We start from the raw sequence: 266,247 nt of genomic DNA on the forward strand, positions 1-266,247 counted from the left end.
AATGCCTTGTCTGATCTGAAGTTTCTTGCACTGAGATTGAGACAACACTTTTGATCCAATTGGAGGAGAAGGTCAGAGTCAAGGAACCTTGGATCTTCTCCTCTAATGCGTTTTGAGAAAGAGGTCAGGAGAGAGTACGCGAGGAATCAAGGAAGTACGATTGAAAAAGAGCCCAGTTCTCCATCACCTGAGCGATCACAAGCCGTTACGTTATAATTTTACCCTCGCTCCACACACCTTCACCTGTACAAAGACCCCAGTCTGTGACCTCCCTCACCCAGCCACCCTCCCTGCTGCTTGGCTTTTTGGAGGAGAGATGTACAGAATCATCAAACCAGCTGGAGTCTCTGACTAATGCCTGCCTAGGGAGAGCAGGGGGTCTGCTACTCTGCTGAAGCTCCCTCACACATCAAATGTCACAGGAAGTAGTCTGAACACCACTCTGCCTCCCGTCCCCTGTGCCGTTGCAAGCTCCCAGCCAGTAAGTGGAGCCCTGTGTGTGTCTGTGTGTGTGTGTATTTGAAATGTAGATGGGGGATCTACTCGCTGTCATGCATCATTTCATGTGAGGAGATTAATTGGATTTAAATTATTTATTTTCCATTACTTCCATCCGAGGGTTGTTCATTCTCTGGCTAATTGAGAATTACAAAGTATAAATGAACCAGATGGATGCATAAAGGATCTACACTACTACAGTACTAACATGATGTTCAATCATTTTGGGCGCCATCCATTAATCACACTTGTAAATGTCTTGACAACAATCACTTTGCAGTTCTCATTTAAGGTTCTCCCTCTGTCAAATTGAATTGATGTCAGAATGATAGCAATGGTAGCATTTTCTGTTTGCTTAGATACATATAAATAGATGTTCCTTTTCTGGCCACAATTCCCCTTCCGCTTGAGATAGGGATGCACTTTAATGCCACAGATTAAACCACAGATTAAACTACTTGATAAACAGAAAGTTATACCAAGTGCCGCAGCGGTCTAAGGCACTGCATCTCAGTGCTAGAGGCGTCACTACAGTCCCTGGTTTGAATCCAGGCTGTATCACATCCGGCCGTGAGTCCCATAGGGCGGCGCACAATTGGCCCAGCGTCGTCTGGGTTTGGCCGGGGTAGGCCGTCATTGTAAATAAGAATTTGTTCTTAACTGACCTGCCAAGTTAAATAAAGGTAAAATAAATAAAATAAAAAAAAATATATATAACTAGTTCTTTAGGTTTTTCCTGATCAGGTCACATGGTAAGGAAAAAATATTCAGGCCTTAACTATGATGGAAAATAAAACACTGTGAACATATAGAAAACATATACTATGAAATGTAGAGAGAATTTTATTCTGCACTTTTTAGGGCATTCTAACGTTGCTATTCTTTGTGTGGGAAATCTGGATGTGTGCAATTTCATGAATCAATTTGGACAGACATGGCATGGTTTGAAACGAACAGCTGAGCCCCAACCAGAACAGAAGCTGCTGTTTATCATAGCTCGGTTCTGTTAACGACAATCAGTTCCATTTGGGTGAGTGAGAATCAATGACAAAAGCTTTTATTAACCTCATTATGCAAATAAAACAACATAATATTGTCCTGAGAGTTGCATCATCTATTTTTTTTCTAAAGGCCTACATTAATGTTTTACATAATGAATGAAGAGAGCTGACAGCTTATTAGCACTTCATATTACCACAATATGAAGAAATACTCATGGCTGTAGTGACAGCAGGAGGGTTCCTGTTTCTCTACTGGCTGGTGATGCCTGTCCACCAACAATCTGACACTCAACAACATGGTGTTCTTTTTGCAGGGATTTATGAAGTAAAATGATAAGTCATTATAAGAGTCTTCGTCAGTAGAGTGTTGGCTAAAGATGAAGATAATTTCATTTTATGATCCTATATTAATTTCAACTCTTTGCGAATAATCAAGTATATATGTGGTGGAATTCTGATATTTTGAATGTCAAAATATTGAGATGGGTTTGCAAATTGAAATACGGCCACCCTGAATGACCTCTGAATGAGTGGGCAAGAATGATCCACTACTGCTTCTCTCACCACTGCCAACAGTACATCACCCTTAAGCTGCCATAGTTTACATTTTGAATAAAAAAAGCTTTCAATCACTGCCACCCAATCCTGCATGATGGGCCTTATCCCGACTTAGGAATTTATGCCTTTCCTACATACACCTTTCCTACACACTTCTCAGTATTTGGTATTCAGACTTATGTTTTTTAGCAGTGTAAGGGAGCCCTGCAGCTCTGGCTACCTTGAACATCCTGAATAAATTTCATTCAACCACTGAAAACTCTCCCACTTACTGGCCAACAGATTTTCTCATGGAGTTTTCATTCAATGTGGTTTTCAGTACATTTATCTTAAGCCATCCCTTTGAATACGGTGTTCCATTAATTATAATTTTGTCTACAGACTCAATAGAATACATCGAGAAAACGAGGTCAGAATATAAGGATCAATGAAAGAAAGCCATCTATGCATATTTGTCTGTTTTAGCACCAACTGGTAGATTTAAAAATACTCTTGTAGATTATTTAGGCACATTTTTTGGTTAGGAATAAAAAATAGTGGTTTGATTCACCCTGAAAATTGTTATATTCAAGCTCAATCCATAAAATATTGGAAGGTGGAAAAAAAGTGTACAACAGGGGTTGAACAATAGTCCTACAAATCCACCCTAATTCTCACTAATCATGGAGCTGTATGACAACAGTCCAATCTTCATGAGCTGTGCGCCAGGCTCCAGGTTTAACCTGCGACGTGTGGTTTGAGTTCCATAATGATCCAAAAGGCTACATGTCCCAGATTATTGCACAACGTTAGCCTAATATGATCCACTAATGCTAGCGACCCGCAGGAACAACTACACAGACATGACAGAGGAAAGAAAGATAATACAAGTGTAACAGTACTCTTCTTGCGTTGTGTACAATCAATCATCGACACGAACTCCGACATGTAACACCAGTCGTGGAGCTTTATTCTGATAGGAACAGCACAAAATTGCAAGTCATGCAATGCAAGGCTCACCATCCAACTCTGCACTCACGCACGCTGGTTTGGTGCTTGTTCACTGGGCAATGTAGTTACCAAAATAATACAATTACAATATAATATCTTTAACAATGTACCTGATAGGAACAGCACAAAATTGCACGTCATACAATGCACGACTCACCATCCAACTCTGCACTCACGCACTGTAGAAAATATACAATCCCCCCCACCAGACACAGAAAGTTGCTAACTAGTATTAGCTGGAATTCTCTACAACAAAATGCACAACAAATATTCACCAAAAACCGCTGCATCTTATGTGTGATGTTCGAATAACATTTACAAACAAATTGATATAAATTGTACATTTAAATCATCACTTGGGAGTATAAAAATCACTTTTGACGTACAGTGCTTTGCAACCAACAACTTACCGCTGGTTTGGTGCTTGTTCACTAGGACGATTCTAACTGAAACATCCTCCCTTGTAAGCAAGCTACGCAAACCAGCCAATAAGATGCCATGTTGAGTAGGTGAAGGAAAGACAAAAATAAAACCAAAAACACATTGGCTTAACAATAAAGTGGCAAGGGGAATCACCAATATAACCCTGTTACACAAGCATTTCGCTAAATCTGCTAAACACGTGTATGTGACAAATAAAATGTGATTTGATTTGATTTAAACAGAATGGAATGGAATGATTCAAAAATGTATGTAGGTATTAGTGACTGTGGCTCCTGATAGTGGCTAATAGTTAACATGATACAAATTGTAAAATAAAACAGAGTAAAGCCTAGGCATATAATCAAAACATTCTAAAGGGCATACATCAACTTGGCAGGTCCCTATAGAAGCCAATAGCTTGGGTCTCCAAATTTCATCCACGCAAATTACGAGGCCACACAATTAAAATTCGGAATTACGGCACAGCTATTAATATTCTATTTCACTGTGCAAAAGGGTCTGCAATACATTTGTTTCCATATGGCTGGTTTCACATTAATCTCCAGGGATCATTAGGAAAAATCATCTAAAACAAATGCTATGTGTATTTATAATCCCCTTCTCCAAACTGATTACTCATTTACCTTGCTCTTATCAATAGCTCTTATCAATTTATAAATTACAGTGCATGGAGAATGGTGTTATTTCTATAAGAAAAAGAAAGTAGATGATTTCCCACTTAGAACCAGCAGCTTCGCTCAACCTTATTTATGATTTATTCAGTGTAAAGGTGGTGGAATTATATGAGGGAATTAAGTCAAGGTCGGAATACAGGTATCTGTAGTGTAGACACCTTTGCCACACCTTCATTTATTCGAGCTTCACCTCAAACGAATAGTGGGTTAATAGAATGCTATTCCCATGCTGAAGTTCAAGGTCAGAATACACATAGTGAGAAAAGAACATAAAAAGGTAATTACTCTCCATTTACACGCACTTGACTTGGGTCGGAATCGGGCCATGGATGTGTTTAACCCTTTTTCTTTATTAAATGGATATTGAGTCAGTGATGATTTTGGCAATGCCCCATCAGAGCCCCCATCAGAGACACTTTATATAATATTTTACTGTATCTATGTTGTGGGTTATAGAGCTATATTTGATTAGTTTAACATTAACATAACCGCATCCATCGTTTTTTTGGACTTTTGAAGCTTCCTACAATGGGAGATGTCGCGTGGCGGAAGAGGGGGGACGCTCTTTCGCTGTAAATACCCGTTCTACAAGAGGCAGGCGATAAAAGCTACAACTCCGCCCACTGGTAGTCATTCAATTGATTTACTCGCCCGGTGTTCATAGACAAGGCATGCTTTAAACTCAGACAGACTGGAATATTTGCTGAGAAAATTATGTTAAACTGATACATACTTCAATGTAGCATAAACCCACGAAGTGGAATTTAACAGAATAACTCTGGGTCGAATGTTTTTACCTTTGTTGTGGCAGGACACATTTCCTTTTGTCCTCGGTAGTATTTAACAACCTTTGGCGGTCACCCACCTCAACACGTTTGACACAGGCAGCAGCCCATTTGTTGAGTGGGGTGAGGGCAGTTGGTCGGAGGACTTCGTAAAATTTACCAACAACTTCACTTGGGAGAAAAAGCCTGAAATAATTGCTAGAGGTAAGTAAGTCTTGTCATATCCAAACGGCGGGTAGCGTTTGAAGTACTAGCCTATTCGAGTATATGAGTAGTTTAAGTAAGGGGTTGCCATGCCATGGTATGAAACACTTATTTGTAAAGTATTTTGTTGTTGAAAATGAACAAAACACGGTGCTTATTTACTTAAAATAACCTACCTATTCGGCCATTCACTCAAATGTCCTTTTTATTTCTGTAATTCAGGAGTTTACATGCAGGGTATACTTATCATTAAATATTAATTCACACCTTGTAATAACCCAATAGTCTACAAAGGACACGCCCGTGTATGGCGAAACATAGCCTATGGGTGGAAAACACTGACTGTATTTAGCTATGGATGTATTATGTATCTTTTTATAGACTACACACCACCGCAGACAACCAGCCTATACAGGCATTTTCATCTACCCATTTTTTACAGTCAAATTTATCTGGCATCAATGGCAGCAACTTTCACTATTATTGAACATGCAGGTTTCACTTCCAGATCTATGGATGTTATGAAGCAGCAATACAATATTGTCAGGTGGTGTCTTTTATCCTAACGGGCGTTAGGGACGGCGCCCCACTTGTGATGGCAAAATCTATATATTATATCATTCATGGATTTTGTTTTAAATGCTTATACAAGTGTGGTAAATGTGTACATTGTTCAAACAAGCTGTTCAGTTACTGGCCCTCAGTGACTGCCAGCAGCAGCAGTTCCACCTCAACGGGCGCATAGGCTGTGCGTGCGAACATTGCTTGGATTGTTATGCCAGCTATTTGCTTTGAGGGAAACTGCTAGCATAAATTATAACTGCACAAAGTAAATGGACCGTCCTGCGTCGCTCAAATGGGCGTTTAGTCAGAACTTCTATGTCGGCTCTAGTCTTCATCAGGTTGTACTGTTGGTGACAGTGCGACATGTTGTGTGGACTAAAACACCATAAAACCGGGTGTATCACAAAGCATGATCAAATTAATTAGGCAGCTACAGTCATTTTGAGAAACATAAATACATTTTTTTATTTAAAGTTTTAGTCTAATCTACCTTTGATAAACAGTTAGCTAGTTGGTAGCTTGCTAGCTCCCATGCAAATTTCAAGTCTTTCAAAACTAATATTTGACTAACTCGGAAATATGAAGTTATTTCAAAATGCTTTGTGACGTGATTAGCCAGCTACCCCCATTTAGATCATGTGTTTTTGTATTTGCATGCTTGTTGCGTTCTACCTGGTGCACTCGTTTGCTGGCTCTCGTTCTAAATCGTGTAATATAATCTGTTCAAAACAGTGGCAGCATATGCAGCAGTGAGCATTAGGTTTTTGACATGCAAAAGTGAAATAGGTGTATTTATGCTGTTGTTCAAATGCACAGATCGCATTATGCATCTTCTCAAATAAACTACCGGGTAGTTCGAAAACTTGGCATAATATTTCTGTCATGATGCTTTGTTGACAGCTCCAACCACATCGCGCCCGGAGTATTCAGCCAATCAGCGGCCACCACTGAGGTATGGAGAATTTCAAAATGCATGCATACTGCAGAGTTCATCAACCACACATCTATGGCTATAAAACTGTCTGTGTGAGCTTTTGAAGGTATGCGATCTATACTGTCAAATTGCTATCAGCGTTGACTGACAGTGAGTCATCATATTTGTTGTGTGAAGCAATGCATTTTATTTTGACGCACACAACTCAGGTGTTTGATGGCAATTTCTCCACTCTTGATGTAGACAGACTAGATGTCTAAAGTTATTGGCGGGTGTCAAAACGTAACATAAAACATCATTTATTATAGATATTGGTGTTTAAATGTGAAATCTTTTGTTTTTAATGCTTAACTCAGCATTATTGCAGCAGTCTGGCTAGGACAGACATACTGTAGGAGATTGGACTAGAACATTCCATGGAATGCACCGGTGTCCTCAACAGTTATTGCTATTATGTGTTCCATACACACACACACACCAGACACACTGATAGGGGTGCCGAAAGCCCACTCCTTGACTGGAGTTTGAGTCACAGTTTGAGTTTCACAGTAATTGATTCTGAAGAAGAGAGTATCAGTCTCACTATCCTTTGTGTATTTATAAATGTCATAATACAAATGTTAAGATGACATGAAATGTTATGATGGACTAATATCTGGAACCTTTTCTCAGACTATAGGTTTTTCTGTATTTCGAGCATGAGCAGTGTTCATTGCACTGGTGCGGTTCTCAACATGTATCTTTATCTAAGAATATCATGCAGCCTATCTTGCTTTCATAATTGCTTTTGGGGGCACAAACTGCTGGAGGAATGTTCATCCCATTAATGGTGCCATCGTTAGTTTTTTTTTATAGCCATTGTGTGTACCTTGAGAAAGACAACAGTCAAGATCTGCTGTTGGTCTTACATCTATAATAAAAGCTTCTATCACTAAGGCAACAACTGCGTGTTTCCCTCAATTTAGCAGGCGAGAGGAAATGGCAGAGTGGTATTATCCTAATTAACATGTGGGAGCAGAAGACGGTGAGAAAGCCTGTTATTACAGCCTGTCCTGTGGGATGTAAGCCCTCCACCACCCACCCTCTCTGCGACCCCCTATCTCTAGTTTAGACACACCCTCTCTCTGATTTTCCCCCCCTCCCCATGTATCCTGGTGTGATGAGTAGGCCTAATGTAAGAACGGAGTCACAGCTTGCCAAACCACACCCCTTTAGCAAATATAAAGGCAACAATTTCAAAGATTTTATGCAGTTACAGTTCATAGAAGGAAATCTGTCAATTTTAAATAAATTCATTAGGCCCTAATATATGGATTTCACATGACTGGGCAGGGGCGCAGCCATAGATGGGCCTGGGTGGGCGTAGGCCCACCCAATTGGGAGCCAGGCCCAGCCAATCGGAATGAGTTTTTCCCCACAAAAGGGCTTTATTACAGACAAATATTCCTCAATTTCAACAGCTGTCCGGGTGGCTGGTCTCAGACGATTGAGCAGGTGAAGAAGCTGGAAGTGGAGGTCCTGGACTGGCGTGGTTACACGTGGTCTGCGGTAGAGGTCGGCCGATTATGATTTTTCAATACCGATTATTGGAGGACCAAAAAAAACGATAGATTTAAACGGCCGATTGAATTACTTTTTTTACATTTAAATTATTTATTTATTTGTAATAATGACAATTACAACAATACTGAATGAACACTTAACTTAATATAATACATATACTATCAATTTAGCCTTAAATAAATAATGAAACATGTTCAATTTGGTTTAAATATTGCAAAAACAAAGTGTTGGAGAAGAAAGTAAACGTGCCATGTAAAAAAGCTAACGTTTAAGTTCCTTGCTCAGAACATGAGAACATATGAAAGCTGGTGGTTCCTTTTAACATGAGTCTTCAATATTCCCAGGTAAGAAGTTTTAGGTTGTTGTTATTATAGGAATTATAGGACTATTTCTCTCTATACGATTTGTATTTCATATACCTTTGACTATTGGATGTTCTTATAGGCACTTTAGTATTGCCAGTGTAACAGTATAGCTTCCGTCCCTCTCCTCGCTCTTACCTGGGCTCGAACCAGGAACACATCGACAACAGCCACCCTCGAAGCAGCGTTACCCATGTAGAGCAAGGGGAACAACCACTCCCAAGTCTCAGAGCGAGTGACGTTTGAAACGCTATTAGCGCGCACCCGCTAACTAGCTAGCCATTTCACATGGGTTACACCAGCCTAATCTTGGGGGTTGATAGGCTTGAAGTCATAAACAGCGCAATGCTTGAAGATTGTGAAGAGCTGCTGGCAAAATGACGAATGTGCTGTTTGAATGAATGCTTACGAGCCTGCTGGTGCCTACCATCACTCAGTCAGACTTATATCAAATCATAGACTTAATTATAACATAACACACAGAAATACGAGCCTTTGGTCATTAATATGGTCAAATCCGGAAACTATCATTTCGAAAACGAAACGTTTATTTCACTGAAATACGGAACCGTTCCATATTTTATCTAACGGGTGGCATCCCTAAGTCTAAATATTCCTGTTACATTGCACAACCTTCAATGTTATGTCATAATTATGTACAATTCTGGCAAATTAATTACGACCTTTGTTAGGAATAAATGGACTTCACACAGTTCGCAATGAGCCAGGCGGCCCAAACTGCTGTATATACCCTGACTGCTTGCACAGAACGCAAGAGAAGTGAGACAAATTCATGTTAGCAGGCAATATTAACTAAATATGCAGGTTTAAAAATATATACTTGTGTATTGATTTTAAAGAAAGGCATTGATGTTTATGGTTAGGTACATTGGTGCAACGACAGTGCTTTTTTCGCAAATGCGCTTATTAAATCATCACCCGTTTGTCGAAGTAGGCTGTGATTCAATGAGAAATTATCAGGCACCGCGTTGATTATATGCAATGCAGGACACGTTAGATAAACTAGTAATATCATCAACCATGTGTAGTTAACTAGTGATTATGTTAAGATTGATAGTTTTTTATAAGATAAGTTTAATGCTAGCTAGCAACTTACCTTGGCTTCTTGCTGCCCTCGCGTAACAGGTAGTCAGCCTGCCATGCAGGCTCCTCGTGGAGTGCAGTGTAAGGCAGGTGGTTAGAGCGTTGGACTAGTAACCGGAAGGTTGCAAAAACTAATCCCCGAATCCCCCCTGAACAAGGCAGTTAACCCCCGTTCCTAGGCCGTCATTGAAAGTAAGAATGTGTTCTTCATCTGACTTCCCTAGTTAAATAAAGGTGTAAAACAAATTGTTATGAAAACTTGAAATCGGTCAACCTCTAGTCTGTGGTTGTGAGGCCAGTTGGACGTACTGCCAAATTCTCAAATTACGTTGGAGATTGCTTATGGAAGAGAAATTAACATTACATTCTCTGGCAACAGCTCTCGTAGACATTTCTGCATTAGGCATGCCAATCAACTTGAGAAATCTGTGGCGTTGTGTGCCAAAACTGCACATTTTAGAGTGGCCCCAGCACAAGGTGCACCTCTAATGATCAAGCTGTTTAATCATCTTCTTGATATGCCACACCTGTCAGGTGGATGGATTATCTTGGTAAAGGAGAAATGCTCACTAACAGGGAAGTAATCACCTTTGTGCATAACATTTGAGAAAAATACACTTTGTGTGTATGGACCATTTCTGGGATCTTTTATTTTGGCTAATGAAACATGGGACCAACACTTTACATGGTTTATATTTTCATTGTGTGTGTGCGCGCGCACTACTGTTCAAAAGTTTGGGGTCACTTAAAAATGTCCTTGTTTTTAAAAGAAAAGCAAAGAATATTGTCCATTAAAATAACATCAAATTGATCAGAAATACAGTGTTAATGTTCTAAATTACAATTGTAGCTGGAAACGGCTGGTTTTTAATGGAATATCTACTTAGGCGTACAGAGGCCCATTATCAGCAACCATCACGCCTTTCCAATGGCACTGTGCTAGCTAATCCAAGTTTGTCATTTTAAAAGGCGACTCTGGGATGCTGGCCTTCTAGGCAGACTTACAAAGAAAAAGCCATATCTCAGATTGTCCAATAAAAGATTAAGATGGGCAAAAGAACAAACACTGGACAGTGGAACTCTGCCTAGAAGGCCAGCATCCCAGAGTTGCCTCTTCACTGTTGATGTTGAGACTGGTGTTTTGCGGGTACTATTTAATGAAGCTGCCAATTGAGGACTTGTGAGGTGTCTGTTTCTCAAACTAGATACTCTAATGTACTTGTCCTCTTGCTCAGTTGTTCACCGGGGCCTCCCACTCCTCTTTCTATTCTGGTTAGAGCCAGTTTGCTGTTCTGTGAAGGGAGTAGTACACAGCGTTGTTCGATATCTTCAGTTTCTTGGCAATTTCTCACATGGAATAGCCTTCATTTCTCAGAAGAAGCATAGACTGATGAGTTTCAGAAGAAGGTTATTTTTCTGGCCTGTAATCGAACCCGCAAATGCTGATGCTCCAGATACTCAACTCGTTTAAAGAAGGCCAGTTTTATTGCTTCATTAATAAGCACAACAGTTTTCATCTGTGCTAACATAATTGCAAAAGGGTTTTCAATTAGCCTTTTAAAATGATAAACTTGGATTAACTAACACAATGTGCCATTGGAACACAGGAGTGGTGGTTGCTCATAATGGGCCTATGTAGGTATTTCATAAAAAATCTGCCGTTTCCAGCTACAGTAGTCATTTACAACATTAACTATCTACACTGTATTTCTGATAAATTGATGTTATTTCAATTGACATGTGCTTTTCTAAGTGACGAAACTTTTGAACGGTAGTGTGAGTATACATGCATGCATACACACAGTACCTTCTGAAAGTATTCAGACCCCTTGACTTTATCCACATTTTGGTACATTTACAGCCTTATTCTAAAATGTAAGGCTTCCTTCATTGCGTGTTTCTTCAAAATAGTCAGAATTAAGCTAAGATCAAATTAATGACAGATTTCTTGAATTTTTGCCGAGGCGATATTAGTCGCACAATTTTACGTCTAACTAAGATGTTTGGTGCAGTATTTCTCAATTAAAACATTTGTAAGAAAACTAGTCGTTTCTAGTTGAATGACGACAAATACTATTTTTGAAGAACCCCCTACTCTTGACCAATCGCCGACGAAGGGGCATACACTTTTTTTTTCATCACTAATTGACATGTTTTCTTAGTCTCCATAGCTTGATGAGAATATTAGCTATACTCAAAGCAAGAGGGACCCAATTATGTCATATTTCTACCCCCAAGGTGAAAGGCAACTCTAGTTTAACAGAATAACAAGGATAATTGTTTTTATTTCACCCTGAAAAGGAGTGTGCTAAAATTCCCACCTTATGGTAAGTCTGAGCCAAGCATGTTCCTTGTCTTTGCAGATGCAAATGTTTATCCTGTAAAACAGGATGAAATGAACCTTCCAATGATTTGAAGAGTCACTAGTGCCCCATCTCTCTCTGCATGGGACCAGTGGAAAGGGGGAGAGTGAGATGGACAAGGACTGCATCACAGACTGGGCTTGTCTGTCTGTCCTTGACTCTGTCTACCTCAACTCTGAGGAGAAAGTCACCTGGCACAGATCAGTCACCTGATAGAGGACATAGCTCTGGGTGATGCCAAAAACAGACAGATGGCTACCGTACAGACCAACCATCTATCGCCCAGGCATACAGATACTGCCTGCATCCTACGTTCAGTACAGTAAAACACGGCTGTACTGTAGAGCACGCAATGAGTTAATGAGAACCGTTAAACACCAACGGCGAATGGCGTTCATTTATTCACACAACAATAGTTCCCCCTGTGTCTGCATGCCACGGAGGCCTTTGTCAGCAGTTTCCTTTCTAGGCCATAGTGTCAGCACCTATGACTAGGCGTGAACACCAGAATTACTTTCTCTGGCCTACCTTGATCTGGGAGGGAGAGTTGAGCCATTGTTTTAATACTGAGCAGGCCGTACCAGCAGGAGACACTGGGAACATTGTGTGAGGCAGACAGGACAAGGTTTGAGGAAGCGCCCCAGGTGGAAGGGGGGGTGTATGCAACTTGAGACCGGCCGGTCAAAGCACTGTTTGTTCAGACGGAGGGCCTGATTCTGTTGCTCCTTCATCTGAGATGCTGCTTCAGCCAACGAAGAGGCAGTAAAAACAAAGATTTTTCTAGGGCTTCTTTTTCATGTGGAAGTATAACCCAGCCACTGAGATTCTACATTCTTTGACAGGGGTTCTCTGCTGGCATAACTAAAGGCCTTTTTTGTTGTAAAAGAGCATGAAGGATTTGTTAGGTAAGAATCCCCAGCTATCTGGAGAAAGGTCAAAACGAGAGGCGAATCACCTGTTGGGAAGAGTTCTTGCTGAACAATAGTCCTACTGCTTCAGTCCTGGAGTGGCTGGGCAAATTGTTGCAATTACACATGATGAATTGCTATATAATTTGTAGTTTTATAAAATGGACCATAGCATAATTTAATGATCTCTCTACATTCCACTATCTATGTCCTGAGTATCCAAAAACAAGTGTAATTTCGGATTCAATTTCAAACCTAAAACTTACATTTTACATTTTACATTTTAGTCATTTAGCAGACGCTCTTATCCAGAGCGACTTACAGTAGTGAATGCATACATTTCATACATTTTTTTTTTTTTCTGTGCTGGCCCCCCGTGGGAATCGAACCCACAACCCTGGTGTTGCAAACACCATGCTCTACCAACTGAGCTACAGGGAAGGCTAACTTCATGGTCCATAACACGTATTCTTTTTTTTAAAGACAATAATGTGGCTGAGTGAGTATTATTAAGTTTCCTTTAGCCATGTAGCCTAATTCTCCTCCGTATCTAAATGAGTTATAAAGACCAACCACAGGGAACATCCCCTCACACAAGCTGCTGCTACTGTAGCAATACGATTTCAAATACTTTCATATCTTCTTGAGACTGCAATTTTTTTAATAAATACAAGCCTTGTTATGAAGCTCAGGTGGAGAGGAGGGATCCCCAGATGGCCTGCACCTGCTGTAAGTTTTGGTATAGTAGGGAAGCAGCCATAGAGGCAGATGCCAGCCTGCCCACAGGCCAGCAGGACAGTGTTTGAACACCCCAGACTGACTTCTGTTCTGCATGGAGATTGCCAGCCAGCAGCGCATGTTACATCATGTCTGGTTGATGGTGAGGAAGGCTGCAGGCAGAAACAGCCTCTAAAATGCCTGAGGGTAACGATCATTAAAGGAAAGGTTCACCCATTTGGAATGTTATTGTTTTTGTGCATCTCTAAGTGATATTCTGTCAATTCCTTGGGTCATTTCATGTTTTCATTATTGGCATTCAAGCAGGCAGGAATCTGTCCGGTATGACGTAGAACCGCGAAAACGTCTATCGTACATGTCAGATTTCAATACAGTCCATTGTCATAATTTGGGAGGATGTCTTCTCTGAAATGGGAAATGTGTAATTTAACGGGTCTAGCACATTTTTCCTATTTGTCTGCCCCTTTAATCCAGGGTGCATTACATGGTGCCGTTGCCAGAGATATTATAGAAAGGACATAGGAATCCAATGAAGGAATGTATAATGCCCCACCCAGCAGACTTGTCGACAATCTCATTCATGTTATCAAGCTGCGTCACGCGGTTGCTAAGCTCATCGTCACGCAATCCCTTCTCAAACTGTATATGTTGAGAAACGTGCCTATTTTCCTCAAGTACAGTCGTGGTCAAAAGTTTTGAATGACACAAATATTAATTTTCACAAAGTCTGCTGCTTCAGTTTGTATGATGGCAATTTGCATATACTCCAGAATGTTATGAAGAGTGATCAGATGAATTGCAATTAATTGCAAAGTCCGTCTTTGCCATCCAAATGAACTGAATCCCAAAAGAACATTTTCCACTGCATTTCAGCCCTGCCACAAATGGACCAGCTGACATCATGTCAGTGATTCTCTCGTTAACACAGGTGTGAGTGTTGACGAGGACAAGGCTGGAGATCACTCTGTCATGCTGATTGAGTTCGAATAACAGACTGGAAGCTTCAAAAGGAGGGTGGTGCTTGGAATCATTGTTCTTCCTCTGTCAACCATGGTTACCTGCAAGGAAACGCGTGCCGTCATCATTGCTTTGCACAAAAAGGGCTTCACAGGCAAGGATATTGCTGCCAGTAAGATTGCACCTAAATCAACCATTTATCGGATCATCAAGAACTTCAAGGAGAGCTGTTCAATTGTTGTGAAGAAGGCTTCAGGGATTGGACTGCTGAGGACTGGAGTAAAGTCATTTTCGCTGATGAATCCCCTTTCCGATTGCTTGTCCGGAGAAGACAAGATGAGCGTCATGCCAACAGTAAAGCATCCTGAGACCATTCATGTGTGGGGTTGCTTCTCAGCCAAGGGAGTGGGCTCACTCACAATTTTGCCTAAGAACACAGCCATGAATGAAGAATGGTACCAACACATCCTCCGAGAGCAACTTCTCCCAACCATCCAGGAACAGTTTGGTGACGAACAATGCCTTTTCCAGCATGATGGAGCACCTTGCCATAAGGCAAAAGTGATAAATAACTAAGTGGCTCGGGGAACAAAACATGGGTATTTTTGGGTCCATGGCCAGGAAACTCCCCAGACGTTAATCCCATTTGAGAACTTGTGGTCAATCCTCAAGAGGCGGGTGGACAAACAAAAACCCACAAATTTTGACAAACTCCAAGCAAGAATGGGCTGCCATCAGTCAGGATGTGGCCCAGAAGTTAATTGACAGCATGCCGGGGGGATTGCAGAGGTCTTGAAAAAGGGTCAACACTGCAATATTGACTCTTTGCATCAACTTAATGTAATTGTCAATAAAAGCCTTTGACACTTATGAAATGCTTGTAATTATACTTTAGTTTTCCATAGTAACATCTGACAAAAATATCTAAAGACACTGAGGCAGCAGACTTTGAAAATTCATATTTTTGTTATTCTCAAAACCTTTGGCCACGACTCTAGGTAGTGTCAGAATTCCAAAGCTATACTACAGATAGCAAGTTAATTATCTCATATCTCTGAAAATATTTGTAATGTTGTACTTCTTGTTGATGAAATTCTCGCTAATGTTGTTTTTTTGTTGTTGTTAGGGGCCAATAGACTCCCAGTCGCCCAGAATGCACCCATGCTATTGCCAATTGCCGTAGCATGGGCAAGGTTTCCCATCACCTCAAAAGTATGTCTGCATTTGTGAATGTTAGACTCCAGTCTGTGAGGCACATCGATCTTGAAGTTGAACATGGTGAGATTGTAAACTCCTAAATTCATAGTGCAGTTTGTTTAGGCGATTTTTACAGGTAACTAGCTACGTTACATGCTGATATTGTCTTTGGTATTAGTGTGTGTGTAGATACGTTTGCTATCTGCTAGCTAGCCAGCCAGCCAGCCCATAGGGAGCATTGCATCGTGGATTTTCTAGTCGACTTGAGCAGCAACCGATTTTCCCCATGTTGCTACCAACCTTATTATAATGCCAAAATTAAACATTTGTTCACCAAAAATATTGTGTTCACATATTAGTGTTATTTAATACAGTAAATTTAAAGGAATGCATGGTTTTGGGTGGATTCTTCCTTTAAGTCCAGCCATTATGGACTGAGCTCTTGGGAATTAAAACTATTCACCTCTACTGTAACAATCACAATACAGTAACTTGAAAGTCATTGGGTGAACGTAAAGGAGTTGGGCTTCCCAACCCTTGCTTAAAGTATGTGTTGCCTCATGGAATGATAGATGTGCTGCACTTTACTCTGCACAGTTAAATTGTGACGTGGGTGACAACTGTACTACTCTGGCCTTGCCTCCACATTGCCACTCTTGGTTAATGGCAACCAACCCCGGCTGTTGTCTTTATCACCCCACTCATCAGCTAATCAAACATTCCACCGTGTTCCCTAGTGCCCTCCTGTTGGTTAGCGCTGCTCTCCTCCACTGTCTCTGTGGTAGCCTTAATCACAGGCTTTCACTTCTCAGGGAGACGAGGTGTCTGCAAACACGTTGTGCCCACATGATAACCCAGAGGCTGCTGGGAGGGACGGACTCACTGAGACTGCATGACTCATTGAAACGCACCACCACCTTACAGGCTGAAAGTGCGCTACTGCTGATTTAATGCCAGTCTGATTTAATTGGCTGTTTGATCAAGGAGAACTAAACTGTGTTTGAAACCAAGAAGTGTGCGATTTTGTAAAATTCTTTGCCTTGTGTATCCATGCAATATCTTCTTTGCATGTTTTTTTTCCCCCCCATCTGATCTCCACTCTAGTGTATTTTAGAATGTATCTTAATATGTGATCCTTGAAAATATGGAAGGTAATTCTGGATTACAGCATATCCACCTTGCCTGCCTGTGTATGCGCGCAGCAATATGAGGACACCTGTTGTAACTGATGGTTTGGTGCCCCAGCAGGTGATGCCTCCCTCTGTCTCCCCAAGGAGAAGACTATATTTACCTAAATCTATTGTCTGATCTGAGCTCCGTCAATCACCTTCTCCTGGGACTCTGACTCCAATTGCACCCTGGATGCAGTATTACCAACCGGCTGACTCGGCTCTTCTCGTCCTGCCTGCGTCAGATCACACCTCTTCTTGGCCCATGAGAGGAGACCGGGCCTGATCCCTTCCTCTGAGATTTATCCTTTTCTCTGATAAAAATTGAGAGGATGATCTCTTTATGGCAGTTTACCCACTTCTACTGTACCTCTCCTGTCCTGGCATGCTTTTGGTGCTCCAGCATGATCCCAATGTTGACCTTTCCTGGCAGACTTCCAGCGCGCCATCATGATCCCAATGAGCTGGGTGACGGCTGTTCCTTTATTTATTCATTGTATTAACATTAAATTAAATGAATGACCCAGTGGCACACCCTCTATCATTCTCAGTAATACCAAAACATTATTAGACTTACCAGTGACCGATTTATCAGAATGAATCTGGTTTAGTCTCAGCCTTGGCTTTCATGCTGTACAGTATGAAGAATTTAGAGCTGGGGAAATTCAGTGCTTGCAAATGTTGAATCTGTTAATGAGGCAAACCGCATTGACTGTAAATCTTAAGAAATTAAGATGCTTCTTCATTGCTTGCTTCAGTGTTATTATTGCCAAGGGAAAAACGTTGCTTCCAGCTATCCTCATGACACTGTTTGCAACGCATTAGATTATACCCTCGCACACAGATGTCAGCAGTTTGGAAAGTTTACCTGTGACTACTCCGTGCAATATTAGGCTTTACTGCAGAGGGACTTTGCTTCAGGTAACTGTGACGTTTCCTGTGCCTTCTGGCAATATGAAGACGATGCCTTTCGGACATTCTCTTTCTGTAATTCCTCACTTGATGTTAGTTGTGGAATGATATTTGAGTGAATGTACCATCTCACAGTCTGTCTCCTGACTCTCATCCTCACCGGATGCCCGCCTATGACAGTGACACTTGAAAACAAATTGTGCATTTATATTCCATTTGTGGAATTCAAATGTATTCACACATGTTAATCTACAGTTGGCCTAATTCCTTTTTTAGCTGTAGCTGAAAAAATATATATTTACATTTTACTTCGAATATCTTTAATTTGCAGGATTTTGCATATCTAATATCTGTCTAGATCATTACGAAATGGAGGTTAACATGCTCTATTTTTGGAGATGTTCTAAGACTTGTTCTAAGACTTGATCATTAGTTTATCTTGAGTAAATACAGTGCTTAAAGTCTCATGTTCACAATTTTAGCAGAGATATCTGGAAACTTGTTGGACAACATTGCACCTTTTCAGTGGTGAACAATATTGAGTAACTGTGTCAAAACTACTGTTCTACTGTAATTACCCACCACCTGTTTGTTTTCACATGCTTATATTGAATATAGTGTGTGTGTGTGTGACTCAATCACTTTTGCCTTCCTCACCAAAAGGTAAACAGATCGACATGTCTATAGTTTCATCAGGTCATCCTTCAGTATCACAAGATAAGATGGGCATATAACGTCAGGCGCCCTTGTTTGACTTTTGAGAACCTGCCGGCTCAAGTCTTCTTAGAAAGGTGTTTCACAAGCACTGCAGTCAGTGGAAAAATCTTCACTTCAGTCAATTCCTGTTTTTTTAAATGATTTTTTTTTACCCACAAAGTTGACCCCTCAGAGCTTTGAAGAGTGTTCCCCGGCTCCTTTGTGCTTGTGTGGATAGGAACTATGGGGAGCAGTGGTGGTGAATAGTTTGCTTTGAGGTAGGGACCTAAACTCTACTTTCCTGATTCTTCTGGGAGTAGCTAGCTAGCCCTGGTCTCACAGTCCCTGGCATAGAGGCAGCTCTCCTGGTGTGTCTCTGGTAACAGCTAGTAGATAGCTTGCTAGATAGATATCCCTCAACGGGCTGACTGGGAGGCTTTATTTCCCTTGACTCCAAGCCTTCCTGTTACAGTTTGAATTGATGCATGATTCATCTTCTGCTGGCATATTGAAGGCAACAGCCTGTTTGCCTGCTTTCAATATGCCAGGCAGCAATCCACAAACTAGTAACTGTATTATGCTTGTCACTCATTCTTTACAGTGCACACAGCTCTTAAAGCACTTATTGCTCTTCCCTGTCTGCAGGGTGTGCACAGTGAGCGAAATTACTTGGTAATAGATATCTAGTGCTGTCTTGCACAACATCTCAGGTAGAATAGACTATGGCTTGTACCTTCACCTAATGGTCATGATTATGAATCAGTAATCATTAAAAATGACTCAAGTGCTTGTTGAAATGTGCAGAATGTACATGTTGACAGATCCTGGAGGACATATTATGCAACTTTTATATGGGCCTCTCCAATAGAGGCCAAAATGTTCTGAGAGACAGATTTTCTTAACAAGCTGGTGTTGAATACTCTGCCACCGGTCTTGTGTGCTTACTGTACAGAAAATCTGTATTCATTCATGTGATTGTGTTTTGAAGGATAAGCTTTGTAATGAGTCAACCACTTCAAGGATGGCAAGCAAAACAAGACTCATCACCTTAATTATTCATATTGAATAAGATGTTCACATTGTGATGAATTTTCCTTACTGTGACCTTTCTCAAAAGGTTCTCAAATTTCTGAGACATTCTCAAAATTTGCTGAAATAGTGAGATTGTATACTCAGAAATTATTCCCACTTGAAACATAAGGTGCAATTAGTATAGTGATCTACAGTGAGTATTTAAAGGCCCAGTTCAGTCAAAACTGTGAATTTCCAGTGTTTTTATATTTTCAGAAGTTGGGATAATATTATGAAAATGATAATAATGCCCCTTTTTAAGTGTAAGAGCCATTTGAAAAGACTGCCTGAAATTTCAGCCTGTTTTAGTGGGGTGGAGATTTGACCTTCAATGGTGACATCACCATGCGGTAAATTGGTTAATAGACCAATAAGGGTTCCAAACCTCTTTGCCAATAATGGCACATTTTCAGTTTTCCCCTCCACACTCTGACAGTCCCAGTGGAATTCTTGCTTGAAAAATGGCTCTTTGCTAAGAAGCTATTTACATTTTACATTTACATTTTAGTCATTTAGCAGACGCTCTTATCCAGAGCGACTTACAGTAGAGAATGCAAACATTTCATACATTTTTTTTCTTTTTTTTTTTTCTTCCCGTACTGGTCTCCCGTGGGAATCAAACCCACAACCCTGGCATTGCAAACACCATGCTCTACCAACTGAGCCACGGTTATTTGTCTGACTAATTCTGGCATCATAATTGAGAAGAATGGGATAAGTGATGCTTTTAATACATTTTTATCTCTGCAGGCTTTTAATTTGAGAGAAACGATGGTGTATTGACCCTGGTCAGTCAATCAATTGCTTTTCCCTCTACCACCCTCAGTGTTTTTATTACTTTTTTTTTTTTTTTACCAGGGAAATTGACTGCAGACACATTCTCATTTACAGCCACAACTTGGGGAATAGTTACAGGGGAGAGGGGAGCTGAATGAGCCAATTGCACCATGGGGATGATTAGGTGACTGTGATGGTATGAGGGTCAGATGAGGAATTTAGCCAGGAGGGGTTAACACCCCTACTCTTACGATAAGTGCAATGGGATCTTTAGTCACCACGGAGAGTCAGGACACCCGTTTAACATCCCATCCGAAAGACAGCACCCTACACAGGGCATTGTCCCCAATCACTGCCCAGGGGCATTTGGGGAGATATATTTTTAGACCAGAGGAAAGGGTGCCTCCTACTGGTCCTCCAACACCACTAGCAGCATCTGGTCTCCCATCCAAGGACCAACCCTGCTTAGCTTCAAAAGCAAGCCGGCAGTGGGATGCAGGGTGGTATGCTGCTGGTTAACCCGTCAACTTCTAGTGAATCTTTGTTTTCATTTCAAAAATGTACTATCTGTGATGTGCCATATACCTTGCTTAAGATTGATGCAAGATTGATGTATATGCCTTGCTTAAGATCTGATATGCATGATCCGTTTTTGCTGCAGACTGTCTGCCCCCCTGATAGCTGAATCATTAACCCATATGTTTAATCTGACAATTATATCTGGTACTATCACCAAGGTTTGGAAGGCGGCCCATGTACTCCCCCTTCACAAAGGTGGTGACCCTTGTGCCCTATTTTAATTATCGGCCTATTTCTAAACTTTCTTGCCTAGCTAAAGTATTAGAATCTTTGTATTTAGCAAGCTTAGCTGAGAATTAATCTTCTAAATGTACATCAATCAGGTTTTAGGCCAGGTCATAGCACTATCTCTGCTGCATTCTTAGTTTTAAATGTGGTTAACAGTTGATAAAAGGCAACATTGTGCTGCACTCTTCATTGACCTGTCAAAGGCTTTTGATACAGTTGATCACTCAATGCTAATTGGTTTAAAAGTGACTTAGCAGTTAGAACTCAATATATATCTACAGATAGCGTTAAATCCGGTTTCCTGGATATTATGAAAGGTCTCCTGCTGGGGTCGATTCTGGGTCCTGTACTTTTTACTGTTTACATTCACAATATTGACTTCTCTGTAAAAAAAAAAAGTTATCTATACATATATGCCGATGATACTGTTGTGTATGCTATGTTCTGTTTGGACTGCGCATGTTCCGAAGTCATGCCACAGCACACTGTTACAGGCACGTGCATTATTTGCATATTCCAGGCTTGTAGGCTATCAAATCAAATTGTCACAAGTGTCGAATACAACAAGTGTAGACTTTACCATGAAATGTTTACTTACGACCCCATTCCCAACAATGCAGTTAAGTATGAAAATGAACAAATTAAAATAGTAAACTAAAAAAATAAAATACTTAATACTTTCCCAATGTACTGTACAAGGAGTACCGATATCTAGTCCGTGTACTGTGGTATGAAGTAGTTGTGGTGGTTGATTGAGATAATATGTACACTACCGTTCAAAAGTTTAGGGTCATTTAGAAATGTCCTTTCTTAAAGAAAAGCTAATTTTTCATGACATAGAACCTGCAAAACCTTTTCTTTTTATAGGCCAGTCTGAGATATGGATTTTTCTTTGCAACTCTGCCCAGAAGGCCAGCATCCCGGAGTCACCTCTTCACTGTTGACGTTGAGACTGCTGTTTTGCTGGTACTATTTAATGAAGTTGCCAGTTGAGGACATGTGAGGCGTCTGTTTCTCAAACTCGACACTCTCTAATGTACTTGTCCTCTTGCACAGTTGTGCACCGGGGCCTCCCACTCTTTCTATTCTGGTTAGACCCCGTTTGCTCTGTTAAGGGCGTAGTACACAGCGTTGTATGAGAGCTTCAGTTTCTTGTCAATTTCTCGCGTGGAATAGCCTTCATTTCTCAGAACAAAAATGGACTGAGTTTCAGAAGAAAGTTCTTTGTTTCTGGCCATTTTGAGCCTGTAATCGAACCCACAAATGCTGATGCTCCAGATACTCAACTAGTCTAAATAAGGCCAGTTTTATTGCTTCTTTAATCAGAACAACAGTTTTCAGATGTGCTAACATAATTGCAAAAGGGTTTTCTAATGATCAATTAGCCTTTTTAAAATGATAAACTTGGATTAGCTAACACAATGTGCCGTTGGAACACAGGAGATGGTTGCTGATAATGGGCCTCTGTACGCCTACGTAGATATTCCAGTAAAATCAGCCGTTTCCAGTAGAGGTCGACCAATTATGATTTTTCAACACCGATACCGATTATTGGAGGATTTTTGTATTTTTATATATATTTTTTTTTTATATATATATTTTTGTAATAATGACAATTACAAGAATACTGAATGAACACTTTTATTTTAACTTGAAATTGATTTTATTGATGTATTAATTTAGTCTCAAATAAATAATGAAACCTGTTTAAATAATGCAACAACAAAGTGTTGGAGAAGAAAGTAAAAGTGCAATATGTGCCATGTAAAAAAGCTAACGTTTAAGTTCCTTGCTCAGAACATGAGAACATATGAAAGCTGATGGTTCCTTTTAACACGAGTCTTCAATATTCCCAGGTAAGAAGTTTTGAGTTATTATAGGACTATTTCTCTATACCATTTGTATTTCATATACCGTTGACTATTGGATGTTCTAATAGGTACTTTAGTATTGCCAGCCTAATCTCGGGAGTTGATAGGCTTGAAGTCATAAACAGCGCAATGCTGCTGGCAAACGCAGTGAAGTGCTGTTTGAATGAATGTTTACGAGCCTGCTGCTGCCTACCACCGCTCAGACTGCTCTATCAAATCATATACTTAATTATAATATTATAACACACAGAAATACGAGCCTTACATGCTGACCAGACCGGACACGTCGCGTGCGTGAACGTCGCAAAATAAATTTAGAAATCCATGTTATTCAATTATTGCACCCACACTGCTCGCGTGCGTCAACGAGCGTCTGCGTTGCCAAGGGCTAAAATAGAAATCCTTTATATTTCTGACGCAGATCACGCTGCAAGTCCTGCCTCTCCCATCTCATTGGTTTATAGAAGCAGGTACCCACGTGGCATCCCCTCATTGGTTATACCCACGTGGGTGATTGAAAGACGAAATGTTTTGCCGTTTGTCGTGGTAATACAATGAAAGTGTAGATGCCAATCACCATATAAATTCAAAGATGAAAAAGCCTGGAAGGAGGAGAGAAGACTAGAAATGATTCGGTTGGCCGTTTTATGTGTGGATTAATTGTCGGAGTAGAGGACCTTGTGCATTTCAGGTAAAATAACAACTCAATGTTTGTTTTATCTTTGATGGTGCTTCTGTACCTCAGTGGGTTGATGTGGAGTGTACAGGCACTCATGAATACTTCCACTATATATACTCCCTAATGTATTCTGGGGTGCCCTTTACGAGGTCTGAAGTGTCTAATACAGGACTGGAAATGGAGAGACCAAATATTTCCGCCCACTGCACATGGAACTCTATCAAACCTGCACAGAGTGAGGCTGGAGCCCACACACCTAAACAGGCAGTCGTTGCGTGCCACTCCGTGCCTCGTGGTGAGCTCTCTGGCTCATGAATATGCATCACAGTTCCTGGCAAGGGATTTAGAGCGAGTAGGACAAGGAGCTGTGTCAGCGTTTTGGAGCCGTGTGGGAGATTGACTGACTCGGAAGTAACTTGTTTCGCATTTGACCAAATGAAAACCAACCATCTGTTAATTAAATGTGTTGATGAATCACAGAAGGCAGACGTTGCACTGAGTGACAGGGTGAGACTGTCATCACTCCACTGATGCATCAACTCTGCCCGAGACTGAGCTGCTTTTAACGTCTGTGATCTGAGCACTATCAGCCTGCTCGTTAAAATGGACTCCTCACTGGGAATTTAATTAACGAAAGCCTCCCCTATTCATCTATGAGCTTGATGGCCATAGCTCAATTCTCCAAGGAGATGGTGGTGGTTTTTAATTGCAATGAGGAGAGATTTATTAAAGCCAATAAAATCCTTTAATGAGGTACAGTAGTCTTATGATAGAATGTCTGCTACTAATAAATGGACCAAAGTCATCTATCAATTGAAAAATGGAATCCATGCTTGGAGCTCAAAGCTCCATCTAAACAATTGACCCTTCGCTAAGACCCGCCCCCCTTGGTTACTGTTGCAACCTCATACAACATTTTCCCGGGAAGCCCAATTCCCCACTCAACCACTTGCGAAATCCCCTTACAATTCTCTCAAACTGTTTCTAATACACAATTAAATTAAACACAGATACCCAAGAGTTTCCCGATTAGGAAGGGGTTATGTTGTGGTGGACTGCATTACAATGTTGAATGGCTCTTAAGTCACTTAAGTCACTGCCACTTTTGGAGCTAACTAGTGTTCTCAAATCATATCCTGATGTCGACAGCAGATGGGAGTTGTATTCATAACATTTCTAACTTAGCTAGCTAACGTACATTTAGAAAAAAAACGAGTTATATTAAGTGGCTAGCTAGCTTTAGCAATGCTTGGTGGTCAATGAGACTGAGCTAGCAAACAATGTAACAATAATTTCGGAATTAGAAAAATATTCAGGTTCTGCACATAACAGGTATAAGGTTCTGCACATCTGCACAGGTTCTGCACATCAGGAATCACAGTAGCAAGTACTCCTGGTGCACTGTACAATTTGTTTAGCCATTTTATCATTTATTTTATAAGAGAACTGTTTTTCCATAGCCCTCATTGGCTTTCCTGCAATTATAAGAAAAAATATTTTATATTTTATAAACGATACAAAACATACACATACAAACGACTACATCATACAAACATCACACCCGCCCAGACCCACTAGCGCTCTTATCACTTTCTGCTACATGGCCTCAAACTGCACCATTTTGTTTCTCTCTGTCAACCATGCACTTAAAAAATATATATATAAAGCATTTGACCATTCCATTGCTAGTCGACAGAGGATTGGTTCATTTCCAGTTTCATGCTATTTAAAACGTGAGATTGTCCGAGATATCGGACTTGACGACAGTTGCTATCCGTTGGAGCGCTGCGATTGGTTGCCCTAAATTCTGGGGCAAGGCTTAGCGAAGGGTCAATTGTCTATAGACTTTGTGTAGTCTTAAACAGCCTTGGGAATCCGACTGACACTGAGCTGTGAAGTTGAACAGCCTCTTGCGTCTTTGAGCTCCAGCTGATTCCAGTGTGTTAGGTCAGCTAAGATGAGAAGCTATGAGAGTCTGAGAGGTGTCTGTGTTCTCCGTAACATTCCAACCCAATAGCTGTGGCCTGGCATCTGGTCGTGCTGAAGGCCTGTGCTACTTGGCCTCAGTCTCCTTCCAATCGGTTTGTTGGTTAAAGGAGTCTCCCTCTCCCCTCTGTCTGCTGGCCTGGGAAAAGTGCTGAAGCATTTCCTACTCTGCAGACTGTGTTTCTCTCTGCCTCTTTGATTGGAGGAAATGAGGCAGCAGAATCTAAGATGAACATTTTGGGGTCTTCCTCGCCCTTCAATCTTATTTTTCAGACATTAGGACAGAGGGTATTCAAGGAAACAAGTGATTTACTGTCCGCAACAAATATTTTGACAACCTTGGGCTTTGGAAAGAAAAAGCTGCTCTTGTTTAGCAGACGGTCACAGACAATGTGTGACTTTGTTGGGGCAGCCCACTCCTAACTGTGTGCTGCCAGGCTTCTTTACTGGCAATCGGTCACTATTGCATAATGCTCAGGAAAACTAACAGTAGTGAGAAGAATGCACTTCATACACATTTCAGTTATGCTTTTACGCAATTGGATCACATTGGATATGATGAACAAGATTGCTCTGCAATTAAATTCGACGCTGCATAGGCTATATTAACTCTGTCAACTCTGATCCAATACAGTATACACACAACCTTAACATGTACCGTATCTGAACACCAGTGGGAAATGTTTAGTTGTGAAGGTGCCATGCAGTGAGGGTTAGTAATTGGCATATTATGTTAATGCGTATGGCCTTAATAAGGAGGGGCTGATATCACTAGTATTGACGCTGTGAGAAACATGACTATAATGCTTCCCTTGCACATCTCTGGTGTTAAAGCTGCTGCCTCAACACCCAGACCCCATGTTGGAGATCAAACTCATCAAATTAAAGGATTTGCTGACACTATTTGAATTAGTTTACACGTGTCAATATGTTTAATGTTGATATTGTAAATATGTGTAATGATCCATCTCTACTCCAGAAACCTGACTGGACTGGAAGCCTAAATACAAATAATTATCACCATCCAAGATATTCACTACAGGCTGCTTATTAACCTTACTACATAATAGGATGACCTAGAATAGATGTGTATATGTTTTACTTATTAACCTTACTACATAATAGGATGACCTAGAATAGATGTGTATATGTTTTACTTATTAACCTTACTACATAATAGGATGACCTAGAATAGATGTGTATATGTTTTTACTTATTAACCTTACTACATAATAGGATGACCTAGAATAGATGTGTATATGTTTGGACTTGAAGTTGGTTAGTTCAGTGTCATCATCCTGTCTATGGAACTAAGACCCTCCCAAGTCCTTTCTTCTCCGTATTACACACAGGATAGTGCCACAGAATAGAAGCCAGAACTACTTAATTATGCAGTACACCCTTTAATACACTATCATTCAAAAGTTTGGGGTCACATAGAAATGTCCTTGTTTTTGAAAGAAAAGCAGTTTATTTATTTTTTTGTCCATTTTTAAAATAACATCAAATTGATCAGAAATACGGTGTTGACATTGTTAATGTTGTAAATGACTATTGTAGCTGGAAACGGCTGATTTTAATGGAATATCTACATAGGCGTACAGAGGCCCATTATCAGCAACCATCACTTCTGTGTTCCAATGGCACATTGTTAGCTAATCCAAGTTTATCATTTTAAAAGGCTAATTGATCATTAGAAAACCCTTTTGCAATTATGTTAGCACAGCTGAAAACTGTTGTTCTGATTAAAGAAGCCATAAAACTGGCCTTCTTTAGACTAGTTGAGTATCTGGAGCATCAGCATTTGTGTGTTCCACGCGAGAAATTGACAAACTGAAGATAACTTACAGCGCTGTGTACTACTCCCTTCACAGAACAGCGCAAACTGGCTCTAACCAGAATAGAGGAGTGGGAGGCCCCGGTGCACAACTGAGCAAGTGGACAAGTACATTAGTGTCTAGTTTGAGAAACATACCTCACAAGTCCTCAACTGGCAGCTTCATGAAATAGTACCTGCAAAACACCAGTCTCGATGTCAACAGTGAAGAGGCGACTCTGGGATTCTGGCCTTCTTTCAAAAACAAGGACATTTCTAAGTGATCCCAAACTTTTGAATGGTAGTGTATATCCAGTCCTCACTAGACCCTTGAAGTACGAGTACCCCAGTTCGTTCAATGCGAAGTGCATATAGTCTCTTAGTTACAGCCCTGAGCCAAAGGATTCTGATGGAAGCAGTGCAGCCTGGGAGGTTGAAGACTTTGGACAGCAGTTTGTTTCCATAGCAGATTTTATAAGCCTGTGGTTTGTGCTCGCGTTATGTAGCAATCCACTGCTCTGATGTGATTTATTTAGACAAAAAAACAGATGATCAAATAGCTGTGCTTCTGCGAGGCAGGGCAGGCAGCAGTGTCTGATCCTCAGCTAAACCCTACAGCACCCTGAAGCTCCTCAACCAGGACTAGTCTAACTCCACCCCAGTGCTCAGCCTGACTGGTCTGGTCATAGAGCTGCACCACAGGGCCAGCTGGGGTGTGACAGAGTGGTCTTGATGAGCCCCCTGCCCTCCTCACGGCAGTTCTACTAATGACAGGAAGCACAACCCCCTCTGATGAGGCAAATAAACAGCTGTCCAAAGCCGCAGAGCTCATGCTGCCCTGATTGCATGCTGATGGCTGTAATTAACGTGTATTTCAAATCCCTCCTGAAACACAGCGCTGCTCACAAAGACGACCCATAGGATAGCTGCAATTTAAAACCGGCGCAGTGGGAGGACTAGCAAGTCAGGCACAGTCTTCAATTGAGAAACATGCTGATAATATTGCATTCTAATCTCCATTTGTAATCATTTTTGTTAATCATGTTTACTTGGAGTTTAAACTCACATCTTGGGTTGTAATCTTGTGTATAGGTCAATTATTTACACTCTTGATAACATATTGGGTTGTTTCACTTTCAGATTGTAATCAGCATGTGTTTTTCAGAGTTAACTTGATCAGCATGCTCCTTCATACCCCAGGAGGACAGTGACACTTATTGAGCCAGCCAGGCCCTGGCTTAATGTTATTGACATTATTATTATTATTATTATTATTATTATTACAGCTGAAATGAGTTGCTGCTGAGCCAGCAGGACCTCTAGTCAGTCTGTGAGTAATTCATCCGGGATTAGTCAGAGTAGACCCAGGCCAAGGCTGGATCCTGCCCTGCCTGCCCAGTGGTCACTATACACACACACATCCAGGCCGACAAAGTCCTGGTGCCCTCTAATCTGCCATAGAACCCAGCCAGGCTGTGACCCTCTGAGAGTAAAGGGATATTCAACAAATTCAATGTCATTGTAGTTTAATGTAATGTTCAATAGACACTCTATGCACCTAGTCCTTTCAATTAGATTGTCATTTAGCTCTGACCTTGTATCGATGGAAGCCACGGGAGGCAGCCACAGTTGTCATTGGAAACAGGGCTTGGCAATGGCAATTCAAATTTGTGGCTTGGCATCAAAGCACTGAAGGTGCTTTTCATTGTACTGTGCAGGGGCGGCCCTGGCATTTCTAAAACACCAGACCATTTCCCCCCCTTGAGGCCTCCATTACCAGCCAGATAATTATCAGTTTGTGCAAATAAAACCAAGTTAGACAGGCCCACTGGACTATAAATGGACCAGCCCAGTGGCATGTGCCCGACATGCCAGATGGCAGTCTGTCCCTTTTATTCTGTGTGTTCTATTTTACTGAAGTACTTCAATTGTAACATGTTTTCTATGCTTTGATGGTAGACTTTTAACTAAAGATAACAACTAAAATATCCATCAAGAAGGCTCTCCTATTCTGGGGGAATTGTTGAATCGAAGTTTAGCAGTGTTCAAATTGTAGGCCGATTTTTCTCCCAGGGGGTAGTGAAATTAATCTGCCATAATTAATTATTGTGAGGTAATAGTTCAATCGATTCTAATTCAACAACCACTTTCTTGTCTTTCTAATTCAGTGCAATATGTTGGTATTAAAGTGCATAGATATGCGTGTGGCATGTTGCTATTCAAATGTCTTCTCTTGCTGACTGTTGCTATTCAAATGTCACCTCAGTGAAATACCCGCAACAATCACCCATACACCTGTCTCATGTCCTAATGGATACAATATTTTCTTGTAGAATGTATTGAAGGCAATACTGATGTTTCTGTTTCCTTGTTCCGCTCCCAGGCAGGCGCCAGTTTGGTCAATGGGATGTTAGTGGTCTGGAGGCGTGCCAGGACTGAAGGAGCATGGTGAAGCACCAACCCCTGCAGGTCTATGAGAGGCAGCTGTGTTTGTCATGTCTCACAGGGATCTATGGGTGCCGCTGGAAACGGTACCAGCGGTCACATGATGACACCACCAAGGTGAGTTCTGCCCAGCAGACCTTATGTTCGTACCTAAATGACCATAATGGACATGGTGTATCTATATGGTAGTTATTTCTGGAAGGTCTGTTATGGCCCAAATGTCTGTTGGTTGAAGGGAGCGAGTGTTATTGAATGGTACCGCACAGTATATTTTTCTGTGCAATTTCACTGCAGGATTACAGTGCCACACTGCATCTTATATCTCACTATTAATTAAAAACACTTACATTTGGTGTGTGTGAACGTGCAGTGCATGTGGGCAGTATTCCTCTCCCATGCCTTCCCTTACCCTACAATAACCCCTTCTTTTAAGATGTATTTATAAAGAGCCATGTAGGCCTATCTCTTACCAGATAACCTTGCAGCCCATCCCTAACAACATGTCCTTGTGCTCTCACTTAAGGTGTCTTTGACCTTGGGACTGTGTTTTCAGCCTGTAAGTGCTGCAGATGGTAGTATTAGATTTTTTTTATCAAGCATTCAGAACCTCCCCCTGGTCACATTCATCACAGACTTTATTTGTCTAAGTGGGTTTTCCGTAATGCTATGCAGCCAAGGTCTGTCTGTCAGTGATTTAGTATCGCAGGATAAGTAATTTAGAGAGAGCATGAGGGCTGGACGACTATAGTCCATCACTTAGCTAGCCTGGGACATGGAGACAGAGCTGAGGGGGCTGAAATGTTTTATATGGCTTATAAATGTGATATAAGGCTTGGAAAGATCCATATGGGGAGAGAGAAAGGGAAAAGGCACCATTCCCTCAGGGGTGTTGCATACAATTCAACACATCATAACATGCATTGCAGTATCATCCTTCAACTCCCATTCACTTCAAAAAAAATATGTCCAAGTACCCTTTTTCTATTCATAGGAACAAGCTCTCATCCAGTGAGCTTTACTTGCAGGCTCTGCTGAATGGTGGATGGATGAGCTATACGTTTACCTTTCATTCCTACCCTATTTGCCCTCAGGAAGGGAATGCTGCAGTTCTTTAAACCTTCTGATAGACGGAACACATTCATATTTGACTGGACCAAGGCCACATGAAAAACCTAATCAGCACAGAGAAACAACAACATTTATATGGATTTTTTTTGTTGTCATCCTTCGATGGGAATAGGATTCTGTGTACGTTTCCTGTCTCTGAGACGGATAGCTATGGTACTGCAAAGTTAGTGTGTGTGCGTGCGTGCGTGCATGCGCGCGCAGCCTTGGCCACCATGGCCATGTGTGGTGGGCGCTTTGACCCGCTGGGGGAGAATTGGACAATCAGCAGCCTGTCTGTGCACAGTACCACAGGATTATATTAGACCTTCCATGGTGCTACTGAGTCTTTGCCAGTCTCCTCCTCTGCCAGAATCTGCATCCTAGCCTCCCACCCCCACTATGCCATGTTTCAGCAGCTTATTTTTCTGGGTCCGCCCACAAGCCTATTATTGAAGTACTGTACATTTGAATGCTGCTAACTAAGCATGAATAAAAACTCAGTTACGGAAATATACCAGTAAAAATTCAGTTAAATTGGATGTCTGTTTTATGCAGCTCCAACAGCCGAGGCCCTAGGGCTTCAGCACCAAATGGTCTCTGCAGAGATGGACTGACGTCCAGGCCAACATCGAATACAATTATGTCCCACAGGGTAGAACCGATGCACAGTCACACACAGCCCTTTCCATTGTCACCATTTTGTTCTCTTTCAAATGAATACAGTGTAAAAGGATGAATTTAAAGGAAACTTAAGGATTTTGAAAATTAGGCCCTTTATCTACTTCCCACAGTCAGATTTTTATGTCTCTGCGTGTGGTTTCAAGGAAGTTGCTAACTAGCGCAATTGCTAGCAGATACCCATAGACTTCCAGTCATTGTGCTAATGCTAATTAGCATTGGCACGTGAAACTACCTCTAACATCCTTCACACTGGACACGGGGCCATAAAAATGCTATCTACAAGTTCATATGACTCTGGGGAAGTAGATCAAGGGCGTCATTGCCAAAATCCCGAAGTATCTCTAACTATGGCTGCTGTGCTGCCATGTATTGGAGGCCTATAGTCATCTTCGATTGGGAGATTTCCTGTTTGTGTGCCAGCACTGCCAGGTCAGATGACGTCATACTGTAGATGCATCTTTAATGACCAAAGTGCCCAATCAGTGTTGGTAATCAAAAAATGGTATCAGTTACATGATGTGATGTTTTGAACCTGACGGGCAGCATCACTGAACCATGACCATGAGAAACCATAGGTCTTACTGTGACATGGACTCCCTTCATAATGCCCAGATTCAGAACAGAACATAATATAAGTGGTTGCTGTCGTCTCTCCTCTCAGAGATGGATAATGAACAGGCCAATTTGCCTGAGCCTCCCTCTCTTTGTGAACCTGGCCTCTGTGTTAGAGCGGTTTGTAGAAAGGCCGCCCACGTCACTGGCACTGCAAGTTGATCTGGCCTCGGTAATAATTGAGAGTTCTTCCATTTAGCCAGTCTTTACCTGGAGCACAATGGGTCTAGAAGTAGGAATGAGCATCATTCTGTGGCATTGGTCTGTCAAATGACTTAAAGGGACATGTGAAATTAAAATTCTGTTTTCAAATCACTCGCTACCATCGCTGTTTTACCTCACAGCTAAAGACTGCACTACACTAGAAAACCAGGTGTTGTAAATTCTAATATGGCAGAGAACATTCAGCCAACATCATGCAGGAAACATTCTCTGAGCAGAATGTAAATTATGAATTTTACTCTCCTGCTAACTCTCTTGTTTTCCATTAACTTTTTAGTTCCCTACAGAATGAAAGGTCAAAAGCTTCAACACCTCTGTATGTCAGAGCTGTAGAAGTTACTGAGACACAAGTTAACAAGCGTTTAGGAGGATGTCTCTCTATTCTTGTACATGTTCATAGACTTTTAGTTAAGCATTTGCATTAATTCCCTATGGTGGTGGTCATGATCAACTGTCTTTGAAAACAAATTGACTGGTAACCTTTGCTAATAGCTCCTTGTCTACCCGTCTCCATAGTTCAATCATCATATCTATGAACCTTTCAGTCAGTCTGCACTTCCAGGAGTGCTGACATTCAAACAAGTCCTCTAATATTGGGCGAGGAGGGGAATAGCCTAATCTTCCTGAATCCTGTCTCTCTCCAAAGGGAAATGTGTTCTGTTGGTTTTAATCCCTCTCCGGCTGTCTGTCTACTCTACCCAGATTCCCTGGGAGTTCGCTAGTTTCACAGCGGCAGGAGGGGACTGTTTACACTATAATTGCTGACTATTTTGAGGGGATTATACCACGTAGACGTGTTATTAAAGTCTGCACAACACTTCCAACAACATAAACAACAGCCAGGCCTGGCTGCCAAGCTAGCTCTGTTTTTTCCTTTATAGATTAGCCTATTAGGTGGTTTTCTGTCGTCATCAACCATATGGCTAATGCCTTGTCATATCCTTTCTGTGTTTAGAGCTAAGCAATGAAAGATTGATATGACACCAATTATACATGGATGGTTCTCGTTAGTTAAGTACTTGTCACCAGCTCTTGGTACTGTTAGTGTAAAGACATTCTATGGGTTTGTGCTTTTTTTAAAGTTGGATACAAACTTCAAGAGAATATTTGAAGCACTGTTTTTCATTTTGTTTACAATTTTACATTTACATCTTAAGTCATTTAGCAGACGCTCTTATCCAGAGCGACTTACAAATTGGTGGATTCACCTTATGATATCCAGTGGAACAACCACTTTACAATAGTGCATCTAAATCTTTTAGGGGGGGGGGGGGGGGGGGGGGGGGGGTTAGAAGGATTACTTTATCCTATCCTAGGTATTCCTTAAAGAGGAATAATCATATAGCTTTCGTTGGTTGGTGGAAGTGTAGGCTACCTTCTAGAAGATGTTATGTCCAAAAGGCTAACAAGAGTGAACATACTTTCAGCAGTAGTGTGTCTCTTACCACATTCAGTGTGATTTATCAGAGGCCGTATTCTCTCCCTTGTGCTAGTGTTCAGTGAGTGAGTTACCAAGGTCTCCAATGTTTTCCTGAACTTTTCAACTCTTCAGTTATGAGCGTCCAAGGACAACACAACATGCTGTTTCAGATCAAGAGCTGACCAAGAACAGGCAAGAGCAAAATCTCTAGGGCATTACTGTATCATATTATTTGTAGCTATGAGGTCAGCAGCTCCACAGAGCTGAAGAGGTCGTTCTGTTCTGTAGCAAGTGAAGCCACTGCCTGTTGGTGCTCCTGACTGTTCTGTCATTACTGGAGAGAGGGTGGAGGACCAGAGGGCTGGAACACTCTAACCCTGGTCTTCTCAGGGTAATGCTGTTGGTCTGATAGGTGGGCCTGGGCTGGGTGGGGAAACACACTAATGATTTTCTACAGCAGCAGGAATTGTGAAGGGATTTGAGCTGCGAGGAGCTGTGGGACATTCAGTGACAATCCCACCAACTGCTGGTCTGGCCCAGGACACTCAGCCAGGACAACAAGGAGACAGGGGGAGAGACTGGGGCAGGCCACTGCATGAGGAAAGGGTGGGTGACGGTGGGGAGGACACATTCCCTCTGTGTTGTGGTCTGTCCCTTTCTCTGTGGCTAGCGCAGTCTCTAGCCCTATCTCACTCTCTCTCTCACTCTCTCTCTCACTCTCTCTCTCACTCTCTCTCTCACTCTCTCTCTCACTCTCTCTCTCACTCTCTCTCTCACTCTCTCACTCTCTCTCTCTCACTCTCTCACTCACTCTCTCACTCACTCACTCACTCACTCACTCACTCACTCACTCACTCACTCACTCACTCACTCACTCACTCACTCACTCACTCACTCACTCACTCACTCACTCACTCACTCAGCTAGCTGTAGCTTATGCTTTCGGTACTAGATTCATTCTCTGATCCTTTGATTGGGTGGACATGTCTGTTTATTCTGCAAGAGCTCTGATAGGTTGGAGGATATCCTCCAACCTTTCATAATGACTGTGCAAGTCTATGGAAGGGGGTGAGCCTTCTAGGTTTTCTACACTACCTACTGCTGTTGAGGGTACTGTAGACCTTCATTGGTGTGTTTTAATAAATTATTTGGTGACGTGTGTTTGTATATTTTGTGTAGTTTTATCTAAAAATAATAACTTTTGGTCCTCCCCCTCCTCCTCTGAGGAGCCTCCACTGTTTCACATGTACGCACATACATAAACTCGATCCACAGAAATACTACTTATACACATCAACAGTCCTCAGACTAAATGGTATCCAATCCTTCAATTCAAATACAAAATCCCAAATTGTGTAGGTTCCATGATGCTTATTGAATGCACTTACGGAACACTTTGAATGACACTTATTTCACATGGCAATGCTGTGCAAGCAAGATGTGAGGAGTAACCCACCCATTACTCATCACATACACGATAGCACATGCCAGAAGGCACACTTGCAAATATCAATGTAAGTCTCCATATAAATGTGTCGAGTGTTCTGTCCTAGAGAACCAATTTCTTCTAGGATTCACACACTCCTCAATTAACTTCTGTACATCAAAACTATGCATCTGTCCAGTCCTGTATTAAAACACACTTCACCACTTAACACTACGGTCCAAAGTGTATTATCATATAATTATCTGGAATGTGCCAAACAAGAGAGATGGAGGGAGACACTGATGTTGAAGTCATAGGCTAGGTTGTAGTAACCTCAGGATGGGTGTAGAGAGATGTTGAAGTCATAGGCTAGGTTGTAGCAATGTTAAACTGGGTGAATGGAATATGTATGACAGTCTTCCAATGTGCTGTAATAGAAATAAGGCCATGCTCATGAAATCATTTTCCTCATCTTAAACGTTCCCGACCACCACTGATGTGGAAGTTCTAGTCTAGCAGCATTCATTATCATTTCCCTGCCTGTGATATTTTTTTGATTGTGTCGTGGGAGGACTCTCTTGCTTGCTGACCTGCAGTGAAGGTGGATTGTGCTGTGTGCCATGCTAGGTGTGGGTGTGCTTGATCAATGTCTTCCATGCAGCCAAATGCTTGGTAGGTCCCTCTATAGTCATAATGACACTATAGTAGCCTGGACTCCTAGCAGGCATTGGGCGCGGGCAGCTTATATAATGACTTTGGTACTGGGAGGTAATGAGAAGAAGTGACCCCACAAGAGAAAAGTCAATTGAATCATAATACACTACACTCCTGACTGCTGGCTGTTTTAGATGGAGCCACTGGAGAGTAGTGGAGAATAAATACCCTGCTAGCCTTGGTGCTAGCAGGTAGGAAGGGAATTGGATTGCATGCGAGCACCTTTTGTGGAGTGGGCACAGCAAGATGGCCTTAAACCTGCAAATATTTTGCTTCACCAAAACTAAAGGCGTTTTTACCTAAACTGATCAGAAGAACGCTTCTGTAGTGTAGAGCTGTTTGAATGGATGACATTTCTGGAATCTCATTTTTTGATTGAGTGACAGTGTTAGATTTTTTTGCAGCAATTCTAGTGTTTACGGTTCCACAGAAGATAATTATCCCCTGATCCTTTTTAGCCCTCTATTTTTAGCCTCTATGTTGGTCAATGAGGCTTAGGCTATGATGTATTCCATCCTAATTCAGCTGCCTGCCTGCCTGCCTAGTGCCCTTCAGCCAAGCAGCACAGCAATTTTCATGGCATTTCCCCAAAAAATATCTCACCGGTAGAAGAAAGTAATTTGCTCTCCCCGCTCCCACTAGGAGAGTACGAGGCTGAATGAGTCGGCTCTGTTGGGCTTAAACCTCTCATTCAATATAAAACCTTTAAATACGTTCACCATTTTCTTTCTGACCCCTCTTGATGTAGATAGATGTTGACCATTTAACCTCTTGATGTAGATAGATGTTGACCATTTAACCTCTTGATGTAGATAGATGTTGACCATTTAACCTCTTGATGTAGATAGATGTTGACCATTTAACCTCTTGATGTAGATAGATGTTGACCATTTGACCTCTTGATGTAGATAGATGTTGACCATTTGACCTCTTGATGTAGATAGATGTTGACCATTTAACCTCTTGATGTAGATAGATGTTGACCATTTAACCTCTTGATGTAGATAGATGTTGACCATTTAACCTCTTGATGTAGATAGATGTTGACCATTTAACCTCTTGATGTAGATAGATGTTGACCATTTAACCTCTTGATGTAGATAGATGTTGACCATTTGACATCTTGATGTAGATAGATGTTGACCATTTAACCTCTTGATGTAGATAGATGTTGACCATTTGACCTCAGTTGGACACAAATGTCTTGTGGGAAATATAACAAAAAGGTTGCATCCCTCATGTCCCCCATTTTTTTTTAAATGGAAATTCATCATACTGTATGATTCAACAGACTACTAGATGTATTACGCTCAGTACACTTTCAGTTGGTTCCTTGTTTTGACGCTGGTTTTTAATGCTATGGTGTCAGCCCTGCCCTGAAGGCGTATGTTCCACCCTAACTAAAGCAAGCCGTGCAGAATGTGATGTCATCATAGGTCAGGCAGGCCGTATCATGCCAGAGTGCTCTGGTTTGATCCACTCCTAAACAGCAGCGGAGAAGAACAATGAGACAGGATTAATGTTCAGTCATATACTGTACACATTGCACATACTGTACATGACACTGGCTTGGCTGAATATTCATTTAAGGAATAAATGTGGCAGCCAGCCTAAATATGCTCCTAACATGTACAAATATTAGCTTTTATTATTTCAGATTTGAATTGCACATTATTGCACATTGTATGCAATATTTGCCACTCACACAACTGGCAACTCGATTTAGCTCCCAAGCAACCAGTTTAAAGTGATCCCAAACGTTTAGTCTCATTGTTGTCCAAACACTACCTACTAATAGACCATCCAATCCCCTCTCTCCCAGGGGTGTCACCTCTGTAATCCACCATGATCTCAGCAGGTGAACAATGTCCCCTCACATGCCCTCAAGGTGTCCCTCTCCCAGGTGTTTCTGGGTAGTCATTAAAAGCCAGGGGGACAGTGCCAGAGCAGTCGGATCAATGAGCAGGGCTGCCATTCAGACCCCAACCTGCCATAGGGTTAACCCTATGGTTACCTTGACGTCTGGCTTTCTCACATTACAGTGAATTATTTTTATTATTTTACCGTTATTTTACCAGGTAAGTTGACTGAGAACACATTCTCATTTACAGCAACAACCTGGGGAATAGTTACAGGGGAGAGGGGGGATGAATTGTAAGCTTTAACCGAATACTAGACTTGGAAGTGTAGCCATGTGAAACTAACCCTATGGTAACCATTCTGGAGTCTGTATTACTATGATTTCTGAAAGGGAGTGATTTTCTTAGTACGGTCACAGAAGGAAGTAGTAAATGTTCTAGGTCAGAAAATAGGAAATGGCCTAATCTTCTTGACTAATGTTCAAACTTAGACATAAAACAGTATCAAGTTTCTGGTTTATTATTATTATTATTATTATTATTATTATTAATATTATTATTAATAATAATAATTGGTCTTAGAATTTAACATGTTGTTTTCACAACTTTAATTCCTTATCTGGAAGAGATTTGATGGCTAAAAAGAATCGCCACATCCAAATCCCACAGGCTTCCTTCCCTCATACTACTATATTCCCAATCCCTGCCCCAAATCAACAACTTTTATGTAATAATCCTCATACCATCTCAAACATGTGCTTTAGTGTCCCCCTAGTTTAACTGCTGTTTAGCCTGTCCACAACTCCACATAAATACATTAGGCTCTCCTCTCCAGTGCCCAGGGAGACGGTCAGAGTGGAGGGCAGAAGGTATACAAAGGGCTCAGCCTGGTATCTGTCACCACCCAGCCATTAGACCTGGCCCTGTCTTACATCCTGTGCCACAGCCAGCCGATGCCCTCCATGGAACAGTCATCTAAGGTGAACGTCCAGACAGCTTTGTTTGTGCTGTCATATCACCTTGATATCTCCTATCACAGCAAGGCTAAATACAGGCTCAACCGGGGCTTATTTTGAATGGTGCTATGTAAGAACATTATTACAGATAGAAATGTAATGTATAGAACTGGAACAACTTGTTATTTTGCAAAACAGACTGTCATGTCAGTTCTATTCATACATTTCTATCTAAGCATTCTCGAGTCCTCCGGGCTCTGAGTAAGCCTGATTTCATTGTGTGCTAATCGGTGGGCTGGTATGCAAATGCAGTGTGAGGCGCAGCCAGTCGTGCTGTCTTTGTAGAGTCCAATTCTCAGTAGGATGAGGGGTTATCACATCAATTAAAGTTTAATTAATTAGAATGAACATTTTGGGCAGTTCTGTTCTTTATTTATGTGGTGGTCTTAACTGTTACAGTTCTGTCTGAGCGAGGAGCGGTATTTTTACTTTTAAATAGATGGGCCAAAAAGGTCTTGACTGTCTGGAGAAGTTTGAAAAGCTAACTTTTTGTGCTTTGTCATCCAAGTCGTGTGCATGTCTGCGTGTGAACATTCTATCTCTTTATTAGAGCTCTTATTACAGCTTGCGGTGGCATTGGAAGGCTAAACACAGCTGACCACTAATCGGCTCATGGCCTCATTGGCTATTAAGTTAATGTGAGTAATTACTTGATAATGAGGACAGTGGGTTGGGAGCTTTGAGTCCCTCTGCTTTTTTACTGAGACAATATGGCCCTATGACAGTTTCTGCATGAATGGTTACTATACTGCCTCTACCGCAACTGATACCAGACATGTGGTTCTCTTTTCAATCACAGTTGTAAAGCGGCATGAATGTTGTCTCGTCTTTGGTAATGCAGGCTTTGTGAATGCCTACACAAAGTGGGAGTGTGAAATTATTTGTGAACAGAACTGACATTACATTCACTATAAACCATGAGCGTTATTGTGTTGACTTGTTCTCCAGACCATTCCTCGTTTGTGGTTTACCACCTTATTCTGATGCAGCTAGCAAATTGTGTTTTCAAATGTTTGTCATGACTCGAGGTTTGAGCCATCAGTCTGTGTGCCAGCCTTGGCTGCATCGTCATCAGTCTCTCTACATCCCGATTATAGTCTATAGGCTCTCACTTTTGCTGGATTAGGGCAGATTGCCCAATGACTACTCTGCCAGACTTTTAGGAGACTGTTGTTGCTTGCATTTCTGTTGTCAGTGTTTATTGTGATGTTGACGTATGGGGGTAATGTTAAGTGGTATGCCATTCTGGTGTGGGCAAAGGACTTTCTAATTAGCCCTTTGCTCACTTGCAATCAAAGAAAGTAATACAATGACTGTACCAATAGTATTCCAATGTTTCAACACAACACTGGCCAAAGTGCTTTGTTAATCTGATGGTATCTGACTAATGATACTGTGGTAAAGGTAATAATGGTTCCTGTGTGTTTGTTTCCCAGTGGGAGTTCCTGTGGTCTCTCATCCTCTTCTTCACCTTCTCTCTGCTCCTGGTCTGGTTCTACTTCTGGTGGGAGGCACACAATGACTACAATGAGTTCAACTGGTGAGTACTGCTGTACAGTGTGTGTATGTGTGCACTCTAGTTATGCAACTCATAGATTCTTGTCTCAGTATATCACCATCATCAGTCCATTCCGTTCAAATAAATTAGTTCCCCACTAAATGCTCCTCTGACCTTCCCTTTGATTCTCTGGCATGTACTTACAGTAGATTGTTTTACTTTTAAATACTGCCATTTATCTTCATATGTTTTTGCTTTAACTGAAAATGCTAACTCTGTAGAGTTGTTCCCCCCCCCCCCCCACTCATCATGGTTGGTCTAATCTGGGTGGGGATGGATTGGCTTTAGGGCGTCTATCACTGCAGATTATAGTGAGCATGATTACATAAAGCCCCACAGTTACCATAAAACCAATCGTGCTTGGAAACAATACAGGTATTAGTTCTGTCATGAGACATTGCACATTCAATTGAAGGATATAATACCACTGAAATTATGAATTAGGTTTATTTAGTCGAGCTCTTGACCAAGTTCTCAAAGCCTTCTACATTTTATGTGCACGCTATGCCCCAGGAGAGAGAGAGAGAGAGAGAGAGAGAGAGAGAGACTCGCACTCTGTCCACCACCTCTGCTTCCATACTCTTTATCTCTCTGCTCCTCTCCTTCTCTATCCTTTAATTGTATCACTCTCTCTACACACTCTAAAGGCGTCGGCATGTTTCAGTCTAGCCTAACCGAACGAGTGTTTGCATATTCCCTTAAGACCTTTACTTGAAAAACAAGAAAAAAAGCTGCAACCGTACTGTTTGTCCATTTTGAGACACCATAGCCAGTACACACTTCCTCAAAATAGTCAGAACTAAAATTAATTTAGTTTTTTGCCAAGGAGATCTTAGTTGGACAATTTTACATCTAACTAAAATGTTTGCAGTATTTTTGAATAAAAAAATTGTAAGAATCCCTACTGTTGACCAATCACTGACGAAGGGGCATAAACATTAGGCTTGCCTCGAAAAAAATGTTGTGTGCCCAAATAGCTGAAAAACCCCTCACCGAAGTCCAAAACGAACAAAAACGTCACAATGTCGTCATAATGTATGCACAAACACTTCTGAACTGTTTTGGCTGGGAAGCATGAGGATGCCTTTATTCCCAATGTCTACCACTCCTATGGCCTAGCCTCAGTTGTCTTTTTCTAGTGTGTGACCTGGCTTTAGTGTAGCTTTGCTGTAGTTGTAGGGGCTGTCCGGCTCTGCCAGCAGAGCACAGATAAGGATTGGGATGTAATTGGCGGTTTTGATGCCCCGTGCTTCCCCCCTGCTGGCTCTGCAGCTGTGTCATCCCAGTCACACCGCTCAGCATGACAGCCAGCCCAGCCGTGTGTGTGCGTGTCCCCGTGTGTGCGTCTGTCTGTGTGTTCCCCCCCGTGTGTGTGTGTGCGCGTGTCTCCCAGTTTGCGTCTCCCCGTGTGTGTCTCACCGTTTGTCTCCCTGTGTGTGTTTCAAATCAAATGTATTTATATAGCCCTTAGATAAGCTGATATCTCAAAGTGCTGTACAGAAACCCAGCCTAAAACCCCAAACAGCAAGCAATGCAGGTGTAGAAGCACGGTGGCTAGGAAAAACTCCCTAGAAAGGCCAAAACCTAGGAAGAAACCTAGAGAGGAACCAGGCTATGAGGGGTGGCCAGTCCTCTTCTGGCTGTGCCGGGTGGAGATTATAACAGAACATGGCCAAGATGTTCATAAATGACCAGCAGGGTCAAATAATATTAATCACAGTAGTTGTCGAGGGTGCAACAGGTCAGCAACTCGGGAGTAAATGTCAGTTGGCTTTTCATAGCCGATCATTGAGAGTATCTCTACCGCTCCTGCTGTCTCTAGAGAGTTGAAAACAGCAGGTCTGGGACAGGTAGCACGTCCGGTGAACAGGTCAGGGTTTGTTACGAACCGGCTCTGAGTAAGCAACAAAAGGGAGACAACGTGGAGACAAGGAGTATCAAAATATATATTTATTAACTAAAGTAACCTAAGAACAATGAACCATGGTGTGTGTGAGTGTTTTGCATGCATGAATGTAATAATGCAAGGTGTTGAAAGGTGCCAAAGCAAACAACCAAAAAGCCACCAAACAACAACCAAAAACAACAAGGTGTCTGCATGGAGAGAGTCTCCCAATGACTGTGGAAGAGGTCTCTTTATCCTGGGACACACCCGAGCCCAGGTGTTTCCCATCTAGCTGACGACCCTCCCAACTCCGCCCACCGGCATCCTAATAAGGAAACAAGAACAAAGAGAGAAAATACGGCAGACAGAATGGGAGGGTCGTCACAGGGTTCCATAGCCGCAGGCAGAACAGTTGAAACTGGAGCAGCAGCACAGCCAGGTGGACTGGGGACAGCAAGGAGTCATCATGTCAGGTAGTCCTGAGGCATGGTCCCAGGGCTCAGGTCCAATGAGAGAGAAAGAGAGAATTAGAGAGAGCATACTTAAATTCACACAGGACACTGGAGAAATACTCCAGATATAACAGACTGACCCCAGCCCCCCGACACACAAACTACTGCAGCATAAATACTGGAGGCTGAGACAGGAGGGGTCAGGAGACACTGTGGCCCCATCCGACGATACCCCCGGACAGGGCCAAACAGGCAGGATATAACCCCACCCACTTTGCCAAAGCACAGCCCCCACACCACTAGAGCGATATCTTCAATCACTAACTTACCATCCTGAGACAAGGCCGAGTATAGCCCACAAAGATCTCCGCCACGGCACAACACAAGGGGGGGGGGGGGGTGCCAACCCAGACAGGAAGACCACGTCAGTTACTCAACCCACTCAAGTGACGCACCCCTCCTAGGGACGGCATGGAAGAGTACCAGTAAGCCAGTGACTCTGCCCCTGTAATAGGGTTAGAGGCAGAGAATCCCAGGGGAGAGAGGGGAATCAGCTAGGCAGAGACAGCAAGGGCGGTTCGTTGCTCCAGTGCCTTTCCGTTCACCTTCACACTCCTGGGCCAGACTACACTCAATCATAGGACCTACTGAAGAGATGAGTCTTCAATAAAGACTTAAAGGTCGAGACCGAGTCTGCGTCTCTCACATGGGTAGGCAGACCATTCCATAAAAATGGAGCTCTATGGGAGAAAGCCCTGCATCCAGCTGTTTGCTTAGAAACTCTAGGGACAATTAGGAGGCCTGCGTCTTGTGACCGTAGCGTACGTGTAGGTATGTACGGCAGGACCAAATCGGAAAGATGGGTAGGAGCAAGCCCATGTAATGCTTTGTAGGTTAGCAGTAAAACCTTGAAATCAGCCCTTGCCTTAACCTCTTACATCTAGACGTTCCGCTAGCGGAACACCTGCTCCAATATCCAATGATAGGCGTGGCGCGAATTACAAATTCCTCAAAAATACAAAAACTTCAATTTTTCAAACATATGACTATTTCACAGCATTTTAAAGACAAGACTCTCCTTTATCTAACCACACTGTCCGATTTCAAAAAGGCTTTACAGCGAAAGCAAAACATTAGATTGTCAGCAGAGTACCAAGCCAGAAATAATCAGACACCCATTTTTCAAGCTAGCATATAATGTCACAAAAACCCAGAAGACAGCTAAATGCAGCACTAACCTTTGATCTTCATCAGATGACACACCTAGGACATTATGTTATACAATACATGCATGTTTTGTTCAATCAAGTTCATATTTATATCAAAAAACATCTTTTTACATTAGCATGTGACGTTCAGAACTAGCATACCCCCCGCAAACTTCCGGGGAATTTGCTAACAATTTACTAAATTACTCACGATAAACGTTCACAAAAAGCATAACAATTATTTTAAGAATTATAGATACAGAACTCCTCTATGCACTCGATATGTCTGATTTTAAAATAGCTTTTTGGTGAAAGCACATTTTGCAATATTCTAAGTACATAGCCCATCCATCACGGGCTAGCTATTTAGACACCCGGCAAGTTTAGCACTCACCAATATCAGATTTACTATTATAAAAGTTTGATTACCTTTTGTTGTCTTCGTCAGAATGCACTCCCAGGACTGCTACTTCAATAACAAATGTTGGTTTGGTCCAAAATAATCCATCGTTATATCCGAATAGCGGCGTTTTGTTCGTGCGTCCCAGACACTATCCGAAATGGTAAATCAGGGTCGCGGCATGGCGCAATTCGTGACAAAATATTTCTAAATATTCCATTACCGTACTTCGAAGCATGTCAACCGCTGTTTAAAATCATTTTTTATGCAATTTATCTCGTAAAAAAGCGATAACATTCCGACCGGGAATCTCCTTTTCGGCAAACAGAGGAAAAATCACAAAGACGGGGGCGGCCAGGGCACGCGCCTAAGCCCACAGTCCCTTGATCGGCCACTTGAGAAAGGCGATAATGTGTTTCATCCTGGGGCTGGGATGACGACATTCAGGTTTTTCCCGGGCTCTGAGCGCCTATGGAAGACGTAGGAAGTGTCACGTTAGAGCAGAGATCCTTTGTAAAAGATAGAGATGGCAAAGAAGTTCAAGAAATGGTCAGACAGGCCACTTCCTGTAAAGGAATCTCTCAGGTTTTGACCGGCCATTTGAGTTCTGTTATACTCACAGACACCATTCAAACAGTTTTAGAAACTTTGGAGTGTTTTCTATCCAAAGCCAATAATTATATGCATATTCTAGTTACTGGGCAGGAGTAGTAACCAGATTAAATCGGGTACTAGCCATAAATACTGCCCCCTAGCCATAACAGGTTAACAGGAAGCCAGTGTAGGGAGGCTAGCACTGGAGTAATATTATCAAATTTTGGGGTTCTTGTCAGAATTCTAGCAGCCGTATTTAGCACTAACTGAAGTTTATTTAGTGCTTTATCCAGGTAGCCGGAAAGTAGAGCATTGCAGTAGTCTAACCTAGAAATAACAAAAGCATGGATTAATTTTTCTGCATAAGTTTTGGACAGAAAATGTCTGATCTTTGCAATGTTACGCAGATGGAAAAAAGCTGTCCTTGAAACAATCTTGATATGTTCGTCAAAAGAGAGATTGGGGTCCAGAGTAACGCCGAGGTCCTTCACAGTTTTATTTGATACGACTGTACAACCATCAAGATTGTCAGATTCAACAGAAGATCTCTTTGTTTCTTGGGACCTAGAACAAGCATCTCTGTTTTGTCCGAGTTTAAAAGTAGAAAGTTTGCAGCCATCCACTTCCTTATGTCTGAAACACAGGCTTCCATCGAGGGCAATTTTGGGGCTTCACCATGTTTCATTGAAATGTACATTTGTGTGTCATCCGCATAGCAGTGAAAGTTAACATTTTGTTTTCGAATGACATCCCCAAGAGGTAAAATATATAGTGAAAACAATAGTGGTCCTAAAATGGAACCTTGAGGAGCACCGAATTTTACAGTTGATTTGTCAGAGGACAAACCATTGAGACAAACTGATATCTTTCCGACAGATAAGATCTAAACCAGGCCAGAACTTGTCCGTGTAGACCAATTTGGGTTTCCAATCTCTCCAAAAGAATGTGGTGATCGAGGGTATCAAAAGCAGCACTAAAGTCTAGGAGCACGAGGACAGATGCTGAGCCTCGGTCTGACGCCATTAAAAGGTCATTTACCACCTTCACAAGTGCAGTCTCAGTGCTATGATGGGATCTAAAACCAGACTGAAGCATTTCGTATACATTATTTGTCTTCAGGAAGGCAGTGAGTTGCTGCGCAACAGCTTTTTCTAAAAAAATTGAGAGGAATGGGAGATGGGCCGATTTTTTTTTTTTTTTAAATATTTAAAAAAATATATTTTCTGGGTCAAGGTTTGGCTTTTTCAAGAGGCTTTATTACTGCCACTTTTAGTGAGTTTGGTACACATCTGGTGGATAGAGAGCTGTTTATTATGTTCAACATAGGAGGGCCAAGCACAGGAAGCAGCTCTTTCAGTAGGAATAGGGTCCAGTATGCAGCTTGAGGGTTTAGAGGCCATGATTATTTTCATCATTATGTCAAGAGATATAGTACTAAAAAACTTGAGTGTCTCCCTTGATCCTAGGTCCTGGCAGAGTTGTGCAGACTCAGGAAAACTGAGCTTTGGAGGAATACGCAGATTTAAAGAGGAGTCCATAATTTGCTTTCTAATGATCATGATCTTTTCCTCAAAGAAGTTCATGAATGTATTACTGCTGAAGTGAAAGCCATCCTCTCTTGGGGAATGCTGCTTTTTAGTTAGCTTTGCGACAGTATCAAAAATAAATGTAGGATTGTTCTTATTTTCCTCAATTGTCTTCGTCAGAATGCACTCCCAGGACTGCTACTTCAATAACAAATGTTGGTTTGGTCCAAAATAATCCATCGTTATATCCGAATAGCGGCGTTTTGTTCGTGCGTTCCAGACACAATCCGAAATGGTAAAGAAGGGTCGCGCGCATGGCGCAATTCGTGACAAAAAAAATCAAAATATTCCATTACCGTACTTCGAAGCATGTCAACCGCTGTTTAAAATCAATTTTTACACCATTTTTCTCGTACAAAAGCGATAATATTCCGACAGGGAATCTCCTTTTCGGCAAACAGAGGAAAAAATCACAAAGGCGGGGGCGGTCGGGTCACGCGCCTAAGCCCAGAGTCCCTTGATCGGCCACTTGAGAAAGGCGATAATGTGTTTCAGCCTGGGGCTGGGATGACGACATTCTGTTTTTTCCGGGCTCTGAGCGCCTATGGACGACGTAGGAAGTGTTACGTTAGAGCAGAGATCCTTAGTAAAAGATAGAGATGGAAAAGAAGTTCAAGAAATGGTCAGACAGGCCACTTCCTGTAAAGGAATCTCTCAGGTTTTGACCTGCCATTTGAGTTCTGTTATACTCACAGACACCATTCAAACAGTTTTAGAAACTTTAGGGTGTTTTCTATCCATATGTAATAAGTATATGCATATTCTAGTTACTGGGTAGGAGTGGTAACCAGATTAAATCGGGTATGTTTTTTATCCAGCCGTGTCAATACTGCCCCCTAGCCCTAACAGGTTAAGCACTAACCATTTACAATCTTCATCAGATGACACTCCTAGGACCCAATGTTACACAAGTATGTTTTGTTCGATAAAGTTCATATTTATATCCAAAAAACCCATTTTACATTGGCGCGTGATGTTCAGAAAATATTTTTCCTCCAAAACTGCCGGTGAATCAGCACAACAATTTACAAAAATACTAATCATGAAAGTTGATAAAATATTAAACTGTTATTCAAAGAATTATAGATAAACATCTCCTGAATGCAACTGCTGTGACAGATTTCAAAAAAGCTTCACGGGGAAAGCACACTTTGCAATAATCTGAGTACGGCGCTCAGAGAAATACATCATACAATACAGATACCCGCCATTTTGGAGTCATCTAAAATCATAAATAGCATTATAAATATTCACTTACTTTTGATTATCTTCATCAGAAGGCACTTCCAGGAATCCCAGGTACACAATAAATGTTGTTTTGTTTGATAAAGTCCATAATTTATGTCCAAATACCTCCTTGTTGTTTGCGTGTTCAGATAGCTACTCCAAATGTAGGAAGCGCAACGAAAAATTCACAATGAAAAGTCAAAAAAGTTCTATTTACATTCATTGAAACATGTCAAACGTTGTATAGCATCAATCTTTAGGGCCTTTTTAACATAAAACTTCAATAATATTCCAACCGGACGATTCCAATGTCTTGAAAAATGTTATGGAACACAGCTACCTCATCACGTGAACTCGCACCAATAAACTCATGTCATTTTCTGAGTCACCAACTTCCCGGCCTTCTTGTTCGCTCTCTGTTCACTGCAAAAGCCTGAAAGGTTTCTAAAGACTGTTGACATCTAGTGGAAGCCTTAGGAAGTGCAAAATCAACCCTAAGTCACTGTGTGTTAGATAGGCAATGACTTGAAAAGACGACATGCATCAGATTTCCCACTGCCTGGTAGGATTTTTCTCAGGTTTTTGCCTGCCATATGAGTTCTGTTATACACAGACATCATTCAAACAGTTTTAGAAACTTCAGTGTTTTCTATCCAAATCGACTAATAATATGCAAATATTTAACTCTGGGCCCGAGTATTAGGCAGTTTACTCTGGGCACGCTTTTCACCCGAAATCAAAAATACTGCCCCCTATACCTTGACAGGTTAATGGGGAGAACTGGTTGAAAGTTTGTCGGCTGAATGAGCGACACCGGTTGAGCATTCCTACAGCATTTCCTTCCAGAAGCCATGAGAAAGTTGTCTGGCTGCGGGGACCGTGCGAGGGGATTTATACTACTATCTGTACTTACTGGTGGCACAGACGCTGTTTCATCCTTTCCTACACTACAATTGCCCTTGCCTAACGATTGTGTCTGAAGCTGGTTTTGCAGCACAGCTATCCTCGCCGTAAGGCGATCGTTCTCCTGTATATTATGAGTACAGCGACTGCAATTAGAAGGCATCATGTTAATGTTACTACTTAGCTTTGGCTGTTGGAGGTCCTGACGAACCATGTCCAGATAAAGCGTCTGGAGTGAAAAAGTTCAATGGGGGAAAAAAAAAATATATATATATAAAAAAAAAGTTGGTTGAGGGGAAAACTAAAAATATAAATATAATTAAAAAGTAAAAACCGTACAGTTGTCAGGTAGCAAAGTAAGGTTGGCAACAAAACGCACAGCAGCACGTAAAGAAGTCTGCAAGTTGTGACCGGAAATTATGTCAACTCTCCCCGTGTGTTTGTGTCTCCCCCCGTGTGTTTGTGTCTCCCCCCGTGTGTTTGTGTCTCCCCCCGTGTGTTTGTGTCTCCCCCCGTGTGTTTGTGTCTCCCCCCGTGTGTTTGTGTCTCCCCCCGTGTGTTTGTGTGTCTCCCCCCGTGTGTTTGTGTGTCCCCCCCCGTGTGTTTGTGTGTCCCCCCCCCCCCCGTGTGTTTGTGTGTCCCCCCCCGTGTGTTTGTGTGTCCCCCCCGTGTGTTTGTGTGTCCCCCCCCGTGTGTTTGTGTGGTCCCCCCCGTGTGTTTGTGTGGTCCCCCCCGTGTGTTTGTGTGGTCCCCCCCGTGTGTTTGTGTGGTCCCCCCCGTGTGTTTGTGTGTCCCCCCCCCGTGTGTTTGTGTGTGTCCCCCCCCCGTGTGTTTGTGTGTGTCCCCCCCCCGTGTGTTTGTGTGTGTCCCCCCCCCCCGTGTGTTTGTGTCACCCCCCCCCCCGTGTGTTTGTGTGTCACCCCCCCCCCGTGTGTTTGTGTGTCTCCCCCCCGTGTGTTTGTGTGTCTCCCCCCCCCCCCGTGTGTTTGCTCTGAGCAGCTTCCTTTGTTGTGTTTATTTGTTTCTGTTTGCTTTGTTTTATGGGGATAATAAAGGCTTACGATCCTGGACAAGGACACTAGAACACATTATGCCTGCTCAGGAGTTCAGCCTTCCGGTTTAAGCATCAGTGTTGGCTGTTAGATCATTTATAGTCAGCCAGTTAATTTTACAAAAAGGGCTAGGAGCTCGAGGTTGCCCCTTAGGTACAGATCTAGGATCCGCTTCCCTTCCCCCGAATCTAAACCTTAGCCACTAGAGGAAACGCAAAACTGACCTTAGATCAGTGTCAACAACTTCTCCTGCTAGACCACTCGGGTTGTTTCTACAATCTATCCCCTATCTCTCATCTCAGAGACCAGAGGAGCACAAGCTGCAGCCTGTCCTGATATCGATGAGACGCTACTATTGTGAAACTGACTTTCATCCATTTTGTTCTGTTTTACAGGTTTTTATATAACCGTTCTGGAGAGTGGATCGACGGGACTGTTCCAATCCTAGCCACTACCGCTGCCGGCTTCACTTATATTGCATTTTTAATGGTGAGTTGTCATCTCATCAAACATTCACTGTGAGATGATATTGATATGGTGTCTAGGCCCTGGTAACAGCCAGGTAACGTTAGTGGTGTAACCTGGCAGGGCAGAAACGTGTTGCCAGGCATGTCTGTGCCAAGTCTACACGTGACAGTTAGGATGGCACAAGCAGCTGTTGACCTTTTTTGAAAACAGTGGCTGTGGATTTCCACGTGATGTGATTTATTTATCTGCGTTTCTATTCTTTTAGATTTTAGCACTTTGCCACATAGCAGTGGGACAACAGCTGAACTTGCACTGGCTGCACAAGGTAATGCTCAAATGTGCGATTTTTGGTGTGTTTGTTTATGTACAGTGCCTTGGGAAAGTACCCTTAACTTTTTCCAAAATGTGTTGTTACAGGCTTATTGTAAAAAGGATTAAAATAATAATAATCCTCAGCAATCTACACACAATACCCCATAATGATGAAATTAAAACTGATAAAAAAAATAAAATAAAAAATATATATATATCTTATTTACATAAGTATTCAGACTGTTTCCTATGAGACTCACAATTGAGCTTAGGGGCATTCTGTTTTCATTCATCATCCTTGAGGTGTTTCTACAACTTGATTGGAGTCCACCTGTGGTAAATTCAATTGATTGGACATGATTTGTCACACACTTGTCTATATAAGGTCCCACAGTTGACCGTGCATGTCAGAGCAAAAAACTAAGCCACGAGGTCGAAGGAATTGTCCGTAGAGCTCAGAGACAGGATTGTTTCGAGGCACAGATCTGGAAGGGTACCGAAACATTTCTGCAGTATTGAAGGTCCACAAGAACACAGTGGCCTCCATCAGTCGTAAAATGGAAGAAGTTTGGAACCACCAAGACTCTACCTAGAGCTGGGCGCCCGGCCAAACTGAGCAATCAGGGGAGAAGGGCCTTGGTCTGGGAGGTGACCAAGAACCCAATGCTCACTCTGACAGAGCGCTAGAGTTCCTCTGTGGAGAGATGGGAGCACCTTCCAGAAGGCCAACCAACTCTGCATCACCCCACAAATCAGGCCTTTATGGCAGAGTGACCAGACGGAAGCCACTCCTCAGTAAAGGCACATGACAGCCCGCTTGTTTTCCAAAAGGCATCTAAAGGACTCTCAGACCATGAAACAAGATTCTCTGATGAAACCAAGATTGAACTTTTTGGCCTAAATGCCAAGCATCACGTCTGGAGGAAACCTGGCACCATCCCTATGGTGAAGCGTGGTGGCAGCATCATGCTGTGTCAATGTTTTTCAGTGGTAGGGACTGGGAGACTAGTCAGGATCAAGACAAAGATGAACGGAGAAAAGTACAGAGATCCTTGATGAAAACCTGCTCCAGAGTGCTCAGGACCTCACCTTCCAACGGGACAACGACCCTAAGCACACAGCCAAGACAACGCAGGAGTGTATTCGGGACAAGTCTCTGAATGTCCTTGAGTGGCCCAGCCAGAACCTGGACTTGAACCTTATCGTACATCTTTGGAGACCTGAAAATAGCTGTGCAGCAATGCTCCCCATCCATCCTGACAGAGCTTGAGAGGATCTGCAGAGAGGAATGTGAGAAAATGTTGTAAATGACAATTGTAATTGGAAACGGCTGATTTTAATGGAATATCTACATAGGCCCATTATCAGCAACCATCACTCCTGTGTTCCAATGGCACGTTGTGTTAGCTAATCCAAGTTTATCATTTTAAAAGGCTAATTGATCATTAGAAAACCCTTTTGCAATTATGTTAGCACAGCTGAAAACTGTTGCTTAAAGAAGCCATAAAACTGGCCTTCTTTAGACTAGTTGAGTATCTAGAGCATCAGCATTTGTGGGTTCGATTACAGGCTCAAAATGGCCAGAAACCAAGAACTTTCTTCTGAAACGCATCAGTCTATTCTTGTTCTGAGAAATGAAGGCTATTCCATGCGAGAAATTGCCAAGAAACTGAAGATCTCGTACAATGCTGTGTACTACTCCGGTCACAGAGCAGAGCAAACTGGGTCTAACCAGAATAGAGGAGTGGGAGGCCCCAGTGCACAACTGAGCAAGAGGACAAGTACATTAGTGTCTAGTTTGAGAAACGAACAGCTCACAAGTCCTCAACTGGCAGCTTCATTAAATAGTACCTGCAAAACATCAGTCTCAACGTCAACAGTGAAGAGGCGACACTAGGCTGCTGGCCTTCTAGACAGAGTTGCAAAGAAAAAGCCATATTTCAGACTGGCCAATAAAAGAAAAGATTAAGATGGGCAAAAGATCAAGGCCAGCATCCTGGAGTCGCCTTTTTTAAAATAATAAACTTGATTTAGTTAACACAACGTGCCATTGGAACACAGGAGTGATGGTTGCTGATAATGTACAACAACAACAAAAAATGCATGAAATGTATGCATTCACTACTGTAAGTCGCTCTGGATAAGAGTGTCTGCTAAATGACTAAAATGTAAAATAATGGGCCTCTGTACGCCTATGTAGATATTTCATAAAAAATCTGCCATTTTCAGCTACAATAGACATTTACAACATTAAGAATGTCTACACTGTATTTCTGATCGATTTGATGTTATTTTAATAGACAAAAACAAGGACATTTCTAAGTGACCCCAAACCTTTAAACGGTAGTGTATGTAAATATGATTTTTCTGTTTTTTTTATAATGTATTAGCAAACATTTTTAAAACTTTTTGCTTTGTCATTATTGGGTATTGTGTGTAAATTGATGAGGGGAAAAAAAAATAACGCTGTAACCTATAAATGTGGAAAAAGTAAAAGGGTCTGAATACTTTCCGAAGGCACTATACATGCTTGAGTGTTTGACTGTAATGTTGCATGTGTCTATGGCGCGTATACTGTGTGTGTGTGTTGTGTGTCTTCAAGTAGCCAACTGAACTCTGCCTGAACCCCACATTTGAGTTCATGTTTTCCTGCGGGTTGTGAAAGCAGTGACATCATGCCCCAGGGTGCTGTTATCTGGCCAAACACACAACAGAGGGTTGGAATGGTTAGCCTGGGGGAGCCGTGTGTGTGTCTGTGTGTGTGCGTGCGATGGTCTGTAACACTCTGTTTGCCCCATAGATAGGCGTGAGTACTGCACTGCTGACCACTGCCATCGGATTCATATCTGTCAATCAAACATGGGGGGAGGAGTGGGCAGTCATCCCTATATCACTCCAGGTCAGTTCAACAACAAACCCGTCCCCATTTAGGGCTGTGCATCAAACTGTATTATACAGGACACTTTGCTGATATGTGGTAATATACTTGATAAATCACATGTTAATTACTATTGAACTACATACAAAGGCAACATTATTTCAATATAGAAATGCATCTAACAGATGTGTTAAGACTGATTCAAGGGGTTAATTTATTTATTTTTGTTGAATTCTTCATGCAATAGCCTACCATTACCACAGAATTATTTTGTTTATGTCGTACCATTTAACAACTGTAAATGACTGTAGCAATGCAACACCTTTAACACTGAATGATGTCAGGCCACAGGTCCCTTCCTACACCTAGGAGCCCTGGTGGCTGTCACCGCTCTGGCCTGGCTGGTGGCTGGGCAGGTCGCCCGCGCCGAGAAAACAAGTAAGACCTGACCCGGACTCTGTTACTGACCATTTTAGTGTTGCGTGCTATACTGAAAGTTCTGTACTTTTTTATGCTAGAACATGAAAAATTGTCCGGTACTAGAATTTGTTACTTTTGGTACTTCTCTCAAATGTGTCTCACACCATCTAAGGATTGAGAGGATCGAGTCTGTCTAGTAATTTGTTTGAATCTTCTCAAAGGGGCAGTAATAAGCTAGCCAGCTGACACCGCGCAAGCCACTATTTAAGAAGCAAGCGAGAGGAGAGAGAAAATGCCGACAGCATGGCTTCTTCAAAAGAAAACATCATACCTCCACGCAGGGGTGAACTATGGGAATACTTAGCTTGCAGAGCAGATGTGGACAAGCCTACTGAAACAACTAAGAATTAGGTGCTACAAAGCAGTACAGTGCAAGGGAGGTTTAGTTCCAAAACAACATAAAAAATAAGTAATTTTACACATGATGTTTGCATTGTAACTTTGTTGTTATTCTACTAAATTTGTATTATCTTTCAGTGACAATGACATGAACATATTGTAGTGATCCTGGTTTATAAGCACGGATATCGACTCTGCCACTCGAGCATGCTTTTGTGGCACAGTAGATGGCTGGCTGGGCTTCGGGCCATAAGTTTGAGGGTTCATTACATTGAGGGTTCATTACATTGGTTTCGTCACATTGGTGTCGGAAGTGATCGGACCTCGAATCCACGACAGTGTGTGTGTTGGCCGGTGAACATCTTCCTGTAAGACGGTGTCCTGTGAGGTCTAGCGCAAGGACACGCTCTTTGAAAGGAGGTTGTTGTGTAGCGACCCTGGTTTATAAGCAAGGATATCCACTGCCAATGGAGGATGCTTTTGTGGCCCAGTCGATGGCGTGCTGGGCTTCGGCCAGAAGGTTGTTCGAGCCATTCATTATAATATACCAATGTTCCCCTGGGACTGCTGCGCAGAATATCTATCAGCTGGAGAGAAGGACAAGATTGAACTTCACTCAACTTTCTAGAGTTTTCCCTGTTAACACTATCAACTTTTCCCTTTACTGTGGCAATTGTGATTGAGTCAACGCAATATTAGTCACTTTCAATTTTGTTGAAAGCAGAACGCATAGGAGTAGGATTCTATTGCATTGACATTCACGACTCAGCCCTTACTCTACCCAGACCGGTGCGGCATAACCAATCAGAGCTGCAGTAGGCCTATATGCAAATACACCATTGCTATATATGGATCTGTGCGATTTACTATGAACTGGACTGTTTACAGCTGTGGTCATGAGTTGATGCGCTTGTTTTGAGATTAACGCAAGAGATTACGTGTGCACATTTTGTTACTGTCCTTTGCTAGTTAGTGAGTTATTAGCCCAGTTATAGATCATTTGTAGTCTACAATAGGAAAGTGATGGCGTTTTACAAGAGCATTAAACTTGTAGATTTTTATACATCTTTGAAAAGCGAGTCAGGTAAAGAGCTTTTTTTTTGTTTTAAAGGGGCAGTGTTGTATTTTGAGACAGGCTTGATAAGGTAAGTAGCCAATAGGCAGAGGGAAGCATAATTTGTGTGACTCTCTCTCTTCTTCTTCTTCTTCTTCTTCTTCTTCTTCTTATTATTATTATTATTATTATTATTATTATTATTATTATTATTATAATAATAAAGCATTTTATTTTGTAAAGTGGTTTCTTGCCTCAAACAACAAACATGTTCAGTCACCTTGTCTGGAGGACAAGTGGATAAACGGGTTAATGTCGAGCCCTGCATGTTTTTTTCCAAAAGTCTCATGGAACGCAGGCCTAATTGAACACCACACATTGGCTGCTACTGTAGGCTGAATGATAGAACAGCTATTTCCATGTAAAAATTGGCATGGGTCCTCAGATCCTCAAAACGTTATACAGCTGCACCATCGCGAGCATCCTGACTGGTTGCATCACCACCTGGTATGGCAACTGCTCGGCCTCAGACCGCAAGGTGCTACAGAGTGTAGTGCGTACGGCCCAGTACATCACTGGGGCCAAGCTTCCTGTTTTTTTTTTACGCAGCTGCTACCTGATGTTTATCATCTATGCATAGTCACTTTACCCCTACCTACCTTGGCTAACCTGTACCCCCGCACATTAATTCAGTACCTGTACCCCCTGTATATAGCCTCGTTATTTTGTTGCTAATTTATTTTTGACTTTAGTTTATTTTGTAAATATTTTTTATTAACTCTTATTTTTCTTAAATGCATTGTTGGTTAAGGGCTTGTAAGTAAGCATTTCACCGTAAAGTCTACTACACCTGTTGTATTCGGCTCATGACAAATAACATTTTATTTGAAATGTTCTGGAATGCATTTTATTCATTGTTTTTGATGGTAGGCCACTCTGGTAGGCCTACATTACGATCAAATAGCCACAGTAGCCTACTTGGCCACTGTTAACTGTAACTTAGCTTCAGTGTTCACAGTAAACGCGTGCTGGAAGTTGCACAGAATTTTCACAACGTTCAAGTTTGCACTCAGCAGACCTGAAATTTGCTCATTGACGAAAATAATTAACACTGGTAACTTGACCACAATATATTTAGACTAATTCATGTTTGTCTGGGCTTGCTAGCAGTAGCCACTAGCCAGCCAGCAGCCTGTTGCACCATGGGAGGTGAAATGCACTCTGGGAATCGTAGTATACTGTGTAAATTCCATTGTGTGTAGACTTTTGCAATATAGAAGCTTCAGAAATTATCTTAAAAGTGTTTTTTTATGTCGTTTTGGAACTAAACTACCGGTATTCATTGAATATATTACATTATTTAGCTGTAATGAATTTTAGGTCTAATGAATGTAATTTGACCCAGTATTATGGCCATAGATTAACAAATTAACCCTCTTGTATGCTCTGAGTGTCTGATATGGTTTGGCATCAGGAACATTTAAGTTATTCTTGTGTTATTTAATATGGTGGTTTATTTTAGCAAGAAATTGAATATAGAATAGAAGATATTCTATTTGTTATTTTAGTTGTTCTACCAGTTATCAACATATATTATTCAATGTTAAAAATGAAGCCCAGCGGTTATTCTGACTTTAGCTAATACGCATCCAAAAAAAATGTTTTGCCATGGTATTGTTTTGGTATTGCGTATTATGATACTAATAAACCTGGTTACCGTGACAACACTAGACCATGTTACTGACTCCCACCTCACTGATCAAAGCTCAGCTACTACAGTCAGACGACTTAACAGCCTCATAGAGCTGTGGGCGTTAAATGATTAATCCCATGTACACAAAGGGCAAGTCCCTGTCAGAGTGGCAGGGATACTAGGAATTCCTCTGGCCTCACGTGACACCACCAGTCCACAGGACATTATTAGGCCCCTGAGGTCTGTTGACACGGCCAGTTAGACATCAAGTACTGGGGTATTTCTGCCTTCCTTTAAATCTGTCAGACTAGTACAAGGGAGGCAGAGTAGTGTTTGAGGTGCTTTGAGATCCCCTAGATTAAATACTGAATTGTGATTGCCGTTGTTTCTGGAGGCAAATAACTTTCATGAATATTCCGTTGTAGTTTATAGACACTCCATTTCCATTTTTTATACTTTATTTGGGTAGAACAGTGGATTTTTGTGAAAGGACACAACGCCTCAGCAGTCTGTTTACTCTCACAGTAACTCTTACAAAGAGTTGCATTATTAATGTGTGCTGTAATATCGCTACAATAAAAATACAAAAATTAAAATGATTCATCCTTAAATGTTACAGGCTAATCTTATTGAAATGCAGTATATGTCTCTTTAACATAATATCTGTTTCAGTGTAGCAGACATTAGCCTGTGGTCCAGCGGTGGCTTACAGAGGTCAATGGTGCCTGGACGTGAGGTTAGCTGTGTAGCTAGCTGGCGGACCTCTGTCTGAATGCCAGAGAGGTTCTGAGGGCAGAGGGTGAAGGCTTTCAGCTTTGTAACAAGAGTTCTTCTGACGCAGTCAGTCTGGCCTAAGCACTGACCTTGAAATGAATCCGACCTCCTGTGTGAGTGATGTACTCTAGCTACATTAATCATCACTTACCTGCAGTACAGCACACAGAGATGGATAATGAGAAAGTGTGGCTAGAGGCTGGCTGGCTTTGACACCATATATACAGTACCAGTCAAAAGTTTGCACACACCTACTCATTCAAGGGTTTTGCTTTATTTTTACTATTTTCTACATTGTAGAATAATAGTGAAGACATCATCATCAACACTATCTCTTCATTCAAAGACTCAATCATGGACACTCTTACTGACAGTTGTGGCTGCTTTGTGTGATGTATTGTTGTCTCTACCTTCTTGCCCTTTGTGCTGTTGTCTGTGCCCAGTAATGTTTGTACCCTGTTTTGTGCTCCTACAATGTTGTTACTGCCATGTTGCTATCATGCTGTGATGTCATATGTTGCTGCCATGCTATGTTGTCTTAGGTCTTTCTTTATGTTGTGTTATCTCTCTTGTCGTGATGTGTGTGTTGTCATATTTTTATTTTTAATCCCTGTCCCCGCAGGAGGCCTTCTGGTAGGCCGTCATTGTAAATAAGAATTTGTTCTTAACTGACCTAGTTAAATAAATAACTCAATACAAATATATTTTAGATTCTTCAAATAGCCACCCTTTGCATTGATGACAGCTTTGCACACTCTTGGAATTCTCTCAACCAGCTTCATGTTTTAGTCACCTGGAATGCATTTCAATTAACAGGTGTGCCTTGTTAAAAGTGAATTTGTGGAATTTCTTTCCTTCTCAATGTATTTAGGCCAATTTCTTCAAGTGCAGTTGCAAAAACCATCAAGCGCTATGATGAAACTGGCTCTCATGGTGGACTGCCACAGGAAAGGAAGACCCAGAGTTACCTCTGCTGCAGAGGATAAGTTCATAAGAGTTAACAGCCTCAGCAATTGCAGCCCAAATAAATGCTTCACAGAGTTCAAGTAACAGACACATCTCAGCATCAACTGTTCAGAGGAGACTGCGTTAATCAGGCCTTCATGGTCGAATTGCTGCAAAGAAACCTACTAAAATACACCAATAAGAAGAGACTTGCTTGGGGCAAGAAACATGAGCAATGGACAATAGACCGATGGAAATCTGACCTTTTGGTCCAAGTCCAAATTTGAGATTTTTGGTTCCAACCACCGTGTCTGTGAGACACAGAGTAGATGAACGGATGTTCTCTGCCTGTGTGGTTCCCAACGTGAAGCATGGAGGAGGTGTGACGGTGTGGGGTGCTTTGCTGGTGACACTGTCAGTGATTCATTTAGAATTGAAGGCACACTTAACCAGCATGGCTACCACAGTATTTTGCAGTGATACGCTATCATATTTCATTTGTACTTAGTGGGAATATAATTTGTTTTTCAACAGGACAATGACCCAACACACCTCCAGGCTGTGTAAGGGCTATTTGACCAAGGAGAGTGATGGAGTGCTGCATCAGATGACCTGGCCTCCACACTCACCCGACCTCAACCCAATTGAGATGGTTTGGGATGAGTTGGACCGCAGAGTGAAGGAAAAGCAGCCAACAAGTGCTCAGCATATGTGGGAACTCCTTCAAGAGCATTCCAGGTGACGCTGGTTGAGAGAATGCCAATAGTGTGCAAAGCTGTCAACAAGGCATCAGGTGGCTACTTTGAAGAATCTCAAATATAAAATATGTTGATTGGTTTATCAATTTTGGTTACTACATGATTCCATATGTGTTATTTCATACTTTTGATGTCTTCACTATTATAAACTCGGCAAAAAAATAAATGTCCCTTTTCAGGACCCCGTCTTTCAAAGATAATTCATAAAAATCCCAAACTTCACAGATCTAAATTGTAAAGGGTTTAAACACTGTTTCCAATGCTTGTACAATGAACCTGCACCTGTGGAATGGTCGTTAAGACACTAACAGCTTACAGACAGTAGGCAATTAAGGTCACAGTTATGAAAACTTTCTACCTTTCTACTGACTCTCAAAAACGCCAAAAAGAAAGATGCCCAGGGTCCCTGCTCATCTGCGTGAATGTGCCTTAGGCATGCTGCAAGGAGGCATGAGGAATGCAGATGTGGCCAGGGCAATAAATTGCAATGTCCGTACTGTGAGACACCTAAGACGGCAGTACAGGGAGACAGCTGATCATCCTCGCAATGGCAGATCACGTGTAACAACACCTGCACAGGATCGGTACATCCGAACATCATACCTGCGGGACAGGTACAGGATGGCAACAACAACTGCCCGAGTTACACCAGGAACGCACAATCCCTCCATCAGTGCTCAGACTGTCCGCAATAGGCTGAGAGAGACTTGTAGGCCTGTTGTAAGGCAGGACATCACCGGAAACAATGTTGCATATGGGCACAAACCACCGTCGCTGGACTAGACAGGACTGGCAAATAGTGCTCTTCACTGACGAGTGGTTTTGTCTCAGCAGGGTTGATGGTCGGATTCACATTTATCATCGAAGGAATGAGCGTTACACCAAGGTCTGTACTCTGGAGCGGGATCAATTTGTAGGTGGCGGGTCCGTCGTGGTCTGGGGCGGTGTGTCACAGCATCATCGGGCTGAGCTTGTTGTCCTTGCAGGCAATCTCAACGCTGTGTGTTACAGGGAAGACATCCTCCTCCCTCATGTGGTACCCTTCCTGCAGACTCATCCTGACATGACCCTCCAGCATGACAATGCCACCAGCCATACTGCTTGTTCTGTGAGTGATTTCCTGCAAGACAGGACTGTCAGTCTTCTGTCATGGCCAGCGAGGAGCCCGGATCTCAATCCCATTGAGCACGTCTGGGACCTGTTGGGCTATGGCCATTCCCCCCCAGAAATGTACGGGAACTTGCAGGTGCCTTGCTGGAAGAGTGGGGTAACATCTCACAGCAAGAGCTGGCAAATCTGGTGCAGTCCAAGAGGAGGAGATGCACTGTAGTACTTAATGCAGCTGGTGGCCAAACCAGATACTGACTGTTACTTTTGATTGTGACCCCCCCCTTTTTTCAGGGACACATTATTCCATTTCTGTTAGTCACATGTCTGTGAAACTTGTTCAGTTTGTTTCAGTTGTTGAATCTGGTTATGTTCATACAAATAATTACACGTTAAGTTTGCTGAAAATAAACGCAGTTGCCAATGAGAGGAATTTTTTTGCTGAGTTTACAATGTAGAAAATAGTAAAGATAAAGAAAAACCTTTGAATGAGTAGGTGTGTCCAAACATTTGACTGGTACTCTCAACCCAAACTGGCCACGTAAAATGTTTAGAAACATTCCGTGAATGGTCTTCTTGCACATAAAGAAGCTATATTCAGGTGTGCTATTTATTTATGTCCTTGACCATCTCCGTACAATAGACAACCGTGACGAGCAAAAAAGTATTTCAGCCATAGCTATTCTGTATACTTGGGTATTCTATTCATTCTATGTTTTATTCGTCACCCTCCCCAGGGTTTCTATTAATTATATATCTATGTTGTGTTCTACCCCCCCCCCCCCTCCCCAGGGTTTCAGGTGGTGGTTCTCCTGCTCTACCTAAGTGTTCTACTGGGCCTCTACATGGCCCCCCTTTCCATCACCTCCCCCTGTATCATGGACCACGCCAACCTCACACCACGCCCTGACGTCATTGGCCACCAGGGCGCACCCATGGTGAGTCAGCTGAACCAGCTGCCCAATCCGAGGGCATGTAATAGGAGGCACCTCATACGTTTTGCTTCTAGATTATACAATAACAGACCCACAGAGATGTAACCTTCATGGAGGGCACAAGAGAAATCATTCTGTCCAACAGTTTATATTTCCACCCACTCACTTCCTTCACACTATCTAGGGCTATTCTAGTGTATTAATGACCCTCTGGACCTAAGCTGAAAATAGCCCAGGAATAGATGGTAAACAGACTTCTGGGCTTTCTGGAAGATATAGGTTACTGTATGTGAGAACACTTAACCTATCAGCTCAACCTATAGAAGCAAGATTTCATATGATTCCATGTCTAGCATTTCTTCACTTGTTTTCTTCATTCATATCATGTTATGCTGCATTTCTCTCCAGGCAGAAATAGATATACAGTGCATTCGGGATGCATCAGACCACTTCCCTTTTTCCACATTTTATTACGTTAAAGCCTTATTCTAAAATGAATAAAATAACAATGCTTCCTCATCAATCTACACAAAATACCCTATAATGACAAAGCGAACACAGGTTTTTAGACATTTTTGCAAATGTATTCAAAATAAAAAACAAACACCTTATTTACATAAGTTTTCAGACCCTTTGCTATGAGACTTGAAATTGAGCTCCGGTGCATCCTGTTTCCATGGACCATCCTTGATGTTTGTACAACTTGATTGGAGTCCACCTGTGGTAAATTCAATTGATTGGACATGATTTGGAAAGGCACACAGCTGTCTATATTTGGCCCCACAGTTGACAGTGCATGTCAGAGCAAAAACCAAGCCATGAGATCGAAGGAATTGTCCGTAGAGCTCTGAGACAGGATTGTGTCAAGGCACAGATCTAGAAGGGTACCAAAACATTTCTGCAGCATTGAAGGTCCCCAAGAACACAGTGGCCTCCATTATTCTTAAATGGAAGAAGTTTAGAACCACCAAGACTCTTCCTAGAGCTGGCCGCCCAGCCAAACTAAGCAATCAGAGGAGGAGGGCCTTTTTCAGGGAGGTGACCAAGAAACTGATGGTCACTCTGACAGCGCTCTAGAGTTCCTCTGTGGAGATGGTTGTCCTTCTGGAAAGATCTCCCATCTCTGCAGCACTCCGCCAATCAGGCCTTTATGGTAGTGTGACCAGACGGAAGCCACTCCTCAGTAAAGGCACATGACAGCCCACTTGGATTTGGCCAAAAGTCACCTAAAGGACTCTCAGACCATGAGAAACAAGATTCTCTGATGAAACCAATATTGAACTATTTGGCCTGAATGCCAAGCGTCACGTCTGGAGGAAACCTGGCACCATCCCTACGGTGCAGCATGGTGGTGGCAGCATCATGCTGTGGGGATGTTTTTCAGCTGCAGGGACTGGGAGACTAGTCTGGATTGAGGGAAAGATGAACGGAGCAAAGTACAGAGATCCTTGATGAAAACCTGCTCCAGAGTGCTCAGGACCTCAGACTGGGGTGACGGTTCACCTTCCAATAGGACAACGACCCTAAGCACACAGCCAAGACAACGCACGAGTGGCTTCCATACAAGTCTCTGATTGTCCTTGAGTGGCCCAGTCAGAGGTCGGACTTGAACCCGATCAAACATGTCTGGAGAAACCTGAACAATGCTGTGCAGCGACGCTCCCCATCCAACCTGACAAAGCTTGAGAGGATCTGCAGAAAAGAATAGCGTCATACCCAAGAAGACTCTAGGCTGTAATTGCTGCCAAAGGTGTTTCAGCAAAGTACTGAGTAAAAGGTCTGAATACTTATGTAAATGTGATATTTCAGTTTTTTTGTTGTTATTCATGTGCATACATTTCTAAACAGTTTTGCTTTGTCATTATGGGGTATTGTGTGTAGTAGATTGAGGAAAACAAAACTTAATACATTTTAGAATATGGCTGTAACGTAACAAAATACTTTCCGAATGCACTGTATGCTAATAAACAGTGCTAGTATGAGCCCACGCCTGCTTTGTGTTTGACTTGATATGTTTGACTTGTCAGCCAGACACTGTATGACTGGATATAAGCCTAGTATATGACAAATTCCCATGCTGTTGCCAAAGCCTCAACTCATAATGCAGTGTTTCCCAAACTTTTTTTTTTTTGCCCACGACCCCATGTTGATCTAAAAATAATGTTAAACCCCCACCATGTACATTTTTTTATTTAATCAATGGCCAATGTTTACTTTTTTATTTGGGCTATAGCAGTCTTAGAAATCAGTCTATTTTTGACAGTATTTCAATACGAAGACGATATATGGTTTGAAGTGGTGAGGATAGGTAGCAACACATCTGCCACGCTGATCCTCACCACTGGAGCCCCTCGGGTGCATTCTCAGTCCCCTCCTGTACTCCCTGTTCACCCACGACTGCGTGGCCAGGTACGACTCCAACACCATAATTTAAGTTGGCAGACGACACAAGTGGTAGTCCTGATCATCAACAACGACGAGACCGCCTATAGGAAGGAGGTCAGAGACCTGGCCGGGTGGTGCCAGAATAACAACCTATCCCTCAATGTAACCAAGCCTAAGGAGATGATTGTGGTCTACAGGAAAAGGAGGACCGAACACTCCCCAATTCTCATCGACGGGGCTGTAGTGGAGCAGGTAGAGGGCTTCAAGTCCCTTGGTGTCCACATCACCAACAAACTTGAATGGTCCAAACATATCAAGACAGTCCTAAAGAGGGCACAACAAAGCCTATTCCCCCTCAGGAAACTAAAGATTTGGCATGGGTCCTCAGATCCTCAAAAGGTTCTAGAGATGCAACATCAAGAGCATCCAGACTGGTTGCATCACTGCCTGGTACGGCAACTGCTCAGTCTCCGACTGCAAGGCACTACAGAGGGTAGTGCGTACGGCCCAGTACATCACTGGGGCTAAGCTGCCTGCCATCCAGGACCTCTACACCAGGCGGTATCAGAGGAAGGCCCTAAAAATTGTTAGACAGCACCCACCTCAGTCATAGACTGTTCTCTCTACTACCGCATGGCATGCAGTACCGGAGTGCCAAGTCTAGGACCAAAAGGCTTCTCAACAGCTTTTACCCCCAAGCCATAAGACTCATGAACAGGTAATCAAATGGCTACCCAGACTATTTGCATTGTGCCTGCCCCAACCCCTTTTTTTTACGCTGCTGCTACTCTGTTTATCATGAACTTAGCAAAAAAAGAAACGCCCTCTCACTGTCAACTGTGTTTATTTTCAACAAACTTAACGTGCAAATATTTGTATGAACATAAGATTCAACAACTGAGACATAAACTGAACAAGTTCCACAGCCATGTGACTAACAGAAATGGAACAAAGGGGGGGATCAAAATCAAAAGTAAGTCCGTATCTAGTGTGGCCACCAGCTGCATTAAGTACTGCAGTGCATCTCCTCATGGACTGCACCAGATTTGTGAATTCTTGCTGTGAGATGTTACCCCACTGTTCCACCAAGATACCTGCAAGTTCCCAAACATTTCTGGGGGGGATGGCCCTAGCCCTCACCCTCCGATCCAACAGGTCCCAGAAGTCCTCAATGGGATTGAGATCCGGGCTCTTCGCTGGCCATGGCAGAACACTGACAATCCTGTCTTGCAGGAAATCACGCACAGAACGAGCAGTGTGGCTGGTGGCATTGTCATGCTGGAGGGTGATGTCAGGATGAGCCTGCAGGAAGGGTACCACATGAGGGAGGAAGATGTCTTCCCTGTAACGCACAGCATTGAGATTGCCTGCCATGACAACAAGCTCAGTCCGATGATGCTGTGACTCACCGCCCCAGACCATGACGGACCCGCCACCTCCAAATCGATCCCGCTCCAGAGTACAGGCCTCGGTGTAACGCTCATTCCTTCGAAGATAAACACGAATCCGACCATCACCCCTGGTGAGAAAAAAACGTGACTCGTCAGTGAAGAGCACTTTTTGCCAGTCCTGTCTGGTCCAGCGACGGTGGGTTTGTGCCCATAGGCGACGGTGATGTCTGGTGAGGACCTGCCTTACAACAGGCCTACAAGCCCTCAGTCCAGCCTCTCTCAGCCTATTGCGGGCAGTCTGAGCACTGATGTTGGGATAGTGCGTTCCAGGTGTATTTCGGGTAGTTGTTGTTGCCATCCTTTTCCTGTCCCGCAGGTGTGATGTACCGATCCTGTGCAGGTGTTACACGTGGTCTACCATTGCGAGGACGATCAGCTGTCCGTCCTGTCTCCCTGTAGTGCTGTCTTAGGCGTCTCACAGTACGAACGTTGCAATTTATTGCCCTGGCCACATCTGCAGTCCTCATGCCTCCTTGCAGCATGCCTAAGGCACGTTCACGCAGATGAGCAGGGACCCTGGGTATCTTTCTTTTTGGTGTTTTTGAGAGTCAGTAGAAAGGCATCTTTAGTGTCCTAAGTTTTCATAACTGTGACCTTAATTGACTACCGTCTGTAAGCTGTTAGTGTCTTAGTGACCGTTTCACAGGTTCATGTTCATTAATTGTTTATGGTTCATTGAACAAGCATGGGAATCGGTGTTTAAACTCTTTACAATGAAGATCTATGAAGTTATTTGGATTTTTTCAAATTATCTTTGAAAGACAGAGTCCTGAAAAAGGGACGTTTCTTTTTTTGCTTAGTTTATATGCGTATTCACTTGAACTATACATTCATGTACATACTACCTCAATTAGCCAGACTAACCGGTGCCTGTATATAGCCTCGCTACTGTATATAGCCTCGCTACTGTTATTATTCACTGTGTTTTTACTGTTGTTTTTGATTTTCTTCTCTATTGTTCACCTAATACCTATTTTTTTTTTACTTCAAAATTGCACTGTTGGTTAGATCCTGTAAGTAAGCATTTCACTGTTGTGTTCGGTGCACGTGACAAATATATTTTGATTTGAAATGCATCAGAAAGCTATTGGGAAGTTCAGAAGATCATCAGGCAATGACGTATGATCTTCTGTGTAGAAAATAACATCATGAGCTAGGTTACCATCCAAACAGATTTTTGTGAGAATATAAAAAAATCTGCATAAAGAAAATATGCGCATTTTCTTTCAACGGACTTGTTGCTGATAAAAATGATTGCGTGATGTGCACACGATCGTTTTTTGCTTCTGTTTTGATGTCCCGAAAAAAAATTGTATGTTCAATGTGTTTCCATCGCATTTTCAACTCTACCAATAGTTTTGTCACAAACTGTTGCGTTAAATAACAAATGTGCCTATTCTGGTCTTGGCACATGCGGTCTAGCCAACCACTTGCAGATACAGTGCACAAATCAATATTTGCGCATGGTGTTTCCACATAATACATTTTACCGACCCAAAAAAATCCCACCATGTTGAATGAACAAATGTACTTGTTAACGTTCATAAAATTGTACCGAAAATCCTGTTTCCATCACAGCTGTCATGATTTTTTTTTTTTTTATACAGTGCTTTACTTGCATAAAAACTGGATGGAAATGTGGTTACAGATGTCCCCCCCCCCCCCCCCCCCGCCAGTCTAATTTAGTGCTTGATCTTGTCCTCTCGGTTCTAACAGCTTGGTGGCATAGTAGAGGGTAACAGTATGTACCTACCTGTTCCTGAGAGTCATGTCTTTTGTCTTTCAGTGATGGGTTCATAATATTTGGAGCTTAAACCATTCAAAAGATAGAGCCACATTTGATGATGTAACCCCGGGTTCGATGAACCAAGCGCAAATTTTCTCTCGCCACCCCATTTTCAAATCCGGCGACCCCTAGTTTGGGAAACCCTGTTCTAATGACTCGCATACACAAAAACATGACCCATCCATCCAGCGAGCTGCAGACAGATGCTCCCCAGCCAGCCGGTTGGGGCATGTTGCAGTAGTTGATCACCCCAGAAGTGAAATGCTGTGGAGAAATTAAGTCTTAAAAACCTGAACTCCCCCGGGACACACCACATGACCAACTCTGTTTCCCAGCAGCACTTTAAATTGCTTTTCCTAGGTGTCCAGTCCCCTCAGTATTAGACAGTTTGACCTACGGTATCACTGACCATTATTAGTTCGACCAATGTGGCCTAGTATCTTGTATTGCACCAGTCAGTATATGTTCAATAGTCTGTTGTTTATCAATAATAATTATGAGCTCATAACCCATTACTTTTAACTGGAATACATTCTCCATTTCCTCATACCCATTTTAAAGGGAAATTGAAAAAAATGTAACTTAATTTTCATCATCTCCAGCACCACCCCAACAACATGTGGGAAAATGGCATGTTTCAAAGAAGTGTTAAACTTCTGAAACCTATATGAACCTGTGAACTCTGATTGCAGTAAGATATATGAAATGTCTCTGACCTCCATGAAACATCAGTATGCTGATGATGTTCCTCTCTGTCTGTCTGTAGCTGGCTCCAGAGAACACCATCCTGTCCTTCCAGAGGGCTCTGCAGATGAACGTCAGTGGGCTGGAGGCTGACGTGGCCATCAGGTACACACACACACCGAAAGAGACTCGCAGTGCAGCCAAACTAGATCAATGGGGAGCTGCGGTAGTAGTGGCGGCGGCGGCGGTAGCGGTAGTGGCGGCGGCGGTAGCGGTAGTGGCGGCGGCGGTAGCGGTAGTGGCGGCGGCGGTAGCGGTAGTAGCGGCGGCGGTAGCGGTAGTAGCGGCGGCGGTAGCGGTAGTGGCGGCGGTAGTGGCGGCGGTAGTGGCGGCGGCAGCGGCGGCAGTAGCGGCGGCGGCGGTAGTAGTAGTGGCGGCGGTGGTGATAGTAGTAGCATCGGCGGTGGTGGTGGTAGTAGCATCGGCGGTGGTGGTGGTAGTAGCATCGGCGGTGGTGGTGGTAGTAGCATCAGTAGTAGTAGCATCAGCAGTGGAGGTGGTAGTAGCATCAGTAGTAGTAGCATCAGCAGTGGTGGTAGTAGTAGCATCAGTAGTAGTAGCATCAGCAGTGGTGGTAGTAGTTGCATCAGTAGTAGTAGCATCAGCAGTGGTGGAAGTAGTTGCATCAGTAGTAGTAACATCAGCAGTGGTGGTGGTAGTAGCATCAGTAGTAGAGTCAGCAGCGGTGGTGGTAGTAGCATCAGTAGTAGTAGCATCAGCAGCGGTGGTGGTAGTAGCATCAGTAGTAGTAGTAGCATCAGCAGCGGTGGTGGTAGTAGCATCAGTAGTAGTAGTAGCATCAGCAGCGGTGGTGGTAGTAGCATCAGTAGTAGTAGTAGTAGCATCAGCAGCGGTGGTGGTAGTAGCATCAGTAGTAGTAGTAGCATCAGCAGCGGTGGTGGTAGTAGCATCAGTAGTAGTAGCATCAGCAGTGGTGGTAGTAGTTGCATCAGTAGTAGTAGCATCAGCAGCAGTGGTGGTAGTAGTAGCATCAGCAGTGGTGGTAGTAGTAGCATCAGCAGTGGTGGTAGTAGTAGCATCAGCAGTGGTGGTAGTAGTTGCATCAGTAGTAGCATCAGCAGTGGTGGTGGTAGTAGTAGCATCAGTAGTAGCATCAGCAGTGGTGGTGGTAGTAGTAGCATCAGTAGTAGCATCAGCAGTGGTGGTGGTAGTAGTAGCATCAGTAGTAGCATCAGCAGTGGTGGTGGTAGTAGTAGCATCAGTAGTAGCATCAGCAGCAGTGGTGGTAGTAGTAGCATCAGCAGTGGTGGTGGTAGTAGCATCAGTAGTGGTGGTGGTAGTAGCATCAGTAGTAGCATCAGCAGTGGTGGTGGTAGTAGCATCAGCAGTGGTGGTGGTAGTAGCATCAGTAGTAGTAGTAGCAGCATCAGCAGTGGTGGTGGTGGTTGCAGCAGCAGTAGTAGTAGTAGTAGTGGCGGCGGCCAGGACAGCACTTCCATAGACGCATGGCTGTTTTTAGATGACAAGATGAGCTAGAAGAGCAAACCCAATAGAGCGATGTTTGAATGAGTTGGATGCAGTGTGAATGTGTACGTACATAGACGTATGCTTACACGTACAACTGTGTGTGCTTTCATTTTGTGCCATGTTTATCAACTCAAATTTTATTTGTCACATGCGCCGAATACAACAGGTGTAAACCTTACTTACAAGCCCTTAACCAACAATACAGTTTTAATAAAACACCCCCCCTAAAATTATAAATAAAATTAACAAATACTTAAAGAGCAGCAGTAAAATAACAATAGCGAGGCTATATACAGGGGTACCAGTTCAGAGTCAATGTGCGGGGGCACCGGTTAGTCGAGGTAATTGAGGTAATATGTACATGTAGGTAGAGTTATTAAAGTGACTATGCATAAATAATAACAGAGCGTAGCAGCAGAGTAGAAGAGGGGTGGAGGGGGGCAATGCAAATAGTCTGGGTAGCCATTTGATTAGATGTTCAGGAGTCTTATGGCTTGGGGGTAGAAGCTGTTAAAAAGCCCCTATGATTAGGGTGGCTGGAGTCTTTGACAATTTTTAGGGCCTTCCTCTGACCCCGCCTGGTATAGAGGTCCTGGATGGCAGGAAGCTTGGCCCCGGTGATGTACTGGGCCTCACGCACTACCCTCTGTAGTGCCTCGCAGGCCGAGCAGTTGCCATACCAGCCAGTGATGCAACCCGTCAGGATGCTCTCGATGATGCAGCTGTAGAACCTTTTGATGATCTCAGGACTCATGCCAAATCTTTTCAGTCTCCTGAGGGGGAATAGGTTTTGTTGTGCCCTTTTCACGACTGTCTTGGTGTGCTTGGACCATGTTAGTTTGTTGGTGATGTGGACGCCAAGGAACTTGAAGCTCTCAACCTGCTCCATTACAGCCCTGTCGATGAGAATGGGGGCGTGCTTGGTCCTCCTTTGTCTGTAGTCCACAATCATCTCCTTTGTCTTGATCACGTTGAGGGAGAGGTTGTTTTCCTTGCACCACATGATCAAGTCTCAGACCTCCTCCCTATAGGCTGTCTCGTTGTTGTCGGCGATCAGGCCTATCACTGTTGTGTCATCGGCAATCTTAATGATGGTGTTGGAGTCGTGCCTGGTTGCGCAGTCATGAGTGAACAGGGAGTACAGGATGGGACTGAGCACGCCCCCGTGTTGAGGATAAGCGTGGTGGATGTGTTGTTAAAATCACACAAAGCTCTGGGCTGCATTGAGCGTGTACACAAACACACACCCGAAGGGACAGGGGTCATTCAGGCACTAATTGAAGGTTTCAGTCACGCTATATGGTCACTGAAAACGATAATGAATGATAGGCTAAATTATGTGTTTGGTCTGATTTTAGTTTCTTGCTTGGGATGCAATCTTACGAAAGCGTTGTGATTCTGACTAACAATTTCAAGTGTAGGTAATGTGTTTTTGTTTTCCATGTCTTACAACCTGAGGTTAACTGAAAAGGTGGGGAAATTATTTGGCATTCAAAGTGAAGGTGAAGCAAGCAACATGAAAGTAGCTTTCATGTAATGTGAGTTTTGCCTCAAACAGCTCTAGTCTTTTCCCTTCATGATTGAAGGTTTTTGGCACTTCCCTAGAGAGCATTCAGTATTTCTATTGTAAGAACTTCCACTTAGAATCACAAAATATCAGGGGATATAAACTTCTGAGAAATAAGATGATCATATGATGTTGAACAACCCTGTACGGCACTGAATATACTATTGTATTGGTAGACCTGACTGTTTAAATCTTTCCTGTCCTAGCCTTGACGGGGTGCCGTTTCTGATGCGAGACCGCACCTTGAGGAGGACTACAGACGTGGGGAAGGTGTTTCCTGCCAGACAGCTGGACGATGCCTCCTCCTTTAACTGGACAGACTTACACAGCCTCAATGCCGGCCAGTGGTTCCTCAAGGTACCACAATGTGACTCACACCCCGCTAAGGAGGAATGCTACATTCACACCCCCGCTAGGGAGGAATGCTACATTCACACCCCCGCTAGGGAGGAATGCTACATTCACACCCCCGCTAGGGAGGAATGCTACATTCACACCCCCGCTAGGGAGGAATGCTACATTCACACCCCCGCTAGGGAGGAATGCTACTGTCACACCCCCGCTAGGGAGGAGTGCTACTGTCACACCCCCGCTAGGGAGGAGTGCTACTGTCACACCCCCGCTAGGGAGGAGTGCTACTGTCACACCCCCGCTAGGGAGGAGTGCTACTGTCACACCCCCGCTAGGGAGGAGTGCTACTGTCACACCCCCGCTAGGGAGGAGTGCTACTGTCACACCCCCGCTAGGGAGGAGTGCTACTGTCACACCCCCGCTAGGGAGGAGTGCTACTGTCTGTCACACCCCCGCTAGGGAGGAGTGCTACTGTCTGTCACATCCCCCGCTAGGGAGGAATGCTACTGTCTGTCACATCCCCCGCTAGGGAGGAATGCTACTGTCTGTCACATCCCCCGCTAGGGAGGAATGCTACTGTCTGTCACATCCCCCGCTAGGGAGGAATGCTACTGTCTGTCACATCCCCCGCTACGGAGGAATGCTACTGTCTGTCACATCCCCCGCTACGGAGGAATGCTACTGTCTGTCACATCCCCCGCTAGGGAGGAATGCTACTGTCTGTCACATCCCCCGCTAGGGAGGAATGCTACTGTCTGTCACATCCCCCGCTAGGGAGGAATGCTACTGTCTGTCACATCCCCCGCTAGGGAGGACTGGTATACTGTTATGCCATCTTTCTCTCTCTGAAGGTTTCTAACCAAATGTAAGCATGCATGAAATGTATCTTTGTAGGACCTCACACCACCCTTTATTTCACTAGGTCTATATTTCTCCTCCATGCTTTGGATCCATTTCATTGCCACTCGGCTGATAGGAAATCTCATTAATGAAGTGGAGAAATTGCTTAATTTTATCAATCAAGATTACTTCCCTGGATTGAGTTAAAATAAAATTGACCCAAACCCTGATCTCATCATAAAGTGATGTATAATTACAATTGCCATGTAAACCTAGAAATACACTAAATTGATTAGCTTGACTGTGAGTACCTGTGTGCTTTGTCCTCTAGGATGACCCATTCTGGACGGTCCAGTCCATGGCTCAGAGGGAGGTGATGCTGGTGGGGAACCAGAGTGTGTGTAGTCTGGAGCAGCTGCTGAGGCTAGCCACCCTCCATAACCACACAGTGGTGTTCAGCCTGCGACGACCCCTGCACGGACACCCCTGCTACCACAGCTGGATCAACGATACCCTGGAGGTCATACGCCAGTCTGGGATACCACAGCACCTGGTGAGACCGGCATCACACACTGTTCCCCTTAGGGGTTGTAGTAGAGGAAGATAACACTAGTGTACACGACTGAGATAGTGGTCCTTTGGTAGAGCATGGCGTTTGTAATGCCAGGGTAGTGGGTTTGATTCCAGGGACCACCCATACTTAAAATGGATTCACACATGATTGTAAGTCACTTTGAATAAAAGCGTCAGCTAAATGGCATTTATTATTATTCTTACTATTCTTATTGTTATTATTATTATTATTAGATAGTGGACAGAACCTTGTTAGGGCTCAGACAGTCCCCTATGGAAATCAAGAGGAGGAAAACACAACTCATAGCAGAGAGATGGAACTGTCAGCTTGAGGCTGACCTGAAGGTTGCCTGTGACATCAATCAATGTCACAATCATTACTGTCATCGCTGATGTCTGTTAGCTAGTCAATATGGCCACTGTTAGCTAGTCAATGTGGCCACTACCTACACCCACCCTGTCTGTCTCTGTCTGTTAGCTAGTCAATATGGCCACTACCTACACCCACCCCGTCTCTCTGTCTGCTAGCTAGTCAATATGGCCACTACCTACACCCACCCTGTCTCTCTGTCTGCTAGCTAGTCAATATGGCCACTACCTACACCCACCCTGTCTCTCTGTCTCCTAGCTAGTCAATATGGCCACTACCTACACCCACTTTGTCTCTCGCTCTCGCTCTCACACTCTCTGTGTGTGTCTCTGTCTGTCTGTATTTGTGTGTGTGTTGGCAGGTGATGTGGACCCCAGACTGGGACAGGGGGCAGGTAAGACAGGTGGCTCCAGGGCTGCAGCAGACGTCAGTAGAGAAGCTGCCTCCTCAGGTCCTTCACCAGCAGGGAATCAGCAGACTACTGTTACGTTACAGCCAGGCCAGCCCCTATGACATCCGGTGGGTTAACACACACATACACGGTCACACTTCTTCTGTATATGTGTGTATGAATGTGTCTGTCTGCACTCCCCAGAGAGTTCTCCAGGAGCAATGTGAGTGTGACTCTGTACACAGTCAACGAGCCCTGGCTGTTTTCTGTACTCTGGTGCAGCGGGGTCTCCTCTGTCTCCTCTGAAGCCCCCAACATCCTCAGAAAGGTGCCTTACCCCATCTGGCTCATGGTAAGTCTCCCACAGCACCCTCTAGCACCCCCACCACTACCCCTACACCATTACCCCCACACAATTACTCCTACAGCACCCACACCATTACCCCCACACCATTACCCCTACAGCACCCACACCATTACCCCTACAGCACCCACACCATTACCCCTACAGCACCCACACCATTACCCCTACAGCACCCACACCATTACTCCTGCAGCCCCCACACCATTACTCCTGCAGCCCCCACACCATTAGCCCCACACCATTACCCCTACAGCACCCACACCATTACCCCTACAGCACCCACACCATTACCCCTACAGCACCTACAGCATTACTCCTACAGCACCTACACCATTACTCCTGCAGCCCCCACACCATTACTCCTACACCATTACTCCTACAGCACCTACACCATTACTCCTACAGCACCTACACCATTACTCCTACAGCACCTACACCATTACTCCTACAGCACCTACACCATTACTCCTACAGCACCCACACCATTACCACCACAGCCCCCACACCATTACTCCTACAGCACCCCCACACCATTACGCCTACAGCATCCACATTGCCCCAGGCCCTCTTGGCACTCCTCTCTGGGTTAGCAGACTGACTCCCAGCAGGGAACACTATGTGTGGTGAAGACTACAGAATAGAGCCCATCCTGGGTGAGATTCACATAGAGTTCAGGATAGCACTGCATATTTTACCCACCCTGTCTGTCTCTGTTTGTTAGCTAGTCAATATGGCCACTACCTACACCCACCCTGTCTCTGTTTGTTAGCTAGTCAATATGGCCACTACCTACACCCACCCTGTCTCTGTTTGTTAGCTAGTCAATATGGCCACTACCTACACCCACTTTGTGTCTGTCTGTTAGCTAGTCAATATGGCCACTACCTACACCCCCACCCTGTCTGCCTCTGTCTGTTAGCTAGTCAATATGGCCACTACCTACACCCACTTTGTGTCTGTCTGTTAGCTAGTCAATATGGCCACTACCTACACCCACCCTGTCTGTCTCTGTCTGTTAGCTAGTCAATATGGCCACTACCTACACCCACTTTGTGTCTGTCTGTTAGCTAGTCAATATGGCCACTACCTACACCCCCACCCTGTCTGCCTCTGTCTGTTAGCTAGTCAATATGGCCACTACCTACACCCACTTTGTGTCTGTCTGTTAGCTAGTCAAAATGGCCACTACCTACACCCCCACCCTGTCTGCCTCTGTCTGTTAGCTAGTCAATATGGCCACTACCTACACCCACTTTGTCTATGTCTGTTAGCTAGTCAATATGGCCACTACCTACACCCACTTTGTCTCTCTCTGTCTGTTAGCTAGTCAATATGGCCACTACCTACACCCACTTTGTCTATGTCTGTTAGCTAGTCAATATGGCCACTACCTACACCCACTTTGTCTCTCTCTGTCTGTTAGCTAGTCAATATGGCCACTACCTACACCCACCCTGTCTGCTAGCTAGTCAATATGGTCACTACCTACACCCACCCTGTCTGGTAGTATGGGATCTAGGTGTATGTGGAACTTCTTTAAATTGTCCTTTCACTCCTAGTTACATTATTCTGACTAGAGTATTCTCTTTTGTTAACCTTTTGAATAACTAGTCCGTTATGCATTGAACATTAATTACTGTACCTCAATATTACATCAATTTCAATATTTCATCATTTTAGGAAAGTATGATTTGTTCTAGGTTTGAGTTGTTTTAGGAGACGCTGCGACCTGGTGGTCTAATGCTGCCATGATGTGTTTCAGAGTCCAGATGAATACTGTCTGATCTGGGTCGCTGCTGATCTCATCTCCTTCACTGTAGTTATAGGAATTTTTGTATTCCAAAAGTAAGTCCTCCTTTTCTGCTGATTCTTATTTATTTTATTTTTTTCTCAGGATGTAATTTTTAAATTTAGTACTAGGTAGTAATTAATCTGTGTCTTTACTGGAGATTTATTAGTCAACTGATTTAAAGGAGGAAGAAAGCAGATGCAAGCTATTTTTTTTACTATGCCTACATAGCACTGGGCATGGGAATATTGTCAACTCTCACTCACTCTCTCGCACACACACAATTACCTGTTATTACTGCTGTAGTGCCTCTGGCAGCCTTTACACAGTTAACACATCTCTTCCGCCCTCTGTGTCTGCTTCACACCCTCTCCTTCCACCCAGCGGTGTGTGTTCTACCTCTCTCATTTATTACGTATGGAGTGGTCCTGGGATTCCAACCCACTATCCTGGCATTGCAAGAACCATACACTACCAATTGAGCTACAGAGGACCATCAGGCTCCTGTATATTGTACAAGCACACATTAACAGAACTCTGCATACACAGATTACCGTTATATTACATTAATTAGGGTTTCCCCAAGGGAAGATTAACCATGTATATTTTTTTAAGGTCATTGTTGATCGTCGACAGTGAATCTAATAGTGTTTTCTACACCTTCCTCCCCCAAATAACTTCAGTGAAAGGCAAGAGTCCTTTAGCAGAGGAATACCATCCAGCCAATGGGAATACAATTGTGTAGTGGGTATTCACAGGCCATTTTCCAGCAAGTGTGTTAAAACACAGGGATGGGTGAACCTGTAGTTATTTGATAAAGCTCATTTACAATGTCAACACCGTGGCTTGGAGAATCAGCTGGAGAAGTATCTCTCGTCAACCAAACAATGTTTCCATTTAAGTAACATGAAACCAGAAAGTATGCTTCCTTGAATCTTCTGGAAGACTGTAGGAAGCTGTTCCTATGGGAGTTTCTCTATGCTAAAAGGAATTTCACTTTCCTTCCTGAGCCATAACGCTGTTGTGGGATGGAGGACAGCAGAGCAAGATCTCCATCCTCTAGTCTTATGGTGTGGGGTTTGCTATGCTTAGCAAAGTGCTGGCCGCTGCAGCCTTCTAAACTGACCTCAATCTCTCCACCTTCTTTTGTCCTTGTTCCCTTCTCTTCCTCCTTTTTCTTCTTCCTCCTCTTCTCTGCCTGATGTGCATGCTCCTCTTCTCTGCTGCATTCTGGCATCTCTCAGCTATCACATTATCAGGTAACTGGGTCAACTCTGACCCGCTATGCGTTTCCTTTTTCTCCCTCTTCCGCTCTCCGTTTCCCTTTATTTCTATCTCTGTGTAGCCAATTTTGCTGTATCATTTCATCCTTTCTGTTACGTCATCCTTTAAATCTTAGATCTATCTCTTTTCTTTCTCTCACCTGTATCGTTGTATTTCACTGCTGCCACTTCTCATTCTCCCCACAAGAGGAGAGAATAAATACAAGCGAGACTAGCAGTATTGGCCTTTTAGTGGCAGACAGCATTGCTTTGTCCCTCACAGCACAAATGCTTGTGTTCACTTTTATCCCACTTGAGTTTTACTGTTTACATTATCGACCGAATGACAGTCTGCAAATTAATTATAGAATTGGATTAAACAAGGAAGAGCTCTTTTTCATTTATGGTGTTGATTTGGACAAAAGCTCTGCTTTGCTGTTTTTTTTAAGTGCATTGATGCATTAGCCAAGACACAATATTGCTAATGTAATCATTTAATTTATGTGCCTCTATTTGTTAATTACCATAACAAAATTATATTGTGGAAGTAAATCTTCTTTCCTCCGATATTACTCCAGTTAGTGTTGTGATGCTCAAAGCTAGTCACAACCAATGATGCATATAAACCCTGGATGGCTGATGCTATGTATTGGTCATTAAGAGGCATTGAAGCCACCGGTTGGCCATATTGGCACGCCCTAGTAGACGCAGTCCTTCATAGGAATGAATGGAATTCGACAGTATTTCAATGAAATGTGATCAAGCACAAAATGACATGTATTTAAGTATAAAAAATATATATTTTTATGTTTAGCTCACATTATATAATGTACGAGTATGCATTGAGGTGTCTGCAATAGAATAAATGGGGCAAAAACGAATGTAGACTTTATTAAAGGAATTTCTATAGCTTCCCTACCATTGTAAAACATATTTTGAGAGTGCCAAGATGGAGGCACGGTGGCTTCAACACAGCGCCCCCTATCAGTCATCTAGTGTGTATATATAAATCATTGGTCACAACTAGTCAGTAACGGATCACAAGTTCTTTCAGAGAAGTGGAGAAGTCTTTGGCTCATACTCTGGTACATGTCCTTGTAGATTCAGTACAGCAACCAACTTCAATATCCGTCTGTTTGCTTGGTGTCATTTTGAGGTCAGCCAAATAGAAGTAGAATAATTTGAGGGAAAATGGTGTCCAGGGCCCACACACGTTGACCTAGAGTAGCAATCTCCACGCAAAATGGCCGACACATTTTGACATGCCGTTAGCTCCATATAGGACAGGTCCTTGAGAGCAGAGGCAGCAGTACTGTGGTATGACCAGAGGCTCTATATCAGGGCTCTCAACCCTATTCTTGGAGAGCTATCCCCCTGTTGGTTTTCACGCCAACCCCAGTTGTAACTAACCTGATTCAACTTATCAAACCGCTAATTTTTTTAATCAGGGTTGGAGTGAAAACCTACAGGAGGGTAGCTCTCCAGGAACAAGACTGTAGTGTAAACCTACAGGACGGTAGCGCTCCAGGAACAGGGTTGGAGAACCCTGCTCTATATGACGTCCTGCCCTCTGTGTGACCTTTCCACTCTAGGTGGAGGTTGAGTGGCATGCACAGCTACAACCCTGAACAGATCATGCTGAGTGCCGCGGTCCGGAGGTCCAGCAGAGACCTCAACATCATGAAGGAGAAACTCATCTTCTCCGGTAAGGAAGGACCCCCAGAGAGGAGAGCTGCACGGCCTGTGTTTACTGTATTGTGTGTTTGTTTCTCTGGCTGTGTCCCAGTACTCTGAAATGGCTTCCTCTCCTTTTCTCCTCTCCTTATTTATTTACCACTGATCTGATGACATTGGATAGATGAAGTGGATGCCCGATGGTTTTGGACAGCCATATTGCTTTCACCTATTAATCAGTGGTCACAGAAAAGGAGACAAGGAAAGGCAGCCATTTTAGGAGTGTCTGGGGATGTCAGTGTGTTACCCTATCCCAGCATGCATCTCTCTGAGTGTTTGTAATGTAATTATCCTTCCCAAGGTCAACCGCAGTAGCAGTCTCAACCTGTGTGTGTGTGTGACCTGCACTCCTCTCCACCTCCACTCCTCTTCATCCTGCCATCTCTCCATCCTCCTCTACCTGCTGTGACCATTCCTTCGACCATTCCATCCCTCCCTTCCCCTCTCTCTCTGCCTGCCCCGCCTTCCCCCCTCTCCTCCCCAATCACCCACCAGAGACCCGTGTCATTTAAAAGGTGCCTAGAGAGCCCACTGAGACCCACCAGCCTCTCCTGGTGGGTGGTGAAAGGTACGTCTGATGATGCGAGGGTCTTCAATGACCATCAGTCAGTCCAAACCACTCTAGAATAATCACTTAGAAGAGATAAGTGGTGACATACAGAGCAAAGAGAACCTATGGGATTTCTCTGGTCTGTTTTGGATGATCTGTGTATTGATGTGGTCTGTGTTGTACACTATCAGTGAAATACCCTGTGAACACTGACTGATGTCCCTTCTCTCTTCTGCCTCCCAGAGGTGAGCAATGGTGTGGGCAGTGCTGAGGACATGTACATGGAGAATGGCTTCGACTACTACAACAACGAAGGCATCTCCCATTGACTCTCACTCTCCTAATGTGAATCTACTGAAAGACACCTGACTCTACTAGCATGTGGAAACTGAGTAAATTAAGACTTCCAAGTGACTGTCTTGTGATTGGCTTATCTGTTATGATTACTCTTGTTTTACTCAGTGTATCCAGATAGTTATTGGTTTGTTCCTCCGACTGACTGATTGACAGGCTGCTGTATTGCTGAAGAATCCAAGGCAAGCACCACCCATTGCTTTGTACATTCTGTAAATAGGGTTGTTTTTGCTTGTTATATACAATGTGGGACTAAATGCACTTTTTATTGATGAACTGATTGATTCGTCAGATCTGTGGCCTCTTCTCCTCACCTCTGTGGGCAAACTTTTTGGCTCGAGTTCCACATCAGGATTTCAAAATTCAGTGGAGGGTTGTGCATTTTTTTTTTTTACCAATTTGTTTGTCAATCTATTTGCTGGCCAGAAAAAGGGCAATTATTTGAAAATATATTGGTCCATTTATATATATATATATATATATATATATTTTACTTAAACCTCCCGTGTGCTGGGATTGAATGGGTTCATGGGCCGGATCTGGCCCTCGGCCGTAGTTTTTCCCACCCCTGCTCTAGATGCTTTGGAGCCGCTTCCCCCCCCCCCCCCCATGCTTATTTGTTTGTTTCTACACTGTTATTTGGATTTCTTGCAGTCACTTTATAGCACAGCCAATTCTTATTATTTACAGGAATTACTATTTGTGCAGTATGCTCCTTTTTCTTGCCTTTGGGCGGTATTATAATTTATAGGAACAAAAAGAACATGAACAAGCTGTTTACAGAAGTCCTGCCTTCCCAGACTGAAATAGTTACATGATGTAAGATAATGATTTGAATAGATGTTTTGAACAGCATTTCCATCATCCAAGCATACAATATTAAGTGACTTGTGGAGCTGTGCTGTCTCGGGCCGGGCTTGTGTTCAGGCAGAACTGATGTTTACTCAGTGTTTTTGCGATGTTTTCAGTTCATTGTGAATGTGTTTTGATTTTTAAATGATGTGTACAGTGCATGTATTATGGCAGTAGAGATTTCACCCCTACCCTCAGTGTGCAGTCCTACATGGAGTGTGTACATATTACAGATGTTATGGCTGGCTGAGCATTATATTGGAAATGTCATCCTGATTATGTATAATAATAGCAATAGTGTTGAAAAGTTTATGAAAGTAATTTAAATACTTGGCCGACCCAACTTCTCAATGGCATTTGAACTCGTGGTGTTTGAAAAGCGAAGTGCATCAAATCAATTGGTTTCTATAGGGGAACATCAAAGGGTGTGTGTTATATTAACTGTGAAAATAAACCTGGAGGCTGTTGGAGGGATGACGCTGAGTATCAAGAGTTCAAACCGGGTCAAGGAATGGATAGACTTGTTAATTTACTCCTTTGGTATTTGTGTGCCTCAGAAGTCAACATTAAAATGCTTCTGATACCGAAGTGATATCCTTTTGATTTTTTTTGTTGGTGGGGTGCAGAGTATTTTCTAGCTAGAACATAACTAACAAACCATTTAGGTTGGCGTTACTGCTGACTGTAGATTTAGCTCATGTCAACCATATTCCTACTGAATGTGAATGCTTGATGTACAGTGGCTGAAATTAAAATGGATTCAATTTAGATTGTCACTGGCCTACACACAAAATACCCATAATGTCAGTGGAATGTTTTTACAAATGAAATTAAAAGCTGAAATGTCTTGAGTCATGTATTCAACCCCTTTTGTTATGGCAAGTCTAAATAAATTCAGGAGTAAAAGTCACATGGACTAAATCCAGGTGTGCAAAGCTCTTAAACTCACCAAGAAAGACGCAAATATTGTAACAAGTACATTTGGTTTATGTATTTCATTTGCAAACATTTCTAAAAACATGTCTTCATTTTCATGGGGTATTGTGTGTAAAAATCTGTGGCGTACAGCAGGTCAGCCACCAGGGGGAGACTCGTCGAGGCGATGTCTCCATCTGATGGACGTGCCAGGACTAATTGGGGCTGATTGCTCACCAGCTGTGCAAGGCCCATAAAGCTGCCAGAAGGGCAGCACACAGGAGGAATGGGGGGAAGAAAGGACTCCAGTGGTATTGTTGACAGTTGCAGAGGTAAGAAGAGGGAGTTCAGTTTTGTACCAGACCTGGAATACCGGAAGACAGCATCCCGGAGAGGGTCTCATAGGGGAGACCTATCCTTTTTCATCTAATCCTTCTCTGTCTGATATGGGTAAAGGTCTTGACCAAACCCCCTGGTCTGCCACACTATTTAATCCAGGCTGTAACACAACGTGGAATATTTTCTGAAGGCACTGTGTTATATTACTGGCCCATGCCAGTAACTAACACCATTGTGGATCTCTGTTATACTGATATTTTTTTCCCTCAATTATGGATTGAGGTGGCAGGTAGCCTAGTGGTTTGAGTGTTGGGCCAGTAACCAAAAAGTTGCTAGATCGAATCCCAGAGCTGACAAGGTAAAATCTGTCATTCTGCCCCTGAACAAGGCAGTTAACCCACTGTTCCTAGGCTGTCATTGTAAATAATGTTCTTAACTGACTTGCCTAGTTAAATAAACTATGATGTTACCACATTGCTGAAGAAGCTAGTGATAATTGTAAATGGATTTTGCAAGATTTTAACACTCGATGTGCTGGGAACATTATCACAAATGTTATTTTTATTTAACTTCCACCTGCACTAGAAAGTCAGTCTGTCATGAAATGAGGACCGCATCTGAATGTTGATTTTTCCCCTTACCTCAGTGGCAATCTCTGTTTGAATGGATTTGTTTGTAATGAAGAAAATACAATTTTCACTACAGAAATTCAATAATGGTATTTAGGGAAATTCTGAATTTTTTTTGTTGAAAAGCAGCATGTAGTTCAAGCAGATATCTGATGCGGCCATATGAGAGGGGTGCTTTGAAGAATATAAGCAAAACGTGCAGTACAAAAATATCTTAAATTACATACTCATAAATTCCTATAGCATATCGCTTCAGAGAACTGAAATTAGTACATTATGAGGCACGTTCAACAAGGAATGCATTCAAAAAGGTAAAGGTATACAGTATTTACATTTGTCTGCTGCATCAGCCCTGACTACACTGGTATTTTGGAATGTACATTTCATACATGAGATAATTAGAATTGACTAATGATAGTAAATGATCAAGCAACATGTTTGTTCTCCAATGCCAGGGGCTCTCACAGCCACTAGCATTACTCTACAACCAGCGGTCTTGTGGCACACGGTAACACAGCCACTAGCATTACTCTACAACCAGCGGTCTTGTGGCACACGGTAACACAGCCACTACCATTACTTTACAACCAGCGGTCTTGTGGCACACGGTAACACAGCCACTACCATTACTTTACAACCAGCGGTCTTGTGGCACACGGTAACACATCTAACAGGCGCCTTGGGTCTTTTTATGGCACTTAAATAAGTACTTCTATATACAGGTAGCTTAGTGGTTAAGAGCGTTGGGCCAGTAACCAAAGGGCCCTGGTTTGAATCCCCAAGCCGACAAGGTGAAAATTGTCGACGTGCCCTTGAGCAAGGTGCTTAATCCTAATTGCTCCTGTAAATCACTCTTATCCAGAGTGTCTGCTAAATGACTAAAATGTAAAATATAGAAGTACTAAATGTCAGACCGTGTACTCTGATTCTTATAATGCAATTGCACCAGAATGATGATGCTGGCTAACAAGTATCATTTTCAAAGTGCAATATTTATGCCCCTTATTTTGACAATTCATCAGTTATCCAATACAAAACCGACATCTCGCAAAGCTGAACATAGGCTACTGCTTGAATGTAACGCTAGTAACAATATGTGCAAAAATATTTGGTCCAAAACTTTAATAGAATACTGCCCTAGTCAATAGGACTGGTAGTTCTTCATATCAGGTGACTTAAAAGCACAGAACCTAACAGTACAGCTCCACACAACCACAGCAGCTCTCTGAAAAGGCAGAAGAGTGTTGTCATCCACTGAAAAACAAATACTCCTAATGTGCTGTACCCACCCACCCCCATGCAGTACAAACACGCTCGCACACATGCAGACATTCACTAGAAATAAATAAATAAATAGCTGACGGTGTATTGGCTGGTCACAGTTCTGTAGAAAAAGGTCGTTCCCTGAATTGAATACCATTTCAATCTACCACAGTTGGTCCAATAAATTAGGCCAGCCGTAAACAAGTGATGGTGTAATTTGAGCTTCTTTGTGAGAATATATCCCAGTATCTATTATTAGAGCTGAAGAAGATCATATTTTAACCTCAAGAGTACTGCACACATGGAGAAGGACAATTAACAGTTAAAATGCAGACCATCCTTAAATATAGCAAGTCTCTGTCTGGTGGCATCCTTATGCCCCTTGCCACCTCTCTAGACTAGATCAATTGAAGTTGGTCTTGCGGATGTGTCTGTTGGGGATCTCTATAGCGCTGACCTGTAGGGGCCAGGAGCCCCCCATGATGCCAGCCTGGATGGCCACCCCGGTCACCACTGCCAAGTCTGGGTCCACCGAGGTGTTGGGCTCCTTCCCAAAGTACTCACTGATCAGCTTCCTGATCCTAGGGATGCGGGTGGAGCCTCCCACCAGAACTATCTCATCCACCTCCTCCTTCCCCAGGTGGCCCTCGGCCAGCACTGTCTCTACAGGTGCCAGAACCTTCTGAAAGAGGTCGCTGTTCAACTCTTCAAACAGCTCACGGGTGATGACTGCTTGGAAGATGACTGGGATTGGGTCCTTGGCGGGCCCCTGTGGTGGTTTCTTGGGGTCCCCTTGGGGCTCCAGGTGCAGGCGTACCCTGAGGTGGGCACTGGGCTGCAGGGTTAGGTTGAGTTTGGCAATCTCCACAGCCTGGCGGAGGCGGTGGATGTCCTCTTTGAGGGTGGGGGGAACGCCGTACTGCTGGCGGACCCTCTCCATGGTGTACTGGAGCAGCCTCTGGCTGAAGTCCTGCCCTCCCAGCTTGTTGTTACCTAGGAAACAAGGGTCATTCTCTGAGTCCAAGCATACTATTCATCTGTTAGTTGTATTGGGATAAATTCCATTTAAATTCATTATCATGTATGGTTTGAAATGGTCCTCCAACTATACTGAACAAAAATATAAACGCAACATATAAAGTGTTGTTGGTCCCTTGTTTCATGAGCTGAAATAAAAGATCCCAAAAATGTTACATATGCACAAAAAGCTTATTTCACTCCAATTTTGTTTACATCCCTGTTAGTGAGCATTTCTCATTTGCCAAGATAATACATCCACCTTACAAGTGTGGAATATCAAGGAGGTGATTAATGAGCATGATCATTTCACAGGGGCATCTTGTGCTGGGGACAAAAAAGGCCACTCTAAAATGTGCAGTTTTGGCACACAACACAATGCCACAGACAACTCATGTTTTGAGTGAGCGTGCAATTGGCTTACTGACTGCAGGAATGTCCACCAGAGCGGTTGCCAGATAATTGAATGTTAATGTCTCTACCATAAGCCGCCTCTAATGTCATTTTAGAGAATTTGGCAATGCGTCCAACCGGCCTCACAACTGCAGACCACGTGTAACCACACCAGCCAGCTTCTTTACCTGCGGGATCATCTGAGACCAGCCACCCAGACAGCTGATGAAACTGAGGAGTATTTCTGTCTGTAATAATGTCCTTTTGTGGGGAAAAACTAATTCTGATTGGCTGGGCCCACCCATTGCTGTGCCCCTGGCCAGTCATGTGAAATCCATAGAGTAGGGCCTAAAGAATTGATTTCAATTGACTGATTTCCTGATATGAACTGTAATCATTGAAATTGTTGTCTTTATATTTTTGTTCAGTATACAATATGGCAAATGTTCCACTTGTACTGCCCAATTTAATTCCAGAACATTTGAGTCATTTAGCAGACACTCTTATCCAGAGTGACTTACAGGAACAATTATGGTTAAGTGCCTTGCTCAAGGGCATATAGACAGATTTTTCACCTAGTCAGCTCTGGGATTCGAACCAGCGACCTTTTGGTTACTAGCCTAACGCTCGGCTACCTGCCACCCTACCTACCAGAAGAGAAATGAAAGTGACACCAACTAAACCATGCGTAACTACAACATGATAAGGAGTTGATTAGTGTCCTACCTGCCATGGCTCTGGTGAGGAACATGCCCCCTTGTTTATTGAGCAGAGAGACGTCCAGCGTTCCTCCTCCCAGGTCTACCACCAGCACGTTGAACACGTCCACCTTGTGTAACCCGTACGCCATTGCTGCAGCCGTGGGCTCGTTGATCACACGCAAGATGTCCAGTCCTGTGTGGTGTAAACAGAACAATCATATGTTAGTTACAGTTCTTACAGTGGGTAGTGTAGATTTTGTCATCAGAATTGTTTAATTAGCTTTTTACATGCAGAAGTGTTATATATTGCCTGCCTTTCATCTACACATAGGAGAGGAATCAAAGATCAGTTATCAAAATATTTGTAATCAGTAAAAAAAAGAAACAATTGTGAGCTCAGCTCGCCTAAAACTACCTGTCTTTCACTTACACAATGTGGAGGAACCAGAAAGATCAGTTTTAAGATAGGAATTATTTGCAGTTTGGTTGTTTTCACTTAAACAACAACAAAAAACACCTCAGAGCAGGCTCAACTTGCGTGACTGCTCAGTTTACATGCCCCAGGTAATAGGGCAACCCTTAATGTCAATCCCTGTATGATAAACTGTTTCTTAATGAGAATACAATAAAAACCTATACAGTGTAAGTAATTCCTGTAGCAGTGTTTACACATCATAATTGTATGACTGTTGATACAGTATTGCCAGACAGAGACTGACCGGCCAGGTTGGCAGCCCTGATGGTATAGTTCCTCTGTCTATCATCAAACTCAGCAGGGACAGAGATAACAGCCCTTTTGATGGGGACACCCAGGTGATGCTCCGCCATCTTCCTCATCTTCAGCAGCAGCCGAGAACCAATGAACTCGGGAGTAACTGTGAACGTCTGGTTGGTGGTGACCAAGAACTCTGCACTGCCATTCTTATTTATCACCTGAAAGAAAGGTATGTTATTACTAATGAAAGTCAGCAGTCATTGATATAGCATATTTATACACCTGCAATCACAAAGCTTATGTATCCAAATGCTAATGCTGTATTCAATCATTTTCACTGTGGTGTATTGACTGTCAAAGTAACTACATCAGTATGTACTGTACAGTTGAAGTTGGAAGTTTACATACACTTAGGTTGGAGTCATTAAAACTCATTTTTCAACCACTCCACAAATTTCTTGTTAACAAACTATAGTTTTGGAAAGTCGGTTAGGACATCTACTTTGTGCATGACACAAGTAATTTTTCCAACAATTGTTTACAGACAGATTATTTAACTTATAATTCACTGTATCACAATTCCAGTGTGTCAGAAGTTTACATAGACTAAGTTGACTGTGCCTTTAAACAGCTTGGAAAATACCAGAAAATGTCATGGCTTTAAAAGCTTCTGATAGGCTAATTGACATCATTTGAGTCAATTGGAGGTGTACCTGTGGATGCATTTCAAGGCCTACCTTCAAAAACTCAGTTCATCATGTGAAAATCAAAGGAAATCAGCCCAGACCTCAGAAAATAAATTGTAGACCTCCACAAGTCTGGTTCATCCTTGGGAGCAATTTCCAAACGCCTGAAGGTACCATGTTCATCTGTACAAACAATAGTACACAAGTATAAACACTGTGGGACCACGCAGCCGTCATACCACTCAGGAAGGAGACGCGTTCTGTCTCCTAGAGATGAACGTACTTTGGTACGAAAAGTGCAAATCAATCCCAGAACAACAGCAAAGGACCTTGTGAAAATGCTGGAGGAAACAGGTACAAAAGTATCAATTTCCACAGTAAAACGAGTCCTATATCGACATAACCTGAAAGGCCGCTCAGCAAGGAAGAAGCCACTGCTCCAAAACCGCCATAGAAAAGCCAGACTACGATTTGCAACTGCACATGGGGTCAAAGATCGTACTTTTTGGAGAAATGTCCTCTGGTTTGATCAAACAAAAATAGAACTGTTTGGCCATAATGACCATTGTTATGTTTGGAGGAAAAAGGGGGAGGCTTGCAAGCCGAAGATCACCATCCCAACCGTGAAACACGGGGGTGGCAGCATCATGTTGTGGGGGAGCTTTGCTGCAGGAGGGGCTGGTGCACTTCACAAAATAGATGGCAACATGAGGAAGGAAAATGATGTGGATATATTGAAGCAACATCTCAAGACATCAGTCAGGAAGTTAAAGCTTGGTTGCAAATGGGTCTTCCAAATGGACAATGACCCCAAGCATACTTCCAAAGTTGTGGCAAAATGGCTTAAGGACAATAAAGTCAAGGTATTGGAGTTGCCATCACAAAGCCCTGACCTCAACCCTTTAGAAAATTTGTGGACAGAACTGAAAAAGCGTGTGTAAGCAAGGAGACCTACAAACCTGACTCAGTTACACCAGCTCTGTCAGGAGAAATGGGCCAAAATTCACCCAACTTATTGTGGGAAGGTTGTGGAAGGCTACCTGAAACGTTTGACCGAAGTTAAACAATTTAAAGGCAATGCTACCAAATACTAATTGAGTGTATGTAAACTTCTGACCCACTGGGAATGTGATGAAAGAAATAAAAGCTGAAATAAATGATTCTTTACTATTATTCTGACATTTCACATTCTTAAAATAAAGTGGTGATCCTAACTGACCTAAGACAGTGAATTTTTACTAGGATTAAATGTCAGGAATTGTTTAAAACTGAGTTTAAATGTATTTGGCTAAGGTGTACGTAAACGTCCGACTTCGACGGTATGTACTGTACCTTGAATGGATAGCGAGCACTTTCCTGCTCGAGGAGCTCTTGTTCGAATATTTTTCCAATAAACCGCTTGGCATCATAGATGGTGTTTTGAGGATCATTGTCGGCCAGATTCTGACCCTCGTAACCGGCGAGAACTTCGGTAAGGGTGAACGACACCGTACTAGGAATGCTCTTCCGCCCCTCCTCATCCCCTATCACCTCCACATCCCCGGTACCCGGGTGGAATACTCCCACCGAGCAGAAAGTGGTCCCCAGATCTAGGCCGATTACCTTTGGTTTCGGTGGAGGCAGATAATGTTGGCCCAAATAGCCAGCTAGAAAAAGAGCCAGAATGACCGATCCTGCGACACGGAAGATATAGAAAAGACGTGGGTTTAGGTATGGATGTTGTTTACGTAACTAGGTCGTAATTAGCCTACTTATTTACATATTCACTCAGCGTTGACAGTTTTACACATTTTCAGCTAATTGACTGCTAATAATGATTTAGGTAGCAACTAACCAGTTACCGGTAACTTGTCAGCCCACTTGCTAGCTAGCTAAACAGCTGGTTACACAACAACAAGCACACGTTACGGTTAAATCTTACTTACCGATCATAGACATTTCCCCAGCCATTGTCAAGTATTGATCACCCCCGAACTGAGATGTAGTAAAACATCTAGACTAATCTGTTGTCACCGCTTGACGGTCGTCACTAGTTACCATAGCCATTAAGTCATAAACCCCGCCTATTTGTAACATGTATCTTCTTAAAATGTGATTTTAAACCTAATCCTTAACCACACCGCTAACCTTATGACTAACCAGATCCTTAAATTAAGAGCAAAAATACATTTTATTTTATCATTCATTTTTACGATATATGATTTTGTGACTGTGGTAGCTAGTAGAAACTTCTCTTGACGGATTGTGCATTCAGAATAATGTGGACGAGCCACAGAACGACACGTCACCATTGTAATGTGGTAAAATGTTTCTGGGTAACGTAGTCCAATCCATTCGTTATCGCTTATACATACACGGGATGAGAAAGCAAAGTAACAACCTTTCCCATGAACATTAGTCATATATGACGTATTGAAATATGTGTTCAGTGTCGCAACATTTTGAGGTTTCGCATTGCCTTGCTCTCTTCACATTTTGCTTGAAATTATATTATAAATTATACATTCATTACAAATTAACGGAGTAGTTAGACTAATGACAGATGACTCTTGATGCATAAATACTTTATTAATGTGTGACATATTGCACTTACAGTATATTCAGTTCTACAAGTCTGTACATTTTGTTAAACCAGGATCGTTAAAAAATATATGTACAAACTCCTGCCCACGCACACACACACACTTGTTTTACTGTCCTTGTTGGGACCAAACAATTAATTCCCATTAAAATCCTATTTTTCCTAACCCCTAACCTTAACCCCGAACACCTAACCCTAATCCCCTAAATCTAAAATAGCCTCCTTCTGGTCCCCACAATGATAGTACAACCAAACACACGTCATAGTTTCCAGCACAATACACAAAAAAACAAGATATCATTTGTCATAAATATTTTGTCAGGTGTGTCAAACTCATTCCATGGAGGGCCTAGTGTCTGCAAGGTTTTTTTTTCTTTCAATTAAGCCCTAGATGAGGGGAGTTCCTTACTAATTAGTGACCTTAATTCATCAATCAAGTGCAAGGGAGGAGCGAGAACCCGCAGCTCTCCGTGGAATGAGTTTGATCCCTGTGCTTTATGTGAATTAATAGATTAAAGAAAAAGGTTCATAAATGGAGGCTTATAAGGAGGAACAAATTCATTGGTTTTAAGAAAAATTGCCTACATGTAACATTTAATTAATGAAATCCCACTTTGTTAAACCAAATACAGACGAGGTAAACTTGGTGAGCCATCGTAATTTACATGTCAAAACGTAATAGTTAATAAACTTTATACTGGTATGTTAATTAGGATAGTGCAGCCTATCAGTGTGTGACTGGTTGGCTCTCTGTGTCCTCTTTGCTGTTTTCAGAGCACTCTGATGGAATAAAGCAGCCTGAGTCTCTGGGACAGTCACTCTTCTCCTCCTTCAGGCTGTGTGATGAAGAGGGCTCCTTACTCTCCCTCACATCATCGCCTGCGAACCCAAGAACAAAACAGTCTGGTTGGTTGGATCCTCAGACACCTGCGGGTTGCAAGGTTGTCTGCCCCGATCCAAGTCAATTAAAATGAATTAGGGTTGCAATTCTCACACCATCTAAATGGAATTAAGCTTGATTTAATGACTACATTCCTTCCTGGCTGGTAACCTCTGCCAGGGTAATCCAACAGCCAGCCACGATATCTGGTTCAGCCAAGGTGGCAGTGCCATTGTTTGGTCAGGAACTAGCCCACAGATACGATATCTGATTTAGCCAGGGTGGCAGTGCCATTGTTTGGTCAGGAACTAGCCCACAGCCACGATATCTGGTTCAGCCAGGGTGGCAGTGCCATTGTTTGGTCAGGAACTAGCCCACAGCCACGATATCTGGTTCAGCCAGGGTGGCAGTGCCATTGTTTGGTCAGGAACTAGCCCACAGATACGATATCTGATTTAGTCAGGGTGGCAGTGCCATCTGTTCTGTCCGAAATTAGCCCAAACACACATATATGACCTTAATTTAGACCAACATTATTGGTGTTATGCGAGGACACAAACATTAATAAGCCTTATGCTAATTGAATGCATCCTGTTTTGTAAGCAGCTGACAGAAACTGGCTAGTATTGTTCATTTCTTAATCTGAATTGGAGACCTATCTTTCTGTTTCATTTGTGTTTCAGAGCCTTACAGTGTTTTTTAGAGGATTAGAATAGAGGAAGACACTGTGCTCTCTCTGACAGGTGTCAACTCTGCCGGATGGGCACGTCTTAAATAATAGCAGTTATAAGCATCTGCTAATCATAACACACAAAAATCAAGATGTTCCTTTCTGAGTGTAGTGCTGCGTTGCACAAAATGTCTGTGGTACAATTGGCCATTTCCTTTACCCCAGTAAAAATCCAGTAGGGTTAGGCTACAGTAGAAATTGGTTTTGCTACTCACTCTCTGTATATCTGCAGTCTGCAGCAGCCAGCAGCCTGCCTCTGTGTTCTGGATTCATCACGTTCAGCTCTATAAGGTGTTTCTCCTGCAGGTGCCTCAGGTCCTCTACTGTCTGGTAGCCATTCAGAAGCAGTGCAGATGCATACTCCTGGAATAAACAAGACATATTTCCATTGTCAATGTCATCTCATCTACCTTTCATAATCTTATACTAATTTGTTCACCATTTAGTGCTTTAGGTTATGTTTATGCATATTATTATTATTATAATTTTTTTTTGGGGGGGGGGGGTAATTGAGACAACAACGTTCTCAATACTGTGTGTCTGGTAGTGTTGAGGGACACTTGACATTGTTTTCTCAGTGTAGGTTTCATTGGTTACTGGAAAGAAAAAATGTGGCTGCATTTGGCAGTCATTTTAACAGGCCATGGCTAGATCCAGCTTTTGTCAAATTAACAGTCAAAGACAACATTTTTAAAATTTTAGCTAACCCTAACCCTTTTCCTAACCTTAACCTAATTCTCCTAACCTGCTAGGTTAATTTTCCAAACATGCTATGAAAAGTCAAATCTGAAGTTAATTTGACAAAAGCTAGATCCCTTCTAGCCATAACCTCTGAGCCCTCACCTCTAGATGAAGACGCTCCAGTAGTTCCAGTAGTGTCTTTGGTCGTGGTCTCTTGCTCATCCTCTGAGGCCTGATCTTTGGCGCCTCCTCCTCGCTCTCTTTCTCCATGAGCATGTCAACGTAGATGAACTTGAAGTTGCCCACTTTGTAGTTCAGCATCCCTGTCCATATGCCCATGGGAGGTTTACTGATGATGCTGATAATGTCTCCAACCTGGCAAGAGACATCAAGAGATTTCATGAATCATACATACAGATTAATGAAACAGCTTTTAACAACATCTTTTATGACATTTCACATTACCCCAATCTAAAGGCATTATCTTCTGTCTACCTTGAGTTTGAGGGAGTCAGTGTCATATGGGCTGGGAACAAAGTCTGTGTGGACCCGTGCTCTACCACAGAAGTGTCCGTTGTAGGAGCCGTTCTCTTCTAGTCTCAGATTGTCTCTGGTACTGGAGCCATTTGAGAGGCAGGCCACACTACCTGAGCCTACAGGGGACAAGACATCACAGTATGATTACACTGCACAGATTTATCCCTGGACTATGAAAAAAAGTAACCTTTATTTAACTAGGCAAGTCGGTTAACACCAAATTCTTATTTATAATGACGGCCTACCGGGGAACAGTGGGTTAACTGCCTTGTTCATGGGCAGAACGACATATTTTTACCTTGTCAGCTCAGGGATTTGATCCAGCAACCTTTCAGTTACTGGCCCAACGCACTAACCACGAGGCTACCTGCCGCCCCTATCCTTGTGTATCCTTGTGTTGGAGGGAAGGTTACAAGCCTATGATAATATTGTAATATAATAGTAATGATATGGTAATACAATGGTAAAATAAAACGCATGAAAACACATCACATTTGCTTATTCTTAATTTACAAACGTGCATCTTCATTTACAGACTTGTATGAGGGGAGACATGACTTTGTGTTGACATCCCTGTGGAGAAGACTTACTGGAGGAGCTCTGTCCACTGTACAGGCTCTCCAGAGAGTTGTTGGTCTTTTCAGAGCCTTTCTCTAACGGAGGACTGCACTCTGTTTCCTCTTCTAGGTCTCTGTCAGTGTCTTCACCCTACATGTGGAAATACAAGATGGACAAGCCACTATGTGAGTCAGCCAAACTGATTATGATTCCTTACTATATACTGTACATAACTGTGCCATTTATATAAGGAAGTGCCATTGAGTTAACAATTCAACATAGACACTTGCAAATACTGACCAGGTTGATGGATACTATTTTGTCACTTAGACCTAATTTCAACACAAATTGAGTCTTGCTTGGCCAGACTTATTTTACAAGAGTATTCTTATGACATAGGTAGACATCACAATGTTGCATTTGAGGATGTGGGTTATAGCCAGTCAGAGAGGAAAGATACAATCTTTTAAGAGCCTCTAGATGCTTTGATACACTATGCAGAATACTAAGTTCTGTATAGGAGGAAGAGGCAGTCTGTAGTGTGACTCACAGCTTCCTCAGAGAAGATTTTGGAGTGCTTCTTGCCCATCTTCCTGCGCATGGTCAGAGAGATGGCCTTCATCTTCTTCCCCAGGCTGCCTTGTTTGGTCTGATCAGAACTCTCACAGCCAGACTCCTCTGCCACTGTTGTTCCATTTTCCTCTAGTCTGGCTGGTGATGGTTGTCTGATGCCCTCAAATCGCCCAAAACTAGTGGAGCGCTGCATGGAGAGATTACAGATGTCAGAATGAATGTGTGTTTACTACAGCGGCAGCAGGAGTCAGGACCCAATCTGGAACATTATGCAATGCATGTTGCACCCCCATCCCACCCAATCACTATGTGTTTATGATTTCCTTTTATTTGTTTCATATTAGGCTAATGAAGGACCACTTCCGTGGTAATGAATTATGTTCTCCTACTCCCTTGATTTACAGGAATACTGTGCTATTGTATTGAGCAATGTATCTTGAGCCTAGAAGTCTGGCACATGAGGCTACTTGAACTCAATCTCAATTGCACTATGAATGTATCTCTATCATGATGAGCTTGTGAGGTACAGTTCATAGATTTTTCAAAGTTTTCATGAACCTAAAAGTATTTCTAATCTGTCCAAATTCTGGTATCTCCACATCAGAGCACCAAAATAATTATATAAATGAATAATCCCAGTAAATCCCTATTAAAATATCAGAACCATACACTCGGCAGCAATCTAGGGAACCTTTTGAGTAATCTGACGGACCTCCCCCTTTTTACAACTTTGACCATATACAGTTGAAGTCGGAAGTTTACATACACCTTAGCCAAATACATTTAAACTCAGTTTTGCATTGCCTTTAAATTGTTTAACTTGGGTCAAACGTTTCGGGTAGCCTTCCACAAGCTTCCCACAATAAGTTGGGTGAATTTTGGCCCATTCCTCCTGACAGAGCTGGTGTAACTGAGTCAGGTTTGTAGGTCTCCTTGCTCACACGCTTTTTCAGTTCTGCCCATAAATTTTCTTTAGGATTGAGGTCAGGGCTTTGTGATGGCCACCCCAATACCTTGACTTTGTTGTCTTTAAGCCATTTTGCCACAACTTTGGAAGTATGCTTGGGGTCATTGTCCATTTGGACGACCATTTGTGACCAAGCTTTAACTTCCTGACTGATGTCTTGAGATGTTGCTTCAATATATCCACATAAATTTCCATCCTCATGATGCCATCTATTTTGTGACGTACACCAATCCCTCCTGCGCCAAAGCACCCCCACAGCATGATGCTGCCACCCCCATGCTTCACGGTTGGGATGGTGTTCTTCGGCTTGCAAGCCTCCCCCTTTTTCCTCCAAACATAACGATGGTCATTATGGCCAAGCAGTTCTATTTTTGTTTCATCAGACCAGAGGACATTTCTCCAAAAAGTACAATCTTTGTCCCCATGTGCAGTTGCAAACCGTAGTCAGGCTTTTTTATGGCGGTTTTGGTGCAGTGGCTTCTTCCTTGCTGAGTGGCCTTTCAGGTTATGTCGATATAGGACTTGTTTAACTGTGGATATAGATACTTTTTTACCTGTTTACTCCAGCATCTTCACAAGGTCCTTTGCTGTTGTTCTGGGATTGATTTGCAGTTTTCGCACCAAAGTACATTCATCTCTAGGAGACAGAACGCGTCTCCTTCCTGAGCGGTATGACGGCTGCGTGGTCCCATGGTGTTTATACTTGCGTACTATTGTTTGTACAGATGAACATGGTACCTTCAGGCGTTTGGAAATTGCTCCCAAGGATGAACCAGACTTGTGGATTTCTACAATTTATTTTCTGAGGTCTTGGCTGAATTCTTTTGATTTTCCCATGATGTCAAGCAAAGAGGCACTGAGTTTGAAGGTAGGCCTTGAAATACATCCACAGGTACACCTCCAATTGACTAAAATGATGTCAATTAGCCTATCAGAAGTTTCTAAAGCCATGACATCATTTTCTGGAATTTTCCAAGCTGTTTAAAGGCACAGTCAACTTAGTGTATGTAAATGTCTGATGCACTGGAATTGTGATACAGTGAATTTTAAGTGAAATAATCTGTCTGTAAACAATTGTTGTAAAAATTACTTGTGTCATGCACAAAGTAGATGTCCTAACCGACCTACCAAATGTATAGTTTGATAACAAGAAATTTGTGGAGTGGTTGAAAAACGAGTTTTAATGACTCCAACCTAAGTGTATGTAAACTTCTGACTTCAAGTGTATCTGCTGCACTTCCACACAGATGACCAATGTCTTCTTTCTACTGACCATCAGTCAAAGACATTGCTATCTTTTAATTAGAATCACATTGTAGTGCTAACTATTGTAGGTAGTTTGCACTAAACAGTTAGTTATCAATTCTACACAGTTAGTTATCAATTCAATGTATTTGGACGCGCTACTTAGAAATAATTTGTTTTCACCTACCTTTGGTTTACTGAGCTTTGGTTTGTCTGAAACATTTGAGGCTGCCCTCTGTAGCATTTTGTGTTGATGTTGGTTGGTTTTAGAGTTCAGTCTAAGGAAATCTTAAAGAAGCCTATCTGTACTCAGACCAACTCTGATGGTAGCTAAGTGTTAACTGCACTAAACTAACCCAGACCGAATACTTGACTTCCTCAAAAGGACAGGATGTGACATGTGAAGCAATCAACATTCTGTCTATTACCACGGAATCGGTTTCAGAAGGGGAAAAAACACATTCTGCTAGATTAACATTTTGTGGTCTCCCTCTGAAAACATTTTCACTTTTAGTAACACTGTGATGATGGTGATATAATTTTGGAACCTAGTTAACATTTGTGATTGGGCTATATTTGTTGCATAACTCACACCTGGCATAAGCTATATATTTTGTTGTGTACAGCCTGAATTCAAAATGGAATAAAAAGAAAATAATCTCACCCATCTACACGAAATACCCCATATTGACAAAGTCAACATTTTGGGAGGGATATCTTTGCTAATTTATTGGAAATGAAATACATAAATATCTCATTTTTAAAAGTATTCACACCCTGAGTCAAAACATGTTGTAATCACCTTTGGCTGTGATTCTTTATAGGTAAATCCCTAAGAGCTTTGCAGACATGGATTGTACAATATTTGGACATTATTATTTTTTAAATCCTTCAAGCTCTGTCAAGTTGGTTGTTGATCAATGCTAGACAGCCTTGACATTGATTTTTAAGCCGATGTAAGTCAAAACTCTAACTAGGCCACTCAGGAAAATTCAATGTCATCTTGGTAAGCAACTCGTGTATATTTAGCCTTGTGTATTAGGTTATTGTCCTGCTGAAAGGTGAATTTGTCTCCTAGTGTCTGTTGGAAAGCAGACTAAACCAGGGATTCCTCTAGGATTTTGCCTGTGCTTAGCTCTATTCCGTTTCTTTTTATATATAAAAACTCCCTAGTCCTTGCCGATTACAAGCATACCATAACATGATTCAGCCACTACCATGCTTGAAAATATGAAGAGTGGTACTCAGTGTTGTGTTGTGTTGGATTTGCCCCAAACATAACGCTTTGTACTCAGGACATTAAGTTAATTTCTTCTAGTGCCTAATTGCAAACAGGATGAAATGTTTTGGAATGTTTTCATTCCGTACAGGATTCCTTCTTTTCTCTCTATTCACTCTATTAGGGTTAGTATTGTGGAGTAATTACAATGTTGCTGATCCATCTTCAGTTTTCTTGTATCACAGCCATTAAACTCTGTAATTGTTTTAAAGTCACCAATGGCCTCATGGTAAAATCCCTGAGCCGTTTCCTTCCTCTCTGGCAACTGGGTTAGGAAGGACAGCTGTATCTTTGTAGTGACTGAGTCTATTGATACACCATCCAAAGTTTAATGAATAACTTCACCATGCTCAAAGGAATATTCAATATCTTTTGTGTTGTTGTTGTTGTTGTTTTTTTACCCATCTACCAATAGGTGCATTGGAAAACCACCCTGGTCTATGTGGTTGAATCTGTGTTTGAAATTCACTGCTCGACTGGGGGACCTTACACATAATTGTATGTGTGGGGTACAGATATGAGGTAGTCATTAAAAAATTATGTTAAACACTATTATTGCACACACTTACTATGTGACTTGTTTTGCACATTTTTACTCCATAACTTATTTAGGATTGCCATAATAAAGGGGTTGAATACTTATTGACTCAAGACATTTCAGCTTTTTATTTTTTATTAATTTTGTAAAAATGTCTAAAGACATAATCCACTTTGACGTTATTGGGTAGTGGTGGAAAAAGTACCCAATTGTTATACTTGAGTAAAAGTAAAGATACCTTAATAGAAAATGACTCAAGTAAAAGTGAAAGTCACCCAGTAAAATACCAGTATTTGGTTTTAAATATACTTAAGTATTAAAAGTAAATGAAATTGCTAAAATATACTTAAGTATCAGAAGTAAAAGTGTTATAAAATTGTGGACAGCAATTGTGGGATAAACAATGTTTTGAAACCTTCATCAATGACTGTTATTTGGGTTCAGTTCTTTCCAAATGTCTTTCACACAAAACATTCCAGTAAGAAAAAAAGCAGGAAATAGAATTATCATAAATTATAATGTCAAGGTTGAACTTTTCTTTGCTCAAATGTCAAAATCTCGGGTGATTGGTTTGAGGAAGTGTTGAGGTTATGAACGGCAGACAGAGGAAGAGAGGAAGACGGCAACTCTGTGATGTCGAAACAGTTTCCGCTTGATCATCTGCACTCAGTATGGACATTTTACTAAAACAAGCTACTTTTGATCTACTTGATAACACGTTTGACACATTAAATGTAATTTACTGCCACATTAAATCAAACATGCTGTGATTATCTTACATTAGGCTATATAAATGGCTATTATAGGATACATTTTGCACATAAAAAAATATGGAATCAGTCAGCATCAATGACCTATTTAATTCATACTGTGGTTTATAACTTTTTAACAAGCTAGTATGTGGGTTATTAGGTTACAGCAAGCTGTTCTACATGACTTCTTCCTTGCAGTGGAATGTTCCAAACCATTAGTCATTTTCATCATTACTCATAGGCCTTCTGTTGTCTTATACAAAGTAATTGTGGCTCAGTTGGTAGAGCATGGTGTTTGCAACGCCAGCATGGTGTGTGCAACGCCAGCATGGTGTGTGCAACGCCAGGGTTGTGGGTTCGATTCCCACGGGGGGGCCAGTACAATTTTTTTTTTATAATGCATGAAATGAAGTGTATGCATTCGCTACTGTAAGTCGCTCTGGATAAGAGCTTCTGCTAAATGACGTAAATGTAAAATGTAAAGAGAAGCAAACAAACATTCTCCTCACAAATAATGGTCAAATTCACATCAGAAACAAATAAGGTAATGAGTTCATGCAGAGGTTGTATAGGCACGTCGTGGTCCTCCTATATATGTATAATCAGTCCTCTGACGTTATAGTGAGGCGATTAAACTCCATTTGTACAATGCAGAACTACAATCGATCAATGGAAAATAAGAGAAAAGGCTATGGACAAAAACATTTCCTAATCCCACACTGCTTGCAATCAGCCATGTTTGTCTCAATCCAGGATTACAGTTTCTAATCTATTTCTTCAGACCTTCCAGGCCGACCCTTGGTAATACTCAGCAGTTTTTCACGTGAGGAGGCTTGGTATTGTTCTTAAATGTTGCATGAAATGATTTTCATAAACTAATCCTACATGAAGTCACTAGAGGGCAGCATACGATGGAAATGTACCAACAGTACATACACACGTTTATATTGATTTAGAATTGAACTCCCTAAACACACCTACTGATAAATTAGGAATGCTTATTTTTTCAATTGACACTGTTGACAGATATAATCCTATATTTTTAGACATGGCACTATTTTCTATATTATAACCCTGTTTATTAGAAAGAAAAATCTGAAATAGTCATATTACGGATTCCTGAAGATAAACATTTGTCCAAATACTAGCCACTCCTTTTGCCTAGTTTTGCCTTCAATGGCCTGTAACCCATAGGTGTTGATCCATCTACAGGAATAAAAGGAGAAGATAAATCTATAGGAGCCTACACAATCACAACACTGGAGTAACCTGAAATAATCTGCCCCAATGTCACGTAAACCCCAAACAATAGCTTTGTCTCACACAAACCACTCAGAGCATGTGAGTGGTTTGTTGTTTAGGGACCAAAAATTAGAACCAAAAAATTTGATCATATTACTCCAGTGCTAGCCTCCCTACACTGGCTTCCTGTTAAGGCAAGGGCTGATTTCAAGGTCTTACTGCTAACCTACAAAGCATTACATGGGCTTGCTCCTACCTATCTTTCCGATTTGGTCCTGCCGTATATACCTACACGTACGCTACGGTCACAAGACACAGGCCTCCTTACTGTCCCTAGAATTTCTAAGCAAACAGCTGGAGGCAGGGCTTTCTCCTATAGAGCTCCATTTTTATGGAATGGTCTGCCTACCCATGTAAGAGACGCAGACTCGGTCTCAACCTTTAAGTCTTTATTGAAGACTCATCTCTTCAGTAGGTCCTATGATTGAGTGTAGTCTGGCCCAGGAGTGTGAAGGTGAACGGAAAGGCACTGGCCGGTTCCCCTCTCTCCACTGGGATTCTCTGCCTCTGACCCTATTACAGGGGCTGAGTCACTGGCTTACTGGTGCTCTTCCATGACGTCCCTAGGAGGGGTGCGTCACTTGAGTGGGTTGAGTCACTGACGTGGTCTTCCTGTCTGGGTTGGCGCCCCCCTTGTGTTGTGCCGTGGAGGAGTTCTTTGTGGGCTATACTAGGCCTTGTCTCAGGATGGTAAGTTGGTAGTTTAAGATATCCCTCTAGTGGTGTGGGGGCTGTGCTTTGGCAAAGTGGGTGGGGTTATATCCTGCCTGTCCGGGGGTATCATCGGATGGGGCCACAGTGTCTCCTGACCCCTCCTGTCTCAGCCTCCAGTATTTATGCTGCAGTAGTTTATGTGTCGGGGGGCTGGGGTCAGTCTGTTATATCTGGAGTATTTCTCCTGTCTTATCCGGTGTCCTGTGTGAATTTAAGTATGTTCTCTCTAATTCTCTCTTTCTCTCTTTCTCTCTTTCTTTCTTTCTCTCTCTCGGTGGACCTGAGCCCTAGGACCATGCCTCAAGACTACCTGGCATGATGAGTCCTTGCTGTCCCCAGTCCACCTGGCTGTGCTGCTGCTCCAGTTTAATCTGTTCTGCCTGCGGCTATGGAACCCTGACCTGTTCACTGGACGTACTACCTGTCCCAGACCTGCTGTTTTCAACTCTCTAGAGACAGCAGGAGCGGTAGAGATACTCTCAAAGATCGGCTATGAAAAAGCCAACTGACACTTACTCTTGTGTTACTGACTTGTTGCACCCTCGACAACTACTACGATTATTATTATTTGACCCTGCTGGTCATTTATGAACATTTGAACATCTAGGCCATGTGCTGTTATAATCTCCACCCGGCACAGCCAGAAGAGGACTGGCCACCCCTCATAGCCTGGTTCTCTAGGTTTCTTCCTAGGTTTTGGCCTTTCTAGGGAGTTTTTCCTAGCCACCGTGCTTCTACACCTGCATTGCTTGCTGTTTGGGGTTTTAGGCTGAGTTTCTGTACAGCACTTTGATATATCAGCTGATGTAAGAAGGGCTATATAAATACATTTGATTTGATTTGATGTGCTCACTGAATTTCACTGATTGGATATACTGCATGTATAGAAATATCTAAATGAGTGCATGTGAGCACATCCTCTTTCCTAATGTTTGTTTACCCAAACCGTAATATTTTTAGTGGACACTTACTATGGGTTAAAATAAAACAAATCATCTATTTCAATGGAACATTTTGATTGTTTGGTTCCAAAGCATTTGAAGTAGGGTAAAGATTGTAATAAACATGTCCACAAAATTCTCAATCTACTATAACAAATCTTCTATATAATCTAATATAATCTACTATAACATATCTACTATATCATCTACTTTAATAACCTGTCTGGGCTAGGGGGCAGTATTTTCACGGTCGGATGAAAAACGTACCCAATTTAAACAGGTTACTACTCTGGCCCAGAAACTAGAATATGCATATTATTAGTAGATTTGGATAGAAAACACTCTGACGTTTCTAAAACTGTTTGAATGGTGTCTGTGAGTATAACAGAACTCATATGGCAGGCAAAAACCTGAGACAAATACAACCAGGAAATGAAAAATCTGGTGCCTGTAGGTTTTTCAAGTCATTGCCAATCCAACACACAGTGACTAAGGATTCATTTTGCACTTCCTAAGGCTTCCACTAGATGTCAACAGTCTTTAGAAAGTTGTTTGAGGCATCTATGATGAACAGAGGCCGAATGAGAAGGCTGGGAAGTTGGTGACCCAGGGAAGGATGTCAGTTCATTGGCACGCATTCACGCGAGAGGTCGCTCTGTTCCAAAACGTTTTTCAAGACAATGCATGGGTCCGGTTGGAATATTACTGAAGTTTCACGTTATAAAGGCCCTAAAGATTGATGCTATACAACGTTTGACATGTTTGAACGAACGTAAATAGATTATTTTTTTTTACTTTTCGTCGTGACATTTTCCTACATTTTGAGTAGCTTACTGAACGCGCAAACAACATGGAGTTATTTGGACATAAATTATGATCTTTATCGAACAAAACAACATTTGTTGTGGACCTGGGATTCCTGGAAGTGCCTTCTGATGTAGATTATTAAAGGTAAGTGAATATTTCTCATGCTATTTATGCATTTAGATGACTCCAAAATGGCGGCTATCTGTATTGCGTTGTGTATTTTTCTGAGCACAGTACTCAGATTATTGCAAAGTGTGCTTTCCCAGTAAAGTTATTTTGAAATCTGTCAATGCGGTTGCATTCAGGAGATGTTAATCTATAATTCTTTGAATAACAGTTTAATATTTTATCAACGTTTATGACGAGTATTTTTGTAATTTGTAGTGCTGATTCACCGGAAGTTTTGGGGGAAAAACATTTTCTGAACGTCACGCGCCAATGTAAAATGCTGTTTTTGGATATAAATATGAACTTGATAGAACAGAAAATGCATGTATTGTCTAACATAATGTCCAAGGAGTGTCATCTGATGAAGATTGTCAAAGGTTAGTGCATCATTTTAGCTGGTTTTCTGCTTTTGGTGACGCCTGTCCTTGCATTGAAAATGGCTGTGTGTAATTTTTTGTCTATGTACTGTCCTAACATAATCTAACTTTATGCTTTCGCCGTAAAGCCTCTTTGAAATCGGACAATGTGGTTGGATTAAGGAGATGTTTATCTTTCAAATGGTGTAAAATAGTTGATTGTTTGAGAAATTGAAATTATTAGATTTTTGCTATCTTGTCAAGCAATCCTGTTACCGGGATGTGAACGGGAAGGGGTCCCATAGAGGATAACAGATCTACTACATAATCTACTATAATCTACTATAACAGATCTACTATATAATCTACTATAACAGATCTACTATATAATCTACTATAACAGATCTACTATATAATCTACTATAACAGATCTGCTATATAATCTACTATAATCTACTATAACAGATCTACTATTTAATCTACTATAATCTACTATAACAGATCTACTATATAATCTACTATAACAGATCTGCTATATAATCTACTATAATCTACTATAACAGATCTGCTATATAATCTACTATAATCTACTTTAACAGTCTTGTTGTTTTTTGCCATTATTAACTCACATTGCGGTCGCATAGTTTCACATCAGTAACAGAGAGGGGGACACCTTTGGGCGAGGGGTCCCGTTTCAGGCTCCCATCTTGGGCCAGCCCCTGGTGCTTGTCCCAGGCCTTGGCCCGGGGCAGGGTGTAGTCATGGGTATAAACGGGGTACTCTGTGAGGGGCCTGTGGCAGATGTGGTAGGAGGTCCCCCAATCTGGAGTGTTCTCGGCTGGGTTACTCCAGCGCTGGTTCCTGGGAGGAGCTCCAGGGCCTCCAGGCCCGGTTCTCAGCTCCATGACCGCCGGGGCTAGGGTAGAATTCTCCTGGGCTGATGTTAGTACAGACTCAGAAACAGGAGCTGACCTCCGATCCACATCCAGATAGGGTCCTGCTATCACTGGGATGGGCCCTGCTGGGTGGTGACCTGAGAAGAAGGCTACAGAAATGAACATCTGACAAGTATGGACATTCATCAAAGTTGTATAGGACACTTATGTTTTGTCATGCATTGTCATGTTGTTACTTTCTATGTTAATATGACCAAGGAGACATACCATAAGTGTCATTGTCTGTGGTAGATTTTCTGAGTTCCTTATTCCTTGTGGTGTCCTGATTTTTCTTGGCCCCTTCTTTTCCATTTTTTGCACTCCCTTTCTTCCCAGTCTTCTGACTCCCAGGCTTTTGACTCTTTTTGATGGGAACTCTGGGCTTGGCCACTTCCCCGTTGGCATGGACAATCTGGAATGTCACAAAAATCAAACACATAATAAAAACATGTCAATAAGATTGTCAATAACCGCATTTCCATCCCCAGTTTTTATCCAAGCAAAGTCATACCATATAAAAAAATCTGTGATGGAAACAGGAAGTTTCGGTACAATTTTATAGATGGCGACAGATAGTTTGTTTGTTCGGCATGGTGGGATCTTTCTTTGTTGGTCAAATTAATGATGCCAGAAATGCCTGTGGAAACGCCTTTATGTGCAAAAATGTATATAATATCCATTGTTTCATAGTAAACTTGGAGTAACGCGATGTTATGGTGTGTGGTCCTCATCCCACTGCGACTCGGGAAACCATGCAGTTTTTTAGGCTACAGATGAAATACGTTTGATGAATATCACAGGGTGGTAAGTGTACTGTGATATTGATGCTCCTTTTCCATAAATATCGAGGGTGTTATTCTAGTGACATGATGATCAATGCTTGACAGCCGTTTAACAAATACAAATATTCTCGCTGGCACGACCTCCGCCGAAGTTGGTGCCTCACCTTGTTTGGGCGGCGTTATGCGGTCGACGACACCGGCTTTCTAGCTGCCACCGATCTACGTTTCTTTTTCTATGTTGTTCTGTCTTGATTGTACACACCTGGTTCCCATTACGTTATAATTTATTCCCTATTTAACCCTCTGGTTCCCACATGGTTTTGTGTGTGTTTGTTCTTTGTTTAGTGTTCTAGACTTCTGTGAGCTGGTGTGTTTTTCCCTGTGTGGAAATCATTGTTGTTTTTTTTCGAGTAAAGTACATCTTTTACTCAGTTATGTGTCCTGCGCCTGACTCCGTCCTAACCGCTGCACACTGACACTTGACAGAAACACGCACCTAAAAATGGAGTCAGCAGGTGCAGCCAGTCCTCCATTACCAGTGGAGGAGCGCGTCCAGCAGCACGCGACGATGCTCCAAAATCTTGGCACAGCCATGGATCGCGTGCTGCACACCATAGAGCGATGGAAGAGAGGGGGTTGTCTCACACCCCCATCAACTTCACCCCAACCCACACCGCTGTCCATCCCTCCGTCTCCTGGACCCAGTGGGATTCGGCTCTCGCTCCCGAGGGCATATGATGGGACGGCTGCCGGGTGCCAGGGGTTCCTGCTCCAGTTGGAGCTCTACCTGGCGACCGTCCACCCGACTTCCTCGAGATACGAGAGCGTGTCCGCCCTCATCTCCTGTTTGTCGGGGAAAGCACTTGAGTGGGCCAATGCCGAATGGGGAGGAATAGACGCAGCGTTGGTCCGCTATGAGGATTTCACCCGCTGCTTCCGGGCGGTCTTTGTTCATCCACCTGAGGGGAGAGCGGCGGAGGAACGCTTGTTCCATCTCAGACAGGGGATGAGGAGCGCACAGGACTTCGCACTGGACCTCAGGACCCTGGCTGCCAGCACGGGATGGAATGAGAGGGCCCTGATCGACCATTACCGGTGTAGTCTACGTGAGGACGTTCGTCGGGAGCTGGCCTGCAGGGACACCACCCTTACCCTCGACCAGCTGGTGGATTTATCCATCCGGCTGAATAACCTGTTGGCCACCCACGGACGTCCGGATCGGGGTCCGTCTATTCCATCCCCCAGCACCTCCGATCCTACACCTATGGAGCTCGGAGGTGCTGCTCTAAGGTTGACCGGAGGGGGGGCCATTTCCTGCACCACCTGTGGCCGCAGAGGGCACACTGCTGGTCGGTGCTGGAGAGGTTCCCCAGGGAGTCGAGGCAGCAGGCAGGGCACTGGTGGATCATCCCAGGTGAGTAGGCACCTGACTCACCCAGAGCTCCCTGTTGCGCACATGTGTGTATGTATTAAATCTCCTGAGTTTTCCACACATTCTCAGCTTAAGGCGCTAGTAGATTCAGGCGCAGCTGGGAACTTTATTGACTGTTCATTTGCACTTAGATTAGGGATCCCTATTGTTCCTGTTGATGTGCCCTTCCCTGTACATGCCTTAGATAGTCGTCCTTTACGGTCGGGCCTGATTAGGGAGGTCACAGCTCCACTATGTATAACGCAGGAGGGTCATGAGGAGAGAATTAGTCTCTTCCTGATCAATTCTCCTGCGTTTCCTGTGGTGTTGTGGCTTCCCCGGTTGGCCTATCATGACCCCACTATTTCGTGGCAAGAGGGCTCTCAAGGGATGGTCACGTCAGTGCTCAGGGAGGTGTATAGGTGTTTCCATAGGTGCAACTACGGTGGAGAGTCCAAACCAGGTCTCCACCATGCACATCCCCCTGAATATGCCGATTTGGCTCTCGCCTTCTGTAAAAAGAAGGCGACTCAACTACCACCCCATCGGCGGGGGGATTGTGCGATAAATCTCCTGGTAGACGCAGCACTTCCCAGGAGTCACATGTGTCCTCTGTCTCAGGAAAAGACGGCGGCTATGGAAACATATGTCTCCGAATCTCTGGGACAAGGATACATTCGGCCTTCCACTTCACCTGCCTCCTCGAGTTTCTTTTTTGTGAAGAAGAAGGATGGAGGTATACGCCCGTGCATTGACTATAGAGGTATAACTCAGATCACGGTTAAGTACAGTTACCCGCTGCCTCTCATAGCCAGTGTGACCGAGTCATTGCACAGGGCGCACTTCTTCACCAAATTGGATCTCAGGAGCGCTTACAAGCTGGTGCATATCCGGGAGGGGGATGAGTGGAAGACGGCATTTAGTACCACCTCTGGGCACTATGAGTACCTTGTCATGCCGTACGGGTTGATGAATGCTTCATCAGTCTTCCAATCCTTTGTCGATGAGAATTTCAGGGACCTGCATGGTCAGGGTGTAGTGGTGTATATAGATGACATTCTAATATACTCCGCTACACGCACCGAGCATGTGTCCCTGGTGCGCAAGGTGCTTGGTTGACTGTTGGAGCATGACTTGTACGTCAAGGCTGAGAAATGTCTGTTCTTCCAACAGTCCGTCTCCTTCCTAGAGTACTGTCCACATCAGGGGTGGAGATGGAGAATGACCGCATTTCAGCCGTGCGTAATTGGCCGACTCCAACCACGGTAAAGGAGGTGCAGAGGTTCTTAGGGTTTGCCAACTACTACCGGAGGTTTATCCGGGGCTTTGGTCAGGTAGCGGCTCCCATTACCTCCTTGCTGAAGGGGGCACCGGTGCGACTGCAGTGGTCAGCTGAGGCGGACATGGCTTTTGGTCACCTGAAGGCTCTGTTTACCTCGGCTCCCGTGCTGGCTCATCCTGATCCCTCCTTGGCATTCATAGTAGAAGTGAACACGTCCGAGGCTGGGATAGGAGCTGTGCTGTCTTAGCACTCGGGTACGCAACCAAAGCTCCGCCCCTGTGCTTTCTTTTCGAAGAAGCTCAGCCTGGCGGAGCGAAACTATGATGTGGGGGACCGGGAGCTGTTGGCTGTTGAAGGCATGGAGGCATTGGCTTGAGGGGGCTAAACACCCTTTCCTCATTTGGACTGACCACCGCAATCTGGAGTACATCCGGGCTGCGAGGAGAATGGTCCCTCGCCAGGGAAGGTCGGCCATGTTTTTCACCCGTTTTGTTTTCACCCTATCCTACAGACCAGGTTCCCAGAACGCTAAGGCAGACGCACTGTCCCGGATGTATAACACAGAGGAGCGGTCCACGGATCCCTCTCCCATACTTCTGGCTTCTTGCCTGGTGGCGTCGGTGGTATGGGAGGTTGATGCGGACATCGTACGGAGCCCACACCCACCCAGTGTCCAGTTGGGCGTCTGTACGTTCCATTTGATGTCCGTGATCGATTGATCCATTGGGCCCACACGTCACCCTCCTCTGGTCATCCCGGCATTGGTCGGACAGTGCGCTGTCTTAGTGGGAAGTACTGGTGGCCCACTTTAGCTAAGTACGTGAGGGTTTATGTTTCCTCCTGCTTGGTGTGCGCCCAGTGCAAGGCACCTAGACACCTGCCCAGAGGGAAATTACAACCCCTACCCATTCCACAACGGCCGTGGTCACACCTATCGGTGGATTTCGTGACGGATCTTCCTCCGTCACAAGGAAACACCACGATTCTGGTCGTTGTGGATTGGTTTTCTAAGTCCTGCCGTCTCCTTCCTTTGCCCGGTCTCCCTATGGCCCTACAGACTGCGGAGGCCCTGTTTACACACGTCTTCCGGCACTACGGGGTGCCTGAGGATATAGTGTCTGATCGGGGTCCCCAGTTCACATCGAGGGTCTGGAGAGCGTTCATGGAACGTCTCGGGGTCTCGGTCAGCCTGACCTCAGGATTTCACCCCGAGAGAAATGGGCAGGTGGAGAGAGTTAACCAGGATGTGGGTAGGTTTTTGCGGTCCTATTGCCAGGACCGGCCGGGGGAGTGGGCGGCTTTCATCCCCTGGGCAGAGATGGCCCAAAACTCTCTCCGCCACTCCTCCACTAACCTGTCTCCATTTCAGTGTGTACTAGGTTATTAGCCGGTCCTGGCACCGTGGCATCAGAGCCAGATCGAGGCACCTGCGGTGTATGAATGGTTTCGGCACTCGGAGGAGACATGGGACGCTACCCATGTGCGCCTGCAACGGGCCATCAGGCGACAGAAGGCGAGCACCGACCGCCCCCTCAGTGAGGCCCTGGTGTATGCACCGGGGGACCGAGTCTGGCTCTCGACCCGAAACCTGCCCCTTCGCCTGCCCTGCCGGAAGCTGGGTTCGCGGTGTGTGGGGCCATTTAAAGTCCTGAGGAGACTGAACGAGGTATGTTATAGGTTACAGCTTCCCCCTGATTACCGTATTAACCCCTCGTTCCATGTGTGTCTCCTCAAGCCGGTGGTGACTGGTCCGCTCCAGCAGTCTGAGGTGCTGGAGGTTCCTCCTAACCCTCTGGACATCGAGGGGGCCCCGGCATATTCTGTGCGAGCCATCATGGACTCAAGGCGTCGGGCGAGGGGCCTTCAGTACCTCGTGGAGTGGGAGGGGTACGTTCCGGAGGAGAGATGCTGGGTGCCGGTGGAGGACATCCTGGACCCTTCCCTACTGCAGGAATTTCACCGTCTCCACCCGGATCGCCCTGCGCCTCGTCCTCTGGGTCGTCCCTGAGGCCGGTGTCGGCGCGCTGCTGGAGCCGCGCGTAAAGGGGGGGTACTGTCACGACTTCCGCCGAAGTTGGTGCCTCTCCTTGTTCGGGCGGGTTTCGGCGGTCGACGTCACCGGCTTTCTAGCTGCCACCGATCTACGTTTCTTTTTCTATGTTCTGTCTTGATTGTACACACCTGGTTCCCATTACGTTATAATTTATTCCCTATTTAACCCTCTGGTTCGCACATGGTTTTGTGTGTGTTTGTTCTTTGTTTAGTGTTCTAGACTTCTGTGAGCTGGTGTGTTTTTCGCTGCGTGGAAATCATTGTTTCTTTTCGAGTAAAGTACGTCTTTTACTCAGTTATGTGTCCTGCGCCTGACTCCGTCCTAACCGCTGCACACTGACACTTGACACTCGCTTTTATCCAAAACAATGTCATCATGTAGACCAAGGGTTTCTAAACCTTTTCATTGGGGAACATCCAGTGCCTCCCACGTCTATTTCTATAGGGACAAGCACAGTTCATGACACAAACTGTTCACACCCCTCTGTTCACACCCCTTTGTTGAGTGCTCATAGTTTCTTTAATGAAACACTGAAACAAAAAAATAACAAAAACGACCAAACAGTTCCATCAGGCTAACAACTAACAAAACAGAAAACAACTACCCACAATACCCCAATGACAAACCCCAACTTAAATATGATCTCCAATTAGAGACAACACAAATCAGCTGCCTCTAATTGGAGATCATCAAAACTAAACCTAGAAATAGAAAACAAGAACAAAACATAGAAAAAAAACAGAGACTGCCCACCCATTTCACACCCTGACCTAAATAAACAGAAAAACACAGCTCTCCTAGGTCAGAGCGTGACAGTACCCCCCCCCCCCCCCCCCCAAAAGGTGCGGACTCCTGGGCCGCAAACCTGAACCTATTGAGGAGGGTCCGGGTGGCATCCATACTTGGCGGCGGCTCTGGTTCCGGGCGTAGAACCCCCCCCCCCCCCCCCGCATCTGTGTGTCCGGAGGAACCAGACCGTGGGTCATCACCAGAGGCTCTGAAACGCCAACTGCCGCTGAAGACTCTGAACTGACGGCCGCCGTTGAAGACTCCGGGCTGGGGAGTGTCGCTTGAGGCTCCGGGCTGGGGAGCGTCGCTGGAGGCTCCGGACTGGGGAGCGTCACTGGAGGCTCCGGACTGGAGAGCGTCGCTGGAGGCTCCGGACTGAGGAGTGTCGCTGGAGGCTCCAGACGGAGAAGCGTCGCCAGAGGCTCCGGACTGGGAGGCGTCATAATAGGTTCCGGATTAGTGACCGTTGCTGCTGGCTCCATGTCATGGATCATCTCTACAGGTTCCGCGCCATGGATCATCACTGGAGGCTTCTTACCAAGGATTATCTCTACAGGTGCCGGGCCATGGATTATTCCTACAGGCTTCGTGCCATGGTTTATCCCTACAGGCTCCGGACCATTTATAATCCCTCCAGGCTTTTTGCCAAGGATTATCTCTACAGGTTCCGGGCCATGGATTACCTCTGCAGACTTCGTGCCATGGAACATCCCTACAGGCTCCGGGCCATGGATCATCACTAGAGGCTTAGTGCCATGGATCATCTCTATAGGCGTCGGACCATCGATTATCACTGGAGGCTTTGTACGTGGAGTTGGAACCGGTCTCACCGGACTGGGGAGACGCACTGAGTACCGAGTGCTCAAAGCAGGCACCGGCCGTACTGGGCTATGGATGCGAACTGGAGGGAGAGTGCGAGGAGCAGGCACAGGACGTACTGGGCTACGGAGGCACACTGGAGAGAGAGCACGAGAGGCAGGCACATGCACACCACAATAAGCACAGGGAATTAGCTCAGGTCCCAGTCCTGGCCCAGCCAAACTACCCGTGTGCCCCCCCCAACATTTTTTGGGGGCTGCCTTTCATTCTTCCCAGGTAGGCTCCGATATCGCTCGATTACCTGGCCCCAAGTTCAGTTTCTCCTATCCATCCACTCCTGATGTGACCAGGTGTCCATTTCTGCCCGGGCACGCCGCTTGATCCAATCATGGTGGGTAGTACTCTGCACTAGTCTTGTTAGCCTCTGGGTGAGATGCTGGCACTACTGGTGTCCAAATCCCATTTTAGGATACCAGCACTCTGCACTAGTCTTGTTAGCCTCTGTGCCAAGCTGCCAACACAGGGACTGAGAGAAGCTCTGAGTGGCCAAATGTCGATCCACTCCCACACAATTGGCAAGCAGTACCACGTCTGGTCCTCACTGTGAATTAGTGAGAGTAGGCACTCCCCTGGTGCCACCCCAACAACCCACCCCTCTTTGCCATGTGGCCCAGAGATTATGGGGGCATAGTGATACCCCTCTCCCAGCTCAGCCATCTGTACAGTATTAAAACTCAATCAGCATTTGTGTTAAGTGATTGCCCAATTTAAGGCCAAGAGGCTCTTTGGATGTAAAAACAGGCAGACCGCCGTATCACTATAAGACTGTAAGACTCTGGGCTGGCATGGGATGGGCAGCATGGGGTCTGCTGTTGGGCCGATCACTCACCAGGCCTCTCTGCCTGCTGTTGGGCCGATCTGCGTTCTGAGCCCACCCCTCGTAACTCACCACCTACATACAACCACAGAAAGAAACAATTTATTAATTCAATCAAGTTTTGGAACAAATAGATAGGGGAAAATATACATTTGTAAATTTGAAATAAATTGTTTAAGCTCAAGGTACTGGACAAAATGAGGGACAGTTATTTTTCCCAACCTGAGTTGGTGGTATTGGTGGGGTTGGTGACTTTTCATTCTTTTTTATGCTCGACTTGCGTCCTCCTCTTCCCCCTTTGGTCTTGACATCGGTTCTGATCGTGGCTTTAGCCTGGATCTCAGTTCTGACCATGGGCTTGATCATCTCTGAACAACAGAATCACACCAGTCAGAAGTCTCTCTAAACTCCTAAACCCTGATAGGTAATGTTCCAATACAGCACTGTGATTGGGACTTTTGTTCTGGGATGTAATGTCTTGTATCCATTCATGATCACATTCAGTTTCAGTGCTATGCAATGAAGTCTACCCTGTGTCTCATGTACTACACACTAATGCAATGCCCCCACCACAACCTCATGTACTGTAGTACACTGACTAAATGACACATGCCCTGCGTTGACCCCAGTGTTTCTACACCAATATCCTGTTGGCACTTAATTAATCCAAGGCCTGACAGCCAAGTGTATTAAGAAAATCTCCAGTCTGCACAACACTCTCCGTAAGAGGGATTTGGGTGCTATGGGAATCTCTTCAGACACCACAGCTAGATCCCATGTGGTGGAGTGTCCAAATGAACGCAAGCGAATAGATCAGCTTAACCTCAAAATCCCCAGACAATTTACCTTCATTTTGATTGTTCTTGATGTGGACTAAATCTAAATCTTCTTCTGGGGGGATTTTGGCTGGCAGCCAGAGAGCAGTATTGCAGACGGCAGAGGCTTGATCTGCAGGGAGAGAAATCCAAACCATTAAGGGGTTTATTTGGCTGACCAAGGTCAGGGCACACCACAGTGAAATCAAAATGGAGGCCCTAAGTACCACAGACAGCCAAGTAGGTAACTATGACTGGCAATGAGAGTTTAAGCTGGGCTTTCCAATTGTCTTTTTTAATCTGTCCTCCCTCCCAAAATTAATTGCTGTAGTAGACTCCTGGGACAAGTCCCAATGATCTTTTTACCTCATTCAGCACAAAAACATCCAGAGGTTTTGGTGCAATGCTCTCTTGGTAACTTTTTGTCTGTGTATTGCTCAGGTTTGACTATTTGGTTGTAATTGTATGTCCGGCTAATGCTAAACTGTTGATTGATCGTCTTTCAGATGTGACGTTAAACGGGTGTCCTGACACTTTGTGGTCACTAAAGATCATAAGAGTAGGGGTGTTAACCCCGGTGTCCTGGCTGAGTTCCCAATCTGGCCACCTAATCATCCCCAGCTTCCAATAGGCTCATTTCATCCCCCCTCCTCTCTCCTGTAACTATGCCCCATATCGTTGCTGTAAATGAGAATGTGTTCTCAGTCAACTTACCTGGTAAAATAAGGGTAAAATAAAATAAAAATCTTTTTTTGTTCTTAGTGGTACAGTATATCATTAAGTCTTGGAAAAAATCTGCATGGCTAGCACTTTCTTTTTATTTATTTTATATTTAAATTCTTTATATATATATATTATTTATTTATTTATTTATTATTATTATTATTATTATTATAATATTTCTCTCCAATTTCGTGGTATCCAATTGGAAGTTACAGTCTTGTCCCATCACTGCAACTCCCGTATGGACTCGGGAGAGGTGAAGGTCGAGAGCCGTGCGTCCTCCGAAACACAACCCAGCCAAGCCGCACTGCTTCTTGACACAATGCCCGCTTAACCCGGAAGCCAACTGCATCAATGTGTCAGAGGAAACACCGTACACCTGGCGATCGTGTCAGCGTGCATTGCTATAGCACGATGGGACAAGAACATCCCTGCCGGCCAAACCTTCCTCTAACCCGGACGACGCTGGGCCAATTGTGCGCCGTCCCATGGGTCTCCCTGTCGCGAACCAGGATCTGCAGTGGCACAGCTAGCACTGCGGTGCAGTGCCTTAGACCACTGCACCACTCAGGAGGTCCTATTAATTTTTATTTAACCTTTATTTCACTAGGCAAGTCAATTAAGAACAAATTCTTATTTACAATGACGGCCTACCCCCGGCCAAACCCGGACGATGCTGGGCCAATTGTGCGCTACCCTATGGGACTCCCAATCACGGCCGGATGTGATACAGTCTGAATTCGAACCAGGGACTGTAGTGACGCCTCTTGCACTGAGACGTAGTGCCTTAGACCGCTGCGCCACTCGGGAGTGCAGTACACCACACAAGCAGACCTTTATCATACATACCTAAAGTTCTGTTTTCTGATGCTGATTTGGATACATGTGTTCTGAAATTAAAGGACAGAAAAATGTCAGGATTAAGCCACAATCTGCCATTTCAACAGCCTGATTGACCCAAAGGGATACTGTACACTTAAGACAGCAAGTCCCAGGGATCTTTGAGGTAGATCTGACTACATTTTAAGTGGATATTGTTTTAATCCCCAGTCTAACCACAACACAATTGTATTAACAAAGGGATGTGAACCATATTGTGGTCTACTGCTACATATGTATTTAAAGAAATTCCTGGTATGTCTTCAAGTGAGAGAGAATCCCCATACAGTTCAATCATGTAAGTTGTAGTGGTTCAACATTTCTCTTTGTAGTTTATAGCTGTCTAACAACAGAAAGGTCATAGAGTTTGCTCTTAGGCACTGCTTGCGTAGCTTTTGAAGTGGGACATCAATTCTAAAAGCCAAAGGTGTTGACTGAGACTTGACTGAGAATTGTACTGAAATTAGCACAGAACCTTGCGCCGCCTGCTTTCTTGGCAACCAACATAACAGGGGCTCCTCTTCATCTGATCACATAAGATTGGTTTGACAAGTGACACCGAAATGAAAATGACATTTTCCAGTGTGTAATTGATTTGGATTGTGATGTTCCTTCCTTCCCAATCTTTCGCTTTAGAGAGCATTGTATAAATAGACAGATGCTTGGGGGCTTACAGTGTGAAATCTACATAGGGGCAGAAAGTCAGGAAGCTTGGTAAAGAGCTGCGACTTAAAGTATTATCCCTTGGGAGGATAGAGCGCCTTTGGAGCCATTTTACTCTACTGACTAAGGCTGAACTCAGGGCTGCTGCACTTTCACTGTGCTTTTTATTATGGATACACTGCCCTGCACGCACATTCTGTCAATAGAGACAGATCAGAGCAAATAACATAAACTCACATTCTTTTCATTTTTTTGGTGTTGTTGGTCTGCATTTGGGAGATCTCCTGAAAGCAAAAGAGAACATTATCAATATTTGATTCTGCATGCTTAAATGTGGAAGAGTTTGGCTATTGGCATGAAAAAGTTTGTGTAAATATGACAAAACTATTGGTTGTGATGTCCATGCTAACTTAGAAGAACTGAATGGATTGGCGGCTAATGGTTATGGCTCTAGGACCAGCTGAAAATTGGTTGTTTTCATCATCATCATTTCATAATCAGCTTTATTGTTTGGGTCCAATCTGATCCTCTGGCAGACCACAAGTCTCAACTCCTGCGAGAACAGGTACCCCACAAGATTTAGCTCTGGTTTGTCCAGATAGCTAACTTATACCCATGACATGGCATTATATAAATTATAAACTATACAGTTGACCATTTCCTGTCATGAACGCGCTTATCAGTGAGTATGTTGGGCACACAGAGAAGAGGAGCTACAGCTTTTAACATTTGGTCTATTCAAGGTCAAGAGCTTCCTTCTGGAAAATTGACTTCCCAATGAAAACTCAATCTAAGTGTACAAAGTGTGTGTGCGCTTGTGTGTGTGTGTGTGTGTCTGTATGTGTGCGTGCGTGTGTGAATGCATGCATTTGCATAGGTATGTGCATGCGTTTGTTCACAAGTGTGCACAATGCATATGTATGTGTACTCACCATGGAAATGGATCGTCCCGAGCCACGCCACTTGGGGTTTTCATCCAGCAGCACGGCAAGGCTACAGGAGCGGCTGGAGGAACGGCTGGGGATGGTGTAGACCTGGGCATCACTGGAGTCCTGCACAGCCTCATACAGACTGTCCATAGAACCCTCCTGGACACACACACACACACACACATAGTTAGGGGCACAATCAGGGACACACTGTAGACTGCGTGGAATTGGCATGCTGACTGCAGCAAAGCCCACCAGAGCTGTTGCCAGATAATTGAATGGTCATTTCTCTACTTTAAGCCGCCTCCAACATCGTTTTAGAGAATTTGGCAGTACATCCAACCGGCCTCACAACCGCAGACCACGTCTAACCACGCCAGCCTAGGACGTCCACATCCGGGTTCTTCACCTGCGGGATTGTCTGAGACCAGCCACCCAGATACCTGATGAAAATGTGGGTTTGCACAAGCTAAGAATTTCTGCACAAACTGTCAGAAACCGTCTCAGGGAAGCTCATCTGCGTGCTCGTCGTCCTCACCTGACTGCAATTGGGTGTTGTAACCAGCTTCAGTGGGCAAATGCTCACCTTTGATTGCCACTGGCACGCTGGAGAAGTGTGCTCTTCATAGGTGAATCCCGGTTTCAACACTACCAGGCAGATGGTAGACAACGTGTATGGCATCATGTGGCAAGCAGTTTGCTGATGTCAACGTTGTGAACAGAGTGCCCATGGCGGCGGTGGGGTTAGGGTATGGCAAGCATAAACTACAGACAAGGAACATAAATACATTTTATCAATGGCAATTTCAATGCACAGAGATAGCATGACAAGATCCTGAGGCCCGTTGTTGTGCCATTCATCCGCCACCATCACCTCATGTTTCAGCATGATAAGGCATGGCCACATGTCGCAAGGATCTGTACACAATTCCTGGAATCTGAAAATGTCCCAGTTCTTCCATGGCCTGCATACTCAGACATGTCACCCGTTGAGCATGTGTGGGATGCTCTGGATCGATTTGTACGGTAGCGTGTTACAGTTCCCGCCACTATCCAGCAACTTCCAGCCATTGAGGAGTGAGTTGACTGATTTCCTTATATGAACTATAACTCAGTAAAATCTATGAAATTATTGCATGCTGTGTTTATATTTTAGTTCAGAAGACATCATTTCTCAGCAGAACCTCTAGAACTGTCTTGATCCATTACATCTGGGCCACTACTATGTATTATGAACTATTCTGTAGTAGATCCTGATACACGTGGTGGTGAATAACAACAGAAACAACAACGCTGCAATCAAAAGCCTGAAGCAGCAATCACGCTTCTTCAACCTGATGACCTTGGATCAGTTCTGAGGACATGTCGGTCAATAATCCTGAACTGTGTTCAACATCCCCAACATCTGGCCAAGGAGAGGACTGTACTCCTCTAATACAGTTGTGCTTGTGATTATTTCCTTCTATAAATCTATGAAATCTCCCATATTTCGGTCATCTAAAAAAACACACGTCAAAGCTACTCTCTAGTGTAATAGTACTGTAAAAGCATCACTTCGTTGCTTCCATACACAATCACAGAAATGTACAGCACAAGACACAATTGCACTGCTTCCAAAGACTAAACAGAGATTTTATAGCACCATAAAATTCATCAAAAGACGCTGAAGTAAAGCCCCACAGAAATCCTAGTCGGTTTCAGTCCCGCTGGGCTCAAATCCACCACCAAATCAAGCCATGCCTTTCCAGTGGCGTAGCACAGTTTCGCGGGGCCCCCCGCAAGTTTCGAGCAAGCCTCCCCCCCATTTTGTTGGAATTTCTTTTGCCATGGGGAAGAGACAAAAATGTCAAGTTGTATAGCTAATCTCATGCTATTTTACACATTTTGCAGTGAGGCTGAGAAAAAATGTTGCCGCTTTAAAGCAAATTTTCTGTCATAAAAATAATCAATAAACGGTGCTTCGCTAGTGTGCCTCTCACTCCGCTGTAATTTTAGGAACACATCAGCCCCTCTTCAACACACACGTCTGAGAGAGAGAGAAGCCCTACACTCTGAAGAGAAGTAAAAAAAGAGCCTTACCAGAGAGAAGCAGAAGAGGTTCATCTTTGTGGAGAGGAGAAACTATACCAGTCTCTGTCCCCTGGAGCTGGTTAGAGCAGTGTGGACTGGATAGAGCTGTAGAGAGCGATGTGGACTGGACAGAGCTGTAGAGAGCGGAGTGGACTGGATAGAGCTGTAGAGAGCGGTGTGGACTGGATAGAGCTGTAGAGAGCGGTGTGGACTGGATACAGCAGTAGAGAGCGGTGTGGACTGGATAGAGCTGTAGAGAGCGGTGTGGACTGGATAGAGTTGTAGAGAGCGGTGTGGACTGGACAGAGCTGTAGAGAGCGGTGTGGACTGGATAGAGCTGTAGAGAGCGGTGTGGACTGGACAGAGCTGTAGAGAGCGGTGTGGACTGGACAGAGCTGTAAAGCGGTGTGAAGTCACTCCAACAGAAACACAACAGCCCTCCGCTAGTCGCTAGTCAAGGGCAGGCTGCCTGCCGTCTGCTCAGATTAATACCACAATACCACACCCATCCCATAATCCAATAGAAGGAGGGACCATTACTCCATTCGACCAAAGAGACCTCACTCATTCACAAAAGAAGCCCCTCACTGGAGTACCAGAATACTAGATTAAGCTATGGGGTGGATAGAAAGTCAATGTTTCTGGGGCTATGCTTTCATAGGTTATTTCAGTGGATCACTAGTACTACTGAATGACGTGAATGGTGTTTTAGAGGTATTGAATTCATAATGGTGTGATGTTTTCCACTTTCAGCTTATGCATATTGCTGACGTATGTTCTTCTTTTAACAGGTCTGTTAGGGATGGATAGCTTTGTTCAGTATTTCAGAAGCACAGAGTCACTTCCTCTTTTGGTACCATATCACAACCTTTATAATACTACTGAAAAGGCTTGAGCTCATTTGACTGTGCTGCTGCTCTTTGACCTCCACAACAGTTCAAATAGTTAGGGGTGCAACTTTCACTGGGGACGGGGGGGGACGGGGGGGGACGGGGGTCCCCACCACATTCTGAAATTGCATTTTTGTCCCCCCCAGGTTAATAATTGGAATGTGATACAAAACAAGGCAACCATGCGGACGCCTCTGAGTGGTCGGGTAGGCTGTTTGGAGTGTTTTCCCGACATTAAAATAAAATATATAATAATAATAATAATGTCCCCCCACTTCTAAAACCAAAGTTGTGCCCCTACAAATAGTGAAAACATTAGCTTTGTGATCAGCAATATTATCAGAAGTCTATTATTCATATCATTCACATTTGCAAACTAGTAATTTCCTATTTTCCGTAAATGATCAGGAATGTATTCTAAATAAATTGTGCCTGGATAAGCCGATTCTCAATCAACTTCTGGGAAATCCTGGAAGCTCTTTGTTCAATTGGGTTTTGATGTTAATGTGATATGCACGCTACATCTTTTTTTTCTTCAGCTTGGGATATGTAAATGGTATTATTTAAATGTAAAAATGTTGGTAAGCTGACATTTCATAAATGCATTACTCTTATAAGCATTAATACTACAGTATTACCACAGTTGGCTATCCCACAACTCCATGAGGAAATATTACCTTGTATTAAAGCGCAGTGGAAAGGGGACATTATTGAATAGTGCATAAAAGGAATAGTTGAAAATGTTATATGATTCTTAGAAAAGTTTTTGGGGCATGTGTTCAGAAAATACCAGTCAAGTGATCTTCTCTCTTTCTCTCTCTCTGTCTGTCTCTCTGTCTCTCTCTCTCTCTCTCTCTCTCTCTCTCTCTCTGTCTCTCCATCTCTCTCGCTCTCTCTGTCTCTCTCACTCTCTCTCTCCTCCCCTTTTTATTCTTTCTTCAGGATGAAAGAAGTAGTCCATATCACAGCTTAAGTTAAGTGTCTTTTAAGTGTCTTTTCTGCACCGCTTTCATCTCTTTCCCCTTCTCCCAACCTGAAATGAGCAGAGCAGCGCTACAGTAGAAGCCTACATAGCATGCTCTTCCACAGTTGGCCTGGGGATGTGGACTTCCCAGTATAGAAAACCAGTGGGGTGCATGTTAATGTTATAGACCCTACTGTGATTCAGTATATAGGATGAGAGACCTAGACAGGCGAGACTGTAGTCTGGACTCTTACATCACTGTACAATATCCTCACTTTACTCTCACCCTGGTCCAGCACTCTCCCTCCCAGACACCCACCACTCAACACAGCAGGGGGCCTTAACAACTGACAGTTTATTTACCCAAATCATTTTCTCCACCCTTAATGTGTATATTTATGTTGTGTACGGTGCATTTGGAAAGTATTCAGACCCCTTGACTTTTTCCACATTTTGTTACGTTACAGTCTTATTATAACATTTATTAAATCGTTTTTCCCCTCATTAATCTACACACAAGACCCTTTCTACACACCTTTGGCAGAGATTACAGCGTTGAGTCATCTTGGGTATGATTGGCACACCTGTATTTGAGGAGTTTCTCCCATTCTTCTCTGCAGATCCTCTCAAGCTCTGTCAGGTTGGATGGGGAGCGACGCTGCACAGCTATTTTCAGGACTTTCCAGAGATGTTCGATCGGGTTCAAGTCCGGGCTCTGGCTGGGTCACTCAAGGACATTCACAGACTTGTCCCGAAGCCACTCCTGTTTTGTCTTGGCTGTGTGCTTAGGGTCGTTGTCCTGTTGGAAGGTGAAACTTCACCCAAGTCTGAGATCCTGAGTGCTCTGGAGCAGGTTTTCATCAAGGATCTCTCTGTACTTTGCTCCGTTCATCTTTCCCTCGATCCTGACTGGTCTCCCAGTCCCTGCCACTGAAAAACATCCCAATGGCATGATGCTGCCACCACCATGCTTCACCGTAGGGATGGTGCCAAGCTTCCTCCAGACGTGACCCTTGGGATTCAGGCCAAAGGGTTCAATCTTGGTTTCATCAGATCAGATAATCTTGTTTCTCATGCTCTGAGAGTCTTTAGGTGTCTTTTGGCAAACTCCAAGTGGGCTGTCATGCTTCTTTTACTGAGGAGTGGCTTCCGTCTGGCCACTCTACCGTAAAGGCCTTATTGGTGGAGTGCTGCAGAGATGGTTGTCCATCTGGAAGGTTCTCCCATCTCCAAAGAGGAACTCCGTAGCTCTGTCAGAGTGACCATTGGGTTCTTGGTCACCTCCCTGACCAAGACCCTTCTTCCCCGATTGCTCAGTTTGGCCGAGCGGCCTGCTCTAGGAATAGTCTTGGTGGTTCCAAACTTCTTCCATTTAAGAATGATGGAGGCCACTGTGTTCTTAGGGACCTTCAATGCTGCAGACATTTTTTGGTACCCTTCCCCTCGACACAATCCTGTCTCAGAGCTCATAGCTTGGTTTTTGCTCTGACATGCACTGTCAACTGTGGGAGCTTATATAGACAGGTGTGTGCCTTTCCAAATCATGTCCAATCAATTTGAATTTACCACAGGTGGACTGCAATCAAGTAGTAGAAACATCTCAAGGATGAACAATCGAAACAGGATGCAGCTGAGCTCAATTTCGAAATCTCTTAGCAAAGGGTCTGAATACTTATGTAAATAAAGTATTTCTGTTTTTTATTTTTAATACATATTGAAACATTTCTAAAAACCTGTTTTCGCTTTGTCATTATGGGGCACTGTGTGTAGACTGATGAGGAAAACATTTAATTTAATTCATTTTAGAATAAGGCTGTAACATAACAAAATGTGGAAAAAGTCAAGGGGTTTGAATACTTTACGAATGCACATATTGAGAGGTCTGTAGGTCTCAATATCTTCCCTGTTAAATTGAAGGTTATGCTGATTCTGGTGACTTTTGTTCTTTACTATAAGTTAGGCAACTGCATGGGTTTATCATAAAGCCTGCTTAATAACAGTGTATCTTATGATTAAAAATAGATATTAAAACAATAATGGAAAGATGTATACCAGGCCGCTAATTGTCTACATGTGATGTAGTTGTTGGATCATAATGGGAAAAGGAAACAAATCATTTAATTCATAAATTCATTTATATAACATTTTGTTAATTTGGTTGAATGCCAAACATGACATTCATGACCTTCATATCATAATGTATTGTTTTAATGCACAATATCTAATCAGTTTGAGTGCTGTTTCTGTAAACTGTAAATCAGTTTCTGCCTTTTCTGGGCAACTATAAATTGATAAAAGTGCCCTGTAAGATCAGAGAAAGCAAGGTTTTCTGGGATAACATTTGCTCTTTTGTTCATGGGATGTGTGTTTAATGCTGACCCCTTTATGAGGATTGAATGAAACACCCTTCACATGATGTGTAAAGGAGTGAAGGTTGTCTGTCTAACGCTCCAGGGTTATTTTTAACACCCACAAATCCTCAATCTCAAAATTTTGGAGCTCTAATGGAAAAGGAAATAATGGCTGGAAGATAAATACATATCTAGATGTGACCAATATTTTCCCGTTTAATTAAGATGACCAGCCACAGACCACCCACTGGGCACGCACTGGCTGAATCAACGTTGTTTCCACGTCATGTCAATGAAATTACGTTGAACCAACATGGAATAGACGTTGAGTTGACGTCTTGACGTGTGCTGAGTGACGATATTTAAACATTTGCCTTATCCACAGTTATGCAGAATAAGATGTCTTCCTCTTTTCTCCCTCAAAAACATACGCTTACTTCCATTTTCTTTGTTCTTAATCTCTCAAAAACAAAGCAAACTACACCATGATCAAGCATACTTTTTTCAGAGGGAGGGAGAGTGGAGTTGAGTTGCCAGGTGAGTTGTACAGGTTCTCCATAACTCCCCCTCATCAGAGGGATTTAGGTAATCCTGCCTGCCCAGATGCATACGGCTACAACAGGCAGGCATTGTCACTGTCTGGCGACCCACATCCTAGCAGGAGGCCATGAGCCAGCATGACCCACTCAGGAGCATCAGGAGAGAGAGGAGATTAGGAGAGGCTACACTAGCTGCCTGGCTGGGGTGCCTCTTAGTATTCATTTATAAAAGTGACACACCAGCATCACAGCTCAGGCATTGGAAATCCTCATTACTGTAAAACCTCCACATCTGTGAATATCATAGTTTAATGGCATTAATTCAAGCCATAGAAGGACAGCAGAAACAGATGAATTGTTCAAAGGGCTTGCTGCACCCCAAAATATTGATAGATTTATAAGGTTTTGTTTTTGTTAAGATTATCACAAATAATAGCACTGACTTTTCTGATGTAATGGGTGTCGTAATGATCAGACCAAAACGCAGCGGGAACGTGTGTACTCATCTTCTTTTTAATGTTGAAGAAGGAAAACAAACAAATCACATATAAAAAAACAATAAACGACACTACAGTCCTATCTGGTGCTCAGACACTAAACAGGAGACAACTACCCACACCTACCATAGAAAAAACACCCCTCTTAAATAAGACCTTCAATTAGAAGCAACGAGGAGCAGCTGCTTCCAATTGAAGGTCAACCCCATTAACTAAACATAGACATAGAACGACTAGAACTAACATAGAAATAAACTAACAAGAACCTAGCCCAAAAACCCCGGAACACTCTAAACAAACACCCCTCTTACATAATAACATAACCCAACAAACCCCGAACCACATAAAACAAACACCCCCTGCCACGTCCTGACCAAACTACAATAACAAATAACCCCTTTACTGGTCAGAACGTGACAGCTGATAACTTCTTTATCGAGGAAAAATGCACTTACTACTACTGTGATATGTGGTTGTCTCACCTAGCTATCTTAAGATGAATGCACTAGCTGTAAGTTAGATAAGAGTGTCTGCTAAATGGCTAAAATGTAAATGTCAGTCATTCAAAGGTTATAATGTTTCCCCATATTCTAACGTATTTCCCCCACAACATTCTACTGTACTTAAACAGAAGGTGAAAGTGTTTAGTCAGTGGCGATAGCTCTCTGTGGATCATGTCAGTTCTTACACAGGTCTCCCTGGCAACAGTAGACGTTGACACCTGACACACATCTCCTCACAGGTACGAGTCACTGTGTCCGCTGTGAAGGAAAATAAGGAAGAAGAAAATGTTTGAGCAATTTACAGATGATTATTGCACTCAGGTGATTCATAATACAGACACATTATTGATAGAGATTAAAAGACATGAATGAAAGAATAAAAATGGAATATTTACCAGTCACCACAGTTCTGCAGTACATGCTCGATGGTGGACATTCTGTCTCTTGCTTGCAGTCAGCATCAGCCGTGTCACAGGTGTAGCACTGTGGAGAAATGTACATTTAGAGCAGAAGTGATGATAGGATTCTTAAAGTGTGGAACATCATTAGCTTATCAAATAATTGGTTATGAGAAAGTTAGTTGTAAGTCTGTGAAGAGGACTGTGAGCATTTTAATTCCTTTACTAAGTTACTGAAGATCCTTCACTGTTATAACATTACACTTTTCACCTAACATAGGCCATCAACTCAATGTATCATAGGCTACATATCAATCATTTTGCCTTGCACCTATCATCAAATATCATCAGTGATATTTCCTCTTTGATTTCAAAGAAAGTTATTTATAAACCAGTCTATATTTATTATGTTTGCACACCTTGAGTGCTACAGAGCAGCACCAGCAGCATGGTTGTCAGTAGCAGGGTCCTCATGTTGTCCAGTAGTGTGAAGGAGCAACCTACGACTGCAGCTTTTATACTGGTAAACCTTGTACTGTCCCGAGAACTCACTTAAACAGGCTGGTTTATTTCCTTGTGAATCACAATGCACTTACAGTAAATGCATTCCTTTCCCCTTCATTTTCTAAGAGAAATTCAAGTAATGCAGCAAGGAGCAGGAGCAACTACAGTGGAGGGACTGATTGGGATCTTTATTTGACAATCAATAATCATCTCAAAGATGATGTGATGATGTTCGATTGTCTACTGTAGAGGATGGAAATTGTAAGATTGAACATGACTTAAATATGTATGTCCTGCTAGTTGCCGTCTATTAAAATCAAGCCTAGTCCTGCACTGAAAGCACTTTCAATGAGCATGATTTTTTGTCCAGCAGTGGGCTTAATCTGTGACATTTGCCCTTGGTGTGCACTTTTGTGGCGTGTATTTATTTCATAAGTTGACCTGCTTATAGATGGTGAAGTGGTTTTTCAGTCCTCTCTATGTTCAAAGAATGCGGTCTTCCCAGTGAATCTGGCAGCAGCATTTGGGCATGCAAATCAGACAATAGAGTGTTATCCCCATTGCTGGGAAATAACCAGGAAATAACCTGGTTAAAGAACCTAACCAGTTGGACTGAATTCTCTAATTATAGTCCAAACAACTCAATTAATAGAACCTCACAAGCATTAACTTAAAAAAAACATTCATTTCAGAAGTTTTCATATTGGGATGCAGGGACGTACTAGGACCAGAAATTGTGCATTTCTAACACACCTGTCAATTTTTTCTCCAGAAACCCCATGATTAGCCAAATAATGACATATGTGCGTAAACATCAACTTAGACAGGTCCACTGTGCTACAGATGGACCAGCCCATCTGGCATTTGCCCTATGGCCAGTCTGTCTCTGTAGGAATGTGTGACACAGGCGACAACATTACAACCTATAGTCTATACATATGTTTTTCAAAGACTAAATGGAAAAATCTCCCACAAGGTTAAGGTTTGCATGGTCTTGCTCAGATAAGTAGCTGGTGGGGAGTAAAGTTACACCTCTGGCAACCTTTCACTCCATCTCACATTGCCTTATAGTTGCAGTTGGGTCCTTTTTAGGCAAAGCTGTTAGAACAAGTTCTACATGCTTACCTATATTTAATTGAAGGGACCCAAATGGCCCTTTGAAACCAAACCACTTTACAGCACAACACGTGTTGACTTGCTTAGAACTGAGAACAGTGGTTTGTGGTAAACAGTGCCTTCTTCAGGTCAAATATAGTAATGTTGGCATTGTGTGAGCTTGCTCCTCAATAATGCAAACTCTTGTTTACCAATCAAGGTTATGTCCTCACCAGGGGAGAACTACTGCACCCTCTTATTGTGAAGCCATGGGAGTTCAAGTCCGACCCCGGTACTGCAGGCATTGTTAGCAGAAAACAGGACCCCCATTATAGTGAATGGAAAAATGTCAATCTTCACTGTCAATCTTCGTGTAAAAAAATAATAATTCTAAAACAATCATCATCAATAATTGCTTCTAATACACTAGATGAATGTCCTTGAACCGATTATTATAAGGATCATTTAGTTGTTAATGGCAGTCTGCAGTACCACGGTCGGCCTTCAACTTGAGTCAATGACAGGGGTCAGAGGCGGCAGCACTGAACTAGCCTGCAACGTCACTTCCTGAATGAGTTCAAACTGCGCATTTTGTCTCCATGAGACGCCATTTTAACCGACATAGATTCAAAGTGCTATAGAGAGAAATATTAATTGCGTCTTTTTGTAGGCACTAACTCTGCCATGGTTTGTTGGACAAGGCTTACGAGGAAATTAATGGCATTTTTGGGGGGGGATAAACACTGAAAATAATGTATGTGGTAAACACAGGCTTGGAAGATCTTATAGGTTTTGTTCTATGAGATAATCTTCATCAGCTAACATCACTTTTTGTGAATTTTTACAGATGTATGTAATTTAAAAAAGCACATTAAAGGCTTCATAATTCATGAAGGTCATATTATCTCATAGAACAAAACGTATTAGATCTCCTAAGCCTGTGTTTATCACATACCTTTTCAACGGTTATCTCGAAACCCTATTCTTTCCCCATAGGATGGTTGAACGAATTAGTGGTAACTCATTTCCGGGTTTTAGGACTACTGGCGAGCTCTATTAAATCTTCACATAGGAATAAATGGTGGCTTCGATGGCTTTGTCCATTCATATACAGTCATTGGTCCTCACCCCAAAAGTAGACGGGTCTACAGATAAAGTATCATAATTTGACCAGTTTCTCACAGCAGGAAAATAATCCTGCAGCAACAAGAAATGGGAATTATTGTGTGGATTATAATTAATTAAAATATTTGTTACTATATTTTTTGTTAGGTTAAATCAAGTATGAGATTTTAATGTGGAAATTACGAACTTAAGAAGCCTTTTTAAACTTTGAGTACACTTCAAGTTTGCATGCAACAACTGGGTGATCAAATTAAGATCCTACTTCTGTACTGGGATCGGGAGTGGTTGAATAAGTGACAAAAACACGACTAATTTAATCCAATTCATACATAATATAGTGTTACACCAAAACCCTTTAGATAGGATAAAGGCTGACTGCAGACTGAAACAGAAGGATCACAGTTCTTACATTGATCCTTGACTAAACAAAACACATTTTGAGGAAAGAAATTACTTCGTTTTCTTCCACTTTAGTTTTAGAAGTGGGGGGTCTCCGGGTCCTCCCCCAGATTTTCTTTAGGCATCTAAAGCTAATTTATTGCAATTTCACACAATCCAATATGCCGTCTTTATTTAGAACAAAAAGTAAGCAAAAATGCCCACAGTCATCAAGGTAAGTAAGAGATCATTATTACATTTGTTTGTGATTAATAAGACTGAACTAGATCCTAGGAAATTCAATAATGAATATTGTGTTAACCAATAGACTTTTGATTGTCTTTATTAAGACATCCTCTATATCAAATTTCAGCCAGATCGGCCAGCCAGCCCGGGCCGCCTGCACTCCCAACCCCCACCAGTCTAGTCTATAAATCTGCTCTGTCCCAACACAATTTCCTTCCCAGTTCACACCTAATTCTTTTAATTACCAAGGGAAAGGTTTGGAAACAAAAAATCCAACAACAGAAAACACATACACCACAAATATACATTAACACACAGAAACAGCAAATCCTAGGCCAAGGTCAGAGTGACAACACACAGGATGGCCCCCAGGACCAGGACTGAGCAGCCCAGCAGCTAGGGATTGCCTAAATAGGTATCTCCCCTGATGTGGGCATGTTTTCAATACAGACTCCTTTTGTCGTACTGTATTCCATATAAGGCATCCAGAACGTATGAAGGTTGCACAGTATACCCTTAATCTTATAATACATCAAATCTAGTGATACATAACTTGACATTGACAATTGTAGGATAAACCAACCTTTCAATTAATGGCAATGTATTTCTTAGCCGCTATAAATGCTTGGTTACACAGTTTCTTCTGATAACAGTCTCCAGTATCAACATTTCCCAGCAAACAAGAACAGGGAGAAGGGAGAATCTGTAGACATGCTGAGATAAAACAACATACAGAACATTACATTTCTGAGTGCATGTACAGTGCCTTCGGAAAGTATTTAGACCCCTTGACTTTTTCCACATTTCGTTATGTTACAGCCTTATTCTAAAATTGATTAAATATTCTTTTTTTATCTCAGCAATCTACACACAATACCCGTTATGACAAAGCAAAAACATGTTTTTAGAACAAATAAAAAACAGAAATACCTTATTTACATAAGTATTCAGACCCTTTGCTATGCGACTCGAAATTGAGCTCAGGTGCATCCTGTTTCCATTGATCGTCCTTGAGATGTTTCTACAAGTTGATTGGAGTCCAACTGTGGTAATTGATTGGACATGATTTGAAAAGGCACACACCTGTCTATTTAAGGTCCCACAGTTGACAGTGCATGTCAGAGCAAAAACCAAGCCATGAGATCGAAGAAATTGTCTGTAGTTCCTCTGTGGAGATGGGGGAACCTTCCAGAAGGACAACCATCTCTGCAGTACTCCACCAATCAGGACATTATGGTAGAGTGGCCAGACTGAAGCCACTCCTCAGTAAAAGGCACATGACAGCCCGGTTGGAGTTCGCCAGGAGGCACCTAAAGACTCTCAGACCATGAGAAACCAGATTCTCTGGTTTGATGAAACCAAGATTGAACTCTTTGGCCTGAATGTCAAGCGTCATGTATGGAGTAAACCTGGCACCATCCCTAAAGTGAAGCATGAAGGTGGCAGCATCATGCTGTGGGGATGTTTTTCAGCTGCAGGGACTGGGAGACTAGTCAGGATCGAGGTAAAGATGAACGGAGCAAAGTACAGAAAGATCCTTAATGAAAACCAGCTCTAGAGCTCTCAGGACCTCAGACTGGGGGCGACGGTTCACTTTCCAACAGGACAACGACCCTAAGTACACAGCCAAGACAATGCAGGAGTGGCTTCAGGACAAGTCTCTGAATGTCCTTGAGTGGCCCAGCCATAGCCTGGACTTGAACCCAATTTATCATCTCTGGAGAGACCTGAAAATAGCTGTGCAGCAACACTCGCCTGACAGAGCTTGAGAGGATCTGCAGAGCAGAATGGGAGAAACTCCCCAAATATAGGTGTGCCAAGCTTGTTTCACATCTGCTTCTGCAAAGCCCTCTACTGCTCATGCTGTGTCTTCTTGACCTGCCGCCACTCCCCCAGTACTCTCTCTCTCTCCGTCTCTCTCTCTTTGTGTGTGTGCGATTGTGTGGGTGGGGACAGATGTGCTGGAGTCAGAGCAGATCCCCACCAGCTGCAATCTGTTCCATAATCAAGACCTCTACAAACACTCAGCCCTGCCACTTTCACGCTGCCAGATCATAATCTCTGCTCAGTCAGTCTAAGTGCAGAGCCATTTGTTACCATTCAGATCCTGTTATCCTGTTGTGCCTGTTTTCCTTGCCTGACGCTGTTTTCCTCTCCGCTACAGTTCTGCCCGCTCTGACTCTGGTCCCTGTCTCCAGTCCCACGTCTCGTCATCCTGCTACTCTGTCCTGGATTCCCCACTCTACTATGCCCTTGGATTCCCCTCCGGACCTGCTTACCCTGTCTCAACCCCTCTCGCTCCAGCCTCAGCCTCCGCACCTGGTTTCCAGCAACCCGCCCGAGCTTCCCCTGACCTGCACTCCATCTCCCCCCTGTGTTTCAATAAATACCTTGGTTACTTCATCCCAGTCTCCTCGTCTGAGTCTGCTCTTGGGTTCCCCTGTTCCACTCCGCGTAACACCCTGGCTGCCTGAGCCTGCTGAGACCCCTGTCACCATCTGATCCTCCTAAAATGAGGCATGACAAAGAATTACCTTGATGTACATTTATACATTATATTATCCAAGAATAGAATCAATGGTTCAATAATTGAAATGACCATTATTCCCAGATCCCAGACTGTAGATTTAAGCTGCTCTACTGTAGCTACTGTAGGTCTACCCATCAATTCAAGATGGAGCTTTGTATCAGTCACTGATATTGTTAATATACTGCAAAATTCACCTGAGCTCCGTAGACTGGTCTTCCCTGGCTGTCTGACCCTGCAGGGACACCTGTCACCATCTGATCCTGCTAAGACATGATGAGCATAATGTTGTGTACTGAATGCCCTAAAGGACTGCGGGTCCCGACAGAGATCATTGCAGCGCGGTCGTCATTTTTCATGCTGTGGGCGGGTGCTGTTGGTCAGACAGAAAACTTTGGATGAAAATATTTTTGTTATCCCATAGATTATTTGGAGACGGTCCTCTTACTGCTTTGTATGCATTAGCCTACCTACTATATTAAAAGCACATATTTTTCGCATTATTCACACACAGAATTCACTGCTTCAACTTCAGTACCTCTCCTAGTTGGGCGTGCGAGTTCAAGTGCGTCTAGTATGTTGTCACGACTTCCGCCGAAGTCGGCTCCTCTCCTTGTTCGGGCGGCGTTCGGCGATCGACGTCACCGGCTTTCTAGCCATCGCCGCTCCATTTCTCATATGTCCATTTGTTTTGTCTTGTTCCATACACATCTGGTTTTCATTCCATAATCACACTGCATGTATTTAGTCCTCTGTTCCCCTCCATGTCTTTGTGTGTAATTGTTTCGTGTTACGTGGTTATCGTTACGTGCCCGACTGGGTTTTCATGTTTCCGTGTTTTTTGCACACGGTTTGTTTATTTTGTATTACAGTGTCTTGTATTGAACATTTATCATGCCTTACACTTTTGCCTTGTGGGCTGGAGGTTTTCAAGAAGCTGCGTTCTTCTGTTATTTTCTCTACTGCTATAATAAAGTGTGTGCTTGTTCAATACTTCCTGCTCTCCTGCACCTGACTTCTCCACCAGCAGCACACAGCCCTGACAGAATTACGCACCCGAACCATGGAGTCAGCAGGAGCAGGTACCCCGGTTAGAGGAGTCCAGGAGCGCGTCCAGGAACATTCTGCTATGTTACATCATCTTGGTGCCATGATGGATCGCGTTGTCCAGACTATGGACCGCTGGGAGAGACAGGAAGTCTCCCCAGTGCCTCGACCAGCGCAACCGGGGTTACCTCTACCCGTCCTGTCCAGAGCCAGTCCCAGTGGGATGCGTCTCTCCCTTCCCAGGAAGTATGATGGGACGGCAGCACAGTGCCAGGGATTCCTGTTACACCTGGACCTCTACCTGGCCACTGTGCACCCAGCTCCCTCGGAAAGGGAGAGAGTGTCTGCCCTCGTCTCATGCCTCTTGGGGAGAGCTCTGGAGTGGGCAAATGCCGTGTGGGGAGAGGGAGACGTGGCGTTGGACCACTTCGGGGAGTTCACCCGTCGTTTCTGAGCCGTCTTTGAGCATCCGCCTGAAGGTAGAGCGGCAGGGGAACGGCTCTTCCATTTGAGGCAGGGGACGAGGAGCGCCCAGGAATTCGCCCTGGAATTCCGGACCTTGGCCGCCGGAGCAGGCTGGAACGACAGAGCCCTCATCGACCACTATCGGTGCAGCCTGCGCGAGGACGTCCGACGTGAGCTGGTCTGCAGGGATGCCACCATCTCATTTGACCAACTGGTGGATTTGCTCATCCGGTTGGAAAACCTGCTGGTGACCCGCGGACGTCCAGAGGGGGCTCTTTCGGTGCCATCTTCCAGCACCCCCGCTCCGGTGCCCATGGAGTTGGGAGGGGCTGCGCGAAGGGAGAATGGAGGAGGAGCCATCACATGCACCATCTGTGGCCGCAGAGGGCACACTGCTGGTCGGTGCCGTGTCGGTTCCTCTGGGAGTCGAGGCAACAGGCGGGGCACTCTGGCATCACCCCAGGTGAGTCTGCACCACACTCATCCAGAGTCCTCTGTTGACCACCTGGGTGTACCTGTTTGTTTCCCTGATTTTTCCCCGCATTCCCAGCATAAGGCCCTCGTTGATTCAGCCGCAGCTGGAAATTTTATCGACAGAGCGTTAGCCCTTAGTTTAGGGATCCCCATTTTTCCTGTAGTTAGACCTTTCCCGGTTCAACCTCTGGATAGTCGACCATTAGGGTCCGGGCTAATCAGGGAAGCCACCATCTCCCTGGGCATGGAGACGCAGGGGGGGTCAAGAGGAGAGAATCAGTCTCTTCCTCATTGACTCCCCTGTGTTTCCCGTGGTACTAGGGCTTCCCTGGTTAGCTCATCATAACCCCACTATTTCCTGGCAACAGAGGGCTCTCACGGGGTCGTCGCGAGAGTTCCCTGGGAGGTGTGTAGGGGTTTCCGTTGGTGCTACCACAGTGGAAAGTCCAGACCAGGTCTCCACCGTGCGCATCCCCCCCAGAATATGCCGATTTGGCTCTCGCTTTCTGTAAAAAGAAGGCGACTCAATTACCACCTCATCGACGGGGGGATTGTGCGATTAATCTCCTGGCAGACGCTGCGCTTCCCAGGAGACACGTGTATTGCCTGTCGCAAGCGGAGACGGTGGCTATGGAGACATATGTCTCTGAATCCCTGCGTCAGGGGTACATTTGGTCCTCCACTTCACCCGCCTCCTCAAGTTTCTTTTTTGTGAAGAAGAAGGATGGAGGTCTACGCCCGTGCATTGACTATAGAGGTCTCAATCAGATCACGGTGAGGTACAGTTACCCACTAGCTCTAATCGCCACGGCGATTGAGTCAATGCATGGGGCGCGCTTCTTCACAAAACTGGATCTCAGGAGTGCGTATAACCTGGTGCGTATCCTGGTAGGAGACGAGTGGAAGACTGCGTTTAGTACCACCTCAGGGCATTATGAGTACTTAGTCATGCCGTACAGGTTGATGAATGCTCCATCAGTTTTCCAATCCTTTGTAGACAAGATTTTCAGGGACCTGCACGGGCAGGGTGTACTGGTGTATATCGATGACATTCTGATATACTCCGCTACATTCGCCGAGCATGTGGCCTTGGTACGCAAGGTACTTGGACGACTGTTGGAGCACGACCTGTACGTCAAGGCCGAGAAATGCCTGTTCTTTTAGCAGGTCATCTCCTTCCTAGGGTATCGCATTTCCACATCAGGGGTGGAGATGGACAGTGACCGCATTGCACCCGTGCATAATTGGCCGACTCCCACCACGGTAAAGGAGGTGCAGCGATTTTTAGGTTTTGCCAATTACTACCGGAGATTTATCCGGGGTTTTGGCCAGGTGGCTGCTCCCATTACCTCACTGCTGAAGGGGGGTCCCGTAAGGTTGCAGTGGTTGGCTGAGGCGGACAGGGCTTTAGGCAGCTAAGAGCTCTGTTTACTTCGGCTCCCGTGCTGGCCCATCCGGATCCATCTTTGGCGTTCATAGTGGAGGTGGACGCGTCCGAGGCTGGGATAGGAGCCGTGCTCTCACAGCGCTCGGGTACGCCACCAAAACTCCGCCCCTGTGCTTTCTTCTTGAAGAAGCTCAGCCCAGCGGAGCGTAAGGGAGCTGTTGGCTGTGGTTAACCTGTTAGGGACAGACGTTCCGCTAGCAGAACGTCTCACCAATATCCAATGGTATAGCGTGGCGCGAATTACAAATATCTCAAAAATTCAAAAACTTCAATTTTTCAAACATATGACTATTTTAGACCATTTTAAAGACAAGATTCTCCTTTATCTAACCACATTGTCCGATGTCAAAAAGGCTTTACAACGAAAGCAAAACATTAGATTATGTCAGCAGAGTACCCTCCCAAAAATAATCACACAGCCATTTTCAAAGCAAGCATATATGTCACAAAAACCAAAACCACAGCTAAATACAGCCCTAACCTTTGATGATCTTCATCAGATGACACTCCTAGGACATTATGTTATACAATACATGCATGTTTTGTTCAATCAAGTTCATATTTATATCAAAAACCAGCTTTTTACATTAGCATGTGATGTTCAGAACTAGCATACCCACCGAAAACTTCCGGTGAATTTACTAAATTACTCACGATAAACATTGACAAAAAACATAACAATTATTTTAAGAATTATAGATACAGAACTCCTTTATGCAATCGCGGTGTCAGATTTTAAAATAGCTTTTCGGTGAAAGCACATTTTGCAATATTCTGAGTAGATAGCCCGGCCATCATGGCTAGCTAATTTGACACCCACCAAGTTTGGCCCTCACCAAACTCAGATTTACTATAAGAAAAATTGGATTACCTTTGCTGTTCTTCGTCAGAATGCACTCCCAGGACTTCTACTTCAACAACAAATGTTGTTTTGGTTCGAAATAATCCATAGTTATATCCAAATAGCTCCGTTTTGTTTGTGCGTTCAAGTCACTATCCGAAGGGTGACGCGCCGGCGCATTTCGTGACAAAAAATGTCAAAATATTCCATTACCGTACTTCGAAGCATGTCAAACGCTGTTTAAAATACATTTTAATGCTATTTTTCTCGTAAAATAGCGATAATATTCCAACCGGGTGACGTTGTATTCGTTCAAACACTGAAAGAAAAAAATGGAGTCGTCTTGTGCACGCGCGCTCCAGTGTCAATGTTCTCAGAAGGACCACTCACAAAAACCCCTGCTGTTTTTTGCCCAGAGACTGGAGAGCTCTCATTCCACTTTCTGGTGCCTTCCTAGAGACAATGAAAGCTTTAGAAAATGTCACGTTACAGCAGAGATTAGGTATTTTTGATAGAGATGCCCTAGAAGGAGAACAAATTGTCAGACAGGGCACTTCCTGTATAGAATCTTCTCAGGTTTTGGCCTGCCATATGAGTTCTGTTATACTCACAGACACCATTCAAACAGTTTTAGAAACATTAGAGTGTTTTCTATCCAAATCTACTAATTATATGCATATTCTAGTTTATGGGCAGGAGTAGTAACCAGATTAAATCGGGTACGTTTTTTATCCGGCCGTGAAAATACTGCCCCCTATCCCAAACAGGTTAAAGCGTTGAAGGCGTGGAGACATTGGCTTGAGGGGGCTAAACACCCTTTCCTCATCTGGACTGACCACCGCAACCTGTAGTACATCCGGGCTGCGAGGAGACTGAATCCTCGTCAGGCAAGGTGGGCCATGTTCTTTACCCGTTTTGTGTTCACCCTGTCCTACAGACCACGTTCCCAGAATACGAAGGCAGACGCACTGTCCCGGCTGTATGACACAGAGGAGCGGCCCATGGATCAGACTCCCATACACCCGGCCTCTTGCCTGGTAGCGCCGGTCGTATGGGAGCTGGACACGGACATTGAGCAGACGTTGCGTACAGGGCCCTCTCCCCTCCAGTGTTCTGTCGGGCGTATGTACGTTTCGTCTGCTGTCCGTGACCAGTTGATATATTGGGCCCACACGTCACCCTCCTCTGGTCATCCGGGGATCGGTCAGATGGTGCGCTGTCTGACTGGGAAGTACTGGTGGCCCACCTTGGCTAAGGACGTGAGGGTTTATGTTTCCTCCTGCTCGGTGTGTGCCCAGTGTAAGGCTCCGAGACACCTGCCCAGAGGTAAGCTACACCCCTTACCCGTTCCACAAGGACCTTGGTCACACCTGTCTGTGGATTTTTTAACCAATCTACCTCTTTCACAGGGAAACACTACGATCCTGGTCATTGTGGATCTTTTCTCTAAGTCCTGTCGTCTCCTCCCTCTGCCCCGTCTTCCTACGGCCGTACAGACTGCGGAAGCCCTGTTAACTCACGTCTTCCGGCACTACGGGGTGCCAGAGGATATAGTGTCTGATCGGGGTCCCCAGTTCACGTCGAGAGTCTGGAAGGCGTTCATGGAACATCTGGGGGTCTCGATCAGCCTTACCTCAGGTTTTCACCCCGAGAGTAACGGGCCGGTAGAGAGAGTCAACCAGGATGTGGGCAGGTTTCTGCGGTCCTATTGCCAGGACCGGCCGGGGGAGTGGGCGGCGTTTGTGCCCTGGGCCGAGATGGCACAGAACTCGCTTCGCCACTCCTACACTAACCTCTCCCCCTTTCAGTGCGTATTGGGGTACCAGCCGGTTCTGGCGCCGTGGCATCAAGTTCAGACCGAGGCTCTTGCGGTGGACAACTGGTTCAGGCGTGCGGAGGAGACATGGGAGGCTACCCATGTTCACCTCCAGCGAGCCGCGCTTCGTCAAAAGACCAGCGCGGACCATCACCGCAGTGAGACCGGGTCTGGCTCTCGACCCAAAATCTGCCCCTCCGTCCTGCCCTGCCGGAAGCTGTGTCCGCAGTTTGTGGGGCTATTCAAAGTCCTGAGGATGGTGAACGAGGTGTGTTACAGATTACAGCTTCCCTCTGATTACCGTATTTACCCCTCGTTCCATGTGTCTCTCCTCAGGCCGGTGGTGGCTGGTCTGCTCCAGGAATCTGAGGTGCGGGAGGTCCCTCCGCCCCCTCTGGACATTGAGGGGGCCCCGGCGTACTCCGTTCATTCCATCCTGGATTCGAGGCGTCGGGCAGGGGGCCTTCAGTACCTCGTGGAGTGGGAGGGATACGGTCTGGAGGAGAGGTGCTGGGTTCCAGTTGCGGATGTTTTGGACCCCGAACTGCTGCGGGAGTTTCACCGTCGCCGGCCGGATCGCCCTGCGCCTCGCCCTCCGGGTCATCACCGAGGCCGGTGTCGGCGCGCCGCTGGAGCCGCGCATCAGGGGGGGGGCACTGTCACGACTTCCGCCGAAGTCGGCTCCTCTCCTTGTTCGGGCGGCATTCGGCGATCGCGTTCGGCGGTTTTCATTCCATAATCACACTGCATGTATTTAGTCCTCTGTTCCCCTCCATGTCTTTGTGTGTAATTGTTTCGTGTTACGTGGTTATCATTACGTGCCCGACTGGGTTTTCATGTTTCCGTGTTTTTTGCACACGGTTTGTTTATTTTGTATTACAGTGTCTTGTATTGAACATTTATCGCAACTTACACTTTTGCCTTGTGGGCTGGAGGTTTTCAAGAAGCTGCGTTCTTCTGTTATTTTCTCTACTGCCATAATAAAGTGTGTGCTTGTTCAATACTTCCTACTCTCCTGCACCTGACTTCTCCACCAGCAGCTCACAGCCCTGACATATGTGTGGTCCCATTGAAATAGAGTCGGCTGCCTACATGGGCGGAGAATTACGTGGCAGTTAACTTGAACATGAAATTAACTTAAATATGATTAGACTGTAGTTTACTACAGTGTCTGTAAATAAATATTGAAAATGGAAAGAAGTGGAGGGCGTCCAACCAAAACGAGTCGAAGTACAATCAAAATATGTAATCATCAATAAAAAAGAAAATGGCACAATGCACACATAGCTTAGGCTACTAACATTTTCAATAAGTATTGATTACCCATTTATTTATCTCTGCCTGCAAATCGTCCTCCTAAAAGGTAGGCTATATCCTATAGGCCTATGCAAAACGTAGCAAGTGTTGCAGTCATCATTCTTGCTGCTTTTAGTTCAGTAGCCTTACCTGCGAGATCAGGTGCACATGTGGTCTCAATTAAATAGAGTAGGCTATAGCCTATGCACAGGAGGTTGGAGGCATCTTAATTGGGGAGGACGGGCTTGGGGTAATGACTGAAGCGAAATAGGTGGAATGGTATCAAATACATTAAACACATGGTTTCTATTTGTTTGATGCCATTCCAAATGCACCGTTCCAGCCATTATTATGAGCCATCCTCCCCTCAGCAGACTCCACTGAGCCTATGCATGGGCGGAGAAGCACGGGGCCGTTATCTTTCCAAGGAAATGTACTTCCTAAATAGGCCTATGATTAGGCTATAGTTTACTACATTGCCTAGAAACAGGCCTAAATATTGATCACCCATATTTCTCTGTCTGAAAATCGGCCCACTTTAAATGGTAGGCTATAAAACGTCTCTCCAGCTTTGCTCTCTTCAAACTACATCTAGCATATTGGCTGATATAGCCCAGTAATACAATGTAAGGGCCATGTGAGAATCGCTGCTAAGTTAACCTATTTCTTAAGTTATTTTTGCACATTTGCTGGCACCATGGCTGGCAAATGAGTTGTGTCACACACACCTAAAACAACTGCGGTTGGGTTTAGGACCAGTTCTTGCAGTAGCTGGTGGGAGTCGGACAGAAAGCCAGTGGGTGGGAGTCATACAGAAAGCCAGTGGGTGCGGGTGGGAGAGGGATGAAGAAATTGGTCCTATGCAGAAGTCTACTGTGCGCAATGACCGTGAAGCCTGTAATGTTAGAGCTGTTTATTACTGTGTCAGTGTGAAAAGTAAGGAATTAGCTAGGGAAACTGACAGATCAATAATGTTACATAGCCATATTGACTAATACAACTCACATTTCACTGAAAAATCATCAGAATATCAATCTTCAATCGTTTGGCCAATAGTTTCATCATCTGATTCAGGTCTAGTGTGAGGCAAAAATAATAGCTAACGTTAGTCAACTTTTGGTCAGGTCTCTCTCGAATGATAAATCAACTGGCGAAAGCTAGCCAAGTTCATTTACTTCTGAAACAGGACAAAACAAAGGCTACAAAACATGTCCATGCAAACAACAGCTGTTAGATAGTGATACTAGCCAGCTCATATCGCTATCTGACAGATAACTAGAGGCTCGAGCTGACCTGGCTGTGGAAGCTACTAGCTAGCATAGCTTATTCACCTCAGTCGAGAGCGGATGAAACATTAGCTAACGTTACATGTCAGTTAAAATAATAGTTCAGCACTACGAATAAACACTCATTTCTTTTTTCAGTTAAGATAAACAGCAGTTACCTTGCCAACTACATCAGTCAACTAAATAGTATCCACTTTCTGCTTGGTTTGGTTTTTACAACTCTGTGAAAGAGCGCAACACATACACACTGAACTATGCTCAACTCTACCGTGCAGGTCCAGCCAGCCTAGTCCTAAAGCACACAGTTGTCGATTTTTGTATCACATTGCAATGATGAAACTGGGGGGGACAAAAATGCAATTTCAGAATGTGGGGGGGACATGACACCCCCATCCCCAGTGAAAGTCGCGTCACTGATTATCTGCTTCAAAAATAAGCTATTGCAACAGTGACCAGGCAGCAAATAGGCAAAGTGGATCTGCGATATACTATATTGTAACTTCTGTTCATGTGGCCATAATAAAGAGGTGCAGTCATCTCAGAATAGACACTCCTCCCTGTCTGACCTGCTCAGCAAGGTGTGTCCAAGTTCCAATACCACTTATTCATCCCACGTGGTGCATTTGTGGGAGGCAGTACAGGGAGGCCATACAGGCGTGTCTCTCTGTGTGTTTCTGCATGAGTATTTACTCTGTTATTGGCTCCCTCTCTCTTACTCTCTCTCTCTCTCAGTGCTTGTTTCTTAGTGTGAATGTTTACACAGTAATCTCCTGCTGATCCTGTCTGATGGGTGAGGTGCCGTTGCACAGGCAGAGCAGCTTAGGTAGCCAGAGAACACAAAGCTGAGAAGGACAGAAGAAAACATCACCAACAAGAGAGATACTGTTTTCCACCAGATTAAGACATTAACAAAAATAAAAAGGAAGGAGGAACACAGGAAATAATGGATTTTGAGAGAAGAGCAATGCGAATGCTCCAGAATGTGGAATGACCCAGTAGACACTCCGTACTGGCGAGAATAGATGGACCTGGGGTTCTAATGTGGCTCTGGGACACACAGGAAGTCGCTCTTTTCTTCAGCATCACATTGTATGTGTGCCACCTAGGTATGTATCCTATCCATACATGGAAACACTTCTGTGAGCATGTATCCATATATGGACATACTGATTTGTATGTGTTTAAATGTGAGTGCTTGTGTGTTTAAGGGCATGCCTATGTTTGCCTCAGAGTGTATGATGTAGGCCAAGCAATTTCAGAAGAAACTGTCTTCTGGTATTGGTTGACTAACTTTGAGTATTTCTCAACTTTTGCTCTGATGTGGTTTGTACCGGTGAAACAGAATGATAGTGCACTTAGACACACAGTGGTTTGTTAATTCCCCAAAACCTGGATAGGGCGTGATGGTTTCAAGGCATACCTCTGGCAGCCATAATGTTTCTCTGTCATTCTTTGCATGCTTTAACAAAATTCTTTGTGCATGCTTCATCTTGTGTGCACACACCTTTAGTTGGACTGGTGTTGTCTGAGTCAGTAATTCACATTGATTGAAACACATCTTACATGAGAAAACAACTGAAAGCAGGTGGCTATGAGGGCAATTACATTTGATAAATAAATACATTTGATTAACTGATTGGTTTTGAATTGCCCTCATGGCAATTCAAAACCAAACAATTAATCAAATGTATTTATAAAGCCCTTTTTAAATCAGCACATGTCACAAAGTGTTATACAGAAACCCAGCCTAAAACCCAAAAGAGTAAGCAATGCAGATTTAGAAGCACGGTGGCTAGGAAAAACTTCCTAGAACGGCAGGAACCTAGGAAGAAACCTAGAAAGGAACCTGGCTCTGAGGGGTAGCCAGTCCTCTTCTGATTGTGCCCGGTGGAGGTTATAAGAGTACATAGCCATTTAGGCCAGATCGTTCTTCAAGATGTTCAAACGTTCATAGATGACCAGAAGGGTCACATAATAATCACAGTGGTTATAGAGGGTGCAACAGGTCAGCACCTCAGGAGTTAATATCAGTTGGCATTCAAAGTTTGAGACTGCAGGTGGGGGGGGGGGGAGACAGAGAGAGAACGAGAGAGAGTCAAAACAGCAGGTCTGTAACGGCCATCGAAGTCGAAGGGAGTAGACCAAGGCGCAGCGGGTTGAGTGCTCATAATGAACTTTATTTCGAACACTAAACAAAACAAGAAAAAACACGACATCCAAACAGTACTGTCTGGTACAAGAAACACTGAACAGAAAATAACCACCCACAAACACAATGACAAAAAAAAACTACTTAAATATAGTCTCTAATCAGAGGCAACGAGATACAGCTGCCTCCAATTAGAGACCAATCCCAAACACTTCCAACCTAGACTAACATAGAACATAACCCCAAAATCCCGAAACACACAAACCAAACACCCCCTGTCACGCCCTGACCAAACTACAATAACAAATAACCCCTTTTACTGGTCAGGACGTGACAAGGTCCAGGACAAGGTGGCACATCAGGTAAACAGGTCTTGGAACCGACGCATTGCCACAATCATACCCTGGATCTAGTTTTGTGTAATAAACATTGTGGATCTAAATGTTTTCTTCATAATCTTGGACTATCGGACCACCATGTTATTACATTAGAAATCGCAACAAATGATTTGCTAAGACCCCAACCAAGGATTATCAAAACACGTGCTATAAATTCTCGGACAACCCAAAGATTCCTAGATACCCTTCCAGACTGCCCACACCTACCTAAGGACTCCGGAGTACAAAAATCAGTTAACCACCTACCCAGGATCTAAACTTAACCTTGCGTAATACCCCAGATGCAGTCGCAAACAAAAACATTTGTCACAAGAAACTAGCTCCCTGGTTTACAGAAAATACCCAAGCCCTGAAGCAAGCTTCCAGAAAATTGGAACGGAAATGGCGCTCCACCATATTTGAAGTTTTCCGACTAGCTACACGGACAAGTTCCTGCCTGGTTTAGATCTTATCTGTAGGAAAGATATCAGTTTGTCTCTGTGGATGGTTTAAGGACCACTATTCTTTTCACAGTGTATAAAACATTAGGAACACCTTCCTAATATTGAGTTTTGCCCTCAGAACAGCTTAATAAATTCTTCAGTGCCTGGACTCTAAAAGGTATCAAAAGCATTCCACACAGATGCTGGCCCATGTTGACTCCAATGATTCCCACAGTTGTGTCAAGTTGGCTGGATGTCCTTTGGGTGGCGGACCATTCTTGATACACATGGGAAACTGTTCAGCATGAAAAACCCAGCAGCATTGCAGTTCTTGACACATTAAAACCGATGCGCCTGGCACCTATTACCATACACCGTTCAAAGGCACTTAATTCTTTTGTCTTGCCCATTCACCCTCTGAATGGTGCACATACACAATGTCTCAATTATCTCAAGGTTTAAAAATCCTTCTTTAACCTGTCTCCTCCCCTTCATCTACACTGATTGAAGTGGATTTAGCAAGTGACATCAATAATGGATTCACCTGGATTCACCTGGTCAGTCTGTCATGGAAAGAGCAGGTGTTACTAATGTTTTGTACAATCAATGTATACTCTACCTCTTGGGTATGTCATTCGGAAACTCAATGTAAACGTTCACTGCTATGCAGACGACACACAGCTGTACATTTCGATGAAACTTGGTGAAGCCCCAAAATTGCCTAGCCTCGAAGCCTGTGTTTCAGACATAAGGAAGTGGATGGCAGCAAATGTTTTACTTTTGAACTTGGACAAAACAAGATACTAGTTCAAGGTCCCAAGAAACAAAGAAATCTTCTGTTTGATCTGACAATTTATCTTGATGGTTATACAGTTGCCTCAAATAAAACTTTGAAGGACCTCAACGTTACTCTGGACCTTATATTTAAAGAGCAGCTTTTTTCCTGGAGTGATGAACCACCCTTGCTGTGTCTGCCTGGCTGGCTCCTCTCTCTCCACTGGGATTATCTGCCTCTGACCATATTACGTGGGCTTAATCACTGGCTTGATAATGCTCTCCCATGCCGTCCCTAGGAGGGGTGAATCATGCCGTGCCATGCTTTTTTTTCTCGATAAACTCGACTTGAATGGGTTGAGTCACTGTCCGGTTTTGCGCCCCCTTCGGGCGTGTGATGGGCGAGATCAGAAATGCCTTATTTACATAAGTATTCAGACCCTTTGCTATGACACTCGAAATTGAGCTCAGGTGCCTCCTGTTTCCATTGATCATCCTTGAGATGTTTCTACAACTTGATTGGAGTCCACCTATGGAAAATTCAATTGATTGGACATTATTTGGAAAGGCACACACCTGTCCATATAAGGTCCCACAGTTGACAGTGCATGTCAAAGCAAAAACCAAGGCATGAGGATGAAGGAATTGTCCGTAGAGCTCCGAGACAGGATTGTGTCGAGGCAGAGATCTGGGGAAGGGTGCCAAAAATGTCTGCAGCATTGAAGGTCCCCGGGAACACCTTCATCATTTTTAAATGGAAGAAGTCTGGAATCACCAAGACACTTCCTAGAGTTGGCCGCCCGGCCAAACTGAGCAATCGGGGAGAAGGTTCTTGGTCAGGGAGGTGACGAAAAACCCGATGGTCACTCTGACAGAACTCTAGAGTTCCTCTGTGGAGGTAGGAGAACCTTCCAGAAGGACAACCATCTCTGCAGCACTTCACCAATCAGGCCTTTACGGTAGAGTGACCATACGGAAGCCACACCTCATTAAAAGGCATATGATAGCCCACTTGGAGTTTGCCAAAAGGCACTTAAAGACTGTCAGACTTAAAGACTGTCAGGTCTGATGAAACCAAATTTGAACTCCTTGACCTTCCTCCATCTGGAGGAAACCTGGCACCATCCCTACAGTGAGGTATGGTGGTGGCAGCATCATGCTCTGGGGATGTTTTTCAGCGGCAGGGACTGGTAGACTAGTCAGGATCGAGGCAAAGATGAACAGAGAGATCCTTGATGAAAAGTACAGAGAGATCCTTGATGAAAACCTACTCCAGAGCACCCAGGACCTCAGAATAGGCCAAGGTTCACTTTCCAACAGGACAACAACCCTAAGCACAGTGGCTTCGGGACAAGTCTCTAAATGTCCTTGAGTGGGCCAGCCAGAGCCCGGACTTGAACCCGATCGAACATCTCTGAAGAGACCTGAAAATAGACCGAGCTTGAGAGGATCTGCAGAGAAGAATGGGAGAAACTTCCCAAATACAGGTGTGCCAAGCTTGTAGCGTCATACCCATGAACACTAGAGGCTGCATTCAAATCAAATCAAATCAAATTTTATTTATCACATGCACCGAATACAACAGATGTAGACCTTACAGTTAAATGCTTACTTACAAGCCCCTAACCAACAATGCAGTTTCAAAAAAAATATGGATAAGAATAAGAGATAAAAGTAAAAAGTAATTAAAGAGCAGCAGTAAAATAACAATAGCGAGACTATATACAGGGGGTACCGATACAGAGTCAATGTGTGGGGGCACCTGTTCGTTTAGGTAGTATGTACATGAAGGTAGAGTTATTAAAGTGACTATGCATATATGACAACAGAGAGTAGCAGCGGTGGAAAGAGGGACAGAGGGAGGGGGAGGGGGGCAATGCAAATATTCTGGGTAGCCATTTGACTAGATGTTCAGGAGTCTTATGGCTTTGGGGTAGAAGCTGTTTAGAAGCCTCTTGGACCTAGACTTGGCACTCCGGTACCACTTGCCGTGCGGTGGCTGCGAAATGTGCTTTAACAAAGTACTGAGTAAGTAAAGGGTCTGAATACTTATGTAAATCTGATATTTCAGTTTTTTATTTTGAATACATTTGGCAAAATGTATAAAAACCTGTTTTTGCGGTGTGTGTTGATTGATGAGGGAAAAAAATATTTGATGAATTTTAGAATAAGGCTGTAACCTAACAAAATGTGGAACAAGTCAAGGGGTCTGAATACTTTCCAAAGGCACTGTTTACAGTCCGTACCGCCTATACACACCCTGTATATATATATATATATATATTTATATATATATATATATATATATATATATATATATACAGTTATATAGTACCAGTCAACTGTATATATGAAGTCGGAAGTTTACATATACTTAGGTTGGAGTCATTAAAACTTGTTTTTCAACCCCTCCACAAATTTCTTGTTAACAAACTGTATTTTTGGCAAGTCGGCTAGGACATCTACTTTGTGCATGACACAAGTAATTTTTCCAACAATTGTTTACAGACAGATTATTTCACTTATTTGACTTGTATCACAATTCCAGTGGGTCAGAAGTTTACATACACTAAGTTGACTGTGCCTTTAAACAGCTTGGAAAATTCCAGAAAATGATGTCATGGCTTTAGAAGCTTCTGATATGCTAATTGACATCATTTCAGTCAATTGGAGGTGTAGCTGTGGATGTATTTCAAGGCCTACCTTCAAACTCAGTGCCTCTTTGCTTGACATCATGGGAAAAATCAAATGAAATCAGCCAAGACCTCAGAAAATAAATTGTAGACCTCCACAAGTCTGGTTCATCCTTGGGAGCAATTTCCAAACACCTGAAGGTACCACGTTCATCTGTACAAACAATAGTACACAAGTATAAACACCACGGGACCACACAGCCATCATCCCGCTCAGGAAGGAGATGCGTTCTGTCTCCTAGAGATGATCGTACTTTGGTGCAAAAAGTGCAAATCAATCCCAGAATAACAGCAAAGGACCTTGTGAAGATGCTGGAGGAAACAGGTACAAAAGTATCCATATCCACAGTAAAACAAGTACTATATAAACATAACCTGAAAGGCTGCTCAGCAAGGAAGAAGTCACTGCTCAAAAACCGCCATAGAAAAGCCAGACTATGGTTTGCAACTGCAAATGGGGACAAAGATCGTACTTTTTGGAGAAATGTCCTCTGGGCTGATGAAACAAAATAGAACTGTTTGGCCATAATGACCATAATGACCAACTGTTTGGCCATAATGACCATCTTTATGTTTGGAGGAAAAAGGGGGAGGCTTGCAAGCCAAAGAACACCATCCCAACCGTGAAGCACAGGGGGTGGCAGCATCATGTTGTGGGGGTGCTTTGCTGCAGGAGGGACTGGTGCACTTCACAAAATAGATGGCATCATGAGGATGGAAAATTATGTGGATATATTGAAGCAATATCTCATGACATCAGTCAGGAAATTAAAGCTTGCTTGCAAATGGGTCTTCCAAATGGACAATGACCCCAAGCATACTTCCAAAGTTGTGGCAAAATGGCTTAACGACAACAAAGTCAACGTATTGGAGTGGCCATCACAAAGCACTGACCTGAATCCTACAGAAATTTTGTGGGCAGAACTGAAAAAGCGTGACCAAGGAGGCCTACAAACCTGACTCAGTTACACCAGCTCTGTCGGGAGGAATGGGAGAAAATTCACCCAACTTATTGTGGGAAGCTTGTGGAAGGCTACCCAAAATGTTTGATTCAAGTTAAACAATTTAAAGGCAATGTTACCAAATACTAATTGAGTGTATGTAAACATCTGACCCACTGGGAATGTGATGAAAGAAATAAAAGCTGAAATAAATCATTCTCTCTAATATTATTCTGACATTTCACATTCTTAAAATAAAGTGGTGATCCTAACTGACCTAAGACAGGGAATTTTTACTTGGATTAAATGTCAGGAATTGTGAAAAACTGAGTTTAAATGTATTTGGCTAGGGTGTATGTAAACTTCTGACTTCAACTGTATATTATATATATATTCTGGACTCTGACATTGCTCGTTCTGATATTTCTTAATTTCTTTCTTTTTACGTTTTGGATTATGTGTGTATTGTTTTGTATTGTTAGATATTACTGCACTGCTGAAGCTTGAAACACAAGCATTTCGCTGCACCTGCAATAACATCTTCAAATCTGTGTAAGTGAACAATAAACTTTGATTTGAGATGAAGCGACGTGCTAGAATCACATGCCAATGTGTCATCTCAAAGTCATTTGATGGCAGCAAACCCATAATACAGTATGACAATATGTTATGTAATGTCTGTGGACTGAAAACATTCTGTCTTTTGTGGAGAGGTTGAATATTAACTGGTCGTTATGTAAGGGAGTAGGGTAAAGGGGGGTATTTCTTCTGTCAGAGCTGAGGGGCCAATTGGGCTCAAAAAAATAAAAAACTGAAGGTAGTTGATCCGTTGCTCATAAAAAAGGCAAGTGGGAAGTCAGAAAATTACTGTGGTGATAACATGTCAATAAAACATCAGTGTGTGGGTAATATGTTGATTTATCTGATTCTAAAATACAAATCAGAAATATCAACTTCTCTTTATCTGTCATACATTAAAAAACACTGTTCCTCTCTCTTTCCCTTCCTCCCTCCGCTACGTTCTTCCTTCGGCAGCTGGAGCCATCTCAATTCGGTCTCCTCAGCAGAGTCTGACCAGGCCTGTCCAACAGGATGTATTGTTCTCTGTGGACATCTCCTGTGTTGGGATTCCCACAATACAGTGGACCTTTATGTCTGGCAGGGTGAGCAGAGAAATTGGGGCGTGGCAACCTGGGGGGTTTACCAATGTATCAGAGGACTACATGGACAGAATCCTCACATACACTAATGGATCTATGGGACTTTCGGACCTACGTATTCAGGACACTGGCTTCTACATGATCACTGTGACTGAACTGTCCGGGAGCAGCAAAGATGCAGGATTTGTCTTGAATGTGGAAGGTGAGTGAATGGTGGGTGCAGGCCTATATCACAATGTGGCATTTTGCTTTAGGCTACAGTGTTAGTGTTACATCATAGCTGACATTCACAAGAACCTCTTTATGGAACTGTTTTCCTCTCAGTCCTGGAGACGTTTTCTGTAGCGGCCTTATGGTGTTATTGAACAGTATCTTTATGAGTAGTTCAGTACAAGTGACCTTCATTGAACTCTACCATTATGAGTAAGCTAGTTAGTGGAAGTGAGAATGAACATGGTGTGTTCTCCCTCCCTGTGTTGTAGAGGTTCTGTATGAGGACCTCCAGTACCTGGCAGTGTTTGCTGTAGTGCTGGCCTCCTTGGCTGGCTTCCTCATGGTCTCCATGTGGCTCATGGACAAAGCCTACAGCCAGATCAATGCATGGAGACAGAGGCGGCAGATGCCAGGTAAATACTTTTAGAATGATTTTGGTAATATAAATAATTAGTAATTCAATGACTCAAGTTTGATAGTTCTTGTGTGTACGTGGTTCATTGAATTTCTCATTTTTTGTATAATCTCCAGAGAATGATGTAACTGAGCTGCAACCTCTCTGATATGAAGATCTGAGAAAGCCAGATGGGACTGCCCAACAACCAATATGAGCTAAAATGAAAGACTAATTGTATAAATCAATGAAAGCATCCACAGAGTGTAAATAATTTCAGGAACAGATGAAGGATTATCAACCTACGTGCCTCAAGACAAACTGCATGTATTATTTTACTGTACATGAAAACTGTATACACAACAACTGATATTAGTCCATGCTATTTTATGTAAGGAAACACTGACAAGTGGAAACAAATTATATATTTATTTTCACAGCTGAGGTTTTCAGTTTCTTTTACTGTAACATTTAAAATATACAGTTGAGGTCAGAAGTTTGCATACACTTAGGTTGGAGTCATTAAAACTAGTTGTTTTTCAACCACTCCACACATTTCTTGTTAACAAACTATAGTTTTGGCAAGTCGGCTAGGACATCTACTTTGTGCATGACAAGTAATTTTTCCAACAGCTGTTTACAGACAAATTATTTCACTTATAATTCACTGTATCACAATTCCAGTGGGTCAGAAGTTTACATACACTAAGTTGACTGTGCCTTTAAATAGCTTGGAAAATTCCAGAAAATGATGTCATGCTTTAGAAGCTTCTGATATGCTAATTGACATCATTTGAGTCAATTGGAGGTGTACCTGTGGATGTATTTCAAGGCCTACCTTCAAACTCAGTGCCTCTTTGCTTGACATCATGGGAAAATCAAATGAAATCAGCCAAGACATCCACAAGTCTGGTATATAATAATAATAATAATACATTGGCACAGGTAAGTCAAATGTCCAAGCAAATCCACAAACATCAATGCATGATTTCCACAAAAGTGGATCAAGTTAGAATTCAGCCCATAGAAAAATAATCTGAGATAGCGAGAGAGTGTGATAGTGGCCGGACCTAAGGACAGGGGGTGAGGGCTGTCATGAGAAGATCCATCTTGTAAACAAAATTGCGTCCCTCCATCTTGCTCCAGTGGGCCTCTTTGTAGAGCCCTCGCAGGTGGTTCCACTTCCCATCCTGGATGACGTCAGACTTGGGCAGCTCCTTGTTCTGGCTGCGTGGGAACTGGACCACGAGCTTCCAGCCGCTCTCTGGACCACTACGCACTGGAAAAGATACAACACATTCATTTGGACAAATATTAGCATTATCTTAAGTTTCAGTCATTCAGATCATCATATTCGTTTTCAGACTAAATGAGCAGTTTAAGGTGCATGACGGCCAACATGCCAGTGATTGATTGAAGGACGGTACCTGAGATTGCGTATTCCCCGTTGGAGGAGGCAACGGTGATGGCCGAGGCGTTTCCGATGCTCTCCACAGAGTCCAGGCCCAAATGGTTACTGAAGCTCAGAACATGCCAACTCATCACCTTAGCCAGCTGCTGTACCGCATGGACCTGCTGCTGAGACATCTGCAGTACCAGGGGACAGGGGGGCACTGTTACTCACTAGTTCAGACAGGAAGCTACAAAAAGGCTACATCAATACTTTGAAATGGACTTGAATAAAAGTTTCCCTGGAGCAATAGGCAGTGAAGAACTACAGCAGGTCTAGCAAATGCATCTAGTCATGCATTTTAGAACATACAGCAAGCATTTTAGTTGGCTTCTAGCTATACTTGACTGTAATACAGAGTACATAAACAGCAGGTGGAGATGTGAGAGCAGTCACTTGGTCCCCTGACCTGAGAGAGGAGGAAGTCCTGCAGCCCCTGTTCCTGGTGAGAGAGGGTGATGACACGTCTGTCCCTGTGCACCACTCAGATCTGCTCAACCCCTATGTTCAGCTGCAGCTGGATAGACCTGCACACACACATAAGGTCATGGAACATTCTTTCTCCATGGTCAAAGTTTTATCTAGACAAGACCTTTACCGAACACTGACAAAGCTGAATAATTGCCCGAATTAAATTGTTGGTAATTCATTAAGGTGAAACCTCTTCTTCTGTTGATCGAACACAGAACCTACCTTTTTCCTTTTAATTAATTCTCTACACTCACCAAAATGTTCTATTCTAGACGATATGTCGCCAATTCCTGGCCCAGAAGTGTATTCTCTAAACACTGTCCCCCAAACCATGTATAAAGAGCACTCTGCCTCTGTTACTCTGGCTTAGCCAGTCCCCCTGGCTTTAACAGTACTCTGCCTCTGTTGCTCTGGCCTAGCCAGTCCTCCTGGCTTTAATGGTACTCTGCCTCTGTTACTCTGGCTTAGCCAGTCCCCCTGGCTTTAACAGTACTCTGCCTCTGTTGCTCTGGCTTAGCCAGTCCCCCTGGCTTTAACAGTACTCTGCCTCTGTTGCTCTGGCCTAGCCAGTCCTCCTGGCTTTAACAGTACTCTGCCTCTGTTGCTCTGGCCTAGCCAGTCCTCCTGGCTTTAACAGTACTCTGCCTCTGTTGTTCTGGCTCTGGCTCTGTTACTCTGGCTTAACCAGTCCTCCTGGCTTTAACAGTACTCTGCCTCTGTTACTCTGGCCTAGCCAGTCCTCCTGGCTTTAACAGTACTCTGCCTCTGTTGCTCTGGCCTAGCCAGTCCTCCTGGCTTTAACAGTACTCTGCCTCTGTTACTCTGGCCTAGCCAGTCCTCCTGGCTTTAACAGTACTCTGCCTCTGTTGCTCTGGCCTATCCAGTCCTCCTGGCTTTAACAGTACTCTGCCTCTGTTGCTCTGGCCTAGCCAGTCCTGGCTTTAACAGTACTCTGCCTCTGTTGCTCTGGCCTAGCCAGTCCTCCTGGCTTTAACAGTACTCTGCCTCTGTTGCTCTGGCCTAGCCAGTCCTCCTGGTTCCTGCTCCACTTACTTGCAGATCTGCTTGTAACCCTGGGAGGTGATGAGGACTTTGACACTAGACTCGTACACATCGTTGATGTTGGACCAGTGGGCCTGGATCTGGGGGTCTTCTATACGGCTGGCCAGGTTGTCAATGGTCCGCGCCGTCCTGAAACAGACACGAGGGGTGGACTTGCAGTCAATGTTGAGTTGCTGTCCTGTAAAATTCTAATTCAGTAACATACGGTTTCATTGTGCCAACATTTTCCTGATTTGTGATTTTACAACAAAGATAGGAGGTGCTTTGACTGAAACAACAAGCCTGACAGGAGAGAAGACTTTTATAAAAAATGTGAAAAAGAAAACAGTATAACAGTATTAGCTTGTCACTGATGTGTGATGTGGTGTGTGTTTGTGCCTACCTGCTGCGTAGGAAGATGTGTTTGGCCTGTTTGATGATCTTCTCCAGTAGGCCCTCGTTTTGCTGCAGGTTGGAGATCACAGCCTTGTCATAGGCCATGGGCCCTGACATACGCTGCCTCTTGTGGCCAAAGGGGGCACTAGCTGGATGGGGCATCACTATGGAACTCAGGGTCTGCTTGTGGAACTGTGGGTGGGAAGGAGGGGCATTTATATTGATCAATATGTATCACAGTTCACACAATCAGAAATGATACACATGCATATGTATAACATATATATATTTTTTTAAACACGGGGGACTTAGTTTGGTCAGTCTCTGTCTGAGTACGTCTTTGGTCAACAATATAATTACTAGATGGTGAGATTCAATTTAGTTCCATCATTTTCCATGCAGACAGACAGGCGGACCCACCTCTCTCATGAGCTGGTGCAGGGTGTGTTAAAATGTAGAGGTGTTCGTCAGGTTTGGGTTTCTCTGGAGACGCCCTCTGGTTCTTCTTCTCTCCAGTGGAGTGACACCGAGAAACGGACAACTGGAGACCTGCAGGGAGGATAGACAACCTTAACGGTGGTGTAATACAGAAATCTCCAAGAGTAGGACTCTGCACACCTGACGAGCGGTGAATAACAGCAAAAGCATCTCCGGACACTTAGAACGTACTACTCAAGGTAACACAGACAAAAAACAAACATATAAATGCATTAATTTTGCATGGTTTCATGGAGTATGAATTTTCCATAGGCTACAATAACCCTCCTAAAAGCATTGTAAAGAGTCCTCACCTGGAAAGGGTTGGGAGATGATCTGGTTCTTGACTACGATGTGGGGGATGTGGTACTTGATCTGAACCGCCTCCCGGGACAGCTGGGCGAAGATCTCCTTACAGAGCAGCACGTTCTGAGCAGCTTCCAGCTTCATATGCCACGGCTGAATGCCTACTTTAGCTTTAGGCTGCCTCCTGAACAGGCTCACAGTGCCTAGGTCAAATCAAATCAAATGTATTTATATAGCCCTTCGTACATCAGCTGATATCAAAAAAGTGCTGTACAGAAACCCAGCCTAAAACCCCAAACAGCAAGCAATGCATGTGAAAGAAGCACGGTGGCTAGGAAAAACTCCCTAGGAAAAACTCCCTAGAAAGGCCAAAAACCTAGGAAGAAACCTAGAGAGGAACCAGGCTATGAGGGGTGGCCAGTCCTCTTCTGGCTGTGCCGGGTGGATATTATAACAGAACATGGTCAAGATGTTAAAATGTTCATAAATGACCAGCATGGTCAAATAATAATAATCATAGTAGTTGTCGAGGGTGCAACAAGCACGTCCGGTGAACAGGTCAGGGTTCCATAGCCGCAGGCAGAACAGTTGAAACTGGAGCAGCAGCATGGCCAGGTGGACTGGGGACAGCAAGGAGTCATCATGCCAGGTAGTCCTGAGGCATGGTCCTAGGGCACCTATGTCAGGGGCTTGTTTCTGGATTTGAAACCTGGAAGAAAACACATAACAATATTTAAGAGGCCAGGCCGAACATTGACATCACAAGGACATATGTTCTCTGAGCTGAGGAAAAGTTCAAGAGGGCCAGCAGTCTTTATTCACTTTGATGTAAGCTGATCCCTCCAGATCACTGGGGATCTGGACATTCAGTGGACAGTAATCCTCCGGGAGCTTCTTGTCCAAGTCAATGTCCATGTTCTTTATCACCTTAAAAGGTGCCGGTATGAGGAATCAAGGATCCTGCAGAGAGAGACATGGCATTAGAAATGAGCTATATAATGTCAGAAAAACACTGAATGTGGAGAAGGTGGTAAATACCGCAATGACACTAAATGAAACATTTGAGCAGAGTTAAAGCCTCCATACCTGCGCTCCTGTAGCTGAGGTCTCCCAGGATCTTGTCTCCTACTTTGCGTAGTTTCCACTCCGAGCAGAACCGCTCTGAGTTGAAGTCCCTCTGTCTTCTGTTCTCCTGGTTCTCTGCCACTGACTTGGTTAGTTTCTCTGCCCCCTTCAGGAGCAGATGAGCTGCTGTGGCCAAAGACTTCTTCTTACAGATGAGCTGGAACACCTGGGGTGTCTAGAGTAGGGTGTGAGGTAGGGATTGGGGAGGTCAGGGGAGAGAGAGTGAGGTCATAGGTACATGTCAAATAGTCCAAAGTGGCTTCATCTCCTTCATCTGCAGTGACCTCAAAACACAGGATAGGTCAAAATAAGCAATATGTTGGATGTGTATTGTGTACCAGGAATTTGCTTTCATTGTCATTCTAGTTTTTCCACATCAGTGCAAATGAAGAATGAACCACTTGAGACTACGGAGATGCATTGAAAAGATTGAAGTCGTGAGTAAAGCCACTTAGTTAGGCCGACCTTTCCGGCTGAGGGGTCCTGGGACACTGGGTCCAGGGCCATGCACTACTTCTCCTTGACTACGCTGAGGACGTCGTATAGCACACACATCTCTGTCAGGGAGCTGCGCAGGTTGTTATGCACTGAGTCCCAGGGCCACAAGGACGGCTGGAACTTCACTGTGGCTGGAAGAAGAAGCAGGTATCAATCAACCATTCTGTTCAGACCAACTCCCTACAAAGCGCTTAATAGAAACATAAATGTTGCTACAGATTAGGGCCGGGACCATACCTGTAGCATCGCAAGGAAACAAAACATGAAGCAGATTTAACTTCTTCAGGAAAACAGCCCTAATGTTGGAAACAAACGTTGTTATGTTGTCATTCAGAGTCACATTTTTTCCTCCAAGCTATAGCACACAATATTTTACAAACAGCTTGTTTTTAAAGGACCAAAAAGTGAGTTCTGCTTCGTGTTTTCATTTTTGCCATGGAACAAATATTACGATGTTGGTATCGTCACAGCCCTGCTACAGATGTCTATCAGATAGTCTCAGGAACACGCATGGTGGTTTTTCCATAATAACTCTCCAAGGCAGAAAGAAGGCAGAAAGAATCACTTTACAGTCAACTAATGAAGCTGGTGTAGACAAACACAATGTGTCCATGGGGTGACATACATTCATCCTCCTCTGGCTTTTGCTTCCTCCACTCCTGGGGGTCCCTGGGCTCTGCTTCCGTCCCCTCTTCATCGGAGTCTGATCCCTGGCCAAAGTCGATCCTCTGGGCTAGCTTGGCCAGGTTCTGGGACATGGACAAGGGAGGGACATATGTCTCCATGCCATCTCGAGACACCTCCTGGACCTGCGTCTCGCAGGACAACTTGATGCCGACACGCACTGCTGGACCACCACCCGACATGATGATGGCGAAGAGTAGTCACACACAAAACCATTCAAATCACTACATTTTACCCACCATGACTATGGTCACAGACCAGGGCAAGTCTAGACAAATAAGTAGCTTGCTAAACAGACTACAGCTAGCCATGTAGCAAATATATACTGACCAAAAATATAAACACAACATGCAGCAATTTCAAAGATTTTACTGGGTTACAGTTCATATAAGGAAATCAGTCAATTGAAATAAATTCATTAGGCCCTAAATCTATGGATTTCACATGACTGGGCAGGGGTGTAGCCATGGATGGGCCTTGGGGGGCATAGGCCCACCCACTGGGGAGCCAGGCCCAGCCAATCAGAATGAGTTTTTCCCCACAAAAGGGCCCTATTACAGAGAGAAATACTCCTCAGCACCCCTCCTACATTTTATTTCAATAATTTAATCTTTATTTAATTAGGCAAGTCAGTTAAGAACAAATTATTATTTACAATGACGGCCTATTTGTAACCCCCCCCCCCCCGGCCAAACCCTCCCTTAACCCGGAGGATGCTCGGCCATTTGTGCGCTGCCCTCCCGCAGGTGAAGACGCCGGATGTGGAGGTCCTGAGCTAGCATGGTTACACATGGTTGTGAGGCCGGTTGGACATACTGCCAAATTCTCTAAAACGATGCTGGAGGCAGCTTTTGGTAGAGAATTAAACATTAAATTATCTGGCAACAGCTCTGGTGGACATTACTGCAGACACCATGCCAATTGCACACTCCCTCAAAACGTAAGACATTTGTGGCATTGTGTTGTGTGACAAAACTGCACATTTTAAACTGTCATTTTATTGTCCCCAGCACAAGGTGGACCTGTGTAATGATCATGTTGTTTAAGCAGCTTCTTGATATGCCACACCGGTCAGGTGGATGGATTATGTTGGCAAAGGAGAAACGCTCACTAACATGGATGTAAACAAATTTGTGCACAAAATTCAAGAGAAATAAGCTTTTTGTGCAAATGGAACATTTCAGAGTTTTTTTATCAGCTCATGAAACATGGGACCAACATTTTACATATTTTTGTTCAGTGTAGTTGGCAATGAGTGATGCTAGACATTGTAATATCCTTTAGCTAGCTAAATTAACTTTAACTTTAGCTAGCTACAACAGATAACTAGCCAAACAAAGCAAGCAAGCCAGTCCACTGTGCCCAGTATAAAATCGAGCTCCCTAATGCACATTACAATTAGCTAGACGTGGAATACAGATGATTTTCAACAGAATATGAGATAGAGATATAAACTCAGCAACAACAAAAAAATAAACATCCCTTTTTCAGGACCCTGTCATTCAAAGATAATTCGTAAAAAGCCAAATAACTTCACAGATCTTCATTGTAAAGGGTTTAAACACTGTTTCCCATGCTTGTTCAATCAACCATAAATAATTAATGAACATGCACCTGTGGAACGGTCATTATGACATTAACAGTTTACAGATGGTAGGCAATTAAGGTCACAGTTATGAAAACTTAGGACACTAAGGAGGCCTAAGGAGACTCTGAAAAACACCAAAAGAAAGATGCCCAGGGTCCCTGCTCATTTGTGTGAACGTGACTCAGGCATGCTGCAAGGAGGCATGAGGACTGCAGATGTGGCCAGGGCAATAAATTGCAATGTCCGTACTGTGAGACGCCTAAGACAGCGCTACAGGGAGACAGGACAGACAACTGATCGTCCTCGCAGTGGCAGATTACGTGTAATAACACCTGCACAGGATCGGTACATCTGAACATCACACCTGTAGGACAGGTTCAGGATGGCAACAACAACTGCCCGAGTTACACCAGGAACACACAATCCCTCCATCAGTGCTCAGACTGTCTGCGAGAGGCTGGACTGAGGGCTTGTAGGCATGTTGTAAGGCAGGTCCTCACCAGACATCACCGGCAACAATGTTCAGAAAGGATGACTTTTGCAATGTCTTCTTCGTGTGTACTGTTCTGCAGAACTACCACTGGTAGTGGACTATGCTGCCACCTACAGTGTATTTCGATAGACAATATGGGTAACGTTAGGTTCCAGAAAGGCATTGCGCCTTTAAACTGACATATGGAATTGTTTTAAGATGGTAAAACTATGGATCATTTAGCTATTTGATTATGAATTGCAGGACCCTGTTAGTTATAAAAATATATTTAAAAAATGATTTGATACAATTAGATTTTGGACTTTAGTACTAAAGTCCATATAAATGCATTGAATATACCATTCATAAATGGCAAAAAGGACAGTCAAAATATAAATAATAAGAAACAATGTTTTGAAGTGTCTGTCCTAAATCTTACTCAGGAAATATATATATACTACCTTCATACTTCCATTCGTTTTTTTTAAACCAGTGCTGGTTACTTTCAGGCAAGTCCTGTGACACTTGTGGGGATGTAGAGCAAAACGGAGAACACCATCGTGTTCGTGAGTCTGCCGTTTCCATAATACGAGTTTGTAGGTCAAACCGTTCAGACGCTACAGATGTGAGAAGACCGATTTTCGGGATGTATCATGATCTCACAAACACTGCTCTAGCTCTGCCACCATTCACCGCAGATGCGGGAGTGCGACACTGGCGGATGCGGTGGCTTGTGAAGCATCCAACGCAGAAAAACTGATATCTCTAGTTTAAATTGTCAGATTTTAATGGGTATTTTTTTTGTTATTTAACTGAAAGGAGCACCATGGTCAATCCGATTCTGCATTGGCTGTGCAGCATTTACGGTGATATGGCCTCTGCAGAAGTCAGGGCATTCATACTTATTGAGCTTTGCAGGGCACAAAGCTGTTGTCAAGGAAGTGAGTTTGTGTTTATACAGGACCTCCAGCCCCCCACCTACCATCAACCAATCATGTCAATGCAGAGCTATACGGAGCCCTCACATTGTTATAAATTTGAAAGGCCATGGGGATGCGGTCAATCAGGCCCAGCCAATCAGAAGGAGTTTTTCCCCACAAAACGTCCCTATTACAGAGAGAAATACTCCTCAGCACCCATCCCCCATGTTATTTTATTTAACCTTTATTGAACTAGGCAAGTCAGTTAAGAACAAATTATTATTTACAATGACGGCCTACATGTAAACCCCCTCGCCAAACCCTCCCCTAATTTTTTTACATTTATTTATTTTATTTCACCTTTATTTAACCAGTTAGAAAAGTTGAGAACAAGTTCTCATTTACAATTGCGACCTGGCCAAGATAAAGCAAAACAGTTCGACACATACAACAACACAGAGTTACACATGGAGTAAAACAAACATACAGTCAATAATACAGTAGAAAAATAAGTCTATATACAATGTGAGCAAATGAGGTGAGATAAGGGAGGTAAAGGCAAAAAAAGGCCATGGTGGCAAAGTAAATACAATATAGCAAGTAAAACACTGGAATGATAGATTTGTAGTGGAAGAAAGTGCAAAGTAGAAATACAAATAATGGGGTGCAAAGGAGCAAAATAAATAAATAAATAAATAAATACAGTAGGGGAAGGGGTAGTTGTTTGGGCTAAATTATAGATGGGCTATGTACAGGTGCAGTGATCTGTGAGCTGCTCTGACAGAGGGAGATATGTGTTTACAGTTTCAGAGATTTTTGTAGTTCGTTCCAGTCATTGGCAGCAGAGAACTGGAAGGAGAGACGGCCAAAGGAGGAATTGGCTTTGGGGGTGATCAGAGAGATATACCTGCTGGAGCGCGTGCTACAGGTGGGTGCTGCTATGGTGACCAGTGAGCGGAGATAAGGGGGGACTTTACCTAGCAGGGTCTTGTAGATGACCTGGAGCCAGTGGGTTTGGTGACGAGTATGAAGCGAAGGCCAGCCAACGAGAGCGTACAGGTCGCAGTGGTGGGTAGTATATGGGTCTTTGGTGACAAAACGGATGGCACTGTGATAGACTGCATCCAGTTTATGGAGTAGGGTATTGGAGGCTATTTTGTAAATGACATCGCCAAAGTCGAGGATCGGTAGGATGGTCAGATTTACGAGGGTATGTTTGGCAGCATGAGTGAAGGATGCTTTGTTGCGAAATAGGAAGCCAATTCTAGATTTAACTTTGGATTGGAGATGTTTGATGTGAGTCTAATCAGCATGCTTCCTGAGGCTCCGCAACTGCATCACACCCTCCATATGGAGCCTCCGTCCACATTTTCGGATCAACCATAAATTGGCTCAGAATATCAGAATTGGGCTCCATGTCGAAACGCAGCCATAATCGGCCACCTTCAGGGTTAGAATAGTGCAGAAGTTGTCATATGCTGAGGCAGTGAAGAAAGCAGAGGAAGATGGGTCAAGGGGGAGGGATCTTGAGAGGAGTGGTGTGAGTAGTAGATCTGTACCAGTACAGAGGAATAGTGATATATGTTTCAGTAAGATTGTATTTTTAACATTTATAGCAATGGTTATCAACAGTAGGGATGGAACGTAAGTCGCAGAAAATTGAGGTTGTGGTGGCATTTGTAGAGAGGTACTTGAGTGTGCGAAACTTGACATCAGAAGAGTTACAGGGTGTGATAAGTGGTGATGTCCCATCCTTTCAGTTTGTTGCCATGAGGTAGGACTAAATAGATATAAATAGTGGAGTAGGGTGGTGTTATTTTTTGTGAGTGTGGTGTTAGATGGTAGGGTATTTATTTATTTATTTCAAGCAAAGTATAAGGGAGTTGTACTCCAGTGTAGTAGGTGGCGGTAATGAAGATCGGCCACCTTTTGGGCATGGTGGAACGCATCCAATCAAATGATTTAGAGCGCAGTTTAAATTACAGGAAGTGACGTTTGACAACGAAATAACGCTTTCACTCGTTGGCATGGATTTTGGCTAATAAACAACACTTTGGAGGGGGATTTTATAACGCATTTGAACGTTAGCTACATCAAATTAGCACAGTGTTTTGTTTATTTGTTTAGCTAATCCATCAATATTTAAACAATTTAGATTGCGAAAACGGGAATATTTTTCCTACTCTGAAGTCTCTGGTGCTAGCTAGCTAGTTTAGCACAACTGGCTGGCCTTTGTTTCTCATGGGTGTTTTTCAGCCAGTGCCGTTGACCAGCTAACTAATATTTTCGCCTTTCAACATCCCTAAATTTTATAAAGATGAAGAGAAAAGTGTCTCGATTACGGTTAAGTCCAAATGAAGAAGCTCAACTCATTCGAGAGGAACACGAGCGGAGAAGGAAGCTGCGAATACAACAGGTATGTAGTAGCTAACACCTAACACTCGCTCTCAGTGACGATGCATATATCCTGTCAATGCATACACTACCAAATGCTGCTGATCATTAGCTACCACTCTCTCACAGGTGCGGGAACAGGAGCGGTATATCGCTCTTCAAATCCGCACAGAGGTACAACAGCGAAGGGAGCGCGAGCTGCAAAACCTGGCAGAGGAGTTGAAGGAGGAGTGGGAGCAACAGCAGAGTGAGAAACTGGAGACCCTGCAAAAGTTATACCAGGACAATCTCCGAGTTTTGGGAGAGGGACATAGAAGTGCCAAAGAAAATGTAAACACTCAACTCTCAACCTATGTCTTAGCAATGTGTGATACATTACAGGCTGCCAGTGTAAATTTACTGGGTTTTGTAAGAATTTTTAAGCGACTTGGGTCATGCCCCAGATCACAAAATACCTGTATCTTTACTTCACTATACAACTGGTTGATCAATGCACACTTCTTGTTTCCCCAGGAGCCTGACTGGAAGGCAATTGCACAGAAAAATGAGGAGAACCATGTTCGGGCAGATGAGCGCTATCGAGTAGCCCTCAAAGAGCTCAAATCACAGAGACAGAAAGATCAGGAGGAACAAAATCGGTGAGGCTATCAACTGGATTTTATTTGGACAAACAAACATGGGATTGTTACATTGTTTGATATTAAATCTGGTATGTTTTCCTTCTCCCTCAAGTTTTATCGAGGCTAGGAAGAAGTCCATACAGGTGGAGAAGGAGAGGGCAGCAAAAGTGGCCAACTTCCCATCCCTTCCACCCAACCCAATTGAGGTACAACTTAATGTTTAGGAATTGGGCATATTGGGACCTATGGTCATACCAGTAAAAAGTTGTATTCCGAGCGTGTAGGTTTGCGATGGAAAGTTCTTAATCAAAGGCACTGTAACAATGGAATATAGAGCTCTCCTTCCAAACCCACATACCACTCTTAAAGCACACATTTAATTAACAATATTCTATTGTAGTATGAGCAAACAGCAGTCTCAGTAGATCTTATCAAAACAATTCCAGCAAATATATTCTCAAATTCTGTGCATTTCCTTTTACTGTTAACAGAATATTGAGTCAAGGAAGCTGCATGCAGTGAAGAAATCAGACGTGGATGCCTTCTCTGTGACTCACTATCATATGCCAGAGACCGCAGTGGACAGGGAAGTCGACACGGCACAGGTAATCTCTTTAAAAGCTCAAAAATGGCCCAGTGTGATATATTGTCCTCTTTCTATTGTAACCGGTGTGTTTTGTTCCCCCAGCCAAACGCACAGGAGGTGGCATTGGAGGAGATGCAGCGCCTGCAGGAGTTAGGACAGGAGGAGCAGAAGGAGAGACGGGAGCAGCTGGAGAAGGCTCGTCTCAGGGGTAACCACGCGCTGAGAAGGGAACAGCTCACACAGGTACATACTGCTACACAACCACAGTCACCTTGTTCAAGACGATTCAAGTGATAACATGAAAGAAAAGTTAATGTTCAACTTTCTGCGTAATGAGGCTAAACCTGTCCTGAGATGTTAAAATGAATTCCTGAAATACTTTGAATGCATATTGTATGCGTCAAGGCCAAAACAACAGCAATGCCTATGTTTGTTTTGGCTGTATCAGGACCGAGAGCGCCTCTTGGTGGAGCTTGAACACATGCATCAGACAGACCTTTTGAGGCGCAGGCAGGTGATGGCTCAGATGCCTGCCCAGATCTTCCAGCCGCTCCACAAGAGACAGGAGATGAGGGAGGACTGGCAGAGGGATATGGAGTTCGCCTTCGAGGACATGTACACTGGAGAGAGGAGTAAGGAGGGGGTGATCCAAATCATAATACATTTTTCATTGTTCTCTCTGCAGCAATGTTTTTCTACTCTGGCCCCGATGACAACATTTGTAGCTATTGCCATGGTGCATAGATAAGTTTTACTTAATTGAAATGGAGACATTGACTCTATCCCAGACAGAGTAGTGTGGACACACATATTATTATGGGACCTAATTAATAATTACCATTAGTACGTTGGAGTGGAGTTTCTCTTTCGTCTAATTAAACCTGTACTGATCTCTTGCCTGCAGGAGTGAAAGGTGACCTGGTGCTGCAGCTGGTCCCAGAGCCTCTCCCAGCTGTGTCCACTGGCAGCCAGGATGAAGACCTAGACCTGACCCAGGAGGCCACCCCTGACCTTACACCCTTGGCTGGGGCAGAGGAACAACAGGATGAAGGTGAAGAGATGGAGAAATTTCTGCTGTTGGACTCCGGCTTTGATTAATGTTTGATTTGCTGACTATCAGAGTATGACCATAGTGTTGTCAAGAAAGGTTATGTGGAAACTAATAAATGGAGTTAGATTGTGTGCACGAAATAAACTATTTTTTTGTCTGTCATTGTAGAACCATCCAGGCCTCTAGGTGGCGCTCCCAGACAGGCCTTGAAGAAACTATTGACCCGCATCAGGTCACAGAGAGACCAGTGGAGCTACCGGAGGCTGGTTGATCCCCCAGGTGACTGCCGAACTACTCCGACAGCAGAGTGCGACACGTCCGCAGGCGTTACGACCATTGAGACAGGTTCTCTGGCCAGCGAGGAGAGGGGCCGACCTTTGACCACTATTCCCAGACTCCCTGACCCCTCTCAGTCAGCCCAAGGTTAGTGAGCCCTTGGTAGATCTTCTTGATTTGCTGCTACAAGGTTGAAGGTTCAAGAGAAGCATTTTTTTATGTAATGTTTTTTTTAATGATCCATTTCATGTATTTTATCTGACAACAGAAGAGTCCATAGTGGCTGGTACCCTGCTCCATCCTGATAAACAAGCCATCAAGATCCACACATTTGAAACCGAGAGGAAGAGGAGGGTGTGTGTCTTTGTATCTATGTATTCATGCATGTCCATAACATGTCTGCATAATATATCTGTCTTGAGTGGGAGGGGGGTGTAAAAGAAAGTAAATGTATTAACCTTCCTGGGAAAGTCTTTAAAGCTGAAAGCTCATAGTTTGCCATGTGGTTGCCTTTGTTGTCCAGGAAGAGGAGCTGGAGAGGCAAAAGCAGGAGCAGATAGCCCTGCTACAGGAGTTAGAGGAGAAGAAGAGCAGGCTGGAGCTGCTGCTGCAGGAGGCCCAGCAAGAGAGAGAGCAGCTGCAGACAGCCATGAACCAGGACACAGCTGCTGCATCTGGAACACAGAAAATACCAGCCCAGGACGTCACCTCTGTCAGCCCTGCTGCTCCAACTCCCGAGGTGGGTGGGATTGTGTGTGAATAGATGTGGTGGGATTGTGTGTGAATAGATGTGGTGGGATTGTGTGTGAATAGATGTGGTGGGATTGTGTGTGAATAGATGTGGTGGGATTGTGTGTGGTGGGATTGTGGTGTGTGTGTGTGTGGTGTATTTATCTGAGCCATGATGTAAATCAATAATACCCTGAATTATATTTTAAAATATATTTCATGATGGTTTCTACACTTGAACTGAGCTCTCTCTCTCTCTCTCTCTCTGTCGTGTGCGTGTGTGTGTGTGTGTGTGTGTGTGTGTGTGTGTGTGTGTGTGTGTGCGTGTGTGTGTGTGTGTGTGTGTGTGTGTGTGTGTGTGTGTGTGTGTGTGTGTGTGTGTGTGTGTGTGTGTGTGTGTGTGTGTGTGTGTGTGTATTTATCTGAGCCATGATGTAAATCAATAATACCCTGAATTATATTTTAAAATATATTTCATGATGGTTTCTACACTTGAACTGAGCTCTCTTTCTGTGTGTGTGTGTGTGTGAGAGCCATGATGTAAACCAATATTACCCTGAACTGAAGTATATTTTCAATATATTTCATGATGGTTTCTACACTTGAACTGAGCTCTGTGTGTGAGCGTGAGCCATGATGTAAATCAATATTACCCTGGACTGAAGTATATCTTCAATATATTTCATGAAGGATTCTACACTTGAACTGAGCTCCATGTGTTTGACTGTGTGTTTCCACATATGCGACACTGACTTGTTCTGTGTTTGTCCCTGTGCAGTCTACTATAACCTCAGCTGCTGAGGATGACCACTCCAGGAGAATCAGAGAGTATCAGCAGCGTCTCTTAGACCAGAACAGGTGTGTTTCTCACAATGGCTGATTCATATGATGAAATTAAAACATTTAAAACAGCTGCCTATTGCTGATTTGTGTATCTCATGTGGCAGGTAGCCTAGCGGTTAAGAGCGTTGGGCCAGTAACTGAAAGGTCACTGGTTCAAATCCCTGAGCCAACTAGGTGAAAAATCTCTGCCCTTGAGTGAGGCACTAAATGCTAATTTGCTATGGCTGACCCTATCTGTCGTATTTGACAATAAAAAATCTATATATTTAAACACCTATCTTGTCTTATGTCTTCTTTTATGGTTGTTTTTGGTCATTTAATTCAAAACATTATTTTCAATGTATCAATCTCTTAGGCTTCATAAGCAGTCCGTGGAGGAGGCTCGCCGACGTCTGGAAGAGTACCAACGCACGCTAAGAAACCGCTACTCTGGTGTAACTACGGCAACATGTCTGCCTCCTGGTACCACAGCCCGTCTTCTACCACACTTTAAAGGAGGAATCAATCCCCCAGCAGTGCCCCTAGAACTCCCCTCTGGTTCTGTCCTGCTCCCCTGTCTCCCTGTATCACTTAGTCCCCACTCTAGAGCTCACACCCCTTTGGACCTCCCCACACAGGAGCCCTCCATCTTGGCTCAAACTCTCTTCCTCCCTGGCACTGCAGTTGGCTCGCATATTAACTCCAGAACCTCACCAGTGCAGCTAGAACCCACCTCTGAAAGCCTAAGGGACCAAAGAGCAGGTGTTTGGCTGGCGGACAATGTGTTTAGTAGGGTCACAGAGGACGTCCCTGAGAAGCTACCTCCACCCTCTACCTCGTTAGACCCCCAGGCCTACAGACCACATCCTGTTTCCCTCCACCCTACTCCACACATCCCACTCCCATCAAGAACTGACCCCATCCCACCCATCAGCCCAACCCTTTCAGAAGAGTCAGCTACTCTCCCTGGGGAGGCCCCGGTAAATCCTGGGTCTCTCCTGCGGGCCCCGGCCAAGTTTGGGGAGGAGGTGGAGAGGCAGAGGCAGGAGCTACGAGAGGCCCAGTGGCGGGTGGAGGCCCAGAGGGAGGTGCTCTTCATGCAGCAGAGGGAACTGGAGGAGCAACAGAGGGAGCAGAGGAGGAGACAGAGGGAGGTGTTACAGGCACTGCTCACTGCTGATGACACACAGGTAAAGGAAACGAACGACACCTTAAGGGTTTTACCTGCTGTTACTAAGGCAGGGCTGCTATTGGTTTAAAGTGATTCAAAAAGTAAGAGTAACACTGACATGTAGAACTAATAGTTAGCCCAAACATGTACATTATGTCAATGAAATTGCATGGATATACTTTGCCTACTGACTATAAAGTAGCTTACCAGCTGTGTCTGTCTCTGTATCGATCTCTGTGTGGCTCCACCAGCCTGGTCCAGAGACCGCTGATGGTTTGGGGTCAGAGGTCCTGGGGTCAGAGCGTCTCCATCTGATGGCAGCTCTGCTTCGGGCCATCGAGGAGTCCAATGGGCAAACCTCAACATCGGTAGAATCCAGTCAGAGCCAAGACGACACACTTGACGTCCAGAGTTCACACTCAGACAGACCCGCCCCTCACCCACTCCCCCACCCCCGGGCAGCCAAACCCCCGGTGGCCCGCGCCAGGCTGGCCATCATGGAGATGACAGAGCAGCATGAGCTCAGTGCCATCCAGGAAGTGGAGACGCCAGCCAATGCCAGCCTGATCACAGGTCAGCCAGCCACACCCACAGGGGGCACCATACACCACACGGCAGGGGTCAACTCTAGTAACCACTTGTATACATCCTTCATAAACAAGCGTGTATCTCTAACCAGCTTCTGTGTATTGTGCAGAAGAGAGTGTGGCAGTATCTATTGAAAGGGCAATCCCAGAAGAACAGGACCACTCGGCCAACTCTGAGAGAGGTCACTCCAGTACCTCTGTGTCCAGTGCATGGGAACACACAGCTGGGACTGGGAGTGAGACATTAACCGGGTCTGGTAGACCCAGCAAGCTGTCCTGGAGAGAGAGACTACGGCTGGAGGCTGGTGCCTTTCCTGGACCGGGTAAGGAAAAGGGGAATAGGGAGATATCTTATGCCAGGGTGGTTACCACAGGAGTATACAATAAGGATCCTTTCACTTTTATAAGATTTAGACTGATGGTCATGGAGTCCTCTGACATTTTCAGTCACTCTAATCCAACTGTCCTATGTCCTAGATCCCATTTCAGCACTCCCAGAACGGTCTTATCACTCCTGTGAGTTTGGGAGAGGTGTCCTTGGTAAATCTCCTACAGAGGTAAGGGTTTTTACTGGTTCTATTTCCCCCTCCGAGGTCCACCATATTGTGGATGAATGATAAGTTGCCAAATCTGAGGGTTTGTGGTCTGTCCTACAATACCATGAAATTGCTCGAGAAGCAGTTTTTAGTTTTTGTGTGTGTCCTGTGTTCATGACTGTCTGGCTTTCTGTTTCCTTTCTGAGCATGATGTCAATCAATATTACCCTGAATTGAAGTATATTTGAAATATATTTTGTGATGGTTTCTACACTTGAACTGAGTTCTGTGTGTGTGTGTGTGTTTTCTTTCTGAGCCATGATGTAAATCAATTGTTCCTGAAGTATATGTGAAAACATATTTCATGAAGGTTTCTACACTTGAACTGAGCTCGTGTGTGTGTGTGTGTGTGTGTGTGTGTGTGTGTGTGTGTGTGTGTGTGTGTGTGTGGTGTGTGTGTGTGTGTGTGTGTGTGTGTGTGTGTGTGTGTGTGTGTGTGTGTGTGTGTGTGTGTGTGTTTTCTGAGCCATGATGTAAATCAATTATTCCTGAAGTATATGTGAAAACAACATATTTCATGACGGTTTCTACACTTGAACTGAGCTCTTTCCACAGTGTTATTTATATACAGTCGCTACGTTATTATACCCTTCCTGTCTAACCCTGGTGTCTTCCCGTGTATTGTGTCCCTGTCATCTGTGTTGTCCAGTTGGAGAGCCTGTCCTTCCAGTCAGCCCGTAGACCCTCAGAACCTGACTACCTGTCCTCCACCACCATCTCTTCTGGAAGCTATGTCACCACTGACCCTGAACACACCTCCACTGACCCTGAACACACCTCCACTGACCCTGAACACACCTCCACTGACCCTGAACACACCTCCACTGACCCTGAACACACCTCCACCCAAATAGGTGTGTGTGACTTGTCTGTAGGCCTGATCAATTGAGTATATACCAAGTCGGTCATGTCAGAAATGAGTTACATTTCAAATATATCTTATCCTCTTTTCTCTTTTTTTCCCCATAAGACTCTTCCCTGCTCTTGGCTGGGTTTGGAATGGGAGGAGGAGGAAAAAATAAAACGTCATCGGTCAATGGCTCCTCTTCATGCAGACACAGTTCCTGTAGGGGCGTATCTGGTACTGGGTCTCCCAATTTAGACTCACTCATACACAGCAGCAGTATCCAGCGCATCATAGACAAATACACCAGGGAGCTCAACTTTTCTCTTAGTACTGCTGGGAACCAGATGGGTACACACACAATTTGAATCTTTCTTTTTGATGATAGTATCCTATAGTAGTGAATTTCCAAACAGCAGCCTCTTACAATTCCCCTTTTCTTCCTCCTCCCATCCAGGTCCATCTGCAGTGATAGAGGGGTCCGTGTGTGAGGAGCCAAGCTCCTCTGTGTCACAGCAGAAGCGGCAGCAGAAGCCCTGGTCTAAGCTACTGCAGGAGAATGAGGGACCGGACAGGTCACCTGTTTGGGGGGCCGACCCACACACTCTCCCCTCGGACAGAGAGTCAGGAGCTCAGAGGCACGACCAGGTGGGTCCATCAACACCCTCGTACTCCATTCAATGGCATTATGGGTTCAGAGTAAATATTCCGATTTTTAGTATCAACATTAACTAATTCAAGGCATCTCTTTTTTTTCTTTTCTTTAAGGAATGGGACAACACTGTCAACCGGATCATGGATCGCCTCTCAGACAAGTCCTCTTCATTGGTTCTGGACCAGGGGCGGGACTCCACTATCAGCCCAATGACTGGCCAGCCCTCGGATAAGTCATCCTCGCCGGGCCAAGGGTGGGACTCTACTTTGAGCCGAATGATTGGCCAGCTCTCAGGTCAATCAACCTCACTGGACCAAGGGTGGGATTCGACTTTGAGCAGAATGATTGGCAGGCTCTCCAATCAGTCAACCTCTGTCAGCCAGCGACTGGACCAGTCATCCCAGTGGCTAGATGAAGTCCAGGATGAGAGCCGGGTGATGAGGCCTCTGGTTGGAGAGCTGGATGAGTCTGCTGCCCAATGGAGTGGGAGCTCAGGTAACCGAGTCAATGAATATGGATTAAATATCACTGTGTGTTGGCTTGTGTTATTGCATGTCTTATTTCAGTGTGTAAGAGCACATTTCTTGCTAATGCTATACTGAAACATGATTTAAAAATTTAAAAAAATAACATTAGAAGCTGGTGGTTCTAACTCCCTAGGCTGGGTGGATCTGAGGGACTCGGGCCAGACAGGAGCGTCTTCTGATCCAGAGGGAGCCCCTGAGTCCCAGTTACTGAGCAGCTCCTCTCTCCCTGGACGGGAGCCTCCGCCACATCCACGCTACCAGAGCCTGCAGCACTCTGGGGCCAGCTCCCAGGAAGCAGACAGGACTGGGGGTGAGTCTATTAGAGACGTTTTCTAATGATGAATCGGAATTCCCTGATATTATTTTTGACCTCATCCTCCATTTCCTGCGGCATTCACATTGACCCACCCGCTAACTAGTATTCCCCAATCCCTCATTTGTTGTGATGATATGGCTGAGGTACTAGGTTCTAACTGTTCATATTTTTAACTCTGTTCTGTCTCTCAGTGGATCCAGCCTCCGACTCCTTCCACCCCCTCCTGGCTGAGGTCACGCACAACGAGACAGCCGAACCCTCCATGACCTTTCACCTTCCAGAAGAGGAAGTGGAGGGGCTATGTTCCCACGACGAAGATGATGACCATGAAGCACCTGCAGGGGACCTTGAGCTCTCTGCATGCTCAGAGGAGTTTGAGGATGACACAGACCCCTCCGTCACCTCTGAACCCTCTCCTGAGGGCCTGAGAGGAGGGGAGGAACCACCTCAGCCCTCGCCCGCCCTGCACGACTCCTTGTACCAGCTGACCACGTCACAGTGCCTCCCCCATGACTCTGCCCTGCAGGTATTCCCTGGAGCGGAGGTGGTTGGTCTAGCAGCCTGTGAAGATGTCTCCACTTTGGACATGCCACTTGAAGGAGGGGACACTGATATGGAGAGTACACCAGCACCTCAGAGACTTGACCAAAGAGGTGCTATTAAAATTGAGGACCTGGGTGCAGGAAAGCCAGATGACCAGCTATGTTCAAGGTCAAAGATCAGCCCTCCCATCTGGGAGAGAATAATGGTATGTATTTCATGACATTTTCTTCACTATTAAAATGTTTTCCTGACTTTGGGTCCAGTGAAGGGGTTGTCTTAATGGATGTCACTCGAGAGGCGGGCTTTGAGAAGGAGTCTTCTGTGCTGCTATTGGTTGATCTGTGTGATGTCTTTCTCCTCTTCTCTATTAGGAGGTGGGCAGTGTGAAGGGGATAATGGATGAGTCCATGCTGACCCTGGTGAGCCTGACGGACACCACACTACAGGGCCAGGAACTCACTGAGGAAGAGGAAGAGATGGAGGTATCAGACCAAGAAGACGCTGAGAAACAATACATTGTGGAAAAGTTGATTTCCCAATGACCAGAGGAGTCTGTGAAGACTGAGTAACTGAATCTCGTCTGTAACCTCCTCCGCTGCATGCATTGTTTTGGGTAGTCTCTGAACTTGGTGTGATGTTTTCTAGGAATCAAAGTCGACGATGTTGCCAGAGGAGGACGCCAGCCTACAGGAGGAAGAGACAACCCACTCTCGTGCAGGTGAGAACCAGAAGACCTGAAACTTCTCTGGCTCCTACTCTTCTCTCTTTCCTTTCTCTGAATCCTTTCATGGTCTTTACAAGGTATTTAAGTGCATACATGAATCCTTGCTTATACTTGTTTTTTTCTATTTCTATGGCAAGTGATGCTACTGGAGTTCCAGTCGTGTCCCAGCGTAAATCTACAGGAGGCCTTCCAGCAGAAACGCAGAGCCCTGATCCAGAGGTCTGCCCGCAGGGTGGAGGAGATTCAGGCCAAGAGGGATGAAGCCAGGGCCAACACAATCACCAGGGCCCAGTCTGACATCAGTGAGCGTAGGGCCAACACAACCACAAGGGCCCAGTCTGACATCAGTGAGCGTAGGGCCAACACAACCACCAGGACCCAGTCTGACCCAACCACTGATCAGTCAACCACTTCTAAACCCAGGAGGGAGGGGAGGAGTGCAGAGTCAACCCATGCAGGAGGGTATGCCAAACAGCCAAAGCCCCAAACTCCCTTGCAGTCTCCCATGCTAGGTAACAATTGAATAGACTAAAATAATTCTAATATTGTGTTAACAACCAACCAACACATGGAAACTCTTGGGGAAGGAATGTGGGGTTAGTAATGGGTCAAAGACTTGGTCTTATGTGTTGTAGAGTGTTACTGAACCGAGTCCTCTCTTTGTCCTCAGTGAGTGAAGCCAAGCTGAAGAAGGTTGGGGAGGTGAGGATCAGCACTCCTGACATAAGGAAACAGGATGTGGCTGAGATGCGCAAGAGAACAGAGAGGTAACAGGTTATTTCTGTTTTCTACTCGAACAAGACCCAACCACACATCACATTAACATGATCTGATATCCGACACATGTTTCTCTCATGACCTCCCTCTCGGTTGTCTCTGCAGGTTGTACAGCCGACTAGATGAGGTGAAGCTTCAGAAGGAGGTCAGGAGCAGACAGGAGGCATATGCCAAAAACAGGGAGAAGGCCAAAGACTTTCATAAGGTAACATTTAAAATACCCCAATGTTTAAATTAATGAAATATGATATTAGTAGAGCATGGCGCCAGGGTTGTGGGTTCGATTCTCACGGGGGACCTGTACGAATTTTTTTTTTTTTAAATGTATGAACTCATTACTGTAAGTCGCTCTGGATAAGAGCGTCTGCTAAATGACTAAAATGTACATGTAAAATGATATTGAAATTTAAAATTGGTTGATGTACATCAACATTAGTCCGTTTGAATTTATATTAATTCTGTTTTCTCTCTTTACAGAAAACCTTACAGAAGCTACGGGCCAAGCAGTCTTCGCAATGATATTGAAGATCGATTGCTGTTGTCATGTGTGTTTGCATGTATTTTGTACTTGCGTGTGTGTTTGCACATATTTTGTACTTGCGTGTATACATTGTATTTTTTTGCAATTTGTAATCACTAATTTAAAAGATAATATTTGTAATAAAGTGTATATACATAAATTAGTGTTCAGTCTATTCATCACTACTTATTACTGTGTTCACACAACAAAAACAACCAGTGCACTATTACACACTATGCTGTAGGTACCTGTAAAATAATTTTTGGTTTTAGTCTTTTATATGAAGTTTTCTGCTGCGTTTGCAAATCCTTAAATGTGTAATGATGGCAGGCCCCTTGAAGAAACTGAAAACAAAGGATTCGTCTGTGAAATAAAGGTTTCACCATTTTAACCAGTGATAAACTGGGGCGTATTCATTACGCCGGTTCTGTTGCAAAACGTTTATCGAACGAAAGGGTGAGGGATCTACATGAGTTTGTCCAAAAAATCTCGTTTCGCTGTGTTTGCTTCCGTAATGGAGTACGCCCCAGCTCGAGGCAGTTGCAACTTGCGCTGGTCCGCCAGCGGTGGCCTTTGTGATTTTATGAGGCAGTATCCAAGCGCGGTCGGTTTGAGAGGAAGCTGTGAAGACGCGTCGCTATAGAAACAAGTGCAGGAAGTAGCTGCGGGCGATTTCTGGTAAGCAGTATTTTCTGTGATCAGGAGTGTTTTGATACGTATTTTAGGCATTTATATTAACGTTATTGAATTGTGGTGCATGTATTGATTTTCACATTAGGAAGTTGTGCGGTTGCTTGGCTCATGTTTAGACGCAAGCTAATGTTAACTTTAGCCAAAACTGTGATTTAGCTAGTACTATCGGTCGTCGGTTCAAATGTTGCACGAACGGGATTATTGATTCTGGCTTGATACTGACGACTTGGTGGTGTTCGTAAGCACACTAACTACGTTAGTTCGTTAACTTAACAAGCCAGCATATTTGTTTACCTACTTGTCAAACTAGCTAGGTTTATTGCAACCTATGCATTTGACTAAAGTAAAGATGTTCGTCAGAGCATATGTGGGCATCATATGCGCATCTTGATGCTGTGCCCCTTCTCTACCCACTCCTGCTCACCAGTAATGTCCCGCCCAGTGATCCAGCCCCTGAGTGCAGGGGCCACTGCCCCAGAGGCGTTGTCCTTGCTACACCAGCGTCTCTTGGTGGCGGAGGAGCAGGCAGAGTCTCTCATCAGAGATATGGGCAGTCTGGGAGTGTCCAGAGAGCAGCTCCTGGAGCCCGTGGAGAGGGACCCCATCCAGCGTCCCATTAGCCCCGTGAAGATGCACCGTGCCCTAAGAGAGCCTGGAGGAGAAGGGCTACTGTGGCGCCAGTGTGATGGGCTAGTGAGCAGGGTATGTCGCATGGAGAGCCTCCTGCAGACCCTCAAGCTCACCACTTTTCGCTTGGAGACTGAGAGAGAACTGGATCCCTCACACTCAGGTAATGGCTTTGACAACCTGAATCAAAACAATGTCACAAACACATTAGGGAAGTCGGTCATTTTATCTTTTGCTAATGGCGTGTCAACACCATTCTGTTCCTTTTTGGCTCAATCAGTCTTTCTCTTATTTCCTATCCACATCTGTCCCTCTGTCTGCCTCTGCAGCCCGTCTGAAGGAGCAGCTGTCTGCGCTGCAGCAGGAGAGTGATGAGGAGCAGCGGGTCTCCAGAAGGGAGGTGATGCGGCTGAGGGACCTGCTCCGTGAGGCCTGTCTGGACAGGGACGAGTCCCGGGGGGAGGTGCAGAGACTGGGGGAGGCCCTGGAGATCGCCACCACCTCCAAGGTACCCAGACCAACCACATTACATCTTTTAGCAACACACAGTCTTTATGTCAGAGTTTACCCACCTTTTGTTTACTAATACAGCCAAGATGAGTATATGGCAAATATAGGCATTTTCTGATATTTAGATAGTAACCCTATAAGTTCTGGTACTGTTGTTGCAGATGGAAGTGGCTCTGGCTGCAGAGGAGCTGAAGATGGTCAAAGTCCAGATGAGTGAGAAGCTTCTGCAGGTGCGGTCACTGTAGGGGCATCATGGGACAGGGTGGTGGAGTAGGGGACGTCACATGGGCCATCTGACAGAGAAGGGAATACATGATTCTTGCTCTACCTGTGTACCTTAACAAAACAAAACTTCAACTCTAATGATCCCTAACTTTTATTTAGCTGAAGGAGCAGATGTCCCAGGAGTCTGCTCGGTCTTTTGAGAATGAGAAATCCCACAGTGCACTACTTCAGAGGGTGGAGGAGATGGAGACAGTGGTGGAGATGGAGAGAAGACAGGTACGGTAGGTGTGAAGCAATACAAGTTGAGAAAGAAAACAACCATTGCTATCCTGTCCCTCTCTGACCCCAGGCCCAGACAGTGCAGGCAGACTGCCATGCCCTGCGTTCTGATGGACAGGCCACTAGACAGAGACTACAAGAGGAGAAGGACAGAGGCCACAGGCTGCAGGAGCAGTGTGAGCAGCTCAAAGGGCAGGCAGGTTAGCAACACTGCATTGTGGATGTTTTCATATTCTGCTGTACAGTGTGGTCCCATCATTTGATGTGCTAGTGTTCCTGAATGACAGATTTCATATGGACAATTAAATGGTTGATCTCTTCATCTATTTATAGAGGTAAAAGATTCCCTTGTTTTGGAGTTGACAGGTGAACTAAAAGTAAGTGCCAGCACTTGAGTGATATCAATCAACTGTGTTGAGTGTGTCTACCTGAGTGTGTGTTGTGTATGCAGTGTGTTAATTAGTGTGTATTGTGTATGCAGAGTGCACGGCTAGCCCTGCAGAAGCAGCAGCAGGAGAATAGCAGGTTACTGAGAGATGGAGGAGATCTGAGGACTGCAGCTGACAAAGTCCAAGTCAGTGGCCCACCTCAGAATATACATACTATACATTAAAGACCATTATAAACCGGGTGGTTCGAGTTCTGAATGCTGAAAGCTGTGGTATACCAGACCGTATACCACAGGTTTGACAAAAAATAACTTTTTACTGTTCTAATTTTGTTGGTAACCAGTTTATAATAGCAATAAGGAACCTCCGGGGTTTGTGGTATACTGTTTATATACCACACCTCCTCGGGCCTTATTGCTTAATTATACTATGGCTTTGTTGAATACTTATTTCTTATTGGCTTGAAGGTCATTCTAGAGCATTCATTATTTCCCTATAACGCCCATATATTTGCACGGTTTAATTCAATGGCTACAGTTCATTCTTACATGTTCTAGAGTTGAAGTCAGAAGTTTACATACACCTTAGCCAAATACATTTAAACTCAGTTTTTCACAATTCCTGACATTTAATCCAAGTACAAATTCCCTGTCTTAGGTCAGTTAGGATCACCACTTTATTTTAAGAATGTGAAATGTCAGAATAATGGTAGAGAGTGATTTATTTCAGCTTTTATTTCTTTCATCACATTCCCAGCAGGTCATACACTCAATTAGTATTTGGTAGCATTGCCTTTAAATTGTTTAACTTGGGTCAAACGTTTCGGGTAGCCTTCCACAAGCTTCCCACAATAAGTTGGGTGAATTTTGGCCCATTCCTCCTGACAGAGCTGGTGTAACTGAGTCAGGTTTGTAGGCCTCCTTGCTCGCACACACTTTTTCAATTCTGCCCACAAATGTTCTATGGGATTGAGGTCAGGGCTTTGTGATTTTGTTGTCCTTAAGCCATTTTGCCACAACTTTGGAAGTATGCTTGGGGTCATTGTCCATTAAGAAGACCCATTTGCGAGCAAGCTTTAACTTCCTGACTGATGTCTTGAGCTGTTGCTTCAATATATCCACATACTTTTCCATCCTCATGATGCCATGGTGCTTCACAGTTGGGATGGTGTTCTTTGGCTTGCAAGCCTCACCTTTTTTCCTCCAAACAGTTCTATTTTTGTTTCATCGGCCCAGAGGACATTTCTCCAAAAAGTACGATCTTTGTCCCCATGTGCATTTGCAAACCGTAGTCTGCATTTTTATGGCGGTTTTGGAGAAGTGGCTTCTTCCTTGCTGAGCGGCCTTTCAGGTTATGTCGGTATCGGTCTCGTTTTACTGTGAATATAGAAACATTTGTACCTGTTTCCTCCAGCATCTTCACAAGGTCCTTTGCTGCTGTTCTGGGATTGATTTGCACTTTTTGCACCAAAGTACGTTCATCTCTAGGAGACAACGCATTTCCTTCCTGAGCGATATGATAGCTGCGTTGTCCCATGGTGTTTATACCTGCGTACTATTGTTTGTACAGATGAACGTGGTACCTTCAGGCATTTGGAAATTGCTCCCAAGGATGAACCAGACTTGTGGAGGTCTACAATTTTTTTGCTGAGGTCCTGGCTGATTTCCTTTGATTTTCCCCTGATGTCAAGCAAAGAGGCACTGATTTTGAAGGTAGGCCTTGAAATACATCCACAGGTACACCTCCAATTGACTCAAATTATGTCAATTAGCCTATCAGAAGCTTCTAAAGCCATGACATCTTTTTCTTGAATTTTCCACGCTGTTTAAAGGCACAGTCAACTTAGTGTATGTAAACTTCTGACCCACTGGAATTGTGATACAGTGAAATTATCTGTCTGTAAACAATTGTTGGAAAAATTCTTTGTGTCATGCACAAAGTAGATGTCCTAGCCGACTTGACAAAACTATAGTTTGTTAACAAGAAATTCGTGGAGTGGTTGAAAAATTAATTTTAATGACTCCAACATAAGTGGATGTAAACTTCCGACTTCAACTGTATGTTTGAGCTGCTTTTGAAAGCAAAAGTCAAATTGGAAACATTATTGGCTTTGTTGAATGCCATTATGAAAATCGAAATCTAGGACTGATGGTTTGGTAAACTAGCAAGTCTATTTGATTGGTTATCATGGCAACTACTGTAGCTATCTAGTAAACCCCCTAGCGACTTCATTGGATGTTGAACACATTTCTACCGGTAGATTAACACATTTCTAGTGGCAAATGTGCTAAATTATAGCCATGGTATTAAAGGGATAATCAACTTGGAAAATAATGCAACTCTGTGGAAGGTCAGTTCCACTCCGCTGGCACGTCGTGGAACACACCTTCCATGTCATTCATTCTTTTCCATAGAACGCATATCCCATCATTGGCTATCCCTTATTTATTTAAAAAATAGATTGCAGTATATTTCTAAGACCATGTGTAGATTACCATTTTAATCATGAAAAATCTCAGGAATAAATGGTGACATTTTGCTCTCATTTCCTCTCACAGGCATTTAACAACCAGTTGGAGAGTCAGTGCTCTGAGTTGAGTTCAGCCCTACATTCTCTTACTGTGGAGAAATCCAAGCTACAGACTGAACACCAGGCTAGCATTAAGGTAATGCCTCTCTCACACACACACACACACACACACACACACACACAGACACACACACACACACACACACACACTAGTACAGGCTACATTTTATTCTGTTCCTGTGTCTCGCTCAGGCAGAGAGAAGTCGTGTGACCAAGCAGTTGCAGGAGCAAGACCTCCTGCTGGATGCAGCCAGACGCAACATCCAGGCAGAACTGCAGGGGGCGCTATCAGCTAAAGTTAAATTGCAGATGGAGCTGTGGGTGCTAAAGCTAACTGCAAATACTCAAAGGAATGAATAATCTCTGAATGAGGAATGAATAGGCTCTCAATGATAATGCTAGCCACACACATCCACCAATAACAGCCCCTGTCTTTCTGCACCACAGGGAGACTCTGAAGGTTGACCACACCCAACTTCTTCAGAGTTCCACGGTTGCCCAAGAGACAGTTGCCACTCAGCGGGAGCTGTTGGAGCGTACCATTGAGAGGCTGCGGGGGAATCTGAACTCGGCTGTAAAGGAAGGGGAGGTCATGAGGACAGACCGGGACAGTGCAAAGACTGAGGTGCAGTTGCCTTGTCTCTTAGAAAATACGTAGCCTAAGAGTACAAGGTTGTATGATAGAAAAATTACAAGATTATGTTTAATACTGTTTATGCATCGAATGGTTGTTTTATGCAATAGAATAGGGTTCTATTAGAACTCTCTCATCTGTGTTTGTGTGAACTGAGAGGTGCCTCTGAGGTTTAACGCTGACAATTGATTTATGAATGGTTTGGTTTCATAGAATGCATTTCATAGAATGAGTTGGTGTTTGTTTAATGTAAGGTACCAGGGACAGATGGCTCGGGTATGGATAATGATGAGAGGAACCTTGCCTTAGGGGCCAAACTCTGGTTTCTATACAGTAACAACAGTCTTCACAGCAAATGCTATCTGGCTGGGGGATACTCCTCTTTCATATATCAAGTCTCACCTTTTGACCCATTCTACACATCTGCTGTTTGTCATGTAGACTAAGAGGGTGTATTTTTGCTATAAAATATATTTGTATTCTTTCTATGTCAGAGCTCTCGGCATAACACTCAAGAGTGTTGGGTCGACCAGCCTCATTATTGCAGAGCACTTACTCTATGCTCCCTTTATTAATACGTTTTGAAAAAAGTTATATCCTGATTGGTGATTGGCCTTGTCTTTCCTCGTTATTGAGTATTTCCATGACTATTTTAGAATTTCCACGTCTATTTTTAAAGCTTAACTGAGCTTTGCATTGTCTCTCTTTATAGTTTCTGTGGATGTCTTTAAATGTTATGCCCCTATCTCTCTTTTTTTGGGGTCACAGATGTGCATTGTGGTCACCAAGCTAGAGGGTGAGAGGAGTGCTCTGGAAACACAACTCGCTAATGTCAAGGTACTGTACTGCCAATGATCTCTGATAATGATTCAGACTGATCTCAGACCTGTATGAAAAGGACCTGCGCATTCACAGTGAACACACTTCTTGTCCGAATCTGACCATAGCTTTCTTAACTGTCCACTTTGCAACCTGTGTGATTGACAGCTGGAGGCAGGATCTCTGAACTCCACCTTGCAGAAGCAGGAGGAAGAGAACAGGAGGCTCATGGGAAAACTGGCTGTCATGGAGCATCAGCAGGTGAGAGATCCATTCAGTATCTAGAGACTGGGGTCACATCACTTTAAATCTGTCCATCCATAGTGAATGTGTGTTTGTATGTCACATACTTTCTCTATTTTCTTTCTCCATCCTGACCGTTTCCTCTTTCCCCTCACCTCTCAACTCGTGGTGTCCTCTTTACCCAGAATGCTCAGCAGCAGGTGGAGAAGATGCTTAAGGAGTTGACGGATAGTAAGAACAACCTGGCCTATGAGAAAGGGAAGCTACAGGTAAGGAGTTGACACTAAAACCATTGGTGGAAAAGGTATCTGATTTATCATACTTGAGTAAAGGTAATGATACCTTTATAGAAAATGACTCACATAAAAATGAATGTAACCCAGTAAAATACTACTGGACTAAAAGTCTACAAGTATTTGGTTTTAAATGTACTTAAGTATCAATAGTAAATGTAATTTCTAAAATATACATACGTATCAAAAGTAAAAGCATCAATCATTTCAAATTCCTTACAAACATTTTCTTGTTTTTTTATTTTATTTACGGATAGTCAGGGGCACACTTCAACACTCAGTAGGGAGTAGGGATGACCAGCAATGTTCTCTTAATAAGTGCGCGAATTGGACCCTTTTCCTGTCCTGCTAAGCATTCAAAATGTAACGAGTACTTTGGCATGTCAGGGAAAATGTATGGAGTAAAAGGTAAATTATTTTCTTTAGGAATGTAAAAGTACTCAAAAATATAAATAGTAAAGTACAGATACCCTCAAACTGCTTTAGTACTTTAAAAGTATTTTTTTTTACTTAAGTACTTTATACCACTGTGTGTGTGTTCATGTATCCTCATGTTGAAGTGTGTTATCTCCTAATGCTCTTCCTCTCAACCAGACCAGGGTAGATCAACTCCAGGAGGAGCTGCAAGCTTTAAGGGACACCCATGTAGAAAGTGTCCAACAATGCAAGCTGAGCTCTGTGTTAGAGAACAAGTACACACAGGTACACACACTCATGGTAGTAATGTGGTTATGTGGTAATGTAGTAATGTCAAAAACAAGGTGACTCCCTAACATACACCTGTCTACTCCCTTACAGGTCACCTCTGAAATTAGCACCCTGAAGACAACCTGTCATAAACTGGAGGCTCAGCTCAGGCAGGCCCAGGCTGAAGTCCAGGTGAAGGAGGGGGAGGCGATGTCGGTGGTGGCAGCCAGAGACGAGGCTCTGAGGGACAGCCAGGCCCTGAGGGGACAACTGGACAAACTGCAGGAGCAGCACAGGGACAAGGTCAGAGGGCTAGTAAAATGGTTACCCAACCTGGGTCCTGGAGAGCTACATGGTGTGTGCAGGCTTTTGCTCCAGACCAGCACTAACCCACCTGATTTTGCTCTGTTTGTCCTGTAGCTGTGTGAGCTGGAGGACTGGCTGGGTGTGTCTCGTCAGGGTGGAGGCAGTGTGGCACAGACCCTGGAGAACGTTTTGGCCTCCCACTCCCGTCTGCAACACAACACTGAGACAGTACAGAAGGAGCTGGGGAGACGAGAGCAGGAGCTGGTCTCACTCAGGAGAGACAGGTCTGTGTGTCTGTGTGTCTGTGTTGTGCATGTATATGGCTGTATGTTTGAACAACCATGTATTTTTCAGACTGCAGGCTCAGAGAGAGATTCAGAAGCTACAGGCAGAGGTGGAGAAGCTCCAAGACATCATGGCAACAAGTAACTCCAAGAAAAACAAAATGGTAACTACATCATTAATGAGTCATAAACACACATACCCACAAACAGCTCTTAGCTTTTAGTAGTAATAATAGTAGTTTACAAAGATATGTTTGATTGTCTAGCTGGAGCCCTTGCGTAAGGCCCTGGATGTGGCAAGGCTAGATAACAAGAAACTAGCCCAACGTTTAGAGCAGGCTGTGTTGGCCAACAGCACTCTGCAGGCCAACCTGGACCGAGCCAGAGACCAACACCAGAGCACCATCACACAGAGGTAACTAACAGGGACTAATGTGGATAGTGGGAGTTTATTTAAGTGTGGTTTAAATACGTGAAAGCGTACATGGTTACTTTGCATGAATGTGACATTCATGTCTATATTTTGCATGTATATCAGAGAGGTGGAGCTGGCTGAGGCCAGGGCAGAGATTGGTCGATGGTCAGAGCATCTGGAATCTATGAAGCTTCAGATGAGGAAAGAGAGGGACTCTGTGAAGAGGTTGTCACAGAGAGAAATCTCAGAGGTACTGCACTCTCTCTCATACTCCATCGCTTCTTTCCATCAGTCAGAACTCTAAATATCATCCTACCTCTTTCCTCACCCCTCTTTATTTCTCTCTTTCCCTTCTGTTTGTGTGTCTCTCTCTCTCTTCAGTTGAGAAAGGCTCTTGAGGACTTGTCATCTAGGTCAGGTGACCTCTCCAGGGCAAATCGGGAGCTGCGGGAGAAGGCGTCTGAGTTGGAGAAAGTGGTGTCCAATCAGAAAGCCCGTCTCAGAGATCAGAAGACACAGCTCAAGCAACACCTGGATAATAGAGCCACTCTGGGCAACTCTCAGAAAATAAAAGTATCTACAGTACTGTCTACTATATCAAATGTATTGGTCGCATACACATTTGAGATGTTATAGCGGGTGCAGCAAAATGCTTATGTTATTAGCTCCTAACAATGCAGTAAAATGTCAAACAAGTACACATAATCATAGTAATAATAAAAATAAAAAGACTACAATAAATCTTAATGTCTGACTAGAAATGTTCTGCGCAAATAATGTAAGAATTAACACACACATAAAATACTTCAAATTTAGCTAGGAGTCAGAAACAGGGTGGCCGGGTCTGTTGGTGCCATCTTGTGGACAAGCACCTGCTAAACCAGATGTTCTATTTTTGTGACTCATGTTCTCCTCCCTCTGCACTCAGGACATGGAGGGAGAACTAAAGAGCCTCAAGACCTTGAAGGATCAGTATCAGAAGAAGAACTATGAGCAGGTAGGACACCTTACACGTTCTATACCTGTGGATGTTTACAGTATGGTACACATCAGTCACCATTGTCCTGTCTGTTTTCAGAGTGAGTTGATCCAGCAGTTCCGGTCCGAGACATTATCCCTCCAGCGGGAGCTACGGCGCCTGTCCTCCAGCCAGGAGGGGGAGCTAGAGGCTGAGAGGGAGCTGAGACACGTCATGCAAGACAAGTGTCAGGTTAGCAGGGGTTACGTATCTTTGTCATAAGCTAGCCTCGCTTAACTCAATGTTTTTCAATGGCTTCATTTAATCTCCTTTACTTCTTGTCTTTGATGGCATATTGAAAGACAGCCATGTCTGTTTATGTGTGTTTGTCCTAGCAGAGGCTGGAGGAGAGCATCAAGAAGCTGCAGGAGGCAAAGGACCAGGCAGAGCAGAAAATGAAAGAGGTCAGCCTGGAGTCACAGCAGGTAATACTCTTCCTCAACCACCTGGAGTCAAGACAATTTCATTTGTTCTGCTCCCTCATCTTCAACACCTTCTTGCTTGGTCATTAATTCTCTCACTCTGTATCTCCGTCTGTTGAGCGTGTGCACCTAAATAGCCCCTGACGGGTGAGTAAAGTTGAACTGAATTGGAATTCTCCTGACATCATGCTTGTCCCCACACTCAGATATCAGAGAACCTAGAGGAAGCTCACAGTTGGTTCCGGTCCAAGTTTGATAGCCTGAAGAGTGATGGAGAGCCAAACAGGTCCATGGGGGACGAGCAACCACAAGAAAATGGACACCATACCCTGGAAAGCAGTAAAAGGGGTGCACACAGTTCATCATGCAAACGCAACAGAAAGGTGCTTTTCTCTCATCACTTTATCAACTCTCACTAATAATGAGTCTGCAGTCCCCTCAGCTTTTATGCCTTCTTTGTTTGGTGTTTCAATGGTACTTCTTCACCACAGTTCCCCCAAAGTGACTCCATTAAACTCAATGAAAGAGACTCTAGGGAGTGCTAAAATCCCTGAGTGAAAAGTATGTCTTAACTGGCTGAGAAATTCAGAGAATTGTCCAATCTGTAGGAGTAAGAATTACAGCTATTCATTAACTTATAAAATATAAACTTAGAAATAGTCCTCACAACCTCTTAGCTCTAAAAGCGTTATTGGGTAAATGTTTGGTTCTCTTGGGGGGGGGGTTAAAGAGCTGAGAATTTTCTCGGTTGCAGGCAGACTATTCACATTTTTCAGGGAAGGAGATTTCTAGTAAAAAGGAGGTATTGAGTAAATTTGCTGTACAAAAATGTCTCATTGTAGTGCTGACGTTAAAGCCCTCCACCAAAGTTAACAAAGACGACGTGCAGACCTATAGCTGGAAAAACATATCAGGGTTTGAACCATCCAATTTAATATTTTTGAATTATGGCCATGACTTTGCCCTGAGCATTTTTTAAGCACGCACCTTATTGAAAGCCCTTGGGAATTTTAACACCAGTTCTGTGATCCAAAAAACTTTGTCAGACACTTTATGAAAATGGCCTGAGGTGTTTGTCTCAATGGGTTTATTCTGTGTCTTGTCAAAGAGAGTGGTGTTGTCTTACAGACAGTTACCCAGTGGCTATGGGGATGTGTACTTGAACAGGATGAGAGTGGTTCCGGATGTAGACTCATAAGTGCTCTATTTTATTCTTGTCATGGTCCAGACTTGGTGTGATAGCAGGCCTCCAGAACCTCCAGAGTGGGAGAGATGGAGAGCCACCATGCAACGCTGGGAGACCAAGAGAGAGCTGGCTCGCATCGCAAATGGATACAAACCTGGTGGGACACATGCGCTAACACACTCACACGGACACACACAATAAGACAAGCATACTGTATAGTACACACACACACGCACTGGACCAAGGTACATGGAGAAACCAACCCCTCACACAATGATCCCTTTTATTTATCCAAAACATTGAACACCAAGAAATATGAGCGAGATAGCAGCTGAATGCTGAGAACTGTATGTCATTTTTTTATCTCAGTCTGCACTGTGTAAAGCTGGTTTTGAACATGCTGTTTTCAGAATAAGAACTGTACAATTATAACTTATACAAAGATTGTTCTTATTTTTAGATTCTTCATACAAAATTATAATATTACTGTGTATAAATGTTTTTTTGATTGGATTCACAGTTTTGTATGTACAGAATATAGATGATTTGTTATGACTGAGGACTGTCAATGATATTGATCCTTTCTTTGAAAGCTTCTTGGCTGTCAGAGTGAGTATGCACTGTATCAAGGAAGGCCCTAGAGTTAACATAATCCAATAGGAACGGCTCAGAGTCCATAATGTCCAATAGAAATGGCTCTCAGTTTAAGTTTTCCAATAGGATGGATGATGTTGTTCAACAGGTTCATGTTTCTATCTTAAACATCTTCATGCTAAAGAATCCATACTCTGGGGAGTGACAGTGAGACATGGGGAGATTGGAGTGTCCGGTGGATTGAGAAGCATAGTTCACCTTGATGTACACTAAGGTGTGAGGGGTTAATGGTTCAGACAGACTAGTCCATGTTGTTCCATCATTATTCTTTGCCACTGGGGACACACTTAGCTACAAATCCTGAGCAAAAGGTCACTATGGATTCAAAACTGTACAAACACACATACTCACAGTAACACCATTCCAATGGTGTCCATAAGGCCAGGACCAGACAGGTAACAACAGTGAAGACGAACAAGGTCTCCACAGCGGAGACCACTTCTCTGTTGGCAGCATGGGAGCACAGTGTCCACTATTTACCTCATAGAAAAGACTCCCAAAAACATTGGCTGGCAAAACACTGATCTGAGTGAGTGCAGTCCATACTGGCAGTACAATCCCCAATCCCTTCAATATGATTTAATAACACTCTTTACTACTGTCAACATCTGACGTTTAAGTGATTCAAAACCAAAAAGGTAATCCCATGACATATCTGTTGAAAAAAAAAAAAAAAAAAAAAAAAATATATATATATATATATATATATATATATATATATATATATATATATATATATATATGCTTAAATGAGTGCTTGACTTGGATTGAAATAGGTGCCGGTACTCATTTTGGGTACAGGAGATCCACAATATTCTATAAGAGGAACAGGAGCTCAAGCGGTAGAACATTTGAGGTGCCAGTACTCCGCACCGGTGACCTCCTGCCCAAGTCAAGCACTGGATATGTACATGAGTAGACAGTGAAGTGATCATGGTTTTGCCTGGTGGGGATGACATTATTAGCTTGCAAATTCTGTGATAAGAGAAAGGTAGTCCCAGGATTGAGATGGAAGTGAAACTGAACAGAACACCTCAGACAGGTTGGTGAGTTGAGGTCACAGGTAAGTTCTAGTTGTTGGTGGGTGGAGGAGTTCAGAGGTCACCATACAGAACACTTGTTGACAGGATGCATGGGGGAACCCTTTGGACAGTGAAACACTCGGGCAAACTCATCAAACTGGGACACGCTGCCAATCACCCTGCAGGGGTGATGGGGAGAGATAACAGTCCAATCAGAGATGGGATTCATATTATGTATGGCCTGTGATTGGCTGATGCACATCAGAAAAGTGAGGAAGTGTATGTACCTGTAATGCTCTGGTGCGTGCTTGTCAGTCAGTAGCTGCAGGTATATGGACTGAGACCGTCTCTTCATACACCAGTTCTAATAGGAGAGGAGACAGTTCGCAGTAAAGGCCGTAAAGAAATATCATCTCTACTCCCACTGCAACAACAAAAAGATTCCCAGGCTGAAACAACAGTCTGTACATAGTTTGTACCTGTGCGAAGGCAATGAAGAGTAGTTGTTCATGTGTGTATTTGAGTCCAGGGAGAGGTCTTTCTGGACCATGTTCTCTGATCCACTTCTGATATGCCTGGAGAGAGGGAGAAGATGGAGAGAGTGAAACAGAAATGGATAGAGGTAGAGAGAGAGAGAGAGATGAGATTTGAGTCCTGGGTGTTCAGACAGCTTGTCATTAGTCCATAGAGACAGTGACTGAGGGCTCTATTCAATGCGATAGAAACTAAAATATCATTTCCGATTGAGCCGATATGCAGCGTTTACCATGGATGCAGTCTCCTCCAAAGCAGGAACATTTCTTTTAAATTTCAATGATGTGTTAAAGCTGAACTTCCGTAATGCGGATTGAATAGAGCCCTGACAGAGAGTAATCAGTCATGATTGACAGCTAGCACAGTCTATTGGAAGATTTCACTCACAAAGTAAGACAGTTTAAGCCCTCCCATGTCTGCTATATTCTCCCCCAGAGTCAGACGGCCATTCACCTGCAGACACACAGGGGAAAGATACCATTACAACTCCCATTACAAGTGTGTGTGTCCAGTAAGCAGTATAACAAGGTATGCTATGCACCCACTTTCTGGTTATAGACGGTGAAGTTGTCATAGAGTTTAACAATGCACTCTGCTTTCTTCTGAAACTTCTTGTATGACTCCTCCGTCCACCACTGCTTCAGGTTGCCGTGGCGATCATACTGTCCCCCTAAGAGTAAGATGACATCACTTAGCATGGGGGTCACTATTTGGCCACGCTGCAAGGTACAGTTGGCTATAGCCTTTTACTCTGAAGTCATTTGACTGATTTCATTGGTTGGGATAGGGGGGAGGCGGAACTTCCGTAGCTTGCTGCATGGCCTGATAGTGACAACCCACTTAGATGGGGGGCAAGAGGCTTGAGTTAGGATGACCAATGTGGACAAAAGACATGAACCCCTTATTCAGAACTGATATTATACTGACATTACAGTTTTACTACTGTTAGGCTACAACTGTTCAAACCCTATTGGATTTTAGGCTTTTGTAGGACACATTTAAGACAAGGAAGTGTTCTCTCACCCCAGTCATCATATCCATGTGTCAGCTCATGACCGATGATGGCTCCTATTCCTCCATAGTTCAGAGATCTAGAGGGAGGAGGGATGAGTTACTAATCACTTAACATTTGAGGACATCAACATAATGTATATTTATAATAACACAAACTGATAAAACTTCTGTTCAGCCTGAAGTTCTAGCCCCCGTCCTGAAGGGGACAGTAGAGTATTACATACATCATAATCTGACCTGTTGATATCATATCTAACTGTTATTAATAACTGAAGAGTGTGAGAGTCCTGGCCACCTCTCCTTGACCCGGGTGGGTGAGGAGTGTTTAGTGTAGTCTGGCAGACCATGCAGATGGAGACTGATACGATGCAGGGACGGCCAGAGGCTCGGGGCTATCCACATGGCTAAGTCAGAAAATGACTTTCTGACAGGATGTCGATACCCTGCTGAGAGTTGCCCTCCAAACCTGAATAAAATAACTGGCTGAGTGAGGCTTCATTACCTGGGGCCTGATAGCAGCGCTGGGCTAGCCTCAGTCTTTATGGCAGGTTAGGGTTACTGCAGTAATAACTCCAGGGAACGGGACCACGCACACATCTAATATCATATTCCATTCATCAGTATGCATGGGTGGATACAGCGGTCGTTTATGTGGAGTGGTGGTGATCACTTCTAATGGAATAAGTATGTGAATAAATAATACCGTGAGAGTTGAGGGTTGCAGTATAACTGAGCATTAATGGAAAGGGGAATGGTTTGGAGGTAGAATACGAGGGGTAATGTAGGAGGAAAGCATTGGTAATGCTGTAGAAGGGTTGTCCTGGAGTGCTACAGTACAGCGGGTGCAGACTTTCGTTCCAGCCTACTAACTAACACACTTGATAGAACTAATCAGTGTCTTAATTAGCAGTTGATTAAAATATTCAGAGTTGTACTCACTGTGGAAACTCGGGGTCGTACAGTGTGGGCTGAAGGATTCCAGCGGGAAATACTAAAAGTAAAGAAAGATGATAGCAGAAGATATAGAGAGGGGTAGGGAGGCAGTGATACAGTATAAGAGGAGTAGATGGAGGTAGGGTAACCATTAGCTCTTGTGGCTGATGGCTGTGTTTGTCTGGCCCTCTGTCCTCTGCTGCCTGCTCTGTAACTCACCATTGATTTTTCTGTGAAGTAAATCCTTGAGGCAGATACAGACACCAATAGAGGCCAAGACTGAGGGGAGATGACAATGTGTGTGTGGTGGGGGGGGGCTGGTGTAAGTAAGTGAATGCAGAATAAGTGTGTTAGGGTGTGTGGGTGCCTCATCACATGGATGGACCAGAAAGAAGAAGAAGAGGAGGAGTGTGTTATCTTGTATATACAAAGAGCGTTGATGTGCTATGGGATCACACACTGACTAACCCATTTGGTTCTTGTTTGGGAGATGGTAGGCATTGAGGGCCTGAGGGGGAAGGAGCCACCTGAGAGGGAAACAAAGTCAATCAGAGATGTATTAATCCTACATTCACTAAACATCTTCAAACAACAAGAGACACAAAGACACTTCTTAAGTGTCAGGCAATTTGTTTTTTTTAAGGTGAAAATATTCTATGTTTAGTCCAATATTGATAATTCCTGTCTGCATAAGAAAACAGTCCCTTCGTCATAATCTTTAAATCCAGGCGCATCGATTTGAGGACATTTCCCAAATTAATAACATTGAAATTCAGAGATGCCCTTGTTCTGGTGGGAAAGACTGATGGCCCTACAGACAGCGGAGAGATGGGTGGAGGGATGAGGGCAAGTTTTCTCTGCAGAGGGAGAGCTTAATGATGAAAGGAGTATATTTGTGATTGAGGAAGTCATGATTTGGCAGTACTGGGTGGAGGGCTTCAGCTTGTTCGGACACAAGATCAGTTTCGAGTTCTGTCCTAGGAGCACATTTTAAACAGTTACACAAAAGACGAGCTTATGGTATCTTCAATTTGTAGGTACATCACTTGTATACTCTTCACTTCAATTACTCTTGTCATAAAATGTAAGGTTTTGTGTCAAGAGGTGCATAGAACTTTGAATCTGTGTGTAGTTGTGTTATTGTGAGACTGAACATCTGGAGCAGTTGAAGCATCACTTACGCGGTCTTGTCCACCTGCTTGTGGATCTTCTTGACAGACATCTTGATGTTAAAATTAATACTGTTGAGGATGTTTTTGAAATAGGTATTTTCATCCACATCAAACTGGAGAACAAATAACAGAGATGGAGAGAGTCAATGAGAGCGAGAGAGAGAGAGAGTACGTCTGTGAGAGTAAAAGTGGTCTCACCCCATACTCCTGGTCTATGAGCTCTGGTTTGAGTAGGAAGTCTGGATAGCCTGTCATCACCATCATATGCTGCAGCTGAGAGAGGGAAGGGAGGAAAGGGTCAGAGAAAAGAGGAAGAGAGAGTGAAAGAGACTTTGCACATATTTAGCCAACATATCCTTCACACGACCAGCTAATCAAGCAGACTGTTATAATGGGATTACACTGGAGCACTTTTGTTTCAGCAAGTGCTCTAAAAGGATTAAGACTTTACATTCTGAAAGTATCAGACAACATACTGAGATTGGGATTTAATAAACCAGTATTAAACTGATCCAGAATAAAACAACCCCTGCTTTCATCCTACGTTGTACTACAGTAGGCCTATTTGAGATAGTGTGGTATCCTGACCTTGGCCCTGGCTGCCTCCTTGGTCACCTCATCCATCCAGTCTAGCTCTTGCAGCCGGAGGTCCAGTGAGTGCTTTATGTCCTCTACCAGCTCCTGTACCTGAGGGAAGAGAACAGGGGTCAGAGGTCAGTTGTTTTTAAGGGTTCTGTTGGGAGTGGGCCAGAGAGCTAGCTGTATCAGGTACGCCCAAAGTCAGATGGACCCTTCGCCCTCTCCTCCTATTCCTAGGGACTTTTCATAGACCTGAAACTGAAGGGATGGGTTAGCTGTAATATGAAGGAAATTCCTACATACAATGGCTAGGGTTTGGGGGTTGAGGCTAGGTTGGCATTGAACACAACAGAGGGAAAGAGGGGGGAGAAAGGAAGAGAGGAGTGAGAGGAGGAGGAATAGATGATGAAGAGCTTAAATAAAGTTAAGGGTCAGAGGGGTTAGGAATGCCATTGGAAACCACATCCCCCTAGAATGAACAAGCTACTATATAGAGGCAGACTAGGATAGAGAGGGATAAGGAAGGATGATGGAAGGCTTAGGGTGGGATGGAGATAGAGAAAGAGACGCATTTTCAGTTCTACTTCATACAGAATCACCAGACCAATACAGAAAGAAACAAAGAAAGAGGGACAGAGACAGAAGCTGCCCTACCTTGGCCCTGCTGTGAGGCAGTGGTGGAAAAGTACAAATTTGTCATACTTGAGTGAACGTTGATACTTTAATAGAAAATGACTCTCAAATGAAAGTCACCCAGTAAAATACTACTTGAGTATAAGTCTAAAATAATTTGGTTTTAAATGTACTTAAGTATCAAAAGTAAATGTAATTGCTAAAATACTTATTTTTTACTTTTATATAATATAAAAGTCAAAGTATAAATCATTTCAAATTCCCAAACCAGGCATCACAATTTTAGATCATTTTTTTACGGATTGCTAGCGGCACACACAATTTACAAACGAAGCATTTGTGTTTAGTGAGTCCGCCAGATCAGAGGCAGTAGGGATGACCAGGGATGTTAAAAGATTTAGATGCACTATTGTAAAGTGGTTGTTCCACTGGATATCATAAGGTGAATGCACCATTTTGTAAGTCGCTCTGGATAAGAGCGTCTGCTAAATGACTTAAATGTAAATGTAATGTTCTCCTGATAAGTGTGAATCAGACCATTTTCCTGTCCTGCTAAGCATTCAAAATGTAATGACAACTTTTTGGGTGTCGGAAAATGTATGGAGTAAAAAGTACATTATTTCCTTAATGTAGTGAAGTAAAAGTAAAAAAATTCTAAAATTAAAAAAAGTAAAAAGTACAGATACCCCAAAAACTAGTTAAGTACTTTACACCACTGCTGTGAGGAGAGAGTGAGAGACAGAGATAGTTGCTGCCCTACCTTGGCCCTGCTGTGAGAGGAGAAGTGCTGCTGGACGAAGAGTGCTCCCAGGGCCATGCCGAAGTGTTTGTTGGCCTGGGTGAAACACAGCCTCCCCAGCTCCAGCTGACGCTCCGTACCTTCAATCTCCCGGGAAAACTCATGGATGGTGCTCCGGAACGCCGTGGACAGGTGTTCACTGAGAGCTGCTACAATCCGCCACAGCATGTAGTTATGGAGAACCCTGGCAAGAGAGAGGAGGGGGGAACGATGACTTTTAGTTTTTAACAAGGCTTTATTGTATAATTAAGGAGTGCCCCTTCAAAGATTCAGTGTGGAAACTTCCGGAAAAAGATGAATGCAAAAAATATAGGAGAAGGGTGAAGACAGAAAAGGTGGGCAAAGAGAAAGGGGGAGTACAGCAAAGGAGATACAAGCAGGTTAGAGGAGAAAGACAGAGTATGGGTGAGGGGAAGAGAGGAGTGATGGATAGAAAATGAAAAGAGAAAGGAGGCATAAAGGGTCCAAGAGTGACTCAGACGAGTAGAAGTAAAAAATATATTTCATTCATGTATTCAAGCATTCTTTTCCCTTCACACTAATGTAAAGTTGTGCTTAATGTGTTGAGGGGTCCCACAGAGTGAACATATCCATTCTGCCCTCAGGACAAGTGGCCCCGTCTCCTACTGCGAGACTCCGTTCCACGTTGTTTTCTGTTTCTATTTTTGATGCGTGCGCTGCATATTAAATTAAAGCAGTCCAAGTGTCTCGCCAACAAAGCACTTCTGAAGTGAAATCAATTGAGAAGAGAGGGAGTGCAAGAGAGAGAAAGGAGGACTGAGACAATGTCTTTGTTCTTTTATACCTCTAATAATCAGTACAGATCAATGTGTTGTATGTGTTGCAGCTTCGCTTGGTTTTGTGTTTGAGTTTGTTTTACTCTGTTGAATAAAACACCTGTTTTATTCATTTGTTGTAGATTACTTGTTTGTGTGTGTGTGTGAAACTCTAATCCCAGATGGAGTTGATGTGTGCGGTGGTGGGTAGATTTAGGAGACCTGGGAGATTAGACAGAAATGAAAAGGCTTTAGTTAAATGTATTCTAATGATAGAACAATAGCCCTGAATCATCATGGGTTGGCAATAAAAAAAACACTGGAAGACTGGATTGTAATGGAGCTCATTGTTAAGATAAAATACATTGTCCCTCCAGAATACTTGCAGACATTATCCTCTGTAATAATGGTCCTACAGCTCCTACCCACAGTCTAAACACACACACACACTCTTCCCCTTGAGACGAGTGTGAGTGATGGTGACAGACGGATGAGCAGAGAGGAAGGTGGGAATAAGAGGGAGAGGAGGAGAGGTTGTAAAGAGACACTGGTGTTGTCATTACTGTTTCAGCCTCATTGGACACCAGCTCATCTGGTTAATGGGATTGGATGCAGTTGTCTGGGTCTTGTCAATAGAACACAGCAACATGGACATTACACACAGAGGGAGGGTGGGGGAGAAAGAGGGAGGAGGGAGGGTGGGGGAGAAAGAGGGAGGGAGCGTGGGTGGGGGAGAAGGAGGGTGTGGGGGAGAAGGAGGGAGGGAGGGAGAGAGGGGGGAAGGAGGGTGGGTGGGTGGGGGAGAAGGAGGGTGGGTGGGTGGGTGGGGAGGGGGAGAAGGAGGGTGGGTGGGGGGGAGAGGGTCGGGGGGCTGGGAGGGATGAAGGGGGGAAAGAGATTGGACGGCACAGGGTTTGCAAACAACTAGAGAAATGAATTGAGGGTGATAGAAAGATGAGACCCACACAAAGCAGGTCTTGTAAAAAGTGTGTGTAGTTTTTCTTCTCCCTCTGACTACGACACACAGGGGCCAGAGCTCCACATAAATCTGGACTGTCTGAATGACAGGAGGGGGACACCGGAGGGGAACACAGATGTGTGTGTTCGTTTCTTTCTCTGTCTGACACCATTTTGCCTCTCAGCAGGTAGAGAAGCTCAGTGAGTGCCCACTGCAAGAACAGACTGACTGACACCATTTTGCCTCTCAGCAGGTAGAGAAGCTCAGTGAGTGCCCACTGCAAGAACAGACTGACTGACACCCTTTTGCCTCTCAGCAGGTACAGAAACTCAGTGAGTGCCCACTGCAAGAACAGACTGACTGACACCCTTTTGCCTCTCAGCAGGTACAGAAACTCAGTGAGTGCCCACTGCAAGAACAGACTGACTGACACCCTTTTGCCTCTCAGCAGGTACAGAAACTCAGTGAGTGCCCACTGTGAGAACAGACTTTGTGTGTGTGTATCTATGAGTGAGTGTATATTTTACTTATTTATTTTATTTATTTAATCATTATTTAACTAGACAAGTCAATTAAGAACAAATTCTTATTTACAATGACAGCCTACCAAAAGGCAAAAGGCTTCCTGCAGGGACAGGGGTTTAAAAATAATAATACAAATATTTATACACTACCGTTCAAAAGATTGGGATCACTTAGAAATGTCCTTGTTTTTGGCCATTAACATAACATCAAATTGTTCAGAAATTGTAGACATTGTTAATCTTGTAAATTACTATTGTAGTGGGAAACGGCTGATTATTAATGGAATATCAACATAGGCGTACAGAGGCCCATTATCAGCAACCATCACTCCTGTGTTCCAATGGCACGTTGTGTTAGCTAATCCAAGTTGATCATTTTAAAAGGCTAATTGATCATTACAAAACCCTTTTGCAATTATGTTAGCACAGCTGAAAACTGGCCTTCTTTAGACTAGTTGAGTATCTGGAGCATCAGCATTTGTGGGTTCGATTACAGGCTCAAAATGGCCAGAAACAAAAAACTTTCTTCTGAAACTCGTCAGTCTATTCTTGTTGTGAGAAATGAAGGCTATTCCATGCGAGAAATTGCCAAGAAAAGGAAGATCTCGTACAACGCTGTGTACTACTCCCTTCACAGAACAGTGCAAACTGGCTCTAACCAGAATATAAAGATGAGTGGGAGGCCCCGGTGCACAACTGAGCAAGAGGACAAATACATTAGAGTGTCTAGTTTGAGGAACAGACGCCTCACAAGTCCTCAACTGGCAGCTTCATTAAATAGTACCTGCAAAACACCAGTCTCAACGTCAACAGTGAAGAGGCGACTCCGGGATGCTGGCCTTCTAGGCTAAGTTCCTCTGTCCAGTGTCTGCATTCTTTTTCCCATCTTAATCTTTTATTTTTATTGACCAGTCTGAGATATGGCTTTTTCTTTAACTCTACCTAGAAGGCCAGCATCCCGGAGTCGCCTCTTCACTGTTGACGTTGAGACTGGTGTTTTGCGGGTACTATTTATTAATAAAAAATGTGCTTTTCTTTCAAAAAACAAGGACATTTCTAAGTGACCCCAAACGACCCCAAACTTTTGAACGGTAGTGTGTGTGTATATATATATACCACAAACTGCCTGGAGAGAGTGGGCAGGGGGTGAGGCAGTGACAGAGGGGTTTGACAAAGGCCAGCCATATGTCTGCCTGCTTTATGGAGCAGCAGAGCTGAGGCCCTGGGAGGTCAATAATGCAGCCCAGAAACAGGCCTTCATCTGGACTCTAAACACGCTGGGGTGGGGCCTCCCCATGGGTTACTGCCACTAACACACCACCACAAACTGCCTGGAGAGAGTGGGCGGGCAGACACACACATGTATAAAGTCAGAACATCTGCTGTCTCAGCCACTGCTTGTCACCAAGGGAGTACCCCAAGGCTTGATCCTAGGCCCCATGCTCTTCTCAATTTACATCAACAACATAGCTCAGGCAGTGGGAAGCTCTCACATCCACATCCAAGCTGTGATTTGTCATATATATATATGACAAAATATATGACTATATATATATATATATATATATATATATATATATATAATTATTATATATTTTTTTTGTCATATATATATATAAAATACAGCTTGTGTGTATATATATATATGACAAAACACAGCTTGTATGTGGATGTGAGAGCTTCCTACTGCCTGAGCTATGTTGTTGATGTAAATTGAGAAGAGCATGGGGCCTAGGATCAAGCCTTGCAGGCAGACATATGGCTGGCCTTTGTCAAACCCCTCTGTCACTGCCTCACCCCCTGCTGGGCCCAAATGGGACTGTGTGTGTCCCAAATAGGTGTGTGTGTCCCGCTGTCTGTGTGTGTGTGTGTGTGTGTTTATATCGATGGGATTGCTCTCATGTAGGTGTGAATGTTCGGTTGTGAGTGTATTTGGGGGGGGGGTGGTCAGATCCCATACTGAGAAGCACAGGGGCATTTCTCGTAAGTTATGCAAATGCACAAGTGGTGCACAGTGGGTGGCGGTAGGAACAGGAGTCCGCGACACCCAGTGGTGTGTGTGTGTGTGTGTGTGTGTGTGTGTGTGTGTGTGTGTGTGTGTGTGTGTGTGTGTGTGTGTGTGTGTGTGTGTGTGTGTGTGTGTGTGTGTGTGTGTGTGTGTGTGTGTGTGTGTGTGTGTGGTGTGTGTGTGTGAGGGAGAGAGGAAACAGCGACCCTAACCTTTGATTAAACACAGATAATAGACTCAGCAGGAGTGATTCAGAGAGATAGAGAAACAGCGAGAACAGGGGAGAGATAGAGGAAAGGGAGAGAGAGAACCGGAAACGGCAACAGGAGGATAGAGAGAGGTATGAAAGAGAGCATAGATAAATGAGATAGAGATGAGAGAGAAGCTGCAAGAGAAACCGTAGGAAAGATGACGAGGGGAGAGAGATGGAGCAACAGAGGGAAAAACAGAGTGGAGGAGCGAGACCGGAAAAAGAGAGGAGTGGACAGATTGAAAAGGAACAGACAGTAGAAAGAGGGAAGCAGGAGAAGGAGAAAACAGAGAGGAGGGAACATGAAAAGAGGGGTTTATTACTGAAATCACCAGGAGGGAGAGAGAGATGGAGAAATAAAGAAGAGAAGTAGAGAAAAACAACAAAAGAAAAGACACAGAAAATCTTCTGAGCCTCCAGGGGATTGGCTGTAATGCTGGTTGTCACCATGGCAATGATAATAAGGGTGATTATAGCAAAGAGCATTTTGATAAGATTATTATTACATTATCTGATATTAGATAACATGACATTTTATGAGTGCACTCACCCCATTGTGTCTTTTTTCTCATTTCAAAGAACATCTCACTCAAGAACTGATATATCAGAAAGAAGGAGAAAAGGAGATAAGAGCGGGAGAGCTGGAGGGTGAGCTGGAGGGAGAGAGAGAGGGAAGGGGTATGAAGGATGAGGGAGGGTGGAAGTTGAGGTGTAGAGTATTGAAAAAGAAGAGAAAAAAGCTAAACAGACAGACATCAATTGAAATGAATTGTAATTATATGAACTGAGAGCCAGTCAGCTGCAGACAGACAGGTGTAAACTGTAGAGTATAACACCAGTCAGTATTGGAGATCTGTCAGAAACAGGCACCCTGACTCCCACTAGCCTCCAGAGACACCTCTGGGGTCTGTCAACAGCTGTCTTTGACAGCACAACACCGTGTGTGTGTCGAGGTGGGGTGGGGGGGCAGATCGATACTAATCATTCACAGTAGAGCTGGAAGTTCACCCACCAGTGATACACACCCCTCCCCCCACCCCACCCACACACACACACACACTCAAAAACAAATGTATACACACTATGACACTTCAATATGACAACGTATAGAAACAGCCCTAGTGAAGGCCACACAAATGAATTCAGCAACTCTTACAAAAATGCTTACATATACTAAACTCAAGCATCTGGATTTTTCATTCAACTCTCTAACCTTTACAGTATTCCTCTGTCTCTCATCCACCCTTCTCCTCCTCCCTCCTCTCATCCACCCTCCTCCCTCCTCTTATCCACCCTCCTCCTCCTCCCTCCTCTCATCCACCCTCCTCCCTCCTCTCATCCACCCTCCTCTCATCTACCCTCCTCCCTCCCCATCTACCCTCCTCCCTCCTCTCATCCACCCTCCTCCCTCCTCTCATCCACCCTTCTCCTCCTCCCTCCTCTCATCCACCATCCTCCCTCCTCTCATCCACCCTCCCCTCTCCTCTCATCCACCCTCCCCCCTCCTCTCATCCACCCTCGCCCTCCTCTCATCCACCCTCCTCCCTCCTTTCATCCACCCTCCTCTCTCCTCTCATCCACCCTCCTCCTCCTCTCTCCTCTCCTCTCATCCACCCTCCCTCGCTCTCCTTCTCCCACCCACCCTCCCTCCCTCCCTCCCCTCCTCCTCCTTCTCCCACCCACCCTCCCTCCCTCTCCTCCTCCCACCCTCCCTTTCTTACCTTTTGGAGGTGGTCTTGATGATCTCGGAGACTTTCTCCATGTAGTCAGTAGCCAACACCACGATCTCTTCATCCTCAGAGAAGTTATCATGGAAGATTCTGTCCAACAAACGTTTCCAATGCAGCTGGAGAGGAGAGGGCAGGAGGAGGAGAGGAGAGGAAGGGGGGAGAGGAGTGGAGGGATAGGAGAATAGAGGTTTTAGGTTTTAGCAAGTGTGAGAGAAAATTCTGTTTGTGCTTTTCTAATAACCAATTCAATTGTGTTCATGCAAGAGACCGATTGATTGTGTCTGTGAGGAATCCTCACTATCAGTACAAGCAATTTGGCAGCACGCCCAGAACATTGCTTTGAGGACCAAAAAGGGTGTCTCAGTTTCAAGGTCTCAGCTTGGAAATAAGAAACCTTGTGAGGTATTGGTTGGCTACATGCAGGAACCAAACGTTAATGATGAATTAATTATGAATAATGAATCATGTAAATCATGCAAATATAATTTGTCTGTGTAAGCAGTATATAAGAGAACTAACGGGACTGCCCCGGCGGATCTCCCGACCGACATGTACTACTTGGTTTCATTAAGTTTGTTGGAACCTCTCCAGCTTGCTGATAAAAAATAATTGTATAGATTTTTTTAATTTAACCTTTATTTAACTAGGCAAGGCAGTTAAGAATACATTCTTATTTACAACGACAGCCTGCTAAAAGGCAAAAGGCCTCCTGCGGGGATGGGGGCTGGGATTAAAAATGTAAATATAGAACAAAACACACATCACGACAAGAGAAACACCACAACACTACATAAAGAGAGACCTAAGACAACAACATAGCATGGCAGCAACACATGGAAATGCACCATGGTAGCAACACAACATGACAACAACATGGTACAGTAGCAACACAACATGGCAGCACAAAACATGGTACAAACATTATTAGGCACAGACAACAACACAAAGGGCAATAAGGTAGAGACAACAATACATCACGCAAAGCAGCAACAACTGTCAGTAAGAGTGCCCATGATTGAGTCTTTGAATGAAGAGATGGAGATGGTAAATGTAATATTAACTTGGAGTCCCTGGTGGAAATTTCCACAACACAAGATAAGAAAACAGGATTGTTGTCACCCTGCTCTGATGAAAGGAAGGGGGATTCCAACAAACCTTTATTGTACCAGTAAGGAAAGTGTAAATGCTGCCTCCACAATATCAAAGATATATATAGAGGATAACAAGAAGGTAAAGTCATAAACAAAACCTGCTCATAGCTTAGGTCATCCACAACACAAAGTTCCTCTAACTACTGAGCATACAGCATCCCTGTAATCCCAAATTGTCTCATAATCTCCCACTATTTTTAACAGGCAATAGTGGGATAGCAGAAAAGAGAGAGTGGGAGAGGGATAAATCAGTATGAATGTAATTGACATCCCCCTATTTGACCATGTCTGTCTGAGTGTGTTCTGATGTAGGATCTTAATTTAAACCAGTTTGCTACAGCAGGAAAATAATCTCTCTCACTCTCCATTTGCACCTTTTTGATCATCTCTTTTGCATTTCTTTCTTTCATTCATTCATTCTTCCTTTTTCTCTCATGTTTCTTTTTCTCGTTTTATCAGTGATGCTAGTGAAGCTCACTTCATTCATCTCTCTCTCTCTCCGTCCATGTCCATTCCCCCATTCACTCCCCTCCCTTCTTCTCCAATCAGAAGTGATGGAGCAGCTCTGAATTCTCCATCAGTTTCCTGCTGCTCTCCAAGTCACCTTACGGCTCTCCCCTCATGTCTTCCCCCCCTCTCCTCCCTCTTTCTCTACCCCCCTCAGTCCTTCTTTCCCCCAGATTCATTCCATATGCCCCCCATCAGTTCCCCTCGCTCTCCTCTTCCCCCCCTCCATCCCTCTATCCTCCTTCTGTAGTCCCCCGTCGACTTCTATTTATCCCTTCCTCTACCCTCTTTCTCCTTCCTTCCGTAGCCCCCCGTTGGTCTCCTTCTATCCCCGGAAGGCGGACAGCTTCGCTGAGCCACGGAGGCGTGAGTATGAGAGGTTCACGGGGCGTAGAATGGCCCCCTGCCTTACTCACACACTTCACACACTTCACAATGCTCTGCTCGAGATCAGCTCTTAATCCATCACACTTCTACCCACACACACACAATACAGATATAAAGATGTGTGTGTGTGTGGTACTCACACTAGGAGCGATGCGCTGTAGTTGTCTCAGGGTGATGCGGTTGTACATAGTGTTGATGTCCTTTCTCTGTTCATCATACTCAGACACAGTAATCTGAAACAGAGGGGAATAAACATTACAACTGAACACACACACACACACACACACACACACACACACACACACACACACACACACACACACATACATATAGACACACACACACACGCACAAACACACACACTTACGTTGGCTAGGAGTGTTTCCAGCTGTAGGATCTCTTTGGACTTCTGAGTGGCATTGTGAGCCCCCAGCATGCTTAGCAGACGCTCCATCAGGGCCTTGTAAGCCGCCAGGATCTGTCCATGACATCATCATTAATGGTCAATGGACAGCAGTGTGACATGTGGCAGAGCAGACAGGATAACAAAGGGAACAGAGATGACAGGAACAAACAGGTGGATGGATGGAGAAGAAAGGAATTGGTCGATAAGTGAACAGATGAGCAGATGGAGAGATGGAGTGGTGGATAGAGAGGGAGGGAGTAATCTTTTACCTTCACACTGTCCTCATCCTGCCCCAGGTACAGAGTCCTCTCAGGCAATGTGAGCCCCTCCTGATCAATCTACAAATACACACATACGATCACAGTCAAGAGAACACATATGAACATGTGTAATCAACGCAGACATGTAAGTAAACAGATGGTATATCAGTCAGATGATAAACAGTAAGGTGTTCACACACGCAGAGAGACACTCTGACAGATACACTCTTACCCTGATAGCGTTGCGTGAGGAGTTCTTATCGTCCACGTTGACAGTCAGAGAGAAGAAGACCGCAGTGCTGTACACCCCCTGGGTCCTATAGAGCAGCTCGTTAAAGTCTGGTCTGGCTGGTGCAGTACTGCTCTCCCACCCCGCACCACCAGAGGGCACTCCAACCAGGTCCCACCCGCCACAGCTGTCAATCACCTCTGTCATGGGCCCCGACCCCAGCTTGTCAATCTCCTGGATGTTCACACAGGAGCGGTAGAACTCTTTCACCTTGCGTTCAGCCGAGTCCACGGTGTGCCGGTGCACGGGCTCCAGCAGGAGGCGTCGTAGCTTCTCCTCGTTGTGCTCTCCGATGGCGGTGATGATGCCGTAGCTCAGCTTGTCCTCTGGGATGCCATGGCGCTGTAGCCAGCCGCCGCAGGCAAAGCTGTAGAAATCCTGGCAGGGCTGGATGGTGGGGTCGATGTTGGCCTGGATGAAGCGTGCGGCGCGGACTAACGAGCGTTTCTTCTGGCAGTCCTGTCTGCAGTGCGCCTCTTGCTGGAAGTCCAGGGAGATGTATTTGAGTGCCAGCATGCTGCCCAGGATGACACACATCCCGACAGCAAACACCAGAGCAGAGAGCAGGCAGATCTCCCTGCGGCTCCAACGAGGAAGTCCCTGTCCGCTGTTGATGCCACTCAGGTCCCGACTCCGATCACTGGCCCCGCCCCCTTTGGCTCTGCCCCTCCCAATGTTTCGGTCTAGGCTCCCGCCCAAATGCAGGCTCATGCCGTTGCTAAGGGTGCCGCTGCTATAGCGACCACCATACTTGACCTCCTGGAACTCATCGTAGTGGGCTGTGAGGGAGTATGTCTTCTCCATGGCAACGAGAGTTGATTAGTGTTACGTTGTTGAAAAAAGAGACTGATAGAGGGAGTGGTGGAAGGTGGTAGAGAGAAGAGTCTTTCAGATGGCCATGTCCCTCCAGGCCTGATATGGGCGAGGGCACCCACTAGAGGGCTAAAGGGGTAACGCAGCCCAAATGCCCTGGGCTCTCCTGAACACACTGCCTCTTGTATGTCTCCTCTGCTACCCTTACCTTTACAGAGTTAGGGAACACTGAGGCTATCTCTCTGTTTCTCTGTCTGTGTATCTCTGGGTCTTGGTCTCTCTTTCCCTTTTGCCCTGTCTTCCTCTCTTCCTTTTTCCCCAGTGGAGCCTCAGCCTGTCTGTCAATAGAAAAGGAGGAGAGGAAGAGGGAGGGAGGGAGGGGATGAGACAGAAGATGGAATCCATGATTACAGCACTGAGATAAGACAAAGGGTTCTGTCTCTTTTGAGATGCTCTTCTTTCATTCTGTCGTTCTTTCCTAAAGTTCTTTGGATTGATTTCAGACACCCATCTATCAGGGAGATGATTTCGCTCTGTGACTCATGACTTTGGATGGATCAATAGGGAGTAGGGGAGGAGAGAGGGAGGGACAGGTAGGAAGATGGAGAGAGAGGATGAGGAGAGAGGGAGAGAGAGAGGATGGGGGAAGTGTGCAGAGGGAGGGGAGAGGGGTAGATAAAGATGCAGAAAAATGGGGAGATGGAAGAAAGAGGGATGGAAATGGTATGGAAGATTTATTTAGACAGGCAGGAATAGACATTCTGCAGGACTGGTTGTGAGGACACACACATACAAGTCAGTATTCGACATCCATCCATGTCTGAGGACATCAGGAGATGATGTGGAAGCTGGTCGCTAGGGGTAACAGTGAATGCTGTTACCTTCAAGTAGGTTTCAGATTTGCTAGGGCGATGGGGATGGTGGATAAACGTAAGCATCTGCCTCTGATTCCAAAGGTTGCAAGTTCGAATTTATAGTTAGAAAGTGGTTTTTGATATTTTTGTTTTAAGTCTATCCCAAACCTTAACCATTCCGAGTTAATGCCAAACCTTAATAATGCTGAGTTAATATCCTAAACTTAACCTTAAACACTTTGAATGCTGACGTTTGGAACAACTTCAAAATTTGACATTTGTGGAACATGGATGAACGTCTCATTCTGACGTGAGACTGTGAGAGCTGGGAGCAGACACACACAGAGCAGGTGATAAATTCACAAGCACATAAAAAACACTTAGCAATAGAAGAAAAGGCTGTTAAAGACATCATAGCCAAAGTTTTCAACTCTCAGAGGAGATATTGAGTATCATTTCACAAAGATCGCTATCCCAGCTTTCAGAAGTTCAATCAGTCTGAGACTGGCTTTTCACTATAGTGGATTGAGACAACACACACACTCTCTTTCTTTGTTTTGCCTCAGGAAAGTGAGCGGAGAGATCAAAGATTTGGAAAGAGGGCAGCCAGGGTGCGTGTTGAGGCCAGGGTGCGTGTTTTTTATTTTATTTTTTTATTTCACCTTTATTTAACCAGGTAGGCTAGTTGAGAACAAGTTCTCATTTACAACTGTGACCTGGCCAAGATAAAGCAAAGCAGTGCGACACAAACAACAACACAGAGTTACACATGGAATAAACAAACATACAGTCAATAATACAATAGAGAAAGTCTATATACAGTCGTGGCCAAAGGTTTTGAGAATGACACAAATATTAATTTTCACAAAGTCTGCTGCCTCAGTTTGTATGATGGCAATTGGCATATACTCCAGAATGTTATGAAGAGTAATCAGATGAATTGCAATTAATTGCAAAGTCCCTCTTTGCTATGCAAATGAACTGAATCCCCCAAAAACATTTCCACTGCATTTCAGCCCTGCCACAAAAGGACCAGCTGACATCATGTCAGTGATTCTCTCGTTAACACAGGTGTGAGTGTTGATGAGTACAAGGCTGGAGATCACTCTGTTATGCTGATTGAGTTTGAACAACAGACTGGAAGCTTCAAAAGGAGGGTGGTACTTGGAATCATTGTTATTCCTCTGTCAACCGTGGTTACCTGCAAGGAAACACGTGCCGGTCATCATTGCTTTGCACAAAAAGGGCTTCACAGGCAAGGATATTGCTGCCAGTAAGATTGCATCTAAATCAACCATTTATCGGATCGTCAAGAACTTCAAGGAGAGCGGTTCAATTGTTGTGAAGAAGGCTTCAGGACGCCCAAGAAAGTTCAGCAAGCGCCAGGACCGTCTCAAAAAGTTGATTCAGCTGCGGGATCGGGGCACCACCAGTACAGAGCTTGCTCAGGAATGGCAGCAGGTGCATCTGCACGCACAGTGAGGGAAGACTTTTGGAGGATGGCCTGGTGTCAAGAAGGGCAGCAAAGAAGCCACTTCTCTCCAGGAAAAACATCAGTGACAGACTGATATTCTGCAAAAGGTACAGGGATTGGACTGCTGAGGACTGGGGTAAAGTAATTCTCTGATGAATCTCCTTTCCGATTGCTTGGGGCATCCGGAAAAAAGCTTGTCCGGAGAAGACAAGGTGAGCGCTACCATCAGTCCTGTCTCATGCCAACAGTAAAGCATCCTGAGACCATTCATGTGTGGGGTTGCTTCTCAGCCAAGGGAGTGGGCTCACTCACAATTTTGCCTAAGAACACAGCCATAAATAAAGAATGGTACCAACACATCCTCCGAGAGCAACTTCTCCCAACCATCCAGGAACAGTTTGGTGATGAACAATGCCTTTTCCAGCATGATGGAGCACCTTGCCATAAGGCAAAAGTGATAACTAAGTGGCTCGGGGAACAAAACATCGATATTTTGGGTCCATGGCCAGGAAACTCCCCAGACCTTAATCCCATTGAGAATTTGTGGTCAATCCTCAAGAGGCGGGTGGACAAACAAAAACCCACAAATTCTGACAAGCTCCAAGCATTGATTATGCAAGAATGGGCTGCCATCAGGCAGGATGTGGCCCAGAAGTTAATTGACAGCATGCCAGGGTGGACTGCAGAGGTCAATCAAATCAAAGTTTATTTGTCACGTGCGCTGAATACAACAGGTGTAGACCTTAAAGTGAAATGCTTACTTACAGGCTCTAACCAATAGTGCGAAAAAAAGGTATGTGTGTGTGTGTGTGTGTGTGTGTGTGTGTGTGTGTGGGTGTAGTGTGTGTGTGTGTGTGTGTGTGTGTGTGTGTGTGAGTGTGTAAGGAAAGAAATAAAACAACAGTAAAAAGACATTTGAAAATAACAGTAGCAAGGCTATATACAGACACCGGTTAGTCAGGCTTATTGAGGTAGTATGTACATGTAGGTATGGTTAAGGTGACTATGCATATATGATGAACAGAGAGTAGCAGTAGCGTAAAAAGAGGGGTTGGCGGGTGGTGGGACACAATGCAGATAGCCCGGTTAGCCAATGTGCGGTTGGTCGGGTCAATTGAGGTAGTATGAACATGAATGTATAGTTAAAGTGACTATAGATATATGATAAACAGAGAGTAGTGCAGTGTAAAAGGGTGGGGGGCACACAATGCAAAATAGTCTGGGTAACCATTTGGTTACCTGTTCAGGTGTCTTATGGCTTGGGGGTAAAAACTGTTGAGAAGCCTTTTTGTCCTTGACTTGGCACTCCGGTACTGCTTGCCATGCGGTTGTAGAGAGAACAGTCTATGACTGGGGTGGCTGGGGTCTTTGACAATTTTTAGGGCCTTCCTCTGACACCGCCTGGTGTAGAGGTCCTGGATGGCAGGCAGCTTTGCCCCAGTGATGTACTGGGCCGTACGCACTACCCTCTGAAGTGCCTTGCGGTCGGAGGCTGAGCAATTGACGTACCAGGCAGTGATGCGACCGGTCAGGATGCTCTCGATGTTGCAGCTGTAGAACCTTTTGAGGATCTCAGGACCCATGCCAAATCTTTTTAGTTTCATGAGGGGGAATAGGCTTTGTCGTGCCCTCTTCACGAATGTCTCGGTGTGTTTGGAACATTCTAGTTTGTTATTGACGTGGACACCAAGGAACTTGAAGCTCTCAACCTGCTCCACTACAGCCCCGTCGATGAGAATGGGGGCGTGCTCGGTGCTCCTTTTCCTGTAGTCCACAATCATCTCCTTAGTCTTGGTTACGTTGAGGGATATGTTGTTATTCTGGCACCACCCGGCCAGGTCTTTGACCTCCTCCCTATCGGCTGTCACGTCATTGTCGGTGATCAGGCCTACCACTGTTGTGTCGTCTGCAAACTTAATGATGGTGTTGGAGTCGTGCCTGGCCATGCAGTCATGGGTGAACAGGGAGTACAGGAGGGGACTGAGGTCTTGAAAAAGAAGGGTCAACACTGCAAATATTGACTCTGCATCAACTTGATGTAATTGTCAATAAAAGCCTTTGACACTTATGAAATGCTTGTAATTATACTTCAGTATTCCATAGTAACATCTGACAAAAATATCTAAAGTCACTGAAGCAGCAAACTTTGTGGAAATTAATATTTGTGTCATTCTCAAAACGTTTGGCCAGATGTTACTGGCCAAACGGGGGTGAGGCAATAAATAGGCCATAGTGGTGGGTGAGGCAATAAATAGGCCATAGTGGCAAAATTATTACAGAATGGCAAATTAAACACTGGGGTGATAGATGTGCAGAAGATGAGTGTTCAAGTAGTGGTACTGAGGTGCAAAGGAGCAAAATAAATAACAATATGGTGATGAGGTAGTTGGATGGGCTATTTACAGATGGGCTATGTACAGGTGCAGTGATCTGTGAGCTGCTCTGACAGCTGGTGCTTAAAGCTAGTGAGGGAGATATGAGTCTCCAGCTTCAGTGATTTTTGCAGTTCGTTCCAGTCATTGGCAGCAGAGAACTGGAAGGAAAGGCTGCCGAAGGAGGAATTGGCTTTGGGGGTGACCAGTGAAATATACCTGCTGGAGTGCATGCTACAGGTGGGTGCTGCTATGGTGACCAGTGAGCTGAGATAAGGCGGGGCTTTACCTAGCAATGACTTATAGATGGACCTGGAGCCAGTGGGTTTGGTGACGGATATGAAGCGAGGGCCAGCCAACGAGAACATACAGGTCGCAGTGGTTGGTAGTATATGGGGCTTTGGTAACAAAAGGGATGGCACTGTGATAGACTGCACCCAATTTGCTGAGTAGTGTTGGAGGCTATTTTGTAAATGACATCGCCGAAGTCAAGGATCTGTAGGATAGTCAGTTTTACGACGGTATGTTTGGCAGCATGAGGGAAGGATGCTTTGTTGCGAAATAGGAAGCCGATTCTAGATTTAATTTTGGATTGGAGATGTTTAATGTGAGTCTGGAAGGAGAGTTTACAGTCAATAATCGGTGATCTGTTTGTTAACTTGGCTTTCGAAGACTTTAGAAAGGCAGGGTAGGACAGATATAGGAGGCCAGGGTGCGTGTTGAGGCCAGGGTGCGTGTTGAGGCCAGGGTGCGTGTTGAGGCCAGGGTGCGTGTTGAGGCCAGGGTGCGTGTTGAGGCCAGGGTGCGTGTTGAGGCCAGGGTGCGTGTTGAGGCCAGGGTGCGTGTTGAGGCCAGGGTGCGTGTTGAGGCCAGGGTGCGTGTTGAGGCCAGGGTGCGTGTTGAGGCCAGGGTGCGTGTTGAGGCCAGGGTGCGTGTTGAGGCCAGGGTGCGTGTTGAGGCCAGGGTGCGTGTTGAGGCCAGGGTGTGTGAGCATTTTGCTCTGTGTTTGTTTGGCTGTTAGTTGTCTACTAAATTAACCCAGTGATTTGTGGGTCCCTTGAATTTAGACTTGGCAGCCATCAGTAACTTGATACTTGTGATTATCTTACCTTCTCTACAGTTCAGCATGAAAGAGTTTATTTCTAAAATGATTTTTCCACATTGTTTTTTCATCAGAAATGATTGCTTATGGGTACCTTCATGTGTGTGTAAATTGTTATTGTTCTCAGATTTTTAATTCATAGATTTTCGATGTGTATGAAAAAAATATATTTGAGGGGGGGGCAAACGCTATACTGTATATCCATTGTTTAGCTGGAATAGAATGTTAGTATCCTGTATATTTGACTGTGATATGTGGTGGTCTCACCTAGCTACAGTATCTTATGAACACATTTACTGTAAGTCACTCTGGATAAGAACATCTACTAAATGACAAATGTAAAATGCAAATGTTTTACATACAGATCTCATATTACTCAATTGAATTTGAATTTTAAATTATAATTTTAAATATTCATAATACAAATGTATAATTTGTTCATTTCTTATTGAAAGTGTAGTTATTTGTTACATTTGTCTGGGTAAAACCTAGCAGTAGTACTTATCTGAGAGTGAGGTGGATATATAGCTTTTTGCAAAAAAAAACATTATTTGTCTCTCTGAAATGAAACCATCAAGTGATAGATTTAAAAAAAATACAGTTATATGCCTGTCATTGAACAACCCCATGCCATGATTAGATAATGTAAAAACACACCAATCTCTCATCATTTCTTTCAACAATAAAAACAAATTGACCAACATTTCTGAAAATGGATACATAGCGTTTGGAACGAAACTTTTCAATATGTACTCTATGATGACCTGTCGTCCATTATGGTCCAGTACACCAAATATTGGATTTGAGTGTAAAAAATAAAGTGAAACCCTGTGCACAGAAGTGGATCTAGGTCCAGTGCTGGTTTTGACAGGAACAAGTGTAAATATATAGTATTCATAAACAAGAGTAAAAATCACACACTGAAAAAAAGAACAAATATAAGAGGTACACAGCAAAGTCTTTGTTTTTGAGTGTGAGAACGAACGACACACACAGTCTGTATTATATCAGCGTATGTGTGCGTGGAATCTGAATTTGAGCATGTCTGTATATAAATGAATCTAACAATAATTGTGGTTCACGTCATCTGGAACAGGAGAGGAGGAAGAGAGGAAGATGTTTGTGCAGAGAGAGAGACAGTAGGGACACCGACACAATCACATTGATGACCTGCCTCCCACTGATGAGATACCAGACTGCAAATCAACATCGCTATTCACACCTGCTCAACTTTAGCCAGTACAGGAACTATAGAGAGGAAGAGGAGGAGGAAGAGTGGTAGAGGCAGAGTTGTTTCTCAGTGTGAGGAGAGAACACACTGGGCACAGACGTCAGTTCGACATCTAGTTTTGATTTACATTTGATACAGTTGTCAACTATCGTAAATTCAATGTGAAATGAACCAAAAATGTCAGCATGCCATTGGATTTAGGTTAAAAGTAAAAAAAACGAAATGCCCTTACGTTGAGGACTTTTTGCAAATCCAATGCGTTTTCTAAATAGATTCATCATCATAACATTGATTTTTGGGATTGAAATGATGTGGAAACAACTTTGACTGAACCAGTTTTTGGCCAATGGGATAGGGGGAAGAGAGAAAGTGAGGTAGAACATGTTTGTTGCTCTCTTTGTGGAAGGGTAAAAGAGGAAGAGAAAAGGGTTGACTATAAAGGGGAGTAGGAAGAGGGTGGGGGCGGGGTTGTGTCCGTCTTGGGGGGGGGGGGGGGGGGGCTGTTATGAAAGATGAAATGAAGGGGGAATTGTGTTTCTTCACAAGATGCCATTATCTATCCTCTCCATCATCCATCAAGAGTCACGACTCTCCCCCTCTGTCGCGCACACACACACAATACACATGAATGTATTATAAACACTGATATTCACTCTTGATGGACCATACATACACTCACCGAATGCTGTATCTCATATCAACATACACACATAGGCACAAATTGGTAGGATAGCCTCGTGCATGGAGAGGGACACACACACACTAACATCCAATATATCCTTAAAACAATTACAGAATCATAACACACACACTAACGGAGTCCTCTTGCAGTGGATAGACATAAAATGATATTGCCCACACTGTGCGGCTAATGGATTGGATCTGATTGGCATCACTATGAGAGGAGAAGCTGATGAATGGCTGTTTACCAGACATGATAGGTCTAATGTCTGAGAGTGATATTAATGCTGCTCTGTCCTGCACAGTCCATACACACATTCTCATACGCATATTGCACTTGCGTGCACACACACAGTCTAAATGCATCATGAATACACTCAGGATGATGCATAGTACCCCACCAGTTGTCAAGCTCTTCTCATATATCACCTCTCAAACAGAGAGCATAGATAGCACTTCGGACACAGTTCAGTTCAAACAACTCTCTCCACACACACACACACACACACACACACACACACACACACACACACACACACACACACACACAAAAATAAAATATGAATATAAATAAACGTTACACACAAGAAAACCTCTTACGCACACAAGCCCACTACATCCATCTTGTCCAGAGCATGTCCTGGGTCGCTAACCACCCTTCATAAATCCTAAATACGATCAATGGACCGAAGAGCACGACGCCGGAGGGGTCAGGTTAAGATCAATGCTATTATGATCCAATTAATTTCAGCGCACAATAGGTTATCGTATAGAATGGGGAGCAGGGGAGGGATCACGCGTCTCTGGCTTTCCCGACGCCTGCCCTGCACACGCATCCATCTGGGCTTGGAGACCCAGGGCAGCGCCATACTGTAAATAGGTTTATTTCCCTCTAATCAAAGTGGTCACGGACCCTGACGGATCACATTCAGTAGTACTGGAGTTTCTGAGCAGGTTGGTTCCCACCAACTCTTATCACCGCCTGCCAGAGGCTGCGCACACAGCAGAGAGCCGTAGTGATGGTGTAGGCTACAGACACGCTATAGTGTGAAATAGTTTTAGAGAACACTGTTACATAAGGACCAAAAGTAACCTGAAACAGAAATATTTCTGACAAGAATTTACACTTTTCGTGTCTCTCTTACACACAGCCACTGGCATAAACACACACGCGCGTTCCCTAGGGATCGTTTAACCACTAGCTGGACCGCTGTTACACAAACGATTGTGCGCTCCAGACCGTCAAGGGCATCCCGGGTCCCTTCCTTTCTCCCCTGTCACGCAGCCACCAGGCACAGGATGCTAATTCAATTAACCCGGCTTGGGTGACCACATCGAAGCCCTACACACTCAGTCAATTCGCTCGCCATGGCCACTCGATATCATCAGAGCCACTGAAATGGATACAAGAATAAGCGGCAGAGCTACGACAGTGAGAGAGAGGCAGATGATCGGAGATCTCTCTGTTTTACTGAGTGTCACATTCAATTTGTAAACGATCCGACGAAAGTCTTATTTAAAATCTAACTTTGTCTGTGGAAAATTCATGGCGCGTGAAAACCCATGGAACAGCCTCCTAATCTTATTCTGACAGAATGTTGCCTTCAGTTGTCAAAGTTATCAATGTCCATCCTCTTAACTTTCATACTAAACGTTCACACCATCACTCATTTGGGATGTGGTGATTGCGTCGGTCCCACTGGAGAAACCAGAGCACTGCTCCACGTTTAGCATACAGTGGCGATAGAACACATTCATCAAACAGAGCATCCTGAAATAACACATTAACATTATACTGTCTGCCAGTGGCTATAAAAGCGATGTAAAATAATATTAATGTAACGTCAGTGCTGTTGCAAACACATTTAACTGCTTGGAATTAGACAGGCATGCCACGATATAAACTTAGAATGTGTACACACACACACTTACCGGCGCGAAGTCAGTGTTCAGAGTCTGTCCGTGCGCTTTAGATGTAAGTCTGGTCTGCGACAGTAGTTCTGATCGTGTCCTGTCCATGCATGTACATACGGCAGCTGGTCAGAGGGCTAGACTCGGGAACATGCCACTCACTGCTGCTCCGCTGCTGCAGCTGACCCCCCAGCATGAAACGCAAATCCAAAAATGCGAGACTTCTTGTGTGAGAGAGAGCGTATGTTGACAGACAGGGAGAGAGAGGAGTTAGGAGAGGGAGAGACTGAGATGGAAGATTTAGCCTACCGCCACCACGGTTGAGAATAAGTGAGTAGCCTGTCTTCAATTCTGCCATTTGATTCTTATCATCAAATATAACATATGCACAAGGCTATAGCCTAAACATAATTAAATAGTCTACATTATTATCAAAAGTCAGTTTAAGAGGTTATTAAACTATTGAGAAACCTAATCCAAGCCCATAGAGCCACACATAATGCAAACATTACATTTATAGTTACTATGCAAATCAGTTAAATAACTGGCCATTTCATTACACCTTATATCATAGGGCGTTTACCAGAATAAGAGGCGGTGGGAAACCATGCTGTTGCGCCCGATCTTGACACTCTAGACTGACCAAAAAAGTTGTAAAGATGTCAACAGATGGCCAAAATAAATCAAACACAGTTTCGTTGCTCTCCATGCCTCCCAGTGACTGGATATACTAACCATTTGCTCTCCGTGCCTCCCAGTGACTGGATATACTAACCATTTGCTCTCCATGCCTCCCAGTGACTGGATATACTAACCATTTGCTCTCCATGCCTCCCAGTGACTGGATATACTAACCATTTGCTCTCCGTGCCTCTCAGTGACTGGATATACTAACCATTTGCTCTCCATGCCTCCCAGTGACTGGATATACTAACCATTTGCTCTCCGTGCCTCCCAGTGACTGGATATACTAACCATTTGCTCTCCGTGCCTCCCAGTGACTGGATATACTAACCATTTGCTCTCCATGCCTCCCAGTGACTGGATATACTAACCATTTGCTCTCCGTGCCTCTCAGTGACTGGATATACTAACCATTTGCTCTCCATGCCTCCCAGTGACTGGATATACTAACCATTTGCTCTCCGTGCCTCCCAGTGACTGGATATACTAACCATTTGCTCTCCATGCCTCCCAGTGACTGGATATACTAACCATTTGCTCTCCGTGCCTCCCAGTGACTGGATATACTAACCATTTGCTCTCCATGCCTCCCAGTGACTGGATATACTAACCATTTGCTCTCCGTGCCTCCCAGTGACTGGATATACTAACCATTTGCTCTCCATGCCTCCCAGTGACTGGATATACTAACCATTTGCTCTCCATGCCTCCCAGTGACTGGATATACTAACCATTTGCTCTCCGTGCCTCCCAGTGACTGGATATACTAACCATTTGCTCTCCATGCCTCCCAGTGACTGGATATACTAACCATTTGCTCTCCGTGCCTCTCAGTGACTGGATATACTAACCATTTGCTCTCCATGCCTCCCAGTGACTGGATATACTAACCATTTGCTCTCCGTGCCTCCCAGTGACTGGATATACTAACCATTTGCTCTCCATGCCTCCCAGTGACTGGATATACTAACCATTTGCTCTCCATGCCTCCCAGTGACTGGATATACTAACCATTTGCTCTCCGTGCCTCCCAGTGACTGGATATACTAACCATTTGCTCTCCATGCCTCCCAGTGACTGGATATACTAACCATTTGCTCTCCGTGCCTCTCAGTGACTGGATATACTAACCATTTGCTCTCCATGCCTCCCAGTGACTGGATATACTAACCATTTGCTCTCCATGCCTCCCAGTGACTGGATATACTAACCATTTGCTCTCCGTGCCTCTCAGTGACTGGATAAACTAACCATTTGCTCTCCATGCCTCCCAGTGACTGGATATACTAACCATTTGCTCTCCATGCCTCCCAGTGACTGGATATACTAACCATTTGCTCTCCATGCCTCCCAGTGACTGGATATACTAACCATTTGCTGACCATCAGCCCTCACCCAAAGAAAAGGAAAACATTTCGGATGGGGTGACGTCTGTGTCAAATTACTTGAGTCCAGATTATCTATAGCCATATATCGACAGTTTTCACTTTAAACACACCGTCAGTGTGGAGAGATCATTAGCGTTATGTGTTACCAAGCTACTGCCAGTAGCCTAACCTAGCTCTGAGGGAAATGGAAAGGTAAACACAGGTGAGAAGCAGCAGACACTGAGCCGGTCCACAGTAGACCTGTCTGGTCTGCTCGCTCAGGTGTAACGTCCAAGGGGACTGAGCACTCCGCGAAATTACACTGCGACACCCAGCCTCAGTCATTATCATTATAAAGAGGAGGAGGAGGGGGGGGGGGGGGGGGTTCTCGCTCAGGAAACGGACGGTGAAAACAGATGAGCCACGATCGATTAGTGTTTTTGACGAGGGGCTTTCGGGTGAGTGGCGCGCGCGGGTACCCTGGGACTTTTATTCATCCGAGTTTAATTATGGTGCACCTGCCGCCAGTGCCACGAAGGAGGAAGCCCACGCCGTGTTAACCTCAGCCATACAACCACTACAGGACAAACATAGAAACGTTTTTGAGCCATAACTTTGAGTCTGTGTTTGAGCTTCTAAAAAATGAATTAAGTAGGCTACTGGTTCATTCAGGTCCAGGGCCCCTTGCAAATGTTGCCTCAGAATGTAATTAAAACAAATTAAAATGGAAAATGACATCCAACGTGAAGAGTTTCGATATTTCAAAGCTAAAGTCTGTTTCCAGTTTAGAATGATGTGACTATCCCCCCCAAATTAGAAACAACATCTGTATGGTTTGGGGGAGAGGGGTGATAGTGGGATTAAAGGCAGGTGATTTAACATGAGAAAGAGGGCCAAAAGGTTGAGGAGATAACAGAAAGGATGTGTTTTCTGTGTCTGTTCACTCAGCAGCAACTGACCCTGCCTCCGCCCTGCTGCCTCATGCTCCCCCTGACTAAGCCAGACTAATAGGAAGTGAAGTAGGTAGCTGGCAGGTAGCCTAGTGGTTGGAGCGTTGGGCCAGTGACCGAAGGGTTGTGCCCCTGAACAAGGCATTGTTCCTAGGCTGTCATTGTAAATAAGAATTTGCTATTAGCTGACTCTACTTGTTAAACAAAGGTTAAAAAATTTTAATATTCCTGACCTCCCACCAACCAACAGGATCTTCCTCTCAGCTGGAGGCTGTAGGAAAGACATCCCCTGTGTATGGGGAGAGAGACTACAGTTTGCATGTGTCATTTGCATCCTCCAACCAGACATCTGAGACATGGATGTGATTGATAAACATTAAAAGGAACTGATGGTGATATACAGAACTTGGCAAGTTATCTTCCTCTCTTCCCCCCTCTTTAAGGCTGCAGTGGCAGTCTGTTCCCCAGGACCATCTCTGGCCCTGCTTGGTTCTTACTCCTTGCCAAGCCATAACAGAGAATTCCAGACTTCTGAAGAATCATTTTCACCTCCTGCAAACAACGACAAACAAGCTGGGGAACCTAAAAAAACCTCTGCAACCACTCAAATGATTCATAGTTTTAGCGTTCATTAAATGCTTAATTAACACTTTCTCAAGACTTTAAACACACATGAACGTGCAAACATACACACACAGCGTTGAAGGGAGTGATACAAATAACCTAAAACTGATGCGCTCTGGAAAGAATGTCTCTCTAAGGTCCAATGAAAAACTATTGTTTACTTGAAGACGGAGGCTCTTAAATAAAACCAAACCCTCGATTCCAACATGGATTGTCTACTCAGGGAAAACAGGATTATGAGGGAGTTGCTACTAGACATACAAAGCCGTGGCATGTGTGAAAATATATTTTTTTCTGGGATTCCTGAGGACGCATCCAATAATCCAGAGGGGCGATCAGAGAATTAATGCAATCCGCCTTGAAACTTCCTCTAGAGACTGTAAACAAGGTGACTTTTCACCGACTACACAGACTCGGAGCGACAAGACCAAAATTTGAACACTACCAACAAAAGGAGCTGATCAAAAGCAGAGGAAGGGAGCTAAAATGGACCAAATTCGGTCTCAATTACCAATTTCCACGGGAGATAAACGAATGTCGCAAGAGACTGTATCCTGTACAGAGGCAACAGAGGGAGAGGGGTAAGCGTGCCTTTCTCATTGTGGACAAACTCTTTATAGATGGACAGCTCTTCCGAGACAGCTCCATAACACCATGGCTGTACTAGATTCTACGGTGAAGGCAGGGTATGAAAACAGTAAAAATATGTGAACACTATGAAGTTGATATGAACACACACTCAATTACATGCTCACTTACACATACAGACTTATACATACACATACACACTTGATCTCCATCTTCTCTCACGCTCTCTTTCGCTCTCTTATCTTCTCTCCCTCTCTCCCTATTGTCGAGAACTTTTCTATAATTGAATATGTTTTTTGTTTGTCTATCTTTTCTATATCTTTGCCTACATGTGTATCTATGTTTACAACAAGCAAGGGAAAAATGTCAGAACAGGGCCGTGGTGGAATAATAACATATTGTATGGGATACATTTGTACTGTAGTGAAGCCGTCTCTATAGTAATGAAAGGTCTCTTTCATGATCATATGAAACGTCAATTGCTATGGAACTGCTGGGAGGTGTTTTTTCTATGAAAATGATGTAAAAGGTAATTATGATGCAACTATGATGGTGATACGGTATGGATTACAATTATCATCCTGAATACTAAGGCTATACTCACTTCACGTTACACACATAGACACTCAACCATGCAAATTGGCTGGGTTATTATTTATTTAGACATCACACATTATGGTCTTACTCTAACCCAGACATCATCCACACTCTCACTAAATTACATCCAATATCATACACATCAACCTACTCAGATTTACAACACATAATTTCTTGACCCAATTTTCTGACATTTGTGGCCTTAGCTCACAGGCAAACAGGCAACGGAATAAAACAAATATTACTAGAACCTGTTTCTTGAATTCTAAATTTCAGACATTTGAAATCTAAAATTTTGACCTTCATTATACCTCTTATGGCAGTAACTTTACAAGCTCAAATTACAGTAAATTTAGCCTGAGAATAGTATCTAGTTATGGTAAGGGGTGAAATAAGTATAGTCAGTTATAATTGTAACGGTTTAGCAGATTATGAAAAAAGAAGATCAGTCTTTACGTGGCTAAAATATAAGGAATGTAACATATACTGTTTACAGGAAACTCACTCTACATCCTTAGATGAAGTTGTGTGGAAAAAGGAATGGGGTGGTGAAATAATTTTCTGTCATGGACAAAGGAACTCAAAAGGTGTGATGTTATTATTAATAAACAAAAATTTCAAACTGAATGTGCAAATAGTCAAGAATGATTTGCAAGGAAGGTAGATCTTTTTGAATATGAAAGCGGACGAAAAAGAGATTTGGCTCATTAATCTAGAGTTAAAGTCAGAAGTTTACATACACCTTAGCCAAATACATTTAAACTCAGTTTTTCACAATTCCTGACATTTAATCCTAGTAAAAATTCCCTGTTTTAGGTCAGTTAGGATCACCACTTTATTTTAAGAATGTGAAATGTCAGAATAATGGTGGAGAGAATGATTTATATCAGCTTTTATTTCTTTCATCACATTCCCAGTGGGTCAGAAGTTTACATACACTCAATTAGTATTTGGTAGCATTGCCTTTAAATTGTTTAACTTGGGTCAAATGTTTCGGCTAGCCTTCCACAAGCTTCCCACAATAAGTTGGGTGAATTTTGTCCCATTCCTCCTGACAGAGCTGGTGTAACTGAGTCAGGTTTGTAGGCCTCCTTGCTCGCTCACACTTTTTCAGCTCTGCCCACACATTTTCTATGGGATTGAGGTCAGGGCTTTGTGATGGCCACTCCAATACCTTGACTTTGTTGTCCTTAAGCCATTTTGCCACAACTTTGGAAGTATGCTTGGGGTCATTGTCCATTTGGAAGACCCATTTGCGACCAAGCTTTAACTTCCTGACTGATGCCTTGAGATGTTGCTTCAATATATCCACATAATTTTCCATCCTCATGATGCCATCTACTTTGTGAAGTGCACCAGTCCCTCCTGCAGCAAAGCACCCCCACAACATGATGCTGCCGCCCCCGTGCTTCAAGGTTGGGATGTGTTCTTCGGCTTGCAAGCCTCCCCCTTTTTCCTCCAATCATAACGATAGTTATTGTGGCCAAACAGTTCTATTTTTGTTTCATCAACTCAGAGGATATTTCTCCAAAAAGTACGATTTTTGTCCCCATGTGCAGTTGCAAACCGTAGTCTGGCTTTGTTATGGCGGTTTTGGAGCAGTGGCTTCTTCCTTGCTGAGCAGCCTTTCAGGTTACGTCGATATAGGACTCGTTTTACTGTGGAAATAGATAATTTTGTACCTGTTTCCTCCAACATCTTCACAAGGTCCTTTGCTGTTGTTCTGCACTTTTTGATTTTCACTTTTCGCACCAAAGTACGTTCATCTCTAGGAGACAGAACGTGTCTCCTTCCTGAGCGGTATGACGGCTTGGTGGTCCCATGGTGTTTATACTTGCGTACTATTGTTTGTACAGATGAACGTGGTACCTTCAGGCGTTTGGAAATTGCTCCCAAGGATGAACCAGACTTGTGGAGGTCTACAATTTATTTTCGGAGGTCTGGGCTGATTTCTTTTGATTTTCCCATGATGTCAAGCAAAGAGCCTTGAAATACATCCACAGGTACTCCTCCAATTGACTGAAATGATGTCAATTAGCCTATCAGAAGCCTGTAAAGCCATGACATCATTTCTGGAATTTTCCAAGCTGTCAACTTAGTGTATTTAAACTTCTGACCCACTGGAATTGTGATACAGTGAATTATAAGTGAAATAATCTGTCGGTAAACAATTGTTGGAAAAATTACTTTTGTCATGTACAAAGTAGATGTCCTAACCGACTTGCCAAAACAATTGTTTGTTAAGAAGAAATTTGTGGAGTGGTTGAAAAACGAGTTTTAATGACTCCAATAATTGTATGTAAACTTCCGACTTCAACTGTAAGATTCCAGCTTCAGTGATTTTTGCAATCCGTTCTAGTCATTGGCAGCAGAGAACTGGAAGGAAAGGCGGCCAATTGAGGAGTTGGTTTTTGGGATGACCAGTGAAATATACCTGCTGGAGCACGTGCTACGGGTTGGTGCTGCTATGGTGACCAGTGAGCTGAGATAAGGCGGAGCTTTACCTAGAAAAGACTTATAGATGACCTGGAGCCAGTGCGTTTGGCGACGAATATGAAGCGAGTTCCAGCCAACGAGAGCATACAGGTAAAAGTGATGGGTAGTATATGGGGTTTTGGTGACAAAATGGATGGCACTGCTATTTTGTAAATGACATCGCCCAAGTCAAGGATCGGTAGGATAGTCAGTTTTACGAGGGTATGTTTATCAGCATGAGTGAAGGATGCTTTGTTGCGAAATAGGAAGCCGATTCTAGATTTAGTTTTGGATTGGAGATGCATAATGTGAGTCTGGAAGGAGAGTTTACAGTCTAACCAGACACCTATGTATTTGTAGTTGTCCACATATTCTAAGTCAGAACCTTCCAGAGTAGTGATGGTAGACAGGTGGGCGGGTGCAGGCAGCGATCGGTTGAAGAGCATGCATTTAGTTTTACTTGCATTTAAGAGCAGTTGGAGGCCACGGAAGGAGAGTTGTATGGCATTGAAGCTCGTCTGGAGGTTAGTTAACACAGTGTCCAAAGAAGGGTCAGAAGTATACAGAATGGTGTCGTCTGCGTAGAGGTGGATCAGAGAATCAGCAGCAGCAAGAGCGACATCATTGATGTATACAGAGAAAAGAGTCGGCCCGAGAATTGAACCCTGTGGCACCCCCATAGAGACTGCCAGAGGTCCGGACAACAGGCCCAACAATTTGACACACTGAACTCTATCTGAGAAGTAGCTGGTGAACCAGGCGAGGCAGTCATTTGAGAAACCAAGGCTGTTGAGTCTGCCGATAAGAATGCGGTGATTGACAGAGTCGAAAGCCTTGGCCAGGTCGATGAAGACAGCTGCACAGTATTGTCTTTTATCGATGGCGGTTATGATGTCATTTAGGACCTTGAGCGTGGCTGAGCTGCACCCATGACCAGCTCTGAAAACCAGATTGCATAGCAGAGAAGGTACGGTGGGATTCGAAATGGTCGGTGATCAGTTTGTTAACTTGTCTTTCGAAGACTTTAGAAAGGCAGGGTAGGATAGATATAGGTCTGTAACAGTTTGGGTCTAGAGTGTCGAAATGGAGAAGGCTTGGGCAAGTTGCTATGGGGGGTCCAGAGCTGTTTACCGGGGTAGGGGTAGCCAGGTGTAATTGGAGACAAGTGGGAGTGGAGTTGCTGGGCGGGGGATAGAATGATGGTCAAAGATAACAGTATATAAAAATAAAGTCAAAATTAAACATAACAAAAAGTAAGTCTCAATGGCACTGAGGGGCAGTGTTTTTGCAGCTAATGCCGGGTTGCCTGTGGCTGATACCGTGCAGGTGTTTGTACACATGCATATACACACACTCTCATTCAAATGCACACACAGGTAAATATGCACTCAAACATATTCAGTTGGCCTTGCTGTTATGATTTTTGTTGTCCTTGATGTCCTTGTTGTTTTTTGCATTGTTGTTTTCCTTTGTCTTTCTCTTTTTTTCATTTTGTTGGTTGTTGGTGCATTGGGGGGGTCTTGGGGGTGGGGAATGGAATAATTGTATTTTTTTATTATTATTTATTTGTATTTTTCTGAGGGGGGGACTGTGGGGGGGCTCGGATGGCTGAGGGGCATCTCTTGGGGAACTGTGGGGGAGATCTTGGAGTGCTGGCGGTTGGGAACTAGGGCAGGTGGCTGATGGATCGCTGGTTTGGGTCCCCATTTCTGACCTTGTGGGAGATCTGTCGACGTGCCCTTGAGCAGGGCGTTGACCCTGGTTGCTTCTGTGTGTCGCTCTGGATGGGAGGCTGTTAGAGGACTAATGTGATGTAGTAGTTGAGCGGCTACACTGCAAGTATATTGTATGTATTAAACGTTTAATAAAAGTAAAAAAATACAGAAATATCTCTAACATAAGTATTCACACCCCTGAGTCAATACTTTGTAGGAGCACCTTTGGTGGCGATTACAGCATTGAGTCGTCTGCATCAGCTTTGCACATCTGGATTTGGGTATGTTTTCTCATTCTTTCTTGCATGTTTTCTCAAGCTCTATTAAGTTAGATGGGGAATGGCAGTGAACAGAAATCTTAAAATCTTTACACAGATTTTCAATGGGATTCAAGTCTGGGCTTGGGCTGGGCCACTCAAGGACTGTCACATTCTTTGTCTGAAGCCATTCCAGCATTGCTTTGGCTGTATGCTTGGGGTCATTGTCCTGTTGGAATGTATATCTTCACCCCCAATCTAAGGTCATTTGCACCCTGAAGCAGGTTCTCATCAAGGATCATCTTTTCAGTACGCTGCTGCTATTGACTGGAATGAGCTGCAACAAATACTCAAACTGGACAGTTTTATCTCAATCTCTTCATTCAAAGACTCAATCATGGACACTCTTACTGACAGTTGTGGCTGCTTTGCATGATGTGTTGTTGTCTCTACCTTCTTGCCCTTTGTGCTGTTGTCAGTGCCCAATGGTGTTTGTACCATGTTTTGTGCTGCTACCATGATGTTGTGATGTTTCTGTGTTGTTGTCTTGGATATCTCTTGTTGTGTTGTCTCTCTTGTCATGATGTGTGTTTTGTCTTATATTTTATTTATTTTTAGTTTTGATCCCAGATACCTTTTTCCTTTTGGTAGGCCGTCATTGTAAATAAGAATTTGTTCTTAACTGACTTGACTAATTAAATAAAGGTTAAAATAAATTAAATAAAAAGGATTTGCCTGTATTCGCTCCATCCTTACCAGTCTCCCAGTTCCCTTACCAGCATCCCCATAGTATGATGCTGCCACCCCCATGCTTCACGGTAAGGATCGTGTTAGACGGGTGATGAGCTGTGCCTGATTTTCTCCAGTTATAGCCATTTGCATTCAGCCCAAAAAGTAAAATGTTTGTCTCCTCAGACCACAGAATATTTTGCCTTATGTTCTCAGAGACTTTCACGTGCATTTTTGCAAACTCCAGCCGTGCGGTCATATGCTTTTTCTCAGGAGTGGCTTCTGTGTGGCCACTTTTCCATAAAGCCCAGATTGGTGAGGTCCTGTAGAGACTGTTGTCCTTCTGGCAGGTTCTCCCATCTCAACCAAGGAACTCTGTAGTTCTGTCAGAGTGGTTAATGGGTTCTTGGTCACCTCCCTGACCAAGGTCCTTCTTGCCCGGTTGCACAGTTTGGTCAGACGGCCAGCTCTAGGCAGAGTCTGCGTAGTTCCACATTTTTTCAATTTCCCAATGATGGAGACCACTGTGCTCTTGGAAACATTCAACACTCTAGAAATAGTTTCATACCCTTCCACAGATATCTCGAAGATCTACAGACAGTTCCTTGGACTTCATGGTATAGTTTCTGCTCTGACATGAGCTGTCAACTGTGGGACCTTATATAGACAGATGTGTTTCTTTCTAAATCATGTCCAAACAATTAAATTGTCCACAGGTGGACTCCAATCACGTTGTAATGGCATTTCAAGGATGATAAAAGGAAATAGGATGCACCTGAGCTCAATTTGGAGTGTCGTAGCAAAGGGGGTGTGAATACTTATATAAATTACAGTGAGGGAAAAAAGTATCTGATCCCCTGCTAATTTTGTACGTTTGCCCACTGACAAAGAAATGATCAGTCTATAATTTTAATGGTAGGTTTATTTGAACAGTGAGAGACAGAATAACAACAAAAAAATTCTGAAAAACGCATGTCAAAAATGTTATAAATTGATTTGCATTTTAATGAGGGAAATAAGTATTTGACCCCCTCTCAATCAGAAAGATTTCTGGCTCCCAGGTGTCTTTTATACAGGTAACGAGCTGAGACTAGGAGCACACTCTTAATGGGAGTGCTCCTAATCTCAGCTTGTTACCTGTATAAAAGACACCTGTCCACAGAAGCAATCAATCAATCAGATTCCAAACTCTCCACCATGGCCAAGACCAAAAAGCTCTCCAAGGATGTCAGGGACAAGGTTGTAGACCTACACAAGGCTGGAATGGGCTACAAGACCATCGCCAAGCAGCTTGGTGAGAAGGTGACGACAGTTGGTGCGATTATTCGCAAATGGAAGAAACACAAAAGAACTGTCAATCTCCCTCGGCCTGGGGCTCCATGCAAGATCTCACCTCGTGGAGTTGCAATGATCATGAGAACGGTGAGGAATCAGCCCAGAACTACACGGGAGGATCTTGTCAATGATCTCAAGGCAGCTGGGACCATAGTCACCAAGAAAACAATTGGTAACACTATGCCGTGAAGGACTGAAATCCTGCAGCGCCCACAAGGTCCCCCTGCTCAAGAAAGCACATATACATGCCCGTCTGAAGTTTGCCAATGAACATCTGAATGATTCAGAGGACAACTGGGTGAAAGTGTTGTCGTCAGATGAGACCAAAATGGAGCTCTTTGGCATCAACTCAACTCGCCGTGTTTGGAGGAGGAGGAATGCTGCCTATGACCCCAAGAATACCATCCCCACCGTCAAACATGGAGGTGAAAACATTATGCTTTGGGGGTGTTTTTCTGTTAAGGGGACAGGACAACTTCACCGCATCAAAGGGACGATGGACGGGGCCATGTACCGTCAAATCTTGGGTGAGAACCTCCTTCCCTCAGCCAGGGCATTGAAAATGGGTCGTGGATGGGTATTCCAGCATGACAATGTCCCAAAACACACGGCCAAGGCAACAAAGGAGTGGCTCAAGAAGAAGCACATTAAGGTCCTGGAGTGGCCTAGCCAGTCTCCAGACCTTAATCCCATAGAATCTGTGGAGGGAGCTGAAGGTTCGAGTTGCCAAACGTCAGCCTCGAAACCTTAATGACTTGGATAAGATCTGCAAAGAGGAGTGGGACAAAATCCCTCCTGAGATGTGTGCAAACCTGGTGGCCAACTACAAGAAACGTCTGACCTCTGTGATTGCCAACAAGGGTTTTGCCACCAAGTACTGAGTCATGTTTTGCAGAGGGGTCAAATACTTATTTCCCTCATTAAAATGCAAATCATTTTATAACATTTTTGACATGCGTTTTTCTGTTCAAATAAACCTACCATTAAAATTATAGGCTGATCATTTCTTTGTCAGTGGGCAAACGTACAAAATCAGCAGGGGATCAAATACTTTTTTCCCTCACTGTATATTTCTGTATTTCATTTTCAATGAATTTGCAACATTTTGTAAAAACATGTTTTTACATTGTCGTTATGGGTTATTGTGTGTAAATGGGAGAGAAAAACATCTATTTAATCAATTTTAAATTCAGGCTGTAACACAAAACATTTAAAAATCAGTCAAGGGGTATAAATACTTTCTGAAGTCACTGTAAGTACACCATCCACCAACCATTTGAGGAGCGGAGACTGTGGGAGAGAGAAAGAGAACTGGATACACCATCTGAGGCAGATTCTGAGAGAGAGATAACAGGAGAGAGGGATAACAGGAGAGAGGGATAACAGGAGAGAGGGATAACAGGAGAGAGGGATAACAGGAGAGAGGGATAACAGGAGACAGGGATAACAGGAGAGAGGGATAACAGGAGAGAGGGATAACAGGAGACAGGGATAACAGGAGAGAGGGATAACAGGAGAGAGGGATAACAGGAGAGAGGGATAACAGGAGAGAGGGATAACAGGAGACAGGGATAACAGGAGAGAGGGATAACAGGAGAGAGGGATAACAGGAGAGAGGGATAACAGGAGACAGGCATAACAGGAGAGAGGGATAACAGGAGAGAGGGATAACAGGAGACAGGGATAACAGGAGACAGGGATAACAGGAGAGAGGGATAACAGGAGAGAGGGATAACAGGAGACAGGGATAACAGGAGACAGGGATAACAGGAGACAGGGATAACAGGAGAGAGGGATAACAGGAGAGAGGGATAACAGGAGACAGGGATAACAGGAGAGAGGGATAACAGGAGACAGGGATAACAGGAGACAGGGATAACAGGAGACAGGGATAACAGGAGAGAGGGATAACAGGAGAGAGGGATAACAGGAGAGAGGGATAACAGGAGAGAGGGATAACAGGAGAGAGGGATAACAGGAGACAGGGATAACAGGAGAGAGGGATAACAGGAGAGAGGGATAACAGGAGAGAGGGATAACAGGAGAGAGGGATAACAGGAGAGAGGGATAACAGGAGACAGGGATAACAGGAGAGAGGGATAACAGGAGAGAGGGATAACAGGAGAGAGGGATAACAGGAGAGAGGGATAACAGGAGAGAGGGATAACAGGAGAGAGGGATAACAGGAGAGAGGGATAACAGGAGAGAGGACAGGAGTCAGGCCTGATGATAAAAGCCAGCGAGGGGAGGAGTTATAGATAGGGAGGGAGGAGGGAGGGAGGGAGAGAAGGAGGGCAGGGAGAGATGGAGGAAGGAGGGGCGGGGAGGAGACTGGGAGAGAGACGGGTGAGATTCAGTGCCTACGAGTTAGTGCTGTCCTCTCTCATTGATATTCTGAGCTCAGGCCTCGCTGACAACCGCCCTCCTCCCCACTCTCTCAAACTCGCCCTAACAGTGTGATGTCATCCTATATGGAGCACTTGATCAGATGCCACTGTCAGTTACAGTTCTGTCTCTGTCAGTATCACTGCACCTCCCCACCACTTACCCTCACTCCAACCCTAATCCATATTTACCATTTACCGCAAAGGACATGAATACATATACACCATTAGTGGAGAGAGGAAGAGTGGATGTGGTTTGGTTAGGAGTATAGGTTCAGATAGATTGTAACCAAGGAATCGCCAACCATCAGGGCGTGGTTAGTGTTTGTATTTACAGTAATGGCATTCAGTCTGGTTTGGATGATGGTAACTATTCAGTGCTGTTATTTTGGCATCTCATCCTCCTCTCCCAGCAGTTTAGATTTGAAAGTGGGCGGCGGCAGGGCCTCCATTTTAATATCTCTGAGTGTTTACTGTGGTAACCCTGGCTGTGGGAGGGTCTATAAATCATACTCATTATAAATGCACAGAGGGAAGCGGGAGGGTGGGGGTGTGTCTTCTCTTTTTCTTCCTCTTTAATAGACACAGGTCTAAGGGCACTTGGTTGTCCCCTAGCTAGCTTTCTGTTTTATTACACTCTGTACCAGAGACTGACATATGCCAATTAGCAAATGTTATAATGACTTATGTTAAGAAGCAACAACAGCCAAGAGCTGTATCTAGGACTCTCACCCTATAAGGGTTTTGTAGCTAGGCTTAGGGAACAGATTGATTGACTAATACTGGGAATTCCACACCCAATCTTCCGTTGTCATATTCTAAGCATCAACAACATCCACGGTGTACACAAACAGAGTTGGATGAACATTTATGAGATAGAGAGAGGGATGGAGAGAGGGATGGAGAGAGGGATGGAGAGAGGGATGGAGATAGGGATGGAAAGAGGGATGGGATGGGTGGAATGGAGGAGGTGTTGTGTGTGTGCAGGAGGGGTGAAAAACGCAGTCTACTTCACGCTATTGGCTGTCGATTGATTAAGGAGGTCATCTGAAAGTCACACACTCTCTCTCTCTCTCTCTCCCTACCCTCTCATCCCTCTCTTCCTCTCTCTTTCTCCCTCTCTCCATCTCTCCCTCTCTCACTGTCTCTTATGAAACTCCCTCCTCTGACTGGAATTAAAACACAAGGCAATTAAAGCCACCTGCTTGCGACTTGGTGTTCCGGCTCGTAATTTTTATTTATCGTAATTAAAGTGTAATGGTGGCAGCGGGATAGAGGGGGGAGGGGCGGGTTAGAAGGGTATGGATGATTGACTGACGGTGAGAGCAAGAGTGAGAGGGAAGGGGATGGGGAGGGGATATAAACAGAAAGAGTGAGGGGGAGGGGGGATATATGCAGAAAGAATGAGGGGGAGGGTGAAGGGGATATATATAGAAAGAGTGAGGGGGGATATATACAGAAAGAGTGAGGGGGGAAGGGAGAGGGGATATATACAGAAAGAGTGAGGGGGGAAGGGAGAGGGGATATATACAAAAAGGGGGAGGGGGAAGGGAGAGGGGATATATACAGAAAGAGTGATGGGGTGGGGGAAGGGAGAGGGGATATATACAGAAAGAGTGATGGGAAGGGGGAAGGGAGAGGGGATATATACAGAAAGAGTGATGGGGTGGGGGAAGGGAGAGGGGATATATACAGAAAGAGTGATGGGGTGGGGGAAGGGAGAGGGGATATATACAGAAAGAGTGATGGGGTGGGGAAGGGAGAGAGGATATATACAGAAAGAGTGATGGGGTGGGGGAAGGGAGAGAGGATATATACAGAAAGAGTGATGGGGTGGGGGAAGGGAGAGGGGATATATACAGAAAGAGTGATGGGGTGGGGGAAGGGAGAGGGGATATATACAGAAAGAGTGATGGGGTGGGGGAAGGGAGAGGGGATATATACAGAAAGAGTGATGGGGTGGGGGAAGGGAGAGGGGATATATACAGAAAGAGTGATGGGGTGGGGGAAGGGAGAGGGGATATATACAAAAAGGGGGAGGGGGAAGGGAGAGGGGATATATACAGAAAGAGTGATGGGGTGGGGGAAGGGAGAGGGGATATATACAAAAAGAGTGAGGGGGAGGGGGAAGGGAGAGGGGATATATACAGAAGGAGTGAGGGGGAGGGGGAAGGGATATATACAGAAAGAGTGAGGGGGAAGGGGAAGGGAGAGGGGATATATACAGAAGGAGTGATGGGGTGGGGGAAGGGAGAAGGGATATATACAGGAGTGATGGGGTGGGGAAGGGAGAGGGGATATATACAGAAAGAGTGATGGGGAAGGGGGAAGGGAGAGGAGATATATACAGAAAGAGTGATGGGGTGGGGGAAGGGAGAGGGGATATATGCAGAAGGAGTGATGGGGTGGGGAAGGGAGAGGGGATATATACAGAAGGAGTGATGGGGTGGGGGAAGGGAGAGGGGATATATACAGAAAGAGTGATGGGAAGGGGGAAGGGAGAGGGGATATATACAGAAGGAGTGATGGGGTGGGGGAAGGGAGAGGGGATATATACAGAAAGAGTGATGGGGTGGGGGAAGGGAGAGGGGATGTATACAGAAGGAGTGATGGGGTGGGGAAGGGAGAGGGGATATATACAGAAGGAGTGATGGGGTGGGGAAGGGAGAGGGGATATATACAGAAAGAGTGATGGGGAGGGGGGAAGGGAGAGGGGATATATACAGAAGGAGTGATGGGGTGGGGGAAGGGAGAGGGGATATATACAGAAGGAGTGATGGGGTGGGGAAGGGAGAGGGGATATATACAGAAGGAGTGATGGGGAGGGGGGAAGGGAGAGGAGATATATACAGAAGGAATGATGGGGAGGGGGAAGGGAGAGGGGATATATACAGAAGGAGTGATGGGGAGGGGGGAAGGGAGAGGAGATATATACAGGAGTGATGGGGAGGGGGGAAGGGAGAGGGGATATATACAGAAGGAGTGATGGGGAGGGGGGAAGGGAGAGGGGATATATACAGAAGGAGTGATGGGGAGGGGGGAAGGGAGAGGGGATATATACAGAAGGAGTGATGGGGTGGGGAAGGGAGAGGGGATATATACAGAAGGAGTGATGGGGAGGGGGGAAGGGAGAGGAGATATATACAGAAGGAGTGATGGGGTGGGGGAAGGGAGAGGGGATGTATACAGAAGGAGTGATGGGGTGGGGAAGGGAGAGGGGATATATACAGAAGGAGTGATGGGGTGGGGAAGGGAGAGAGGATATATACAGAAAGAGTGATGGGGTGGGGGAAGGGAGCGGGGATATATACAGAAAGAGTGATGGGGTGGGGAAGGGAGAGGGGATATATACAGAAGGAGTGATGGGGAGGGGGGAAGGGAGAGGGGATATATACAGGAGTGATGGGGAGGGGGGAAGGGAGAGGGGATATATACAGAAGGAGTGATGGGGAGGGGGGAAGGGAGAGGGGATATATACAGAAGGAGTGATGGGGTGGGGAAGGGAGAGGGGATATATACAGAAAGAGTGATGGGGTGGGGAAGGGAGAGGGGATATATACAGAAGGAGTGATGGGGAGGGGGGAAGGGAGAGAGGATATATACAGAAAGAGTGATGGGGTGGGGAAGGGAGAGAGGATATATACAGAAAGAGTGATGGGGTGGGGAAGGGAGAGAGGATATATACAGAAAGAGTGATGGGGTGGGGGAAGGGAGCGGGGATATATACAGAAAGAGTGATGGGGTGGGGAAGGGAGAGGGGATATATACAGAAGGAGTGATGGGGAGGGGGGAAGGGAGAGGGGATATATACAGGAGTGATGGGGAGGGGGGAAGGGAGAGGGGATATATACAGAAGGAGTGATGGGGAGGGGGGAAGGGAGAGGGGATATATACAGAAGGAGTGATGGGGTGGGGAAGGGAGAGGGGATATATACAGAAGGAGTGATGGGGAGGGGGGAAGGGAGAGGGGATATATACAGGAGTGATGGGGAGGGGGGAAGGGAGAGGGGATATATACAGAAGGAGTGATGGGGAGGGGGGAAGGGAGAGGGGATATATACAGAAGGAGTGATGGGGTGGGGAAGGGAGAGGGGATATATACAGAAGGAGTGATGGGGAGGGGGGAAGGGAGAGGAGATATATACAGAAGGAGTGATGGGGAGGGGGGAAGGGAGAGGGGATATATACAGGAGTGATGGGGTGGGGGAAGGGAGAGGGGATATATACAGAAGGAATGATGGGGAGGGGGGAAGGGAGAGGGGATATATACAGAAGGAGTGATGGGGAGGGGGGAAGGGAGAGGGGATATATACAGAAGGAGTGATGGGGAGGGGGGAAGGGAGAGGGGATATATACAGGAGTGATGGGGTGGGGGAAGGGAGAGGGGATATATACAGAAGGAGTGATGGGGAGGGGGGAAGGGAGAGGGGATATATACAGAAGGAGTGATGGGGAGGGGGGAAGGGAGAGGGGATATATACAGGAGTGATGGGGTGGGGGAAGGGAGAGGGGATATATACAGAAGGAGTGATGGGGAGGGGGGAAGGGAGAGGGGATATATACAGAAGGAGTGATGGGGTGGGGGAAGGGAGAGGGGATATATACAGGAGTGATGGGGAGGGGGGAAGGGAGAGGGGATATATACAGAAGGAGTGATGGGGTGGGGGAAGGGAGAGGGGATATATACAGGAGTGATGGGGAGGGGGGAAGGGAGAGGTGATATATACAGAAGGAGTGATGGGGAGGGGGGAAGGGAGAGGGGATATATACAGGAGTGATGGGGAGGGGGGAAGGGAGAGGGGATATATACAGGAGTGATGGGGTGGGGGAAGGGAGAGGGGATATATACAGAAGGAGTGATGGGGTGGGGGAAGGGAGAGGGGATATATACAGGAGTGATGGGGTGGGGGAAGGTATATATACAGAACGGCACCAAAGCCAAAAGTCATAGCCTTGAGTTTGATTGGGAAGAGACAGAGAGGGAGGAATGGGCCAGAAAAAATTGAGTGACAAAGGGAGAGGGAGAGAGAAAAGAGAAAGAGAAAGAGAGAGAGAGAGAGAGAGAGAGAGAGAGAGAGAAAAGAGAGAGAAAATTGAGAGATTGGGTGAGGACAGGGAAAATAAGGGTTGAAAAAGAAGAAAGGAAAGAGAGGTGTGGAGAAGTGAGAGGTAATGTGTAGACTGTAGGGAGGGCTGTCTGATAAGGGGAGGAGGATGGGGTGGAGGATTACTAACGAGTTGACCAGGTGAAGCACAGTTGAAGTCGGAAGTTGACATACACTTAGTCATGAAAACTCGTTTTTCAACCATTCCACAAAAATGTCTTGTTAACCAACTATAGTTTTGGCAAGTCGGTTCGGACATCTACTTTGTGCATTACACAAGTCATTTTTACAACAATTGTTAACAGAGAGATTATTTCACTTATAATTCATTGTATCACAATTCCAGTGGGTCAGAAGTTTACATACACTAAGGTGACTGTGCCTTTAAACAGCATGGAAAATTCCAGAAAATGATGTCATGGCTTTAGAAGCTTCTGATAGGCTAATTGACATCATTTGAGTCAATTGGAGGTGTACCTGTGGATGTATTTCAAGGCCTACCTTCAAACTCATTGCCTCTTTGCTTAACATCTTGTGAAAATCAAAAGAAATCAGCCAAGACCTCCAAAAACAAGCTGTAGACCTCCACAAGTCTGGTTCATCTTTGGGAGCAATTTCCAAACGCCTGAAGGTATCATGTTCATCTGTACAAACAATAGTACGCAAGTATAAACACCATGGGACCACCAAGCCGTCATACCGTTCAGGAAGGAGACGCGTTCTGTCTCTTAGAGATGAACGTACTTTGGTGCGAAAAGTGCAAATCAATCCCAGAACAACAGCAAAGGACCTTGTGAAAATGCTGGAGGAAACAGGTACAAAAGTATCTATATCCACAGTAAAACGAGTCCTATATCGACATTATCTGAAAGGCCGCTCAGCAAGGAAGAAGCCACTGCTCCAAAACCGCCATAAAAAAAGCCAGATTACCGTTTGCAACTGCACATGGGGACAAAGATCGTACTTTTTGGAGAAATGTCCTCTGGTCTGATCAAACAAAAATAGAACTGTTTGGCCATAATGACCATTGTTATGTTTGGAGGAAAAAGGGGGATGCTTGCAAGCCGAAGAACACCATCCTAACCGTGAAGCAAGTTAAACAATTTAAAGGCAGTGCTACCAAATACTAATTGAGTGAATGTAAACTTCTGACCCACTGGGAATGTGATGAAAGAAATAAAAGCTGAAATAAATCATTCTCTCTACTATTATTCTGACATTTCACATTCTTAAAATAAAGTGGTGATCCTAACTGACCTGAGATAGGGAATTTTTACTTGGATTAAATGTCAATAATTGTGAAAAACTGAGTTTAAATGTAGTTGGCTAAGGTGTATGTAAACTTCCGACTTGAACTGTAATTGCTTCTGTTGTTTCCTCATGTCCAATCAATCAATTAAGACAGCCCTTAGTGCACCCGGGGGCCACAAGTATAATTGTGTGTGTATGTACGTGTGTGCATATGTGTGCATGTGTGCCAGTGGTGGGTGTGTGCGAGCATGTGTTTTTTAGGCATGTATGAATTTATGAATGTGCTTGTAGGTCTTTATCTATGACTAGATGTTTTTTTAATCAGGCGTGAGCGCATACTCACTGTCTGGACGTATGTTCTTTTATGTCTTCACCATCTTTAAGAGTGCATGATGAGTGTAAGAGTGCATGATGAGTGAGTGAGAGAGAGAGTGAGAGAGAGAGTGAGCCTGAGAGTGAGAGAGAGAGTAAGTGTGAGTGAGAGAGTGAGAGCGAGAGATAGCGGGTGAGTGAGAGAGTGAGAGCGAGAGATAGCGGGTGAGTGAGTGGAATGCGTAAAAGAAAGGAGGGGGGTTAGAAAGACACCCTCTATCTCCTTCCCTCTGTTCTTCCTAAGCCACTATACCAAATTCTATTATCGGGCCCAATAAAAGAGCGTGAAATGAAAACATAATCGGGTTTTAATTTGGCTGTAAAGCTCCAGCCACCCGCTGACAAAGGGCTGACGAGCGAAGCTTCACTGGCTCATTAAGGGAAAAAGACAGGAGAAAAACGCTCCTGTCAGAATAGGAATTCTCTCAGACAGAACCGAACCACCACACTGGGGCGTGTGTGTGTGTGTCAGAGGGAGTGACGAGAGAGTGTGTGGTATGCATGAGTGTATGGATTCAAGTGCACATGGTTGTCTAAATATGAGCGTGTATACTGTAGGTGTACTAACAAGTGTTCACCCCGCAAATATGGAACATTCCCATGACATTAAAGGGGCAATCTGCGGTTGCTACATCCATTTTGGAATTATAAATGAATTATATGTACCCATTGATTATTGAAGAAAATAACTTTTAAATGCTTAGTTCAACTGTAGTACCCCATCAGAACCCCAAATATAAGCTTGTTTTACTCAAATGTTTGTAAACAAAGAACATTTTTAATTATCCCTATATAGCCTCAAAACATTTTTAAAACTATAATTGTGTTATCATGGATGGTGAGTCCTTGCATCCATAGCTCGGTCTATGAATTTGAGACTGGTTACATTTCTCTAGCCCCATCCCTCAGTTTTTTTACAGAAAAGGGGCGGGTAAACGCGTTGTTATTGTTTCAACTACAGATTGCAGCTTTAAACAAACTCTTGAACAGGTCACTCTGGAAATATAAAATGTATCTCAATGGGAATAACCTGTATAAATAATATGATTACCAGTCTGCACAAGTCTGGTTGTGCCATGTAGACTTCAAGGATTGTAGCCTGGGTACCAGTCTGTTTGTGAGGTGTAAACTATTGTATGTTTGTAGCCTGGGTACCAGTCTGTTTGTGCCATCATGAGTGACAATAAGTTGACAGATTATGGACCAGGCTAGTATGATTGTATATGATTGCAGAATAATCAGTACTATCATTGTATGTGAACACAGTATCGGAATGTAGATCGTAGTAGTAGTAGTAGTAGGTGTAGTAGTAGTAGCTGTAGTAGTAGCAGTAGGTGTGGAAGGTGTAGTAGTAGTAGGTGTAGTAGTAAGAGTAGTAGGTGTAGTAGTAGTAGGTGTAGTAGTAGTTGTAGTATGTGTAGTAGTAGTAGTAGTAGAAGGAGTAGTAGTAGTGATGGTAGTAGTAGGTGTAGTAGTAAGTGCAGTAGTAGTAGTAGTAGGTGTAGTAGTAGTAGAATTAGTATGTGTAGTAGTAGTGGTAGCAGTAGTAGTAGGTGTAGTAGTAGTAGTAGGAGTAGTAGTAGTAGTAGTAGCTGTAGTAGTAGGTGCAGTAGTAGAATAAATAGTAGTAGTAGGTGTAGCAGTAGTAGTATTAGCAGTAGTAGTAGTAGCTGTAGTAGTAGGTGCAGTAGGCCAGGTAGCAGTAGGTGTAGTCGTAGTAGTAGGTGTAGTACGTGTAGGAGTGGTGGGTGTAGTAGGTATAGAAGTTGTAGTAGGTGTAGTAGTAGTAGGTAGAGTAGTAGTAGTAGGTAGAGTAGTAGTAGTAGTAGGTGCAGCAGTAGTAGTAGTGATGGTAGTAGTAGGTGTAGTAGTAAGTGCAGTAGTAGTAGTAGTAGTATAATTAGTATGTGTAGTAGTAGTGGTAGCAGTAGGTGTAGTAGTAGTAGTAGCTGTAGTAGTAGGTGCAGTAGTAGAAGAAATAGTAGTAGTAGGTGTAGTCGTAGTAGGTATAGCACTATGTGTAGTAGGTGACATAGAAGGTATAATAGTAGGTGTAGTAGTAGTTGTAGAAGGTGTAGTAGTAGGTGTAGTAGTAGTAGGTGTAGTAGTAGTAGTAGCTGTAGTGGTAGTAGGTACATTTACATTTTAGTCATTTAGCAGACGCTCTTATCCAGAGTGACTTACAGTAGTGAATGCATACATTTCATACATTTTTTCTCCATACTGGTCCCCCGTGGGAATCGAACCACAACCCTGGCATTGCAAACACCATGCTCTACCAACGAGCCACGCAGGACCGGTGTAGTAGTAGTAGTAGTAGTAGTAGTAGTAGGTGTAGTAGTAGTAGAAGTAGTAGGTGTAGTAGTAGTAGTAGGTGTAGTGGGTGTAGTAGTAGTAGTAGTAGGTGTAGTAGTAGTAATAGTAGTAGTAACAGTAGTAGTAGGTGTAGAAGTAGTAGGTGTAGTAGCAATAGTAGTAGTAGTAGGTGTAGTAGTAGTAATAGTAGTAGTAGGTGTAATAGGTGTAGTAGTTGAAGGTGTAGCGGCAGTAGTAGGTGTAGTAGTAGTATTAAGTGTAGTAGTATGTGTAGTAGTAGTAGTAGTAGTAGTAGTAGTAGTAGTTGTAGCATTCGGTGTAGTAGTAGGAGGAGTATTAATAGTAGTAGGTGTAGTAGTAGAAATAATAGGTGTAGATGTAGGTGAAGTAGTAGTAGTAGTATTAGTAGGTGTAATAGTATTAGTATTAGTAGTAGGTGAAGTAGTAGTAGTAGGTGTAGAAGTGGTAGTAGTAGTAGGTGTGGTAGTAGTAGTAGTAAGAGTAGTAGTAGGTACAGTAGTAGTAGTAGTAGTAGGTGTAGTAGTAGTAGAATTAATAGGTGTAGTCGTAGTAGTAGAAGTTGGTGTAGTAGTAGTAGGAGTAGTACGTGTAGTAGGTGTTGTAGTAGTAGTAGTATGCCTAGTAGTAGTAGTAGTAGTAGTAGTAGTAGTAGTAGGTGTTGGTATTGTGGTTGTTGTAGTAGGTGTTGTATGTGTAGAAGGTGTAGTAGTTGTAGTAGGTGTAGTAGTAGTGGTAGGTATTGTGGTTGTTGTAGTAGGTGTTGTATGTGTAGAAGGTGTAGTAGTTGCAGTAGTAGTAGTAGTAGTGGGTGTTGTCATGACGTTGGCCTGTGGGTAAGGTTTATGACCCCCCATAAATACCTTTCTCCCTTTCCTCTCTTGACCCTACTGAAGGACTCTTGAAAAGTCTTTGTTAAACATAGAGTCGGGGAACATCAAAAGGTGGGGGGAAAGGAACCATATTTCGGTAATCAAACCAGTTGAAAATATGCGTTGGTATTTAATGAATATGATGTCAGTTCGGTTGTCATCTGAGACATTCTTATTAATGATAGGATGACAAACTGTATTCTGGAAAGTCTACACATTCTAGTTATCAGATTCACATGGAATTGTTGTGCAATTTAAAAGTTGAAATATGAAACTATTTGTGAAAAGATTAAATGTAATCTTAGCTTCCAAATGAGAGAATTGGGTTTTCATAAGGTTAGAGCTCTGCTCAATGAGTGGCCCGCCCCTGTGAAGAGACATTGGTTATAAACTATGAAACACACCCTTCTCTCCCTCCACTATATAAGCCCTTTACGAAAATATAACTTTCTCTTCCGAGTACGCGAGGCCTGCAGCCTCACGTTAAAAAGACTCAGATAATAAGCTGTTCCGGGTACATTAGGGCGACGGTCCAATGTCAGAAGTATTCAGATAATAAGCTGTTCCGAGGACAGGAAGATCTCTGTTGGGCAACACGGCCTTCCATCTACAACCAACCTATTGAGGCGCAGCTCAGAGTAAATATTTATTGCATTCCCCTTTTCCAAATGGACGGTAATTTAGAATGCATAAGATACTGTATTTACAATAGCATAGCTTCTCCCTTTGTTCCTCAGTCTTCCCGCTCTTTCACTCAAACCCAACCCCCTTTCCTTTGTGTAACCAGCCGTCATGTTGGCTCCGTCCACCAGGGACGTTTTATGTATGATCCATTCTGTGTATATGTAATTCTGTGTGATTAGTTAGGTATTTAGTAAATAAATAATTAACCCAAATTTTGTGTTGCTGATTCAACTTGTTAGCCAGGGTTCGTGAAGATAACCAAGAATTTACCACTTTCAGATGAGACTAAACAAGGTGAGGATTAAATATTGAATGCTATTGATGTAAAAGATGACTAGGTCTTTAAGAGTTTATTCGGAAGATAACAGCTCTATAAAACATTCTTTCATGGTGCCCCGACTTTCTCGTTAATTACATTTACATGATTAGCTTAATCAGGTAATATTAATTACAGAGAAATTATTTTATAGAATAGCATATCATATCACTTAATCCGGCATAGCCAAAGACACGACAGTGTAGTAGTAATAGTTTTAGGTGTAGTAGTAGAAGGTGTAGAAGGTGTAGTAGTGGTGGTAGTAGTAGATGTTGTAGGTGTAGTAGTAGTAGTAGTAGTAGGTGTAATAGTAGTGGTACTAGTAGGTGTAGTAGGTGTAATAGTAGTAGTAGTAGTAGTAGGTGATTTAGATGTAGAAGTAGCAGGTGTAGTAGATTTAGTAGTAGTAGGTGTAGTAGTAGTAGTAGGTGTAGTAGTAGTAGTTGTAGTAGTAGTAGTAGTAGTAAGTGTAGTAGTAGTAGTAGTAGGTGTAGTTGGTGTAGTAGTAGTAGGTGTAGTAGTAGTAGTAGTAGTAGTGGTAGTAGCATGTGTAGGCATAGCTGTGGTAGTAGGTGTAGTAGTAGTAGTAGTAGGTGTAGTAGGTGTAGTAGTAGTAGTAGGTGTAGTAGTAGTAGTAGGTATATAAGTAGTAGGTGTAGTATGTGTAGTATTAGTAGTAGGTGAAGTAGTTGTAGTAGTAGTAGGTGTTGTTGATGTGGTAGGTATTAGTAGTAGGTGTAGTAGTAGTATGTGTAGTAGGTATTGTAGTAGTAGAAGTAGGTGTAGTAGTTGTAGGTGTAGTATTAGTAGGTGTGGTGGTAGGTGTAGTAGAACTAGTAGTATTAGTAGTAGTAGGAGTATGTGTAGTAGTAGTAGGTGTAGTAGGTGTAGTAGCGGTAGTAGTAGTAGTAGTAGGTGTAGTAGTTGTAGTAGTAGGTGTAGTAGTACTAGTAGGTGTAGTGGTAGTAATAGTAGGTGTTGTAGGTGTAGTTGGTGTAGTAGTAGTAGTAGATGCAGTAGTAGTAGTTGTAGGTGAGGTAGTAGTAGTGGTTTTAGGTGTAGTAGTAGTAGTAGAAGGTGAAGTAGTAGTGGTAGTAGCAGGTGTAGTAGGTGTAGTACTAGAAGTAGCAGGTGTAGTAGGTTTAGTAGTAGTAGAAGGTGTAGTGGTAGTAGATAGTAGTAGTAGTAGTAGTAGGTGTTGTAGTAGTAGTAGTAGCATTTGTAGGAGTAGTTGTGATAGTAGGTGTAGTAGTAGGTGTAGTAATAGTAAGAATAGGTGTAGTAGGTGTAGTAGTAGTAGGTGTAGTAGTAGTAGTAGTAGGTTTATAAGTGGTAGGTATAGTATGTGTAGTATTAGTAGTAGGTATAGTAGTAGTAGTTGTAGTAGTAGGTGTAGTAGTAGTAGGTGTAGTAGTAGGTGTAGGAGTATTAGTATTAGTAGTAGTAGTAGGTATAGTATTAGTAGTAGTAGTAGGTGTAGTAGTAGGTTTAGTAGTAGTAGTTGTATTAGTAGTAGGTGTAGTAGTAGTTGGTGTAGTAGTAGTAGGTGTAGTAGTCATAGGTATAGTAGTAGTAGGTGTAGTAGTATTAGGTGTAGTAGTAGTAGTAGTTGGTGTAGTAGTAGTAGGTATAGTAATAGTTGTAGTAGTAGTATTTGTAGTAGGTGTAGTAGTAGGAGTAGTCGTTGTAGTAGTAGTATGCCTAGTAGTAGTAGTAGTAGTAGTAGGTGTAGTAGAAGTAGGTGTTGTAGGTGTAGTAGTAGTAAGTGTAGTAGTTGTAAGCAGTAGGTGTAGTAGGTGTAGTAGTAGTAGTAGTAATAGTAGTAGTAGGTGTGGTAGTAGTAGTAGTAGTAGTAATGGTAGTAGTAGGTATAGTAGTAGGTGTAGTAGCAGTAGTTGTTATAGTAGGTGTAGTGGTACTAGTAGTAGTAGGTGTAGTTGGTGTGCATTAGTGTTGGTAAGGTTTTGTAAAACAGAGAAATACAGATTAACTCTGAATTGAACTTTTACGGAAAAAGTACTGCATGTCCCAGGTATGTCCCACGTTTGATCTAACAAAATGTTTTTTCAAAGAAAATGTTTGACATTAAAAATCCTTGGAATGTTCTTCTAAAATTCACTAAATTGTGACAACTGTGCATGACACAAGTATACCTGTGAATGTATTTCAAGGCCTACCTTCAAACTCAGTGCCTCTTTATATGACATCATGGGAAAATCAAAAGAAATCAGCCCAGACCTCAGAAAAAAAATTGTAGACCTCTATCAGTCTGGTTCATCCTTGGGAGCAATTTCCAAACGCCTGAAGGTATCACATTCATCTGTACAAACGATAGTACGCAAGTATAAACACCATGGGACCACGCAGCTGTCATACCGTTCAGGAAGGAGACGCGTTCTGTCTCCTAGAGATGAACGTTCTTTGGTGAGAAAAGTGCAAATCAATCCCAGAACAACAGCAAAGGACCTTGTGAAGATGCTGGAGGAAACAGGTACAAAAGTATCTTTATCCACAGTAAAACGAGTCCTATATCGACATTACCTGAAAGGCCGCTCAGCAAGGAAGAAGCCACTGCTCCAAAACCGCCATAAAAAAAGCCAGACTACGGTTTGCAACTGCACACGGGGACAAAGATCGTACTTTTTGGAGAAATGTCCTCTGGTCTGATCAAACAAAAATAGAACTGTTTGGCCATAATGATCATTTTTATGTTTGGAGGAAAAGGGGGAGGCTTGCAGCCAAAGAACACCATTCCAACCTTGAAGCACGGGGGTGGCAGCATCATGTTGTGGGGGTGCTTAGCTGCAGGAAGGACTGGTGCACTACACAAAATAGATGGCATCATGAGGATGGAAAATTATTTGGATATATTGAAGCAACATCTGAAGACATCAGTCAAGAAGTTAAAGCTTGGTCACAAATGGGTCTTTCAAATGGACAATAACTCCAAGCATACTTCCAAAGTTGTGGCAAAATGACTTAAGGACAACAAAGTCAAGGTATTGGAGTGGCCATCACAAAGCCCTGACCCCAATCATATAGAACATTTGTGGGCAGAACTGAAAAAGTGTGTGCGAGCAAGGAGGCATACAAACCTGACTCAGTTACACCAGCCCTGTCAGGAGGAATGGGACAAAATTCACCCAACTTATTGTGGGAAGCTTGTGGAACGCTACCAGAAACGTTTGACCCAAGTTAAACAATTTAAAGGCAATGCTACCAAATACTAATTGAGTGTATGTAAACTTCTGACCCACTGGGAATGTGATGAAAGAAATAAAAGCTGAAATAAATCATTCTCTCTACTATTATTCTGACATTTCACGTTCTTAAAATGAAGTGGTGATCCTAACTGACGTAAGACAGAACATTTTTACTAGGATTAAATGTCAGGAATTGTGAAAAACTGAGTTTAAATATATTTGGCTAAGGTCTATGTAAACTTCCGACTTCAACTGTACTTCATCACCTCATCTCTACCTGTTGTGGGTCAGTCACCAGAATCTTCCTTCTCTATGAGGTTTATAGAAGCCTTGAACAACCAGAACACTAAAGGATGCTTGTTGCGCCTCACCTTAGAGCAAGGCCATTGTCATAATCAGATTGAGATTTAGGGGGCTTCCGAGTGGCGCAGCAGTCTAAGGCACTGCATCTCAGTGCTAGAGGTGTCACTACAGACCCTGATTCGAGGCGTTGCACAATTGGCCCAGCGTTGGCCTGGGTAGGCCATCATTGTAAATAATAATTTGTTCTTAATTGACTTGCCTAGTGAAATAAAAATCAATTTTACCAACTGTATTCTTAATGTAGAGAGAAGGGAAAAATGAAAGCTGGAAATGTTGAACACAACCATCACCATCATAACAGAAAATTGTACAATTCTGACATCCTCTAAAATAATACTTCCTGTGTAGAAACACCTTCAACACAAAAGAGTGGCAAATCACCATGTTATCACCATGGAAACATTACATATCTGTTTTTCTGTGCATATTTGCTAAATGTGTTTCCTACCAGCAGCACATTATGAAGTGAATCAATATCTTTACACGGGTAATGAACAGATAATATGATATCTCTACAAGGGTAATGAACAGACAATATGAAAAGGCCACAGGGAACCACACTTCCAATGCCCTTTATAGCTCAGTTGGTAGAGCATGGTGCTTGTAATGCCAGGGAAGTGGGTTTGATTCCTGGGACCACCCATATGTAAAACGTATGCACACATGACTGTAACTCGCATTGGATTAAAAACATCTACCAAATGGCATATATTATTATATTAGATAAGAACATGAGCAAAAACGCTGACTGTGTCACTTATGTCATCCTACAAAGACATACATCTGTTTAATTAAGCTTGGGAGCTTGGGCTGTTAAAAGAATCCACCGACCGCCATACAGACTCAGCGTTAATGTGATTTAGTAGGGAATTTTGGAAAATGTTTCTTTTGAGCCTTTTAGAAGCGGAGGGAAACACGTTACATTTACAAACCTTTTGATTCAATGATTTGTGAAGAGGTACAGTATCTCTACTGTGATTGGATACGTCTCACAGATGCACCTCTTATGATTAAAAAAATGTAAAAACATTTGCCACTTAGCAGACGCTCTCATCCAGAGTGACTTATATTAGTGCATTCATTTTAAGATAGCTAGGTGAGACAACAACATATCACAGTCGTAGCAGGTCCATTTTCCCTCAACAATGTAGTTATCAGCAAAATCAGTGGCAGTGGGAAAAGAGAAAGTACATTTTTATTATTATAAAAACATGTGTTCATTATCTACCAATATTACATCTGTGCTGAAGCAAACACACACACACCATTATCCCCTCTGCCTATTGAGACTTTATTACATTTCCCAGGGGGGAGCTCCACATTTAATAACCCTCCTGACTGGTAACTATTCAGTCACACCATGTTCACCATAAGACCCAATACCTCTCCCTCTGGAAAAGAGAAAAATGAAACACAAACCAATCCCTCACTCTCTAATCTGTTTAATCTACACCTCCATCAATCCATCTATTCTACCTCTCCTTTGTCACCCCCACTCTACCTCTAAATGTCCAATCTCCCCCTCTCTCCTCCTCCCTCTTTCCCTCTCTGCAGATGGAGTCAGTTCAGGGTCCTAACCCTTGTTCCCTCCATTCTATTCATCTTTTTCTCCCTCTTTGTAAAAACATAAATACCAGTTTTCTATTACATCAGCCTGATGAAGCCAGCGGCTGAGGCTATATTACATTACCACAGAGAACAATAGTGATGGTCCAGACTGTGAGTGTCAATCAATCCATCAAACTTTATTTGCTGTAGCACCCTCGGGCAAAGGAAACTGTGTGTGTGTGTGTATGTGCATTTTGGAGTGTATGAGTATGTGTGTATTAGTAAAACCAAGGGATTGCTTTAGTGCGTTCTCTCTCCCGCACCACAAACACACAGCAGCTACAAGCTGAGGTCTGATACCAACAGGCTCAGAGACAGTTTCTATCTACAATCCATCAGACTGCTGAACACTTGAACTGGACTGACCACCTACATTGACTCTCCACAACTTAGCGCACGCACGCACGCACGCACGCCCGCACGCACGCACGCACACACGCACGCACACACCCACCCACCCACCCACCCCCACATACCCACAGACATGTTTTTCTTTTGGCGTTAGGGTTAGATACACTGGCAAACTGAAGACACAAAGACAGAAACCAAAAAACATAACTGTTCCCAGCTACAGAAGGCCATACTCATTCAAAAATAATAATTTGGTTCTGGGTAATAAGATTAAGGCCTAGATTCAATCCAGACCACAGACGATCCGCGTTATAGCGAGATTAATATTTAAACGTAATTTCCCATTGAGGCGACATATGCAGTATTTAGGGAATATGGTCTCCACGAACGCAGGAACACTGCCTATAATGCAGACTAAACGGGATCGGAATCTGCCCCTAACAGAAATGTAGTACAAAAACAAGTGGGTTGGCTCCATTAACTAAAGGACCTGAATACAGACACAGAAAACAAGCGGCCTTGGTCATATATGGCACGATTCTGAGATTCTGTTATATCTTTCCTCATTTCATATGTCATGTGTAACAAACTCCAATACCCCTCAAGCCCCTATACCTCCCCGTCCAGCCCTCCATCCCCCCTCAAGCCCCTATACCTCCCCGTCCAGCCCTCCATCCCCCCTCAAGCCCCTATACCTCCCCGTCCAGCCCTCCATCCCCCCTCAAGCCCCTATACCTCCCCGTCCAGCCCTCCATCCCCCCTCAAGCCCCTATACCTCCCCGTCCAGCCCTCCATCCCCCCTCAAGCCCCTATACCTCCCCGTCCAGCCCTCCATCCCCCCTCAAGCCAATGAAAGCGGTGAGAGAAAGGGTGAGGCAAGGAGTCGAGGGGGGCGATCAATCTAAATTCAATTGTAATTTTCTTTCTCAAAGGGATTCGATAAGCAATCACAGAGACCAGTTGATATTTGAGAGAGTGACGTTGTGATTAGAATTTTATTATTCCCTGTAATGAGATGACAGTTATTGCATTGTTGTGCTTTAATTAACATTGATTCCATTTGCCTTTTGTAAATGAGGAGCCACCTTCAGGACTGGTTTAACCTCTTCCACTCCAATCACGTATGCAGCTCACACACACACAACATACATGCACATTATTCAGACACACACACACAACATACATGCTCAATCCACACACACACTTGTAAGCCAATGTCCTCCTTACCCAAGCACTCCCAGCATGTGCACCTGTGTGTGTGTGTGTGTGTGTGTGTGTGTGTGTGTGTGTGTGTGAGTGCATGTGTGTGCGTTGTGACGACCCTCCCACTCTGTCTGCCGTATTCTCTCTCTTTGTTCTTGTTTCTTTATTAGGATGCCGGTGGGCGGAGTTGGAAGGGTCGTCAGCTAAATGGGAAACACCTGGGCTCGGGTTGCATTATTACATTCAGGTATGCAAAACACTCACTTACACTACTGATTACACACACCATTGTTAATTACTTAGTTACTTTATTTAATAAATATATATTTTGATAGTCCTTGTCTCCACGTTGTCTCCCTTTTGTTGCGAACTCTGAGCCGGTTCGTAACAAGTGGGGGCTCATCCGGGATATTGAACGGATTGTGTTTGGGAGAAAACGTGGAGGTATGTTAAATTCCGTAGGTACTTTGTTTGTATATTTTGTTAGTTTGAGTTTGGTGCTCAGTACTGGTTGCTTTTGTTTGTTTGGTTTGTGTGCTGTATTGGAGAGAGTACAAACGCTTGTTCTACTTGCTGTTGGGACATTGGTCTGAGGACGTGAGTGCAATCAGCTGTGTACCTCAGTGGGAGATTTGGATAGGGTAGTGAACCTTACCACCAGGAGCTATAGCCTTTTTCCCCTGATAGGCTTAGCGACGTGTTTCATTTTGGAATATGTTGGGCATTGTTAATGTTTGTTATTTTTGTGTGGTGTCTGTGGACTGAGCAGTTGTCTCGGGGGCACATCTGTGGCTTGGTGGAATCTACCAGCATGCTGGGGGGTTACTTCCTTGCCAGCGGGCTACAGTGCATAATTACCCACTGCAAATCTGCATGAAGATTAGGGTTGAGTTATTGTAGGTTTTGGGGAAGCTCCATATCTCATCTCTCTTTCTGTGGTGCCAGTGTGATTGTTATTTCTCTTGTTGTGGTCTGGTGTGCTCAGAGGGGTTGAGTGAGAATTTTTTTTTTTTCTCTCTGACTATGGCGTCTAATGTAGACGAGTTCATTCGCTTTCCATCAGAGGAACTGTTAGACTTATGTACTAAAGAACAGCTGTTGAAGGTTGCTGAACACTACAAGGTTGAAATTAGTGATAAACGTCTAAAATTCTATTAGGTTAATATTGAAGGCCAATCTGACGTAGTGGTATTCTTGACGTTACCACTGGGGCAGCGTCTGCTGAGGACTCGCCGTCTCCCCGATATGTCACAATTACCACTCCATCGGTTAGTCCTAGTAGTCTTCTTTTTGAACAGCAGAAAGAGCTGCTTCTGTTACAGCTAGAGCACAATCGTGAGAAGCTAGAGCACGATCGTGAGAAGCTAAAGCATGATCGCGTAAAATATGAGAAGGAATTGGAATTTAAACAGGATATGGAGCGTGCTAAAATCAAGCTGCAACAAGAGCGACTAGAGTTGGTTAGGGAAGGAAAGCTCTCAGGGGAGAGTTTGCTCTGGGAAGGTGACGCAGGTTTACTTAGGAATCGTTCCTCTTTTGGTCGTGCCCCGGACACATTTGACATTGTTGGGAATTTACGGTTGTTGCCTCAGTTTAATGAAAGGGATCCTGAGACATTCTTTTCGTTGTTTGAGCGTGTTGCTGATGCTAGGAGTTGGCCTGGTTCTGACCGAACTTTATTGTTGCAGTGTGTGCTGACTGGTAAAGCGCAGGAAGCATATTCAGCTCTTAGTGTAGCCGACAGTGTCAGTTATGATAAGATTAAAACGGCGGTGTTACAGATTTACGAATTGGTTCCTGAGGCTTACCACCAACGATTTAGAACTTTAAAAAGGGATGATAAGCAGACTCAAGTTGAGTTTGCGCGAGAATTATCTTCACAGTTTAATCGCTGGTGTTCCGCCTCTGCAGTTATTACTTTCCAAGGGCTGTGTGAGCTGATTATGTTAGAGCAATTTAAGGACACAGTCCCTGATCGTATAGCGACGTACATTAACGAACGGAAAGTTAAAACTGTCGCTGAAGCTGCGGTTTTGGCAGACGAATATGTTTTGACTCACAAAACTGTTTTTGTAGAGCCCCGTATTCGGAGTGAGTGGAGACGTTCGGAGAGATTTGGACCTCGCTCACCGAGATACTCTGGTTCACGGGCAGAGTTTTATTCAACTAGGGTTGAGCCTGACTCCCATGGTAAAACTGACTTTGGTCAAGAGTGTCACTACTGTCAAAGCTCAGGTCATTGGAAAAATGAATGTCCGGTTCTTAGGTCTAAGGATAAGTTCAGTACAGGTACTTTTGTTAAATCTAAGCCTACGGCGTTAGCTGCGCCTGTTCCACATCAGTTCACTCCTGACACATTGTCTCATGCCCAGGGGCATGTGAAAGTCCATATTGATCCAGACTATTTACCTTTCATTACGGAGGGTTTTGTGTCTCTGTTAGGAAGTAAGAGCCTAGTGCCAGTGAAGATCCTAAGAGACACAGGTGCCTCTGAATCATTTGTGTTGGAATCTCTGTTACCCTTCTCTGCTGAGACTGATTCAGGGAATAGCGTGCTAATTAGGGGAATAGGTTTGAACACTCTGTCAGTTCCATTGCATAGACTAATGTTGGATTGTGGACTGGTGAAAGGTGAGGTTGTTGTGGGGGTGCGTCCTTCATTGCCTATTGAGGGTATTGACGTTATCCTTGGGAATAACTTGGCTGGTGAGCGTGTGTGGCCTGTTGTCTCCATCTCTAGTGGTTTCCACTACACCGTCAATTGTAGGGATTCCTGATGAGTCTGCGGAGTTTCCCAGAGGTGTTCTCTGCGTGTGCAGTGACGCGTTCTATGATCCATGGCGACCTAGTTACTGCGTCGGTAAATGAGAATACCACAAAGACGTCTCTCACTGTTTTCCCTGTTATCCCGTTATCTGTACCCCGCTCCGATCTAATCGATGCGCAACGGACTGACTCCACATTAGAGAAGTTGCGTGACCAAATTGTGCCTGTGGAACAGTTGGGAGATGTCGCACATGGATATTTTCTCCAAGAGGATGTCCTGATGAGAAAGTGGATGTCTCATGGCAGTTGTTTTCTGGGGGAGGCGATTAGTCAGGTCGTGGTACCAGTTAAGCTTCGTGAGTTGGTTTTGACCACTTCTCACAATGACGTTGCTGGACATATGGGTGTGAGGAAAACCTACAATCGCATATTAAGACATTTCTTTTGGCCTAGATTGAAGAGAGATGTTTCTGATTTTATCAAAACTTGTCACACCTGTCAATTAACTGGTAAACCTAATCAAGCTATTAAGCCGGTACCACTGTTTCCTATTCCTGTACTCAGCCAACCTTTTGAGTACCTGATTATTGATTGTGTTGGTCCTCTGCCTCGTTCTAAAAAAGGTAGTAATTATTTGTTGACTGTGATGTGTCAGACCAGTAGGTTTCCTGCTGCCTATCCTCTCCGGTCTATCACGACTAAGTCTGTGTTAAAAGCTTTGACTCAGTTTTTCTCACTGTTTGGAATCCCTAAGGTCATTCAGAGTGATCCAAGGATCAAATTTCACCTCTAATCTCTTTGGTCAGGTTCTCCAACAGCTGCATATTAAACACAATTTGTCTAGCGCCTATCATGCGCAAAGTCAAGGAGCACTGGAACGTTTCCATCAAACACTTAAGTCTTTGTTGAGAGCTTATTGTACTGAGATGGATAAGGATTGGGAGGTGGGGTTGCCTTGGTTACTGTTAGCCGCTAGGGAGGTTTCACAGGAGAGCACAGGTTTCAGTCCAAATGACCTTGTGTTTGGACATAGGGTGCGTGGACTTTTATCTGTTCTCCAGGATGATTGGAAGTCTCCCGAGCCTCCTCAGTCCCTGTTATCGTATGTGTGTGATTTCCGGCGACGCTTGTACGCCGCTGGTGAAATGGCGAAAGAAAAGCTATCGTCTTCACAGGAAAGGATGAAGGGCATATTTGATCGTCGAACTGAGCCTCGTCACTTTAGTCCAGGTGACTAGGTTCTTGCTCTGCTGCCAATTGTTGGTTCTCCTTTTCAAGCCAAGTTTCAAGGTCCATATACAGTGGTGCGCCAGTACACTGAGCAGAATTATCTAGTTGCCACTCCAGAACGGAGAAAAGCACACCAACTGTGCCATGTAAATTTGTTAAAACCCTATTGTGCACGTTCAACGGAGACTGAACAGTGGGAGTCTACAGAGGACGGTAAACCTGTTCTTTTGGCTGATACCGTTACATCCTGTGGTTCTTCTCATGCTAGGTCTGTGCATGATGAGGAAGATGTTCCTGGTCCCGACGATTGCATATTGCAAGGTAGATTGAAAAATTCAGAGACACTGGATATTTTGGACGACCTTCTTACTCATCTACCTGTTGATGAGCGAAAAGAGATGGTTGGTCTGATTCGGAAATTTCCAGAGTTGTTTTCTGATACACCAACACGTACAAACTTGATAGAACATGATATTGACATTGGAGATGCTGACCCCATTCGTCAGCGGTTCTATAGAGTTTCTGCAGAGAAACTGCGTTGTCTGGATGCTGAGGTCAGGTACATGCTGGAGAGTAAGATAGCAGAGCCTTCTTTCTCCAGTTGGGCTTCTCCCTGTATCTTGGTCAGTAAACCGGATGGAACAAACAGATTTTGTACAGACTACCGTAAGGTAAATGCTGTCACTAAGCCAGATTCATTTCCTCTTCCTCGGATGGAGGACTGCGTAGATCAAGTCGGAGCAGCTAAGTTTGTAAGCAAATTTGACCTGTTAAAGGGCTATTGGCAGGTGCCACTAACGAGTAGGGCACGTGAAATCTCTGCCTTTATTACACCCTCTGGTCTGTACTCGTATTCGGTTATGAGTTTCGGCCTGCGTAATGCACCTGCCACTTTTCAGCAACTTATGAACAGGGTTGTTGCAGGTCTGGCCGGGTGCGCTGTTTATCTGGACGATGTAGTGATGTATGCAGATACCTGGGAGGAACATCTGTCCCGTATTCAAGCCTTGTTTGAACGTCTGGCTGCAGGTCGCCTCACGATCAATTTAGCTAAATGTGAGTTTGCTCAGGCAACTGTTACATACCTTGGAAAGGTGGTTGGGCAGGGTGAAGTGCGTCCTGTTCGGGCTAAAGTGGTAGCTATTGATGCTTTTCCACCACCAACTACAAAAAAGGAACTTATGCGTTTCTTGGGAATGATTAGTTACTACCGTGGCTTTTGTAGGAACTTTTCTACTGTGGTCGCTCCCTTGACAGAATTGTTGAAAGCTAAGGCTGAGGCTACGTAAGTATGGTCTTCTCATTGTCAACAGGCTTTTGAAGATGCAAAGAGGTTGCTTACCTCAACTCCGGTGCTGGCTGCCCCTCGTGTGGATTTGTCATTTACCTTGCAGATGGATGCTAGTCATGTGGGGGCAGGTGCCGTTTTGCTGCAAGCAGATGAGTCTGGGGTTGAGAGGCCTGTTAGTTTCTTTTCCAAAAAGTTTAACCGTTATCAGTTGAACTACTCGGTCATTGAAAAAGAAGCGCTAGCACTCATTTGGGCGCTACACCACTTTGAAGTGTATGTTGGGTCGGGAGTAGTACCTATTGTGGTCTACACCGACCATAACCCTCTCACCTTTTTCAGGTCCATGATGTGTCCTAATCAGAGGATAATGAGATGGTGTTTATTTTTACAATCCTTCCATCTCGAGGTGCGGCATATCCGGGGAACTGATAACGTGATTGCTGATGCGCTCTCTCGTGCGCCCTGTTCCTGAATATTTACGTGACTGACCGTTGTTTGGTGTTGTCATGTTCTGTCGTTCCTGTCTGTTCCCTCCTGGTCTCGTTTTCTTCTTTCCTCTTAAAAGTTGCTTCCTGTGTAAAGGTTGCTGAGGTCTGGGGAGGAGGTTGGTTGGGGCAGGTGGAACTGTGAACACGTAACCCCTTGTCAATTTGGGACGCAGAGGCTGGTACGTTGAGCCGGGGTCCTTGTTGGTCCCCGGTTTTATGGGGGGGGGGGGGGTGTGACGACCCTCCCACTCTGTCTGCCGTATTCTCTCTCTTTGTTCTTGTTTCTTTATTAGGATGCCGGTGGGCGGAGTTGGAAGGGTCGTCAGCTAAATGGGAAACACCTGGGCTCGGGTGTGTCCCAGGATAAAGGCACCTCTTCTACAGTCATTGAGGAGACTCTCTCCACGCAGACACTTTGTTGATTTTGGTTGTGTAGTTTTGTGGCTTTTTGGTTATTTGCTTTGGCACCTTTCAACACCCTGCATTATTACATTCACGTATGCAAAACACTCACTTACACTACTGATTACACACACCATTGTTAATTACTTAGTTACTTTATTTAATAAATATATATTTTGATAGTCCTTGTCTCCACGTTGTCTCCCTTTTGTTGTGAACTCTGAGCCGGTTTGTAACTGTGTGTGTGTACTGTGCCCAATCCAAGGATGAGCATACCACCATTTGCGTATTTCAGGCCTATTTGTGTTTAACTAAATTAAACAATTGAAACAAATCAAAGCTTTAAGTTGCTAATGTTTCCTCTGGAGTATTTTGATGGTGGAACTCATCTCTTCCCTCTGAGTGGCAGGGGGGCTGATTTGAGTGCTGTACCAACTGCTTGAAAACCCACCCGTTGACTTTTAATAATGAACCGCCAAATGCCAATAATTTATTACTTTGATCTCCCTCCATTTTTCATTGTCTGATTTCCACTTTCCTGTCATTTAGAAAATGTATTGTTCCAAATTGTTGCTGGTGGCTAATTGGCTGTTAAATGGACACAGAAAGTAATCAAAGTTTAGAGTGATACACGGTGCTCAACTAAAATCCACTTTCCTCCATGGAGACTTGTTGGTTGGTTTTGGACATAAAGGTAAGAAATATCTGAGCTCCAGCACCGTATGCAAACACACACTCCTATCAGCTTTACACACACTCCTATCAGCTTTACACACACTCCTATCAGCTTTACACACACTCCTATCAGCTTTACACACAAACACACACTCCTATCAGCTTCACACACAAACACACACTCCTATCAGCTTTACACACAAACACACACTCCTATCAGCTTTACACACAAACACACACTCCTATCAGCTTTACACACAAACACACACTCCTATCAGCTTTACACACACTCCTATCAGCTTTACACACACTCCTATCAGCTTTACACACACTCCTATCAGCTTTACACACAAACACACACTCCTATCAGCTTCACACACAAACACACACTCCTATCAGCTTTACACACAAACACACACTCCTATCAGCTTTACACACAAACACACACTCCTATCAGCTTTACACACAAACACACACTCCTATCAGCTTTACACACACTCCTATCAGCTTTACACACACTCCTATCAGCTTTACACACACTCCTATCAGCTTTACACACACTCCTATCAGCTTTACACACACTCCTATCAGCTTTACACACACTCCTATCAGCTTTACACACACTCCTATCAGCTTTACACACACTCCTATCAGCTTTACACACACTCCTATCAGCTTTACACACAAACACACACTCCTATCAGCTTTACACACAAACACACACTCCTATCAGCTTTACACACAAACACACACTCCTATCAGCTTTACACACACTCCTATCAGCTTTACACACACTCCTATCAGCTTTACACACACTCCTATCAGCTTTACACACAAACACACACTCCTATCAGCTTTACACACAAACACACACTCCTATCAGCTTTACACACAAAACACACACTCCTCTCTGTTCTCAGCTTTACACACAACACACTCCTCTCTGTTCTCAGCTTTACACACAAAACACACACTCCTCTCTATCAGCTTTACACACAAAACACACACTCCTCTCTATCAGCTTTACACACAAAACACACACTCCTCTCTCAGCTTTACACACAAAACACACACTCCTCTCTATCAACTTTACACACAAACACACACTCCTCTCTGTCCTATCAACTTTACACTCAAACACACACTCCTGTCAGCTTTACACACAAACACACACTCCTCTCTGTTCTTTCAGCTTTACACACAAACACACACTCCTCTCTGTTCTTTCAGCTTTACACACAAACACACACTCTTATCAGCTTTACACACAAACACACACTCCTCTCTGTTCTATCAGCTTTACACACAACACACTCCTCTCTGTTCTATCAGCTTTACACACAACACACGCCTCTCTGTCCTATCAGCTTTACACACAAACACACACACTCCTCTCTGTCCTATCAGCTTTACACACACTCCTCTCTTTTCTATCAATAACTTTCTAACCTGAATTATGTTTAGGTTAGACAGACACATGCGCACACACACACACAAATCTCCTTCTTTATTCCCCAACCACCCCCTCTTCTCTCTCCCCCTCCTTTCTCTACCTCTCTCTGCCCTCTTCTCTCCCTCCTCCTTTCTCTCCCTCCTCTTTTCTCTCCCTCTCTCCCCACTCCTCTTTTCTCTCCCTCTCTCCCCACTCCTCTTTTCCAGCTGTAACTCCCTTCTGTCTCCTTCTAGCATTCCCTCTTCTCTCTCCGTATGTCACCCAATTCTCCCTTTCCTCTACCCTCTCATATCGCCTCTAACCATCCCTCTCTTCTCCTTCCTCCCTCTCTGATGAGAGTAGACAGTGGTATTCCAGTCACAAGGCCCTGGGACGGGTGGCAGAGATGGAGAGAGAGGGGTGTGCAGAGGGGTGGGAGGGTGGCACGGGGGTTGACATGCTGGGATCGCCCTCCGAAGCCGCTAAAGATTCAGCTGCCATCCCATCAGCCCCTATGTCATTACCACGGGCCAGCGACCCAGCTGACTGCACAGCTGCTGAGGTTGTGCGAGTGTGAGTGTGTATGTGTTTGAAAGTCAGATGATGGGGTTTGAAGGAAGAGTTAGAACACTATGGAATATCTATGGAACACTATGGATAATCATTTCAGAGTGTTTGGCTCTGAGTGTGTGCTTGTTTGTGAAACCTGACTACATCAGGGCTCTCCAACCCTGTTCCTGGAGACCTACCCTCCTGTATTAAGGTTGGACTGAAAACCTACAGGACGTTAGTGCTCCAGGAACAGGGTTTGAGAGCCCTGGACTACATGATGGCTACCAGTGGGGTGTGCAGAGTACACAAGGTGTGATTGTAAGTATTTTGAACACACCTTTTTTTTGGCAATTCTTATTATGCAAATTTGTTTATCTCTACTTCCTCCTCAAGATCTTTACAAAATGATCTAAAGCCAGCCATTCTATTCTTCACTTTGTGAATCTCTCACTCTCTTTCCCTTAACCTAATCAAATGCCAAATCCTCTCCAGGATTTGGCATTTGTTCTTAGAAAAAAATCCTACTTCTGATCAAATGCTTTGGTTTAGGTCTGTCTGTCCCATGTTTCACAGTGAGAGAGTGCTGCTCTGCTCTTCTTTCAGTGGGTTTACTTCTGAGGGAAGTTTTCCCCTCTATTTAAAACTCATCAGCCCCCTGTCTTCTTTGCACTCCCTATCACTTCTCTCACACAATTCTACTCTAGTAGACAGAAAAAAACAGAGAGAAAACAAAAGAGAAAGAAACAAAAAGTTATACAGAGAGAGAGATACAGAGAGAGATACAGAGAGTGATACAGAGAAACAGAGAGAGAGATACAGAGAGAGATACAGAGAAACAGAGAGAGAAACAGAGAGAGATACAGAGAGAGATATACAGAGAAATAGAGAGAGATATACAGAGAAATAGAGAGAGAGATACAGAGAAACAGAGAGAGATACAGAGAGAGATACAGAGAAACAGAGAGAGATCGGACAGAGAGAGATACAGAGAAAGAGAGAGAGAAACAGAGAGAGATACAGAGAAACAGAGAGAGATACAGAGAAACAGAGAGAGATATACAGAGAAACAGAGAGAGATACAGAGAAACAGAGAGAGATATACAGAGAAACAGAGAGAGAGATACAGAGAAACAGAGAGAGATACAGAGAAAGAGAGAGAGAAACAGAGAGAGATACAGAGAAACAGAGAGAGATACAGAGAAACAGAGAGAGATATACAGAGAAACAGAGAGAGATACAGAGAAACAGAGAGAGATATACAGAGAAACAGAGAGAGATATACAGAGAAACAGAGAGAGAGATACAGAGAAACAGAGAGAGATTGGCAGGAAGGCAGCAGTCCCAGAAGTCACCAGCAGAGAGGCAGGCAGGAAGGCAGCAGTCCAGAAGGCAGCAGGGTTGAGGCCCCTCCCTCAGATGTATTGATTGTGTGGGTGAACAGTGGTCCTGGCAGGGAGCTGCTGAGCTTGGCACGGTCACGCCCGCCGTCGGGACTGGGCTGGATTGTGTTGGCAGTGTTTGTATGAACAGCAGTCGGAACAGTCCAATATCCAACATCACACAAACACATTCACGCACACTCCAGCCCAGGCCAAATAACATGCTGCATCTCAATAGTCTAAACTTGAAGGGGGAGTATAGTGAATAAGAAGAAGCCCCTTTACACTTTTGAGATGCAGCGGCATGTAGCCTAGCGGTTAAGAGCATTGGGCCAGTAACCAAAAGGTCGCTGGTTTGAATCCCAGAGCCAAATCTGTCAATATGCCCTTGAGCAAGGCACTTAATCCTAATTGCTCCTGTAAGTCAAACTGGATAAGGGTCGACAAAAATGTAAATGCTGCTTGGGTCTATTCAAGCAGGGGAAGGAGTGCTTTCTCTCTCACACCCTCTTGATCGTTTGAACTCCACAGGGTGAAAAGACGCAGTGTCCCCTGATGTCATCACACAGAGGAGGAGCCCTCCCTACAGTCTACACATTACCTCTCACTTCTCCACACCTCTCTTTCCCGTCCTCCCCCTATATTATATAACTATATATTTTTCCCCGTCCTCCCCCTATATATATATATACACACAGGGGGAGGACGGGGAAAAGAAGGGTTGAAAAATCTCTCTCTCTCTCTCTCTCTCTCTCTCTCTCTCTCTCTCTCTCTCTCTCTCTCTCTCTCTCTCTCTCTCTCTCTCTCTCTCTCTCTCTCTCTCTCTCTCTCTCTCTCTCTCTCTCTCTCTCTCTATATATATATATATAGGGAATGTGATCATTAGAAAACCCTTTTGCAATCATGTTAGCACAGCTGAAAACTGTTGTCCTGATTTATAGAAGCAATAAAACTGGCCTTCTTTAGACTAGTTGAGTATCTGGAGCATCAGCATTTGTGGGTTCGATTACAGGCTCAAAATGGCCAGAAACAAAAAACGTTATTTTGAAACTCATCAGTCTATTATTGTTCTGAGAAATGAAAGCTATTCCATGCGAGAAATTGCCAAGATACTGAAGATCTCATGCAAAGCTGTGTACTACTCCTTTCACAGAACAGCACAAACGGGCTCTAACCAGAATAGAAAGAGGAGTGGGAGGCCCGGTTGCACAACTGAGCAAGAGGACAAGTACATTAGAGTGTCTAGTTTGAGAAAAAGACGCCTCACAAGTCCTCAACTGGCAGCTTCATTAAATAGTACCTGCAAAACACCAGTCTCAACGTCAACAGTAAAGAGGCGACTCCGGGATGCTGGACTTCTAGGGAGAGTTCCTCTGTCCAGTGTCTGTGTTCTTTTGCTCATCTTAATCTTTTATTGGCCCGTCTGAGATATGGCTTTTTCTTTGCAAATCTGCCTAGAAGGCCTGGAGTCGCCTCTTCACTGTTAACATTGAGACTGGTGTTTTGCGGGTACTAAGAGGAAGGTAGAGATCGGTAAATCAGTTGAAGATAAACAGGTTGTAGAGATGGTGGAGTTTTCCTTGGGGGAGAATAGCATCACAACAAAATAGTGAGAGAAATGGGGTGAAAGGGAGGTATGGGATTGAGAAGGTACGTCAATTTCTGAAATTGACAAAAGGGAAGAAATATATGCAGGATTATAATGTAACTGATTTTTTTCCTGAAAGTGATTAGTTAATTGAATCAGCAAAGGTTTTGATGTAAAAAAAATTACAGGGGGAGGATTGACAAGCCCTGAAGGAAATGAAAGAGTTTAGTTGCAGTCTTTACTCTGTAAAGATGTGTTTTCTGTCTCTTCCTCTGTATTTTTTTCAGCCATGAGCAATTTTAAGATTTCTTATTTTAATGTAAATGGGGCAAGATATGTTAAAAAAAGAGCTGTGGTGTTTGAGTTAATGAAGGGAAAGGGAAGTGACAAGTTTTTTTTACAGGAAACGCATAGTAATATTGAAAAATAAGTTATGTGGCAACAAGAGTGGGGGGGACAGTGGTGTGTTGTCATGTCATAAAAGCTCAAAAAGTGGGGGTATGGCTATCCTGTTCTCAAAAGCGTTTTTGCCTTTGTCATTGAGGTCGAAGAGGTAGTTGAGGGGAGGTTATTAAAAGTTAGAGCGAGATATGAAAACTTCACTATGTGTTTAATAAATGTATATGCCCCAGTAGTGGCAGTTGAGAGGGCATGCTTTTTAGAGACATTATCAAACCATTGAGAAATGTAATACTGAGGATGATTCATTTCTTGCTGGAGATTTTAACTGCACAGTCAGTGATTTAGATAGAAAACACAAAGAACCTCATATAGCCTCAATTACTTTTTTAAAACGCCTTATTGTAACACATGAACTGTGTGATATTTGGCGGAGCCAACATGGAGGTAGGAGACAGACCACATGGTCTAATGTGAGAGAGAACACCATCTCTCTGACCAGGTTAGATAGGTTTTATTGTAACACTGTGTGATGTTTGGAGCCAACATGGAGGTAGGAGACAGAACACATGGTCTAATGTGAGAGAGAACACCATCTCTCTGACCAGGTTAGATAGGTTTTATTGTAACACTGTGTGATGTTTGGAGCCAACATGGAGGTAGGAGACAGAACACATGGTCTAATGTGAGAGAGAACACCATCTCTCTGGCCAGGTTAGATAGGTTTTATTGTAACACTGTGTGATGTTTGGAGCCAACATGGAGGTAGGAGACAGACCACATGGTCTAATGTGAGAGAGAACACCATCTCTCTGACCAGGTTAGATAGGTTTTATTGTAACACTGTGTGATGTTTGGAGCCAACATGGAGGTAGGAGACAGAACACATGGTCTAATGTGAGAGAGAACACCATCTCTCTGGCCAGGTTAGATAGGTTTTATTGTAACACTGTGTGATGTTTGGAGCCAACATGGAGGTAGGAGACAGACCACATGGTCTAATGTGAGAGAGAACACCATCTCTCTGACCAGGTTAGATAGGTTTTATTGTAACACTGTGTGATGTTTGGAGCCAACATGGAGGTAGGAGACAGAACACATGGTCTAATGTGAGAGAGAACACCATCTCTCTGACCAGGTTAGATAGGTTTTATTGTAACACTGTGTGATGTTTGGAGCCAACATGGAGGTAGGAGACAGACCACATGGTCTAATGTGAGAGAGAACACCATCTCTGGCCAGGTTAGATAGGTTTTATTGTAACACTGTGTGATGTTTGGAGCCAACATGGAGGTAGGAGACAGAACACATGGACCCATGTGAGAGAGAACACCATCTCTGGCCAGGTTAGATAGGTTTTATTGTTTTGAGCATCAATCTCAGGTCTATAAATCAAGTGTGATAACCCCAGTGGGATTTTCTGATCGTTGTTAAATAACAGAGGTGGTGTACATTAATGCTGTAAAACCCAAAAGTGTATAGTGGCATTATAATATAACTTTATTGAGTGATGCTCACTTCAAGAATTGTTTTAGTTTTTTCTGGAGAGGTGGAGGTCTCAGAATGACAGTTTTGTATCCCTTCAACAATTCTGTAATCAGTACACGATGAATGTCACCAGAGATATTACCAGATCAATGAACGCCTTAGAGTCTGAAATAGTGGAACTCCTGATGTTGGTTGAGGCCACAGGAGATTGAGGCCACACTCAGGGCCTCAAGAGGAAAAAAGCTGCATTGGCAGACCTGCTGGGTATCAGAGCACAGGCGTGCGGGCACGTGTGTGTGTGTGTGTGAGAGAGAGAAAATTAGATAGAGAATTCGTGAATGTTCTGAACTGAATGTATTGGCTTAGTGAGAGTGAATGTATTCAACGAAGTTAATAGTGTACTTATTCAAATGTCTCTTCCATTTTTTGGTGTATAAGAGAGTGTGTATCTGATGGAGTGTGTGTCTGATGGTGTGTGTGTCTCATGGTGTGTGTGTCTGATGGTGTGTGTGTCTCATGGTGTGTGTGTGTGTCTGATGGTGTGTGTGTGTCTGATGGTGTGTGTGTGTCTGATGGTGTGTGTGTCTGATGGTGTGTGTGTCTCATGGTGTGTGTGTCTGATGGTGTGTGTGTCTCATGGTGTGTGTGTCTCATGGTGTGTGTGTCTGATGGTGTGTGTATCTCATGGTGTGTGTGTTCTATGGTGTGTGTGTCTGATGGTGTGTGTGTGTGTGTCTGATGGTGTGTGTGTCTGATGGTGTGTGTGTCTCATGGTGTGTGTGTCTGTCTGATGGAGTGTATCTCATGGTGTGTGTGTCTCATGGTGTGTGTGTCTCATGGTGTGTGTGTCTCATGGTGTGTGTGTCTGATGGTGTGTGTGTCTCATGGTGTGTGTGTGTGTCTGATGGTGTGTGTGTGTGTCTCATGGTGTGTGTGTCTGATGGTGTGTGTGTCTCATGGTGTGTGTGTCTCATGGTGTGTGTGTCTGATGGTGTGTGTATCTCATGGTGTGTGTGTCTGATGGTGTGTGTATCTCATGGTGTGTGTGTTCTATGGTGTGTGTGTCTGATGGTGTGTGTGTCTGATGGTGTGTGTGTCTGATGGTGTGTGTGTCTCATGGTGTGTGTGTCTGTCTGATGGTGTGTGTCTGATGGTGTGTGTGTCTGATGGTGTGTGTGTGTCTGATGGTGTGTGTGTCTCATAGTGTGTGTGTCTGATGGTGTGTGTGTCTGATGGTGTGTGTGTCTCATGGTGTGTGTGTCTCATGGTGTGTGTGAAGGTGTGTGTAATGGTGTGTGTGATGGTGTGTAGTGTGTGATGGTGTGTATAATGGTGTGTATGATGGCATGTAGTGTCTGATGGTGTGTGTGATGGTGTGTGTAATGGTGTGTCTGTCTGATGGTGTGTCTGATGGTGTGTCTGATGGTGTGTGTGATGGTGTGTGTGATGGTGTGTGTAATGATGGTCTGTGTGATGGTGTGTGTAATGGTGTGTCTGTGTGATGGTGTGTCTGATGGTGTGTCTGATGGTGTGTCTGTCTGATGGTGTGTCTGATGGTGTGTCTGATGGTGTGTGTGATGGTGTGTGTGATGGTGTGTGTAATGATGGTCTGTGTGATGGTGTGTGTAATGGTGTGTCTGTGTGATGGTGTGTCTGATGGTGTGTCTGATGGTGTGTCTGTCTGATGGTGTGTCTGATGGTGTGTGTAATGGTGTGTGTGATGGCATGTAGTGTCTGATGGTGTGTGTGATGGTGTGTGTAATGGTGTGTGTGATGGCGTGTAGTGTCTGATGGTGTGTGTGATGATGTGTGTGATGGTGTGTCTGTCTGATGGTGTGTCTGTCTGATGGTGTGTCTGTCTGATGGTGTGTCTGATGGTGTGTCTGTCTGATGGTGTGTCTGTCTGATGGTGTGTCTGTCTGATGGTGTGTCTGATGGTGTGTCTGTCTGATGGTGTGTCTGTGTGATGGTGTGTCTGATGGTGTGTCTGTGTGATGGTGTGTGTAATGGTGTGTATGATGGTGTGTAGTGTGTGATGGTGTGTGTAATGGTGTGTGTGATGGCATGTAGTGTCTGATGGTGTGTGTGATGGTGTGTGTAATGGTGTGTCTGTCTGATGGTGTGTCTGATGGTGTGTCTGTCTGATGGTGTTTCTGCAGGTGTGTAGTGGCTGAGAAACATTTCATCTGGTAAAGCACTGAGTTCTCACTAATGCATGGAAAGCGGTTGGGCTGGCGGAAGCGCTGCCGTGAAACGCAGAAGAGAAGGTATTTCTCACGGTTCACAGAGGAGTCAAAACGAGAGGGATGAATTGAAATGAGATGATTTGGAGCGGAGAGAGAACACACTGTGCTCACTGCTGGGTGCTGAAATGACTTCATGGCTAATGGAGTATTACGTTTTAGGGTACCCATTATATTTACACGCAAAGTGAAACACACAACAGGTAAACAAAAAGCATCCAGCAGAAATCATTATACTATGGCCTTGTTGAAATGGAAGAAACGGTGGGCAGAGAGACAGAGAGGTCAGCTCTTGGGGAGGGAATTGGTGTGTGGCATTAGGCGTGAGTGAGATTGAAAAAGGCAAGGGTACAATAATAATATTGTGGTGATCTGGAGGGAACAAATGTCTAAACTGTTCTTTCACAAACTAAGGCAACGAAAGTCAAGGAGAGCAGGGAAAGAGGAAAGAGGGATGATGAAATTAGAAGAAGTACAGGAACGAAATGAAAGGGAGAAAGAAAGAGGTGAGGGAGAGAGAGCAGCTTGTCACAGTGGGACTATGAAGGACAGGTGCAGACTGTGAAGTTGTTTTTTGAGAAGGGAGAGAAAGAAGAGAGAGAAAGAGACAGAGGGAGAGAGAGCAAAAGAGAGAGAGAGAGAAAGTGACAGAGAGAGAGAGGAGAGAGAGAGGGAGAAAGTGACAGAGAGAGAGGGAGAGGGAGAGGGAGAGGGAGAGAGAGGGAAAGGGAGAGGGAGAGAGAGAGAGAGGGAGAAAGTGACAGAGAGGGAGGGAGAAAGTGACAGAGAGAGAGAGAGAGAGAGAGGGAGAAAGTGACAGAGAGGGAGGGAGAAAGTGACAGAGAGAGAGAGAGAGAGAGAGGGAGAAAGTGACAGAGAGGGAGGGAGAAAGTGACAGAGAGAGAGAGAGAGAGAGAGGGAGAAAGTGACAGAGAGAGAGAGAGAGAGAGAGAGAGAGAGAGAGAGAGAGAGAGAGAGAGGGAGAAAGTGACAGAGAGAGAGAGAGAGAGAGGGAGAAAGTGACAGAGAGAGAGAGAGAGAGAGGGAGAAAGTGACAGAGAGAGAGAGAGAGAGAGAGAGAGAGAGAGAGGGAGAAAGTGACAGAGAGAGAGAGAGAGAGAGAGAGAGGGAGAAAGTGACAGAGAGAGAGAGTGTTTCTCTCTCTATAAACTCTTATTACATGGTGCTTAACTAAAGAAGCTGGGGATAATCTCTCTCAACTGCACTCCTCTACCAATCCATCATACACTTTTTCACTGTCCCATCATCTGTGTCCTCTCTGCTTTTCTTACCCTCCCGTTTCCTCCAATCTGTCCCTCATTGTTTTCATATCTCCCTCTTTTACGTTCTCTCTATCTTCATCCATCTCCATCCTTTCATCTCAATTTTCACCTTCATTTTTATTTTCCTCCCTTTCCATCCAACCCTCATCACCGTCAATTAATGAACAGACTAAGACCCTCAGTAAGTCTCTCCTTCTGCCCCACGCATCTATATCTTTCTCTTTGTCCTCTGCCCTGTCTCTCCTTCCCTCTTTCCTTGCTGTCTTCTCCCTTTCTACACCTCTGCATTTCTCCATCCATCACTCGATATGTTTATCTCTTTACGTCTGTTTCTCTCATCTTTCCTCCCTTCCTCTCTTTTCTCCTATACCTTCTTTCTCTCACTCGCTTTGGAAGTGAGGCGTTTTATTGGACTCTACAGGTCATAAAACAAAGAGAGAGAGAGCTAAACTAAATACAATGACAGAAATGCATTCCAGGGGATAACTTAATATACATCCTGGCTATTAATAACGTGTCCGCCCTCACTACAGAATGTTCCAAGTGGTAATAACAGACCAGTCACCATGTGTAAATGTAATCGTTAACAGTCTAATTTCCTGTTGTTGTTTGTTTCTTCCTGTAAACAAGTGTGTGACTAGACACCAGGAAGTGCTGTGGTTTGATGTCTTATATGATTATTGGGACTTGAAACTCAACACTGGCACCAGAGAGGGGCTTCTAGGAGCCATAGAGGAGGACTAACACAACTTGGGAATATAGCCCATCAACAAGATGTGATCAGTTTTCTTCTATAGGTAGTTATGAGTATGGAGTCCATTATCAGCAGCTACAGCCTTTCTGCTAGTTGTAGTGAAGGCTGTGAAACTCAGAGAGATGGGGAGAGCTTGGAGGTAGAAGCATCTGAGATTAAGTTGGGGGAAAGGGGACAAACCTACGTCATAGGCATCCTTATATCCATCAGTCATCCAGTTCCCTTTCCTGCCACAGCAGGTGTTAAAGAGGCCAGGTGAGGGGGCTAGGATCAAGGTTTGTGTGTGTGTGTGTGCGCGTGTGCATTTCACCACTGTAACAGTGTATGTGTGTGCCTGCATCAGTGTGTGTGCGTGCCTGCATTTGTGTGTGTGTAGTCTGGTGTGCTGGATGGGGCAGCACTGCCTGCTAGGGGGATGAGTTATGTTGGTGTGTGGCGCTTGGTTCCCTGCTCTCCTGCTGCTTAGAGCTCTACATCAGATTCCCATTGAGCTGATGAAATGGCCCAGCACTGGGCTAAGCCAGAGGTGAGAAAAAGGAGGGGAACAGAGAGAGGGATGGAGTGGGAGAAGGGTGGAGGAGGAGTTGGAAGGGGGAGAGAGATGGAGGGGGAGAGGACTGAGGAAGAAAGAGATGGAGGGGGAGAGGACTGAGGAAGAGAGAGAAGTAGGGGGAAAACACTGAGGAAGAGAGAGATGGAGGAGGAAATACTGTAGATGGAGGGATGGAGAAAGAAAAGAAAGAGAGGGATGGGGATACTGTGTATCATGACCAGTACCACCACTGTAACAGTGTATCATGACCAGTACCACCACTGTAACTGTGTATCATGACCAGTACCACCACTGTAACTGTGTATCATGACCAGTACCACCACTGTAACTGTGTATCATGGCCAGTACCACCACTGTAACAGTGTATCATGACCAGTACCACCACTGTAACAGTGTATCATGACCAGTACCACCACTGTAACAGTGTATCATGGCCAGTACCACCACTGTAACTGTGTATCATGGCCAGTACCACCACTGTAACTGTGTATCATGGCCAGTACCACCACTGTAATAGTGTATCATGACCAGTACCACCACTGTAACTGTGTATCATGGCCAGTACCACCACTGTAACAGTGTATCATGACCAGTACCACCACTGTAACAGTGTATCATGGCCAGTACCACCCCTGTAACAGTGTATCATGGCCAGTACCACCACTGTAACAGTGTATCATGGCCAGTACCACCACTGTAACAGTGTATCATGGCCAGTACCACCACTGTAACAGTGTATCATGACCAGTACCACCACTGTAACAGTGTATCATGGCCAGTACCACCCCTGTAACAGTGTATCATGGCCAGTACCACCACTGTAACAGTGTATCATGGCCAGTACCACCACTGTAACTGTGTATCATGGCCAGTACCACCCCTGTAACAGTGTATCATGGCCAGTACCACCACTGTAACAGTGTATCATGACCAGTACCACCACTGTAACAGTGTATCATGGCCAGTACCACCCCTGTAACAGTGTATCATGGCCAGTACCACCACTGTAACAGTGTATCATGGCCAGTACCACCACTGTAACTGTGTATCATGGCCAGTACCACCACTGTAACAGTGTATCATGACCAGTACCACCACTGGTACCACTGCTTTAGCAGCTGCTAATCCAGCTTCTGTTACTTCTGCTACTGTAGACTATGTTACTTCTGCTACTGTAGACTATGGTACTTCTGCTACTGTAGACTATGGTACTTCTGCTACTGTAGACTATGTTACTTCTGCTACTGTAGACTATGGTACTTCTGCTACTGTAGACTATGTTACTTCTGCTACTGTAGACTATGGTACTTCTGCTACTGTAGACTATGTTACTTCTGCTACTGTAGACTATGTTACTTCTGCTACTGTAGACTATGGTACTTATGCTACTGTAGACTATGGTACTCCTGCTACTGTAGACTATGGTACTTCTGCTACTGTAGACTATGTTACTTCTGCTACTGTAGACTATGGTACTTCTGCTACTGTAGACTATGTTACTTCTGCTACTGTAGACTATGTACTTCTGCTACTGTAGACTATGGTACTTCTGCTACTGTAGACGTACCTGCCTGTGACTAGTCTGCTACGTGACTAGACTCTGCTACTGTAGACTATGTTACTTCTGCTACTGTAGACTATGGTACTTATGCTACTGTAGACTATGGTACTTCTGCTACTGTAGACTATGGTACTTCTGCTACTGTAGACTATGGTACTTCTGCTACTGTAGACTATGGTACTTCTGCTACTGTAGACTATGGTACTTCTGCTACTGTAGACTATGGTACTTATGCTACTGTAGACTATGTTACTTCTGCTACTGTAGACTATGGTACTTATGCTACTGTAGACTATGGTACTTCTGCTACTGTAGACTATGGTACTTCTGCTACTGTAGACTATGTTACTTCTGCTACTGTAGACTATGGTACTTATGCTACTGTAGACTATGGTACTTATGCTACTGTAGACTATGGTACTCCTGCTACTGTAGACTATGTTACTTCTGCTACTGTAGACTATGGTACTTATGCTACTGTAGACTATGGTACTCCTGCTACTGTAGACTATGGTACTTCTGCTACTGTAGACTATGTTACTTCTGCTACTGTAGACTATGGTACTCCTGCTACTGTAGACTATGTTACTTCTGCTACTGTAGACTATGGTACTTATGCTACTGTAGACTATGGTACTCCTGCTACTGTAGACTATGTTACTTCTGCTACTGTAGACTATGGTACTTATGCTACTGTAGACTATTGGTACTCCCTACTGTAGACTATGGTACTTATGCTACTGTAGACTATGGTACTCCTGCTACTGTAGACTATGGTACTTCTGCTACTGTAGACTATGGTACTTCTGCTACTGTAGACTATGGTACTCCTGCTACTGTAGACTATGGTACTTCTGCTACTGTAGACTATGGTACTTCTGCTTCTACTTCTGCAGCTGCCACTACTTTGGTCAAAACCTACCAAGCATCCTACAGAAGTCGCTAGAATCCACTAGGGGCAACAGTGAGTGCTATTAACATCAAGTAGGCTTAGGTTTTGCTAGGGCGTTGTGGACGAGGATGAACGATGTATGTAATGACTCTGGATAAGAAGTTTGCGTGTTTGATCCCAGTGCTGTGTGTTTTTTGTTTTTAACCCTATCCCAAACTTTAACCCTTACCTTAACCATTCGGAATGAGTGCCTAAACTTAACCCTTCATTTCCAAATTTGACACTTGGAGAAATGGAAGGATACAGAGCAGCAGGAGGAACCCAGGGTGTCAAAAACACTTAGAAATTAGACATTTAGAAAAATGTGGATAAATGTCTAATTCTCGAGTGAGACTGTCAAAGCTTGTTGGAATCCCAGAATTCCTTGCTGACCCACACTTTGAACACTCCACTGTCCTCCTGTGTCCTTCCCCATTCTGTCACCCATTGTTACCTGTTGATAGACTCGTTTTATGGAGGTAAGAGGAGACTAACCACAATATATCCTCCACCACTTCAGTGGACAGCCAAGTAGAACCACGCTCTACTAGACCCACCAAACCCATTCTAAAGACCACATACACCCTGCTTGGCACACTGACACAACACTAACCTTAACATAAAGAGAGATGGATGGGTAAAATAACTGGACTAGACTGAGGTTGCTGGTGTAGTGCACCATGGGGAGGCTAGTAGGATCAAATCCCCCAGGTCCTTCAGGTCTGGCAGTATGGTTTAACCTCAGACTCTAGTGATATGCACTCCAATAACTACGGCTCGTAAAAATACGGTATATAAATAAAAGACTAGCTTCGGCTGGAGGGAGGTGGAGAATATTCCTCCCTGTCTCGATCTCTTTCTACCTCCCTCTAGTCTCCTTCCTTCCTACACTCAACTGGTGGGAGGGAAAGGCCTAGATTCTAGAAGTGTAACTGGTTTATACCTGCATGCAGCCTAAATTACTTCAATTTGAAGGGAATGTATGTATGCCTTGGTCTCCAAATCTTATTTGGCATTTGGACCTGTGGAATAGCTGAGAGATATGGAGGCTGAAGCCCACCAGGGGAAGAGAGTGGGGAAGAGGAGGAGAGGAGGGGAGGAGAGGAGGAGGAGGAGCAGGAGAGGAGAAAAGAGAGGGTGAAAAAGTCAGGGATGAGGAGAGAGAGCCAGGGTAAAAGTGAGATAGAGAAAAATACAAATTGTGAAAAATGAGGGGAAATTGCTAAAAATTGAATAAAGGGAGAGATGGAGGAAACTGGATATTGCATACTGACTGTAGAGGAACTGAGGAAGATTAGAATGGAAATAAGTATTGGTGAAAAAGAAAGAGTTTCAGGAACAGATGTTTTGGGCAGAATGAATCCAGAGAGTAAACAGAGGGATGTAGAAAAAGGATAGAGTAGTCATTTGAGGAATGAGGGAGAGAGAGAGACTAGAGAGGGAAAGAGGGAGGGAAGGAGAAGAGAGAGAAGGAGATAGTGTGACGGATGTAGCAGAGCGAGAAGTAAAAGGTTCCTCTAATACAAGGCTGAATAGACCTGAGCACACAGCCCTGAAGGACACGCTGAGTTAGAGGAGAGAAAGAGAGGGTGATGATCCTCCCACGGTCCTTCATTTCTCTGTTCCTACTGTGACTGATTCAGTCTATCTCCTCATCTGCATTCGCTTCTGATGGATCCACAGACCACAAAAGGGTTGTTGTGGTAGTTGCGTGTCCTCCTCTCCTTACATCCATCCCTCCTTCCCCTCTTCTCCCTTTCTTCTATCCCTTTCCCACTGCACTACCACATCCCCGTCCCTCCCATAACAGGGCTTGGTTGGCCTGGTGCCCAGCTGGCTGGCTGTCTGGCTGAGACAAATGGCCCAGTCTGGCTGGGACTGGGATGGAGGGAGGGATGGAGGGAGAGGGGGAGGGGTCCTAGGGAGTGGAGAAGCGTGCTGGGGCATTGATTTGTAATTCCAATGATCCCTGCTTACAGTGAATTACACGCGGCCGCACTCAGGCTTAAGTGTGCATAAATAAGCACCCTGACTCTCAAGATAATGGATCAATCGCCTAACAAAGTTACCAAACCTCTCTCTGCTCCCACAAAACATCAACATTAAAACAATAATGAAAGTGTGGCGTATTAAGATTGGAGGAGAAGTTCCATCATGCAGAGCTGATGTTTTGACACTTGAGTTGAAAAGACACAGTGAGGTACAGTTCTTAACACTTTGTTCTAGTGATGACCTTGGGGAAATAAAAACCTGTTGATGCAGAATTGCAGAATTTTTTGTATTTTCTTTTTCTTACTTTCCGGAATTTTTCTTTTCTCATTTGAGTGTATCACTTTATTTTTCATTTGTATATTTTCTCCTCCGTTTGCCAGCACCTCACCTTAGGGTGTGCATTCTTTCTTTACGTCTTTCACAAGTGACAGTAGAGTGGCACTGTCAGACCAAGTACACGTAGCTGGGATCCTGAGTGGTGCAGCAGTCTAGAGGTGTCACTACGGCCCTGGGTTCGATCCCGGGCTGTATCACAACCGGCCGTGATCGGGAGTCCCATAGGGCGGCACACAATTGGCCCAGCGTCATCCGGGTTAGGAGAGGGTTTGGCCGGGGTAGGCCGTCATTGTAAATACGAATTTGTTCGTAACTGACTTGCCTAGTTAAATAAAAAAAATAATAAAAAATAGCTACAGTGTAATTGTTGTGTGAGTATTCAAGAGAGAAGTGAGCTTCATTTGGCAGGTAAAGCGATGGGGACTCAAGCTGTAGTACTAATGTGAGTGTAATCTTCTCTCCTCAGTACTGTGTAGCATACAGCCTGTGTGTCTGTGAATAGGCCCCTACGGAGCAAGAGGCAGAGATTTGAGCAGGAGGGGCATGTTTAACACAATGAGACACAGAGAAACACACACACACACAAATCTAACCCGCACACTAATTCTAACCCGCACACTAATTCTAACACGAATTCTAAACCTAACCCGCACACTAATTCTAACCCTAACACTAATTCTAACCCTAACACTAATTCTAACCCGCACACTAATTCTAACCCGCACACTAATTCTAACCTGCACACTAATTCTAACCCTAACACTAATTCTAACCCAAACACTAATTCTAACCCAAACACTAATTCTAACCCGAACACTAATTCTAACCCTAACACTAATTCTAACCCTAACACTAATTCTAACCCTAACACTAATTCTAACCCTAACACTAATTCTAACCCTAACACTAATTCTAACCCAAACACTAATTCTAACCTGCACACTAATTCTAACCCGAACACTAATTTTAACCCGAACACTAATTCTAACCCTAACACTAATTCTAACCCGAACACTAATTCTAACCCGGAACACTAATTCTAACCCGAACACTAATTCTAACCCGAACACTAATTCTAACCCGCACACTAATTCTAACCCTAACACTAATTCTAACCCTAACACTAATTCTAACCCTAACGCTAATTCTAACCCGAACGCTAATTCTAACCCGAACACTAATTCTAACCCGAACACTAATTCTAACCCGAACACTAATTCTAACCCGAACACTAATTCTAACCTGCACACTAATTCTAACCCTAACACTAATTCTAACCCTAACACTAATTCTAACCCGAACACTAATTCTAACCCTAACACTAATTCTAACCCAAACACTAATTCTAACCTGCACACTAATTCTAACCCGCACACTAATTCTAACCCTAACACTAATTCTAACCCGCACACTAATTCTAACCCTAACACTAATTCTAACCTGAACACTAATTCTAACCCGAACACTAATTCTAACCCTAACACTAATTCTAACCCTAACACTAATTCTAACCCTAATTCTAACCCTAACACTAATTCTAACTTTACCCCTAATCCATCTAGAAATATCATTTTACTTCATGGGGACTAACAAAATGTCCCCAGTTAGTACATTTCCTGTTTGTTTACTATTCTTGTTCCCACAAGAATAGTTAAACAAGTCTACACATCCACACACACACACACACACACACACACACACACACACACACACACACACACACACACACACACACACACACACACACACACACACACACACACACACACACACACACACACACACACACACACACACACACACACACACACACACAAACAGCACTTTATCAGTCTGGATGATGCCAGCTGAGCAGCGGGGGAGAGAAAAGGAAAAGAGGAGAGAGAGAGAGTGGGGGGTTTACCTGGTGCGGGGGTAATTGCTTTGGCAACACTGCTACTGCAATCACAACAACAAGCTACCTTTGGATCTTCATTTGTAAAACACAGAAAGGAGCAATATGAAGAGAGGG

The 266,247-nt window shown here is 43.9% G+C and overlaps 7 protein-coding genes and 2 pseudogenes across 14 annotated transcripts; 4 read left to right on the forward strand and 5 right to left on the reverse strand.

Moving 5' to 3' along the window:
- The first annotated feature begins 4,782 nt into the window (after window positions 1–4,782).
- Window positions 4,783–81,177, forward strand: LOC106581279 (glycerophosphodiester phosphodiesterase domain-containing protein 5). Of its 5 annotated transcripts, XR_006761017.2 has the most exons (19): window positions 4,784–5,154; window positions 6,619–6,670; window positions 30,012–30,190; window positions 40,567–40,670; window positions 50,391–50,484; window positions 50,729–50,788; window positions 53,576–53,674; window positions 53,998–54,091; window positions 61,596–61,741; window positions 68,127–68,209; window positions 71,366–71,516; window positions 72,682–72,903; window positions 73,655–73,812; window positions 73,889–74,036; window positions 75,811–75,893; window positions 77,082–77,096; window positions 78,692–78,804; window positions 79,135–79,401; window positions 79,627–81,177. XR_006761017.2 is itself a non-coding variant. In XM_045703905.2 (18 exons), exons 3-18 carry the CDS (start codon window positions 30,074–30,076, stop codon window positions 79,710–79,712), a joined length of 1,773 nt encoding a protein of 590 aa, XP_045559861.1. In that variant the 5' UTR covers window positions 4,783–5,154; window positions 6,619–6,670; window positions 30,012–30,073; the 3' UTR covers window positions 79,713–81,177. The 5 variants fall into 5 exon arrangements, 3 of the variants coding, with proteins under 3 accessions (XP_045559861.1, XP_045559863.1, XP_045559862.1); XM_045703905.2 differs by lacking the exon at window positions 79,135–79,401 and having other exon boundaries at window positions 4,783–5,154; XR_006761019.2 differs by lacking the exon at window positions 77,082–77,096.
- A 381-nt stretch (window positions 81,178–81,558) lies between these two features.
- stch (Stress 70 protein chaperone microsome-associated 60 kDa protein) lies at window positions 81,559–89,209 on the reverse strand. Its single transcript, NM_001173929.1, has 5 exons — window positions 89,173–89,209; window positions 88,580–88,920; window positions 86,566–86,779; window positions 85,872–86,039; window positions 81,559–84,728 (listed from the first exon to the last, which is right to left on the reverse strand). Exons 1-5 carry the CDS (start codon window positions 89,195–89,197, stop codon window positions 84,139–84,141), a joined length of 1,338 nt encoding a protein of 445 aa, NP_001167400.1. The 5' UTR covers window positions 89,198–89,209; the 3' UTR covers window positions 81,559–84,138.
- Window positions 89,210–89,794: 585 nt separating this feature from the next.
- LOC106581244 (uncharacterized) lies at window positions 89,795–118,285 on the reverse strand. The gene is made up of 16 exons (XM_014163165.3): window positions 117,893–118,285; window positions 115,817–115,972; window positions 115,122–115,168; window positions 114,192–114,232; window positions 112,651–112,752; window positions 112,027–112,172; window positions 111,817–111,879; window positions 104,020–104,203; window positions 103,486–103,889; window positions 96,187–96,288; window positions 93,765–93,974; window positions 93,247–93,364; window positions 92,615–92,772; window positions 92,282–92,494; window positions 91,654–91,801; window positions 89,795–90,707 (listed from the first exon to the last, which is right to left on the reverse strand). The coding sequence occupies exons 1-16, from the start codon at window positions 117,914–117,916 to the stop codon at window positions 90,556–90,558; spliced, it is 2,268 nt and encodes a 755-aa protein (XP_014018640.3). The 5' UTR covers window positions 117,917–118,285; the 3' UTR covers window positions 89,795–90,555.
- Window positions 118,286–123,131: 4,846 nt separating this feature from the next.
- On the reverse strand, window positions 123,132–136,141 carry LOC145862381 (uncharacterized; annotated as a pseudogene). Its single transcript, XR_014381793.1, has 3 exons — window positions 135,998–136,141; window positions 124,023–124,110; window positions 123,132–123,885 (listed from the first exon to the last, which is right to left on the reverse strand). The product of XR_014381793.1 is annotated as an uncharacterized LOC145862381 (transcript).
- A 3,137-nt stretch (window positions 136,142–139,278) lies between these two features.
- Window positions 139,279–148,259, forward strand: LOC106581280 (V-set and transmembrane domain-containing protein 5). The gene is made up of 4 exons (XM_014163242.3): window positions 139,279–139,678; window positions 146,985–147,311; window positions 147,592–147,735; window positions 147,854–148,259. The coding sequence occupies exons 1-4, from the start codon at window positions 139,612–139,614 to the stop codon at window positions 147,883–147,885; spliced, it is 570 nt and encodes a 189-aa protein (XP_014018717.1). The 5' UTR covers window positions 139,279–139,611; the 3' UTR covers window positions 147,886–148,259.
- Window positions 148,260–148,786: 527 nt separating this feature from the next.
- Window positions 148,787–154,412, reverse strand: LOC106581245 (mediator of RNA polymerase II transcription subunit 17-like; annotated as a pseudogene).
- Window positions 154,413–159,118: 4,706 nt separating this feature from the next.
- cep295 (centrosomal protein 295) lies at window positions 159,119–171,046 on the forward strand. 2 transcript variants are annotated; one of them, XM_014163243.3, is made up of 28 exons: window positions 159,119–159,560; window positions 159,668–159,868; window positions 160,052–160,176; window positions 160,271–160,364; window positions 160,650–160,763; window positions 160,847–160,987; window positions 161,193–161,376; window positions 161,649–161,795; window positions 161,964–162,218; window positions 162,340–162,425; window positions 162,595–162,810; window positions 163,579–163,658; window positions 163,999–164,812; window positions 165,045–165,366; window positions 165,491–165,703; window positions 165,858–165,937; window positions 166,626–166,830; window positions 166,947–167,171; window positions 167,278–167,468; window positions 167,589–167,970; window positions 168,136–168,312; window positions 168,510–169,066; window positions 169,233–169,343; window positions 169,507–169,579; window positions 169,723–170,097; window positions 170,256–170,352; window positions 170,468–170,567; window positions 170,840–171,046. In XM_014163243.3, the coding sequence occupies exons 1-28, from the start codon at window positions 159,462–159,464 to the stop codon at window positions 170,879–170,881; spliced, it is 5,706 nt and encodes a 1,901-aa protein (XP_014018718.1). In that variant the 5' UTR covers window positions 159,119–159,461; the 3' UTR covers window positions 170,882–171,046. The 2 variants fall into 2 exon arrangements, with proteins under 2 accessions (XP_014018718.1, XP_014018719.1); XM_014163244.3 differs by having other exon boundaries at window positions 166,947–167,057.
- A 410-nt stretch (window positions 171,047–171,456) lies between these two features.
- ccdc150 (coiled-coil domain containing 150) lies at window positions 171,457–183,050 on the forward strand. 2 transcript variants are annotated; one of them, XM_014163245.3, is made up of 26 exons: window positions 171,457–171,560; window positions 172,003–172,365; window positions 172,532–172,710; window positions 172,874–172,942; window positions 173,097–173,213; window positions 173,287–173,416; window positions 173,550–173,593; window positions 173,698–173,790; window positions 176,164–176,271; window positions 176,388–176,512; window positions 176,643–176,820; window positions 177,598–177,666; window positions 177,817–177,909; window positions 178,077–178,160; window positions 178,779–178,886; window positions 178,983–179,174; window positions 179,292–179,461; window positions 179,532–179,625; window positions 179,728–179,876; window positions 180,000–180,126; window positions 180,258–180,449; window positions 180,805–180,873; window positions 180,955–181,086; window positions 181,230–181,319; window positions 181,523–181,699; window positions 182,545–183,050. In XM_014163245.3, exons 2-26 carry the CDS (start codon window positions 172,005–172,007, stop codon window positions 182,701–182,703), a joined length of 3,309 nt encoding a protein of 1,102 aa, XP_014018720.1. In that variant the 5' UTR covers window positions 171,457–171,560; window positions 172,003–172,004; the 3' UTR covers window positions 182,704–183,050. The 2 variants fall into 2 exon arrangements, with proteins under 2 accessions (XP_014018720.1, XP_014018721.1); XM_014163246.3 differs by having other exon boundaries at window positions 181,233–181,319.
- An 833-nt stretch (window positions 183,051–183,883) lies between these two features.
- Window positions 183,884–209,783, reverse strand: LOC106581284 (endothelin-converting enzyme-like 1). The gene is made up of 18 exons (XM_014163247.3): window positions 209,548–209,783; window positions 199,032–200,239; window positions 198,809–198,877; window positions 198,501–198,611; window positions 198,274–198,366; window positions 196,080–196,204; window positions 189,804–190,026; window positions 188,420–188,518; window positions 188,030–188,104; window positions 187,841–187,944; window positions 187,128–187,186; window positions 186,666–186,717; window positions 185,736–185,803; window positions 185,258–185,382; window positions 185,100–185,165; window positions 184,658–184,753; window positions 184,466–184,542; window positions 183,884–184,357 (listed from the first exon to the last, which is right to left on the reverse strand). Exons 2-18 carry the CDS (start codon window positions 199,890–199,892, stop codon window positions 184,258–184,260), a joined length of 2,403 nt encoding a protein of 800 aa, XP_014018722.1. The 5' UTR covers window positions 199,893–200,239; window positions 209,548–209,783; the 3' UTR covers window positions 183,884–184,257.
- Window positions 209,784–266,247: the final 56,464 nt, after the last annotated feature.

The sequence above is a fragment of the Salmo salar genome, chromosome 20 (assembly GCF_965601325.2).
Source record: "Salmo salar chromosome 20, fSalSal1, whole genome shotgun sequence".
In the NCBI taxonomy this organism is placed as follows: Eukaryota; Metazoa; Chordata; class Actinopteri; order Salmoniformes; family Salmonidae; genus Salmo; species Salmo salar.

Coding starts and splice junctions, on each gene's coding strand:
- LOC106581280 (XM_014163242.3), top strand. CDS start 139,612: ATGTGGCTCTGGGACACACAGGAAGTCGCTCTTTTCTTCAGCATCACA. Junction 139,679..146,984: donor ATTGTATGTGTGCCACCTAG/GTATGTATCCTA, acceptor TTCCTTCGGCAG/CTGGAGCCATCTCAATTCGG. Junction 147,736..147,853: donor ACAGAGGCGGCAGATGCCAG/GTAAATACTTTT, acceptor TATAATCTCCAG/AGAATGATGTAACTGAGCTG.
- LOC106581279 (XM_045703905.2), top strand. CDS start 30,074: ATGGTGAAGCACCAACCCCTGCAGGTCTATGAGAGGCAGCTGTGTTTG. Junction 50,485..50,728: donor CTTATATTGCATTTTTAATG/GTGAGTTGTCAT, acceptor CTATTCTTTTAG/ATTTTAGCACTTTGCCACAT. Junction 68,210..71,365: donor GAGGCTGACGTGGCCATCAG/GTACACACACAC, acceptor TTCCTGTCCTAG/CCTTGACGGGGTGCCGTTTC.
- stch (NM_001173929.1), bottom strand. CDS start 89,197: ATGGCTGGGGAAATGTCTATGATCG. Junction 86,780..88,579: donor GTGCTCGCTATCCATTCAAG/GTACAGTACATA, acceptor CCTTTCTTTCAG/GTGATAAATAAGAATGGCAG. Junction 84,729..85,871: donor CCTCACCAGAGCCATGGCAG/GTAGGACACTAA, acceptor CTTGTTTCCTAG/GTAACAACAAGCTGGGAGGG.
- LOC106581284 (XM_014163247.3), bottom strand. CDS start 199,892: ATGGAGAAGACATACTCCCTCACAGCCCACTACGATGAGTTCCAGGAG. Junction 185,804..186,665: donor TACGACCCCGAGTTTCCACA/GTGAGTACAACT, acceptor TCCTCCCTCTAG/ATCTCTGAACTATGGAGGAA. Junction 184,358..184,465: donor CACGCACCAGAGCATTACAG/GTACATACACTT, acceptor TCACCCCTGCAG/GGTGATTGGCAGCGTGTCCC.
- LOC106581244 (XM_014163165.3), bottom strand. CDS start 117,916: ATGAACCTCTTCTGCTTCTCTCTG. Junction 92,495..92,614: donor CTGACTCCCTCAAACTCAAG/GTAGACAGAAGA, acceptor GTCTCTTGCCAG/GTTGGAGACATTATCAGCAT. Junction 90,708..91,653: donor AGACTGCAGATATACAGAGA/GTGAGTAGCAAA, acceptor TTGGGTTCGCAG/GCGATGATGTGAGGGAGAGT.
- ccdc150 (XM_014163245.3), top strand. CDS start 172,005: ATGTCCCGCCCAGTGATCCAGCCCCTGAGTGCAGGGGCCACTGCCCCA. Junction 173,417..173,549: donor GCAGCTCAAAGGGCAGGCAG/GTTAGCAACACT, acceptor ATCTATTTATAG/AGGTAAAAGATTCCCTTGTT. Junction 178,887..178,982: donor TAGAGAACAAGTACACACAG/GTACACACACTC, acceptor ACTCCCTTACAG/GTCACCTCTGAAATTAGCAC.
- cep295 (XM_014163243.3), top strand. CDS start 159,462: ATGAAGAGAAAAGTGTCTCGATTACGGTTAAGTCCAAATGAAGAAGCT. Junction 160,988..161,192: donor GAAGGGAACAGCTCACACAG/GTACATACTGCT, acceptor TGGCTGTATCAG/GACCGAGAGCGCCTCTTGGT. Junction 165,704..165,857: donor TGGTGCCTTTCCTGGACCGG/GTAAGGAAAAGG, acceptor CCTATGTCCTAG/ATCCCATTTCAGCACTCCCA.